Consider the following 285,496-nt stretch of genomic DNA (forward strand, 5'->3'; position numbering starts at 1 on the left):
TTATGGCTGTTCTAACGCCAAGCTTTGTTTATTTATTTTGCTTATTTGGTAGAAAATTGGAGAAAATAATTTCCTGACGAAACCTTCGGTCGTAATCGTTCTATGGTCTTCCCTAGTACAAAGTAATAAAAAATACCACAATTAGAGAATCCTAGGCAATTTTCTGCCAACATTTTCTCAGCGATTAGTCTTTCGTGAACGAACCTGAAAATTGCTTAAATCGCTGAGAAACAGGAATTCAAAGATATTCCTTCCTTGTTTTTCAAGGATACTCATTTCGAAACACGTAAAGACAAGACGTAGAGAAAGAAGACTAAATAAGTAGGATCACAAAGTGAAATGGAAACGTTACAAGTAATACATTCACATGAGAAACACGTAATAAACTGGTTTACAATACACAAGCGTAATGTGAAAACGCTCGACAATTAGTTCTAACTCTAATTTTTCTTCATCCAGACGCAAAACATCCAAGTGAATTACAATTATTGGTAAGTACTTATTTTAAAATATTTGCAAATGTTTTAATTTCTGTAATGCATACGCTTGACTTTTTAGATGAACACATAGGACGATTTATTTTCAAATCAAGGGTCTATTAGTATTTAAAATATTCTTGTTTATTTGTAAACTGGAAGCTTTCGTTTTCATTTTGCTAATATTAAAATCTCTTAGAGTATTTAATAATAAAGATGTGGTTAAGCTAAAGTAACCGGACGTCCCGGATTGTAGGGGATACTCCTAAATTTCAGTACTTTTACAGGGTACTTCCCAAAAAATGTTTCGCATTATATGTAAATAAATACAGAGGGTCATAAAAAAGACTTCTCCGATGTATGAACTCCCAAGGTGCATTCGACTAATGGAAATTAAAATTTTGATATTGTTATTTGAACGTATGCGCTCGATATTGAGATTATTTAAAGCAGTAGAGTTGTCACGGTTACAGTTAATGTGAAAAAAATTTTGAAATGTGAAACCCGTTGTTTTCCTATGCTAATTGACTGGTACACAATAAATAAATAAAAATAAAAATAAAAAAAAATCTCAAAGGTTTTAGATTTTAAACTACGTCCGAAGGGACGTTTTTTTAACATTTTGTGTGTTACCTTTAAAAGGTATTTTTTCCGCCTTCTTAGCATGCCTTCGTAGTGTAGTGGTCAGCACGCTAAGCGCGTATTCCAGAGGTTCGTGGCTCGATTACCGGCGAAGGCTTTGCTCTTTTTCACATCTCCTGCTTCCAGAAAAATCCTAATGTCTCTACATTGGCGCCCGAACTAGAAAGGATGGTGGATGATGATTCTCCACACCCAGGATTTGGCGATTGGGTCATCTAAGCAAAAACCCCAGTCGCTCTTTAAAAGGGGGGTATATAAAGTATTTCTCCGACTTTCATAGTGCAGTGGTTGTACGCTGGGCGCATATTCCAAAGGTCGGTGGTTCGATTCCTGGCGAGGGAGTTGCTCATTTTTGATCTCTTCTGCTTTCGAAAAATTACTTAATGTCTCTACACCTTTATTTATTAAATATCATGTTCTTCGAAATTCAGTTCAAGAGTAATATCGCGAAATAACTTTAAACTGAGCATATCTTTAGAATTTAGGATAGACAGTCTCACGCGCTGACGATGAAAACTTTTTTTTATTCTTTTGTAAAACGTTGCCACTTCTCGCTTTAAAATCCTTCAGTTTGTTAATCAAAAATTCTTTAAAGTTTTACACAATATGAAATCTGTAATAAAAAAAAAATCTGAAATGTTTCAGATTTTAAATTACGTCCAAAGGGGCGTTTTTTAACATTTTGTGTGTTACCTTTCTTTATTAAATATCATGTTCCTCGCACTTAAACCATAAGATCCAGTGCAACAGCAATATCGCAAAATAGTTTTAAAACGAGCATATCTTTAGAATTTCCGATACAGAGACTGACGCGCTGGAGATAAAAATGTTTTTTCTGCACAACGCTGCCATTGCTCGCTTTGAAATCCTTGAGTTTGTTAATCAAAAATTCGTCAAAGTTTTAAAAAATAGGAAATCGATCATAAAACAAATTTCAAATTTCAAATTTGGTCTTCCACATGCTCATATTCGTTGGAGGATTACATTATTCAAAATTCGATGACTCTATGTACCGTTATTTTATGACAATGTGAGAAATATACATACATTTACGCAGATTTTCATTATTTAATTTCTTCAAATATAATGCAGGACTCTAACATTTTATGGCAACAGTTTGAAAAGTGAACCGACATTTATCCGTCCGACGCAAAATGCCAAAACGAAACTAATAGTCCTTCGGGATTCAAATCCCTTTGGACTAAAAAAATCCAAATATCAAATTTGTGCTTTCAGATGCCCATATTCGCAATAGGATGGCTCTAGGTATCGTGGTTTTATCACAATGCGAGAAACATACACACATTTATGCAGATTCTTCATTATTTAATTTCTTCAAATATAATACGGGGCGATAATATTTGGTGGCAACAGTTTGAAAAGTGATAAGGTCATTTATAGTGTTTCAACATTAAATCGCAAAACGAAAACAATAGTCCCTGAGAGACAATGCCCCTTTGGATTAAAAAAAACTGAAAGATTTCAGATTTTATATTACGCCCAAGGGGGCGTTTTTTAAACATTTTTTGTTACCTTTGTTTATTAAATATCATGTTCTTCTTATGTAAACCATACAATTCAATTTAACAGCAATATCACATAATAATTTAAGAAGAGCATATTTTTAGATTTTCCGATACACAGTGTCCCGCTCTGGAGTTAATTTTTTTTTTATTCCGTACAATGTACTTTACGCGATTGCTCACTTTGAAACCCTTGAGTTTGTTAATAAAAAATTCGTTAAAGCTTGTGAAAATATCAAATCGATAATAAAACAAATTCCAAATTTGGTTTTTCAGATGCGCATGTTCGAGTGGAAAAATTACGTTATTCAAAATTCGATGTCTCAACTTGCCGTTGTTTTTTCAGAATGCAAGAAACATACACACATTCATGCAGATTCTTCATTATTTAATTTCTTTAAATGTAATGCAGGGCTCTGATAATTGGTGGCAACAATTTGAAAATTGGAACGGCGTTTTTTAGTGGACTACGCAAAATGCTAAAAGGAAATGAATAGCCCTTCTTGGCAAATTGCCTCTTTGGGTTAAAAATATCTCTTTCCCAAGGCAATCTTGGGAAATTTAAGCATTCTTATTACTGAGGAAAATTCTTAAAATTATGAGTTTCATAACTCATTTTTATGAGATGCTCAAAATGTCCATAAAATAACGAAAAATAGTTTATTACTCAGAACTTGAGTTTCACCAAATATAGATCTGTATGCACACCTTGCACGCAAAAAAGGGACATTTCTTTATCTTCCGTTTTACTGGACCGATTGCCGAAATTTAACTTGCATTTTCCATGTTTCCAAAGTGTGACTTAGGATATATATTACATTTACATATATCATTTTTCTGACATAGGTGCATTTTTTTTTCACTCTGCGCGAAGAATAATTCACTTAGCGAACTTTTAAATTTATAGCAACTTATTTTCCTTTCCATTTTTTACTTCCTTGTACAAAGTAAAAATGAAATATTGTAATCGCAAAAAGTTTCAGGCAGCATATTTCAACGAAAATATCCATTTTGACCGCTATCGAATGCAATTTAACGATGTTTTTGTGTGATATCTGTACGTAAGGACAGAATAAAATACTCTTTTCCTTCAAAAAAATTATAAAACTGCTTTAAAATCAATTCTGAAGAGAATTTTTCGTGGCGTCTGTACGAACGTATGTACGTACGTGCGTACGTATCTCGCATAACTTAAAAACGAGTAGCCTCAGGACGTTGAAATTTTGTATATAGGACTGCTATAACATGTAGATGTGCACCTCGTATTTTGGTTGCAATCGGCCGCACTAAACGTATATAAATATATTTATATATACTCTGTTACCCGGCTCAGTGATCTCAGTTTCTTTACTCTTATATGTTTGTAAATTGTACATTTTTTGTTTCAAAATGATTGAATTATGTTGTTCTTATCTTCCGGTTAAGGTTTTTATGCCTTTAGTAAATCTCTATGCAATATTTTTATAATTATCAACAATTTTAACGTTGTTTAAGTGCCGCTAAGCCTAATACTTCTCTTGATGGCTGCCATTGTTTGTTTACATTTGAAACAGCAGGATAGTGGAATTGTTGCCAATCTACAGAAACTTAGCTTCGCAACAACAAAGATAACGCCTTCATTTATTATTGCCAATTAAATCATCCTTTCTCGAATTTTTTCGAGGAAATAAGCTTTTAAGATTTACTTCGTAATTTTTAATATAGATATTTGGAGTTTTTATGTATTTCTGCCTTCTCGCGAAGTGAGAACTGAATTAATTGAATGAGAAATACTCAATCGTCTGTGAAAAACTGCTTCTTTTTTGTTTTGTTTGCTTAATTTTTTTATACATCATTCTAGCTTTATTATACTATTTGAATAGAACATGTGGCAACGATTCGATAATTCTACTTTTTAAATGATATAAATTTTGTGCATTCCGAGTTATAATATGAACGAAATATAACACTGTTAAGTGAACCTAGCGCCAGAGTGTCGCTATGGTAAACAAAGTGAATTTTAAAGAATGCATTTATTCTATTGTGGTTTATGCGCCGTCGACGAAGTAGATTTAATTTAATCCAATAAGTTTAAATGAAATGCAAGAAAAAATGCCTATAATTTAATATTCCTTACAAGGAAGTCATGTGGTTTACACATCAGAGTTTTCATTATATACAAGCGGAAAAATGTCTTCATTCATACTTTCAAATAATTTTAATAAAGTGCATGAACCACATTTGGCGTTATTGTCGCTTATAACAAATATGCCAAATTTTAAAACACGCCAATATTCAAATTCAGGTATATCTTAGGAAATTTTGAATAAAAAACTCTATTTTTTGTAGGTATGCTTAGAAATACATATAGTTTAAGATGATGGTAAAAATTATATAGGTTGTATTTGAAAATATTTTTCGAAAAATTTATAAAAATTATTTAAAAATACAAATTAAAAAAATAAATCATCAAAAAATGGGCGAATTTTATTTGGAATGAACCTAAATTTCGAAATGGGAAAGGAAGAATCACATAAGTTTAATAAAAAAAGAGACATTTATACCAAATTCAATTAACATGGAGAAGATAAAATTTTGAGAGGTAATTTTTTAGAAACTACTCGTGCGATTTTTACAAAACTTAGCACTCTCGTATTATTTTAGTAGTAGAATTGAAATATCGAAATAAATTAGTACGTTATTTCCGAAAATGCCTGATTTTGTGTCAAAATACCTATGTTAGGATAATGCTATATATAAATCTAATATCCGTTTATCCTAAGTCGCGCTTTCGAGACGTGAAAAACGGAAGCTAAATTTCGGAAATCGGTCCAGTAAACGGGCGGGAGAGAACTGTCCCATTTCTTTTTTGTGTAATCAATTGAATCTGGCGTGTTTAATCTGACGGTCGTTTTGCACAAAGATGCAGTCCATTTGCAGATGGAATTAACATAAATTCTGTGCGATTCAACTCTAAAGCAAAATTCAGCGAAGTGAGTAGCCACAAATTTTACAAACATTTGTTTGTCGCAAATTTGCATCGTACATAATTTTTATATTCTATTCTGTAGTACATATCAGTGTCAACAAGTTTTCTAACTATTGAAAAGGAAAAGGTCTTCAATGAGATTCAGGTTAGCGGACATTCGTCTGACCTGAAAACTGCTCGTTCGAGTAGCATGTGTCTAGATATCCGAGAGCTGGTTGCAGGCAAAACGTGTCAGGAAAGAAACAATTATGTTCCTCCTATCTTTTAAAGAACTACAGTTTTAGGTAAGATTGCATGCATTTATTCACTTTTTATATACGTCATTAAGCATGAAAATAATATTTTCTCCTTGCGGCCAACAGTATTGTACATTGACGATTATTTGGACTAACTGAGATACTGAGTTTAACTTGCGTGCTCTGATATGTTAATAATGATTTTGACTTCAAAGATAATAACTTAGAACATATATAATTATTCGCTGTGTTCTCTGAAATCGGAATATTTCAGGATGGAAAATTCAATAGAAGTTCAAGATAAAGCAATTTCGTATATTAGAGTTAAAAGAAAGATAAATAGAGTAACTGACTTAAAAGGAAGACGCTGTCGCGTTAAATACGATATAACAAAGCTACCTCGGCGGTATTTTGTTTTTTTAATTCACTTGCATAATTGCCCATCAGCGCCGAGCGGTAAAGTCACTGAACACTGGTAGTTCAGTCCGAGATTCGGATCTCGCGAACGAGCTGGCTGCACGGTCGTTTTCGTGGTTTTTCCCATGTGTAACGTGTATACGAGCCAGTTTCTCTTAGAAAGACCTCCGCGAAGACATCCTCCATTCAGGCAGATAGCTCTCGAGGCTTTGCCTTAATCACATAAACCAAATCATCTGCATGATTTGGTTTATGTGAGAAGTGATATAACTCTATTTTAGTTAACAAAAAATTAAGAGAAAATCGATTTATAAATGAATAATCTTCATATGTATGAGTGAAAAAAAATTTAGAATATAAATGTTGTTGTGCTTATCTAACAAGCTGTAACATTCTGGCACTGCTTGGATTAAAAGGATGTGTATTTAGAAAACAAAAATGGAAATTGTTCGGCTAATTTCACCTTCCAGTATACATTTTAGGATAACACCTTAAATTTCAGAATTGTCATCTTCCCTGTAGTCCTTTGAATTAATTCGATACAGCTCAGACGCATTTTCCCTAAACTGATTTCGTTCGTTTCTTTTTTAAATAATTTTTTGAGATGTTAAAAAATGTTTGAGAAATACTTGTCGATAGAAATTAAACCTCAGCAGGATCGGGAATGCAGTTTATCATTCCATGACATGCGGCTCCTGTTGGTGGGAATCCCATAAATGTCAGGCGACACTTTGGCTTAAAGTGCAGATAGGTCAGCTGCCTTTCTTATGGAGTTACAAGAAACTATCAGGCGAATGTGGACTCGATGGATCCAGAAGAACTCGGTGCGCTGCAGGATCTCAGAGACCCACCGAAGTTCTAGAGAACAGATATCTTACCCTCTCGGTCCTGCGGGATCGTACAGCCACGATAAGTATCTTGAGTCAGGAACTTAGTGCACGAGAAGGATGGATTCAATGGATTTTAATGGAGAAATCCTTTGAAATCCATTCCAAAATTTTTACGTAAGTAATTAGTAAGGAAAGTAAATGATAATTTTTGCTTAGGAATCAAGAATGACACAATGATATGGGAAAGAAATATGGCTGCAACATATTACTATGAGTGCTTGAGAAAATTATCAACGGAATGAGAAAAGAAAAAAAAGTCCTGACTTGCTTAGGGAGAGACGATTGAACTTCAATACTAATGCATATTCTTACGCGGGAATGTTGCGAAAGATTTGATGAATTACCAGTAAAAAATTTGTATCTCATCTGCCGTAAGAAATACCTCACCTACCGTAAAAATACCTCACCTGCCGTAAAATCCCTGCTCGAGTCCTTTAGACCTCAAATTCTTCTGCAGACTGAGAAAGATTCTGCATGGACAGCGCTTTTCCTGAAAGAAATTTCTTCAGCTTTATATAGCCAATCTGATGATTGAATAAATGTGGTATACTATAACGAATAACATATTGATGCATGTTTACGGGTTCCTAATAGATTGAATGCACACAGAACCGATGATAGCTCAATAAAATTTATTTTTACCAAAAGAAACATTTTACAGTTCTGGAACTTTCCACAAAATTACTCGTACAGCTCTTCTCAGTATGACGGAGCACAATCAGTAATTACAATTCAAACTACTAAAAACGTTAAACACAACGCTATGTAAAGCTCATCTGAAAAGGCAAAGCTCCTACGGAGATCCCCTCAATATCCTGAATTCACGCTGAACTAAATAACTGAAAAAAAACTGATGATCTCCCTGGCTGCGAGAAATCTTTAGTACCTTCCACTTCTCGAAATGATTGGAAGATATATGAGAGCCGGATATGGTTACAGCTGTATATAGGTATCAATTACATTTATTTAATTACATCAATTACATTTATTTTTTACATTTATTATATATAGGTTTCAATTACATTTATTTAATTTCTTCAATTACATTTATTTTTTACATTTATTATATATAGGTATAATTACATTTATTTAATTACATCAATTACATTTATTTTTTACATTTATTATCTATAGGTATAATTACATTTATTTTAAATGTATCAATTACATTTGTTCGTATAATTTTACAATACGAATTACAGGAAATCGGATAAATATATTGTCAAGTTTAACGAATTTTCCTCCAAAATGGCGACGAAAATAATTCGCCAAAACCTTCGCCAACTTGGCGACATCTTGCCAATTTAACGAGATAACAGTTTACCTCAATAGACTTGCCCCCTGTGATCTTATTTTTCAGACAGATCTTCGTCTCTTTCCAGCATTTCATGTTACATGATACAAAAAATACTACATCTGCACATATAATTGAACTATAATTTGTTCCTTAGTTTTGTACATTTATACAAAAACCGGAACAATATTTATCGTGGATCGTAGCTTTTCAGAATCGAGAAGACTACGTACATAAACCCACGAAGATACTGCCTAAAACTGCTTGTATAAAGTAACTGCCTAAAATCAAGTAACTTTTGAAAAAATTTTAGGGATCATTATTTTTTAAATCTTCATTATATTCGCTTTTTATGCTTTCCTATAAATAACATCGGGTTAATCTTTAGATTATGGTAAATTGGCAATTTTTTGGTGAAAATTTGGCGACCAACCCTGCTATAGCAACCCGCTAGTTTTTGTTTGGACGCCATTTTGTTTTTACGAAGTAAAGGCACATTTTTTTTTTTTTTTTTTTAACACAACATTTTTTTCCCAACAATCTGCTAGCCGAATTACGCTTAGGCTAGAACTTTTATGGAACAAAAGTGCTTAATCATGACGAAGATTAGCTGCGAAATTGGGAGAAAGTGCAGAATCGCAAACTGCTTGCCGCTTTTTTGAGAATTGCACATACACGGTATCCATGTACACGTCGACCTATTTTCACTTAAAAAAAATCTCAGAATTGCACAAAAAGGGCATTGAGCACACTCTTGACTTTATCCATGTACACTGCTAAAGTCCTAGCTAGTAACCTTTATCGCCTTACCAAAATGTCGCCAAACTACCTGTTACCATATTCCAAAGATTAGCATAACATCGTTATGGTAGTAATTCTTTGGAATATTTCCTTTCCGTTTGTTATTCCGGTAATAAACATATGTCGGAAAGTTTGAAATAATTTAAATTATAACACACATAATGTAATTTAAGAAGATAATTTACTGATTGATGAATGAGCGTGTTGTTACGCTACTTGTCTTTCGAAATGCGGTTAAATTTCAAAAATAAAACTATTGGCTGAAGTAAGAGAACAGCATTGAAGGTGTTAAATGACGGTAACCGATTTGTGAACCACCGTTAGGAGGCCAGGGTGCCGTAATTTGGTCATGACCCTGAGCATCATCATCATTTATATCAAGTACATTTTTTTCCCAATGACGGATACTAACCATTATAGTCGTTGGCCACTACTAGGACCGGAGACAGTGGTCACTTTATTCTGGAGGAACTTAATAGTGGACCATTGTTGTTTCTTAACGGAAACTCAAGCATATGTACACTGCACATGGTAAGGCATCAATTCAATTTTAATTGGGTTAAAGCCCATATTGGTTGTTTGGGCAATGAGAGGGTGGATGTTTTAGGAGAGTAAAGATATTGAAACTTTCGATGTACAAGCCTCCAAGAGAAGATGCATTAACATTATGAAGTGTGACATTGTAGATAAATGGCGAATTCAATGGGAAACTTCTGATAAAAATAATATGTTCATGAAGATTTTTTGTTTCTAATAGATATATGAATATTAACAATGACATTGACTTGAATCAGTTAATTACAGGTGATGAGAGATTTCCCTTTTATCTGAAAAGATTCCATGTTCAAGATAATGATTTATGTAAAGTATGTACGAAAGTAGGAGACTATGTCCACTTTATTACAGAATGTAAGTTAACCAGATGCATTGATGGAGCGAACATAGATTTCAGGAAAAATGGTTTACTTAAGGCAAGAGGAATAGCACATTAAATTATGGAGATTATTAATAACAATTAAAGAAGCCATTGGCATTGTGTGATTGTGTGTTTGTATGGTTGTGTGGATGTTTGTGTGATGTGTGAATATTGATTTCTCTTTATTTTTTGTTTAATTATTAACACACCATTTTGATTAGTTTCGAAAATTTTATCTTTCTCTTTTGGTTTCTGTACTGGAGTAGCCTGTATAGGGTCATAGGGCAAACTTTGTTTTGCAAGGTGGACCCGGCTGCGCCCTAGGATATGTATTAGATTTATATATAGCAGCTGTTTCAATATAGGCAGTTTGACACAAAATCGGACTTCTGAAATAGCGTGCCATTTTTTTTTTCATATTTCGATTCTCCAAGTCAAATTATGCCAAACTGCCAAATTTAGTAAAAAAATCGCAAGAGTAGTTTTTAAAGAATTAGCTCTCAAAATTTTAGCTCCTCAATGTTAATTGAATTTGATATATATTTATTAATATCTCCTTTCTTATTAAACTTACTTGATTCCTTCTTACACAATTCGAAATTAAGGCTTAATCCAAATATATTTCTCCCATTTTTATGATTTACTTTTAAAATTTTTATATTTAAATATATTTATATATTTTTCGAAAATTATTTTGTATTATTACCTATAAAATTTTCAACATCGTCTTAAAGTAATTGTATTTCTAAGCATATCTACAAAAATTAGAGTTTTTATTCACAATTTCCTGATATATACGTGAATTTACATTTTGGCCCTTTTTGAAATTTGGTATATTTAATACAAGCGATAATAAGGAAAATATAGTTTATGCACTTTATTAAAATTATTTGGAAGAATGGACAATGCACTTTTTTTTCCTCTCGTGCATCAATAAAAAGAAAGGAAAGTAAGTAGGTTACTAAAAATTAAGAATTCCGCTAAGTGAATTATTCTTGGCGCAAATTGAAAAAAAAAATGCGCCAAGATAAATTTTTAAATTTCTCACCAAAAAATACAAAATTTAATATCTGGGGAAAATTTGACTCGTAGAATGGAAATATTGAAGAAAATTGGTATACTATTTTAGAAAAAGTTCGATATGGGGTCAAAATGCCTACGTTAGAATAATGCTAAATATAAATCTAATGTATACCCTAAGACGCGCTTTCAAGACATGAAAAACACAATTTGATTTTCGTCAATCGGCCCATTAGAACAAGAGATAAGAACTGTTCCCTTTTTTCCCTGCAGTTTACATGTCAAACATCGACTTACCTTCTCCGGGATTCGAACCCGGGGACATTGATACCACAGTCATAGTCGCTAACCTCTTTTCCGTCTGAGAGGCACATAAAATGTTTATCAGAATAAATTAGACAGGCTATCTTGTGTAATGTATTTCGACTGAGTTTCTGTAGGCTCACCAGCGACCCAGTGCAAAAAGCACTGAAACTGGCAGCTGGGCTCGGACACAAATCCCAGCAAACAGGCGGACTGCACGGGCGTTTTCGTAGGTTCCCTTTAGTTTTCACTTAAAAATCATGAAAGACTTTAAGTGAATGTGATTCAGTTTCTCTTAAAAAGTTTTTCATGAGTCTTCCTCTTCTTACATTAACCCTTTGCGACGCAGTGTGTCCATTTTGGACACACCAAAAAATTTCCTTCTGTACGCACAGAAAAATTGAATGAAAAAATATTTATAGGTTACTTTGAACCTTCTTTATTCATAGTAGATGGCAGTTCAACACAAACCAGTCCATATATTTCAACCATGTTTAGTTTTTTAAGACCCTCATTTTTCAAAGTAATCTTCCAGATTTTTTTTAGGGTATAAAAGGAATTGTTTGAAAAGAAACTGCTATGTTATTTTTTTTGGCTGTATGCTAATCTCCTTATTCTATATTAGTTTTAAATTTTTACCTTGAAATCTTGCCTAAAATCAAACGGCGAACCCTAGGTTTGCCCAGACCGGGCTCACCGATAATCTAGGACAATTGAGAGTCTGTATTCTTTGTTTCTCCGCATCTCATGGGTCAGTTCATTGACAACAATAATCGTTTCAGCAAGCTTCGAAGCTCTATTCAATCAGTGTGCCACTTTGGGCACACCCACGGCATTAAAACGATTAGTGCTATCTTCACAAAATTTTACTTGTGCACTCCTCTAGGCCTAATTAGACTGCCTACTTTTTTTTTTTTATATCAAAACTCAGACTTTAAAAGGTAGCGTGCCGGAAAGGGTTAATATCTGAAAGAATTCAGATTGTAACTTCACACCTAGCTTTCGTGTGTTTTGCGATAATCAAGTAAATGATATCGATTGTATTTGTTTGATTTCTTCACAGAAAAGTCACAATTACAAAATAATATTTCTTCGAATATTAAAAAAAAGTATTTTAGGTATCTGGCTATAGAGAGAGATTATCAAAAGACAAGCATTTTCTTGCAATGTCAAAAGTTTTTATATTATTTATTAAAGTTCATTCTAATGATTATTAGGCGTCAAAATTCAATTTCCGTATTAAGTGAAACCGCACAAGATTGCGGCTTAAATTCAGAGTCAATGGTTGGAGTTGGTCTTTGCAGTTTTTCTCCACTCTCTTTATTTTCAATTTGCCGCTATATGAAAAGACACTAACAACTATAAATCTTTTAGCAAAACTTTCCTTAGATTCCTTGTACCATGTTTTAAGACTTTTTCTCCTCATGATCATACAACTATAAATCTCTTAGAAAAACTTTCCGTAGATTCCTTTAATCATGTTTGAAGATTTTTTCTCCTCTTTGATCATAGTAAATGCATCTCTTTTTATTTCAGACATTTGCGTACATCTAAGGTTCGTCTATGGTGACATCATTTTTCCCATTTGGTCCGGATAAATGTTTCTCAGAAAGAATTCTGCAGCACATTCTACGTTCGGCGATATGTCGTGGAGAAAGACGATGCACTTTATGTCTTTGTCATCAAGACATAAAGTGGTTTTAAGATTAAATCAGCATTAATCACTTTGTTTACAGTTGACACTGAGCCTTTTTATGATTTTGCAATTCTTCGATTTGGCGGATTTTACTTTAACGTTAAAGATCTTACTTTTGCAACATTCAAACCACTGCGTTTTCCTTAGGTACACATTTGGAAAAAATTTTCCATTTGAAACTAAATTTTGACGTTTTTTCTTATGTTGTTGACATTACCTATCACAGCGTCAGAAAGCGAAAAACCATGGCTTTTACAACGTTTTTTAATAACTAGACAAGAATAATTTTCTTCAGAAAGAACGCAAACATAATCTTTTCTCAACTGTTTCTCTAAAAGCGCCATTTTGCATGAAAACAAAACTGTCGAGTAACAGACGATAATTTATACATTCAATAATATAGTTGTAGTTAAGAAAAATTCCAAACAGAAGTTTTTTTTTACAGCAAAGCAAAAGCGTCTAAAAATTGGGCAAAGAGCCTTGCAGTTAAGGTTATAGTTCCATTTTAATTTCTAATGCGTATTTATAAAATTATCAGTCCGAAAAGGGCAATTTGCCTTTGAAAGACTATTAATTTCGTTTTGGGATTTCGCGTCGAAAACTTTAAAAGGCTTCATCACTTTTCAAATCGTTGCCACCATATATTATCGCCCTGTCTTATATTTAAAGAAATTAAATAATGAAGAATCAGCATAAATGTATCTATATTTCTCGCATTGTGATGAAACAACGTTACTTAGAGCCATCAAAACTTGAATAACATAATTTTCCATAGAATATGGGCATGTGGAAGCCCTAATTTGAATTTGAAATTTGTTTTATTATCGATTTCAGATTTTGTACACTTCTCAAAAAATTTTTGATTAAAAAACTAAAAGATTTCAAAACGAGTAATGGCAACACTGTACGGGAAAAAAAACATTTTCATTTCCAGCGCGTATGACTCTGTATCATTGCTTCTGAATGAATTTTATGGTTTAAGTGCGAGGAACATGATATTTAATAAATAAAAGTAACCCACAAAATGTTAAAAACGCACCGTTGGACGTAATTTAAAATCTGAAACCTTTCAGATTTTTTTTACCATTTATTTTATAAATTTCTTTTTCTGTATCAGTATTTTAAAATCTTACTGCGGCTTCAATTCGAAGTGCATCTGTATTATTAAGGTTTACAGGCTTGTAAATGTGCACTATTTCGCGTGATTAATATGCCTTAACTTGATGTCGTATTGTATTTGATATAGTATTGTGACATTGTATTTTTAGTGTTTACTGAGACTTAATTGCACATTCTTTCGAGTGATTACTATGTCTTAACTACTTGCGCAAGATGTTTTTCATCTACTTCCCGGATGCCGTGAATACCGTTTACACATGTGAACGGTAAGAAAACTCAATTTATTCTTTCCTCGTTTGATATAGCTTAGGGTAGTTCCTCTAATAAATTTTAAATGGGGATTAAATTACACTGTTTTTCAGTGATAAAAAATTAATACGCGTACTGAGAGTTTTTTTATTACGTCAACAGCACTTTTTTCAGACTGAAATTTCCACGGCTTTCGGTTTTGTTACTACAGTAAATTATATGAATTATTACTTGAAAAAACGGAAATACAGAGGCTGTTCGCACATATTTTAGACGATTTTGGTAAGCGGTAATAAAAATTCGTTTGCTGCAAAAGAAGTAATTGCAATTGTACTATGTTTATAAAAGTCAAAATTATCGTCTGTGGCTTGAAAGTTTTGTTCTTATTCAAAATGGCGAATTTAACAAAGCAGTGGTTCGAAAACTACATTTACGCTTTTTCCGAAGGGAAATATGCATACTCCGTTATCCAAAAACGATGTGAGAGTCATGGTTTCGTGACATCTAAGGCGCCGATAGGTAATATCATCAACAAGAAAGGAAAAAAACGTCAAATTGGAGCCTTACGTGGGACAAAAATGCCAAACAATTATCCAAGGGAAAAACGGACATCTTCGACTATAGCAAAGGTACGTTGTTTAATGTTAAAAGAAAATCTCCCTAGTCGAAATCATTAAAATGCTCGGTGTCCACTGTAAATAAAATGATAAACGTTGATTTAAATCTTAAGAAAGCGAAAAAGCGCAATGTGAATCGTCTTCTTCCAAAGCATATCACTCAACGCAGGACACGCTGCAGAATTTTATATGAGAAACAGTTATCCAAAGAAAAATGGAAAACAATTGTCACAATAGATGAAGCATGGGTACATTTAAATGATTGTAACAAAAAAAGAGCCAATTATTATCATATAAGGGGAGAAAAAAATTTAAGTACATGGTTCAAAGAATCGAAAGATTTTCTAAGGGATTCATGATTGTTGCTGGTTTTTCTTATAATGGCAAGTTAAAAATAAAGAGAGTGCACAAAAATGTCAAGATTAACTCCAAATACTATCAGGAACATATTTTATCGCCCATTTTTCTGAATGAAATACCATCGCTTTACCCACAGGGCCATCCATCTGTGAGACTCCATCAGGACAAAGCTAGCAGTCACACATCAAAATCCACTGTAAATTTCCTAAAAGAAATAGAACAAAAAACTGGTATCAGGGCTATACCCTTCACTGATATCCCTACTAAATCTCACGATGTGTCACCTATGGATTTTTGTGCTTTCGGACTTTTAAAAACTGCATTATGTAAACGCTGTCCCAAAACCCTAACAGGACTCTGGAAAGCTGTTTGAGAGGAATGGGATAGAATACCTCTTCTGCCACTTCAAAAGGCATTATCCTGGAAATTGCGGTGTCGAAATATAGTTCAGAATAAGGGCTGTCAAATAGAACATTTTAAACACAGGAATGTTATGTAATTTAGTTTTGTGAATACAATATGCATCGTCTAAAAAACGTGTGAACAGCCTCTGTATAACAAGCGGTATGTATAGCTAGCTACGACTATAGCGGAGCTCTCTTACACGCATTTTATCTATAGGCTAAGACTGAAATGAAGCAGCTACTCAAAGGACATAGAATGATTCTTGTATACCTCATTTGAGCAGCTGCTTCGTTTTCGCCCGCAGCCCTATAGTTAATATAGTCACAGGCTAACACACCGCGGCAAAAACATCGTAGACGAAAACGTCGAGGAGAAAACAATACAAAGCGAAATTTCGCCATACGAAACATAGCGGGAGAAAAGGAAGCAAAGAAGAGATGTGATCTAAAACATGCCGTGGAATATTTCTGGTAATTTTTCTTTAAGGTTACAGACTTAAACAAAATCGAAAGGAGAGTTGCTGCAACTGAAAGTTACAGTAAGAAATGGTTGCAGCCGAAAACATCGCGGCAAAAACAACGCGGACGAAAACGTCGCGGAGAAAACAGCGCAAGGCGAAAACGTCGTGCTACAAAAGTGGTAGAAAACACCGCAAAGAGAAAACATCGCAGTCCTAAAACATCGTGGTACAAAACATCGTCGTCGAAAATAAAGCGATTCAAAAACTTCGCAATTTGAAAACATCGTCGTCGAAAATATCGTGGTAAAAAATAAAGTACCTACAAATCATCACATGACGATAACATCGCAGACATGCTTTTTTCAGATATGCTTTTCGCAGACATGCTTTAATAACTGTAAATGGGTATTCCCATAATGATTTGAGAGCGCAAGATGGAAAGAAGAATAATTTTTACTTCCATATTTTTTATTAACTAATAAATTTTTGCTCAGAAAATAAGAAGGAAACTTAAGCATAGAAAATTAATGCAACTTAAAGCACTTAATAGAATTTTAAATCGACATAGTTAACTAACAAAGGCCATTAATAAATAATTTTTATAAAGTTTTTACTGGTAATTTTTCATGAAAAGTATAAGCTATAAGTTGCATTTAATTTTTTATGCTTAAGTTTCCTTCTTACTTTTTCAGCAAAAATTTATTAGTTAAAAAATTGTGAAATTAAAAATATCTTTACATCTTGCACTTACAAATCATTATTGGAATATCCATTTACAGTTATTAAAGCCTGAAAAAAGCATGTCAGCGATGTTATCGTCATGCGATGATTTGTAGATATTTTATTTTTTACCACGATATTTTCGACGCTGCGAAGTTTTTTAACCGCTTTTTTTTTCGACGACGATGTTTTGTACCACGATGTTTTAGGACTGCGATGTTTTCTCTTTGCGATGTTTTCTCCCACGATGTTTTATAGCACGACGTTTTCACGTTGCGTTGTTTTCTCCGCGACGTTTTCGTTCGCGATGATTTTGCCGCGCTGTTATCCGCGGACACCGTAAGAAATACATAAGCTAATAACTATTTATAAACTTATATATGCATTTTTCTGCATGCGTCAAAAATGAATAAAGAAAAGAAAGATGATGTTGATGAAAGATAAAAGAAAAGAAATGAAATGAAAGATGATGAAATGAAAAAGGTAGCCATTAATTATTAATTTTTCCTCGCTTGGAAAACTTTCGTAATTTGTTTATTTTTAGCTTAAGATAACCTGTTTAAGGGTTTATTTAACACATTAGAATTATCTGAAATAAATGACAGTCTGAAAATTCAATATTTAGCTGTCGAAATGTTTCAGTTATAGAGTATAATTATCAGAAATTACTTGCAAAGCACACCTAAAAGAAAGTCTTTGTTTTGTTTAAAAAATAATTCGGGTAGGGGGGGATTTAGCCCGTCAGCTGCTTCCAAATCATATATTCAATTCGAGTAAGTGAATATACAGTAGATGGACAAAAATATGGAAACACCTTGTGAAATGCATGTTTGAAAAGAAAGATTGATTTTAATGAAATATGTAGGTGGCGCTGGCGTTTTTGACTACTGACGCCACCTATACAACTTCGTAAATGTGTTAAACAGTTCAGTTGTTGTCGGAGTACTGTTATGTGAGGTTGTCATTGCATTATGTCAGAGTTAACAGACTTCGAAAGGGGGCAAATTGTTGGAGCACGTATGGTAGGTGCTTCCGTAAGCAAGGTAGCCGAGGTATTTAGTGTTTCAAGAGGTACTGTATCGAAGATTTATTCCGCATATTTGAAAAGCGGAAAAACATCATCTGCTAAATCAGAGCGCGGACGAAAGTGTGTCCTGAGTGATCGTGACAGACGATCATTAAGGGCAATTGTGACGAAAAATAAGAAGACCACAACTGCAAAAGTTACTGCTGAAATGAATGTTGTGTTACCGAACCCTGTGAGTACCAAAACAATTACTCGTAGAAGGGAGCTTCATAAACAGAGAATTGCTGGCCGTGCTGCAATTGAGAAGCCACTCATCAGTGATGCTAATGCCCGTAACAGGAAAAGGTGGTGTTTAAGTCATAAAGGCCTGGACTATAGAGCAGTGGAAGCGACTAATATGGTCTGACGAGTCTTCTTTCACATTGTTTCCCACTTCTGGCCGAGTTTACCTCTGGAGAACGCCATCTCAAGCGTATAATACAGACTGCTTGTTGCCAAGAGTGAAACATGGCGGGGGTTCTGTTATGGTTTTGGCAGCCATATCGTGGTTCTCTGCTAGCCCCATGATAACTGTGTCAGGGCACATGACTGCGAAGACTTATGTGAACATTTTGGACGATCAAGTTCATCCCATGGTACAAACTTTGTTCCCCGATGGTGATGGTGTCTTCCAAGACGACAAAGCCCCTGTTCACACAGCTCACATTATCCAGGACTGGTTTTCTGAGCACGAGGATGAGTTGTCCCATCTCCCATGGCCACCACAGTCACCAGACCTGAATATTATCGAACCTTTGTGGTCTACATTGGAACGGAAAAGTGCGTTCTCGTTATCCACCGCCAACATCGTTATCTGAACTTGCCACCGTTTTGCAGGAAGAATGGTATAATATTCCTTTGGCAAACATACAGGAACTGTATTTATCCATTCCGAGAAGACTGCAAGCTGTTTTGGATGCCAACGGGTTTCCTACACCATATTAAGCAAAGAAACATGTTTTTTTTTAAAGGTGTTTCCATATTTTTGTCGAAGCCCTGTATGTGTTCACATAACAATGTGTTGTCATGTCCCATACATCCGTAGATGACATATGGGACATGCCAACCCATTATCAGTATTCAGAGGTATTGCTACACGAAGGCTAATGTATTTAACTGATCTTTCAAATCAGAATAGCACAATTTTACTTCTTTGCAGGAAGTATTGCAATCGCGAAAAGTATCAGGTATCATATTTCAACGAAAAATCCATTTTGACCGCTCTCGAAATCATTTGAAACATGGTTTTGCGTGACATCTATACGTACGGACAGAATAAAGGATTTTTTCTCGAAACGCGTAGAGAAATGGATCTAAAATGGATTCAGAAGAGATCTTTTCGAGACGTACGTAAGTACGCATGTGTATATTTTGTAAAGCTCTAAAAATGAGTACCTTAAGAATATTGAAATTTTGTATATGGGACTTCTATAACATGTAGTTGTGCGCCTTCCTTTTTGGTTACAATCGTCCGCACCCAAAAGGATATATATATATACCCACTCTATGACCCCACTCGGTGATCTCAAGTCTTTAAGGAAGTAAAAAGGAAGTATTGTAATCGCGAAAAGCTTCGGGCAGCATATTTCAACGAAAATATCGACTTTCACCGCTATCGAATGCAATTTAACGATGTTTTTGGGTGATATCTGTACGTAAGGACAGAATAAAAGACTCTTTTTCTCCAAAATAAACTAAAAAACTGCTTTAAAATGAATTCTGAAGAGAATTTTTCGTGGCGTCTGTACGAACGTATGTACGTACGTGCCTCGCATAGCTCAAAAACGAGTAGCCTCAGAACGTTAAAATTTTGTATATAAGACTACTGTAGCATGTAGATGTGCAGCTCGTATTTTGGTTTCAATCGGCCGCGCCAAACGTATATCCACTCTGTTACCCGGCTCAGTGATCTCAGTTTCTTTACACTTATATGTTTGTAAATTGTACATTTTTTGCTTTAAAAATGATTGAATTATGTTGTTTTAATCTTCCGGTTAAAGATTTTATGCCTTTAGTAAATCTCTATGCAATATTTTTAGAATTATCAACAATTTTAAAGTTGTTTAAGTGCCGCTAAGCTTAATACTTCTCTTGATGGCTGCCATTGTTTGTTTACATTTGAAACAGCAGGATAGTGGAATTGTTGCCAATCTAGAGAAACTTAGCTTCGCAACAACAAAGATAACGCCTTCATTTATTATTGCCAATTAAATCATGCTTAATCCTTTCTGGAATTTTTTCGAGGAAATAAGCTTTTAAGATTTACTTCCTAATTTTTAATATAGATATTTGGAGTTTTTATGTATTTCTGCCTTCTCGCGAAGTGAGAACTGAATTAATTGAATGAGAAATACTCAATCGTTTGTGAAAAACTTGCTTTTTTGTTTTGTTTGCTTAATTTTTTTATACATCATTCTAGCTTTATTATAGTATTTGAATAGAACATGTGGCAACGATTCGATAATTCTACTCTTTAAATGATATAAATTTTGTGCATTCTGAGTTATAATATGAACGAAATATAATACTGTTAAATGAACCTAGCGCCAGAGTGTCGCTATGGTAAACAAAGTGAATTTTAAAGAATGCATTTATTCTACTGTGGTTTATGCGCTGTCGGCGAAGTAGGTTTAATTCAATCTAATAAGTTTAAATGAAATGGAAGAAAAAATGCGTATAATTTAATATTCCGTACAAGGAAGTCATGTGGTGAACACATCAGACTTAATAAATTTGCATTTTTTCCTTTAAAAGCAATTGAATTATTGAATTACGTTCCGGCTGAGGTTCTTATGCCTCAGCCGGAACGTAAGAACAGATCTCTTTAATTTCCATGCAATAGTTGCAGAATTATCAACAATTAAAAAGTTGTTTAAATGCTACTAAGCCGCCATTTGTTTACATTTGAAAGTCTTAGCAAACCAGTGAATTAAATTAGTTTCTGCACCAATTTCAGTGTCTTTTTGTTTAGTGGGTTTCAATTTTGTACACGGAAAAATCTGTCTTCCTGACTGCTTCCCGAATTGTTTGATTTTGCCTAGAAACTCTAATTTTAATTGTAAATAAAGTGTTTTTTTAAATGTTTTTAACTATGTTTGATGTTTTACGTTTTCCCGCATTTTACAATTTGTTATGAAGATGGTTTGACTTTTTATGTATTTGTGTCTTGCCGCGAAATGAGATTTAAATTAATTGAGAAATATATGTCTAATAAAATTCGAGGAAATAAGTCTGAATGAAATACAACAAAATACGTGTATAATTTAATATGCTGTATAATGTAGTCATGTGGTGTGCACATCAGATTTTGAAATCTATTTTGACCGCTCTCGAATCCATTCGAATGATTTTTTTGCGTGATATGTGTACATACGGGCAGAATAAAGGACTCTTTTCCCAACACAGATTGTTAAAGGGATTTAAAATAGATTCAAAAGAATTTTTCATGACATCTGTACGTACATATGTATGTATCTCGCATAACTCAAAAACAAATAGCCTCAGAACGTTGAAATTTTATATATGATTCTCCAATAACATGTAGTTGTGCACCTCCGTTTTCGGTTGCAATCAGCCGCACCAGACGCATATATATACCCACTCTATTAACCGGGTCGGTGAACTCAGTTTTTTATTCTTAAATGTTGTTAAATTGTCTATTTTTTTTATATTGTTCTTACGTTCCGGTTAAGGCTTTTTTGCCTTTAGTTAATCTGCAGTCAATAGTTGTAGAATTATCAGCAATTCAAAAGTTGCTTAAGTGGCCTTAAGCCTAATGAAGCCGCCATTTGTTTACATTTGAAAGTCTTAGTAGAACAGTGAATGAAGTCAGTGTCTGAGCAAAGTTAAACTGCGCCGGAGCCCGGCTCCGGTACTTCTTAGTTTTGGGGATAAATCATAATTCTAGTCGGAGCGCACCGGAGCCCTAACTGAGAAAGCTCCCGCGCTTCTTTTTTGTAACTGAAAAACAATTTCAGTAGAAATTTGATCTCGAAAATTTTATTTTTTGCAATAAAATTATATTACAAATCGCTTATTAAATTTTAATTTATCTCTTTACATTTTATTTAATATTTATTTAATTATTTAATTACGTTTATCTTTAATTACTTAACTATTTTAATAATAATAGTAAATGTATTTTATTGAATTAAATAATAATAATTAATTAAATAATAATTGACAAATACTAATTATTAAAATTAATTAAATAATAACTACTTTCGTAATAATTAAATATTATATTTTTAAAATATTAATGATTTTAATACTCATTTTATTTATTTATTTACTTTTGCTCCTCTTTGCTGACGGTCTTCCATTAGGCTCCGGCACTTCTAATTTTAGAAATTAAGCCCTATGTCTGAGGCAACTTCACCAACTTTTTACCGAGTGGAACCAAAAGTAAACTTTCAGTTCTCTACGCCGGAAAATCTGGCGTCCCGCCCACTGGCCGAATTTTTTGTTTTTGCGTAAAAACTCTAATTTTAATTGTAAGATTTTTTTTACTGTTTCTAACTGTATTTCGTTGTTTTCTTTTTCTGTATTTTACAGTTTTCAATGAAGTTGTTCCGAGTTTTTACGCATTTTTGCCTTGCCCGCGAAGTGAGACCTGAATTAATTGAATGAAATATATTTCTAATGAAATTCGAGGAATTAAGTTTAAATGAAATACAGCAAAAAATGTATATAATTTAATAGTGCGTACAAATTTAATAGTCATGTGGTGTCCAAATGAGAGTTTTATTGTAGGGAATTATCACATGCCCCCATTTATGCTGTTATGTGTAAGTGTTTAGCACATTCAACTACTTTGCACAAGACCCGTGGTCCGAATCCCAGAGGTAGCATACTTTACTTTTCATGTTTCCTGCTACAAAAATCCTAATAACTTCTACAACTTAACAAATGAAGTAATTTAAACGCAACAAAAGCATTTTTTATCTTTTTTAACTTTCCCTTTTCTACGGTATATTTAACTAAAATAATCTTTCTGATCTAATTAAGGTAAAATGGTATATAGTCTAACTCCTTTTTACTTCCTTGTACGAAGTAAAAAGGAAGTATTGTAATCGCGAAAAGTTTCAGGCAGCATATTTCAACGAAACTATCCATTTTGACCGCTATCGAATGCAATTTAACGATGTTTTTGCGTGGTATCTGTACGTAAGGACAGAATAAAAGATTCTTTTCCTCCAAAAAAAAATTATAAAACTGCTTTAAAATGAATTTTGAAGAGAATTTTTCATGGTTTCTGTACGTACGTACGTATGTATCTCGCATAACTCAAAAACGAGTAGCCTCTGAACGTTGAAATTTTGTATATAGGACTGCTATGACATGTAGATGTGCACCTCGTATTTTGGTTTCAATCGGCCGCACCAAATGTATATAAATATATTTATATACTATACCTAATTTTTAAATAACATGGCCGTCATGCTTGTTTACATTTGAAACAGCAGAATAGTAAATTTGTTGCCAATCTAGACAGACTAAGCTTCGCAACAACAAAGATAACGCCTTAATTTATTATTGAGAATTAAATCATGCTTAATCCTATTTTATCCTGCGTATAATTTAATATTCCATACAAGGAAGTGATGTGCTGTACACATCAGGTTTTTTAAATTAATATTAGCACTAGTAGTATTTTTAATAAAGAGCTATATTATAAATGCTTTACAATATGTGTGTATATATGTATATATAGTTAACAGAAGAATATATATATGTTTTAATTATAAATAATTAATAAAAGGCTATACATGTATAATGACACATAATTAATAAAAGGCTATACATGTATAATGACACATAATTAATAAAAATTTATATTAGAGTGCCTTGTGTTATAGAGAATAATTATTTGTAATGTACCATAACGAGTTTATTATGCAATGTTTTATTACATGCCATTAATATTGTTTGTCAACTTTTACATGTTGTAATTTTATATATGCGATAGATGTGCCAGATATCACGGTATTGGCTCTATATTTATTTCGACATACAATTTGAACATCATGTTTTTTAAAATAAAAAACTTAAATTCCAGTCATTTGGACGAAACTTTAAATATATATATATATATATATATAGTCCATGTTAGAAATTTTTATTACTTTTTCTCATAATTTGGCTTCAATCCATTTTGATGTTTATCGATAGCATTCGAAAGAAGTATTAGTAACGACAACGACAAAAAGTGCACGCGTTTCAGACAGATCGAATATCAGAATATCTGTCTACATTTAATCAAAGTTCTCTACATTAGATGCATATTAATCTTTCATTGATAAAAAAATACGAGAACCACCTTCTCAATGAAGAGTAAAATATCAAAAACAAATATTTTATCTAAACTTCGAAATAAGGCAGTAAGCTGTTAGCAAACGTGATCTTATTTTATCAGCTTTGTTCGTAAAAGAGCCAGTTGGACTTAAAGAACGAAAAGTAAAGCAAGCAGTCGCTTGTAAATATCGTGGAAGATTCGAACAAGCGATTCGTCAGCATGAGACGGATGCGGCGAAGGAGCAGTGAGGAGAAGAGGGGAGGGGTAGAAGAAGAAGAGAACGTGATTTTGGCCCGCCAAGGTGCGGCAGCTGTGGTTCAAGTAAAGCTCGCTTTCGGATCAACACGAAAACATCTTCTAACTCCTCTCTGCTGCTCCAGTTATAGAACGTAAGTGAGAATGTTGCCATTCGTTTTCATACTTTTATCTGTTTATATTTGGAATTCATTTTAGATGTTTTCATTTAGATTGAATATTTAAGACAAATATTCCTAATTAATATTTTCCATTTTCTCAGACATACGGAAATTTTTGAAGGTAAATAGGAATGTAAGGAAATTTCTTCTGTTAGAAATTTACAATGCATTTGATTTACGAACACTTTGATACAAAACAGATTTTTTTCCTCTTTTCGAATTTTATTCCGAAAATTTTAATTACAAAAATGATGCTTTTCATCGGGTATTTAATTTATATGGGCGAAATCCTGGAATTATTTATTGGAGAAATATTAATTTAAATAAAAATTTCTTCTGTTAACTTGAAAACTCTTATTTAGCTGGTGCTTCTTCTTCTTCTTATTATTATTATTATTATTATATATTTTGTAAAACTCGCTTACATTTTTATATGTAAATGAAGAATTTGACGATCTTCAGATGGATATTGTGCTTTAGTGTAATTATACTACTCAGAGAGGGTAGAAGATTTTATTACATGTTTGGATACATTATTACTTTAAAGGTTTGCTTTAAAACTTACTGTTTTAAATGAAATACTCTTAAGAAACTGTTAACATTTAATCTAGCTATAAAAGTGAATTATTATCATTAATCCAAAACGGAATCCTCCATCGAATATGGGAATCTGAAAGCCCGAATTTGGAATTTGTTTTACTATCGGTTTCATATTTTGTAAACTTTGACGAATTTTTGATTAATTAAACTCAACGATTTGAAAGCGAACAATGGCAACACTGTACAATATATATATATATATATATATATATGTATATATGTACAATATATATATATATATATGTATATATGTACAATATATATATATATATATATATATTTATTATATATCCAGCGCGCGAGACTGTGAATCGCAAAGTCTAAAGATAGGCTCATTTTAAAATTATTTTGCGATATTGCTAAATATCGCAAAATTTAATTTTATGGTTTAAGTGCGAAGACCACAATATTTAATAAATAATGGTAGCACATAAAACGTTAATAAATCGCCTTTTTGGGCGTAATGTAAAATCTGAAAGCTTTCAAATTTTTTTAGCTCCAAGGGTGATAGCCCAGATTAATTCCCTGTTAACTTATTCGTTTATTTATTAATTCGTTTTATTAATTTCGTTTTTGGAATTTGTTTTATTATTTGCTTCATGTTTTGTAAAGCCTTTATGAGTTTTTGATTAAAAACGCTTTAACGAACGTTCAACGATTTCAAAGCGAGAAATGGCAACACTGCGAAAAAAAAAATTTTTATCTCCAACGTGCGTGACTGTGTATCGGAAAATCTAAAGATATACGCTTTTTAAATTATTATGCGATACTGCTGTTGAATAGAATTTTATGGTTTAAATGCGAAGAGTATTTATGGTTTAAATGCTTAATAAATAAAGGTAACACACAGAACGTTAAAAAAAAAGCCCCTTTGGGCGTAATGCAAAATCTGAAAACTTTTTTAAAATTTAAAAAATGTTAAAAATTTTCAGAAAAAAGTTTTAAAAAGCTTTAAAACAATTTAAGTTAACCAAAAAATTAATTAAAATTTTTTATTTATTAAAAAGCTTTAAAACAATTTAAATTAAATCAAAAATTAATTTTCAGTTTTTGAAAGCTTGAAGAAGCTTTCAAAAATTGACTTTTTAAAATTTTTATTTCCTCTTTTTTTGTATTCTTTTGTTTGGCTAGGAAGAGAGTCTTAAATTATGTTCCTTCAGCAATGAATTCTTCACTACGTTTTCTATCTTTTTAAAAACATTCATTTCTACAAAATTTATTTGAAAAAACTATTTTAAAATATCTTGACTATTGTCTGAGATTGATATGCACAATTAATGTTACAGAAAGATGTAATTCTTGTGACGGAATTTTCTGATTGTGGAAATTATACATTTTCGATTTCCGAGGTTTAAAAACTATTTATGAAAATCAAAATTGTCGATATGTTTAATGCACAAAATGTTTTCATAGGCAGTTATTACGAGAAGTGAAATGAATTTTGTAAATAATTTCTGAGTGGCTTTGTATAAATTGGTTATTTAGTTTGACTTTGTATAAATTGGTTATTAGGCTTTGTATAAATTGGTTATTTAGTTTGACTTTGTATAAATTGGTTATTAGGCTTTGTATAAATTGGTTATCTAGTTTGACGCAAATTCTCCCCCTCTTTTTTTTGGGGGGGGGGGGTATAATTTCTAAACTGTCCAACTGAAATTTCTTGAAAAAATTTAATTTTATTTTCCAAAGAAATTAAGCGAATTTAATCCAAATAATTTAATTTCAGTCAACTCACTGAATATTTGTAATTTACAAAACTGGTTTATTTAGCTAATTATTGAACAGTTTTTGAAAACGCAGAATTTAAATTGAATTTTAACTCTTTCTCGCCTTATTTTCGCAAGTGGTAAAATAGGAATTTAATGATTATAATAAAACATATTAACTAGTTTTAGACTCACAAATGAGATAAAATTATTTTTTTTATCCTTGCATTATTTCCACGTTAAAAACTATTCTGTTTATCATTTTAAAATTCGTTAAAATTTGTTTTGAAATTCTATCTAAATTTTTTAGTTGAAATTTTCAGAATTCCTTTTACGTATTTATTTTAAAAAATTATTTTGTTTAACACTCTTTTAAAAGGCTTAAACTTTCCGTTTATTTTTCAAATACTTCGGTACGCAAATTCATAAAATTGGCTAAAAACAAATTTAGTAATATATCATATAAAACGATAAATGATTTTCATTTTAAAAGTCAAATAAAAACACTTTTTTAAATGCAGATTATTTGTAAGCAAAATGCTCTATTATATATTTATAGTTTTTTAAATTCACTTATTTTTTAGATATCTGAATCTAAACCTTTAAAATTTTACCCACTAACTAAAAGTAACATTTTCAAGATTGAATAACTTCATGAATACGTCACATATATATTTTTCTGAGATAGAATAAAATGAAATATTCTATTGAAATTGTTATTTACGAAATTATTAAGTAAACGGGATCTGGCAAAATAAATGTAATCAAAATTATTCATTTAATAACGACTTTAGCTCTTTCTGTTTTTTAAAACTCCAGAAGTTTCTTACTGTTATTATTGTTCTTGCAATTATTGTTTTCAGAAAAACTAGCATGTTCAATAACCATGTTCTAGGTCATGTTATGAGGTAGGGAGTTAGGTATGGCACGGTTCCCCCTCCTGGCAAGCCCAAGCTAGCCTTATGACTTTTCTAGGCCGGCCATGTTATAAAGTTCCTCCAGCATGCTTTCTTGGTGTAAGGGTTGCACACTCGGAGCGGATTCAAGAGGTCCAGATTCGTGTCCAGGCGAAGGCATTACTAATTTTCCATACTCCCAGCATAAAAAAAAATGACTTTACAACGTATTCCAGAAGAGGATTTTTTTTTTTTTTTTTTTTTTTTTTTTTGGTAACACCTCTTTACTAAAAATGAAAATTTCCGTACCCGCTGTTCCCAATAATAACAATATTATCTACCTATAAAGATAGTGAGAACAAAAAACATGTCACCCAACCAGGATAGTGATTAGTGACTGTGATTACTGTACCGAAAAGACGGGGTTTGAATTCCGGAGAGGGTATGGATGTTTATAAATGTATAGTGTCTGTGCGGTATAGGGCAAATATGTGAGGAACCGAAAGTCCTTTTTAGAGTTTGGTGACCGTGAACTAAATCACATTACGGGTCTACTCCCCCTTTGGGCACTTGGTGGAGGTTCACCCTCCACTATTACCCTTCCAGGGGAGCAGCGCACCACCTGGATATGATACCAGGCAGCACTGGCCGTCAATTGCTCCTGCCAGTCGCTTGGGCGAGCCCGTCGCAGAGGGCCGTTACCCAGCAACCAACCGCTCAGGAGCGCTCAGGACATGCCGAGGCCGGCCAATGAGTGACCTTTCCCAGGGCCTTCAGAACCCTATGTTCATGAATTTTATACCCCCCCCCCGTGGCCGAGACTACCTAGGTACAGATCCTAGCCAGTAGCTTCGCAGAATTCTCTACCGTCGACCTCCGGGGGGGTATTGGAGACAGGAGAAGTGAGGTGGAAGATCCTCGGATCCGTCTCTCTGAGGTGCTCTCGGTCAAAATGGAGGGGGGCGGAACTGAGCTAAAGTCGGGCATTCACATATATGGTGTTCAAGGCTCTGAATGTCGTGGGCTTGCGCTGACCATTGTCAGACAAGTGAGATAGGTTAAAACAACAACAGGACAAAAGCATAATGTATAAAGGTTTTATTATAAAAATATACTGTTTGCACACACGTATGTAAATAAATAAATAAATGGGACAGATGAGCTTGCTATTATTGATAAAATTTTCAATTCTTAATTGAATAGAAGAAAGTGCGCAGCGTAAATTATATATTATGTTTGTAGCGTAAATTATATATTATGTTTGTAGCGTAAATTATATATCATGTTTGTAGCGTAAATTATATATTATGTTTGTAGCGTAAATTATATATTATGTTTGCAGCGTAAATTATATTTTATAATATTATGTTTGATTTTATGATTCGCTTTTACTGCTACAACTTCTGAAAACGCCGTTTCGCACAAATAAGTGCTTGAAAACGGTATTACAGTTGTAGCCTTGCTCTGCAATGTTGGAATAAAACTCCGAGATATTCTACCCAAAATAATATTGGCTTATGCATCTTCTGAAATTCACATTTAGCTGCAGAATCATTTATAATGCTCAAAGCTTGTTCTTGTAGTATTTCCGGCAACACACCTTTGTCAACGTAAAAAGGATTTGTCACCAGTTCTATAAATGTTATCATCACACGAGTGTTTGCGAAGTAACTGTTGAATTTCTCAATGTAGTAGCTCAAAAAAAAAAAATTGATATATTATTCTTATAAGTATCCTTAAAAACCTTTTCGAAGCACTCTTATTCCAAGATTCCAAATAATTTGGGAAAGCGGCAATAATTGCAGCTAAAATTTTACGTTCCGAGAGTTACAACTTATAAGTATACGCTGTGATGACGTCCCGATGCTAAACTATGTTCGAATTTGCACCTTGTATTTTCAAGTTCAGTGAATTTCAATGAATAGAAGACATCCGATAGATAAGCCAATACAACTTGAACGCTTCGCTTTTAGAATTCCACATTCAATTGAGTTTGATTTTGAATTTCAAGAAACTGAATCCTTTCATCTCGAAAAAATATCTTCTGTATCCATTTTAAATAAGTTTTATAATTCGTTTGGAGAAAAAGAGTCTTTTATTCTGTCCTTAGGTACAGATGTCACGCAAAATCATCGTTAACTTGCATTCGATAGCTGTCAAAATGGATATATTCGTTAAAATATGGTACCCGGAATTTTTCGTGATCACAATACTACCTTTACTTCGTACAAGGAAGTAAAAATGATGGAAATGTGCCATTAAAAACCATTTCTTCAGAATACGTAAAGAAAAATGAAGGTTGTTATTCAAAATAAAATGTATGCTTTTTTGAATTTTAAAAAACTGAATCTTTTCATCACGAAGTTCAAATAATCTTGCTAACACATTTATTAACATAATAAATTTATTAAATAATCTTGATAACATATTATAGCCAGCGTAATTCGGTATGAAATAACAGTGTTTTAAGGGGGGGGGTCATACACCTTAAATCCCTTATGATCTTCGAATATGTGACTGTTGCAAGAATTGGGATATTTTATTTATTTTAAAAGCAATTACTTCCACCCTTTTACAGCTCACTACATAATAATTGCTAATTTGGGAACTAGTAACCAGAAAGTTTGTGTTGCCACAAATATTTTTGTAATTTATCTGCTTTGGAAGAAAATGTTTCGTCATGTTTCCACCTTGCTCGCATGATATTTTAAAAATGGCTAATTGTACATATTTGAAATTTGATGGATGTCTTTATAAAGGCACTATTTTCTCACTAAACCAAAAATCTGATGAATATTTAATACTAAAATATTTTATGCACGAAAACATCTCATATTTTTTATTAAAATACATTATATAAACTCAACTCCAAATAAAATAAAATTTTAAAATGAAATTCTTAGAATTTTTGCTGCATAGTTGTTTTCAAATATTATAGAAGCTTTATATTAAATATGGAATCAGATTATGCGACAGAATGTTTCAAAATGTGCAAGCGAGGTGGAAACATGACGAAACCTTTTGCCACAAAGCGGATTAAATTATAAAAATATTTGTGGCAACACAAACTTCCTGATTACTATTTCAGAAAGCAACTATATTACGTAATCAGCTGTATAAAGTTGGAAGTAATTGCTCTTAAAATAAATAAAATATTCCAATTCTGGCAACAGTCACATATTCGAAGACCTTATCGGTTTTAAGGTGTATGAGTCTCCTTAAGTTCTTTTCCGAAATCTACTGAAAGGAACGTAAAAAATCAAATATTTAACACTTTTTTAACATGATTGGCAATTTGGATGCATAATTTTAAGACATCGTCGAGTTCGTTTGGAAGTGTTTTAGTTGTCAATCTTGACGGTGTTATGACACAGTGAATAACAGACACATTGGGATTTTTTTGTCTGACTTTTCTGTACGAATCCTGGATGAAATCCAAGTTCTGACGCAGCGCCGTCTATGCATATGCCTATCAGCTTTCGCCGTGAGAGTTCACATTCGTAAAAAAATTCAGAGATTGCTATCATTATATGAATTGCTTTTGAAGTAGTCCTAACTTACATCAACAACATCTTATCTTTAATTTTAAATGTATCGAATGAAAACCAACAGTTGACAACATTTTGCGATGTCTGTACTCTCGTCCAACTGTACTGCACAAACATTCGATTCTTTCACGGTCTCCATTGACAGAATTTTTATGTTTTCGCCATATTGTCAATGCGGCGTTTCGGAGTGTTGTCAAGAAAGCGGTATTTTGGGAAGATTTTTCTTTACTTTCTAGTCCAAGAATAATATTAGCTGCTTTTTAACAGGCAGGGTTTGACGAGTGTTTCTCCGATAATGACTTTTCTTGGCGTTTCTTGAGTAGGGATAACCTATCCGAGGCGAGCGCTTTTTCAGATGTTTGAGAAAAGGATCCGGTATTATCCAATTTCATACGTTTCAAACTTGCCCATTTCGTAGCAAAAATATTCCTTCTGTCTTTTAAATCACTATGTTTTGCCGACAAATGTCGCTACAGACGAGAATGTCTCATAGCATCATTGCTATGCTTCGTAACAAACATTTTGGCTGGTTGACAACATTTTTTTTTTTTTTTTTTGTATAACAGCAAACCCGTTTTTAATATAATCATCATCGTATTTGCGTTTTTTTTGCCGAACTCAACGAAGTAAAAAATGAACTTACGCAAGTACAGTTTATTTTCATATTAAAAGTACTCATAACTGTCCTGCTTGTGTGATCGATACTGACTGAATCGAGGCCCAACTAAAACCCGGGCTCAGTGTGGTGGCGTGGCGCGGTTGGTGTGGCGCCCGCTGCGGCGGAGTATTGCTCGCCCCGCCTACACCCCTTGACGTCGCGTTTTCTTTTGGAGGAGCGCCTCCCCCACTTCGAAAATCGATATTCTTGGTTACTATTCGACGATTACTTGCACTTTTGTAAGACTATAAAGATTCAGATAACAGAATAGGCTGATTCCGGCTAAAAATTTCATTATTTTTATTTAACATGTTCAAAGACTGAATACTTAGCTGTAAAAAACAACTCTACTTTTCCTAATATGTTGATTAGAAGTGGAGATACACCAGTTTTTCTGACAGATGACAAACCGGACTGTTCCCACACCGGAAGTCAAAGTTTAAAGGACAAATTAAAGATACAATTAGCGCCCCTTTTTGAAGTTATGTTCTAAGTAAATAAACTTAAGCATTTCAATATGTTTGAAGAATCCGGTAACGTATTTTTATTTTTTCACATTTTGGTTTGACAACGTGAATAGTTGTGTAAAATATGCCACTGAAAACTTTTTAAGCGATTTTTGATAATATTTTTTTTGTGATTTATGTTCACAGTAACCATGATAACTCCAAAAGTTCCTTATAGAATAACTTGAAATTTTTCCCACAGAGTTCGCACATTATTATACACGATATAGAATAAAAGTTAAAAAATCAGCCATATAGAATTTGAATTACATGATTTTTTATTCAATAATGTATGTATTATTGTTTTTAATTCTTGAGTGCTGACTAACATATTAGGCTAGCGCGTTTTAAATGCTGTTTGCATTGCGCATTGTATAGCATTCTTAGCAGTTTGATGTGTAATTACTGATTGTGTGTTGCCATACTAAGAAGAGCTGTACGATTATTTTTGTCGAAATTCCAGAACTGTAAAGTGTTTCTTTTGGCAAAATTTATTCGGTGATTTGAAATGAAAGGATTTAGAGTCTTTTAAGAAGAGGGCCATATGTTACGATGTGTACGTCTTTCTTTTGCTCGAACGTCGAGTATCGTAATAGGGCGAGATATTCGATGATTTATAATTTTTTTTGCATGCCATAAAGAGTTCTCGGCAAGTAATTTGATTGATTGAATTGTTAATTGCAAAATTACGTATACTTTATGAGAGCCGCGTGCTATGGTTTCAAGGACATGCAGCGAAAGGTCATACTGAGGAAAAAAATACCCCAGCAAATGAGACTGTTAACTATCGGAGTTGTTTTGTTTCAACGTGTATCTCTTCATTACTGCTTATAATAAACAGTGTACAAATGTATAATGTATATCGCTGCGTAGTGTTATACATTCATGTTCTTATAGACCAAATTGGGCATGGTTTTCAATTATAGAAAAAGTAACATAAATAAATAGAAGTAAACAAAAAATGAGTCCCCTAAAATATTTTTGACATCATATTTTCACGAGGAATTAATACAAATATGAAAATAATTTTGCATTTTTGATAACGACTTGAATCAGTTATTGAGAATTAATTCTTGAATTTAAAAAATTTGAGATATATTACAAAACTTTTTTATGGTGAAATAGTTATACCTGTAAATAAAACAACTTTAGCAGCAGATACTCTGAAATTTTTTCAGTATACGCCCAGCAGCGGCCGAGCGGTAAAGTCGCTGAACACTGGTAGTTCGGTCCGAAGACGAATCCCGCAAACGGGCATGTTACATAGGTGTTTTCGTGGTTTTTTCCATGTGCACCGAGTATATGAGCCAATTTTCCTTAGAAAATCCTCAACAAAGGCATCCCTCCCCGCAGGCAGGTACCCCTTGTGTGCTTTGCTATAGTCAAATAAACCAAACCTTTTGGTTTACAGACTCTGAATTTTTATCTTTATTTTTTGTAAAAAAATTACTATTTATAGAATCAACACTCCACATTAAAAAAAATAAAACCTGGTTTAGTGAAATTGTTATTTCAGTTTTACGTATTCCCCTCTCTTGGGGAGGGGCATTAGCCAAAATTATCATAGAGCTTAAGCAGATAACCTAGTTTACTCTGCTAAGTCAAATAAAAAATGCTTCATAAATTCGTGCAAACTTCAAAAATTCATAGTAAAAGAAGTTAAGCTCGGAAAAAATTTCAATTTACACGGATATGATCAGAGGAACATTGCATTTTTTTCATGTACAAAAGAAAAAAAAAGTTCCAAAAGAGTCATACTGAGAGTTTTATGCAAATCGGGCAAACACAAATAGACAATGAAACACGTCACAATAACATGGCATGTGCCTTTATTTTAAAGTAAAGATGTTCAGCAGGAGCACCAACAGAAATCATTAGGCAAATGAGCAGCGTCAGTACTTTTATTACAAGTAAATATAGCATATCAGCATGGATGCCACCGACGGTCCATCGAATGTCATCTTTCAGTTCCACCAAAGTGGCTGAAGAACCCTGATGTATACGAGACTTTAAGTATATCCCCACAATAAAAAATTTGCCTGGGTTAAGTCTGGTGATCATCATTACCTTTTAAACTTACAACCTCGACTTAGACCATCCTGCATGAAGGTGACACCATCCTGCATGAAGGTGACGGCAGGTAACTTATGTCTTTCCTGCAGTGCAGGCAGAACGTGATCACGCAAAAACGTAACGTACCGATTGGCAGTAACTGTACAAGTTGTCCAGCCGGATACGGGTGACAGGTGAGAGCGGATCCGGACACCCGGGCCGCTTACTAGGACTATTCGGGTATGGTCCGGTATCCGCAAGTGTACAACGCGATAATTCTTTGGCGCCCCAGAAGCGCTGCGACAGGAGCTTAATAGAAACTTTTGAACGCTGTTCAGAAAAAGAAAGAGCCCAAATTAAAGACCCGGTGAAACCCCACCAACAGCCACACGAGGAGAATGCAGTAGCTTGGTCGGGTAGTCGCAAGGGTTTGACGTCTCCCATATGCGACTGTTCTGTGTATTGACGTCATAGTGCAATGAAAAGTCCTCTTCAGCCATCCACATGATGTTCAGCAACAATTGCGGATCATGGTCGATCTATGCCAGTGCCCAGAGAGCAAAATTTTCTCTTTCTTCTGTAATTGACGGTAATAACTGATGAAGTGCCTGTATTTTGTATGGATACAGATGCAAGATTCCGCTCAGAATCAACGATTCCGGAAGCTTTGTTATTCTTAAAACTTCATGAGCACTGCTACTCTCCGTTGATATCTCGGCTGCCAGTTCTTTCGTGACACTTTGTACAACTTGGCAGCGGTCCGCTCTCAAGGGTGGTGTGCCACTTCATAGACGATCCTCCAAACTCCCCGTTTCCTCAAAATGTGGTACTAATTCAGTAATCCAGCTGATGAAAGAGGGCCTTTTTTGCGCCTTGAATCCTTTTTCCGTGCGAAACTTTAGCAGTGAATACTGTGGATTCAGATTCATGCAGAAATGCTTAACCATCAACTCTCGATTTAGTAACCATAATGTTGCCAGCCTCGAATGACGAATCCATTACCAGCTAGATGTTCTATTATTAGCATGATTTGCATAAAACGCCACAACGTTTAAGCGCCCTCTTTCGATTACTTCTGGAATTATTTTATTTTACACATGGAAAAGAAAAACATTTTGTATACATGGTTTCTCTGACCATATTTGCTCAAATCGAAATTTTTGCCGAGCATTATTTCTTTTATTATGAACTTCAAATTTATGACGTTACTTCAGGTACAATTAACTCCCGATTAACCGGGAGCGCCTTAACCAGCTCCATGTAGAATACCACTTCCGATTGTTGAGTTTTACCCAAAATCTAATCAACTCTATGAACGCGGAATACGGGAAATGGAAATTTTTGGAAGTGTTTCATGTAAGAGTTATCGTGAACGAAAACATTTTCACACACAAACAGGTACACATCACTGTGGAAACCATAAAAGTGACTCTAATCCACGCTTATTCACTGAAAATTCACTGTCGAATTTTTGAACCTAAAACATGACTTCCCTTACACATACATAAAGACTGGCCGAAGGTTAAAAAAAAGAACAGTCTTTTTCCGAGTTTGAAGTGTAAGTTTATATTGAAAATTTCATTTTAAAATACCAATTAAAGTTTTAAGTCGTATCAGTGACTAGTATGCTAAACAACTGTGTGTGTTGAAAGATGTTTGGAATGGAGTCGACTTCTACAATTGTGAAGGCGATAGTGATTAATATCCTCCCTACCTCTACTTTCTACACGTTTCGAGGCTTTACAGCTGTCAATATTAAACCACCTGTCTGCTTGTGACATATTTGTCGTAGCATTCTCACACCTGTCATTAGGTAAATTCGTGAGCTGTTAAGAAATACCATTTTGCACTTCATCTAAATATTCAAGAATTGAGGTTGTGAATTACAATGTTAACGACTTTTTACTTATGTGTTATTGGTAATGTAATGAAAAACATCTTCCCTTACTGATGCCAGGAACTGAATTTCAAGTTTTGGTACTTTATCAAATTTCTAGGCATACCTGTAACAGCTGAGAGCTGTTACGATAGTGTTTCCATTCAAAGACATCCACTGTTGGCTAAGCGAAGACCGCAGAGCAGTGAAATTCGATAAGGATTCAGCTTCCCAGTGAACATTACAGGTAGGCGCTTTCGTTATTTTTTCATGTGTAATATGAAAACCAGCTAATTTTTCTTGTAAAGTCCCCCCCGAAGGCATCCGTTTGTTAGGCAAATAAACATAGCGTGAGTTGCTATAGCAAAACTGTCGAATACAGACTAAAAGAAAATCTGTAGCTGACATTTCCTATTTGGTGTCGCATCTACATTTGCTGCAAAAATAACAACATTTAAAAGCTTAAAAATGTATTTGATATATGTAGTTATGGTGAATCTTTGAATTATGGTAACTTGGCTATTTTTTGGCGAAAATTTGGCGACCAACCCTGCTACTGCAACCTGCTAGTTTTTTTGGGGGGGGGACGCCATTTTGTTTTCACAATGTAAACGCTTTTTTTTTTTTTTTTTTAAACTCAACATTTTTTTTTCAACAATCTGCTAGCCGAATTACGCTTATGCTGGAACTTTTATGGAACAAAAGTGCTTAATCATGACGAAGATTAGGTGCGAAATTGAGAGAAAGTGCAGAATCGGCCACTTTTTCGCGCGTTTATAAGAATTGCTCATACGCGGTATCCATGTACACGTCGACCTATTTTCACTTAAAAAAATTCCCAGAATTGCACAAAAATGGCATTGCGCACACTCTTGACTTAATCCATCTTGATTGCGCACACTCTTGACTTCATCCATCTTGATTGAGAACACTCTTGACTTTGACATCGACCTATTTTCACTTAAAAAAATTCCCAGAATTGCACAAAAATGGCATTGCGCACACTCTTGACTTAATCCATCTTGATTGCACACACTCTTGACTTCATCCATCTTGATTGAGCACACTCTTGACTTTATGACATCGACCTGTTTTCACTTAAAAAGTCAAAGAAAACTGACAAAAATACAATTCTTCTTACTCATGTAAAAAGCGCCAAACAAATAAGTGGGCGATTTTGTACTTTAGCAGCGAAATTGTTTCTAAGTGCTTATTAGCTAAAATCACGATTGGAATTCTCCGGAAAGTGTCATATGACATGTCTCATGATCTCTCATTTCTCTCAGACAAAATAATCTGTGATTCGAACTGTGTACTTCGCTAAAGTCCTACCTAGTAACATTTATCGCCTTACCAAAAAGTCGCCAAATATACTCCAAGGATTAGCCGTACTTTTTGCTAACATTATAAGATGATTTCATAAAATGTGATTCATAAGCAAAAAAAGGGGGTAAATGATCGAACACAGACTACTAAATGTATTTATAATTTATCAAAAAATCAACCTCAGATTGACCAAAAGAGAAAGATCAGCATTCAAGGAAAACTGATATGAATCTATCATTTTTAAAGAACAAAACCATCTTGAGGTAATACGAATTACCGAAAATATATCACTTAGATAGAGAAATATATAAATAATAATAAAGAAAAAAATTATATCATCATGTGTTGAGCAAAATAGATAAAAAAGGACGTAAAAGATATGAGATATGTCTTTTTAAGTTATTGGTTTATGAGATTATGCCAAATCACTCGAGGAATATCTGCTTAAGGGCAGTGATGCCTTCATGGAGAACTTTCTAAGCGAAACTGACTCGTATACACGTCACACACCGGAAAACCACGAAAACGCCCATGCAGATAGCCCGTTCTCGGGATACTAAACTCGGACCGAACTACCAGTATTCAGCGACTTTACTGTTTGATAGCTGGTAGGGCTTTAAATCTTCTGGAAAAACTAATACTGTATTTAATTTATTAGCCAAAGGTCCTCTTGATTGAGTATTTCTTAAAGAAATCTAACTTACAAATTCATGAAATTTTTGTGATGTATTTCCAGAAAAACTGTGATGATATTTTTCCGCCACTAAGGAAAGAGATCCATGTTTATCTTTCTTGAAATCAAGAAGTTTTTTTATAAAACAAACTCGGTCAAATGTTGATTTTTAGTAATTTAAAATTTAAATCGGTACACATCTCCTCTACTATCAACTGAAGATATCCTCTCTTTTAAATCATAAACAGACGGAGGATGTCAATAGTTTTGATGCAAATGTGAAGAGTATGTTATAAAGATAATAATATATCAACTTGTTTTTCCAAATTAAAGAGTAATATATTTTTAGATCTTAAAATAAAACCACGCATTCGAATTGTATTCTGTTGAAAAGCATTATGGTAATAACTGAGTGTTTGACTTTTACTTCGACATGTAAAGGCTAAATGTTTTTCTAGAACAAAAAAACTGATGTGTACACCACATGGCTTCCTTGTACAGAATATTAAATTATACGCAGGTTTTGCTGCATCTGATTTAAACTTATTTCCTTGAATTTCATTAGATATATTTCTCATTCGATTGATTCAGTTCTTACTTCGCGGCAAGGCAAAAACACTTTAAACCTCAAAATATCTTTGTTAAAAATTGAAGAATATATCAAACACGCAAAATATATCACGTGAAAAATATATCAAAACACAAAATCAAAAATTCGTAAACACAAATGATGTCCACACCCTACACATCAACTCCCAATAATGACCGTTGCGTCGTTAGTGGTGCCACCACACTTTAACTTTCAAAACTATTATACGTAAAAAGTATGTATCCAATTGGTTACACTATGCAGTAAGCTAAAATTTGTTCTTTGATTTGATTTACATGACTAAATATAAGCATGTTACCAAATAGCAACTATACGCAGTTAAGGGTTAAAAAAATTGTAATAATAATTTTAGGAAGATAGCGAAAAAAAGAATGAAAACATTTAATACCATGAATATGAAAAATATTCAAGATTCGAGAAGCGCCCACGAGTGGGCGAGTGATAAAATCGCTGAGCGCTAGTAGTTTCGACCTGGCTCGAATCCAGGCGAACGGGCTGGTTGCGTGGTCCTTTTCGTGGTTTTTCCCATATGTGTGTGTATATACGAGCCAATTTTCCTTAAAAAATCTGCCTCGAAGGCATCCCTTCGCTTAGGCAGATAGCCTTAGTGTGCTTTGCCGTTGTAAATTAATCAACAAACTAAGATTTGGGGAACTTTAGAATACTTAGGACCTTAATTTAAAATAATGCCACCACAAGGAAACTTTTAAAACTTATATAGGTAAACAGTATATATCTAATTGGTTAACACTAGGCAGTAAACTAAAATTTGTGTTTTGTTTCAATTTACATGACTAAACATGAGTATACGGTCAAATGGCAACTACACGCATTTAAAGGTTTAACGAGTGACTAGTAGGCAATGTGCAGATTAGCGAGTGCCAATGTGCGAAGTGGAGAGAGAGGCAAAGGAGATGAGAGAAACAAACTTGAATTTTACGAAAGCCGTTAATGTGCACATTGCCTAGGTAAGATGCAGATATCTCAATGGAGCAAATAAGTTAATCTTCATATTAGGTAGGTAATGTGAACATAAACGCTTTCGCACTTTAGCGGTAACATATACGGAGTATGAAAGTAGAGAAAGCGGTCATGTATCTAAACCGCCAATATATTATGCAATTCCTTTGATGTCTCAAGGAAGTTCGATTGTGCCGTGGCATATAGCCAGGGCCACCGAGTGGGAGAGACGTTGTGGATTTGAAATTAGTGTCGTAAGTGGGTGAAGCTTTATCACGATAAACACATCACAAAAATGTTTGTTAGTGCAGTAGAACATCAAATTACCCCATACCAGGTGTATTCAACTGCAGTTTCCCGTTATTGCTTATTGCTTTTTCTCGGTTAACTTGTTAACGTATAGAGACATTAGGATTTTTTCGATGCAGGAGACTTGAAAAATGAGTAATGTCCTCGCCGGGACTGGAACCTGGGCGTCTCCAATACTCGCCGAGTGTGCTGACCACTACACCACGAAGGCTTGCTAAGAAGGCGGGAGATATACCTTATAACCCCCCTTTTAAAGGGCGACCCAAACGCCAAATCCTGGTGTTGGAGAATCATCATCCATCACCTTTTTTAGTTCGGGTGCCACTATAGACACTTGAAGTTACGGAAATCGTGAAAAATGAGCATTACCGTCATCGGGACTCGAACCCTGGACCTCCTGAATACGCGCCGAGCGTGCTGACCGTTACAACAGCAAGGCATGCCGAAAGGAGGGAGATAATACCTTATAAACTTACTGGCTCTTTTCCTTTTTTCGTTGATTTAAGTAACACTAAATGATAATAAACAAAGCATACATTTAAAGAAGCTGTTCAATCTATTAGTCACATGAAGCTTTCTGGGTCAGACTAGAGCTCTAAATTAATCCTCTTTCACTCGATAAAATATTTCTACGACATTTATTATTATCATTGGATATGACATCACAGATTGCTATTTTAACAACACATAATGTCTTCATTAAGATACTTAGTAGTAGTTTTGAAAAGAGAGGTATATAACTAAAAGAAAAATATTGGAGTGTGCTTTAAAAAGATAAATATTTATATCAAGAAAAGAAATAACCTTTGCCGGAAGTCTCATTTTTTCCTAAGCCCTACCTGAATTGTACAATCTAGCTTTATAGCGATCTCGCGATTATAATATATATTTTATTTTCACCTGATCTATTTGAAAGTTTGAAACTTCTCTATTCTGACCAGTGCTTCGTACATTTTCAGTGTATTTGTTCTATTTACGTCTCTGAATTATTCTAGATCAAGGTAGTTCTCGTTTCCCGACCAATTAGATATATTTCAATGTTTCGATTACTACTGTTTTTTATGCCTTCTAAACATCTCTTCCATCCATTGTCTAATTCATTTTCTTAAAACTAAGCAAGCTTTCTCGTAAGCCTTTTGTTCCTACGTAAGCTTCGTACTAAGCATTCCGTTATTAAAATAACGTTTGTTAATATTTCTGCGTATATTGTAGGGTTCTGTTTATTTTACTAATCATTATTTCATTTTGAGAGCCTTTCCTGAATTCTCTTATTTCCCCTTTCGTTTCCTCACCAGGGTGTACATTAAGTAGAGTGAACAAGAGTATTTAAACTGTTGGAGCGAAAAACAGAGCGTGATTTCGCTATTGTGAGCGCACGTTTGCCAGCTGTTAATCTTTATAGCGTATTCTTGCCGCCGAGAGTTCTAATCCTGTCGTTGTAGGTTTCTGAGTGAACCTGTTAGCTTAAATTGGGTTATGCAGTCTCGCACTTTTCTTTAACTTTAAATCTAGTGTTACGTTGTCTTTCAAATTCTCACCGCAAGGGGTCGATGTTGTGTAAGCACTTAAGTCCGTATCAAATGTTAAATACTTTTTAGGGTCTTTTATAATCTTTCCCTGGTTGTGTTCATCTTCACGCCTGTGCAAGAATTCTCAAGGTATAACTTAAAGCAAAGAGAACAAAGAAAATCAACGTAAAGTAACTAGTTAGTGAAACTAAATAAATCCTTGCAAATTATTAACCCTTAAGTGCATGAATTTTTATTTTTTTTATTTTTAAATTCAAATATACTTTAGAAATGATATCAAATAAAATAGGAAAAATACTAAAAAAACCTAGACTAAGTTTTTATTCCAGTTTTTTAAAACATATTATTAACTATTATAAGGCATTTCACCCGTCTCTTTAGCGTGCCTTCGTGGTGTAGTGGTCAGCACACTCGGCGCGTATTCGAGAGGCCCGTGGTTCGAGTCGCGGCGAGGGCATTGCTCATTTTTCTCATTTCCTGCTTCAAAAATATCCTCATGTCCCTAGAAGTGGCGCCCAAACTAAAAAAGGTGGTTGATGATGATTCTCTGCCAGCAGGGTTTGGCGACTGGTCCCCTAATCCCAGTCGCCCTTTAGAAAGGGGGTATTATAAGATATTTATCCCGTCTTCTTAGCATGCCTTCGTCGTGTAGTGGTCAGCATACTCGACGCGTATTCGAGAGGTCCGTTGGTTCGAGTTTCGACGAGGGTACTGTTTATTTTTCACGTCTTCAGCATCAAAAATCGTAATGTCTCTACACTAATAGAAAACATATATGATAGGCAAATGTGTAATACTAATTTTATGTAATAATACATACCTTATAAAAACATGGCTTTGTCGTGTAGTGGTCAGCACGCTCGACGCGTATTCGAGAGGTCCGTTGGTTCGAGTTTCGGCAAGGGCACCTGTTCATTTTTCACGCGTTCAGCATCAAAAATCGTAATGTCTCTGCACTATTAGAAAACATATATGATAGGCAAATGTGTAATACTAATTTTATGTAGTAATACATACCTTATAAATTTGTTCAAACAATTTTTAAACTTTGAATACATCCAAATAACAACAAACAGAAAATCAAACATTCTTAAACACAAATGATGTCAGCACCCTCCACATCAACTCACAATAATGATTGCTGCGTCGTTAGTCACTGCCACCACTCTGAAACTTTCAAAACTATAGTACGTAAACAGTATGTATCTAATTGGATACACTATGCAGTAGGCTAAAATTGGTGTTTTGATTTGATTTACATTTTGATTTAATATGAGTTTGTTGCCAAATGGCAACTACATGCATTTAAGGGTTAATTTTAAAATGAATGGAATATATTTTTCACGACCGTAACTATTTTAATTTTTGTTCATCCATTTAATTTTATAAAATTTTCGCGTCATAGTATAATGCAGCTTATAAAATTTACAAATGTATATTATTCATAGACTAGTAAAATTCGAAACAAAATATCTCGAATAATGTGCTCTATGATGCAAAGTTCATAAAGGCTGGATAAGAAAACAGCAATAAGAGTATAATTTATTTTGAAAAAACTTTAGACCGATTACGTTTTTTATGAATTAGGAGACGGGAAAAATGTGCAATGTCCTTGCCTAGATTCGAACCTGGACCTCTGGAATACGTGCCGAGTGTGCTACTGTTACACCACGAAGGCATGCGAATACGCCCCCTTGGTAAAGCGCGACTGAGGATTAGAGGACCCAATCGCCAAATCCCGGTGGTGAAGAATCATCATCCACCCCCTTTTAGTTCGGGTGCCAATATAAAATCATTAGGATTTTTTTTTTTCTTTTGAAGCAGGAAATGGGGAAAACAATGCGATGCCCTGGACATGCACCTGGACCAAACATTTCCTATTCACGTGCTGAAACTGAAGAAGGTAGAATTCCCCACAAATGCTTAAAATGCTTAAGGAGCAAATGACCGGCTATTTGGAGGCAGGGGAGAAAAAATAAAATAAAAGATGAAGAAAAATGTGGGAGAAAAAAGAAGGGCTGATGAGAGATGAATAACAAACAGCTCTTCCGTGAAGCTCTTCCTGGCTTTTGCTGAGAAACTAACATCTTTATACAAGGTAGTTAGTAGATTCTTCACTTGTTTTCTCAACCATTCTATTGCTATTTCTGCTCTTCTTAAGCGTCCTTCGGGGGAGGGGGGGGAAGGTTTCTCATCTCTGAAATCTCAATTGCCTTATTTTCTTCCCGATTGCCCTTTTACTTTTCTGGCACTGTTTTGATATACTTACTCCTCTCATAGTAGTACTACCTGAAAAGAAAGTGTCATTAGCGTCACACCCCACTTCCTAGCCAGTTGTTATGAGTGGCATCTGCTTGGCATCTGAAAGCGGCTAGGAAATCCTTTTCGTGACATTGACACTAGTAATTTCTTTCATCACTGTTACTTAAGTAACACCGAATTTGCATCCCTAAACAGCCAGGAAATTTTTTAGTGACACTGACACTGCGAATTTCTTTCATCACACGGGCTTTCCTAATACTGGAGTCGCATTTAAAAATATCTTGGGAATCTTTTTCCTGGCATTGACACTGGAAATTTTCTTTCCTTGAATTTTTATTTTCTAACGTCGATTTTATGTGGTATTATCAAACAAAAACGGGACACTTTAGGAGCTTAGTTGAGTCTATTAAGGAAGATGTAATGGATCAGCACTGCCGAGTATTCAAAATATCAACATCCGGCTGAGCGCCGCGCCTGGGATTACCACTCACGTGACTTTATTGTATAAGTCTTACAGTGTTAATATTCATCCTGGCAGAAGGGAATATTTCCTCCGAGTAAAAATATAAATATAAACATTACATGGGCATACAAGGCCTGTGTATAAGCATAGATATGTTGATTACAAACATTGCCTTATACAAGTTACATAAAATAGTGACAGCTATGTGTACATTTAAACATTATCTGAATTCATATTTACAATACTTTTACTGAGATAATCAAAGTAAACCTGTAATTCATTTACACATTGACTGGATTATCAATATCATTTAAACTGCTTTACAATATTATTTTTATCAAGTACATACAAACTGGATAGTAATATGCTTACATTACAAGAGTTTTGCTCTTACAGTCCTCTTACTATTCGACGGGGAGAGCTATTTTTCTAGTGTTGATGTTCAGTTGTTGTAGTATTTTGAATTGCTATTAAAATTATGCTGCAAAGATACAATTCTCAAGGTAGGGGAAGAATTTCTTAGTACCTTGCTGAGCATAGCCTGATTACCTCTTCTATTTTAGTTTTCGTCTGCTTGTTGCCGAAGGTATTCTCCGCCCATTGCGGCCAGTATTCACTGTTTGGCATTTTTAAATGCAGTTCATCGGTTTGTGGGTGAACTAAGATGCGACTATTAATAAAGTGATTATTTCATAAGATGAGATTGTATCTTTCTGAACTCATCGTAAGTCGAAAATAATTTATGATGCGTATGTATCTGATATATAGTACAGGGATTTTTCTTTACATGATAAACACTGAAATATTTACCATATAGTTGTTCAACATAAGCCTTATATAGGTTTACGTCAGCACTCGATAAAAGCGTAGAATTCTTTTGTACAGGTGCGAAGTTGATAATGCACGGGTACTCGAACCTCGCAGTAGTCCCCAAAACTTTGCTTCACAGGTACTCATCTTTCCTTTCTAGAGTATCATACACAAGAAACAGTAAACTTCACTGCTTTACAGTAAACCTAATGCTGCTGATGGAGCGCTTAGCAAGCACGTATTTTTTACATTTCTGTAATATATATATATTAAAAAAAAAACTCAGAGGTTTTAACAGTTGCTCAAAAGAGTTTTTACTCTCTCGCTGAGCTTGCATTCTATCAATGTGCTGTTAAACTCACTTCTACTGACCTTTTCAGCCCAAAGGCGTAATTTGCCCAGACGGGCTATTAATTTCGTATTGGCATTTTGCGTCGATTCACTATAAACGGTGAATCACTTTTTAAATTGTTGCCTCCAAATATTAAAGCCCTGTATTATATTTAAAGAAATTAAATAATGAATAATCTGCATAAATCTATGTATGTTTCTCGCACTGTGACAAAAACAACGGAACCTAGAACCATCCAATTCTGAATAACTTACGTCTCCACCCAAATAAGGGTATCTGAAAGCCCCAGTTTGGAATTTTTTTTATTATCTATTTCATATTTTTAAAGCATTTATGAATTCTTGATTAACAAACTCAAGGATTTCAAAGCGAGCAATGCACGGGGAAAGAACATTTTGATCTCCAGCGCGCGAGACTGTGTATCGGAAATTCTCAAGATACGCTCTTTTAAATATTTTGTGATATTGCTGTTGAATTTAATTTTATAGTTTAAGTGCGAAGAACGTTACGATATTTAATAAATAAAAGTAATACACAAAAAGTTAAAAAAAAAGCCCCTATCTATCTATAAAATCTGAAGGCTTTAAGATTTTTTTTTTCTTTATAGCTGTATTATTAAGCATCATTTCCTTCACCCTTAAGACATATACAATTGAAAGTCAAACTTCTAAAAATAGCAGCATAGATGTATAGGGTTAGAATTCTCGATTCAGAGATAGTGTTGGGATAAATTTTTCTATTTTTTTCCCAGTCTTTTCTGAGTTTATCATATCATTATTCAGTTTTCTAACTAAAATTGTTTTACAAAACGTTTTTTTTTCTTTTAATTATTACCATTTTCTGTGTTTATTCATTAAATATCACGTTCTCAGCCCTTACATTATATAAAATTCAATTCAACACCAAATTTTTGATAGACAGCCTAGCGCGCTGGAGATAAAAATCTTTTATTCCGAAGTGTTGCCACTGTTCGCTTTGAAATCGTTCAGTTTGTTAATAAAAAATTCATCAAGTTTTTATAACCTATGAAATAAATACTAAAACAAACTCCAAATTCGGGGTTCTAGGTTCGCATGTTTGGGTGGATGATTACGTTATTCAAATTTTTATGGCTTGTTTTTCCCCATTGCGGGAAACATAGATACATTCATGCAGTTTCTTCATTATTTAATTTCTTTAAATATAATACAGGGCGATAATATTCGGTGGCAACAATTTTAAAATGTGATACAACGCATTTAAGTATTTCGACGCAAAATACCGTTTCGAAACTAAAATTGTCTTCGGCTTGGGCTAATAATGTATAAAATGTTTGCGTATTCATTTCTTGCACATACTTTGAGGAACTTGGCTTATGAATAATATGATGAACTGATCCAACATTATTATCCGATAACAATGACACTCGCACTCATTCCTTGCGCATTTTGTGAGGAACTTGGCTTATGAGTGATATGACGAACTAATCCAAGATCATTATACGATAAGAATGACATTTCCACTCATCCCTTCCGCATTTTGTGAGGGACTTGGCTTATGAATGATATAATGAACTAATCCATAATTATCGGACATTATTATCCGATAACAATGACATTCCGATTCATCCCTTGCACATACTTTGAGGATCTTGGCTTATGAATGATACGATGAACTAATCCAACATTATTATCCGATAACTATGGCATTCTGATTCATCCCTTGCATGTACTTTGAAAAACTTGGCTTATGAATGATATAAAGAACTAATCCAACATTATTATCCGATAACAATGACGTTCCTATTCATCCCTTGCACATAATTTGAAGAACTTGGCTTATGAATGATATGATGAGCTAATCCAACATTATTATCCGATAACTATGGCATTCTGATTCATCCCTTGCACGTACTTTGAGAAACTTGGCTTATGAATGATAGGATGGAACTGATCAAACATTGCTATCCGATAATAATGACATTATAGCCCCCGAAACTAAGTTGGACAACAAAAGCTAAACTGCATATTCTCGACAGGAATGCGGCATTTATCCCTAACGCTTTCTTCATGGCTACTTTTCCGAGACTGCTGTATCCACGGAAGATGAATTCTTTTTTCTAGAAACTCCAGTCTTCTCATTTCATCTGCATATTTATATAATCACACATATATCTGCTACTATACTGAAACTGTACTGTATACCTGTTACTGTACTGAAATCGTATCCGACAGTAAACTTGTATTGGTTTCATTTCTGCTGTAAATCAAAATCGGGCAATACTTTGTTCTTGCTGTGTGCACTATTGCAAGGGTCAACCATCTTGTCCATGGTTTCCTACGTTTCTATTGCGTGGTTCTGCTGACATCAGCTAGCGGTAACTCAAGATCTTCGTCTTGCCATAACCGACACTACAGTCATATTATTTGTCATACACAGGAGTTTTTCTTTTTCGGTTTTCAATTGAACGGCCTGTTATAGTAGTTAGGGAAGCCTTCTGCGGTACCGAAGGGCCAGGGCTCGAATCCTAAAAACGATATGGATGTTTGTATGTGTATAGTGTCCGTGCGGCATGGGGCACGTTAAATATGCGGCGAGCCGAAAGTCCTCTCGTGTGGTTTGGTGGGAAAAGAGAAGGGTGCGATACCGCAGACAACCTCTCGGGGTGCTTTACCTCAAAATTGGGGTGTAAAACAGACGTCCAACCTTTTTTTCGAGTAGGCTTTGGCAACCATTCTTCCATATAATATGGACATGACAACAACAATAACAACATAATGTTGTGATATATAACTACTAAATATCACAATACAGCCTATTTTAAACATAATAATCTACGTTTTTATACATATTAAGTTTTTATCCGAATTTTATTCAAGTTATCAAGTCATATGAATAAAATTCGCGATTTAGCTTTTATGAGCGTGGTAGTAAGGGCACACCTATTGGATATATTGTATAACAAAATGTTTAGTGCTTCATTTGATTTATTAAGAGGGCTCATACACCTTAAACCCCTTATTATCTTCAAATATGTGACTGCTTCAAGAATTCGGATATTTTATTTATTTGAAAAGCAATTACTTCCAACTTTTTACAGCTGACTCCATAATATAGCTGCTTTGGTAACTAGTAACCAGAACGTTTGTGTTGCCACAAATATTTTTGTAATTTAATCCGCTTTGGGACAAAAGTTTTCGTCATGTTTCCACCTTGCGCGCATGATATTTTAAAAATGGCTAATGGTACTTACTTGAAATTTGATGGAATTCTTTAAATGGGTAGTATTTTCGAACTGAACCAAAAATCTGATGAATATTTTAATATAAAAAAATTTATGTACGAAAACATTACAGACTTTGTTAATAAAATACATTATATAAACTCAATTTCAAATAAAATACAAATTTAACATGAAATTCTTAGGATTTTTGGTTCACAGTAGTTTCCAAATGTTGTAGAAGCTATATTTTAAATATGGAGTTAAATTATGCCACAGAATGTTTTAAACTGTGCGCGCAAGGTGGAAACATGACGAAAACTTTTGTCACAAAGCGGATTAAATTATAAGAATATTTGCGGCAACACAAACTTTCTGATTACTATTACAGAAAGCAGCTATATTGTGTAGTCAGCTGTAAAAAGTTGGAAGTAATTGCTTTAAAAATAAATAAGTTATTCCCATTCTTGCAACAGTCACATATTCGAAGATCTTATAGGTTTTAAGGTGTGTGAGTCCTCTTAAATATTACAAAGAAAGAGAAAAAGAAATAAGTTAATATTTTTAGAGAGTGTTTAAATTTTTAGAATGCAGAAAATGCATAAGGAAGTTAATTGTATTTGTTTACACCAAATCCGGCTTTAATATGACAGCTGTCTGTTAAGAAATATTACTACTCTCTGACTAGGGAATTAGCTATGTCGTCGACTTAATATGTTGCCGGAATATCTTTCAAGCTTTGGTGTTTAGTTTCAAAAACTTTAGCTGATGCGTATTCTAAGAAATAAATTCTTCATGCTTAATTAATTTTCCCGCTTTTGGAAATGAGGAAATGTCCTAACAAAGATTTATATCGCAAGATGTTGAGAGAAAATAAAAGCATTTTTCGTAATCGGACATTCCATGGTAAACTTAAGCTGTTACACAATTATAAACTGATTAATGCATTGCAACTGCAAATTGGAAAGGCGACTGTCAAGTCATTATATTAGAGGCGTTATCTGATAAGCTCATTTAATTCTAATATTTGTTTAAGCGAGCTTCCTTTTTCGGAAGCAAATGCTTTTATGATTGTGCATCTGACAAATATTAGTTACGAAAGCCCAAGGTCATATAACTAGATATGCATCCGTTCTAGATCTAAATTTTTTCGACTTATTTATTTATTTTTATCTCAGAGATCACTTAACATTCTTCCGAATATCGTAAATCCCATTTTTCTTTCTTTGCAGTTAGTCTTTTTTTTTTTAAAACAAATTTGGAAAAGTCATATCTAATTTCAAGAATCAAAACGGAGTCAAAAAGAAACTAAGATCAATTACAAAGGAATGTAAATTAAGATCAAATAAACTGTTTTTTGCGTACGGGTTCGTTATAGATTGAGAGCACAGAGGTCCGGTGATAGGTTAATAAAATTTATTTTTTTCAAAAGAAACACTTCAAAGTTCTGACATTTTTCACAAAAATACTCGTACAGGTGTTCACAGTATCACAGTGTACAATCAATAGTCATACTTCAAACCACTAAGAACGTTAAACACAGCTCAGTGTGTTAAAGAGAAAACAAAAGAGAAACACAGCACAAGAGAAAACTAGTCAGGAGATATTTTAGTTCACGCTGAGCTAACGACTGGCAACAACAATAACTCAACTACTGAGAGGAGATGCTTTTTTGGGCCTTACATAGTTTTCAACCGGCCGCCGAGATATTACTAGCACTTTCAAATTTTGAAATTACTGGAAAGGAATATGGAAATTGAATTACGGTTGCATCTAACATAGTGGTCAATTACAATAACTATTAGGGTAACACAGAACTCCAGAGACGAACACCAGCCCTGGAACTATCCTTTGAGTTTGTCACGCACGAACCCCGGGGACCATTCAAGTGAGCGCTGCCTTTGCGGATCCCCTCACCTCGGCTTTATACAAAGCATGAGAACGGAAAACGCTTAGACGAAAATGTAATGAAGTCGTCTTTGTCATGGGCCCCACTCTAGGAGCATGGAATAAGTCAGAGGGTATTCCGTACCTTGTCAGTCCCCGTCGTTTAGGCAAACAATCCCTAAAGCGCCGTTCCCACTGGGGTTTATCTGAGCTTACGGAGTCAGTTCCATGTGTCGACTAGCTCCGGTGTGCCTGCAGTTCAGATTTTTCAACTTGCTGCTCTATGGGGAAAAACTGGGAACCATGGACCCTCCATGGGAAAAACTGGTTTTGAAGATGGATCGACTACATTAGTTGTGTTCGTTAGCTCAGATAAACTCCAGTGAGAATGGCCCTTTAGAAATTGTTTGCCTCCATGACGGGGATTCTCTTTAGAGATTCTTTGATGGAGGGTTCCCGTCGAAGGAACCAAATCCCCAAGGATGGCCACAATATCCCACCATGTAGCGACCTGAACCATCTCCGAATTAACGGAGGTTCTAGTTTTGTGAAGTCTGGTGTTTTACCCCCGTGGTTGAGACTGTCTAAGTACAGATCGTAGCCAGTTCTTCCCAGGAATTCTTCTGAGTGAACCCCCGGGGGAATTGCGGTGATACAGGGACCAAAACCCCGTGGTAGAGACTGTCTAAGTACAGATCCTAGCCAGTGCTTCCCAGAAATTCTTCTGAGTCAACCCCCGGGGGGGATTATGGTGATACAGGGACCGGGCCCCCGTAGTTTAGACTGTCTAAGTACAGATCCTAGCCAGTACTTTCCAGGAATTCTTCTGAGTCAACCCACGGGGGGATTACGGTGATACAGGGACCGGACCAAAGTGTCGCCCTATCGTCACCAAGTTTGGCGACTTTAGGGCGATTTCTCGCCAAATTATCGAGATACCCATTTACTCAATGTTAAATCGCCTTGCGCCTGAATTCTTATTTTTCCGGCATAGCTTGTCTTTTTAAATTTTTTCTTATGTTACATTACACATTAAAAAACAGCAGTTTCACTCATAACTGCACTAAAATCACATGTCTAGGTACAAAATTTGTAACGATACAATAAATAATGCAATTTCCTTTTTATATTAGGAAATCCAAGTGTTTCAATTTTATTTTGCATGTTCCCTATTTCTCAGGATTTTGGTGGAAGGGCATTAAGAGGATATAAAGAGTCATATTGTCTCCAAGACATTGGTGAACTGGTATTATAACAGAAAATGTTAGGGTAATATATTTACTGACAAGGAAAATAAAATCTTCAATTTTGTTTTCATTGGTTTAAGAAATTACTTTTATAACTACTTTTCTTCATACGATTTTGTTCTATGCGTTTACATCATCACTTCGGTTATTTGAAGGAGGACCATGTTAGTGTTTTGCTTCAGTTTATTTAAACCATGGGGTAACTAGGGGAGTAATAATTCAATAAGTGAATCTGCACGTGCACCTTGCATAAGAGCGAAAAAAAGAATCTGAAAGCTTTCAAATTTTATATTACGCCCAAAGGGGCGTGTTTTGACTTTTTGTATGTTATTTTTATTTATTAAATAGCATGTTCTCCGCAGATAAACCATAAAGTTCAATTCAACAGCAATATCACAAAATAATTAAAACGAGTGTATCTTTAGAATTTCTGATACACAGTCTCGCGTGCTGGAGATAAAAATGTTTTTTTCCCCAGTAGTGTTGGCTCGCTTTTAAATCGTTGAGTTTCTTAATGAAAAACACATAAAGGCTTTACAAAATATGAAATAGACAATAAAACAAATCCCAAATTAGGACTTCCAGATGCCCATATTTGGGTAGAGACGTATGTTATTCAAAATTTGATGACTCTAGGTACCGTTGTTTTATCACAATGCGAGAAACATATATATACATTTATGCAGATGCTTCTTCTCACTGTTCATTCTTTTTCTCACTGTGCTCGAGAGAAAATAAAAAGGTGCTTCGTTCATTCTTTCAAAAAATTTTATCCAAATGTGTAAGGCATTTTGGTGTCTTAAAACAAATATGCCAAATTTCAAAATGCGCCTCTACACAAGTTCGCGTCTATCTTTGGACATTTTGAATAAAAACTTTAATTTTTTTGTACGTATGTCTAGAAGTACATCTGCTTTATGGTAAAAAAATTAGGTCATGGTAAAAATTTTAGAAGTCATAATACGAAAATGTTTTCGAAAGATTTGCAAAAATTACTAAACAATACAAATTTAAAAAATAAATCAGAAAATATCTGCGAATTTTAATGGATTGAACCGAAATTTCGAATTGCGAAAGAAAGAATAAAGTAAGTTTAATTTAAAAAAAGAAAGAAAACAGAAAGAGATTTATAAATACAAACCAAATTCAACTAACATTGAGGAACTAAAATTTTGAGAGCTAATTTTTTTATAAACTACTCTTGCGATTTTTGTAAAACTTGGCATTTTGGCATAATTCGAGTCGTAGAATAGAAATATCGAAAACAAATTGGCACGTTATTTCAGAAAAAGTCAGGTTTTGTATCAGAATACTTATATTAGAATAATGCTATGTATAAATATAATACGAGTATATATATCTTAAGTCGCGCTTTTGAGATATGAAGAAATGAAAACCGTAACTTAAATTTCTTCAGTCGGTCCAGTAGAACGGAAGATATAAAACTTTTTAGCCCAGAAAGCGCAATTTGCCCAGAAGGCCTATTAATTTCGTTTTGGCATTTTGCATCGTCCACTATAAAACTGTGTTTTACATTTCAAATTGTTACCACCAAATATTAGAGCCGTGCATTATATTTAAAGAAATTAAATGCTGAAGAATCTGCATGAATGTATGCATGTTTCTCGCATTGTGAAAACACAATGGTACCTAGAGACATCCAATTTTGAATAACGTAGTCCTCCACCCGAACATGGGCATCTGGAAGCCAAATTTGGAATCTGTATTATTATCTATTTCATATTTAACGAATTTTTGATCAACAAACTCAACACTGTACGGGAAAATTTTTTTTTTTTATTTCCACCATGCGAGGCTGTGTATCGGAAATTTTAAAGATATGCTCTTTTTAAATTATTTTGCTATATTGCTGTTGAATTTAATTTTATGCCTTAAGTGCGAAGAACATGATATTTAATTAAAAATTTTAGAAGGTATTTCCTATCACCTTCTTAGCATGCTTTCGTGGTGTAATGGTCAGCACGCTCGGCGCGTATTTGAGAGATCCGTGGTTCGAGTCCCGGCAAGGGCACTGCTCATTTTTAATTTCTCTTACTTTAAAAAAATACCTAATATCTCTACAAGGTAACACACAAAACAATAAAAAAAAAATCTAAAAGCTTTCATATATTGATTTTGCTATTTATTAATTTTTTATGTAAGATGTACTTTAAATGTATTCAGTTTTATTTTAGACTTGCCTTAAAGAGAGAATACTAATGATCTTTTACAGTTTATGTAAATGAAAAAATCTGATGTGTACACCACATGACTTCCTTGTACGAAATATTAAATTATACGCATTTTTTCTTGCATTTCATTTAAACTTATTGGATTGAATTACTACTTCGCCGACACCGCATAAACCACAATAGAATAAATGCATTCTTTAAAATTCACTTTGTTTACCATAGCGACACTCTGGCCCTAGGTTCACTTAACAGGTTCACTTAATATTTCGTTCATATTATAACTCAGAATGCACAAATTTATATCATTTAAAGAATTATCTAATCGTTGCCACATGTTCTATTCAAATACTATAATAAAGCTAGAACGATGTATAAAAGAAATTAAGCAAACAAAACAAAAAAGAAAAAGTTTTTCACAGATGATTGAGTATTTCTCATTCAATTAATTCAGTTTTCACTTCGCGACAAGGCAAAAATACATAAAAACTCATCATATCTGTATTAAAAATTACGAAGTAAATCTTAAACGCTTATTTCTTCGAAAAAATTCCAGAAAGGATTAAGCATGATTTAAATAATAAATGAAGGCGTTATCTTTGTTGTTGCGAAGCTAAGTTTCTTTAGATTGGCAACAAATCCGCTATCCTGCTGTTTCAAATGTAAACAAGAGCAATGGCCGCCGTCAAAAACATTATTAGGCTTAGCGGCATTTAAACAATTTTAAAATTGTTGATAATTCTAAAAATATTGCATACAGATTTACTAAAGGCATAAAAACCTTAACCGGAAGGTAAGAAGAACATAATTCAATCATTTTTAAAGCAAAAAATGTATAATTTACAAACATATAAGAGTAAAGAAACTGAAACCACTGAGCCGGGTAACAGAGTGGATATATATATATATAAATATATTTATATACGTTTGGTGCGGCCGATTGCAACCAAAATACTAGGTGTACATCTACATGCTATAGCATTCCTATGTACAAAATTTCAACGTTCTGAGGCTACTCGTTTTTGAGTTATGCGAGATACGTACGTACTTACGTTCGTACAGACGCCACGACAAATTCTCTTCAGAATTCATTTTAAAGCAGTTTTATAATTTTTTTGAAGGAAAAGAGTATTTTATTCTGTCCTTACGTACATATATCACGGAAATGCATCGTTAAATTGCATTGGAAAGAGGTCAAAATGGGATATTTTCGTTGAAATATGCTGCCTGAAACTTTTCGCGATTACAATACTTCCTTTTTACTTATTACAAGGAAGTAAAAACAAGCTAATGAATATTTAACCGTCATAGAAAAAATAAAGAAAACAACCATTTCCCATTACAAATGTATATATTTTATTTTATCATACTGAGCTGCATTTGATAAAATAAAAATTATCATGAAGGTTTGTTTAATACATATTCTTTTTAATTCATTTAATCGATTGGGAACCGTTTAATAAGTTATATGCTAAAATTATTCGTTTGAAATAATGCAAAACAAATTAAATAGATGTGCTTCTTTCAAGAAATCAGGTGGGAGCTGCAATATTAGTTGTTTGAAAAGGTTTATCAAAATCTAAACAATATTTTGCTTTGACCAGAGCTATAATATCTTCAAAGCTCTTGAATAATCTGATTGACGAAATCAAAGAAGTTTAGAGATAATTAGAGTATCCTTGTTATCACGATACGCATTCTGTTGCCAGTTTGCAATCTGAGCAGCGGAACAAGGAGAAAATATTGCTGTATATATTACGAATGTTATTTTTTCCGCGTTGTTTTTTTAAGAGATAAAAATTGCTTGATTGCCTTAGATGTAACTCTACGAAAAATTAAAAAATTAAAATGCCGTGAACGTTTGAACTTATTTCATTTTTGGAATGATAGCTGTTTGAAACCATTCAGAACTTCATGTGGAGTTCACATAAATATTTATCATATTATCAATAGAAATTTCTACAAGAAGGCTGCTACCTGTAACCATCTGACGAATCAACTTCTTTGAATACGAAATGCTACAACAGGACGAAGAATTACGTTCTTATGCCTCACACGTCCTCAAGTCTACACATTTTTTTTCCTGCATATGTCGTACTGTATTTGTATATATTGTAATCTATTTCTGTCTCCCTGTGGAATTTCTTGTTGTCCATTTTTATTTGTACTATGAATTCATATTCCAATCCAATAGGACTCTCCTAGATTTGGTCTTTCAAACCTAGAAGAAAATGTTTTCCTCTCATTTCGCATTTATTAGTCTAAAGGAGCTTCGTCTCTGAAGGACTATTGTTTTCGTTTTGTGATTTTGCGTTCGTTCACTGTAAATGTCCGTTTCGCTTTTCCAACTGTTGCCACCAAATGTTAGAGTCCTGCTTTATATTTGAAGAAATTGAATAAAGAAGAATCTGCGTAAATGTATGTATATTTCTCGCATTGTGATAAAACGAAAACGACGGTACATAGAGCCATCGAATTTTGAATGACGAAATCTTCCTACGAATATGGGCATGTGGAAGTCCAAATTTGAAATTTGGAATTTGTTTTATGACTGATTTCATATTTTGTAAAACTATAACGAATTTTTGATTAACAAACTCAAGGATTTCAAAGCGAGCAATGGCAACACTCTACGGGGAGGGAAAAAAACCTTTTTATCTCCAGCGCGCGGAACTATGTATCCGAAATTCTAAAGATAGGCTCAATTAAAAAATATTTTTCGCTATTGCTCTTGAACTGAATTTTATGGTTTAAGTCCGAAGAATGTGATATCTAGTAAATAAAGGTAACAGACAAAGTGTTAAAAAAAGCCTGTTTGAACAAAAAACGTCCCTTTGGACGTAATTTAAAATCTGAAACCTTTCAGGGTTTTTAAAAAAAAATTTTATTTTTTAATTTTCTGCTTTGGGAATCTCACTTGATGTATTTTTCAGCTACTTTAGGACAACATTGTTATTGAACTGGATACATTGCGAAATTCATAATATCGCGTAAACACGAGTCATTAGATTATTTCGAAGAAAGAGACATGCAAAATGTTCAATGCCTTCGCCGGGACTCGAACCCTGGACCTCTCGAATACGCGCCGAGTGAGCTTCCAATTACACCCCCAGAGGCAGATTTAGACTTGATAAGGCCCTAAGCTATTTGAGATATGGGCCCTTTATAAGTCTGTTATACTATGTTTTAATACTATTTATACTATATTTGAATATTTTTGGGGCCCAAGAAGCTTGTGTAACTTATACGTATATCTGTCTCGGGTTAACATTGCTTTAGGAAACAAGACATAAAATTGAAGCCATCAAAATACGGGTTCTTTCTTATTAAACGCACCCCATTCGGCAAATATAGTCACATTTTAGTTTCCAGGAGAAAATACTTAGCAATTGTCTTTAGAATGACACCGGACATATCATTTATAGCGCTTTCCACCAGAGAAACTGGTAGTACTCGAGGTGGTAGCAAGCTGTTCGTGGTGCCAGTTATTTCGCTTTTTAACACTTCCCTATCAGCGTTCTGTATTTTGCCTGTGCGTGTGTGTGCCAGTTTTAGGATGGACGGAGTTGTATTTGTGATGTACTTGACAATGGATGTACCCAGATTGTTCAACTCTGTTTTATATCCCTTCTGACAGTGGGAAAAATGATCATTCCTTCTTTTAATGTTTTTTCTGTTGCTGTTGTTGCTGTTTTTCCTCTAGATTCTGATAAAGTCAGACAAGGTCCAAAAGACCTAAGACCTGACGGTTTAAGGTCCAAAAGACCTTGCGGTCTAGGATCGAAAACACCAGACGAAGTTTTACAAGGTCTACGAAAGTCAAGCAGAAGGAAGGGATTGGTATAAATATCCTCTCCTCCCAAAGAGATCCAAACAGACCAAAATATCTTCGCCAGTAGCCTGATGTTTTCGGCACTGCTGCATGTGGTAAAGATTGTCATGCTCTTCTTGAAAGAGAGGCACTTAATGTAGCAATACGTGAGAGAGCAGTCTGAATGTTCTTTCTACGTAATTTCGTTCGTTACCTTAGTGGCACTACGATCGAGGACCATTCCAAGTAATGTTTTGCTCGTTTCGCGACCAATGCTCCCGAAAATTTCAGTGTGGAGGCAACTTTCTTCTAGCATTATTTTTGAGTCGCGAGAACATGCTTTTGTCCATTCTCCACAATATACCCGACGCCGCCGAGTTTTCTCCTTTTCTGCTACCGCCATTTCAAAAACTCACATCTCCCAAAAATAATTGTTCCAATCCACTATTGTTTTCTCGGCCATATTCGTAGTTGCTTTTTGCAGAATTTGAGCGATATCAGTTGACCGATGTTAGAATGCATTTTTGTCAAATGAAATACTTCAAAGTTCCGGAATTTTAAACAAAAAATTCTCGTAGAAGTGTTCACAGTATGACAAGAACATTGAATCAATTCAATGTAGAGCGCTCCTAAAGTGAAAGAACCCGAAGATATCACAGTCCACTCTGAATTAACAACACCAACAATAACTGAGAGCAGATGCTCTCTCTGGCTTTGTACAGTTTTCAACCGGCCGCCAAGATATTTCTAGTACTTTCTGCTTCTCGAAATGATTGGAAAGCAATTTCAGGATTGAATTATGATTGCAGCTAGTATAATGATCATTACATTTATTCAAAACGGAACAAAATGTCACCAAATGGCGATATTGAGCGAATTCTCGCCAAATCAGAAAGATACCCATTTTCTCAATGTTAAATTGACTTTCCCTGTATTCTTATTTTTTTAACATAGCTTACCTCTCTAGATTTATCATGTTACATTATGCAGCAAAATACAACAATTACACATATGATTGCAATAAAGTTATCTATCTATGTACGAAATTCGCAACAATATATTTGAATGAAACAATGTTTAAAAATTACGAGCTGTATGTAATGAAGAATGACTGTCTAAAATTGTTTTGGCAATGTATAGTTGCATGAGTACGGGTTCGTAATAAATTGAATGCACAAGTCCTATGAAAAGTGAATACAATTTATTATTATCCCAAGAATAAATACAAATGCTTAAATGTCTTCATAGATAATCGTAAGCTTTTTAATCTGTCACGAGAAGCTTCTCGTATTTTGTCGATTTTTCTGGATAGCAAAGGAGCACAATTACGAGATATCTATTTATTAAATGCACGTGCTCCTGTGTTTTAACTTTTCCGGCGTAGCTTTCTTTTGAAATAAGTCTCGTGCAGTAGTGCACGGGATATGAATCAATTCAATAACAATTCTACTAAAATTAGCAAATTAAATACAAAATCCGTAATAATATTACAAATGTTGTCTATGAACACATAATACTGTGAAACTAATTAAATACAGATTACAGTGTTTTATTTAAATAAGAAGAAAATAATTAAGTGCAATTATAATCATTTAAAAAATGTGAAAATACGTCAAGATGTTTCCAGGAGTTAAATTTAATTGCTAAAATATTTGATTTTTAAAATGAACTATACACAGGTTATTATTAAGAGACGAAATTTCAAATCAAAATTTAGTGTTTGTTTAATAGCGATGTATATTTATTAAATGTCTTTCGATTATCAATGTAATATTATTTCCTACTTATATACTTTTCAAAAATTGTTCAGCTGACTTTTGTGCAATATGCCGCGAATTGTGTGGCTCTGAGAAAACGAATTAATCTCTTCAGGAATAAGAAAACATTGATATATATATATATGTATAATTGTTTCATAAGAATAAATTGAATTTAATTAAAAAAATTAAATTTAAATACATATTTAATTAAATATTCTTTGCGCCATTGCTGCAAGGAATGAAATTTAAATTTAAACAAATTTAAATTCTTAACAAATACGTATAAAAGTAAAAAAGCAAATTTAAATTCTAAAAAAAGGAAAAAAGCCAAAATAATTTAAAATAATTTTAAAAAAATGTGCAAACATGTAAAAGATTTAATTCTCGAACTAATCTACAATATCATTTAAATTCAGAAGCATAAGCAAATCAGGTGCAAAATCTATTCATGAAAATAAATCTACTAATTTAATAAATTAAAATTAAATTAAACAATTTTTTTAAAAAATGCATATGCGAATGACCGTAGAGTAGGCAGGAGACAGACTTATCAAGGGGTCCTCCAAACCTAACTCTCATTCAATTCGTGTTTCGTCATTCATGCAGGCAAGGGTAAAAGTCAAAACCAAAAGTAATTCCAATAAAGTGGTACCCTTAGAAATTAACATTTAAGTATTAACATTTAAAGTTCAAAAAGGAAAATACTAATGAAGTCTTTTGAGTAACAAGCAAGTAAAGTCAAGAATTAAACTTTTTCTTAAAAAATTAAATTTTTTACTTTTATACGTATTTGTTAAGAATTTAAATTTGTTTAAATATATATATATATATATATAGTTAATGAATCTAGTGATTTTTATAAAACAAAACGTAAATATTTGAAAGAGCTAAGATCCGAATAACATCGCCTGTTGTGTATTGCATTTCTTTATTTCACATTTATATTCAATAGGACTACCAGAAAACATTTTCTTGAAGTCGCGGAACGATGGAGAATAAACGCAGATCACAGTAATGTGACATGTTCAAGAACAACCATCTTAGGAAAACCATAAAATCCTTCGCGGTATCAGTCAAAGTCGTATTTTTTTAAAACTGTGTGAGTAATGATACGGAAGTTGGCATTACAAACACGCCTTCCCTATCTTTAAAATCTGCTTGGAATTTCGTATACCTGCAATCATAGTAATAGTCTTCAGACGTAACGCGTGCTGATTTCCAGCCTACGTCGTCTATCGGAGCTGAAAGGGAAACTCGTACATCAGGCACGAGATGAGTTGAGTTGCTACACAGCTCTTCCTGCCAATCGCTGACCTTGAAATACTTACGCAGGATTTGGTTCAAAGACCCTGCTGCGACCGATTTGGGATACTTTTCTGAAACTTTTTGTCATTTATCTCTCTTTTGACAGGTCTCTGATGCTTGACGTAAAGTGGTGTCCATCGCCTACGCAGTTTTGCCATAATAATTTTCGGTAGCTTCCGCTAAAATTAAGCCCGCGTTACACATATGTGACGATTCAACTTTGAAAAACATTCCCTCAATAATGTGCGATTTATTATGACTTAATTACGAAGGACAGTTAATGAGGCCTGCCAGAAACAGCATAAAAATTATTCGTATTTTATTTGTTGTGTTACTTTTTCTGTCATGCTGGATATTCTTTATTAAGAATGAAACAGCTGCGTTTCGCTGTCGTTGCCATTTTTGAAGATTTTCTATTTACAAATATGTTTATACTCGTATTTGCTTCCTAAATCTTTATAACTGCAGTTTGGTATCATGATAGCTATTCTTTAATTCCTTTTTTCACTGCAAGGTGATAAAGATAAGATTCAAGAAACTACATTTGGAATACAAGGTGTATGAATGGCGAAGCTTTCATTTACCAGTAGTAGTAGATAGCGGTGGAAACATATGGTCTTGCGTTGCGTTTATACTTTTCGAACTTTATATAATTTTGAGCTATAGGAAAAGTTCCATGGACAACTCTTTAGTTTTTTTCTTCTGTTATTTAGATTTAGCAATTTTTTGTACTTTTAACTATTTGTGGTATCAGCAGATTGATTAAACATTCAGTTGGCAGATTTTGGTTTTCAAAAAAATTTTATAATTTATCAGTAGATTTAAAATGCCATTGCTTTTATTACAGCAGATTTGCGGGCATTTTTATGTGCTAATTCAAGTCTCTTTTAGATGGCTCACCTATTGAAAGTCGGGCAGAATGAAGTTGCTAAATTATCTTTAAGTTAAGATGTATTCCCTCGCTATCAATGGGCACCCAAGCGGCTGAGCGGTCAATTCGCCGAACACTGGTAGTTCGGTCCGAGGTTCGAATCCCGCGAACGGGCTGGCTGCATGGGCGTTTTCGTGGTTTTCCCCATGTGTAACGTGTTTACGAGCCAGTTTCCCTTAGAAAGTCCTCCGCGAAGGCATCCCTCCCCTTAGGCAGATAGCCCTAGTGTGCTTTGCCATAATAACACAAACCAAACTCGCACTATCAAACAACTGAAAAAACAAATTAAGCGGAGAGAAAACGCAAACTAAATAGCTACAAGATACATTGCTAATGTACACATGAAGTGTAATTTATGCTGCCCAGACTGTGTAGTGGTTAGGGAAGGTAAACCGCTGAGTTGGTTTCCGACCCAGGTATAGATATATCCATGCAGAATTGGTTACCAACTCGGCGGGAGTCAACCACTAGCTACCAGGCCGCAGCCCTGGGCAGACCCGGCTGAGCAGACGACAGTTATAAAATGCAAAAAAGAGATATACATATGCATACAAGGCACTTGAAGAAGGGTACAACAATGTACAAAGAAATATATACATGTGCTGTATGCACATGTATATATTTAGGCACTTGAAGAAGAGTACAACAATGTACAAAGAAATATATATATGTGCATACAAGGCACTTGAAGAAGACTACAACAATGTACAAAGAAATATACACATGTGCATACAAGGCACTTGAAGAAGAGTACAATCAAAATATATGTGTATACATATAAATACAAACTCATATACAGATACATAGTACACACTTACATACATAGATATTCCGAAACAAATAAAAGTATACATACTCTCACTCATATTGATATATACACCCATACATATACGTTATCATGATAGTTAAGAGTTTCCAAGAAGCATGCCATTGAGGTACGTGTGATCCTTAGTATGAATTAGGTACCATAAATAAAAGATATAAACATGTACAGATACAGTACGAACTTTCTGTATGAAAACCTGGCACAGCATAAATACAAAATTACATATTGTACATACATATCACATACTCTGTTGCTGACATATTCAACTAGCTTATATAGACTTTTATGACTACTCTCTTCCAGTGTCAGAAGAGTAATTGCTAGTACAGTAGTCAATTATTGTTTTCAGATTCCGCTGGGCAACTCTCTTACTTTGTAGATTCTGGAACCAATTTGGCCAGAATCTGGCTCCTGGTTGCTTGAGGCTGTTAAGTGCTGAGTAGTTAGGGAAGCTTACTGCGGTGCCGAAGGGCCCGGGTTCGGATCTCGGAGAAGGCTCGGATGTTTGTAAATGTATAGTATCTTTGCGGCATTGGGGCACTCTAAATGTATGGCGAGCCGAAAGTCCTCTTGCGTGGTTTGGTGGAAGAGGAGACGAGTGGAAGACATTCAGAGCCCCCCCCCGGGTGCTCTTCCTCAAATTTGGAATGCAAGTAGAATTCCAACCTCTTTGAAGCTCTGGCAATCATTCTCCCAAGAAATTCATGGGAAGGCAACAACAGCAACAAGTGTAATCTGTATTTGACAATTCTAATTGCGTGTGCCAGAGCCCTAATTGAGAATATAAGTCATATTTTTTAAATTTATTTAGCACGTAGAGGTATATTTTCGGCAAAGATGAAACCTTTCCTTATTTCAGTGCTGTTGATGCAGCTATAAATAAACGTCTCATACAATTTTTACTTCGGATATGAAACATTTTATCAAAGATAATTGCATGTTAAAGTCATTTGAAGTTAACAGCGTTCTATAAAAATTATGTTAAGAGGACTTCAGTCAACGACTGTGCAAATACACCGGTGACTGCCTTGAGTGTATTTATAAATAGGTTCTGTCAAGCGGTGAATGAACTGTTGTTACAGGTAACCACTACTTTGACCTTCAGAGTTCGGTCCGAGTTTCGAATCCCGCGAACGGGCTGGCTGCATGGGCGTTTTCGTGGTTTTCCCCACCCATGTGTAGCGTGTATACGAACCAGTTTCCTTTAGAAAGTCCTCCACGAAGGCATCCCTCCCCTGAGGCAGATAACCCTCGAGGCTTTGCCATAATCACACACACACACTTTGAGCTTCAGGCCAGTTTAACATTTCAAAGAAATTTTCTTCAGGTTTTTCAAACTGAAGTATTTAAGCTCTGAATTTTTAACTAGAGAAGGTACAAACAATATTAGTGAGGATAAAATTCAAAGACCGATTACTATTAGGGCCAAGAATTTTGTTTCCTAAGAAAAATATATAAGACAGTGCTGGCCTTAAGTAACACTAACCATATATGATATCTTTATAAGCCGTTTTAAAATACCAAGTTTAGTAATACATTAAAATAGTTTTTAAACTTATTACACATTTTTCTCAGACCTTCCAGCATGCCTTCGGGACCTTTATTGATTAAATATCACGTTCTTCGCACTTAAATAATAAAATTCAGTTCAAGAGCAATATCGCAAAATAGTTTTAAATTGAGCATATCTTCAAAATTTCCGATATGCAGTCTCGCGCGCTGGAGATAAAAATGTTTTTTCTGTACAACGTTGCCATGGCTCGCTTTGAAATCCTTGAGTTTGTTAATCAAAAATTCGTTAAAGCTTTACAAAATATGAAATAGATAATAAAACAAATTCCAAATTTCAAATTTGGGCTTCCAGATGCCCATATTCGCAGTAGGGCTCTATGTACCGTTGTTTTATCACAATGCGAGAAATAATACATACATTTACGCAGATTCTTCATTATTCAATTTTTTTCAAATATCATGCAGGACTCTAATATTTGGTGGCAACAGTTTGAAAAGTGAAACGGACATTTATAGTGACCCAACGCAAAATCGCAGAACGAAAACAATAGTCCTTCAGGGATAAAAGCCCTTTAGACTAGGACCAAAAAAAAATAACTAATTACTGTACAAACTGTTTTATAAAATTTAAAATTTTAAATGTTAATAATTAGAGTTTAGTAAAAATTCTCATCTAATTGCGTGGGAAGTCAAAATTTTTTAAACTAGCGAAATTCCCATATTCAGTTAAAAATTAAATCGCAAAAATGTATTCATTTCTTCTGTCTTGAAACCAGATTTCAGGATGTCGTTAGTTAAAGTTTAATATACTTACTGCCATACCGAAGGATCCACGTTCGAACCTCGGTGAAGGCATGGATGTAAATTGTCTGTCCCTTCGTAGGCGGCAATGGATGGCACACGTATGAGTCGCCTCCACAATAAAATGACCACCGCTTTCGACCTTAGCAGTGGCTAACACCTTACAATGGCTAGGGCCCGCCACTGGAAAAATAAATCAATTAAAATTCTAATAAATAAAATTTCCTAATAATAATAACATAATGAAACCGTAATTAAATGTATTGTATGTTTTTTTTAAATCAAGATTTAAAAACTGCAGCTTTATATGGCATTTAATATCACACTTTCAAAAGTATATACTCTGTTAGAGTATTGGAAATAACCGGGAGTCGAAGAATAGGCAGATAGCCTTCGAACGCCTTGCCATAATTAAATAAACCAAATCTTTTCACAATAAAGTCAATAACACACCAGCACCGAGTGGTACGATCGGCTGAACGCTGGTAGTTTGATCTGTTTTTGTGTTTTGACGAAACAGCTGGTTCCATGAGAGTTTTTGTGGATTTTCTCATGTGTCATGTGAATATGAGTTAGTTTCTCTTGAAAGGTCTATCACAGAGGCATTCTTTCCTTTGGCAATTAGTTCTCCAGCTGTTGTTATTGGAACATTCAGGTTAAATTAATCAATTAACTTAACTGCAATATAATTACTACCCTAAAAATGAGAGGAGTTATACTCCTGTTCCTTTGCATTCAGATTCCAATAAAACGACCAATAAATCGGAGCTTTCAACCAACAAATTATCGTTTTTACTGGCTTACAGATTGCAAAGGAATCACGATTTAATTCAACGAATTTCACCAGTGATTAGTATCAAAATATCAACACAATAATCGCTAAAAAGAAAACTGTTACATTATAAAAACCCAGAATTATAAGCCTGCTTTTATCAGCCCTTGTTCCTCCAGAAAAGCTTTAATATTGAAAGAATCATTCGGTATATTTTAATATATTAAGATTCCAGTTCTGTATATGGAAAACATGCATTTAATATCACGACTAGTAGTGGAACAACTAAACTCGTGGAATGACAGTAATTATTTCGTGGTTGTGTTCCGGACAACGTGCTAGAATGAATACAAGGATATTTTTGAGGTTTTCTTCTATATGTATTGTAAATACGGTATAGTTTCACTGCGAAACTTCTTCGCAGAGGTGTTTTTTAGTAGGCAGATAGTCTTCAGAAATCTACGCAGCACTAAGAAGTCATAGAACTACAACGGCCGTCCAAAGGGTACAGTGGTTGTTAGCGTCGCTGACTGCCGTGCGAAAGGGCACGGGTACGAATCCAGAAGGCAAAGATAATTGTAAATGTATACTGTCCGTGCGGCACTCTAAATATGCGGCGAACCGAAAGTCCTCTCGAGAGGGTGCTGGTAGGGAAAAAAAGGGCGGGAGGCCCTCAGAACAGTCCCTTCATATTTCCCTTATTTTTTTGTTTGTTTGTTTGCTTTGTTTTAAGGGGACTCAGACACCTTAAACCCCTCATGATCTTCGAATATGTGACTATTGCAAGAATTGGGATATTTTATTTATTTTAAAAGCAATTACTTCCAACTTTTTACAGCTGACTACATGATATAGCTTCTTTGGAAATTAGTAACCAGAACGTTTATGTTGCCACAAATATTTTTGTAATTTAATCCGCTTTGTGACAAAACATTTCGCCATGTTTCCATCTTGCGCGCATGATATTTTGAAAATGGCTAACGGTACATACTTAAAATTAGATGGAATTCTTTATATGGGCACTATTTTTCAACTAAACCAACAATCTGATGAATATTTTAATATTGAAAAATTTTATGCACGAAAACATTACAAATTTTTTTAATAAAATACATTTTATAAACTCAACTCCAAATAAAATAAAAATTTAACATCAAATCTTTAGAATTTTAGGTTCACAGTAGTTTCCAGATGCTATAAAAGCTATATATTAAATATGGAATTAAATTATGAAACAGAATGTTTTAAACTTTACTTAACATGGCAAGTTGGAAACATGTCGAAAAATGTTGTCACAAAGCGGATTAAATTATCAAAATATTTGTGGCAACACAAACTTTCTGATGACTATTTCAGAAAGCAGCTATATTATGTAGTCCGCTGTAAAAAGTTGGTAGTAATTGCTTTTAAAATAAATAAGTTATCCCAATTCTTGCAACAGTCACCTATTCGAACATCTTATGAGTTTTAAGGTGTATGAGTCCCCTTAAATGAAGTAGAAAGTAGATGTTATCCTCTACAAGTCCTATAGGCAAATTTATTATTCTCTGTTCAACAATTATTTAACTTCTAATGTTATGTAGCTATAGTTTTATAATAAGTGCGTTTACTTTGGTCATTTGAGTATGCTGATTTTAATCGATTCTATTGTAACTATTAGTTTATATAAAAGTGTGAATCTGGTATTTAATTCATAACGGGATCTATTAACCTTGTGCAACTGTACATTTTGTATTTAATTAATAATGTGCTCTGTTAACCCTTTTGCGGGATAACGGGATCTATTAACCCTGAACAACTGTAAATTTTTTATTTAATTAATAATGTTTTCTGTTAACCCTTTTGCAAAGTAACCTCTAAAAACTGTTTACTAAAATGAATCTTTAGAAATTTCCAACAAACAGGAAATTTAACTGTTAAGTAAATCATAACAAATAGCTGTATTTAACATCGTAGCATCGAAAACGTATAGAAAGTATACGTAAAAAATAAGTAAGTAGTAAACGTATACGTAAAAAATGTCTATGCAAAAATTTATGTATATGTGGCACTGTAAATATTTTAGAGAATTGTTAAAAATGCCATCCTGCCTGCTAGCTGTAACCGCGGATAGCAGATATTACACAGTCCAGTCACATTAATGTGACCACCACGTACTTTCCATGTCAGAGTTAAATAACCAATCACAGAAGGCAGGTGGCAGCACAGTGCAGTTGAGCGTATATAAAGGGTGTGTGAGGGCTTCGGAAAACATTTCAATCGTTGGCGTAATGCAGAAACGAAGCGATTTATCCGACTTCCAAAAGGGCATGATCATTGGCTTTCGGGCCAAGGGTGGAAGCATTTCCGAAACGGCTGAGTTTGTGAACTGTTCGCGTGCCGCCGTGGTAAAAGTGTACCGTGCATGGCAAAATGGGACTGTCCAAAATCAGCGACGTGGCAAATGTGGTGCACCACGGGCCATAGATGACAGAGGCGAACGACGGTTGCGGAGATGCGTTCGGGCAGATAGACGGGCTACCGTTGAGCAACTGACCACCAAAATGAACCAAGGGGCTACCAAAAGTGTCTCCCAAAGTACTATTCAGTGAACATTGCTGCGTCTGGGCCTCTGAAGCAGACGCCTGGTTCGTGCACCTATGCTGACTGCTGTTCATCGACGGCGAAGGCTAGAATTTGCACGCCAGTACAGCAGCTGGACGTCCACTGAGTGGCGACAGGTTGCGTTTTCGGATGAATCGCGTTTTATGCTCCATCGGACAGATGGACGTTGGCGTATAAGGCGTGAAACCTCTGAAAGGAACCACCCTGCAACCATTGCCGGAACGGTCCAAGCTGGAGGCGGGAGCATTATGGTCTGGAGAATGTTTTCCTGGCATTCTCTAGGTTCACTGATCATTGTGGAAGGCACAATGGATCAATACAAGTACGCATCTGTCCTTGCGGACCATGTTCACCCCTACATGCGCATTGTTTTTCCTCAGGATGATGGCATCTTCCAGCAGGACAATGCGAGGTGCCATACAGCTGCCAGTGTACGTGCGTGGTTCGAAGAGCACCAGGATGAGTTTACCGTCCTCCCCTGGCCAGCAAACTCACCTGACTTAAACCCAATCGAGCATCTGTGGGACCATCTCGATCGAGTTGTTCGCGCCATGGATCCTCAACCGCGTAATCTAGCGCAGCTGGCCACGGCATTAGAGTCGGCATGGCTCAACATCCCAGAGAACACCTTCAGGGACCTATGTGACTCTCTTCCTGCACGTCTCGCAGCAGTCCGCTCTGCGAAAGGTGGTTATTCTGGCTTTTGACAGATGGTCACATTAATGTGACTGGACTGTGTAGATGGCATCTGCCAACATGATAATTACACCGAGAGACTCGGTTAAGTTCTATGATCGGTGGTTATATTCGTAGTGTTTCCGGAGTGCTCTCCATGAAAACTGGGGGGGGGGCGGAACTGAGCTAAATCACACTGTATGGTGCTCAAGGGGTGTTGCCAACGACAGGCGTAAACTTGCGTTCCTTGTAACGAGGAATTTCGTAGGCTTGGGCTGACTACAGGTCATACAAGTGGGCATTAGCAACAACCACTACAATGTCTCTTTATTACTGTGGCCGAAACCTTGTTTTCGCAAATACCGCGGCAAAAAGATGCTAAAGGAAAATGTTGAATTAGTTCTTTCTATAAAATTTGTCCTATTATTACTCAAAAGATGAACATAAATAGTTAAATATGTGAAATGACTATTGATATATGAACTAACTGTGCTCCAAGAACTTGAAAATTGTAGCTATTTAAAGATTTGCATTTTCAAGAAATAAAAATCATCCAGGTACAGGAACTGAAATATATACCTAGAGAATATAAAGGAACTAAAGATAAAAATCTCTAAATATTTTAAGATTCAGATTTTGATATATATTTTTTAAGAATATATTTAAAACACAATATATCATGAAACCTAATACAATCTCAAAAAATTAATTGAACCCTGATAGACTGAGTTCACGCGTTTCTGTACTCCTTGGTATAGTTACAAGAAGCTTTCCAAACTCTATATTTAGAAGGTGACGAATGCTCTAAAATTCAATTTTTACTCAGTGTGTTCTTAGGGTTATTTTTGCAGCGAAAATAGAAGGCTGTAATTTATTTTTCAAGGTTTCGTTTTTTTCATGTTGAGAAAATAATCTGAGCTGCTTAGCAGAAATAACGTTTATTATTTCTGCATGATTATTCATCATTTTTTAAAGCCATAAGATTATTTATTTCGAACTGAAATGTATGAACGAAAGTTTCATTTATAATCGTAACTAACTTGCTGAAAATTTGCCAGAGATGCTACATGGTAGAGGAAGTATTTACAAGGTTTTGCTTGAAAAACATTCAATTTGTTTATTGTGAAAGGACGGGGGAATTATTATTGTAAATTATCAGCTCAAAATCTATTTACGAAAAATAGGAAAATGAACAAAATAAAAAAAAAAAGATAGCAAAAAAGTCATGGGATAATAGTAGTGTTATCAGATAATGCCATAATATTGTTGAATTGTTTGTATCCACAATATTCTCAATTTAATTGCATATGATCTTAATATGTGTAAGATACTGATATGTAAACTTTGTTAAATCCTCAATTCAAAGTAAATTACTCAGTCTTAAAAGTAAGTGTTCACTTGCTTAACATTGACTCCTACAGAAATACAACAATAATGTAACTAACTAACTAAATTTTACCGCTGCCCGTTCAATTAAGAACATTCAGAGTCCGGCTAATTCAGCCAGAATAGTCACCCGAAGATGACTTTTGACACACCTACCGGGCCCGGGGTCCCACATCCCCGAGTTATCCAGTATATTACAAGCATATTTATAATTTCACCATCAATTGTAATGTATGGTATTGTATTTGTAATGCCATTGTCATCAGCAACTGTATCTTCCGTACCACAAGTTCTCTATGCCCTAATGATTAACGTTTCAATTAACACCGATGTTTGGCGTAAGTACGCCCTGTGGAGGTGTTCATCTCAAGACGGTTAGTGTGAAGGAGCGACACCAGTTCTGCCAATGGCGATGTGTTGGTGCTTCCCACACTTAGTCCTGTCCTGTATATTACAAGCTCTCTCTGCTAAACGCTCAACGTTTAGCCGACCCACCGCTAAACCCGGACCAGTCAAGACCACCGTCTCGGCTGGAACGAGACCACGGTGGGGTGGGCGATGACCTTGGAGCGATGACTGGCCGTTGATTGAGGCTACCTTCCAGTACTACACAGGATGCCCCACTCCTTAGGCTTTACATGGAATACCAAGGACAGCAGTGACTAGACTCTCAATAGTCCAGTTTGCTATTTGGCTACCAATACTCTGGTGGAGGGGACTGACACCTCCCGGCCTATGAAGAGTAAGTACACCGCATGGATCATCGGGAACCACCAAGTTCGAAAATTATACACCCCCGTGGCCGAGACTGCCTAGGTACAGATCCTAGCCAGTACTTCGCAGAGTACTCTACGTCGACCCCCGGGGGGAAACAATGATGTAAACAAAACCAAACGGTGTGCGGACAGTGATGTGAGAAAGACACACAGACAGGAATAGGGGTGGGAAACAGAGAAAAATAGCATTCGCAACCGTATTCGAAAGAAAGAGGGAGAGAGAACTTTGAATACTCATTTAATTTGCTCAAACGAATGAACGTAATTCCTCTGATTGAATTACTTGAAAATGCAGTCATAGTACTCTTACGTTGGTTAAGCCGTTGTTGTTGTGACGTCTTGTCTGACAATGACATCAGAACAAGTCCACGAAATTCATCGTGGCAAGGAGTGCGACACTGCGACTGTCGTTGGCGAGAACCTTGAGCACCATTCAAGTGGCAATTCGCCCCCAATTTTGATGGAGAGCACCCCGAGGGCGGAGCCAAGAATCTCCCACCCTCTTTCTCTACCACCAACCTCTGAAGAGGACTTTTGGCTGGCCAAATTTACCCATGCCGCACAGACGCTATACACAAGCATGCATGGCTTCTCTGGGATTCGAACCTGGGCCCTTTGATACGGCAGTTACGGTCGCTAACCACAGTCCCGATTGCTAATTAATTTATTCAATTGGCTATAAAACGCACTGGAAAAAAGAAAAAAACTTAACAACTAGAGAAAAACATATTTGTATATGCATTTTTTAAAGCAAAAAGAAACTCTTTTTTTTTTTTTTTTTTTTTTTTTTTTTTTTACTTTTTTGTACGAAGTAAAGAAAGTGCTGTAATTGCGAAAAATGCGGAGTATCATATTTTAAAGGACATTTAAGGAAATTTTGATCATTCCCGCATCCATTTGAACGATATTATATATATATATATATATAATCTTTTATTTGCTTTGAGTACTAATGCATGTAGGGGAAATATCTGAACACCTGAGACTATTTCAAGATTTCTTTTAAATTGTAAACAACGGAAAAGTGGCTTAAATGTCTCAAATGTCTCAGAGGAACGAAACATGCATTCGGAACTTATTAATTAACTTGATTTAAGGCTTCAAACACTTTTCTTTTGGCAAGTTCTGTTTGAAGCGTTGAACAGAAGAGATTAATAGTTGACGGAATTTCTTTCAATTTGTGTTTCGTTCAATTTCTGTAATTATCTTTTAAAATTCCTTTTTTTTTTTTTTTTTTTTTGTTACCCTTTTTTCACGTTTACTCTGTTTCTGTAACCGTTTATCAGAGAATGAAATACGATGACCTTTAAATTTTTTTGGAACTAAAATTAGTATAAATTACGTTACGACTTTTCAATTCATTACCAATTTATTATTATCTTGCAGCTTTAGCGCAGACGCGTGTCTTTCTTATTTTAAAGTTACTGGATCAATTATGACTACTTTTAGAGTCATAATTGATGCAGTAACTTTAAAAAATATGTGCGTGTCATTCTGTCTTGCCTCTCTGATTTGGACTGGAGTCTAGTGAGAGTTTGGGGAGTTCTTGATTTCGTTTTGTGTGTTTTAAATGGGTTCTTCAAATGCATCTTGATTCATTGGATTTTCTGTTTAGGGGTTAACATTGGAGTGGAATTTTTTTTTCACTTTTGTTTTTCACTTTCGTTTCCGGTTTTTTTTTCCGGGGGATGGAGTTCTCTTTATTTGGGATTCTTCTGGTGTTTCTCAATGGAATTTATTTTTTCCCCTTGAATTGGGGAAGGGCCAGAATTTTCGGGTGTATTATTATAATTATAATTTAAATACATTGAAATGGTTCATTGGCTAATTCTGGATACAGATAAGCAAGGATTTTTGTAGGAGAGAGATTTCAATTAATGTGATTGAACTCCTCTTCTGTGTCTGTTAATTTTTCTTTAAATTTCATAATTTTCGAAGAGGGGTTTTGCTTGTTTGAAATGTTTTGGTTTTAACATTTTTAAATTTATTGTTGCATGTCTATGATTATTTTAAATTTATTAATTATGAATTTCAATTTCTGGTCTTTGTGAAACATTAGTTCTAAATTTCTTACTTTATGCCTTTAATGATAATTTTTTCTGCAGCTTAATGCGCGAAAATAACAATGCATATTTGTGTTTTGTTTTCAAAAGAACTGATTTGTAATTACATATATATATATAATTAAAGGAAGGATAACAAACTAAAAAAGACCTTTGTGGTCAAGAATTTTGCGCATTGAGCTGCAAAAATTAGAAAACAAGGTAAAAAGAATATTCTTAATGCTTCCTCTAAAAAGTGGCTTTGATACTGTGGTTCCAGTAACGTAAGTAAAAGTGCAATGAAAATTGTAAATACAAAATAAACAAAGTTATCACTAGAATACTTACAAATAAGAAGCGTATTAAAAACTCAAATCTAATTGAAAGTAGCATGTTGATTAAAGTAAGGCAAGCTTTAAACAATTAAAAAAAATTGTGATATAACACTTGAGCAAAAATACAAAAAACAAAAAAGCGGTAAATGGTAAATTAGCCCAATTCGAATATCATTATTGACTCTTCAGGGGAAATACATAATGATTTTGGAATCCAGCTAATTCCATATCGCGTTTCGTCAAAACAGACAATTGAAACTGTACACGAAACTTTTTGAATATTAACTGAAAAAAAACTTAGACAAAAACTTTAATCTCAGTTCTCTGTTTCATTTCTTGACGCGTCCGCTTAAAAATGCAAATGAAAAAATACATCAATGGTGTAAAACAAAACTATACAGATTGTCCTGGTTAGGCAAATGTATAAAATAAAATAAAATAGCGATTTGCTATTAGTCAAAAATACAAGATTTTTAGGGATAGCTTATAGAATTTAAACTTATAGAATATTAGCTTATAGAATAGCTTATAGAAATTTTTAAAATTAAATTATAGAACTAGCTTATAGAATTTAAACTTTGTAAACGGAGTGAAAAACTAAAAATTCAAATTAAAATAAGAAGCGAAGAAGAAAATGAAAAGAATTTAATGGGTCTTGCTATGACCAAAAATTAAAACAAGGGAAAGAAAAATTAGTAAAAAACAGACCTGGATCGGCGACATCTTCTGTTAATAGCCAAGTTTTCTCAAATGGACAATTGCCACCAGAAAATATACATATCGACCCTCTTACCCGGCTTAAAAGTCCGTAGAAATCGTATGTCAGTTCAGCATAATAAGTAATAGAACTTTAAGCACAAACTTACCATATTCCTTTCCAAATAGTACTTTTTCTGATGAAGGCGAAAATTTTAGGTATGCCTAAATGAGCCTTGATTCATGCCATAATGTGTTTATTCACTTCTGAGCCTGTTGCAAAGCTGAACATAAGTTGAAAACATTTATTTTATGTTATATATTTAAACATAAAATGACTTTAGGAATGGTAACTTTCGCTGATGCCAAGTTTATGATTTAGGAACGGACTTCGATTTCCTAAAGTGTTTATAGAACTAATCGTCCATACATTTCCGTCAATTATTAGTTGCAAGTTAATGAGAGATAAGATAGGGAAAGTTCTGTCGTATTTTAAATAGGCAGGTGATTTTTCTTGTAAATAAAAAAAAACATCTGGATAGTGAGTCAATCGGATTTTTTTTTTTGTTGTTTTTTTAGCTGCTGTATAATATAAAAGGTGCCCTTTTTTACCGTTCATCATTTACTTGTAATATTTAAAGGGGAAAAACATGTCGGTAGATAAAGTGCATTTACGACACTGCATTTTATACGAATTCCAAAAAGGAAGCAAAGCATCTGTTGCATGTAAAAATTTATGTGCGGTATTTGGAAAAGATATTGTAAATGTTCGTACTTGTTAAAGATGGTTTAGCAAATTTCGTTCCGGGGACCTGAGCCTCAAAGAAAGTGTTCGATCTGGACGACCATCCAAGATCGATAATGATGTTTTGCGATCCATGTTGGAAAATAATCCACATTTAACGAGTCGAGAAATTGCAGAAGAGTTTGGCATTCATCATACAACTGTTGGAGATCACATTAAATCTCTTGGGTTTGTGTTAAAGCAAAGTGTTTGGGTTCCACGTGAATTAACGGAAAAGAATTTGTCTGATCGTGTAAGAATATGTTCATCACATCTGATTAGACACAATGTGGAGCCGTTTTTGGACAGGCTGGTTACTGGAGAGGAAAAGTTCTTTACGAGAATATTAAAAGAAAAAAAATCTTACTGCAAACCAGGAACATCATCAGCAACAGTTCCAAAACCAAGTATCCATCAACGAAAAGTACCGCTTTGTTTGTGGTGGGACAGGAAAGGTCCAGTGTATTACGAGTTGCTGAAACAGGGAAAAAACATCAACGCGGATCTGTACTGCAATCAGCTGGATAAATTGAATGCAGCTATCAAAGAAAGAAGGCCAGCATTAGCGTCCAGAAAAGGAATAGTGTTCCATCACGATAATGCTCGCCCGCATACTGCAGTGGTGACACTACAAAAACTGAATGCGTTAAGATGGGAAATCCTTAGTCACCCCCCGTATTCACCTGACATTGCACCCTCTGATTATTACCTGTTCAGATCTCTGCAAAATTATCTAACGGGAAAAAAATTCAAGTCTTTTGAAAGTGTTTCTAAGGCAGTTGCTGACTATTTTAACTCCATGGATGAGAACTTCTACAAAACAGGAATTTACAGGTTACCTGGAAGATGGCAACAGGTTGTAACAAATAACGGAGCATATATAATTGATTAATATTAAACACATATTTTTATAAATGAATTCAAATATTTTCTTTAAAATACGACAGAACTTTCCCTCCAACCCAATATTTATTTCTCCACAGACGCACCAGACTCTCCACATGACGGCTGACATTGAGAAAGAGCCTCTTCCGTCGAATGAAACCGTGTCCAAGAAAAGCGACATATTGGATGTTGTAGGTGGAAATGGACCATGGCAATGGAGGATATTCTTGGTCATCCTTTTTTTCGCAATACCTAGTGCCACCCACAACTTGTCGATCTCTTTTTTGGCACCAAACTTGGATCACTGGTGCGCTAGACCAAGTGGAGTCAATATCAGTGTTGAGGAATGGAAAAGGATAGCTCTTCCACCCAATGACTATCATTGTTCCAGGTAAGCTAATAATCTTAAAATTCTGTTTTTATAAATAATAAAAAATCTGATGTGTACACCACATGACTTCCTTATACGGAATATTAAATTATACGCATTTTTTCTTGCATTTCATTTAAACTTATTAGATAGAATAAAACCTACTTCGCCGACATCGCATAAACCACAATAAAATAAATGCATTCTTTAAAATTCACTTAGTTTACCATAGCGACACTCTGGCGCTAGGTTCACTTAACAGTATTATATTTCGTTCATATTATAACTCAGAATGCACAAAATTTATATCATTTAAAGAATTATCTAATCGTTGCCACATGTTCTATTCAAATACTATAATAAAGCTAAAACGATGTATAAAAGAAATTAAGCAAACAAAACAAAAAAGAAAACGTTTTTCACAGATGATTGAGTATTTCTCATTCAATTAATTCAGTTCTCACTTCGCGACAAGGCAAAAATACATAAAAGCTCAAAATCTCTGTATTAAAAATTACGAAGTAAATCTTAAACGCTTATTTCCACGAAAAAATTCCAGAAAGGATTAAGCATGATTTAAATAATAAATGAAGGCGTTATCTTTGTTGTTGCGAAGCTAAGTTACTCTAGATTGGCAACAAATCCGCTATCCTGCTGTTTCAAATGTAAACAAGAGCAATGGCCGCCATCAAAAACATTATTATGCTTAGCGGCACTTAAACAATTTTAAAATTGTTGATAATTCTAAAAATATTGCATACAGATTTACTAAAGGCATAAAAACCTTAACCGGAAGATAAGAACAACATAATTCAATCATTTTTAAAGCAAAAAATGTACAATTTACAAACATATAAGAGTAAAGAAACTGAGATCACTGAGCCGGGTAACAGAGTGCATATGAGGGTACCACTTTGTTGGTATTTCTTTTTGGACATTCTTCACTTTTTACTTTTGGTTTTGACTTTTACCCTTGCCTACATGAATGACGAAACACGAATTGAATGATTGGAGAGTTAGGTTTGGAGGCAACTTCCCCTTGATAAATCTGTTTCCTGCCTGCTGAACAGTCATTCACTTATGCATTTTTAAAAAAAAAATTGTTTGAATTAATTTTATTTTGCTAAATTATTAAATTTATTTTCATGGATTGTTTTTGCACTTGATTTGCTTATACTTCTGAATTTAAATGATATTGTAGATTAGTTCGAAAATTAAATCTTTTATATATTTGCAATTTTTTAAATATTTTTTAAAAAATTATTTTGGCTTTAAATTTAATTTTGACTTTAAATTTGTTTTTTTACTTTTATACGTGTTTGTTAAAATTTAAATTTGTTTAAATATATATAAATATATTTATGTACGTTTTGTGCCGCCGATTGCAACCAAAATACGAGGTGCACATCTACATGTTATAGCAGTCCTATATACAAAATTTCAACGTTCTGAGGCTACTCGTTTTTGAGTTATGCGAGATACGTACGTACATACGTTCGTACAGGCGCCACGAAAAATTCTCTTCAGAATTCATTTTAAAGCAGTTTTATAATTTTTTTGGAGGAAAAGAGTGTTTTATTCTGTCCTTACGTACATATATCACGGAAATACATCGTTAAACTGCATTTGAAAGAGGCCAAAATGGGATATTTTCGTTGAAATATGCTGCCTGAAACTTTTCGCGATTACAATAATTCCTTTTTACTTCGTACAGGGAAGTAAAAGTAAACTTACCGTATACACAGAGGATGTTTACACAACTTACCGTATACCCAGAGGATGTTTACACATTTTTTTTGAAAGACTTCGATGAAGGATTCAAAAAAGCACGTTTTTAGAATAGCAAATTCTGGCAACAGCTTATTATTTGAAATGAGAAATATCGTCTGCTAGTTTAAAATATATTCTTTCTTCAGAATGTCGCATATAATCAAGCTGTAGATTGAAAGATATGTTTTCGAGCTTTCTGAAAATAAATATTACTATGGCACAGTTCAAATCGTTGTAAAAAGCATGGTATTAAAATTTCTTAACTGCAAATTAAGCAATATTATTAATCGGAAAGTATATAGTTCTATATCTCCCACTTCACTTTGCCGATTGACGAAATTCAAACTACGTTTTTTATGTCGCGAAAAAGCAACTTAGGATATATATTAGATTTATATATATATACATCTTTCTTCCCACATAGGTATTTGGACACAAAATCAGGCCGATTTCTAAAATAATATGCCAAATTTTTTCCATATTGCGATTCTACGACTCAGGTTAAGCCTAGGTATTAAATTTCGTAATTTTTGGTTAGAAGTTTATGAAGAAATTAAAAAATTTATCTTCGCACATTTTTTTCAGTTTGCCCCAAGAATGGTGAAATTCTTAAATTTGTAGCAAACTTTTTTTCCTATTATTTTTCTTCATTGTCCACGTGCGGAGAAAAAGAGAAAAAAAAAAAAAAAAAAAGAGTTCATACTTTCGAATACTTTTAACAAAGCACGTAAACCACGTTTTCGTTATTATCGCTTGCAATATTATACGCAAAATTTCAAAACGCCCCAAAATATATATTCACGTATATCTTAGGAAATTTTGAATAAAAAGCTCAAATTTCATGCAGGTATGCTTAGAAATACATCTACTTTAAGGTGATGGTAAAAGTTGTATGGGTTATAATTCAAAACTTTTTCCGAAAAATCTATAAAAATTATTTAAAAATACAAATTTAAAAATAAATCATAAAAAATGGGCGAATTTTATTTGGAATGAACCTAAATTTCGAAATTTGAAAAGAAAAATAAAATAAGTTTAATGAAAAAGAGATATTAATAAATATATACCATCAAATTCAATTAACACTGAGGAGCTAAAATTTTGAAAGCTAATTTTTTAAAAACTACGCGTGCGATTTTTACACAACTTAGCAGTTTGGCATAATTTGAGTCTTAGAGTCGAAATATAGAAAAAAAAATTGGTATTTAATTTCAGAAAAAGTCCGATTTTGTATTAAAATACCTGCATTAGAACAATACTTAAATAAAATATAAATAAATCTAATATATAAACTAATACATATCCTAAGTCGCGTTTTCGAGACCTGAAAAACTCCAATCTCTATAAAGAACAAAATTATCCAGAAAAAAGCTAAGAGCTAAAAGAAAATCAAAATCAGTTAAAAATGGAGCAAATGAGCTAACATACATATAAGGCGAGTTTTAAAGGCTTAAAGGGGCTACAAATTTTTTTGTGCTGTATTAAAATCTTTAAATGCATTTTCTGAGAAACTGTGGTTTTCGTTACCTTTAAATGCGATTACTTTCATTTCTCAAAATGTATTTAGAATATTGAAAGGAAATTTTGCCAAAATATTTTACTCATCTTGTGTTCTGTAGCAAAACCTGACTTCTTTACATTTCTTTATTGATTTCATTGACAGAATTATTTTGAAGAAAAGAGGATTTTTTTTTTTTTTTTTGTTTTAATTTTGAGTTTTTGTACCAAGTTTGGAATATTAAAAAAAATTATAAGTACAGCAAATTTATTGCTACAGAACACAGGTAAGTACGTTATTTATATACTGTGCAAAGGTTATTGAAGTATTCATTTGAATTTATCATAGAAGATGTGGCGTGAATGAAAATTTTCACTAAAATTTTTCTAAATATTGCTTATTTTTAAAAACAAATTAATGAAAATTTCTGTAAAATACCATTTAAATTCAGGGTTTTTTATCCCATATTACTCAAACACGCGTATGTTTAATTAAAATTTAATGTATTTAAAAAAATTGCTTCGTATGTAGGCACACTTTAACATACTATCCAGAGAAAGTTTCACATCCGATATTTAGAAAATAAATTCAGTTTTTTTAAATTTGTGACTGCAAAGAACAAAACTTCGCCCAGACAAAGCAGTAACACATTGGTTGTCTGTGTAGTTGCCGAAAGCGCTACGCAAACCCTGGTTTGTGACACAGGGTTGAAATGAACTTCAAACTCAAGTTTTAACAATAACATGAACTTTAATAAGATGAAAACCTTAACAGTTGCATATCTTGAAAACATGGGACTTGGGTATATTTAACCCCGTAATTTCAGAATTTTGTTATGGGAAAAATACCCTGACGCATTATACACGAGGAATGATCGTTCTTAGCAGGCCAACATGCCCATAGCTCTAAACAGGAAAGTTTTCTTTTTTCTTCTCAAGAAACCACCTTATATATCTCCCTGTGTTAACTTGCGCTGAGCTCCCGGGGGGGGGGGGGAAAGGAAGATTCTTTCACTCATACCTAACAAAGTCCATCTCCTGATACCTAACAAAGTCCTGATGAAAAGACTTCTTTTACCTCTTTGTCCACTAGACACTTCGAGGCTGCAAGTGGAATCGTTAAAAAAGGCACAAGATTTTACCACTGATATGAAACTATTTCACTCTGAAATCCCTCACCCTCGACAAAGAACCTTTATGCTACCTTATCACAACATACTTTGAAAAGCACCACTGCAGTACTTGAAGAAATGAAGACTGAAACAGGTATTACACACACGCACATACATACAATTTAACTCCTCTTTTATATTTTATTTAACTACAGCTATTAATTATTTTATTTATTTTTCCTCTTTTCCTGATGGCTGTCATTATGGTTTCGGTATTTATAATATAAAGAAATTAATCCCTGCTTAGTGCTCAGTTTTCTTCAAAAATTGTCGTACATTTCAGGAATAGAAGCATAAAATTTAAATATAGAAATTGTGAGGATAAATGCAGAAATCTAATTCTATGATATACTTCGAAAAACCTAAATTATAACAAATTTATGTATAGCAAGTACTGTATAAAAATATTAAAACACTCCTCCGAATCTTTTTTCTTTTAATACACTAGCGCCGAGCGGTAAAATCGCTGAACACTGATAGTTGCTACCTAGGTTCGAATCCAGGCGAACGTGCAGGCTGTATGGGCGTTTCCATGGTTTTGACTACGTGTAACGTATATACGGTACAGGTCATTTCGACGCCAACGGTTCGACGCCAGCGTTTCGACGCGTGGTCCTTTCCACACGAGGTCGTTTCGACGCGGGTTCAGTTCGACGCCATAATTTTTTTTTTTTTTTTTGCTTTTGTTTGACGACATACATTTCGTATTTTTAATTATTTTTAGAATAAGTTTGCATCATTATGCAAATAAATTCAATATGCCTGATATAATATATATTATAATAGATTTTTTTTGTGAAAGACACATAATTTATTTTCCCTACTAAAACATACTCCAGAAATGGAAATGTGCTTGACGATATTACATGCCTAACTTGTAAGTAAACATTTGTCATCTTAAGTATATAATCCCTCACTCTGAGTATGAAGCTATTGTTAACTGACCCTCCCCATGGACCGACTCGTATATGTCAAAGTACTGATACCTGTATGTGTCAGATTGGGGGGGGGGATTATGAAATCGCTTCAGATTTGCCGTTATCTTTTGCCGATTATCAACGCATGCGCGTTCTTATTTTCTCTAAAGATCCCCGTAATCTATATGGACGCCAGTCGACATATTTTAATTCAATGTTAGCGCTTGCAGCGGTAGAAATGTGTGAAAACGGAAAATATATGACTAAGAGAGGTAAAGAAAAGTACGAGCACGATGGATATTTATACTGTTTCGATAAATATACAGAAAATGGTGCAAAAAATTGTGGCGTTGTGAAGTTGAATTTTCCAAAAACAATAAATGTAAAGGAAGAATTTACACTGATGCAGTTACAGGTGAATTTTTAAAACTTGTTCGCAATCATGCTCATGAAGCAAATGCAGCTCGCGTGGAAGTTGTCCGCACTTTAACATCAATAAAGCGAAGGGCTGTTGAAACATAAGAAACTCCTGCAGTAATTCGCATTGAAGAAACGCAAGAGGTGTCTGTTGGAGCACTGGGACATTTCCAAGTAGAGAAGCTGTAAGATTAGTTATTAAACGACGTAGAAAGACAAAAATGCAGCCCCATCGCAACCAATTAACAGGGCTTTCATCGAACTGCCAGAAAATTATACATATTACGGAAAAATAACGAAAATTTTGTTAACGGCGATTCGGGATGGGGTGATCAAGACCGAGTTATAATTTTCGGAAAAGACACTGTCAGCGATTGGATTCACAGCGTAACAAAAACTTACGGTGATGGAACTTTTAGTCTAACACCACATCTTTTCTCCCAGTTTTTTGTGATTATGGCCGAACTTGGAGGTTTAGTACTGCCAATCATTTATGCCCTCTTACCCGACAAGGCGAAAAAAAAACATATACACTCATGATTGAAAGGATTCAAGACAACTGGCCACTTTTTAAGCCGAAAAAAATTTCTTTAGATTTTGAAATTGCCTTAATTAACACCTTTTCAAGCAAATTTCCAAACACAGAAATTCAAGGGTGCTTGTTTCACCTTGTGAAAAATATGAAGCGCAAATTAGCAGAATTCCGTTTAATGCAACAATATACAGTCAAAAGTCTTTAATCCGGACTCATCGGGATTTCGGCGATTCCGGATTATCGGTTTTTTCCGGATTATAGATCATTAATTTAAAACTGGTAAGATGGCATGCAGAAATTATAAAATTAAAATATGAAACCTTAATTTATGAAATAAAGAGCAATTATGATCTAAAGGGTATCAAAAGTTACAAAAAAAGCTTAATATTTATTTGTTAAACATTTCTTTCAACGCGCGCTTGCGTAAAGCATACATAACGCATAGTCAAAATTAGAAACTTGCAACCAAAAAACTATTTGATGTGTATTAGTGATATTTATAATGACGAGGAATTTGATTTAAATCATATCAAAGACGGAGTACATCGAGATGAAATACTACATTTAGTAAAGAATTATAAGCCGAATATAATAAAACCATCTGCCCTGAAGATAAGGATAGTGCTGACAGATCAACTTCCATTTCATTGCGCGCCGCAATGTCCCACCCCCGCAAAGCAGCGTGAAATTGATAAACAGATTTCGGAATGGTTAGAGAAAAAAAGGATATGCCTTTATCCATTTTTTGCAGCAATTCCACTTTTTGTTTGATGGACATCGAAACGTACTTTCGCTTTGTCGATAGATCCTTTGGCAGCTCCAGAATCGGAAATTCTATTTGGCATAATCGAAAGTTCAAGCTTTCTTTTATAAAATTGCTCTAACAGTCTGCAAAAAATAATAAGCCGGATCCAATTCGAAGATTAAGGAACAACACAATCTGCAACATTAACTGAAATAGATAATTAGATAATTTTAGCTTACCTTATACCGTCCGTTATACATTAAACGCGCGTGCGTAAACATCTATGCGCATGCGTGAACGCATTATGCGTTGACGCATTCTCAGAAAGTTGGTAGCTTTGAGGTCCGGATTGTAGATCATTCTGATTTATGGGTGTCCGTATTAACGACTTTTAACTGTAATACCGATGTTGATTTTGCTATCTATGTACGTATGATTCCTACGTTAAGTTTTGTGCCTATCGAAAAATTTGAAAATGCTTTAGAAGTTTTGAGTGAGAATTTCCCTAATGAGTTAACCCCAATTTTAGATTACTTTGTAGATTATTACGTTGGAAGGATTTAGAGAAATAATCGTCGCCGTCGTCCTACTTTTAAACCAGAAATGTGGTTATATTATGCTAAAACCTTAAATAACGAAGAACGCACCAATAATTTCGAGGAAGCAGCGCACAGGCGTCTACAGTCCGAATTTGGTGTTTCACACCCCACACTATGGAAATTCATAGATGGTCTCAGACGTGTTCAAAAATCAATTGATCAATGTTATGAACAATTTGTACGTGGAGATGAACCGCCGCATAAGCGGAATAGGTATCTGCGAGCTGATATGAGAATTAAAGTAATAGTTGAAAATCGAGAGATAATGGAATACCTGAAAGGTATGGTGCATAATTTTGCAATGGATTAGTATAATAACAGTTCTGTGATGTAATCTTATTCATCTCTAATCTTATTTATGTGTAATCTTATTTATCTGTAATTATATTTGTCTGCAATATAACTTCTTTGTAACCATATGTTTATTTACCATTTCTGTATTGTGCCTTTTTGGTGCTGTTTTCTGAAATAAATAAAAAAACCTCCTTCATGTCCCGGGGCCTTGACGTTGGCGAGGGGGCTTCTCACTAATCTGGGACTCACAAAAAATCTATAACACTTTTACACATATACACACATATAATTTATTTCAAATATGCATGCAAACAATCGCTAATTCAATAAATAAAAATCAGCCATATTACTTATTTATATTAATTCATATTTATTCTAAAAATAAATAAAAATACGAAAAAAAATATGGCGTCGAACTGCCTCCGCGTCGAAACGTACGGCGTCGAACTGCCATGTCGTCGAAACGTTGGCGTCGAAACGACCTTCTTCTTCTTCTATACGAGCGACTTTTCCTTAGAATGACCTCCATGAGGGCATTCCTTCCTTTAGGCAGATAACCCTCGAGTGCTTTGCCATAATCAAATAAAGCAAGCCCTTAAAAGTTCCTCCACGAAGGTATCCCTCCCCTTAGGCAGATATTCCTAATTTGCTTTGCCATAATAAACTAAACTAAACCAAGTCAATTTTTTTTTTAAAATAAAAAATGTAATAAGCTTTGAAAGTATTTTAATGACACTGAGATGTATTTTTTGATTCGATAACATATATTTCACGAAGAAATTTATTAGAAGGGATATAATGAAAAATTAAAAACATGGGCAATTCGTGAGATTAGTGTTTCAATATATGGCTAAATAACACTGAAGAATTATGTCGGAAAACAGATCGTTTAAAAAGGACACTGAAACGAAAACTTCAATGAAAAAGCAGGAATGGATGAAATTTATGATAAAATCCCTGCTGAAGATTACAGATCTAACGATAAAATAATATCGAAGGACTATAGACATATTCCAGTAATATATGATCATATCGAATGAATTAAATACAATCATATAATGTTGGATATTTTTACTTTTCTTTTTAGTGTCTCCAGGAATACAAAATCGTAATGAGAACATGAATTCATGGAATAGAAATTCTACAAGAATTCATGCTTTCATGTTAATATTAGTCTACCTGTGGTAAATCAGATAAGATTACTAAACACTAGTAGTCCGGCTTGGTCTCAAATTATGCTGAACGGATTGACTCTATGAGTGTGTACAGACATTTTGTATTTTTTGGAAGCAGGCAAGATAAAAAATATGCGACGCCTTCGCCGGGAATCGAACCACGGACCTCTGGAATACGCGCCCAGCTTGAGACCGCTACACCAAGAAGGCGAGAGAAATCCCTTATATAAACCCCCTTTTAAAGGGCGACTAGCGATTTTAGGGGACCCAGTCACCAAATCCTGGGTGTGGAGAGTCATCATCCATCACCCTTTTAATTCGGGCGCCCCTGTAGAAACATTAGTTATTTTTTGGAAGCAGGCAAGATAAAAACATGCAACGTCTTCGCAGGGAATCGAATCACCGGCCCCTCTGGAATACGACCCAGCATGCAGACCACCCCACCATGAAGGCATGCCAATAAAAAAAAAGGCGGAGGACATACCTTACAAGTGTATTTCTTTGTGGTATATGAATGCGAGCCAAGGCAGATAGCCTTTTTTTGCAGTCAAGATGCAGATAGCTAGCTGTCTTGGCGTATTCAATTAAATAGAGAAAAACAATCAACCATATTAATACTTTGTTACTGTTGGGAAATTTGCATTCCTCCTTTACAGCTGCGCTGAGCCGAAAAGTATATAACCCCACGGTAATGTGAGTGAATACTGTGTACCATCCCGATGTGCCTTATCGATGTGGCCAACAGCCGTGATTCATTCCAGCATGTTGTGATGATTTCAAGGCATAGAAACCTATACAGGGTGTTTCAAAAGATCGTTGACAAACTTAACTTGACATGACAAACAAGATTTACATAGGAACTTGGTCCAAAAATGCGAACGGCGCTGCTAAAGGGCAGCGTTCGGTAGTATATTGGAGAATGGGAAGTGTGATCATGTCAGGCGAGGACGCTGCAAGAAAAGGATGAATTGGTTTACTAACTCAGTTCTTTGTGTTTATTTTGCTGAAGGAGTACTGCCGGATCTGATGGCGACGTTCCAACATCTAGTTTCAGTATGATGGAGCGCCTACACATTTTTAGCAGCACTGTGCGAGATTAGCTCGATGGGACATATCCTGATCCCTGGATTCGCAGAGGCGGATCAGTCGAATGGCCACCGAGATTTCCCGATCTGACTCCCCAGGATTTCTACCTGTGAACATACATGAAGTCTATGGTGTGGGAGATGACAGAAATATCGGGCATTGATCTCGTAGCGAGGATCGTAGCAGCTGCACCATGTCTCCATGCCCATTTTGAACGTGTCCGTGAATCCATGCGACAACGTTGTGAAGCAAGCACTTTGGCGAATGCAAGGAATTTTGAACATCTTCTATGATTTAACCATATTCTTTAATAAATGTCCTATTAATACCTCTTTCGATACCCTTTCTTTTTCCCCTCTGCGTTTGCGAACTTTGCTCTCTAGAGGTCGCCGTTCGCATTTTCGGATACAAGTTCTCTGTAAATCTTGTTTGTCATGATATCACAGACCAGCATGTTTGGCAATGATCTTTTGAGACACCATATGTAGTATATCTTAGGATCCTACACAAATATTGTTTAGTTTACCTGCAATACATAAGGATAAATATTTCTCATTTAGAAAAAGAAAAAGATGGTCGATTTGGATTTATTTGATGGACTCTGTCATGGAGGATCCAGTCTCTGACATGTTGCGTTTCTAACACTGAAGGTTTAGATTATAATTTTCTTGATTAATGCTTTTTAAAAATTGGGTACATTGAATGTTAATATTCTAACATTGAAGGTTTAGATTATACTTTTTTAATTAATGCTTTTTAAAAATTGGATGCATTGAAGGTTAAGATTCTAACATTGAAGGTTTAGATTATAATTTTCTTAATTAATGCTTTTTAAAAATTGGGTACATTGAAGGTTTAGATTATAATTTTCTTAATTAATGCTTTTTGAAAATTGGAATTTATTCCACAGGTACAAAGATATCAATTTAACACTTCTCGAGGAAGACCTCAATGTCACCCGAAGTAATGAAATTGTCAAGTGTGATGCTTGGGAATATGATGAAACGTTTTACACTTCCACTGTTCTCAGCCAGGTAAGGAAATTTCTTTTAGAATCCTACATGAAGTTGAACTTTTGAACTGCTCAAAACTAAGAATGTAAACTTATAACATTATATGCCACTTGAAACTATTTTTTCGCTCTCTGTTCATTGATTTCTACTATCTTGATACTTGCTGTTGCATCTTAATTACTGAGTTAACAATCTCAGTGTTTCAAAATTCTGTTTATTTGGTTAGTTGATTCCTTTGCTGTTTGGAAATATGCTAAATTATTTTTTATTCGTTCATTTGGGTAAATTTAAATGTATTTCTTTCAGTGGGATTTGGTATGCGATAAAGAATGGCTGGTTTCAATGTCCAAATCTGTCTTCATGGGAGGCATTTTGATGTCCGTTATTTTGTTTGGCCATTTAGCTGACAAGTGAGTATTTTTTAATCATTTTAATCCTTTGATTGCTCTTAGCAAGTGCCAAATAATCAATCACACTTTAGTTAGACACTTCACATTATGCATTAAACTTTTAAGAAAGTATTTTAGGTTTTTGTCAGTATCTCTCAAATTGTGCTGAACAAGTCTTCAAATGTTAAGCATTTATTATATTTTACTGCCATTTATTGCTACCTATGCTTTGTATAAAATCGTCAGGACATATCTTTACTTCAATGGAAGAAAGAACGCGTCGACGTAAGAAATTGTTGCTTTATTACTAGCCACGGGATATCTGTAATACGTTTGGTATTGTATTTTTGCGTGAATGCACACAGGTCCGTTGATAGGTTAATAACATTTATTTTATCAAAAGAAACACTTCAGAGTTCTGGAACTTTCCTCGCAAATAGTCGTACAGCTCTTAACGTTATCACAGAGTGCAATCACTAGTTACACTTCAAACAACTATAAACGTTAAACACAGCACAGCTAAAGAGAAAGCTACCCGGAGATATCTCAGTACTCGGATCTCACGCTGCGCTAACAGCAACTGAGAACAAAAGCTCTCATATGGTTTTCACCCATCTCCGAGATATTTCTAGTACTTTCTGCTTCTTGAAATTACTGGAAGGGAATATGAGGTTCGAATTACGGTTACAGCTAATACAGTAATCAATTACAATACTTATATGCGGTGACAGAGGGGCGAGATTCAAATGTCGCCAAATGGTAGCCAAATTTGGTGATGAAAACTAGTTGCCGAAACCGGTGCCAACTTGGTGCTATCTCGTCTAATTACTGAGATCCCATTTAGCCAAATTTGGCGACGAAAATTGGTCGCCGAAACCGGTGCTATCTCGCCAAATTACCGAGATACCCATTTACTCAATGTTAAACACACTTGCCCCGATATTCTTACCTTTGCTGCATAGCTTCTTTCTCCCGATTTTTCATGTTACATTGCACTGAAAAACAGAAAAATTTCACATTATAATTGCACTAAAATTACCTACCTGTGTACAAAATTCGTAACAGTGTATTATACTCTAAAATATGCTTGAAAGTGTATTATACAGTTATTAATTCAGTAGCAAATACACATTAAATAGCTTACTGCCACAAAAGTATATTTCATGTATCTCAGAGGCAATAAATATGCTTGTTAATAAAATTTCTGCTTTTAAAAACTGTTTTCGTTGTTAGCAATAAATATTAGAAATGTAGCTGATTATCAAAATCGTAAAAACAACCTTAAATACAAGGTTGTTTTTACGATTTTACGTTTTTAGGAAAAAGTAACTTTGAAAGGGTTACTTATTACTACGCATTGGTTGCAGTTGAACATAACCGTTTTTATGCATGTTCACCTTAGCTACTTAGGAACTTCACCTTAGCTAAAGGATTAATAGTCAAATTTCATGAAGAAATAATTTCAGAAATGCAAAATGTTTGTTTCTACGAGTACTAAACAAATATAGTATTTTCAGTTTCTTATGCAAAGCAAAGGAAGTAGTGTAATTGCGAAAAATTTCGGGTATCAACAGAAAGTATCCATTTCGACCTTTCCCGAATGTGACGTCTTATATGTACATACGTACGTATGTGTATATGTAAGATTAAAAATATGTAAATCAGCTTTATATTTTAATTTAGTAATAGCCTCTTAATTCCTCCTTTTTAATTTGGGTATTTCCTGTCTGTATTCTAAAAGTAGTAATAACTTTTCTGAACTGCGCCTTTTCTAGATTAATATATGTCACATAACGCTGTTGATGTAGCTAATTCGGAACTTGAAGTCAATATTTTAAGAGGGGGAAACCTTTCTAACCTAAACCAAAACCTTCTGTGGGTGAGCTTCCATGCTGGATAATTGCACACTTCAGCTTCAGTGCCACTTGGATGCTATTTCGCTGAGCTCTCTTTCTCTCTGAACAGTATAAAAAAAATTAATATTCTGGAAATAGGCAGGATTAGAGTGCCAAGAGAATTGTACCCCAAATATCAATTGAAATAAAAAGGAATATTTAATCTTACTTGGCTGCCATGTTTAGTAGTCAATACGGATTCAATATTTTAGCATTCTGTGCAATCAGAAATCTTCCTCTTCATTATGGATCCACATTCTACGGCCTTTACGTGCTGCACCACCTGTATTTCAGCGTTTCTACGGCTTAGTGTTCCTACTTCAGTACTTCTAAATTTGGTTTCATTACATATATATATATATATCGCCTAACTGAAAAACGATTAGCCATAGAACGTTGAAATTTTGTACATAGGATTACTATAACATCTAGTAGAACACACACTTGCCTTTTTTATTGCAATCGGCAGCATCAAAATATATGTATATATAGAGATATATATTTTGAATTTAACAAATAGTCTCTATTCGTAAAAAAACTAATATAAATTTTAAATTTAATATTATATACAGTACAAAGTCTTTAACCCGGACGTCCATAATCCGGAATAATCTATAATCCGGACCTGAAAGCTACAAACTTTATGCGCATGCGTATAATATGTTTACGCATGCGCGTTTAATGCGCGCGTCCGCTACGCATGCGCGTAAAGAGAAGAGAGACTGTTTATAGAACAGAGAATTAAAGAGAAAGTATTAGCACAAAAAACGAAGCAACTTAAATAACTAACATTGAAAGAAATGTTTAATAAAGTAAACAAATAAATATTAAGCTTTTTTTGTAAATTTTGAGACCCTTTAGATCATAATTGCTCTTTATTTCATAAATTAAGGTTTCATATTTTAATTGTATAATTTCTGCATGCCATCTTACAAGATTTAAATTGATGATCTATAATCCGGAAAAACTCCTAATCCGGAATCGCCGAAGTCCCGGCGCGTCCGGATTACGGACTTTGTACTGTAGATTATATATTATATATACAAACTTAAAGCATCTAAAATTAATCTCCATTTTAATTTTTATTATCTGGTATATATTTTCCCTTTTTGCGTTTTTGTTTTCTAGTTTGTACTACTATGATCATTTTTATTTTGAAATGTTTTAATTTTATGTTTAACCCCTTTACAAGGATGCAATTATTAATACTGTTAAGGAATAACCTTGCTTGGACTCCAATTTACTTTTAACTTTAGATGCTTTAAGTTTATTTTATTTCAATCCTGCAGCTGGACGGGTTAAAAATTGGCTTTTCATTTTAGCCTCTTATTAAGTTTCTTTATGTATATACACGTAGACCCATCCACTCCTTATCCATCTGGAAAGCCCTTATCCGACCTATATTTTTGCAATTGAAAATTTCGTAAAGATGGACTAGATTAAAAAAAAAAAAAGCGTTCTATAGCTGCATTTCCAAAAAATTTCGTTTGTTCAAAAGATGTCGCGAGTGAAAAGGTATGAAAATGTCTAAGCTGCGTTAACTCATATTTCACTCAGGTTATGATTAAGCAAATTTTGATTTGAATGAGATGCGATTTTTCGATTATCTGGATTAATGTCTCATACATGAAATGAGCTCCAGCCATTTTCTTTTACAGATTAGGAAGAAGACCAGCCATTGCCGCTTGTGCCTTTATTGCTGTATCCTCAGCTGTTATTTGCGCATTTTCAACATCATTCATCATGTTTGCCGCATCTAGATTCTTTATTGCCCTTGGAATTGCTGGAGTTTTCAACACGGCGTTTGTCTTACGTGAGTAGATGTTTTGGAAAATACTTTTTTCAGTTTAGAAAAGATTTTTAGATAGTTATTTCGCTTGGTTTGTAAAAGAAGTATGAACCTTGACGGTACGCCCTCTCTTACTCTTACTGCAGTTATATTCCTAGTAGATATTAAACCCATAAATGAATTACCAAGTGTGCTTGGATAGTTACTTAGCACCATATTGAGATTAAAATGATGTTTCATAAAATCAAATGCTTTTTCATTTCGTCTGACGTCTCCATTAAAATCTCTCATCATAATACGAAGGCTATCCAGAAAGTAGATTACGTTTTGGAATAAAAAAATAAACAAAGTATAAGAAACAAATTTTATTATATACAGATGAAAGCCACACTCAAATACTACTTTTCTACATAGTCACCATACAAATTAAGGCATTTATCGTAGCGATGTACGAGCTTGGAAATTCCTTCGTCGAAAAATTCGGCCGCCTGCGCCTTCAACCACTTCGTTACCTCTTCTTGCCTTCCATCTTGCACAAAACTTGTGGTAACCAAGCTTTTCGCTGATGATTTCGTGCAACAAACTTCGCGAAATTTGTGGAAAACTCAAAGAAAGTTCCGTTATTGTGAAATTTCGATTTTCACGGACTTTAGCATCGACTTTTTCGAGAAGTTCGGCGGTCACTATGCTGGGTCTCCCACTTCGATCTTCGTCGTGAACATTGGTTCGGCCATTTTGAAATCTTATGACCCACTGACGCACTCCACTTTCAGTGATAATGTTGTCCCCATACACTTCACGAAGCTGCCGATAGATTTCTATCGGTTTACAGTTTTTTGCAGTCAGAAACCTTATTACTGAGCGCACCTCGCAGCTCGCGGGATTTTCAATTAACGCAGACATTTCAAACCGTCACAGTATCTGAACGGAGCACAGCACGAACCTCTCACTAGCACGGCTAGATGCAGACTGAGCTGCGCAACGCTCTGACCCCAAGATGGCCGCGCTAGCCCCGCCCCTAGCGGACACAGACGGAAACGTAATCTACTTCCTGGATGGCCCTCGTATTAGAAACATCTGTATCTACGTAAAACTCTTCATCGATCAGTAAAGTAGTTTCAGAATATTTCATCAATGCACTAAACCAGAACATCTTCAAATCTCTTAAATTAACAGATGAATATATACGGACGCTAGAATAAATCTTGACCGCCCATTAACAATTCGTCAACCATGCAAATATCACCTGCTTCTGAATCATGTATTCTTTTACGCTGTGTAACAGTAAATTCGGTTGGTACACTGTCTGCTAGGTTAGTCAAATTTCTATAAATCGCAACACTGCTAGCTTGGCGAAACAAAATAAAATACAACATACACCATTCCGAACACATTTTGACCGTCTAACCATACGGCTTGCCACTCACACGATGTCGCGCATGCGCACGGAGCTTTGACTACATCCTATATTCTTACTTTCCCTGCAAAGCATCCCCACTTCAGGTTTTCACGTCACATTATACAGAAAAATACAACAATTTCACTTATAATTTCACTAAAATTATTTATATATATACAAAGTTCGTAACACAGTTATTTAACGAATATGTTAAAACCCAAAATATTTTGTATTTTGAATAATGTTATGATACATGCAAGATGTTAACCGTAAATAAGTTGGTAGAAAACGCAACATAAAAAATATTGCGTTCTTTAAGAAATTTTGCATTGCATCTTTTTTCGTACAGGAATCCTGAAGTTTTTCGAATCTGTACCAGCAGGTATTCTTAAGATTCTTAAGAAGAGATTCTTTTGTATTTCTCTAGTACTTGATATAATAATAATACAAGGAAAAGAAAAATAAAACATTTCTTAATATTAAAAATTTATTATTCAACTCAAATTCACAATCTGCGTTCAGTAAGAAACAGTTTTATGAATGTAGCTTTTAAACATACATATGTATTCACTAAAACAAATATAGGGATGATTCAAATGTCGCGCTCATAAAACTTTCAAATGGATGTTTCAAATTGGATACTAATGGCAAATTGTTTCAATAAATGGTACTTCTTATTGCTACACGTAATATACGACCTGAAATTTGCATTTTATACTGTTAACTTTAAAAACAGTTTGTTTGCTGAAAGACGGAAATGTGATTTTCCCAAGAAGAATAAATTTTTATGATACAGCATTACGAAAAAGCTTTTGAAGGATGAAGCCTCCACATATGTGCCCACTAACGACCGGGCGGTAAAATCGTTAACACTGTTAGTTCTGATCTGGTTTCAATTCCAGGCGAACGGGCTGGCTAAATGGGCGTTTTCGTGTTTTCCTCATGTATGACGTGTATACGAGCCAGTTTTCCTTAGAACGTTCTTCAAGAAGACATCCTTTCCTTTAGGCAGGTAATCTAATTTGCTTCGCCGTAATCAACTCATTCGTGAACTAACAAGATAATGACGTAACTGCCCGTGTCTGCAATCACGAACAAAGAGTGTAAGAAAGATGGCATCGCATTCAAATTATACTTTGCGAACTAACGCTCAATCATAAAAATTCATTCTGCTTGCTAAACTCATCTCCGTCTACACCAAACAAAATCTTGTACCAAACAAATTGTTTTCAGTGTTAAGAGCATAAACTATAACTGAAATTTCAAGTGATATATTATAGCAAACCATTTGCCCTTAATATAGATTTCAGAATCTTCGGAAAATGCACGACATTTTAACCATTCTGCATGAAAAGAAATGCATAATTGAAAATCTTGAAGCCTGAATTTTTTTTTCATTCCAATTCGAAAAAATATGTTTGAATAACAGCATAAAATATTTTAAATATTTTTTTAAGGTTCAGTTTATAGGGTGTTTATAAATAAAGTTTCATTTTGAAATGGTCATAAAAGGCAAACTTCTGAACCAAGTGTTATCAAAATTGGTAATGGTGCAAAGGAGATCATGGGAATTAATTTTCCGCGAAAAAAAGTTCAAAAACTCACCATCAAGGGGAAATGGCGCTGTATGCAATATCCCTGCCTCAAGCCTACTCACGATTCTCCATCTCGTGCATTTGTCTAAGCGATGATGTGTACTCATTTTGTAAGGATCTTAAGTTTTAGTAACGTTTATTTTATTTTAAAACTGTCCTTTCTTATTTCCCACTTCCGGCTAGAATAAACGTGTGAATATGTTAATGCAAATTGTACTTGCTAACGCTTAAGTATTTAATTTGTGACTTTTTTCCAAGAACAGAGTTAGATAGAGAGAAAGTGAGCCTCCTTGCCACTGTGTTCCAAGCGAGCTTTCAATCAATTGCTGTCCGCCATTAAGGCTAGAGGTTTAGTTCTCTCGATATTTAAAACGTATTATAGTTTTCCGCAGTTTGCTCTCTTACATACGTAATAAACTAAAAGACCAACCTTAGTCATCTGTATAAAGTATTCAAAGGTAGCTCTTATTTAAATTTAGTTAGTTAGTAGTTCTTATATTTTTACGTTCAGACCACAAGTAGTTGGTCTTTGCATCCCGAAGTGCGGGAGTGTAATATCGTGAAGAATAAAAGGGTAGTTAAAGCCTTCGCATCTTAGTCATTTATTTTACAATTCCACAGAACATAGCTTTCGATAAGACTGGTAATCTATCCTGCGAACCTTTCGGTATATGCAGGGTTTAATGGAACTTCTATTTAGGATAAAATACAACCACCATACTGTACCCACTACTGGCCGAAAGATCCATTGACCTGGCCAACAAATATCCTTTTATTAATCAAAATCAAAAATACAAATCATTAAATTTACATATTTACATTAAAGTTTTACATAACAAAATATCCCATTTAGGATCACAAAACTTTAATCAATCATTTATACAACTTGTATTTCATACATAAAATAAATCATTTATACAATTTGTATTTCTTAAAATAATTGGATCATTTTCTTTAATAACAAAAATTATTTTATAATTGAAACAGAGACTAAAAATATTCTTTTCTTACAAGTTCAATAATAACAAACTATTAATTTTAGTAATAACTTATTACATTTTCAAACTAAATACAAATCCTCTGCATATTTTAATTTAATAGAACCATTAACCGAAATCAGTTCTTCTAATGAATAAATCATATTGTCTTTTTAGATATTCACAATTTTTGTCTAGACTAGAATCTAACCCAAGTATATATTTTTTGTTGGCTTCTTTACAATTTATGCATTCTGGTTCTTCCTTACAATCCCAATGGTTGTGACCTTTTCGAGCACATCTAGCACAAGTCTGACTATTTGTACAATTTTTATGAAAATGGCCATATTCTTGGCACTTGAAGCACTTAACAACATTCAAATACTCTTTAATCGATATTCGGAACCATTTCAAGTTAATTTTCCCTTGATTTATTATAGATTTGAATTTGGCAGGCTGAACTTCAGCCACCCAATGCAACTTATTAATTTTTGCTCTAATTGAAAACAAAAGTTCAAAACCTCCATTTTCAAAAATGTGATTTTGTTTAATCACCGATTCTTGAATCTCTTTCTTTTTTAAAATCAGCTTCTATATTATATAATATTATCTTTGGACTTTTCTTTTTTGGAGCCTTTGTTTCAACATCTTCTTTCAGCAATATATTTGATCTTATTTCTTCTTCTAAAATTTCAATTTCTTCTTTATTTATACATTCTATAACAATTCCTCCATTGTTAATTTTTCTTACATTTTTTATTCCAATCTTCAGCTGAGCCGGATCTATTGCTTCAACCACCTTCATTTTCACTTCTTCAGATGAAACCCCTTTCACCTTAGGGTATAACAACGCTACATCATCTTCTTTTTTCTTAAATTTATCCTTCTTTTGATTCAATTTCTTTTCAACTCTTTGTTCTTGAACAATTTCAGCAAAGGATTTTTCAATTAAAGGTTGTGGTTTCTTTATCACTTCTAATTTCCCTTTCAGGTTCTCTATTTCCAATGCTTGTGAAACAATATAACCAAATAGCACTTCTTGTGCTTAAAAGATCCTCTTACGAAGAGGTATTGTAACTCTAGAGGCATCTTCTAGACAAGTTTCTAGTTCACTAATAAGTGAACGAGCCTAATCAATAAGTTCTGATTGAACAGCAGTCTCTGTCTCTACACTTTCATCCATTTTCAACCACTCTATGTGGAGTTTGGATTAGACTTACCCCCTTAGGAGGAGGAGCCCCCAGACCACAAGGTCCCAAACTCCTGGGAAGTTTTCTTCAATTAGCTTATCAAAATTTGCAAGTAAATAAAATACTTTCAATAAATAACACTTCCAATAAGAGCTAATAACTTTCCCTGGGGGACAGCTTTCTATAAGCTCACTATTCCTATTCAGGACATTTCATGTTCGCCAAGCACATAAGGAGGAATAGTAGTCCTCATAATTTCACCTAAAAACTGCTAAAAACAGCAGGTTTATTCAAGAAGGATAATAAAATCCATTACTGCGTTGCAGATTGAATGAGTTGACAGCTGGACGCGGACTTTTATACCTCCTGCTGTCATAGCCCCACCCACAGCAACACATAAACTCATCACAACGACAACAGAGATATTACATGGCAATCAACTGTCCAGATTTTGTCTGGTATTTTAGGAGAAATGTGAAAAAAATATTTGCCATCTCTTAATTTTTTTCCACCAGTGTAGATAAATCCAAGTTCAAAGTCCAACAAGTTTAAAGTGGTTGTGTACGCTGCATTATAAATAAATAATTGCTTGTTTGTTCTAAAGCAATTACGAAACTTTCAAAGAAATTTTATTATCACTGCCCAAATAGTATTTTAATTAATTGAGCATTTCTCTCCTAGTTATGGAAGTTGTTGGTCCAGACTGCAGATCATTTTATGGTCTTGCCGTAGAATTTGGCTGGTGCATTGGATTCGTCAGCCTTCCAGGTTTCGCTTATTTGCTGAGAGACTGGTTTTGGATACAAATAGCACTCACGGCGCCTTGTTTGCTGCTCCTCGCTAGTTGGTGGTAAGAAACAAATTCTGATACATTTTGATTATGGTATTTTTCTGTGAGATTTATCAAATTGTTGAGTAAAGTGTTTGAATTAGATATTTATCTTTTAACGTAAGAAGGGTTGAAAAAGAGTGTGAAGACGTAAATAATAAATTTATATTACGTTATTTAATATTGTTGCGTTCTACGGGTTTGTGTATTTGGAGTGATTTATGACAACACTTGATGAAAATTTATTTAGCCAGTATTTGTTTTATTTAGCCGGTATTACTCAGGACAATTTATATAGCCAGTATTACTCAGGACAGTTCCAAAAACACGTTTACAGTCTTCGAAAAACTACGACAAGCACGCTGAAACAATCGGCAATACAGCTTGAAAGCCATAACTGTGAAGACAGCTTCACGGCAAAACACTAAATACTGCTCCCGACTCGGTCGATCGTCCTCGAAGCACTCAAAATAAAACTCAATGATATACTTGACTATGCACTGACAATGTACTACGATATATTCCTAGTCCGCGTACAGGTAAGTTTTATATAGCTTTTAACCTGCCTTCAAAAACATTCTGGGCGAAACCGGTAAGAATTCTTTATGGAATGTTTGTTCTCCATCCGTATATGGCATATCGCCAAATGGGCGATTTCACGCCAAATCTGGCAATTCTGCTTTCCCTTGTCATTTTCTGGCAACCATGAACCCGCTTAGCCGGGAAGCTATCTTACCGCAGCGGGGCATTTCATAGCAATATATAGGAGCAGAATAGGTTTTCACGTATAATTTATAAAAAAATATTTTGATGTTCTTAACGAATTATTTATATTAACCCGGCGGAAGTCGCACCAAGAAAAGTAACTAGAGTGGGCGCTTGGGGTATCACATACCCCAATATTTAAAATACAATAAAAATAGTATTATTTAGTTTTAAAACTTTTTTTTTTTTTTTTTTTTTTTTTTTTGTTCTTGTTCTTGTGTATTATAAATAAGTGAATAATAATTGGGTTTCAAAAAATTATTTTTCGAAATAATCTTAGAGTTAAAATTAAGATAAATGAAAATAATAAAAAAATAAACATCATGCCTCTAAGTTGCATTGCATCTCTAATACACCATGCTTATTTTATTTCTTCCCACTTTGGACGAAATACATCCATGTGTTCTTGGCACAGAAAGTTTTCACATTTTAAACATTGCATTCACGTTCTTCTGTCCTTGCGCGAGGGCAAAAAATTTATCCCACCTTTCATACTTAGTTGTTTCGAATTTCATGTATTCGTTTTAATTCTTCGTCGAAACTTCTGCTTTTGTTTTACATGCAGTAGGTCAATTTCTTGGAAAAGTATTAATCTCTGATTCTTTGTTCAATACTTTTTTCATTAATTGTAATGCTAAGTCCTTCAGAAACAGACTTTCTGTTTGGTAGATTAGCAGTTGAATGTAATATAATTCAAGCATTTATTACAGCAACATTCAGTGCGGGAAAGAAAATTACTTTTGGCCACCTCCTTGTTTTTCCGGCAATTGAATAATTGGCTGACATTTCATCCGCCATATCCACTGCTCCTTTAGTCATATTATTAAAACATATAATTTCTGATATTTTATTTTCTTCAATACTATCATCTGTAGTATGATCGTTATATAATGTTGAAAGCATAAGAACAGTTTTTCTTTTTTTTAGGAACATCAGGACTGAATGTTTTATCTTTTTCGAAACCGAAACATTATAGAAATATTCTTAGTTTCATCTTCAGTTTCCGAAATGCAATCTTCGTCGCCTTCAAATATCTATAATAAATCTCACATGTGTTGCATCTCCAGTTTATAGGGAGTCATTCTTTTTACCATAATGCAGTTAGAAATTTTTAAGAATTTAATGTCAAGTACTTTAAGAGCACTTGCGAGTAGAAATATTTATTGTTACACTCTAGAAATAAATTTCTGAACTAAATATTCAGTCAGAGAAATACTTACATACAAGAAATACGCGTGGGGTGTATCATACCCCAGTTCCAACAAAATACCGATAAATCTTTTTCTGAAACACACAGTCAAAGAAAAAGCGGTTCTGAAAGTCAACCACAACTAGAAACTCAGCTACTGAAAGCAGCACAGAATTTCAGTTTCACAAGTTAGGAATATTCTACTTTTATGTAGGGTTGGGGTAAGATAAACCCTACGCGCTTTCCCGCGGATTAAAGGCATTATTTATGTTCATAAGCAGGCGAATATCATTGAATATATTTAAAGTAGTAACTTTATTGCAAAGCGAAAATCCTCAATTTCGCGAGTTTTAGTGGTTTTTTTGTACGATTTCGCAAACAGGAGATTTTTCCAGGACTGTCGGATCTTGTATTCTATTTTTACTTTCTAGTACGAAATAAAGAACAAGTATTGTAATCACAAAAATTTCAGACATCATATTTCAACAGAAATATCCATTTTGACCATTTCCGAGCGCATTCGGACAATTTTTTGCTTGACGTCTGTACGTTCAGACAGAATAAAGGACTCTTACTTTTTTTTTCGAAAACGGATTGTAAAATGGGTTTTAAAAGGCATATTTTCGTGACTCCTCCACTTACGTAATCGTGTATATATCTCGCATAAATCAAAAGCTATTTGTCTTAGAGCGTTGAAATTTTGTATGTAGGTGTCTTATAAGATTTAGTTATGCACCTCCCTTTCTTATTGCAGTTGGCAGTGCCAAACGTATATACATATACCTACCGTCTTTACCCTGCTTATGCCCTTAGCTGGCCTTTATTTTGGCAATCGTTGGTCATAATCATCTACATCCAGTTACAGAAGTGTTATAAATGACGAAATTAACCGGGGAACTCAGTTTCAAAATCTTCAATTTTTAATGTCTTTTTTAACTTGCCTTGAGGAATTAGTGAATTAAGTTTGAATAATTCAAGGAATTAGATGAAGTGTAGCAGAAATGCACTAGTGTTTTAAATGACGATAACTGACAGTGTCATTAAAAAGAAATTTTGGACAAATAAAGAAACCTAACTTTAAATGCTGTCTTCCGATTGCTATATTTATACATAACAAATTTTTATACTCGTTGTGAAAAAGTAAAATTATAAAAAGTTTAACTACCGTGCGGCATATTTGATCGGTATATTTAATTTCAAAATTTGCAATTTTTGATGTCATTTTCAACTTGCCTTCAGAGGATTAATTAAGTTAGCATAATTCGGGATAATAAGTTTAAATGCAATGCAGCAAAAAAATTATATAATTTAATATACAGTGCAAAGAAGTCATGCGATGCCCACATCAGATCTTTTAATTTCTATTAAAACATTACTTTTACATTTAAATAATTTTTATATTATTTTCCCTTAGAATATCTTCAAAAATGCACTGCTAAATAATACTGACCCAAAATCTAAACTAGAAGGCTGAATTAACGTACGTTTTAGTGAATTTGTGGACTGACTTCTTTTCGAAGTCATTTCCAGAAATTGCATAAAACCGCCCATCGTTGTTCTGTGATTGTCGGTCGAATTTCGATGTCGAGCGATACTTTTTTAGGAAATACTGCTGAGTGAAAATAGTATTTCTTGTACAGTGTAGTGTATTCAGACGTTTTTGCATTGTATTCTTTTGTTGGTCCATTCCGGACTAATTTCGATGGAGAACTGGAGGCAATTATGAGTCGAAACAGAACAATCCAGCTCGAAAATTTTGTTATTTTTTCATACTCCCTTTCAGCCATTGAAGCGATTTCTGCACGTAATATCACGGAATCAAAGATTATTGAATCTTGCAGGACTCTTTATCTTTGCCACGAAAGGGATGACTGTTGTCTTACACAGGATCCCGGCTCATGTTAGAATAACGGTTTTGGTTGGTTTATTTAATTACGGCTAAGCACATTAGGGTTATCTCCCTAAGGGGAGGGATGCCTTCGTGGAGGGCTTTCTAAGGGAAACTGACTCGTATACACGTTACACATGAGGAAAACCATGAAAACGCCCATGCAGCCAGCCCGTTCGCAGGATTCGAATCTCGGACCGAACTACCAGTGTTCAGCGACTTTACCGCTCGGCCGCTGGTGGGCACCTTAGAGTAACGAGCAATGAATGGCCTGATTAACTAGCTAAACATTGAGGTGAAATTTTGCAATCAAATATTAGTGGGGTACTATTTACATCAATGAAAATAATAGTAAAAGATGCCCTGAGAAAACATTTTGATGTTAAATTACTTCATGAAATTATGTATAAGATCTGAAGGGATTCGATTCTTAATATCCCGAACTCTCCCAGATCCATCGCAGTTGCTGCGTTCCGTTTGGAGACCGGACATGATTGTCTCGTTAAGCATCTGCACTGCATTGGTATATATTGTTACGAAATGCCCAGCAGCGACAAGATAGCTTCCTCGCAAGGCGGATTAAGGGTTGCCAAAAATGGCAAGGGAAGGCAGGTATGCTGTATTTGACTAGAAATCGCCAATTTGCCAACAAAATTAGCGATATGCCATAGATGGATAGAGAAGCGTGTAGAACGAATCCTTACCGGTTTGGCGCAACCCAAAAGCTATATAAACCCTGCCGCTGAGTAGCAGTCGATTGAGAGCCCATATAGTGTCTCGCGTAGTGAGTTGATCTCCAGTCTAATGTCGAGTTGGTCGTCGAGTGTATCGCGGGTTGGTGCATCGAGAGCGTGCGCCGTCCAATCTATCGAGTGTGACGTCCAGTGCATCGCGAGTTGTAGTGTGGAGAGTCTCGAGAATACGTAGAGTTCCGAGAACGACCGAACCGAGTCGGGAGCTGTACTCTGGCGTTTTGCCGTGAAGCTGTCTTCACCGCTATAGAGCGTTAGCTTAAAGGCTGTGTTGCTGGTTGTTTCAACGTGCTTGTCGTAGTTTTGTGACGATTGTGAACGTGTTTTTGGAGCTTCCCTGTTAATATTGGCTAATAAATTGTGTTTTCATGCTTCACCAAATGTTGTCATCAATCACTCCATATCCACGAACCCGTGTAGAAACGCAACAATATTATTGCGCAAGAAGAATTTTGAGGCGGATAGAGGTAATTTGCTAAAATCTTCCTTGTTGAAGGAAGAAAACCTATACAGTCGATATTGTCGGGTTAGAGAGTTGATGGAGTTGACATGCTGCGACTAATTTTCTTTTTCCTATTTTCCAGTTTCGATATAGTTATTGTAATGAGCTTAATTACTCTTTTCTCTTAATAATTAATTATTAACTAAGGTTACTTAATCTCTATTGTAATGAGGTTAATTTTTTTTATGCTCTTATCTCATGCACTTTGTTGTATGGGGGCGGGTCCAACTATGTATAATGAAGTGGCTTTGCAATTAAAATTTATCTGATGTGGGCATCACCACGTCCTTATACGTCCGATTAAATAATACTAATTTTTTGTTTAACTTCGTTTGAACATATTTCCTCGAATATCATTACAGATAGATTTCACAGTCAGTCAATTCAATTCTCACTTCGCAGAAAGGCCCCCCCCCAAAAAAAAAGAAAAAACATAAGAACTCAAAGCATCTTCATTAAAAACTGACAAATATAAGAAAACTAAAACACGAAAACAGTTAAAAATAGTTCAAAAAACAATTTTTTTCAATTAAAAATTAGTGTTTCTGCACGAAAACGAGCAATTAAGTCGGCGAGAAGGATGACAAAACTTTAGGTGCATGGAACTCAAAGTTAACTTTTTATCCCACTGAGCAAAAAGACACTGAAGTTGGTGCACCAGCTAACTAACTTCACTATTCTACTAAGTTTCAAATGTAAACAAATGGGTTTCTCGTTAAGCTTAACTCGCTACTTAAACTTTTATCGCTTTTAAAGCAAAAAATTGCACAATTTACCAACATATAAGAATAAAAACGAAAAGCTCACGAAGACAGGTGACATAGTGGGTATGTATATCTATCTATCTATATATATATGTAAGATGTAACAAAATACGATGGCTGCTCTAAGAACTAATTGGCAGCTTCAAAATTAATTATTCTAAATTTTATGTTTTTCCCTTAAATTCATCTGTTTCCCAAATTCGAGATCTTTCCATGTTACATAATAACATAAAACAAACCAATCATAGATTAGCTGTACCTATGCATCATACTTAGTATAAATACTCTTCGCAAGCAACTACGTCATGCCTTTTCCTAGCTTCCGCCATGCAAACATCTCTATGCTGCTATGCCCTCCTTTGTTCTTATTCTAAGATGACGTGTATATGAAAACTATTGTAATTGTTTATGATCGAAAAGTATATTGTCTCGAAAGAAATGAAACTGATGTACCTAAAAATAAAGCTTGGTGATTCGTCAAGAATCTAGTTTTGGTTTATGCATCTATCTAACCAACTACGCAGACTTCAAGCTGCAACGCATCAAAATTTCCAGCCTCGGCCATGTCTACAGTCAGAAGTTAAAAGTACTGGATTGCTCCTACGCTATTAAAATACTACACACACTTATGTATGTATGTGTTGTGTGTGTAAAAAGTAAAAAATACGATGACTTTGCTCTACACGAACAGGCAACCTCTAATTAACTTTCCGCGATAGGATTTTCCTTAGGCCAGTACTTTCGAGAATATTGTGGCATGTTACGTAACTACTAGTATAAATACAGATGCCTATTTTTTGTCAGACTGCTTCCTACTATCGCTGCTATAACACTCTGCCCTTTACTCCTCCCTTTGTTAGAATAGTTATGACGTCAAAATCCTAAATTTAACCTTATTTTAATTTGAATTTCATCTAAAAGAAAATGGTCTGCCATTTCAATTGAATAAAGATGTGGAAATAAAGTTAAATTCTTCTGTGTCGTCATTCTGCTGTATGCCACTCAGCTACAACAATGTCCGGATTCTGATGTCAAGCTTCGTCATTCCGATGCCTGACTGCGAAATTACCGAAATCTGGAGAATGTCGACTTTCACCGGTGAATGTCAACATTCACATAGTCGCTTGGCGTATGTCCGAATTATTTTCCAAATACTCTTATTTCTGACTTACACCGGTAAATGTCAACATTCACCATGTACTAATAGTGGAAGTTGAACATATAAGAATATTATATTTTCTTCTCCGTAATTCAGTGGCGAAAAAACGCATTTGAGACTTAAAATAAGAACTTAAGAATATAAAAACTTAAAACACACAGTACATTCAAAATGAGAAAAGAAAATAATAGGAAAAAACTTACTAAATTATGTGATTCAAATCTTATTTATTGTAACAATTTAAACTAATTTGACACTTTGAATCGCACAAGAGGCTCTTGCTTTTTACAACTCCATTTATTTGTGGAACACTTCCTTTTGCAATGACAGCGTGTACATATACTCCTCTCTTTTCGACCTACACCAGAACATATCTGTGATTGTCGACATACACCGGTGAGGGTCCGAATGTACAAGAATGTAATGCAATATTCAATATTTCACCTACGTATTTGGTGAATGTTGACATTCTCCGGTGAAAGTCGATATTCTCTGGTGAAAGTCGACATTCTCCAATTTTGGTCTTTAATGGTAACATATATATATCTACGTTTGGTGGGCCCGATTGCAACAAAAAAGGAAGGTGCACAACTGCATATTATAGCAGTGCCATCTACAAAAAATTTCGACGTTTTAAGGCTACTCGTGTTAGAGTCATGCGAGAGAGATACGTATGTACGTACAGACGTAAAAAAATTCCTAAATCCATTTTGCAATCTATTTTGGAAAAAACAATCCGTTATTCTGTACCTACGTACAGATGTCATGCAAAACCATCAATCAGATGGATTCGATAGGGGCCAAAATGGCTATTTTTATTGAAATATGACGCCCGAAAATTTTCGCGATTATAATACTTCTTTTACTTCGTACAATGAATCGTCCAACTAAATAGTTATCTTGATCTAAAATTAGAAATTTATAATATAATTTTTACTTATAATATTTTACATAGTTTTGTAGTTTAGTAAATTTTATGAGTAATTTTACGTCCTCTTTTCGTCGAAATGTTAATACAATTATTTGAAGACGAAATTTCTGGAGATAGAATAAGTCCTTGACAGCAGAATGCTCTCGAGCTTCCGTAGTTATCCGCCAACGACTCTATCAATTTTGCTCTTTTTTCCCCCTCTCGATAAAATTATTGCCATAGCTGTAATTTAGTAATCTAGGTTACTTGCGTCGAATTAGCTCAATCATTTACATTAGCTCATATTTATTTAAATAAACTGTATGCTTCATTTAAGAAAGTTTCCTGAAGTATAAAAAATTATAATCACTTAAATAAAGTGATAGGAAATTTCATCTTACTTTACCGAAGATTCAAAACTAGCGATCCTGAACATCTTTTATAGTTATGCTTACCGAAGTAAAAATAAAGATATCAATTTAACAAAACATTAAAAAACAACAGAATATCAGAACGATCTAACTCTTGAAATTTCTTTCATCTTTGCATATACACAAACTGTGACCTCAGAAAATATTAAACGTTGATGCTTATGAGCAACGCAATCGTTGTTCGAAGTTCAGTTTTTCTGAAACATTTACATAACCCATTATCCATTACAGGCAAAGAAAGATAAACCTCTCACATTCCTAATTGTAACGAACAACTATGCCAAGTTGTTTGTTGACAGACATTAAAATAATACGAATATACTCATAAATTTATAAATTTTCAGAACTGCCTTAATTCATGTTAACCGCAAACTTTTACATTAATTTATTTTGAACTGAATGCGAAACCTAAATCTTACATCATTTGCTGATTATAGTAGAGTAGCAACTTTATCAGACTGCGAATTTACGTAATTATTCTCCAGTTAATTGAATTAAAATAATACTTAGATTTATTATTAATTTTTAAAACCGCACCATTCATTTATAAACACTCTGTATAATCTATATTTTATTGTAAACCTAAAAAAGCTTTTAATTTATTCTATTCTATTTTTTAATGTATAATAAAATAAGCTGTGTGCGAAATTTGATGTATTACTTATTTAATTGGAAATTATCAAGTTGTACAATTTATTTTTTATTATCAAGTTGTGCAACAAAAATTTGATTTATTAGTTATTTAATTTGAAATTATCAAGTTGTACATTTTTTATTATCAAGTTGTTTAACAAAAATTTGATGCATTACTTATTTAAATTGAAATTATCAAGTTGTACAATTTATTTTTTATTATCAAATTGTACAATTTATTTTTTATTATCAAGTTGTACAATTTATTTTTTATTATCAAGTTGTACAACAAAAATTTGAAATTATCACTTATTTAATTTGAAATTATCAAGTTGTACAATTTATTTTTATTACCAAGTTGTACAACAAAAATTTGATTTATTACTTACTTAATTTGAAATTATCAAGTTGTGCAAATTATTTTTTATTACCAAGTTGTACAACAAAAATTTGATTTATTATTAATTTAATTTGAAACGATCAATAATTGTACAATTTATTTTTGTAGCGATTTATATTTATTTTGACTAACCAGTTAAGTTTATGTTTACGCTTTCCTATAAGCCTTCATTTCTCTAATTGTCAATGCCAGAATATTTACATTTGGTAGCACGCGTGAAGAAATGCAGAGTCTACCTTGAGGAGGAAGAGGTTTAAATACTGAGTTCTGGAAGGTAAAATTAGAGAGTGTAGGCAAGCACTGTACCTTGAGTAGCGTGAGCTTCTGGTTCTGCATTTAATGCTGGTTAAACTGGCATAACAGTTATTACTTTGCTACCATTAGACTTCGCCGTGGTTTTAGGTAGCAGGAGTATCTGAGCCCTGGAGAATATTTCTACTGTTTGTTAATATCTTTGGAACTTCAGTTTATAATTGAGCTACCTTCCGAACGAGGCGTAGTCTGTTAGTGTAAAGTCCACGCATTGTATTTTAGAGTTTTAATAAAGTATTCTTTTAACCTTTCTCCTCTCTGGTTCCTGCACGTACTTCAGCTGTCACAGCAAAAGCTTAATAAGTAGATATTAAAATTTAATAAAGACATTTCTTGGCGGCCAGATCTTCCAGGCTGCCAACATATGTCCAACAACTTTACGGTCGAGTGCAGTATAGTGGAAATAGATTTTAAATGAATAATTGGTTTCATTATTTACCAAATGGTTAGGCACAGATATTTACCACGGGCAAAGACTGGAATTAAACTCCCAAAGATAGCTTCAGTAATACTTTAATTGCTTGGTTGGTGGTAGATTGGGTGTATTTCCAGATTAATGATTTAGAATCGCTGTTAAGTTATCTGGAATTCAAAATTAAAAGTGATTTTTAAAATTCAGAATGCTAAAAGTCTAACTCAACTAGTTTTATAAGAGCAATTTTTAACTTTGTGACACACATTAACATCCCTGAATAATCAAAAAATTGTTTCTAAATAGGATGTTACCAGAGTCACCACGCTGGTTATTGTCCCAAGGACGTGTCGAAGAAGCCCAGAAGACGCTTACCAAGGCAGCCAAGGCAAATGGCATAGAGCCATCTGACATAGATACGACTCTCCGGAAAATAATGTCAAAAGCCAGTGAGGTAAAACAAAATGATGTCAGCGTCTAAATTTACTACAGTTGTAAAATGCTTGAGCGTAAAATAACGTAAAACTGAAGCGAATTTTTGGAATTAATTAAACATTAAAGAGTACTTTTATTAATTCAAAAATTTTTCTTTCTTTATGTCAAGGAATTCTGATTAAATATCTCACTAAATTTTATTACATTCGTCTGACTTAATATCATTACTAACATTATAACCTTCTACTTTTATGTCCGTCAAGAAAAAGGTTGAGTGAGTTTATTTATCACAAATAAGTTTTTAAAATAATGACGATTTATGTTCCTTATGTCAATGAACCAATAAAAATTTAGATCTGACTTAGACAGTACTTGCTATGATATAAATACATAATTTCTTTTTCTTTAACTCATTGTTTACTAAAAGGTTAGTTTATTGTCTATAGGTTTGGTTTGGTAGATTACGGCAAAGCACGCTAGGATTATTTGCGTAACGAGAGGAATACCTTTGGAGAAGTTTTCTAAGGAGACCTGGCTCGTATACATGTAAAAAAATGGGGAAAATCACGCCCATGCAGCTAATCCATTCGCCTGGAATCGAGCTCAGGTCAGAACTACCAGTGTTTAGGGATTTTTTCCGCTCGGGCGCTAGTGGACCTTTATTGTCTATAACTTTCCACTTTATTATTGTATATATACAAATACAGGTATATATATATATATAAATTTACTTTCATTTAAATATATATAAGCACACACATAAACATTCAAGAATGTCATTAAAATTCAATAACAGCTATTTCACCTATATGCTGCTAAAATTTGTGCGCTTTTTATAAAAGCATCTTGTTGGGAACGCCTTTTTTACAGTAATAATTAACTTTTCTTTACCAGATTCTCATAACGCAACTTTCAGCTGTTATTGGTTAACCCTTTGCGGCACAGTGTGTCCGGTCTGGACACACCTAAAAATTTCCTTCTGTACTCACAGAAAAATGAATGAAAAAGGATTTGTAGGTTACTCTGCACCTTCTTTATTTATAGTAGAGGGCAGCTCAAAACAAACCAGTCCATATATCTTAGCCATGTTTAGTTTCTTAAGACCCTCATTTTTCAAAGAAATCTTCCCAATTTTTTTTAGAGTATAAAAGGAATTGTTTGAAAAGAAATTTCTATGTTACTTTTTGGCTGTGTGCTAATATCCTTATTCTATTTAAATTTTTACCTTGAAATCTTGCCTAAACTCAAACGGCGAACCCTAGGTGTGCCCAGACTGGGCTCACCGATAATCTAGGACGACGGAGAGTCTGTATTCTTTGTTTCTCCGCATCTCATCGGTCAGTTCATTGACAACAATGCTCGTTTCAGCACTCTTTTCGAAGCTCTATTCAATCAGTGTGCCCCTTTGGGCACACCCACAGAATTAAACGAAAAGTGCTATCTTCATAAAATTTTACTTGTGTGCTCCTCTAGGCCTAATTAGACTGCCTACTTTTTTTTTTAAATCAAAACTCCAACTTTAAAAGGTAGCGTGCCGGAAAGGGTTAAAATTACCCAAAAGTCCTGTTGGAGCAGCATTCAGCAATCTTTTTAATATTAATTATCATTCTAATAACATATATCGCCGCCCAACCTTGATAGTGGTTAGTAATTCTGACTGCCATATCGAAAGGCCCAGGTTTGAATCCCGGATAAAGCATGGATGTTTGTTAAATGTATAGTGTCTGTGAGGCATGGGGACACTCTAAATATGTGGCGAGCCGAAAGTCCACAAAAGAGGTTGGTGGTAAAGGAAGAAGGGTGGGAGACCCTATAACCCGTCCCCCAGGGCGTTAGATTTAATATTTTCGTTTAAGCAGAAATTTTAAAATATTTTGTCCTCATTTCTATTAGTCTCAGTCAGTCTAATAGTACAGATAGTCTAGTAGTAGTCTAATAGTCAGTATAACGAACACGTTTTAGACGATTTTCATTGTATTTACAGAAATATTGTACTTAAATTTTTGTGTTTTAAATGTTCTGTTTGAGAAGCATAATATTTCACTATCTTTCTGCACTGTAATTTCCAACACAATAAAGCCTTTTTCAGTAACGAAAGAGGTATTTTATCCCACTCCTCTTAAACATTTTTCCAAAGTCCAAGAAGAGTTGCAGGTTCACGTTTGGCTAAACCACTTTCTAAAAGTTCAAAAACCTCAAAAATCCGTGGATGATATATCAAGAGATTTAGTAGGGATACGACTGAAGGGTATGGCCTTGATACCTTTTTCTTTTTCCATTTTTTCCAGGAAATTAACAGTGGATTTTTGACGTGCGGTAGCTTGCTTTGTCTTGATGTAGTTCTATGTCACTGATTAGATGATGATGTTTACCCACTATGTCACTGATTGCTGACATAGAGGGTAAAGAGGGGGTATTTCATGTTTGGAAAACTGGGTATGAAATATGTTTCTGATAATGTGTGGTTATTGATCTTAATACTTTTCTCCACTCTCTTTACTTTTCATTTTCCGTTATATGAAAACCAGCAACAATCAAACTTTCTGTAGATACTTTGATCCATGTTTAAAAACTTTTTTTCTCCTCCTCGACGATATTCTTTTTATTGCAGTCATTTAAATACACCCAAAATTCACCAATTTTGACAATATTTCCCAATTTTTATTCAAAAAATGTTTCTTACAAAGATTTCTGCAGCACATTCTGCTTTCTGCGACATGTCGTGGAGAAAGACTATGCAGATTATGCTTACTTTTTTCGCCTTTTTAAGATTCAAATTGACATTAATCACTTTGCTTGCAGTTGACACTGGACATTTTAATGATTTTGCAACTGTCCTTTGACTTAGCTGATTTTCTTTTAACATTAAAGGTCTTATTTTTCATTGAATATGAAGCTGCAACAACTTTTCACTTGAAGGCTATGATGTTTCTGTCCTTTCTTGTTAACAATGTTGTCTATTGTAGTTTTAGATGTAAAAAAATCATGGCTTCCAAAGCGTTTTTTAATAACTAGATGCGAATAATTTTCTTTGGAAAGAGAACAAACATAGTCTTCCATCCGTTGCTTCTCTAAAAGCGCCATTTTGCATGAAAACAAAGCTGTTAAGTAACAGACTATAATTTGTACTTTCAAAAATATAGCTGCAGTTGAAAAAAGAATTTTTTTTATAACGGATGTTCTTTTTATATCAAAGCAAAACCGTCTGAAAAAGTGCGAAAAAAACCTTTGTATAATGTTTGGGATATGCAGCATATATGCAAAACTTTCTAACTATAATAATTTTCAGGATATATTAGTTTAAGCCATCTGATATTTTGAGCTGTCTCAAAGGATCTGAAGATAGCAAGCACTGGTGAACATCACAGAGTTTATCAACAAGATGCTGTAGTTCCTAAGAGTATTGTTAAATGAGGATGCTAATGCCAAATGAAAGCAGCTCTAAGCGATATAAATCCAAAGAAAAAATTAAAGGAGAATGCTTATTTCAGTTGAGATAAGCTGTTCGTTATTTTTGTTCTAGCTCACATGGGTTTATTCTAGTTCACGTTGATGTTGAGACACAGTTCTTCGTACCCCACTATCCTGGAATCCAGCCAGACTGCGGCGTGGAGATGAGAATGCAAAGAATGAGATGCTTCCGCTAGCCAATTTTTGGTGGATAGATTATTTAATGAATAGGATTAAACTTAAAGCCAAGGGGCCCATCAGTAGCAGAGTCGTTAACAAGGAATGTCTGCCAGATTTAAACTTCGGCCAGGTTAGAAGAAAACAGAATTAGAAGTGTACTTTAAAAATTAAAGACATCCATTAAAATTAGCTACTAAATATCCATAGATAATCCACAAAAATTATTAAATGTACAGTTTATGATTATCAAAGAACTTTTTGGCAAATTTAGCAGCAGTTTAAAATTTCGGAAAGTCTCCAAAAAGCCTTCTACACATGTAACAATAACATAGATTTTGCAGTTAATAATTGTTGACGTTTTAAAAATGAACCGAAAAATTTTTAGTTTTGTTATGCGCTGGTTATGTTCTTATGCATTTTACAATAGCCTAACATGTTAATGGTTATGGCCTATGTTAGAGTGATAGCCTAATGATTATGACAAAGCCTCGAGGGCTATCTGCCTAACGGGGTATACCTTCGTGGATGACTTTCTAAGGGAAACTGGCTCGTATAGGCGTTACACGTGGGGAAAACCATTTAACTTTCAAGAATCTATCCTCTGTGAGATCTTGAATGTAGCATTTTTAAATTCTGAAAATCTCTTGATAATCTCGCGTAGCCAGATAACGCTATAATTTATGTAATTCCTATTTTCTTAACTGAATCTGTATAATTTCAGCAGGTAATTTTTTATCGGTTTATATTCTTAGATGGAGAAATTCATGTACATTTTTCAAAAATATTGTTATGGCAGACCTTCTTTGTAAAACCACTGAGCACTGGTAATTCAACTCAGCTTCAAATTCCAATTAATGGATTGGCTATATTATGTGTTTTGATGGTTTTATCCATAGTGTATTTGAATACGAAGACAGTTTCCCTTTGAAAATTATCCATGATAGCTTTCGCATGCTTTCAATAATCAGATTATCAGTCATTACTGAAGCCACGCAGGAGGAGGGGGATCATAAAGATGTTATGTACTTTAAAATCTGTGTGCATTAACCTATAGACTACTATGTCTCTGTATTCTTGAAAAGAGTGCATTAACGATGCACAGATTTAGTGTTCTTTTAGAGTTTTGCAATTCCCAGCAACACACTCTTCTGAATTGCAGTACATGTGAGTTCAATACCGCTACGATATAAGGTTGTGAACCCATACTTTGCGCCGCATTTTTCATTCAACCTTTTTGAATGGGATCTTGATACAACACAAGAAAAGTGACAAAAATGACTAAGAATAGTAACTGAGAAGTTGTTAAAGTTACTCTGTTGTTAAAGTTACCACGAAGTTAGTCCGTGTTTGTTAGAAGTCATGTGTTTCTTTTAGGATTTCATAGTCGTTTAAGTAGCTGTTGGATCTGCAGTAGGGAGATTTAGAAAATGCTTGGACTTAAAATATTTGCCGCATATCTCTACCTGCACTTGCTTAATGTGAAAATGTCCACATTGAGATGGTTAAAATTAATTGGTTATTTATTTCGGATTTCCCAGAAAAGTATTTCAGACATTACTTAAACGTATGATTATCTCTTCCACTGTGTTGCCATTCAAATTTGCAAATTTTTTGATAGCATTATTTTTTAAAAATTTTCCCTTTCATTACTTTGCTATAATCATGGTGGGTTTGCGGTTAGAAAAAGCTCTTTTGAAGAATCCAAAGACATAATAGTCTATAGGTGAAATATCAAGAGATCCTGTAATAATAAAATAAAAAATATATATATGCAATACCTGTATCAGTCTTCATTTTATTCGAGTTACACAGTGGCGTTTTCCGAAGTATGACTTATTGCTTTGTCACGATGGAGTTTCCCTCTTTGAAGTGCATAAGGGTAAAGAAACTAAATTTCCTTTCTAAATATCAGACGTGAAAGTTTCTAGTGTAACAATCCATAAAACCCTTATTGTAGCTTCCTTGTTTACATGTGACAACTTGTTGTTCAAATAACTTCTTTACATGTGATGTTTTGAAAGAAGAATAAATTTAAAGTAGCAGATGATATTTCGCATATCAGATAACAAGCTGTTGCCAGAAAAGTTTATGACAAAATATTTCTTTTATTCTTTTTCGAAATCCTCCGCATATACTTTATATAGTTTAGCATAAAACCGTGCGTTCCCTAAAAATCAAAAAAACAGTAAATGAGTACTTACGTATTTCTTTCAGGCTCATGAGTCTGGAGAAGCGTCGGGAAATTTCCTAGATTTGTTGCGCACTCCCGGACTTTGGCAAATGACGCTGAATGTGTACTTTCTTTGGTAAGTATAAATTGCATTTATGTTTTATGTCTTTATCTTTACGTAATATTGTTCAAATACGAAAACATCTGTGAATGCATTGGATACATGATACGTATTATCAAGATTTATATGCTATGAACACAGCTGTTCTCCAATTTTGTGTGGATTTATTCAATAACTTATTCCTAAGACAAAAATTTCGACTCAGAAGTTCTCAAAAGTTCCATTTATCTAAAGATTTCTAATCCATTAAAATATATCTGTACAGAAGACCTTAAAAAACTGTTTAAATTATCCTATTTGTATAGGCACAAAATTATCGCTCATCCAGAACTGTTAATGAAGATAAGGGCAGAAGTATAGCTTACACTGTCCTAGGTATACTTCAGTAAAATTTATAGCTAGGAAAGCTTAAAAGTTAATACATTTTCAGATATTTCTTTGCGAGAGGGAGAATCCAAAAACAGCTTTCCGAAAGAATAGTTTGTAATAATAAGTTATGTGCCCACAAAACTTGCTAGTCATAGAACCAGAGAATGCTGATGTTTAGCCTATTTTAGTACTTAGCCTATTTTAGTACTTGTATAGAGAATAGTGTAAGCAAATGTACTTTTGTACACAGAAGGAAAACCTTTTTTCAAAATTCATTATTTTACAAAGAGTGTTGAATCGCTATGTTCATAAGATCCGCGTTTAAAGTCTAAAAATTCGTTTTAAATGGAGCAGATATGTAATATTTTTGTGTATTTTATGAGACATTTCCTTCTTTTGATTACATAGGTTCGTAAATGCTTTCGTGTACTATGGGCTTTCGTACAACACCAACGAACTAGCCGGCGACCCCTTCGTTAACTTCGCAGTTTCTGGAGCAGTAGAGTTTCCGGCATATGTTCTCAGCATTATAGCTATACGATACTTGGGCAGAAGAAATCCCTTAGCTGCTTCTCTGATAATAGGAGGCGTTGCTTGTCTTCTCTCCTATCCCATGCCCGAAAGTAAGTCGCATTCCGATTTATTGAATCTACATTCTTTTTTATTTATTGTATGAATATTTCAGTGTGAAAATACGAGGTGGATCGAATACAAACAATATTTTATTCCTGTGTCATGTTACGAAGTGCAACCTGTATGAAACAGTGGCGTAACTAGAACTCTTGGGCCCCTATGCAAAAACATTTTCCTGTGCCCCTTTTCCTATAAATTTAATGTGCTTAAAAATAAATAAATAAAAAACGCAAAAATTAAAAAAAAAAATCAAAGATTCCAGGAGGCAATTTTTTCATGATGATTTTTAGCACATCTGTATTAATTTTTAAAAAATAAAAGCACGTTTTTAGGGAACCAGTTGAAAGATACGTAACGTGAAGAAAGAATAAAAAGGAAAATAATTTCCCTTGACCAACTGGTTAAATGAAAATTTGCTTTAGTCTGAGTATTTGACGTCAGATGATTTTAATTCAGTTACTTAAGACTTTGTGTGAGTGCGAGAGACAGATTTTTCTCTCCTTTCATTGAGATGCATACTGATAATAAATGAATAAGTCTATATAAAATGAATAAGTCTATACAAAAAAAGGAACATGTCGACGTAGGATGCATTAAGAAAAAAAAGAAAATATGTCTACTGATTATTCGATTATAATGCGAATTATACAGAAACAAATTAATACATAAAATAAGTACTTTATAATAAATAGTTACAATTAATTTCCACTTCCACCGCTTTTTGATTTGGGATTGCAAAAGGAGAAACCTTTCCTTTAGGGGGTCGCCTTTAATAATTTTCAGGTTTGAGACTAAAGAATACAAAGAAACTTTTCCTATTTTCCGCTTACTGCTATCCCTAAACTGTGGTAGGTCATGAAGTTATTATTTCATAGTCGAATGCTGGAATTTTAACTTTTGCAAACACTTGAATTTAGCTGTTTCAGGTGCTTCCAAGGGTCTCCTATCTGCGTCATATAGATAATTGTGTCACTGCACCAAATAGGTAGGGGGCCCTTAAAAACTTAAAAGAAAACGAATTCTATTATCTACATATACTTAAGGATTCTAAAGCTAAAAGTAAATTGGAGTCAAATGAAGGCTATTCCTCAACTATATTAATGTTAACAATCGTGCAAAAGGGGTTTAACACAAAATCAAAACATATCAAAATTAAAATAAGAATTTATAGTAGTACAAATTCTAAAAATAAAAATGAAAAGCAAAAGGGAAAAAAATGCAAGATAAAAATAAAAAATTATTAATTAATCTTCTTTTATTGAAATTCTAATTCCGAACTAATCAAGGGAAAATGAATTAAAGCTATGTAATGGAATCCGTCTTTTAAGTTTAAACATGTAAATGTAGTTCAGCAGGACATTTAAGGGCCCCCTATGCGACGGCATTCCTTGCATACCCTTATTTACGCCACTGGTATGAACACAGTGGCACACAAAATAGTTGACTTTTCCATAGGATGAGACTTTTATGTTTTTAATGCTTCTTTAAGCGTGTAGAGATATTGGTATTATTTTTGGAAGCAAAAGTCATGAAAAAGGAGCAACACCTCCGCCGAGAATCGAACCAAGAAACCTTTGGAATGCGTGGTGCTGACCATTACTCTACGATAGCATGCTAAGAAGGCGAGAGAAATGCCTTATAAGCGGTCCAAAAATGGTAGTCCGAAGATGCTAAATTTGGCTGTAAGAGGGGGAGGGTACTGAAGTGTTTCTATTAAAATTTCTATAATTTTTGTTGCGTTACACAAGCTGCTTGTATCTTACATTGTCCTGCAGAAGATGTTCATTTCGGATCAAAACGGAATGTCTTTTGAATTGATAAGCTTCTCCAAATGTTAAGAGAAATATACTGCATTAACCTGACATCGTCCATGAAGAAAACTGACATATACAGTATGCCGTGAATTCTAATATATCAATGAGGATTTTGCCAGAATGAAAGCGAGTTTTTGCTTTCAGTGGATCAGTTTCTCTTTTTTATGCCCTAATACGTATTAAATCGCTTTATTTCAAGTGTCTAACAATGGATCATCTACCATTCATCATGGGATGAAAAGCCCATTAAAAAAAAGTGCATCTTCATCTATAAATTGAAATTTCTCTATCTCATTTCTGTTTTTGCAGCCTTTCGATATGTGTCCAAAAATGGAAGCCCCGACTTTACTATGATTTCTTGAAATTTAACCTTTTCCGAATCTTAAACTGCTTTCCATAACCTATAGATATTTTGTCATTAATTTCATGAATTATTTATTCGTCTGTCTTCATAAATGACGATACGAATTTGTCGAATTTTTTCTCTTTGTCATTCTTCTTTTTGGCTGACGAGTATGAGTCACATTTTCAACTTTTTCACAACCATTTTGAAATAAATTATGCCATCTGAAAATTGAAATCTCGACAGTATGTTGTTACCGAACTATCTATTCAATTCAGTGCTAAATTTCAATGCTGTTGACACTTTCATTTGTTAATTATTTAATAATTATATGTTATGCAACTAGATACATTTCGCTGTTTCAGAATGTTAAGGACTAAAAAATAAACATATGAGGATTGAAATAATACAAAATGAAAACCGTTAAGAGCTTTCCATGACAACAAGTACAAAAGCTAGCCGCCCAGACGGTATAGTAGTTGTATGTAATATGGACAAGACAATAATATAGGAGGCAATGGTGGCCCACCTATTAGGTGCCTCCATAATAAAGAGACCACCACATCTGGCCAATGCCAGCTCGCCATTGGGGGATAGGAAGTATGCCTTAAGTCAAAAAAAGAAACACTTGTTTGTATTTTCTGTAGCAGACCTCATGTCAGCTACAGCTACCGTGGTTGCCCAGAATATTTCAAATTTCAAAGTAGTATTAGCAAATTAACAGAGAAAAAAATCTGAAAGGTTAGGTTTCAGATTTTAAATTACGTCCAAAGGGGCGTTTTTTTTTTTTTTTTTTTTTTTTTTTTTTTTTTTTTTTTTTTAACATTTTGTCTGTTACCTTTATTTATTAAATATCACGTTCTTCGCACATAAACCATAAAATTCAGTTCAACAGCAATATCTCAAAATAGTTTCAAATTGAGCATATCTTTAGAATTTCCGATACGCAGTCTCGCGCGCTAAAGATATTTTTTTTTCTCTGTACAACGTTCCCATGGCTGGCTTTGAAATCCTTGAGTTTGTTAATCAAAAATTCGTTAAAGTTTTACAAAATATGAAATCATTTGGAATTTATAAAACAAATTCCAAATTTGGTCTTCCACATGCCCATATTCGTAGGAGGATTTCGTCATTCAAAATTCCATGGCTCTAGGGACCGTTGTTTTATCACAATTCGAGAAATATGCATACATTTATGCATATTTTTCATTATTTAATTTCTTCAAATATAATGCAGGACTTTAAAATTTTGTGGCAATAGTTTGAAAAATGAAACGAACATTTATAGTGAACCAACGCAAAATCGCTAAATGAAAACAACATTCCTTCAGGAACAAAGCCCCTTTGGATTAAAAAGAGAACTCAACTGACATGACTGAATACGTATGATAAAAGAAATATTTTCCATTTAAAAAAAACCTGCAAAAAGCAAAGTCACCGTCCTAATAACATGAGAACCATTCCTCAACTTGTTCGTTTAAGGCGACACAGAAGACATATTCCTTTTGCTCAGCATCAGAGAAAAATCTTTCATCACAATCGTCTGGAATCGGAGAATTTTCTATATTACGATTCAAATTATGCGTAAATGTTATATTTTAAAGAATGTTTTGAGAAAAATACCGAGAAATTTAAAAATTTATTATGGCGCTATTTCTTCAATTTGCGCCAAGAATCTTGGCGAAATTCTTAATTTAACTTATTTTTCATTGTGCAGAAGTGGGAAAAAAAAGGTGAAATCGTCCATTCTTTCCAGTAATTTTAAGAAAGTGCATAGACCACATTCGCTCATGTATATTATTATCGCTTATAACAACCATGCCAAAACTCGCCAATACACAAATTTACGTATATCTTGGGAAATTTTAAATAATGAACTCTAATGTTTTGCAGGTATGCCTATAAATAAGTATACTTTAAAATGATGGTCAAAATTTTATGAGTTAAAAAATGTTTTACAAAAATTTACAAAAATTACAAATTTAAACAAATTAGAAAATATCTGCCAGTTTTATTTGGATTAAAAATAAATTTTGAATTTTGAAAGAAGGAATCAAGTAAGTTTGAATTAAAATAAAATGAGAGCTTAAAAATTCTATACCAAATTCAATTAATGTTTGAGAAGCAGAAATTTGAGAGCTAATTTTTTTTTAAACTACTTGGCACATTACCATATATATTGTCGCAGAATCAAAATGTGTTAACAAATCGGTATGTCATTTCAAAAAAAGGTGGATTTTGTTTTAGAAACCTATGTTTGAACAATGCTATATGCATATAACTTAATAATTTATTTCTTAAATTGCGCTTTCGAAGTATGAAAAACGCATGCTATGCTATCATTTCTAACATATAAATTCTGACCTTTCAAGTCTGAAATATGCAACTAAAATGTAAATAATGTAATAACGAATGTAAGTAACGATTATCAAAATTTGAAATGAAAATGAAATTTGAAATGTCTTCAATTATTTTTTGAGATTTCAGTTTGTTTTTTGAGATTCTTCTGAGTTCTTTTTTGAAAGTTTGCTCTCAAAGAGTTCTCCTGTCTTCAATTGCAGCTTCGAAGCTAACAGATCTCTTATTATTCTCACAATTTTCGTCTTCATCTTGATTACTTCAATTTTCCAAATATTTTTGAGAAAAGCGTCAACGGAACTTGCATATTAACGCAACAACCGTGGCGCAATTAGCAATTTTTTTTAAGATGAAAAGGTAAAAGTTAGTAATCGGTTGCAAATCAGTGGTATTCGCGATTGATTTTTTGGAAAGATTCTCAAGCTATCTTCATTTATCGTAAGTGGCAGACATTATCAACGTATGGAGAGAAAAACATACTTTGTCAATTTAGGATACAGATTTTATATATTAAGACGTGACGAATTAAAAAAATACTTACATTCTGCACCAAATCTTTGTGAATTTTTTCCTCGCTATTCTCAAGCACACAATTCGTCTTAAAGTAATCAGGGAATCACAAAGACTCGGCAACAACGGCTGTCTACCAAGCGTATGTCCTCATTTTCCTTTTAGACGTTTTGCAACAAAATTCTGTATTATTGCAGGAATTTTACAGCAGTTTCATTCATTCCAAGTAAATTCCACAAGCTTAAGGTAAAAAATATCTCGAGTTGTTTACAAAAAATCTTTGGAATACAATAAAAAGAACGCATACAAAAATGATGACGTTGCTTGACTGAAAGATTGTAACCAGCACGATTGCCTGAGGAATGGCTATGAGCATGGTTTCCAGAGTTTGGTGCTTTTTCGAAATTTGGAAATTTCTGCCAAGATATTTGCGATAGTACGTTAGTATCAATTCAATTAGTTAGCATCGAAAGTTACTACCTTTCATTGAAATGCTGAAATAGATTTTTTTTCCCCCGTCAGTCATTGAGAAATGACTAAGACAGCAAGAGAAACATTAGTAAACTCAGGTAAATATTAGTAGGAATTTGAAAACTAACTGCTTTCTCGATACTTACTTAGTTACGAAGTTAAATCTCTACATATAATAAAAGTTTGTCTGTGTGTGTGTCTGTGTGTCTTTCGTTCACGCTGTGAGTAAGCTAATAGGCCCATTTGGTACATAAGTGCATCTAGACAAGAGCCATTGCACCTCGAAGCGATTTTTTCGAAATTAGAATTAGAATTTTTTTATTTTATGTTTTGTGACGAAATCGCGCCATTTTGAGACATAATGGGCTACAGGAAAGCGAGATTTTACTCTACACACTCCATTTTTACATCGTCATGAAACGTAGGCACTTAGCTATTTTACGAACTTAAAATAAATTTCGTGTTTCAATACATGGATTAAATACGAATTTATTTAACAAAGGGAGCTTAACACCTTTTCAACGGGATTTTTTCTAAAATAGTTTATTTTTAAAAATGTACAATTTGTTTTTCTTTGATTTTTGGACACGCTAAACTTTCATCTTTGCGACTTCTTTTACAAAAAGAATTTTGGAAAAATGATAATATTTTGTATTTTTAAAAAAAATTTTAAATAAAGCTTCCGAGTACACTTTTCACATCTCACATCTTTAAAAATGTGATTTTGGCAACAATTTTCCTGTCTTATTGTTGTTGATAGATTTTTGATGAAATCGCATCATTTTGAATAGTTTCATTTTTTTAGAAATATGCGTTTGGTAACAATTTTTCATCGTATTTCTTATGTCATTGTTTTTAAGAGATTGGCATATTTCATTGTTATTTTTTTTATATATATAATACATTTTTATTGATTTTTTTTTTTTTTTTTTTTTGATAAAATTGTTCTGCAGAGTAAAATTCTGCGCGGATTTTTTTGTTTTTTGAGTTTCTTTTATGTTATGTTTTGCTTATTTCACTGTTTGTAAGATATTGAAATGTTTTGCATGATTTTTTTCCTTCAACGGAAAGTTGGTTAATTTTTTATATGTAATATATTTTGTTAAAAATGAGTGTATTCTTTTTTCGGAAGTTTTCTGCAGAGTAAAATTCTGCGCAGTTTTTAAATTTAACGTTTGGTGTCCCCTTCAGGCATTTTTATAGTACATTTAAAAGCCAGACGAAGGCTGGCAGCGTAGCTGCTAGTATATGAGAAATTAAAGAGATTTGCTTTTATACGATAGCAGTATATCAAATGTTTTCAACATTTATGGAAAAATATTTGCTGAAAACTGGTAAAAAATTAATTCTTCTGGCTTAGGAAAATTCAGATCCAGTTGAATAATCAGGAAATAACGATAGTGCAGGTTAGGGAATTTTAGAACAGCGTAATTATCTGATTACATAATTAATCATCGATTAACAGTTTTTGTTTAATTTTCGCAATTCAAATGGGTACTAAATCAATGGAGCAGCAGTAAGTTTATATATTTAAAAAAGTAAAGAAATATTAGCTTCTTGGTTTGAAAGAATGTTCAATGCAAAACCTATTGTTTATATATAAATAATAACATTCCTTTAACTTTGAAAAGCAGCTATTAATTTTCAGAATCCTTTAAATATTTTATGTGATGTGATGGAATTGTATAATAATTTGCTTACAATTTTATTTTATTTCCACATCTAGATCCGTGGTGGCTGGGTGTGATTGTTTCAATGATTGGCAAATTCTGTATAACTTGTTCTTTCGGCATAATCTACGTTTTCACGGCCGAGATCTTCCCAACTGTGGTCAGAAATATTGGCCTCGGTTCAGCTTCAATGATTGGTCGTTTCGGATCCATACTTGCACCTTTCATACGAGAACTTGTGAGTGTCTTTTCATCTCTAGGTTTTTTAGTATTTGCAATTTATCTTTCGATAAATTAAATAAGGATGGGAATTTACTTTGTTAAAACTGATGAATATATACTCGTATTTATATTTAAACAAATTTAAATTTTAACAAACACGTATAAAAGTAAAAAAGCAAAATTAAAGCCAAAATTAAATTTAAAGCCAAAATAATTTTTAAAAAAATATTTAAAAAAATGTGCAAACATATAAAAGATTTAATTCTCGAACTAATCTACATTATCATTTAAATTCAGAAGTATAAGCAAATCAAGTGCAAAAACAATCCATGAAAATAAATTCAATAATTTAGCAAATTAAAATTAATTCAAAATTAATTCAAACAAGACAGACTTATCAAGAGGAAGTTGCCTCCAAACCTAACTCTTCAAACATTCATTTCGAGTTTCGTCATTCATGTAGGCAAGGGTAAAAGTCAAAACCAAAAGTAAAAAGTGAAGAATGTCCAAAAAGAAATACCAATAAAGTGGTACCTTTATAAATTAGCATTTAAGAATTAAAGTTCTAAAAAGAAAAAAAATTAAAGAATTCTTTTGATAAACAAGCAAGTAAAGTCAAGTATTAAATTAAACTTTTTTTAATTAAATTTTTATAAAAATTAATTTTTTATTAAAAAAAATTTAGAAACCAATGTATTTTATAATCCCTTGTCTACAGAAACCTCCCCGACACGAATATGCATATCAATAAAAAGAAACTAAAAAAGAACTAGACATAATCCATATAAACCAATTGGAAACAAAAAGAACTAATTCACAATTTTTAAAAAACAAATATATACTTAAAAAATAATTACATATCTAGAAAATACTTAAATACTACATAAAAATTTTTTTAAAAATACTTAAAGCAAGTAAATAGTAAGTTTTAATTCTAACTTACCTACTATATGAGCATTGTGGTCTGCAAAAGTGTTTTCAAAGAGAAGTAAGTGTGTTCTTCAAATTAATTATTTAGATGGCGCTTACGTAGGTAAAGTTGAGTGCCAAGCTGCTATCTTTGTTATATTAAAAAATTTTTTGCAAACATTAAAATAAATAAAAATAAATAAATCTAGAAAAAATTAAATTAAATTAAATTAAATATTAAAAATCCTAAAGGTATGCAATTCAAGTTTTAATTTTAACGATCAATTATTTAGAGAGTTAAGCCAATCAAGAGATGTAAGTTTGCTTGAAGTGATATAGAGTAAATGGTAATGTGAATTAATAAATGTAAACTGTTTGTAATGTGAAATGTGTGGTCTGTTGAAAAATTGTGTAAATATTGCAATGCAAATAATTAACGTAATTAAGTAAAAATGAAATGTTTTAAAATTTAAGTTTAAAAGTAAAATTTAAAATGTCAAAAATTGTCCTCAAATTTTTTGAAACAAAGTCCTTATAAAATTAAAAAAAAAAAATAAATAAATAAAAAAAATTCTCAGAAATTTTCCAAAAATTCCTTAAAGAAGTTAAATTTAATGAAAGAAAATATTGAAAGTTAATTAACTTGATTTCAACTGGTATATAAAAACTTAACTAAATACTGGCTAAAGTATGGAAAATTAGAAGAAGATTAAAAATCTTCACTCAATTCGAGCTGCATAAAACTAGATTACATATATATACAGGGTGATTATAATTAAAGTTTAAGTTTCAAAACGCTATAAAAAAAGAACCACTGATGAAAATGATGTGAAATTTGAAAGGAATGTTATTGAAGAAGGCGGAAAGCGTATGGCAGAAGAAAAAATGTAGTTTCAAAAGTTAGCAACAGATGGCGCTGTAAGCGGCAAAACCACGACGAGAAACGAGAAGCGATTCGTAAAACAATGGCTAAGGTGGAAGTTACACATTAAAATGCATTGACAAATTAGAATTGTTGAATAATTTTATTTGCATGACTGTACATATCACATCGAAAGGGACAAATCGGTTTCAAGAGTTTTGCGGCGACATACCGCATAAGAACCATTCATCAAAGAAGTTCTGAACTGTCGCGAGACTGGCACAAAACATGTTCAATATGGTGTTGTGTGCAACAAGTTGAAAGCGACAAACAGCATGTTCCACAACGGATCGCAGTGTCTCCGGGGTGATGTTCAGAATGTGTTGCGAAATGCGTGCCTTTAATTCCGCTAAATTTGCAATTGGAGCACGGAACACAACATCCTTCAGATATCCCCACAGCCAGAAATCACACGGAGTAAGATCAGGCGATCGGGACGGCCAGGCTGTAGGGAAATGACGGCCGATAATTCGAGCATTTCCGAAATGGCGCCTCAGCAGCTGCTTCACGGGATGTGCAATGTGCGGAGGAGCGCCATCTTGCATAAAAATGATTTCATCCACACATCCACGCTGTTGCAGAGCTGGAATCACGTGGTTGCGCAAAAGAGACGCATACCTCTGACCAGTGACGGTTGCAGTAACAGGACCGGAAGCACCCGTCTGTTCGAAAAAATATGGTTTTAGGATAAATGATGCCGTAAAGCCTCACCATACCGTGACCTTTTCAGGATGAAGTGGTACGGGGTGCGTTGCCAGTGGATTTTCTGTTGCCCATATTCGACAATTCTGGGTATTCACGTATCCTGTCAGATGGAAATGGGCTTCATCTCTCCACAAAATTTTCCACGGCCATTCATTATCCACTTCCATGCGAGCCAGGAATTCTAACGCAAACGTCTCCCTAGCTGTCAGGTCAGGCGGAAGCAACTCCTGCACATGGCCAATTTTGTACGGATAGCATTGCAGGATGTTTCGTACAATTTTCAGCACCGTGCTCGTAGGCCTGTCCAATGTTCGTTCAATTCCTCGTGCACTGCACGGTTGCACACCACCGGCCGACCCCTCCTGTAATGCTGTGGCCACTTCTTCAACTACCGTCGAATGCACTCGTTTTCTCCCTCTACCAGATTGCACATCAAACGAACCTATCGTTTCGAATTTTTGCATCATTTTCTTTAGACCTACGACACTCATTGTACCAACGCTTTCTTTTATACCCTTCAGTGTCCTGAATTTTTGCAGAGCTACTCTTGCACAATCATCATTCTTGTAATACAGCTTTACCAGCAGAGCGCGGTCCTGCAGTGAAACACCCATGGCGAATGTCTGAGACGCGAAATGAGGAACAGCCTGGTACCTGACGGCTTTATAACACTGAAATTTAACTAACATTTTAATTTGTCTTCTTCCGCTTGCAGCGCCATCTGTTGCTAACTTTTGAAACTAAATTTTTTCTTCTGCCATACGCTTTCCGCCTTCTTCAATAACATTCCTTTCAAATTTGGCGTCATTTTCATGAGTGGTTCTTTTTCTATAGCGTTTTGAAACTTTAATTATAATCACCCTGTATTTTATCCAATTATTGAACATATTACTATAAGTTTTTATTAATTATATATTTTTGGTACTTTTATGCGCTGTATCTGTGAGTTTAAAAAGCCAAAAGTAGTTCCTAAAACTCAGTATTACTGTTCCAAAAATACGAAGTTTAGTTATTTAGAGTAAAAGAAATTACTTCGATTGTAATTTTCATCATCGAATATGAGTTTCAGGTTTGGTTGTTTTAATATACAGAGTTAAAAGTGATATAAAATTTGTGTCATTAGCGACAATCAACAGTATATCAAAATAAATCAAGAGAAACATAACTGTTAAATCTCTTAAGAATAAATTGCATTGCTGATACTTAGGATTAGGTCGTGTTATTCGGATTTATGGAATTCGAAGCAAACGACGGCTACTTGACTAAGAAGACGGATGACTTCGTAGAATACTTGTGTATTCTTAGTACGCTTGTGTGTGGGAAAGTGTATCTTATTTACATTATACATGGGGATTAAATAGGAACAGTGATTACGCGTAGCATTAATTATGAAGTTTGTTTAGCGTAAGCTAAGTTTTTACAATAACTGACAAACGTTATGTGATATGTATTTTCTTAAGCTATTGATACTATATCATTGTTAGTTTTTCCAGTTATTTCTCTTCGATATACATTGAACTACGTTTGTTTCATTCAAGTTACATTTTGTAGAATACACATTAATGAATGCTTTTAATCTCTAGGGCCATGCTACACATCCAGTGGTACCTCAAATTGTGTTTGGTGTACTTGCTGCTACGAGTGGAATGCTAGTATTGCTTTTGCCTGAAACAAATAACTGCGTTGTTCCGGATACTATCAAAGAAGCTGCTAGTGCCTCCAGGTATAGTAAATCAGTTGATGAGCGCACACCATTCAATGCTGCAATGCAAACAAATACTAATGCATGAGCTCTATTTGATAAACACCGTCAATTTCTTATTATTGAAATTATTGTATATTTCATATTAATAATTACTTTATGGAAATGAATATATCACAGTCTCTAATTCAAATTATATGCGGAAAGAATTCACGATCTGAATGGATACACATATATATTTGTATATATATATATATATATATACGTACAGAGAGTCAAAGAGAGATCCTAATTGAAGAGTAGGTAAGTAAAGAGGTAGTCATTAAATCAAGAAAGGGTGTTAACAGTTTAACAAAAAGCACATACATTAAAACTGAAACTTAAACAAAACAATACCGAAATTAAAACAAAATTATACCGAAGTTAAAACAAAACAATACCGAAATTAAAACAAAATTATACCGAAGTTAAAACAAAACAATACCGAAATTAAAAAAAAATAATACAATAATATAATAAAATAATATAATAAAATAAAATTCTGTTACTCCTTCTTGGAAAAAAAGAAAAAAAAAAAAGAATTTTCAACAATTTGTTACACCGATTTCTAATTGTTTTCTTATGTTAATTTATTGTGTTTCCAGATTTGAGACTGTTAACCCCTTTTTACTTCCTTGTTCGAAGTAAAGGAAGTACTGTAATCGCGAAAAATTTCTGGTATCATATTTCAACGAAAATATCCATTTTGACCGCTGTCGAACACATTAAGCCTTGTTTCTGAGTCACATCTGAACGTAAGGGCAGAATAAAGGTTTGTTTTTCCCGAAACGGATTGCAAAATCGATTTAAACGTTGAAATTTTGTATATGGGACTGCTAAAATTGTAGCTGAGCACCTCCCAATATGGTTGCAGTAGCAAACCGGGACCTGTGAGAGGTGCAGTTATCTTTCTGGGATACTCCATTTCCGTGTGAATGACAGGAAAACATAAATGGATGGAGATGATCCCCCAGCAACTCTACGCACCGAATCATATTAAGGGAGGTTGTTAAAAGTACTTACTGCTACGAGATCCCTAACCCTACCAAGAGAAAACATCCCAGACCATGATTAAGCCACCGTGGTCTTGTACAATTCCAATCTGCCACACAGGATTCATGGCTTCACGAGTCTGACGCCATATTTTCAGCCTCCCATCGGTATTAATTAGTTGGAATCGAGACTCATCACTCCTTGCTACTCATTTCAAGTCCACTAGAGTCTGTTCTCTGTATTTTCTTGCCCGGGCAAGAAGTGCAGCTCGATGGCATGCAGTCAGCAAAGGTACTCTCGTGGACCTGCCCACCAACGGCTAAGTGGTAAAGACTCTGAACACTGGTAGTTCGGTCTGAGGTTCTAATCCCGCGAACGGGCTGGCTGCATGGGCGTTTTCGTGATTTTCCCCATGTGTAACGTGTATACGAGCCAGTTTCTCTTAGAAAGTCCTCCCTCCCTTTAAACAGATAGCCCTCGTGTGCGTTGCCATAATTAAATAATCCAATCCAATCCAATCCTCTCGTGGATCTACGGCTTCCGAAACCCATATGGTGAAGCGAGCCTTGCACTATCCATTTTTTGACTTATACGACTCTCGCCCTGATTCAGCTTGGGTGGTAATTTGAGATAATGTTTGGCTTTGTTGGTTATGTACAACAGAGTCGTCTCACACCACACTTGTTCTAGGTTAATTGTCCTTTGCAATTTGCCCGATCGCTAGTTTTTTTTTTTTTTTTTTTTTGCTTCCTTCCGTGTATTCTCGGTATACGCTTGACTCTGTCGACCTTGAAAATTCTAGCCCGCTGAGGATTTTGGAAATTGAATGGTCTATGCGTCGAGTGCCTATTGTCTGTGCGCGATCGCAGCTGAGCGAGTCGTGAATTTCAGACCACTATCATATACAATCAATTGTTTTTGTCACAATTCGTACAGCAAATTAATTTTCAAAAACAGAATCTCTTTGTTTGTTCCCGTATGTACATGGAGTAACCTGTTGCGAAAGAAATAAAATTCTAATTTTTTCCGTCAAAGTTAGGCTTAGTAATTAATTCTCCAGTTTCTCCAAAATTACTCGAGCTGCGTGCAGAGTGTCCTTAATATCAGAAAACGGTAAATAATTGTTGTGAAACTGAGCGTTATTAAGCCTAGCTCAGCCTTTAAGCACTGAGAATAACTCATTTTAAAATAACAACAAACATTTATTAAAAAAAAAAAAAAAAACCAGAAAATTGCACGGCAATTTTCTGTAAGGGAAGAAAAAAAGTATTCTAAGTTGTTATAACGTATCTCCTATCCTTTTCGCAATAAATTTTACACTTGAGAAGATTGTACTGTTGCAGGATATCATTAGGATATAAATAAGTGGCATTTCAAACATGAAATTTAATTCTTTTTTTAATTACGGGAGCCTTGGTTGGAATCGGTCAGAAAATTTATTGCGTGCACATTGAATGTACGGTAAAAAAACGGTTTATATCACTTATGGTTAAAAAAGGGTTAATATCACTTATGGTTAAAAAAGGGTTTATATCACTTATGGTTAAAAAAGGGTTTATATCACTTATGGTTAAAAAAGGGTTTATATCACTTATGGTTAAAAAGGGTTTATATCACTTATGGTTAAAAAAGGGTTTATATCACTTATGGTTAAAAAAGGGTTTATATCACTTATGGTTAAAAAACGGTTTATATCACTTATGTTTAAAAAAAGGTTTATATCACTTATGGTTAAAAAAAAGGGTTTATATCACTTATGGTTAAAAAAGGGTTTATATCACTTACGGTTAAAAAACGGTTTGTATCACTTACGGTGGAGGGGGTGGGAGGACAAATGCAAAAGAGTTCTATGTTATGATACCTATTATAAGAATAGGATGAGCCGCCCAACCGGTATAGTGCTTAGCCTCACTGACTCCTGTGCCGAAGGGCCCGAGTTCGAATCCCGTAGAAGCCATGGATATTTGTCATTGTATAGTATCGGTGGGTGTTGTGTGGTTTGGCGGAAAAGGAAGAGCTGCGCAAGATCCTCGCTATCCCCTCCCGGGAGCATCTTTCACAACAGCACATCTGTGTAGCCACCGAGGGAGTGACTTCTAGGATGGACCAATGGGAATCCGGTAATATTTCTGTCCTGTCACATGACCTTTCGCGTGTTTTAAGATTCAAGCAAGATGGCTGAAAATATTTTGTCACCCAATTTTCTGTACAAAAGCATCGTCGATTTCTTCTGAAAATTTTCATTGCGAAGTTAGATCAAATATAAGCAACTGTGAAGATTTCACTACCCGGTTGAAAGAATTTGAAATAAATACAAACACATGTTGGATACTCCGCAAAAGTATCCATGTAAAATATTATTTAATAAGTGGTAAATAAAATGAAGAAAGAAATATGTGATAAACATCTGAGGCCAAATAATACCTTTACATAAAACCTTTACATAAAAGTATGCATGTGAGAAAAATATTTACACCAATTATGTATGTAAATAGTAGAAGTCAGCACTTTTTATTGCAGTCTATATGAAAAATTTCTATAATAATAGCCAATGCAGAATTTTATTCAAAGTGAACTTTACTTCGACTGAACCGAATTTGATTCGTATTCATTTAGTGTGTTAAATTTCACATTTAATAACTGCTCACTCTTAAATGCACTATTTACACAAGAAATACTCATCAAACAGGATGAATTGATCTTATTCACAACGAATATATTCAATTTATTCACACATAACTTTTAATATTAACAATGGATATAATCAGATCAAACATAATATATATTCTGAATCTTGCACTGTAAAAACCAAAAGAATGCAAGCACTGAAATAAGAAAACACTAGATTCATTGTAACACTTCCAGTCAGTCTCAGCTCAATTAGATATATATATAAATATGTAAGATAAAAATGTATGAATCAGAATAACTAAAAACATTAATTCTTCCTCTCTATTCTGAAATCGTAATAACTTATCTGCATTGCGTCATTCAAATTAATCATGCGATCTTACGTAACCGTTAATACCAGATGCCTCTTGACGACCAATCACCGAATTGTAAACCAAAACTTTTCTCTTCGCGTGCTTCCATCTTTCATAACTACGCACTTCAGCTTTTGCTCTCTACTGTGCTAAGATGTAATTTCGCTGGCTTGCTTTCTATCCCAACAACATCAAAAATGTAAATCTTCTGTGGAAAGGCACGACTAGAGTGCCAAGTGATTGTGGCCACAAATATCAGTTGCAAATAAAAATGGAATTAAAATCGCTTCTACTGCCAAGTTTTATTTACGAAGTCAACACATTAGCTTACGACGCAATCAGATTACTTCCTCTTCAATATAGGATAACTAGGCATCTACAGTGTTCTGTCTTTTCCTTTTCCTGTGCTTTTATTATGACATATATATGCTTGAATTTTCTTAATCCACATTAAAATGCATAATATTCGAGGCTAATTGTAGCTTGAGTTATTTTTTTCGATATAAAGAGCGATAATTTGCCATAAACATCAATCCAAATATTAATGCGTGAAAAAATCGCGAAAATGAAATGTCAGCGATTAATTAAACTCATAAAAACGAAAGCACTACGAGATTTTCTACTATTACGCCATACATTTATAACTGCGAAACAAATGCAAATTAAAGCATAAATTTACACTCACATGCATGAAGATTTAGCGTCACAAGAACGATAGAAGCTCATTGGTCTATTTTCGAAACCCCTCCCTCAGTGGCTACGCTGATGTGCACTTGTGAAATATGCCTCCCGGGATGCTCTCAATCAAGACTGAGGCGGCAGAACTGAGTTAAATGACATTGTCACCTCTAAGGTGTCAACGACAGGCCTATCTTTTGCCCCTTGCCGCGAGGAATTTCATCGGCTTGGGCTGATGTTACTCTCAGTCAATAAGGAACAACAACAGAATAGGGTGAATATATTTATTGTCACTTTTGTTACTGGTAATGTCAAGCGGCATATCATGAAAGATTAATAAAGGGAATGAACATTTGAGTTTAAAAATATCATGCGTAATTATAACATACTGTGCCTTTGTAAAATATCATGCGTAATTATAACATACTGTGCCTTTGTAAAATATCATGCGTAATTATAACATACTGTGCCTTTGTAAAATATCATGCGTAATTATAACATACTGTGCCTTTGTAAAATATCATGCGTAATTATAACATACTGTGCCTTTGTTGTTATTAGGCCTCCCTTTGTGTTATGTTGCAAGATTCTGTTAAATATAGAGCTTTGTTTGCATTAATGGATACGAGTATTACTCTGAGGTAGTTGGTCTATTATATTTTTTAAATTTATTCAGATTTGCCACCCCTAAAATTTACAAAAATGAAATAATTTCCAGCCCGCAGTAAATTAAAACACTTTCAAGTTTCTAAATAAAAAACTTATCCTTCAAAATATAAAAAACTTAGACTGAAAAAATTCTTGGCATAATAGTTGCTAATTTAAATGAATTAAAAAAAATCTGATGTGTACACCACATGACTTCCTTTTACGGAATATTAAATTATACGCATTTTTTCTTGCATTTCATTTAAACTTATTGGATTGAATTAAATCTACTTCGTCGATATCGCATAAACCACAATAGAATAAATGCACTCTTTAAAAATCACTGTATTTGTTTACCATAGCGACACACTGGCGCTTGGTTCACTTAACAGCATTATATTTCGTTCATATTATAACTCGGAATGCACAAAATTTATATCATTTGTAGAATTATCTAATCGTTGCCACATGTTCTATTCGAATACTATAATAAACCTAGAACGATGTATAAAAGAAATTAAGCAAACAAACCAAAAAAGAAACAGTTTTTCACAGACGAAAGTAAATCTTAAACACTTATTTCCTCGAAAAAATTCTAGAAAGGATTAAGCATGATTTAATTCGCAATAATAAATGAAGGCGTTATCTTTGTAATTCCGAAGCTTAGTCTCTCTAGATAGGCAACAAATCTACTATTCTGCTGTTTCTAGGCTTAGCCGCACTTAAAAAGCTTTTAAATTGTTCATAATTCTACAAATATTGCTTGCAGATTTCCTAAAGGCATAAAAATCTTAACCGGAAGAGAAGAACAACATAACTCAATCATTTTTAAAGCAAAAAATGCACAATTTACAAACATATAAGAGTAAAGAAACTGAGATCATTGAGCAGGGTAACAAAGTGGATATATATATATAAATATATTTATGTACGTTTGGTGCGGCCGATTGGAACCAAAATACGAGGTGCACATTTACATGTTATAGCAGTCTTATATACAAAATTTCAACGTTTTGACTCGTTTTTGAGTTATGCGAAATACATACATACATACGTACAGACACCACGAAAAATTCTCTTCAGATTTTTTATTTTAAAGCAGTTTTATAATTTTTTTGGAGGAAAACAGTCTTATTCTGTCCTTACGTACAGATGTGACGCAAAAACATCCTTAAATTGCATTCGATAGCTGTCAAAATGGACATTTTCGTTGAAATATACTGCCTGAAACTTTTCGCGATTACAACACTCTTTTTACATCGTATAAGGAAGTAATAATACGAAAAAAGAAAAGAATGAAAAAACTGAAAGTTTCAGATTTTAGCAGTGGTTAAAATGAGTTTGTAAATTTTTTTTTATGCTCTCACTGATTTCGCCCTCTATTAAGGCTGCTGTTACACTCTCCCGCTAACCATTTTTTTTTTTTTTTTTTTTCCTTTTTAGCTTTATTATTAAGTATCATTTTCTTTGCATTTACGCCACATGCAATTTAACAACAGCAAACTTATAAGGATTTTAACAGCAGCATAGCAGTACACGTTTAGAATTTCTGATGCGGTGTTAAGTGTTGCCATACTTTTTTTTTCCGGTTTTTTTTCCCTCATATCAATGTTCAGTTTCCTTTCTAAGATGGCTTTACAAAACTTTTTTTGTCATTTTTTTATTCAAATTTTATATGCTTGCTTTATTTAATAACTATCACGCTGTTGCTGCTTACGCCGCACAAAATTCAGTTCAACAGCAAATTCGCAAAATATTTAGAAAGAGCATATCTTTAGAATTTCCAATTCAGTTCTAGACGCGCTGGAGATAAAAATATTTTTTTTTCTTTTTTGTTCTCTTTTGTAAAGTGTTGCCACTGCTCGTTTTGAGTTTGTTAATTATAAATTCATTAAAGTTTTCTAAAAGATGAACTAGACAATAAAACAAGTTCGAAATTCAAAATTCGGCCGTCCAGGTGCCCACTTTCGGGAGGAGGACTGCGTTATTCAAAATTTGATGGCTCCAATTACCGTCGTTTTTTCAAAATTCGTGAAACGTACCTATATTCATGCATATTCTTCATTATTTAATTCTTTAAATGTAATAAGGAGATAATATTTGGTGGCATCAATTTGAAAAGTGATACGCCGTTTTTAGTGATTCAGCGCAAAATGTCCCTTAAGGGCTTAAAAATAACAGAGTGATCTATTTTTATGTTTGCATTATAGTGAACTGCTCTCTTATGCGATTTCGATTGTGAGTAGCGAGTGGCATTAACATTCCTTTCATTACGTTTTAAGTTCTCCACATAAAATTAATTAGTCAAATTTTGAATACTTTGTTTCCTCGAATTGAATATAATAGCAGTGTCCATAAAGCAATTTTGGTATCTGTAGAAGATTACGCGAGTTTCTAAAGTAACAATTCCTGTGACAAAACAAAGGCGGTCGTATATTTAATATGCAAAATGTATCTGTCAAAGAGACAGACAAATTGTAAAGCTAAAAATCTTCTCCTAATGTATCGAAGCAATATGTATTTTATAAACTTAAGTATGTTTTTCTGTTCTATAGAAAAAAGCTGAGGCCAATGAAGCATCAGAACGGCCACTCAGTAACAATAAAAGTAGCCAACGGAGATGCGGATAAAAGCTATGAAGAAGAAGAGGAGATGACAGCAGTTACTTCTTTACCAACTCCATCTCCTAAACCTCAAGAGAATGGTAAAAAGTTAGCTGATGTTCCAGAAGAAGAAATTCATTTTGAAGGTCCTGCAATGACTGTCAATGAACCTGATCATGATCCTTCGGAAGTGGCTGAATCCGTTGAACTAGAAACGACGCAGGCTTCTTCTCCTGAAGTCTCTGAAGACGTAAATGTGGAGACTAAAAACACACAGTCAGCGGAAAATGTCCCAGACACACCAGAAAATGATCAAAAAACGAATTTGTGATGGATTATTATTAGTAATTTTTTTGTTGTAAATAATAACAGGGACCATTTTCCTGCCAACTTTAAAATAGACATTTCAGGGTACATTTTGTTTCCAAAGTGTTGTAATGGTGATAGCCGTCAGCATGTAAGGATGGCGATTACAAAACCTTTATTATTGGTTATTTGTTGATGGTGTCATAGATGACTGCTATCCGTTTTTTGCAATTCTGGGCAGCTTTATTGTTGATTACCTGTTATTAATCGATGTAGTTCACATAGGGGTCACCAAATATTCATTTTGCTGGAATATTTATATTTTCTTCTATAGTATAAGCTGAAACACTGAAAGACGGTTTATTGAAGGTAAATTACATTGCCTCTGATATTTGTCATTGTTACTAAAATAATGTGAAAGAATACCTTATGACATATAATAATCATTATAACAGAAGCTATATTTTCTGGTACACTGAATTTATTTCCATGACATGTAATGTATACTGATATAGAATCTTTTGTAGTATACAGTGGTATACGTTCATCCGTATTATTGGTGTGAATTTTGATAATTTTATTTTGAATACGTGTACATAAAAAGTATATTTTTATATATTACATAATTTTTTTGTCTTCGCTGACGCAAGAAGACGTAAAGAGAGATATTTTCTAAAATAATTTTAAATACAGAGATTAAATTTTACTTATTAAAAATTTTCAGATTTAATTTAAACACTCATTGAGAAAATAGACCTATTTTACAAATGCAGATAGTAGTATTTTTTACTATTTACATCTAGTTTTTAATGTTGTTTCATAAGAATAAATTAAATTTAAATAAATTTAATTTAAATACAAATTTAATTAATTCTTTGCGCCATTGCTGCAAGGAATGAAATTTAAATTTAAACAAATTTAAATTTAAAGAAACATGTATATACGTAAAAAAGCAAATTTAAAGTTAAAATTTAAAAATGTGCAAACATATAAAAGATTTAACTTTCGAACTAATCTACAATATCATTTAAATTCAGATAGCATAAGTAAATCAAGTGCAAAACCAAACCATGAAAATAAATTCACCAATTTAGCAAATTAAAATTAATCTAAATTTTATTTTTTTTAATGCATAAGTGAATGACTGTTGAGCAGGCAGGAGACAGACTTATCAAGGGGAAGTTGACCCCAAACCTAACTCTCCAATCATTCAATTCGTGTTTCGTCATTCATGCAAGCAAGGGTAAAAGTCAAAACCAAAAGTAAATAGTGAAGAATGTCCAAAAAGAAATACCAATAAAGTGGTACCTTTAGAAATTAGCAATTAAAAATCAAAGTTCTGAAAGGAAAATACCAATGAATCCTTTTGAGAAATAAGCAATGTAAAGTCAAATATTAAATTAAACTTAAAAAAAATTGAATTTTTAAAAAATTAATTTTTCAGAAAAATTAATTCAGTAAATTAAACTTTGAAAAAAAATTAAATTTTTAAAAAAATAATTAATAATGTTATTATTTGAAGCGTAAAAACAAGAAGTTAATTACCTTTATGTAATTTTAACTTTTGTTTCTTTTAGTGTCATATCTCTAAAACTCTAAGCCCGATATTTTTTGTATATATCGTAGCGTTTACCAGGGTTTTATATTTTGGCTATCATGTAAAATATTTATTAAAATTTCAAAAAGGATATTATTTTTAAATCTGCATGAAGTTACGTTACTCATGATCAATACTTTAATTTAAAAAAATTACATTTTTAAAATCCAAGGAGTAACTAATATGCTTTCAACTAAATATTAAATAGTACAATCAGAATATTTTGCACTGTTTAGAAATCAGAACCGTTCTGTGCACTGTTTTGTTTTGTTAGGGCGGAGCCTGGTTCACCTTGCAAAACAAAGTTTGCGCTATGACCATATTCGGGCTACGCCAGTACAAAAATCACTTCTGTGCACTGTTTCATTAAGTTCTTATAAAGTATAAGACATATATCGCCCTGAGTAACCATTAATGTATTAATTTATAATTAATAAGCAATATTAGCGATGGATATAATTAAAAGTGATGTTAGCGATATTAAATAATTATAAACGATCCTAACGTAATTATATGCAATGTGCTCTAATTTGTGGTAACATCAATATGTGTAAAATGAATGAAATTTTGTATTTACAGGGATATACTTTATATATCGTAATGTAATATGCTTGATAAAATTCAAACTACTTTTTTTTGTACTTTTAGAGTGATTTAATTGCAGAGATTAATTATGATAATATTACAAAACTTTACAATATGCAGTAATATTTTCATAATGTATATTTTCATTTAGTAATATTTTCATAATGTATCATATCCCTAAAACGTTACATCCTTATAAAATTTTAAATCTATGATTAGTATTCTGAATTATCTCTGAATTATCAAAAATAATTTTAAAACATAGTATTTAAATAAGTATTAAATTTACGTTCCTTTTGAATAACTTAATCGCACTGTAATTGGAATAAATTCAGCTTTTTGACGAAACAGAAAATACATCAATAAATTGTAATAAATTATAGTTAATGCTAAATTAAAGACTAACAAAATAATTCTTTCAAAACTGAAATATTGTAATATATTATGAAACTATATTAAATACAATGCATTGAAATAAATGTTTTTATTAATAATATGCGCTACTTAAATTAATAAAATTATGTTCGGAAAAAAAAGAGGCGGTAATTAAATAAGTGTGCATATTTTATCAATAACGTTTCTTGAAAAACAGAAACGTTTCTTTTTCGATATCAGCGAACTGGTGACCCCTCTATCAGAAAACTGAATTTTTTCAGCTATTTTTGTAAAGTACTTATTATGCACTATAGTTCTGCAGTATTCTAAAACATGCTCAAACTTTTTATAGTTATGTTTTTTGCTGATGTGTTAATTGTATATGAGCTTAAACAATGTATCTTTAATGACTTTCAAACATTTATGAAATATAAAATGTAAAAATTTGATGAATTTTTACACATATAAGATTTTTTTAATGAACGTATGTTTTATAAATATTATGCATGTACATACTACTAAATGTTTGAAATTATTTTCATATTTATGCAAATGATGTTAATAGATGCAGATGTTGCGTACAGAAATAAATAACAATAGCTGGCAAATTTCAGTGTTTGTTTGCAATTGGTTTTAAAATAAAAGGTTATATGCATTTCTTAGAGCACTCTTTGTAAGCAAATTACTTCGGCCCTGTTGAAAAATAGCGAGTGATCTATTGTCTTTACAACTGCATGCAAACTTTTCCTTTGAAACTGATGCCAAGGGAAAATTGAAATTTGCCAGTCGTTAACGTAATATTATTTGTTGATTTGATCGCAAAGAAAAATTAAAATAATTAATGCTAATTTAAGATAACACTCATTGATGGTTTTGAACTGTAATTTTTAATATGAGTATAATTACTTTTCTAAGAATTGACTAATATAATTCTGTTTAAAAGCTTTTTTATTTTTTATTTTTTGCCATTTTTAAAACTGCTGAAGGCTGATTATCCGAACTTATTGAGACTTATTTGAACTTATTGTTCAGTTCGGATAACTGAACATCGTAAAATGTTATTCGAGAATGTACAATCTTGAACAATAACGATATTCTTTGTGCTTATACCTGTTGAAAATGCAAATATTTTTGTAAAACTTGGAGAATGACCAAATTATATTTTAAAAATAATTATAAAAGAACTGTAATTGTGTTTTGGTTCTAAGAAAATATTCTTTTATGTCGAATTATAATTGCAAATTCTTTTTAGGCACAGAAGATAATACTTTAACTCATTCTACAGTATTTACAGCCTTTTTTACACGTGCAGAGACTATTTCGCCATGCATTTCTGTTTTTCGTATATCATGGCATAATTTGAAATTTCTTAGCCATCTATAATTTGCATCAGAGCTATTTAAACATATTTGAAAACTCTTGTTTTTCGTGCAGCTAATCTCATTTTTCCTCTCCTGGGAAAGAACGGCGGATAACCGGAAGGAGGATGATTCGGATAATCAGCATTCTGGTGCAATGTTAATATCACCTTTGTGTGCTTTTGTGCTTATTTCACGTTTCGTCTAGAATAAATGTTTGATTTTTTTTTTTTACCTGTAGTTTAATTTCGTTTTTCATATACTTAAATGTTATAATGATATTTTTGAAAATTATACAAGTTATAATCATCACGATAAGCGATTGTTTTACGCAGTTAATGGAATAAAATATAAATTTGGACTCAAGAAGACTCACAGTCTCCTCAAGGAGACTTTAAGTTTAATGCAAATCTGCGGAATATTTCGAATCCTTAAGTTAACCGATTCTCGTTCGAAATGTCGATTTTAGCTAAAAATCTCAATTTTTTATTTAACTTTTTTAAAATCCGCATTCTTAGCTTATCAAAAACAACTTTTCTTTTCTTGATATGTTGATTAGAAGTGGAGATATACCACTTTTTCTGAGAGACGACAGACCGGAAGTCAAAGTTTAAAGGGCAAATTAAAGATGCAGTTTTCATCCTTTTTTCATGTTATATTTTAACCAAATAATTTTCAGCATTTCAATATGTCTGAAGAATCTAAAAGACATTTTTATTATGTATTTTCTCATTTTCGTTTGGCAACGAGAATAGTTGTGTATGTACTTAATGTAATACTAATCTGAAAACTTTAAATATGACTTTCGATTTTTTTTCTTTTTTATAAAATGAGTTCCCATCGATTATGATAGCTTTAAAAGTTCCTTATAGAATCACTTGAAATTTTTCGCAAAGAGTTCACACATTATTATGCATGATGTAGAGTAAGAGTCAAAAAATTAGCCTCATAGAATTTGAATTATATCGTTTTTCTTTCGATAATATTTGCATTTCTGTTAATTTTTTAGTGTTAACTAACACATTCGGCCATACATTAATACTGAGTCAATATTTTCCAGTTATTCTACTTCACTATATGCTTATGGTTAATATACATAAAATAAAATCAAAAATATGTATTTATCATCATTATTGTTCTGTCAGTGAAGGCTAATGTTTTTGTGAATTATAAAATTTTCAGCTTTTGCATAAATTTAACAAAATAATGAATTTTTTTATCATTTTTGTAGTGACTATATTTAAGCGTGAGTGCAATCCAATAAAAATCTCATAAATTCAGAAATATAATAAAAATTTCAAAAAAAAAACCCCTTCAAACGAGATCGATTACATTAAAGAATAATGAGAAAAATGTTTAGTTAAAGCAGTCAAATACATTTCATACCTTGTACACCAACTATGATTGATAACGAATCTCACTGTTCGACACCTAGATGGCGCCACCTCTTTTTCAGACTGCTGTTTGTAAAAGCAATGTTTATGCTTATCGTTTCTCTCACATTGAATTTTTACGTTGAATTTGAGAAGAGTTTTTAAAATCATGTCTTCGAATCTTTGTTACCTTTACTCTCAAAGAGAAATTTATTTATTTTTTCGCGTTTACATTACAAAGAGTTGAAATATGAAGCAAATGAATTCATTATTTCTCTGCTTTTAATACTCTGCATAGAAAAAAATTTTTGTAAATAGGTTAAAACAATTAAATGTAGCAGTATAAAATTGGGTGTATTTTGTCTTACCTCTTACCTGTTTCATTCACTGTATGTGAGAAATTCTTGATATAATCTATATCCATAAAATATAGAGGCTCTCTTTTGGTTATTTAGTTAGTTTTTCACAGCTGGCCATTAAAACTGCAACACCATGAAGGAAAGCAAATGCAAAAAATATATTTATTGCACGTAAACAGTATAAAGACAAAATGATTAAATTTGTAAGCAGTATGGGGGTTTTACAGAGGTGCGAAATCAGTAGAAACATCTACCACCCCTGGTAGCTAAAACGGTGACCCTTACCCGGTTAGGCATGGAGTTGAACTGGCCTTCAATAACAGAAACGGGCAACTCATTCCATGCTGCTTCAAATCTATGCCACGTTTCAGCAATTATATTAGCTGCAGAGGGATGGCGGGCCAGTCTCTCAGCAACCCATGACCAGATGTTTTTAATGACAGATCTGGAGAGTGTGCAGGCCAAGGCAGCAATGAGGAGCCGTAATGATTTCCGTCTCCCTGGGAAGGACGATTAAAAGAAATTTAGAAAATTCATTCCTAAATTTTTATTCTTCCCGTAGCAATACCTTCAAATTTACCTTCCTACAACCCATTTTCAGAATTAGAGTCATCAAAACTTTGGCAGTAATGAGTCACAAATTATTTATGGCATCTAGTATTTCTGAAAGGTTGCATTACTCAAGTAAAAAGACAAACAGCAGCATTTTACAAACAGCAACAAAACGAATAATGAAGTTGCTTTTTTCTGTGTTCACTCAAGGAGAAATGGGCTGACTGCCTGAGGTTTATTGTGGTTTTTGTCACTTGGACACAAAGAAGCTCCACTTGTTTAAGACATTCACTCATAACAAATATTTATTCGAAAATGTTTAGTCCTCATGTGTTTTACCATACTAACCAAGCAGACATCAATCTGCATAACAGGCGATGTATGCAAAGACTATTAAAGACGACAGTATTAGAAAAGTACATAATTTCTTATCTGCTGGTGGTGCTTGCCATTTTCATGTGTAGAAATTTATTACGGAGAATTCAATGCGTAGCTCAGAATCTCAATTATCTCTCTCTTCCTTTCGTTTAGTAAATCTTGTAAGACAAGGAAAATGTTTTAGGACAGCATTGAAACTCTGAGTGCCTCTGTTACTGCGGGCCACCAAATTGAATCAAAAGCTTTAGTTAAGTCTAAACAGATAAGTGCTGAGTGGATATCTGTTGATTTGTTGATAGTCATTTGGCTTAAGACTGGTTCTATTGCGTTTGGGGTTGATATATTTGGAGTAAAGCCGTATTGTTTGCTACTTATGTAGTTAATTTTCGTGATATGGTGGCGAAGGCGACCAGCTATTCCTCTCTCTAGAAGCTTTCCTATAGCTGGTAATAGATTAATTGGTTTATAAGAGTTTGTATTATCAGGATCTTTATCTGGTTTGCTAAATAGGACAGTTTGGCCTGTTTTGAAGCAAGTCGGAAAGGTATTTAAAAGAAGGCACTTATTGCAAATATCTAAGAATAGCATTCTGTCCGAGGAGGGAATGAATTTTATTATTTGGCTTGTAATACCATCTGGGCCTGGTGCTTTATTTTTAGCGAGCTGCTGGATAATATTTGAAATCTCTCGTAAAGTAAAAGGTATGTCATTTGATGAACGTGGAGCAGTATTGTTAATTCTAACTGTTAATTGTTCAGCTGTATCTTCATCGGGATTATCCTGTATGAAAACGTTGTCCATAATTTTTTATATTGCTGCAGATGTTGCATCTTGATTTTGAAGCGAAGATTGACTGGTATCTAAAGGCATTTTGATTTGTGTCGCTTTGAAGGCTTTGTTCATACATATTTTGTATATTGACCCATAGGTATCTTTATTTTTGGTACAATATGATTTCCAGGAATTATTTTTAGCTCTTAGGATCATTTTTTTGTAAAAAGCTTTTTGTTGTAAAAAAAAGAATATATGCAGCATCTTTGGAGTGTTGAGTTCGAGCTTTCTTCGTTTTCCCGTAATAAACTCTTGTTCCGTTACAGCTGTGACGAAATTCTACATCCTCTTGTGTTTCATTTTATGAGTCCCGTCGAGATATTTATGGAGGATAACTCCCGCCCGCAGTGGTGCGAAGTTATCTGGAGAGTGAACCCATCCCACATCTGCCATGGCCTGAATCCCGTACAGCATGTGTGGGACATGTTGGTACTATGAATATGAGGTCGCAGTGGGCCGCTAGGCACCCTTTACGAGTTCCAACATGCATTACTACGGGAATGGTCTCTACTGCCAAAAGAAGCGATCAACGATAGTATTACCACATTGCCTTGCCATTGTCAAGCATGCATTTCAGTTAGAGGGTATCATACCCGTTATATTTCAATTGCACATTCTTCCAACCCATTTGCTCTTTCGAGATGTGATAGTCGTAATACATGTATTATATCGTTTCCTGTAAAGTCTAGTAATGCCCCACCAACATCTTGGATCAATTTCACGCATATGTTTTGCCTTTGTTTCTCATTTTTTAAGCAGGAGTGTATTTTTATTGCAAGAAACGCTTATTTCAGCTTGAGCAGCAGGCCTAACTCAAATATATAATATAACATACATTATAAGCTAACGTAAACTTTCTTGCAATATATACTAATGTTAACGTTCTTGTAGTATAAGATAATGTAAACAATGTTTGCAATATAAGTTAAGGTAAATATATTGTATGACAGCTAATTCTAATTTAAACATGACCGGCTATCAAATAATAAATCCCATCTACCAGTAAGCTAATAATTTTATGTGTTATCTTTCCCATTATATCCCTACAATTTAAGGAATTAACCCTCTGAGCGTTATGACCGGGTTTAGGCGGTCAAGACGGCCTACCTCGAAAGCGTTACGGACGCTTCTAGGCGGTCACTGGAAAAGTGTTCGAAAGCGTTACTGACGGTTCTAGGCGGTCAGTGATGAAGACCTCGAAAGCGTTATGACCGCTTTAAAGCGGCCGTGCAGATGTCTCCTGCCCCCCTTATTTCTGGAACCCTGAAGATCTCTAAATGACAGTTCTCAGTAGGAGGCAAAGAGGGTTGCTCTTTTTCGTTTCAGACCGCTATGTTTAATCGCCAAGAAAACGCTTGAACATGTAATGGTTTATAAACAACAAACAAACGTGGACATTCTTCGCGAAATGAAAAAGTAGCATGTAAGCATGTTTTTTCAATAGTCTCTTTAAACAGATAACATTTTCATAAAATATCCTTTAGTTTTTAAATTGATTGTTCAGAAATATGCGAAATGCTCGTGAATTCAATTAAAAAATAGCATTAGGAAATATTTAAACAAATTTACTTATGGATATATAGATACATAATTAAAACCGACAAGTTATAAGTTTTAATTATTCGAGCGAACGAATAGCGCATTTAATTACTGCATTTAATATGAGTTATATATAATTACATGTAAAGAATAACATAATTAAGCAATAATTCAAATAAAAATTAGCCATCAACAGTAATTTATAATAAGCGTATTTTGAACGGGTTTATGAAGCATAATCTGATTTTATAGTAAAAATAATAATGGCGAATTATTTATTCATTTTGGAACAATATTCGTCGCTTATACTGGTTTGATGAAGTTCTGTTCAAATTCATTTCAAATATTCCAAATCTTTATATGTACATTGATTTCAATGCGATTTTTATTAGAAAAAAATTCAATTAATTTGATTTTCTTACATAATTGTAATTACATTGTTCAACGCAAAATAACTACAAGCAGAAAGGCAAAGGTGTGTTAAAATTTCTGTATTTTGCTATATAAATTATTAAAATAACCAACCTACAGCCTAACAACTGAATGTCCGAAATATAACCCGCAACTTTTCTAAAAGTAACAAATTTCAGTTAAAAAAAAACCGCAGTAAATAAATAAAACGAAATACTATTAAGAAAAGAAGCACGAAAATTTACTTTTTAGTCCAAAGAGATTTCAGTCCCGAAGGACTATTGCTTTCGTTTTGGCATTTTGCGTCGGACTCATAAACGTCGGTTCACTTTTCAAACTGTTGCCACAAAATGTTAGAGTCCTGCATTATATTTGAAGAAATTAAATAATGAAAAATCTGCATAAATGATTGTCTATTTCTCGCATTGTCATAAAACAATGGTACATAGAGCCATCGAATTTTGAATGACGAAATCCTACTGCGAATATGGGCATCTGAAATCCCAAATTTGGAATTTGTTTTATTATAGATTTTATATTTTGTAAAACTTTAACGAATTTTTGATTTACAAACTCAATGCTTTAAAAGCGAGAAATGGCAACGTTATATAGAAAAAAAAATACTTTTATCTCCAGCTCGCGAGACTGTGTATATCGGAAATTCTAAAGATATGCTTAATTTAACATTATTTTGCGATATTGCTCTTGAACTGAATTTTATGGTTTAAGTGCAAAGAACATGAGAACATGATATTTAATAAATAAAGGTAACACTCAAAACGTTAAAAAAACGCCCCTTTGGACATAATTTAAAATCTGAAAAATTTCAGATTTTTTTTTTTTTTTTTTTTTTTTATTTATGTTTGCTTACTTTATTTTTAGTTCAAAGGGGCAATTTGCCCTGAAGAACTTTTAATTTCGCTTTGGCATTTTTCATTGAAAACTATAAACGGCGGATCACTTTTCAAATTGTTGCCACTAAATTTTATCGCTCTGTATTATACTTAAAGAAATTAAATAATGAAGAATCTGCATGAATGTACACAAATGTACATCACTTGGATAAATCTGATTAAATGCGAGCTTATTTCTCTTAAGGCCACCCGGACCAGTGTGCTGTTTTTTTTTTTTATTATTATTATTATTATTTATGTTTGCTTACTTTATTTTTAGTTCAAAGGGGCAATTTGCCCTGAAGAACTTTTAATTTCGCTTTGGCATTTTTCATTGAAAACTATAAACGGCGTATCACTTTTCAAATTGTTGCCACTAAATTTTATCGCTCTGTATTATACTTAAAGAAATTAAATAATGAAGAATCTGCATGAATGTACGTATGTTTCTCGCATTGTAATAAAACAACGGTACCTAGAGTTATCAAAATTTCAAAAATGGAAGCCCTAATTTGAATTTGAAATTTGTTTTATTATCGATTTCATATTTTATAACACTTCAACGAATTTTTGATTAAAAAACTAAACGATTTCAAAGCGAGTTTCAAAGCGATTTTATCTCCAGCGCGAGAGACTCTAAGATACGCTCATTTTAAAATAATTTTGAGATATTGTTGTTGAACTGAACTTTGTGGTTTGAGTACGTAGAACATGATATTTAATGAGGTAACACACAAAACGTTAAAAACACTCCTTTGGACGCAGTTTAAAATCTGAAACCTTTCATATTTTTATTTATTAGTTCAAAGGGGCTTATTAGTATTTAAAACAATAGTCCTTGAGAGACTATTGTTTTAAATACTAATACTGTTTTCGTTTTTGCGATTTTGCGTTGAATCACTATAAACGGCGAATCACTTTTCAGACTGTTGCCACCAAATGTTAGAGTCCCGCATTACATTTGAAGTAAGTAAATAATGAAAATCTGCGTAAATGTGTGTATATTTCTGGCATTGTGATAAAAAAAAGGTTTGAAAAAAGGCCATCCAAGTTTGAATGCCGTAATCCTCCTACGAATATGGGCATGTGGAAGATGAAATTTGATATTATCTATTTCATATTTTGTGAAACTTTAACGAATTTTTGAGTAACAAACTCAACGATTTCAAAGCAAGCAATAGCAACACTCTACGTGGGTGGAAACCTTTTTATCTCCAGCGCGCGGAATTGTGTACCGGAAATTCTAAATATATGCTCATTTTAAAATTAGTTATCGACATTGCTATTGAACTGAATTTTATGGCGTAAGTGCAAAGAACATGATATTTAATAAATAAAGGTACCACACAAAACGTTAAAGAAATGTCTTTTTGGACGTAATTTAAAATCTGAGACCTGTAAGATTTTTAAAAAAAATTTTTTTATTGTTTTTTGAATGCATGTTGTTTGCGAATGACGCAGTAGTCGTGTATAATTTGAATATATAATAATTATTTGTGCTATTTTTTATTTGAAATGCATAGAATTCTCTAAAATAGTAGCATTCTTAGATTGAATATTGTCTAAGCAGGTTCAATGATATTTTAACTTCATTACCATATCAAATACAGTTTCTTTTTAATTTAAAAACTTCGCCAGCGGTCTGAAGCAACTTTTTGAATCATAGGATGAGTTTTACTAAAATTTGTAGTAGTCCGAATTTTTATAAGTATTCAGAGTTACTGAAATAAAAAAAGCTAAACTTTTTAGAATTTCTTTATCAAAGTATTACATCTTAGGCCAGCAAGACCTGATTAGTAAATCTGGGAAAGGATCTATGATTGTTTAGTAAGAAGTAAAAAAAAAGTACTCTAGGTCTAAGCAGTAAAAGAAAGCCTGTCCCTCTATCGAAAATTGTCACGTATGTTAGAAAGATTTTGCAAGACATTAATATTTTAGCTCAAACATGATTTTTTCAAAATTTAGTCTCTTGTTTTGGAGATGGTGTTCAAGCATCATAATTTTATTTTCACATGTGCAGAATTTTTATATTTTTTGTTGATCGCTGTATTTTTAACTTCCATAGCATAAATTAAAGAAATACACATAGCAACTTCAGCCATAAACAGATGACTTAAGAGAAATTTGTTTTGACATATTATGTGAAAGATTAATAAGTACTATAACACAACAATATTACATGACAGTAATATTAAATGCTTTTGCATTTATGTTACATGACAGTAATTAGAAAACAATAACTGTAGATGCGAAAAAAACCTGTACTTATAAACTTCTGCATTTTTAAAGAAAGTACAAAATAGTTCAGAATAGCAGATGGTTTTCAGATCATTCAGTAAGGTCATCGTAAGTATATTCTCTTCACGTTTCGGAAGAACTGTAGTAGTTCAGATTTGTTGTAAAAGACTAATTACACCCCTGGGGACTGGCGTATTTACGGAACGGAAAAACAAGCTTTGAAACGTACTCATACAAAAGTCCTACCTTTTGTTCGACAGATAAATGACAGATGTGATAATTTGAACACATGCTTTCAATCAGTTGTTTCCTTCTAACAAAGCGTCTTGGGCGGCTAGCAGGATCCTAGCAAAGTCTTGTAATAGTCTCTTATTTTAAATATGCTGTATTCGAACTCAAATTCAAAGACGGGCATTTAAAGGTTTTATTAATGCTTTTTTTTTTTTTTTTTACATTCGACGATTCAATATTTGTTTAAAAAATAAACACATAAATAAACTTGCATAGCAGATCAAAATTATGTTGCTGTGGAAATGTTTCATCAACAGTTATTAGTAGTTATAACAGCATAACTAAATAAGCCCATTTCGAAATATGGATGATATTGCATTCATTATATTTAATCTGAAACAATATCAAGTTGTTATTACTAGGTAAAATGGCTTAAAATAAGCTCACACATTATAAGAAAATTTTTTAAAATGAAAATTGGATTCACTTTCTTTCACATAATTTCTGACCAGTTCTTCCAAAATATTTTAAAGCTTACTTTACTACATAATAGAAATGTCTCCACGTTCGTTGTTTTTAGTTAGTAATTTTAATTGGGGCTGTTATATAAGAAGGCTATTTATCGTTGTTGTGTTATAGTACTTATTTTATTGTATAATGCAAATTTTTATCAATTGGTTAATTTTATAATGTATAGAGGAATTTAAAAAAGAACAAAAGTAATTTCCACCGTTATAATATGTCCTTAAATGGTTCCCAATAAAAACATAGTTAACTGAGTAGTATACTACATTATATTAATTAATTTACTAACCAAATAGCAAAAACATTTCAAATTCGAAATCCATCTTTTAACTAAGTACTTTTTGCAAAGTAACAAAAATTCTAATCCCTTTGTTGTTTAAATTAAAGATAAACAAAAAATGTTGTTTTTTCCCCATGAAATGCTAATTTTATATTATTTGATAAAAACTGGGAAGTGCAAAATCAAAATCCTGGCGAAATACATATACTTATGAATGAACACAGCACACAAACATTTCTTCACCCTAAGCACGAACACAAATCATATTTTAAACAGCTTAAAATGAATCTACTTTCAAAGTATTTAATTTGTGATAGATAATGACAGCTGAAAATATTTTCCAATATTACAAGATAAAATGAGGTTATTTCTCAAATAGTTTCACAAATAAACTCACAAAATAAAGAAAGCTTTTATAAATTTTTAATTTGCAATACGTTAGATGCTTTATTGAAGAATTTGCAATAATATCGTTCTGATTTTCATTTTATACAAGATTGCCATCATGTTTCACTGATGAGCAACTTGCTAATTATTAGTCCAATGTAGAGTCCTCCTTCTGTTTTCTCATAAAATCGCCTTTGTAAATTTAGAGTTTAATTTAGCAAAACGTTTTTCACCTAAGTGGTAAAATGTCTTCGTAAAGAATTCCCTAAAGAAATCTGCCGTGTATTTATGTTGCATTTAGGGATATTTTCAAAAACACACGCTGCTGATTGTTATTTTTAATAGGTGAACAAAAGAAATATTTTTTTAAGAAAGAATATAACTTAACTGCAAGCTATGTCTTATTCCTAGATAGCGAAGCTTGATTACAAACTCAATTTTTAAAATACATTTAATTATCTTTATGCTTTAAAAATTGTCTTGTCTGGTATTTGGCCACCCACTTAACTTACACGTTGACCATTTAAATGGAGCACTACCAAATGGCACATTGAAAATGATCATATTCATCTCAATGAGATGGATATGATTCGCATATCTTTTCTGTTTCGCATCTCTTTCTCGGAAACAAATCTACCTATGTAGTATATTAATGTATAGGTAGCAGACATTCTGTCACTGTCAGCCGAACGGTAAAGTCGCTGAATAGTCGCAGAATACCGAGTTCTGACTTAAGTTCGATTCTAAGAGACCGGGCTGGCTGCATGGGCGTTTTCATAGTTTTCCGTATATATAACATATATACGAGCAGTTTCTTTAAAAAGTCCTGGGGCCCACCAGCGGCCGAGCGATAAAGTCGCTGAACACTGGTAGTTCGGTCCGAGGTTCGAATCCCGCAAACGGGCTGGCTGCATGGGTGTTTTCGTGGTTTTCATCATGTGTAACGTGTATACGAGCCAGTTTCCCTTAGAAAGTCCTCCACGACGCCATCCCTCCCGTTAGGCAGATAGCCCTCGAGGCTTTGCCGTAATTAAATAACCTAACCTTTAAAAAGTCCTCCACGAAGAGACCCTCCTCTTAGGCAGACAGCTCTAGTATGCTTTGATGTAGTCAAATAAGCCAAAACATTCTGTTGGCAAAAAAGCAAGATTGCATTTATCATGAATAATTTCTAATGCAAAAGTTATACTTGTCACTAAGGAAAGAATTTATTTTTGTGTAAAATTCAGATTGCTTGAATTTTAATAATTCTCAGAAACGAAACACAAATAACAAAAAACTAAAAAAAATATTCATTATATATATATATATATTGCGCTTTCCATAGATTAACATAAATGAAGATTTTAAAGTCTGAATTTAAATAATGATATTATGTTTATATGTACTGTAATTACTGATGAAAGGATGTTTCTGAATTTAAGGCCTTAAATTACTAACAGACGGCAAATACACAACTTGAAATCAGAGTCTTTGGAAGAAGCAATAAATTTAGAATTTTCGGCAGCTCCATTTCTCGTCATAGTTAACAAAATGAAAGAACTGAGAAAAATAGATAGCGGATGCTTTTTTGTCCTTGCACAAAGGTAATGGTCTCCCATATAAAGTAGAAAATGTACAAAGGTGGTAAGCTTTTAGTTCAGTAAACTAAAAGAGTTCAGTAAACTAAAATATACCCCTGGAGGTATATTTACGTTGAAATCAACTTGGAGATTCCGCTATTAGGTGTTTTCTTTGAAAAGGGTAATATCTTTTTCAGCACATAACCAGAAATAAGAGTTTATGTTTTCATTACTTAATCTTCAAAGCTGTACAATTTGGAGCATCTGCTCGAAAAACTGTTAACTTATTTTTCATCCTTCATGAAAAGAATACACATCCGCGTAAATGTCTTGGAGAAATAATATCGTTAACAATTTTGCTACAAAGAATTTTTTTTTTTTTTTTTTTTGGTTTCTATTAACATCTCGATAATGCACGTAGTATATAAATACTTGCATTGTAACTCATATATAGCTAATTACAAGGAAATTGCATTGTAACTCGAAAATACATTTATTTTCTCAAGAAGCTCCTTTGTCCAAGCTGTTTACTTGTTTTCTACCCCCAAAGTGATTTTACTCTATGAAAGCCGAACTGCCTGATCTCATTCATCAGCCACTTCATCTATTCTGCTGTTGAGTTATGCGATATACATGCATACATACGTCGCGCTAAAACTAGTCATAAGTCCCAAATATAAAATTTCAACATTTTATGTTAAGTTATGCGACATACGTACGTGTAAACGTCATGATGGAACTATTCAAAATGGAAATTTCCTTTGAAATATGAAAATCGAAATGTTTCGCGATTACAATACTTTATTTATTTCTCACAAGTCAAAACGGTGTCATAAATAACTAACTACTAATAAATTTATGGTGCAATCTAAAGAATTATTTAAATCTAACACTTTAAACTGGAATAAACTTATAATATTTGAAAATTAAATACAAACATAATACTAAAATAAGTTGCGAATAATTTGTATTCGAAAAATTGGAACACGAGAGAAAAAAATTCTCACAAATTCCCTTTGTATATTAAAAAATATTTCCTCAGAAAATAAGGATAAAAAAATGCAAGATTAATTTTTCACCATTATCGAAGCAATTCCTTAAAGAAAGTGGAAATTTAAAGCATTTTACGTAGTTTCTCTTACTGATGTATATTGACTAACTTTCTGTATTCGGCACATATCTTGATTTTAAGGTACGAGTAATATACAGTAATATGTGTTAGTGTGCAAATTATAAAGTAGCCAAATAGAAGATAAAATACTATTTTAGCAACCAGTCTCGTGACGAAGATACCATAGGGAGAAAAACTAATTTCACTCGCTAAATTCAACGGAGGGGAGAATTAGCTTATTATATCCACATGGTAAGGGGGGCCCGCTTTTGAAGCAGTTTGAGTAAAAATGCTTGCCGCTTTTGCGACAGACATGGTAACAAAACACGATTATTTTTACGTCGTTTCCTGAAAAAACCCGTAACGCTCGGGGGGTTAAAAATTAGTAAAATTTAATGTGTATCATGTTTTAGCTATACTTTCTCCAGCTCAAGGGGCTTGAATATTTATTCGTAGCAATAAACAAATTTTGCACTTGCTTCAATTGATTGTAATGTTAATTTTATTTTATTTCAATATTCGAATTAACAGCTTTATTGCATTCATTTCTTTCTTTCTTTCTTTCTTTTTTTTTTTTTTTTTTCCATGTTTCACTCTTTCCAAAACTATTTTTTTTAATTAAAACATAAAAAATATAAAATAAATAAATCGTTATAAAATTATTTCTAGAAAGCACACATGAACTGTCTGTAGTCTAGTCTTTCCTTACGAACTTCCCTTCCTTCTGCCGTTACGAACGGCAACTTAACACGTACACCTGTACGAGAAGTATCCCTTCAAAAAGGAAAACATTACTTTTACAGTTAGTTTTCCAATTGAATTTTTTGCTCACATTCTGCATCTCTGAGTAATTCAACACAACAAGTATTTCCAACTATGTTTTTTTCTGGTTAAGGGCACTGAATGAAGCATTAAAAGCACCGAAAAAATATACTGTATCAAACACACGTGCAGTGAGACCGAATACGGAATTTGTCAGGGTATTGCAATCCGAGAGGTCCCAGTGTTAGCTTTACAGAAAATGTCATCATTATATAAACATAATATTTTCGTCTTTTTCTTTTCTCATATATGATATCAATAATTCAATTCATTCACGCTTTCATTCGATGAAAGCAAAAGCAAGTAATCAGTAAATCAACAGCTGCTAAATTAATCACTATAAAAGATTGCTATTCTCAGCAATGGATGGCGCCACTTGTCTATTTTGGTTTCTATCTTGGGTCAAAAAAGTGCGAAATGTTGAAATAACATGAAATGTAAGTGGAAAAGGGAAAAAATTCATATAAAAACCAAAAACCATCCCTCAGAAGAAACATTAACCGCACACACAGAAGAAAATTCATAGGAAAAATGAAAGAAAGTGTTTTCTTTTCTTTTGTTTAAATCTGCTTGCATATGCTTATCGATACATTAATATACAACGCATACAAATACATACGTACATATATAGAAGAAATTAGGGTTACGCCGTTGTAACTGCCTTGCAAAAATAAAATTTTTTGAATGATGATTTATGATTAATTCTTTGTGTACAACTTGCAAATAATCTAATTATTTTAAATAATCGAATAATTTATTTTACTGAAGTCTGAATTCAAAATTTCATATACTATTTACATTCAACTTGACAGTTAACTAATAATTTAATGTTTGTGCAGATCAGAACCTAATACGATACCCGGATAGATGGCATCCGTTCACAAAATGGTAAATTTTCAGACATAATTATTTCATAAAATAAAGAAGATACCATCCTTTAACTAAAAATCAAAGCTAAATTATCGGACAAAATTATTTCAAGTCATCCATTCACTGAAAATTAAAGGTAAATTTTTAGACATAATTATGTCATAAAATAAACAAGATGGCATCCATTGACTAAAAATGAAAGTAAGTTTTCAGAAATAATTATTTCATGGCATCTGTTCACTGAAAATTAAAGGTAAATTTTTAGACATAATTATTTCAAAAAATAAACAAGATGTCATCCATTCACTAAAAATTATAGATAAAGTTTCAGATAAAATTATTTTATGGCATCCACTCACTGAAAATTAAAGATGAATTTTCAGGCATAATTAATTCATGACATCCACTCACTGAAAATGGAAGGTAAATTTTCAGATATAATTATTTCATGGCATTCACTCACTGAAAATTAAAGGTAATTTTTTTTACATAATTATGTCATAAAATAAACAAGATGGCATCCATTCATTAAAAATTAAAGTATATTTTCAGACATAATTATTTGACGAAGTAAATAAGATGATCCATTCCCTAAAAATTAAAGATAAATTTTCAGACATAATTATTTCGTAAAATAAACAGTCTCTTTCTCAACAAGCGTAAATTGTGATTCGCAAACGTCGAACTTAGTTCGTTCAATTTCTTTTTACCAGGCAAAACTAACCGAATTTTCGAACAGGTAGAAAATTGCCAAAAGGAGCTGGAAAAACGCTGCGCGGGAATACGAACACATGTTCCACCGATGCAATTCATAATTTAAATACAAAACTGATAATAAATGAAAAAGAAAATTACTTAGCGATAAAGCGGATCCAAAATGGCCACTCAACCAAATTTTTTTTAAATTTCATTTTTGTTCTGTTTTTAAGCGGAATCGAATACCGCTCATGGAATATCCTCATGGAATCGAATATCGCTAGAGTTCAGAAATCAGACCGAAATTTTCACAAGTGTCATCATTCAAGTTTATTTGAAATAAATTTGCTAAATGATATGACGATAACGGGTACTTTCTTTTGTAGCTGGTCATTTCATTTTGTAACTTTATCTGCTGTGGCGTTCAGGCTTAGCGGGGGGGGGGGAGGAAGTGTATGATGGCCCGGGCGCCGCCCGCAAAGGGGCGCCAAATGGTCTCCAAACAAGATTTTCCGGAAAATTTCAGTTTTTATTTTGATCGATTTCTGGAAAATGTATTTAAAATTAATAATTATTGTAATATATTTAATTATTTATTTTTTTGATTCGTCTGATAAAATGTGTAATAAAATGTTTGCATTAACCAAATGTCTCCCCATACAAAATGTTCTTTCTGACCACTTTATTTCTCTAAAATAGAGATATATTTTTTGTTTTTTTAAACGAAGTGGCTCCCACTTTTTATTTTAAAACGATAACACGACCTTGTCCGGAATTTCTATAGTGTGAAAATGACATTATGCGAAACTCCTAACGCTTCCTCTATAATGGATTTCGTTTGACTCTCCTGTAAACGACTAATGGCCTTCCTGACTATCGATTCAACTAAGTCTTCTTGCTGAGCATCGTATATTCACTGCTACAAAGCATTCAACGCGTGTGAGTTGTTTTTAATCTCCTACTACGAGTATAAAAGGAATGCTACAGGTCGCTCCTTACTCCTTATCTAAAACGCATAGTTTTCGACGTCCCAGACTAAATTTGCGTATTCTTAACTTTGCAAAAGGTTATAATTTTCCTTTATAATCTCTTCTATTTCCTTTTGTTAAAAAGATTCTCGATTATATGGTTATTTCATACCGAACTCACAATATCCTCTAATTGTTTTGAGCAATGAATATGACTGCAAGATGTTACTCCACAGAAGAAAAGAAACTGAACCTAAAACTCCATTAGAGATCTATAGAGAAAATGTTTTTTCCAAACCTAAGAGAGTCGCACTTCAAATACTCCTAACTGTTTCATTATCAAATGCTCTAGCTATGTACGTTCGTTCAGCAAATTAAAATAAATTTTGACTGTTTACAGTCAACTGTGGGACAAGATCCACTAAGTCATCTAACATTTTTAAATGTGGAAAGAGAAAAATTCGAAATGATCGACTTTGATGAAGTAATTGATAAATTTGCTTCATCTAAGGCAAGAAAATGTATACTTAGTAATTAATTGTATTAATATATTATGATATTATATTAATTATTAATAAATATATCTACTTATCTGTAATATATATAAAACTTTAAAATGTTTAAAAATTGTATTTCTTTAAAATTGTTGTTGTTGAACCATCATATTACATCTTGATTTCCAAGAGAAAAGCCTTTTCCTGAAAACATCAAGTTTGATTTTATGTCACTTCTCCTTTACAATGTTCCACAGTCCATCCAATGTTTGGGGACACCACGTATAAAGAGCTTGTTTTAAAATTATAAATGCACATAATATAGGAGACACACCAGGAGATTTGGAGGATATGCATCTAGAGGGAATAGCTTCAATTCCGATTTCATATCTCACTTTTTTCAAAACATAAAGCAGTAGATTTAGAGGTAGGGTTTGTAGCCTTATCCTGATGGAACTTAATACAATCAAGATTGTTTGGATAAAGAGATGGAATTTCGTCTTTTAATCTAGGTGTTTAAAGTTATTTCTGATTGTAATCCGAATTAATTTTGATATTTGTTTCTACTTTGCTTATTTTAAGTTTCCCGATATAAACGAATCCAGTAAGAACAATAAAACCTTTAGAAAAATTGTCCTTGTTTTTTCTGAACCAATATATTGTGTCTTTTTCTCCTCTTTCCCGACAGTAAATTCATCTTTTTCTATTGCAATCGTTATACGTATGTCCAAGCTTCATGTCATTGTCTCTCCAATTTCGGTGTTCCCGGCACCACAGAGAACGCCTTCTCCGATAGGCAGGCGTTTGAGGTACACACCGTACAGGGCGTCGTGCAAACAGACCACCACCGTGCAGTCTTCTGGCCACGGTAAAACGCGATATCGGTCGTCCAGTCGCCTGTGTCGTGTGTCTAGCGATTCCTCCCGCTGTCTGCCGCCTGTTTCTTCTGGCCTGTAAGGCAATATACCGGTCATCTGCGGGTGTGGTTCCTCGTGGACGACCACTACTAAACCCCCGGATAGCTGTTCCTGTAGTTTGAAATTGTCTCCAAAGTCGTGAAACGATGCTGTGAGCAATTCGGAACTCTGCAGCCACACTTGTCACACTGCGGCCTTCCTCTAACTTCCCAATGATTCGACCTCGGGTAAAAGCATCCAGATGTCGTCTAACAGATTGATTATTCGCCATTTCTCGCTGAGGCAGCAACTCGGTGTGATTTTAACTGCAACTCGGTGCAATCTCTTTGCGAGAAATACTGATCTTACACCGACAACATGCTTTATACTACTCAGACACTCCCCCATTACGTCTATCTGCATATCTGCGCATGTGCTACCGTACATCACCTTACTTAATCTCCTGATTGGTCTTTCTGTTCGCTCTGCCTCTTCGTTCAGCTGATATGCTAATTTTTCGACTTCGTCCTTAATTTTTGCACACCAGTGTATATGAACAAACCTAATAATTTCATTTTCTAATGTATTCCGTCTGAGAGCCCTTTTGAACCATCATATTACATCTTAATTTCCAAGAGAATAGCCTTTTCCTGAAAACATCAAGGTTGATTTTGTGCCACTTCTTCTTCACAATGCTCCACAGTCCATCCAATGTTTGGGGATACCACGTATAAAGAGCTTGTTTTAAAATTACAAATGCACATTAATCCATAGGAGACACATCAGGAGATTTGGGGAATATGCATCTAGAGGGAATAGAGGGAATTTCGGTTTCATATCTCACTTTTTTCAAAACATAAAGCAGTAGATTTAGAGGTATGGTTTGTAACCTTGTCCTGATGGAACTTAATACACTCAAGATTGTTTGGATAAAGAGATGGAATTTCGTCTTTTAATATAGGTGTTTAAAGTTATTTCTGATTGTAATCCGAATTAATTTTGATATTTGTTTCTACTTCCCTTATTTTAAGTTTGCCGTTATAAAAGAATCCACTAAGAAGCTGAGAATATGGCGAGAGAATCATAAAGTTATGAATACAATATGGCAGATTGGACCTGTACAAGGCCGTGGAGGCTTAATCATGGTCTGGGATGCTTTCTTCCGGTTGTGCTTGGGATCTTTGGCACTTGTTCCAACTTCCTTAATATGATTCTGTATGTAGAGTTCATGAGCTATCATCTCCATCTATTTATGTCCCTGCCATTCACACGGAAAGGGAGTATCCCAGAAAGATAACTGCGCCTCTCACAGGCTACGGTTGCTACTGTTTGGTTGGATGGATGAGCATTCGTCTGACTTCTCTGTCATACTAAATTGGCTACTTAATGAAAATATTGACTCAGTATTACTGTATATTGACTTGGATTAATGTCCACATTAAAAAATTTACAAAATTTCGTTTACTATTTAAGGAAAAAATCATATAATTTAAAATCTATAAAATTAATTTTTTAACTTTACATTCTGTACAGTTATCAACAATCTCTTTGTGCATAATTTCAAGTGATTCTATGATTAACTTTTCGAGTTATCATGGTTGTTCTGAACATAAATCATAAAAATCTGACGTGTACACCACATGACTTCCTTGTATTGAAATATTAAATTGGAATATTAAATTATACGCATTTTTTCTTGCATTTCATTTAAACTTATTGGATTGAATTAAATCTACTTCCCGACAGCGCATAAATCACAATAGAATAAATGCATTCTTTAAAATTCACTCTAGTATTTGTTTACCATAGCGACACTCTGGCGCTAGATTCACTTAACAGTATTAATAATTATATAACAGTTAACTTATATAATAATTATATAACGGAACTAAGTTAACTGTTATATAATTATATAACGGAAACTAAGTTAACTGTTATATAATCCAATAATTATATAAAAGTTAACTTATATATTTCGTTCCTATTATAACTCATAATGCACAAAATTTATATCATTTAAAGAATAGAATGATCTAATCGTTACCACATGTTCTATTCAAATACTATAATAAAGCTAGAATGATGTATAAAAGAAATTAAGCAAACAAAACAAAAAAGAAACAATTTTTCACAGACTATTGAGTATTTCTCATTTAATTAATTCAGTTCTCACTTCGCGAGAAGGCAAAAATACATAAAAACTCAAAATATCCAAATTAAAAATTACGAATTAAATCTCAATCACTTATTTCCTCGAAAAAATTCCAGAAAGAAAATAAGAATGATTTAATTGGCAATAATAAATGAAGGCGTTATCTTTGTTGTTGCGAAACTAAGTTTCTCTAGATTGGCAACAAATCCACTAGTCTCCTGTTTGAAATGTAAACATCAATGGCCGCCATTAAAAAAAGGTTTAGCGGCAATTAAACAACTTTAAAATTGATGATAATTCTAAAAATATTGCACACAGATTTACTAAAGACATAAAATCCTTAACCGGAAGATAAAAACAACATAATTCAATCATTTTTAAAGCAAAAAATGTACAATTTACAAACATATAAGAGTAAAGAAACTGAGATCACTGAGCCGGGTAACAGAGTGGATTATATATATAAATGTATTTATATACGTTTGGTGCGGCCGATTGCAACCAAAATACGAGGTGCACATCTACATGTTATAGCAGTCCTATATGCAAAATTTCAACGTTCTGAGGCTACTCGTTTTTGAGTTATGCGAGATTTGTACGTACGCACGTGCGTACATACGTTCGTACAGACGCCACGAAAAATTCTCTTCAGTGATGATTAATTAGTATATTTTCCAAAATACCATTTTTAGATTTAAGTGTATCAAAAACTAATTAGATCTAATCAGAATTAACTAATCAGAATTAATTTTAAAGCAGTTTTATAATTTTTTTTTTTTTTTTTTTTTTTTTTTTTTTTTTTTTTTTGAAGGAAAATAGTGTTTTATTCTGTCCTTAGGTACAGATAGGCAAAAACATCGTTAAATAGTCCTTAGGCAAAAACGTCGTTAAATTGCATTCGATAGCGGTCAAAATGGATATTTTTGTTGAAATATGCTGCCTGAAACTTTTCGCGATTACAATACTTCCTTTTTACTTCGTACAACGAAGTAAAAAATACATGTATATATCAAAAATTTTATTTTAAGTTTTCGGATTAACCATCATATTACATCTTGATTTACGTTACATGACATACGTATACAACTGTTCTAGTTGCCAAGCGAAAATGAGAAAATACATAATAAAAATATTTTGCCAGATTCTCCAGACTTACTGAAATGGTTAAAAATTTTTAGTTAAAAAATAACATAGAAAAGGGTGAAAATTGTATTTTTAAATTGTGCTTTAAACTTTGATTTCCCGTCTATCGTCTCTCAGATAAAATTGTATATCATCACTTCTAACAGACATATCAAGAAAAGAAAAGAAAAGTTGTCTTTGATAGCTGAAAATGCGGCTTTTGAAAATGCTAAATTGGAAAAAAATTGAAATTTTTAGCTAAAATCGACTTTTTGAACACGGTCGGTTATCTTAACCCTTCGAAGTATTCCGCAAATTTGCATTAAACTTATGTGATTCTTCAAATTTATACTTTATTTATTCTATTAACTGCGTAAAACTATCGCTTATCGCGATGATTAATTAGTATATTTTCCAAAATACCATTTTTAGATTTAAGTGTATCAAAAACTTAATTGAACTACCACTTAAAAAGAAATCAAACATTTATTCTAGACGAAACATGAAATAAGGGCAAAAGCACACAAAGGTGTTTTTTCACGTTAGAACAGAATGCTGATTATCCGAATCATCCCCTTTCCAGTTTAAAGATCTAACTGCAAATCTAAGTAATTTGAAAAGAAAACGCTGTTTTTTCCAGTAGGAAACAGATAAAAATGAAACACACACACACACACACACACACACACACACAAAAAAAAAAAAAAAAAAAAAAAGAAAAAGAAAAAGAAAAGAGTTTTCAAATAAGTTTAGCTAACTCTGATGCAAATTACAGATGGCTAAGAAATTTCGAATTACGCCATGATATGGCGAAATATTCTTTGTGCATGTAACAATGTCTGTAAATACTGTAAAATGCACTAAAGTATTATTACATCTTTTTTTTTTTTTTTTTTTTTTTTTGCCTAAACTTAATTTGCAATTATAATCCAACGTAAAAGAATACTTTCTTAGAACCAAAACACTATTACAATTCTTTTATAATTGTTTTAAAATATAATTAACTCAGCCTCCAAATTTTACAAAAATAGTTGTTTTTCTACAGGTATAGGCATAACGAATATCGTTATTGTCCAAGACTGTGCAATGGCAGTCTAGAATAACATTCTACAACGATCAGTTATGCAAACTGAGGTAAGTCTCAATAAGTTCGGATAATCAGCGCTCAACAGTATTCAAAATGGCAAAAAAAAGCTTTTAAACTGAATTTTATTAGTCAGTTTTTGTAAAATTACGCTCATATTAAAATATCTATTAATTAATTACATTTCAAAACCATCGTTGAATGTTACCCTAAATTATCCTTAATTAGTTAATTTTTCTTTACAATCAAATCAACAAATAATATTACATTAACGATTGGCGAATTAAAAATTTTCTTTGGCATCAGTTTCAAAGGAAAAGTTTACATGCTTTTACAAAGACAATGGATCACTCGCTGTTTCTCAGGAGGGGCGAAGTAATTTGCTCAGGAAAAATGCTCTTGGAAATGCATATAATCTTTTACTTAAAATACAATTGCAAACAAACACTTAAATTTGCCATCTATTGTTATTCATTTCTGTACGCAACATCTGCATCTGTTAACATTATTCGCATAAGTATGAAAATAATTTCAACATTTAGTAGTATAAACATGCGTAATATTTCTAAAACATACGTTTATTTAAAAAAAATCTTATATGTGTATAAATGCATCAAATTTTTACATTTCTTGTCGCGTAAATGTTTGAAAGTCATTAAAAATACATTGTTTAAGCTCATATACAATTGACACATCAGCAAAAAACATAACAATAAAATGTTTGAGCATGGGTTAGAACACTGCAGAACTATAGTGCATAATAAGTACTTTACAAAAATAGGTGAAAAATTCAGTTTTATGACAAAGTTCATTGATATGTTCACATATGTGATGACAAAGTTCACGTTTCTGATTTTCAAGAACTGTTATTGCTAAAATATGTACCCTTATTTAATTCGAGCCTCTTTTCTTCCGTACATGATTTTATTAACTTAAGTAGCGCAAATCATTAATAAAATACATTTATTTCAATGTGTTGTATTTTAAGCACATAATATAACACAATATTTTAGATTTAAAAAGAATTATTTTGCTAATCTTTAATTTAGCATTGAATTTAATTTGTTACATTTTATTAATGTATTTTCTGTTTCGTCAAAACCTGAATTAATTATAATTACAGTGTAATTAGATTATTTAAAGGAATGTAAATTTAAAACTTTAACTTATTTAAGTACTCTGTTGCAAAATTATTTTTGATAACTCAATGATGGTTTAGAATATTAAGTGTTAATTTAAAATAATATACTGATGTAATATTTTAGAGATACCCTACTTGATATATTGTGAAAATGTTATGTTGCATATTATAAAATTTTGTACTAATATCCTAGTTTATCTCTGTAATTAAATCACTCTATAGGTACAAAAAAGTATTTTGTGTTTTATCAAGCATTTTATATTACGATATATAAAGTTTATTCCTGTAAGTAAAATATTTAATTCATTTTAGACATATTGATGTTAACTACAAATTAGAGCACATCGCATATAATTACGTTAGGATCGTTCCTAATTATTTAATATCACTAACATCGCTTATAACTATATCTATCACTGATATCACTTATTAATTATAAATTAGAACAATAATGCTTACTCGGAGCTATATATGTTTTATACTTTATAAGAGCTAAATGAAACAGTGCACAATACCATTCTGATTACTAAAACGGTGCAAAATGCAATTTTGATTGTACTGTTCAATATTTAATAAAAGCATATTAGTTATTTAATATCACTAACATCGCTTATAACTATATCTATCACTGATATCGCTTATTAATTATAAATTAGAACAATAATGCTTACTCAGAGCTATATATGTTTTATACTTTATAAGAGCTAAATGAAACAGTGCACAATACCATTCTGATTACTAAAACGGTGCAAAATGCAATTTTGATTGTACTGTTCAATATTTAATAAAAGCATATTAGTTATTTAATATCACTAACATCGCTTATAACTATATCTATCACTGATATCGCTTATTAATTATAAATTAGAACAATAATGCTTACTCAGAGCTATATATGTTTTATACTTTATAAGAACTAAAGGAAACAGTGCACAATACCGTTCTACTTACTAAAACGGTGCAAAATGCAATTCTGATTGTACAGTTCAATATTTAATTAAAAGCATATTACGGCTCGGATTTTTAAAAATTTAATTCTTTAAAGTATTGATAATGACTAACGTAACTTCATACAGATTTAAAAATTATCTGCATTTCGAATAAACTGTTTTACATAATAGCCAAAATATAAAGCCCTGGTAAACGCTACGATATATACAAAAAATATCGGGCTTAGAGTTTTAGAGATATGACACTAAAAGAAACAAAAGTTAAAATGACATGTAGGTAATTAACTTCTTGTTTTTCACGCTTCAAACATCAGCATTTCAAACTATATATAAATAGTAGAATATACTACTATCTGCATTTGTTAACTATGTCTATTTTCTCAAGGAGTGTTTTAATTAAATCTGAAAATTTTTAATGAGTACATTTTAATCTCTTTATTTAAAATTATTTTAGAAAATATCTTTCTTTATGTCTTCTTGCGCCAGCGAAGACAAACAATTTATGTAATGTATAAAAATATACTTTTTATGTACACTTATTCAAAATAAAATTATCAACATTCACACCAATAATACGGATAAACCTATACTACTGTATATTACATTCAATTCTGCACTACAAGGGATTCTATATCAGTATTTATTACATATCATGGAAATGAATTGATAGGACCTTTAAATATAGCTTCTGTTATATGATTAATTTGTAACATAAGGTATTCTTTTCCATTATTTGGGTAACAAAGACAAATACCAGAATACAATGTAATTTAGTTATCTTCAATAAACCTTCTTTCAGTGTTTCAACTTATAGTATGAAAGAGAATGTAAATATTCTTGCAGAATGAACATTTGGTTACCCCTATGTGAACTGCATCGATTACTTACAGGTAATCAATAATAAGGCTGCAGAGAATTGCGAAAAAAAGGATAGCAATCATCTATGACACCGTCAACAAATAACCAATAACAAAGGTTTTGTAAGCGCCATTCTTACATGCTGACGGCTATCACCATTACAGTACTTTGGGAACAAAATGTACCCAGAAATGTTCATTTTAAAGTTGGCAGGAAAATGGTCCCTGTTATTATTTACAACAAAAAAAATTACTAATAATAATCCATCACAAATTCGTTTTTTGATCATTTTCTGGTGTGTCTGGGACATTTTCCGCTGACTGTGTGTTTTCAGTCTCCACATTTACGTCTTCAGAGACTTCAGGAGAAGAAGCCTGCGTTGTTTCTACTTCACCTGATTCAGCCACTTCCGAAGGATCAGGATCATCATCAGGTTCACGAACAGTCGTTGCAGGACCTTCAAAGTGAATTTCTTCTTCTTTAACATCAACTAACTTTTTACTATTCTCTTGAGGTTTAGCAGCTGGATTTGGTAAAGAAGTAACTGCTGTCATCTTTTCTTCTTCATAGCTTTTATCCGCGTCTCCATTGGGTACTTTTATTGTTACTGAGTGATCGTTCTGATGTTTCGTTGGTCTCAACTTTTTTCTGTAAAGTAGAAGAACACATTTAAGTTTATAAAATACAAATAGTTGCTTCGGTACAATAACAGAAGATTTTAGCTTTACAAGTTTTCTGTCTCTTTGACAGATACATCTACACTAAGTATGACACTTTGTTTCGTCACAGAAATTGTTACCTTAGAATCTTGAGTAATCTTCTACAAATATAAAAAATTGCTTCATGAAACCCTGCGTATGAATCATATTCAATTCGGGCAATGAAAGTATGACTTCAAAATCTGGGTAATTATTTTATGTAGATTACTTAAAACGTAACCGAAGGAGCCTTTATAACATTCACTGTTCAAATTCATTCCAGCATACCAGATAATTTAATAACCTAAATGATAATTCCAAAATGGATTAAGCATAATTTAATTCGCCATTACAAAAGAAGACGTCCCTTTGTTGTTGCGAACCTTAGTTTTTCTAGATTGGCAACAAATCCACTATTCTGCTAAGTTTCAAATGTAAACAAATATGGCTGCTACGATAAAAAATATTAGGCTTAGACGCACCTAAACAATTTTTAAACTGTCGATAATTCTACAAATATTGCATGCAGATTTACTAAAGGCATAAAAACCTTAACCGGAAGATAAGAATAACATAATTCAATCGATTTTAAAGCAAAAAATGCACAATTACGGACATATAAGAATAAGAATGTTGAGCTCACTGAGCCCAGTAACAGTATGGATATATATATATATATTTATATACTTTTGGTGAGGCCGATTGCAACCAAAAAGGAAGGTGCACATCTACATGTTATAGCAGACCCACATACAAAATTTTAACGTTCTGAAGCTGTTCGTTTTTGGGTTACCCGAGATACATACATCGAAGCAGGTCGTTTCGACGCCGACGGTTCGACCCCAACGGTTCGACGCCAACGTTTCGACGCCGGGGCAGTTCGACGCCGTACGTTTCGATGCAGGGGCAGTTCGACGCTATATTTTTTTTCGTATTTTTATTTATTTTTAGAATAAATATGAAGTAATATAAATAAGTAATATGACTGATTTTTATTTATTGAATTAGCGATTGTTTGCATGCATATTTGAAATAAATATATGTGTGTATATGTGTGAAAGTGTTCTAGATTTTTGTTTGTGTCCCAGATTAGTGAGAAGCCCCCTCGCCAATGTCAAGGCCCCGGGACATGAGGGAGGGTTTTTTTATTTATTTATTTCACAAAACAGCATCAAAAAGGCAAAATACACAAATGGTAAATAAAAATACGAAATGTATGGCGTCAAACAAAAGCAAAAAAAGTATGGCGTCGAACTGACCCCGCGTCGAAACGACCTCGTGTCGAATTGACCCCGCGTCGAAACGCTGGCGTAGAACCGTTGGCGTCGAAACGTTGACGTCGAACTGACCTGTACCGACATACATACGTACGTACGTACAGACGCCACGGAAAAATCTCTTTTGAATCCATTTTAATTCAGTTTTACAATTCCTTTGGAGAAAAAGAGGCCTTTATTGTATCCTTACGTAGATGTCACGCAAAAACATCGTTAAATTGCATTCGATAGAAGTCAAAATGGATATTTTCGTTGAAATATGGCTGAAATATATTACAATATATTGAACTATATTACAATACTTCCTTTACTTTGTACAACGAAGTAAAAAATATCGGAAAGAATAGATCGAGCTTCTGTTTTTGTTATTCTGTGTATGCTTGGCAATTTGCCTGTGGTAAATATCAAGCTGTAATAAGAAATAGAGCAAGTTTATAACTACTGGCCTACAAACACAAGTATTTTTATTGTATGTGACAAAGAAAAATTCATTAAATATAAAGATAAAGAATAGGCTGTTATTATTTATTCTCAAGTTTAATTCGAAGTGAGTTAAAAACTTTTCATAACTTGTTTATTTTTACTTTAAGCTAAAAGTAAGTTATTTAGTAAGCAAATCAATATATTAAAACTCTTTAAAATAAATGCAATTCTGAATATCTTATATATTTAGCAATCAAAACTTTTGAATTACAGAGTGTAACCAAAGCATTTCTTTTAGATTTCAGACCGAAAACAAGCATAAATTCTAACTTCTTCCCTTTGCTTTATTACTGCTGTTTATGTACGTTCTGATAAATATTTAGTAAGCGACTGCACATTTAAAGAAAACGGAAAAGAAAATTGAATCAGAAGATAAAGTTTATGAAAACCAAAAAAAGAAGGAGAAAAGTTAAAGTTTGAAAAAAGCAAATATAGGGAAAAACACAATAGCAAATACAGGTTCAGGTTGTAGTGCAACCGGACACCCATTGTTTAATCATTGGTAATGTGGGTATTGTCGAGCTGCACTATTTATCTTTATTTGAACATTATGATGATTTTGAAAAATTTTGACATGGTTGCAATTTTTACATACGATTACAATATAATTGTGACATATGGTACCTTTTACCTTTCATACTCGAATGCATAATGGTAAATATAGAATATAAATTAAATACATAACATAAAGGTAAGTATGTAACATATTAATACATAATGGCATATATATAAAACAATACATTTACAAACATATTTATAACATCATTATATACAAAAATACAAAGAGGATTTTTTTTTTTTTTTTTTTTTTTTTTTTTTTTGTCTGTAACATGCAGACAGTTTATACTGTGTACATGCACAAATTATTTTGTGGTTGAATTATATTTCAGAATATTTTAGACTTCCTTTGGTTTTGTGGGATGGAAAGAGTTGTTATATGTTCTTCTAGACTTTTTTGTCAATTCTAGTCTGTGCTTTTTTCAATTCAATTTTGTCCTTCAATTTTTTTTTTTTTTTTTTTTTTTGTCAAGTAGGTCGTTTGGTCAAATCTAATTTAAATTTTTGAGAGTTCCAGTGTGTTATTATTTGCTTATCTTGCATTGCATAATTCGTCTCCTATACTAGCGAGGAATATGACAGAGATTTCTATTTTTATTCTTAGGTTTTTCATTTTTAATGTTATTTGCAAGCTGTGATATACATTAGTCTCAGGAGGTTTCAAGTGATAGTTCTTTGTTAATGGACATTTGAAGATGTAACAGTTAGGTTCGCCCCTTTCGTCACATATACGAGGGTTGGAACTTTAATAGTGGCAACACAGCTGAAAAAATGCTACGCAACAAAACCAAAGAATATCGCGTATACCACACGTAAACTACATACCTACCTTACCTCTCAGCAAAAAGACTCGTCCTGCCTACGTCATGCGCATGCGGAGTGACGCGAAGAACGGATCCTTGTATTAGCTCGCGGTCTAAAGTCTAAAGATGGTGTCATCCTAACGCATACTGTTCCCGCACAGCAGAGCGTCACTGCGCAGTATTACTGCTCATTTTTGGAGCACAATCTCCGACCAGCTTTGAGAAAAAACGGCAACACTTTTTGCAGAACGCTCCTCTCATTTTGCATGACAATGCTCGGCCGCATGCAGCGTAAGCTGTGACTGATTTGTTCAAGCGATGGGGCTGGGAAGTGCTTTACCATCCACCATACTCCCCAGATCTAAGCCCTTATGACTATGACTTAATTCCTATAATGAAGGAACCACTTCGTGGCACTCGCTTCCAAACTGTTCCTCAGATTCTTGCGGCAGTACACCGGTCCATTCAAACCATCAACAAAACAGGCGCTGCTACAGGTATTCTGCGACTTCCACATCGTTAGAAACGGGTTGTACACAATGCTGGCGACTATATTGAAGGACTGGAATGTATATCGGGATTCGAGATGGAGACGTCATAGATATCTTGAATGATCGAAGAATTATATTTAGTATTCTTCATAGGTAGAATCGTGGATTAACTATCTGTATATATTCGAAATTTTTTTGAGTTCGTTTTCGGTACAATATTCTAGGGCCATTTTTATTCCAAATAACTCAGCTTGGAAAATACTGTTTTAATTTCCAAGTTTAGCTTTTCGCGTTATTTTAAATTGAGAATTTATATAAATAATGTATGCACATACGATTCCTTCTCCCATTTTGGATCCGTCTGCGTATGCGCATCTCTAGTTTCTGCGTCTTTTGCAATAAAGTTGATTTTTGGATTTACTGCTGGGTGACTTCTGTACGGGTTACAGGGAGATTCGTAACTGGAATATTCGAAGACTCTATCTTTTATGGAACAGCTCCCTTTAAGCCTTAAAACCGTGCCTTTGGTATGTTCCATTTCAGCTGTTATATGCAGGGGGCTATTCCTGGCAATACACAGAGTGCCGCATTTGATATTGCTCTGTAGCACCTCGTAATGCATAGTAAAAACGGGCGTTGTATTGCCTGCAGCTGTATTTTCTTCCTTTTGGTAAGAGGTTGGGCCCATATCTCTCCTCCATATAATACAATTTAGCAAATACAACTGAACATTATTGAAATAAATTTTCAATTAAATCATGTTCTAGGAAATTTTAATTTTAAAAGTAAAATTTTAAACAGATTGTAAGCTTACAAGCCACACTCTAAACACGCGAATTACACTAACAACAGTTTATAAAGGTAGGTGCAATATACGGCCCTCCCCTCTCTCTATATGTATATTTGGGGGGGGGTGTACGTTTATAAGCAAAATTTTAGAAATTTCAAATTAAAATTATAAACTGTTAAAGTCACTCAGTATCCTGAGATATTAATTAAATAATCAAGCGATAATAGTTAAATCAAAAATTAAATGAAAAAAGGGTCTAACAGTCTAACAAGAAGTACATATATCAAAACAAACTAACACAAAAATAATAAAATAAAATAACATAGTAAAATAAAATAGTAAAATTAACATTGTAAAAATATTAAAAATTAATGTAACAAATTGCTGAAAATTCATTAATCTTTTTCAAGCAGCCGAAATTAATTTTATTATATTATTGTGATGTTTTGTTTTAATTTCAGTTTAGATGTACGTACTTCCTGTTGGACTGTTAACACCCTTTCTTGATTTAATTGTTATCTCTATACCTATTTATTCTTTAATTACCATCTCTTTCTGTATATATATTTGGTATATATATATATATATATATATATATATATATACCAAAACCTTCTCTTGGTGAGCTTCTGTATTGGAAAATTGTATATATATATATATAGATAGATAGATAGATAATATATATATATATATATATATGCTGTACATCGGAGTTGCATTTACATTTTTTTACACCTTAATGTGTCATTTTGTGCGGACGCGTCGGGGAATTGGAACAGAGAATTGAGACTAAAAAAATTTTAGGACAATTTATCTAATTAATTAAAAAATTTCGTAATGCAAAAGTTTCAATTGTCTGTGTCGGCGAAACGCGTAATGGAGTTGGCTTGGTTCGACGTTTAACCAGAAATTTCCCTTGAAAAGCCAGGTTGGGCCTCGAATTGAGCTAATTTACCATTTTCCGCTTTGTAATTTTTATATGTTTTTTTTATTTTTTTATTAGTTTTAACTTGTTCTATCGATTGGTTTTTTATATGTTTTAATTGTCACATCGATTGCTATTTTACTGTATTTTTTGCCTTTAACTTGTATCCAACGATTAGTATTTTACTGTGTTTTATAATTTGCATTTTATTTCGCGTGTAGCCTAATTTTTCACCCTTCAATATCATTGTTTTTTAAAAATTGTGTTGAACTTTTTCTTGGAGACACAGCTCCTGGTAACGTTTTGGCGAGCTGACTACAATTTCTCTTCTCATTTCCTTAATTTTGCAGCATATTGCGCAAAAGATTTTGACCAAATTGGTCTTTTTAGTATTGTATTTACAACTAGCTTATTATATATATACAGAGAGAGATGTATAGTAATATATAGATATGAATATAGATAGATATCTTCATACATATATATATGCGGCTTAAGTGTTTGTCACCGATAGTTTATTGGTTGCTTGCGTAACTGTAAATTGTTTTATTCTCTGCCCAGTGCAGCGCGTGACGAATATTATGAGAAAGCTAAGCCGAAAAAATTAAAAATGCAACAGCGTGTGCATTTAACATTTAATAAATAAATGTAACATCTATATATATAATAGAATTCGGAAATATGCAACCGCCAAAACGATGAGAAAACAAATAAAATGAAATAAATAAATATCTTTATTATATGTGGCTTAAGTGTCTGTTTCTCTCCGATAGTATATTGGTCGCTTGCGTAACTGTACTAGTCAATGTAGGGAAGTTGCCACGGCGCAGGTTTCCGTTTCAATTGAGACGTAGATAATTTCCTGTAAAACTTGCCTTTGCTATGACCATCCATAAGTCTCAGGGCCAAACGCTTAAGCGTGTTGGCATTTTTTTTTTACCTGTGCCTGCATTTGAATACGGTCAACTTTATGTTGCCTGTTCAAGAGTTCGTGAAAGAACGGACGTAAAATTAAAAAATGGATGGTCCTCTGCAAGGAGAGCTTAAAAATGATGGAAAGATCTGCACAAGAAATGTTGTGTACAAACGGATCTTTGACATGTGAATTAACAATTTATTATTTAAATCACCTTTATTTATTGAGCTCTCTTAAGAAATGTACCGCCAGTGGTTTCCTTCACTGCACTCTACTTTAAGCAATTAAGCAAGTAGAACGAGGAAACCTCGTGGGGCAGTAAGCAAAGAGGCGTCCTCGCCGCCTGCCCTGGGTAATTCAATTTGAATTAGCAGACACCTTCGAACAAATCATTTTAATTGCAATTTATAATATCTAGAACAGCGGCCATTTCGTATACAGAGAACAGCGGCCATTTCGTATGACCGCCGGGCTTTTAAGTATATATATAAATATATGTGGATGGGGAGTTGAAGATGATACCCTTAAGTATATAATACTTCCACACCACAGACATTTAATGGATAAATAATTGATAATAGAATAGCTACAGATTTGAATTAAAATAACAGTACCGTTGCGCGTACTCGCGCTTGTTAGATACAAATACATTTCTGCATGACTTTATGTATTTGAAATAGCTACTCAGCGCCCACTCGTGCTTGCTAATTTAACAGAGTTCATTTGTTACCATTTTCGCGTGGAATCAACATCTGTCTATCTTTCACCCCGCTCTCGCAGTTCGGCGCACACGTGATGTCCTCTAGTGGATGTGTTGAACTAACGGATACCACATATATATACACTCATGTCCATAAATTAAGGATAATTCGGAGTCACGCGGAAATCGAACTCTAAAATAAATATATCACCTGTAAAATCACTACACACATCTCCAACAGTCATATGCAAATTTTAGGAAGTAACCAGATGACACCGATGGTACGTCACAATGACGAGACTGTAAGAGAGTGATATATAAGGAACATAGGCAAAGAAGTAAAATTGTTCGCAGGCGCTTTATAAGCATTTCAGTGCAATAACCGAATAGTTATGACAGAAAGGACGCATTTGGATGATTTTTACGTAGTAGAATTATCAGCCGTCTGGAATGTGGGCGTACACAACTGGAAGTATCAGACGAACTTGGAATTGCCCAGAGTGGCATCTCCAGGCTTTGGCAACGATTCCAAGATGATGGTAATGTGAGTAGACGTTACAGCACAGGTCGCCCCAGAGTTACAACGCCGAATGAGGACTGGTATTTGGCAGTTACTGCCAAAAGAAACAGGCGGAGCACAGCCTCAGACCTGTCTCGTCAGCTCTCTTCAGCCACTGGTACGACAATTTAAAGGCAGACCGTGTCCAAACTCTTAGGACAGATTGGTTTATATGCTCGTAGACCTGTCAGATGCGTTCCACTTACTGCAACTCACTGTCGCCTGCGGTTAGCCTGGAGTAGAGAACATGTATTGTAGTGGTTCTGTATTGTGGTGGCTTATTGTGGACACCGCAAGAGTGGGCTTGTGTGATGTTTTCCGACGAGTCCAGGTTTAGCTTGCAGTCTGATTCTCGCCGGACTTTCATATGGAGAGCTCCAGGTACCCGTTCCCACAAAGAAAACATCATTGAACGACACCGTTAAGGTGCAGGAGTGCTCGTTTGGGGTGGAATTGTTCTGGGTTCCAGAACTGACCTGCATGTTCAAATTGGAACCATGACAAGCCAAATCTGTCGGAACGTCATTCTGGAACAACATGCACGTGTTTCGGGGCGCCATGGGCGCACAATTTGTGTTTATGGATGACAACGCCCGTCCTCACCGTGCAAATATCGTAAGCGAATGCCTTCAATCGGAGGATATCACCCGTATGGACTGGCCAGCATTCTCACCGGACTTGAATCCAGTAGAGCACGTGTGGGACATGCTTGGCCGTCAACCTCCACCTATATGTCTACCGGAACTTCGGAGAGCATTGCTTTTTGAGTGGTGTAATATTCCCCAAGATCTGATGGATAATTTGATACTCAGCATGCCTAGGCGTTGTACGGACTGTATTGCATCGTCTGGGAGACATACAGTGTATTAACAATCATACCAACCATGTAATATTGGTTTTTTGTAAATAGGGTTTTTTTTTTTTTTTTTTTTTTTTTTTTTTTGTAATTGCTCAGGGAGGAAAAAATCGCTAATTTTTTTTAATAATATCAAACATGTAGCATCGTTTTTCGCTCTTTACCTTTTTTTAATAAATAAGCTTTACAAATAAGTCAAATTTGTTTTGCTTCTAACTCTTTTTTTTTGCCTGATTTTGCATTATCCTTAATTTATGGACATGAGTGTAGATAGATAGATATATCTAGTAATTATATATTACTAGATATATATTTATATATTACTAGATATATATTAATATATTACTAGATGTATCTAGTAATAATTTCATATATAATACACATATATGAAAGATAGAAATATATGAAAATCAGCTTTATAATTTAATTCAGCAATAGACTCTTAATTTCTCTTTTTTTTAATGAGTATTTTCTCTCAGTATTCTAAAAAAATAGTAATAACCTTTCTTGACTGCGTAATTTCTAGAACAATTCTATGTCACATTGTTTGCATAACATTCATGACGCAGCTAATTTAGAACCTAAACTCAAAATTTTGAGAAATGAAACCTTTATAACCTAAACCAAAACCTTCTCTTGGTGAACTTCCGAATTGGAAAATTGCGCACGTTTGCTTCTACCTCTGATGCCGCTTGGGTGCTGTTTTGATGTGCTCTCTTCCTTTCGCAACAACATGAAAAATGTAAAGGTCTTGAATAGGCACAATCGGATTGCCAAGCAAATTGTGGCTGAAAATGTCAATAGTTATAAAGTTAAATATTTAATCTTACTGGGCTGTCAAGTTTCCTCTTCAATACTTTTTACGCTATCAATATTGCTACGTCTTCTTCATGGTATATATACGCGTGTACATCATTGTCATTTTGTTATAACAAATTCTGGCCCCTAAGTTACTTTCAGACAGTACATTCTGTATTTAATTTCAGATTGGGACATGCTCTTTTATATATATATATAGTATTTATATATATAGTATATTTTGTATATATATATATACAAATACAGTCGATTCCGCTTAATTGGGACACATCGGGACCGGGCATTTTGTCCCAATTAAGCGGATGTCGCAATTAAGCGAATTTCACAGTTTTTTAAACAAATTTATTTGGTTTTGGAAACTAAGGCCAATAACCGGTAATAAATTAAACAACATATATTTTTTCAATAATTTTAATAAATGTAAATTACAAATAGGAAAATTATGTATTAATATTTATCTAAAATTAATATGAATCTAAAATTCTAAATTAAAATTACAAAAAGGAGTCAAGTGTAGTCTGTTTTTTGTTTTTGTAGCATTTCTTTTCTACAAAATCAGCGCAGATATTCAGTGCGGATGCAGGGCTCCCTTCATTTCCTTCCTGCATAAAATAACGCTGTAACGTGGCAATACATTTTTTTGCTTCCTGGTTAGTCACAGACACAGGTGACTCATCATCATCATCGTCATCTTCGTCTAATTTTCCACGTTTTGATTTAATACCTTCTACGATTGAATCCTCAGAGTTTTCATTATCATCGTAACATGGTAAATTGTTATCTATTGTTGAAAATTCTTCATAGTTAATACAAATAGGAACTTGCAACATATTCTCATTTTCTTCGTTGCTTAAATTTTCGGAAATTTCTAGGGGTTTAAAGCCACAATTAGGAAAACAGTTCTGTATTGTAGTGGCTTTTATAGCTCGCCAACTATCAGCGACAAACTGTGTTGCTTGCAAAAGGGAAATTTTTGAACTTATCTCTCTGGCTGTTGTGGAAGTTGTTAATAAATTTTCATCAATGGATTCTAATATGTAATTAACCAATTTCCCACGATACAAACTCTTAAAATTTTTTATTACCCCCATGTCCATTAGTTGCATTAAAGATGTGGTATTAGGAGGAAGAAATTCCAGCTGTATATTTTGTAGATTGTCTAAATGAGGGTGTGCCGCACAATTGTCAACAATCAGCAAAATTTTTCTTTTTTTATGTTCTAAATTTCGGTCGCAACTGGTAAGCCAATTTCGAAAAATTTCAGAAGTCATCCACGCGTTTTTGTTTGCATGGTACTCCACTGGTAAACCCTCCATGCTCAACACCTTAAAGCATCGAGGTCTAGCACTTTTTCCTATGATCAGTAGCTTTCGTTTGTCAGTACCTGACATATTTGTACAGCATAACACAGTAATGCCGTCCATCGCCTTTTTATAACCAATCAGTGCAATGTGTTTATAGCATGAGGAACCGTCTGGCGTAGCACGATAATAGAGGCCGGTTTCATCATTGTAAATGTCATCAGCACAAAAATTCTCTAAAAAAGTAGGAATTTTCGTAGTTTTCCACTGTTTGGAACTTTCCTTGTCGGCACTGCCCCTTTCACCGTGCGCTTTTTTAAATTTAATGTTGCGTCTTGTTTTCCATAGCGATAATCACCCGTCAGTTGCTTTGAAATCATAGCGGCCCAGTTTTTTAGCTAACTCCTCTGACTTCGCCTTCAATATCGGGCCGTTGGTATATACGCCTCTGCCACTAAACAATAGAAAACCATTGACCTAGAAGACGTAGCAATATTGACAGCGTAAAAAGTATTGAAGAGGAAACTTGACAGCCCAGTAAGATTAAATATTTAACTTTATAACTATTGACATTTTCAGCCACAATTTGCTTGGCAATCCGATTGTGCCTATTCAAGACCTTTACATTTTTCATGTTGTTGCGAAAGGAAGAGAGCACTTCTTCGACGTCTGGATCCTTCCCCTCGCGTTTTCTTTTGGATGTTCCTGCTTGTCCTTCTTATAAAACCAATTCCTCACGCAGTTGACTTTCTTGTCGTAAGACACGCGGTATGGTAGATTTTGGTACTCCAGTTATCTCAGCGAGCCGGCGATAACTTGTATTAGGTGGCTGGCTTTTTATTTTATCTAGCAAAGCAATTTTGCTAGAAAGTGTCAAATCATTTCTTGGCATTTTGGCAAGGGTTAAATTTTTGAAGAATAAGTTTATGCACTGTTCACGCGCGATGTGTATTGTGAGTGAATAAATATGCAACAATCGAAACAGTCGTCACGTACGAGGTGTAATGGTAACTGAATAAGAACGGCCTCGCGCTCGCCTGTGATGCAACGCATACACAATCAGATGTAAGGCAACGCATGCGCAATAAGCTGTAAGACAACGCTCCGTAACAAACTCGTAATATGTACTGTGATCTTAAATTTACTATCTCAATTAAGCGGAATGTTGTCCCAATTAAACATATAAATTTTCTATTGGCTTCTTAGTTTGGTATCTGTTCTTTGAGATTAGTCCCAAATGAGCGGCTGTCCCGATTAAGCGGTGTCCCAATTAAGCGGAATCGACTGTATATACAAATATTTTGTATATATATATATATATATATATATATATATATACAATAATTATATATATATATATATATATATAGTATATTTTGTATATATATATAGTATTTATTAATCTGAAATAGACGATATTACCAAATAATAAGAAACAGTTGGAGTCATCAAATATACCTAATGCTATATAATTTGTTTGCATTGTAGCACTGAATGGCGTGAGCTCCTCTACTTATTTACTGTACCTGGAGGCATTAGCAGCTTCTTTGATAGTATCCGGAATAACGCAGTTATTTGTTTCAGGCAAAAGCAATACCAGCATTCCACTCGTAACAGCAAGCACACCATACACAATTTGAGGCACCACTGGATGTGTAGCATGGCCCTAGAGATTTAAAGCATTCATTAATGTGTATTATACTAAATGGAACTTGAATGAAACAAACGTAGGTTCTCCCAAATTGAAGAGAAATAAGCTACAAAAACTAACGATGGTATAGTATCAATAGTTTAAGACAGCGGTTATCAACCTTTAGACTAAAGAATACCATATAAAGAAAATTTGAAAACCTTTTTTTAGTACCATTACTACAATGTACTACTACCACAACCACTCTTGAACAAAGCTCAGATCGCATTAATTTAGTGTTACAGAAAAAAACTCAATCAGGATGTTCGGATTTTAATTTTTGAATTTTAATAGTTAAAAGTACTTCGCATCTTTGCGTACCATCCATTTTTATCTTGCTTAAGATAAAAATCACCTTACCGGTTCTTCACCGGTTGAGAACCCCTGGCCTAAGAAAATGAATACATATCACAAAACCTTTTTTTAGTTATTGTAAAAAGAAGCTAAACAGATCTGCACAATTAATGCTGCACGTACTGGCTATTTCTATTCAGTCCTAGTGTATAAAGTTAAAATGACCGTTAAACAATAAATTTTTCCTTAGAAAGTATTTCACGAAGTAATCGTCTTCTTAGTCAGGCAGCCCTCATTTGCTTCGAATTCCATGAATTCTAATAACTCAACCTAACCCAATCTGTTCAATCTTTTTAATATACGACTTCAGAAAAGTTGTCACTTTAATAACAAGACAAAATATAATTAGAGTTTCTTTTTTTAAATACGACAGTAATTGGACACTTAATTAATACGGCAAAAACATCCGTATTTCACAGTTTTACAGTACAATATTTACAACATTTTAAGAGTTCATTCTGCGTCACAATCTTGAAATGTTTAGGCTTCAAAGCAGACATAAAAGCCATCATGAGTGATTAACAGTGCTACAGGGATTAGCTTTCTAATGAATAAGAATGGCTTGCTTAGTTACATTGAATCCCTGTATAGCTATCTATGTAATAGAAGGAATGCATTTCTAGCCAGTTCTCCGAAAGAAACAAACTTTTATTAATGTTACACGCGGAAAAATTCATGAAATGTTTTGCAGACAGTCGTTTCTATCACTGAAAACAGAACTTGAGTAAATTAATAGAAGTTCTCAGTTTTAGTCGCTCGCCTTCTGGCAGGCTTTATTTTCCGAAACTTCTATGTCTTTAAACCTATCTTCAGTTTTGCTGGTTGAAAGTTACTTTTCCAATAAGTTTCTTGATTTATGTTTTAGCCCATCTTCAGGGCATTTCTGATTCAACCAAAATAAGTCTTGCTTCGAATCAGTAAAGAAATGCCTTTATATGTTTTCTGATGACTATGCTACACAAAACATCTTACCATGGAATGCCGTCTCTGTACAAAACCTCCTTTCTTCAATAAAGAAAAGCGAAAAGAATACAGCGATATTGAATCTTACAATCTTCAGAATTATACGCAACAGAAATATTCAGATCCATTCTGACAACCTCAACTGACATCACGTTAGTGCTCCAAGCAATGATGAACGCTCATGAGAACGATGACCTCGGAAATTCGGGCAACTTCACGGTCTGGATTGGATTGGAATGGAATATGGCAAATCATATTACGGCTATATCCTTAAGTGAGGTGGAAGCCTTCGCGGAGGACTAAGAGGAATTGGCTGATTTGCATTAAAGGAAATGAGCTGATCCTCACTTCATAGTCATATGTACAGACATATCTCTGATATATAAAACTTAAATTAACGTCGCCATTACTGATATGAACTTTGGAGGTTAAGAATGATCGGACATTCGGGCGATTCCAGGACTGGACTGGATTAAATTTGGAGGGATTTCTGCCAAAGCACATTAGGATCATCTACATAAAGAGCTGGAAGCCTTCATGAAGGACTAATGGAAATCGGTTGGTATTCAGGTTATCTCATCGAGCAAAGCGGGGAAACCACAGTGAAATTAGGCCATTCACCTGGATCTAAACTCCGGAAAAAATACCAATCTTCAAATTATTATTCAGCTACTGATAGGCGTTGTCGATTACTCGCAGAACGTCATGCCTTCATGAAACAGAACGTCCAGAAGATCCAGTAATTCAGCAAGATCAGAGGTTAGTGGATGTGAAGCAATAGCAATGCAATTTATACCTCAGAGATTTAATAGTTATGTTTCTGTTGAGTTATTTTGATATATAGTTAATTGTTTGCGAATGACAGAAAATTTACATCACTTCTAACTCTGTATACTAAAATACCAAACATGAAACAAGTTCGATGATAAAAAATTACAATCGACGCAATTTCTTTTATTATTAATCCTAAACTTCATGTTTTTGTAATACGCTGTTGGCCATTAAAATTGAAACACCAAGAAGGAATGATCTGACGGAAGTGAAAGTCACACGTACGGAAGAAGTTGGGATATGCAAATGATTGATATTTTTGCGCATTTCGATGACGCAGACATCTGAGGCACTGCACAAAAGAAAAGTTTTGTAGTGGATTTATCATTCGGAAAGTCTTTTGTAAGGTGGTAGTTTGCTCGGAATATTGTGTCATGCCTCGAGTATAAGAAGATAAAATGCTTACGAGCAAATTTAGAAATACGATAGAAGCAGGATCGTTGACTATCGAAGGTGTAGTTTATCGTTATGTGATATCGCCGGTCGACATCCAACCTCTGTCATGCGAATATGGAATCAATGGAATGCTGAGGGTCATACTGAACGGCATGTAGGTTCTCAAAGCCCTTCCATAACTAACGCCCGAGAGGACAGACATATTGTGAGGTCAGAGCTGCAAAACCGTATGACCATATCATGGGTCATTATTCAGGAAATAGGTATGTTTGCGGCACGCCCAGTATCAGCTCATAAAATGCGTCGACGTTTTCAGGGATGACCATTACTTAGGCTTCCCTTCACAATGAAGCATAGAAAGAGACGGCGACTCAGGTACGCCAAACGACAAAGATGGGTGCAGGAGTGGCAAAACGTCGCCTTCTCAAACGAGTCCCAGTCCTATGTGCAGTGTTATAATGGTCGTATACATGTCTAGACGCTCCAAAAAGACCGCACGTCGTCTGCTTGCATTCGACATCGGCATAGGGGCCCTGCATCGAGTGTGATGGTTTCGCGCCCATTGGGTACACGACACGCACATCTCTAGCTCGAATCGACGATAATTTGAACGCCAGGATGGGTACATTTCTGACATCTTACGTCCAGTGGTTGTGCCCTATCTTCGAGGCCCCTAAACGTCATGTTCCAACAAGATAATGCAAGATCACATGTCGTGCTCTGACCTTCCTCGATGCATTGGGTAATTAATTGCCTGCACAGTCTCCAGATCAGAGAGACTGGCCCGCCACGCCTCTCCAGCTAATACTGCTGATGAAGTGTGACATGGACTTAATGCAGCATGGAATGAGTTGCCCATTTCTGTTATCCAAGCCCAGTTTGACCTCAAGCAGCCCTAATGGAGTAAGGGTCGTTTTAGCTGCAGCTGTTACTACTAATTTCGCACCACTGTATAACTCCAAAATTTTTACAAATTTAATAAGTTTGTTTTAATGCCATACTGTTTACTTGCAATAAATATCTTTTTTGTATTTGTTTTCCTTCATGGTGTTGCAATATTAATGGCCAGTAGTGTAGTAATACAGAGTTTTAAGAATAATTCTTCGCTTTTTATAATCACAGATACAGCGCACTTCATGCATAAAAGTAACAAAAATATGTAATTAATAAAAACGTATAGTAATATATTGAATAGTTTCATAAAAGTATATACCTAATCTATTTTTAACAAATTAAATATATAAATATAAGTATATATTCATCAGTTTTAACAAATTCACATCGATAGTTACTTAATTAGATTCAAGATAATTTGCAAATACTCAAAAACCTAGAGATGAAAAGCCACTCACAAGTTCTCGTATGAAGGGCGCAAGTATGGATCCGACACGACCAACCATTGAAGCCGATCCGAGGCCAATGTTTCTGACCACAGTTGGGAAGATCTCGGCCGTGAAAACCAAGATTATACCGAAAGCGCAACTTATACAGAACTTGCCAATCATTGAAACAGTCACACCGAACCACCACGGGTCTAGACGTGGAATGAAAATAAAATTGTAAGCAAATTATTATACACTTTCATCACATCACATAAAAAATTTAAAGGATTCTGAAAATTAACAACTGCTTTTCAAAATGTGGGATCTTATTACTTTTACATAAAGAATAGGTTTTAATTAGTAACGTCACCATTTTTTTTTCAAACCAAGAATCTAATTTTTCTTTCTTAAAGCAGTTCCTTATTTAAAAGTATATATTTATTGCTTGTCGATTCATTTATTACTACTTTTAATCGCTAAAATGAAACCAAAATTTTTAATTGATGATTAATTATGTATCAGATATATACGTTCATCTGTAATTCCGTAACCTGCACTATCGTTGTTTCCTGATTATTCAACTGGATCTAGATTTTCCTAAGGCAGAAGAATTAATTTTTAACCAGTTTTCAGCAAATATTTTTCTACAAATGGTGAAAACATTTGATAAATTGCTATCCTATAAAATCAGATCTCTTTCATTTATTATATATGTTACCGTGAAAGACCGAAATTGGAGAATGTCGACTTTCACCAGAGAATATCAACATTCACCAAATACGTCGGTGAAAGACCGAAAATTTCACTGCATTCTTGTATATTCGGACCCTCACTGGTGTATGTCGACAATCACAGATATGTCTGGTGAAAGTCGAAAAGAGAGGTCATAAAGTGCCATAATAGTTTAAGTTTTTGCAATAAATCAGATTTGAATCACATAATTTAGTAAGTTTTTTATTACTGTTATTTTATTTTCTCATTTAGAACGTACTGTATAATTAAGTTTTTAACTATTATTTTCCTTTCTCATTTTGAATGTATTGTGTGTTTTAGGTTCTCATGTTCTCATGTTCTTATTTCAAGTCTCAAGTGCGTTTATTCGCGACTGAATTACGGAGAAGAAAATATAATATTGTTACTTGTTCAACATTCACCATTAGTACATGGTGAATGTCGACATTGACCGGTGTAAGTCAGAAATAAGAGTATTTGGAAAATATTTCGGACATACACCAAGAGACTATGTGAATGTTGACATTCACCGGTGAAAGTCGACATTCTCCAGATTTCGGTGTTTCACAGTAACATATATATAACTTAGTAACAAATTAAGTGTCGGAAAAGCAGTTAGTTTTCAAATTCTCACTAATATTTATCTGAGTTTACTAATATTTATCTTGCTGTCTTAATCATTTCTCAGTGACTGACGCAACAAAACATTTCCATTTCAGCATTTCAATGAGAAAGAGTAATATTAGATGCTAACTAACTGCTATCGCAACCACCTTAGCAGAAGTCGCCAAATTTCGAGAAAGCGCCAAACTCTGGCAACCATGCTGATAACCATTCTTCAGGCAATCATGCTAGTAACAATGTTTTAGTCAAGTAACGTCACCATTTTCGTATGCCTTCTTTTTATTGTATTCCAAAGATTTTATAAACAAATCAAGATATTTCTTACCTTAAGCTTGTGAAATTTGCTAGGAATGGAAGAAACTGCTGCAAAATTCTGCAATAATACACAATTTTGCTGGAAAATCTTTAAAAGGAGAATGAGGATATACGTTTGGTAGACAGCTGGTGTTGCCGAGTCTCTGCAACTCTCTGATTATTCTAAGCAAATTTAGATCGCTCTTGTACGTGGGGAAAAGAATAGCGCGAAAAAAATTCAGAAAGATTTGGTGAAGAATACTTTTTAATGTATCACGTAATGAATACTTTTTAATGTATCACGTAATGAATACTTTTTAATGTATCACTCTTTTTACTGTATCACGTAATGCTTATTTAATATTTAAAATCTCTACTTAAATTGCTAAAGTAGGTATTCTATTCATATGTTGATAATGTCTGTAGATACGATACTGACAGTTTGTGAATTTTTCTAAAATAATTCGCGAAAACCACCAACCTGCACCCGATAAGCAACTTTTACATTTTCATCTTTGAAAAATCGCCAAATTGCGCCAAGGTAATTGCGTTTATATGTAAGTACCCTTCAATCCTCACTCGAAAATATTAGAATTTCATTTCAATTTTTAGAGGAATGTTTTTCTGGTAAACTGGAGTAATTAACATGAAAATGAAAATTGTGAGAATTATAAGAAATCTGTTAGAACACATAGAAGAATCCACAATAACAAATTGGAAACTGCGATAGCAGATCGGAGAACTCTTCAAAAGCAAACTTAAACTTTCAAAAAGAATTCAGAAGAATATGGAAAAACAAACTAAAAATCTCAAGAAAATGATTGAAAACATCTGCAAAAGTAAATTAGTACCTTTAAAATTAATAAAAGTTAGCGTAATTATTCTAATATTCTTTAATTAATAATCCGATTTTTGAGAAGATACCAAGCCAGAAGGAGACACTCAGAAAAAGAGAATAAAAAATTTATGTATTTCTTCTCATTTCCACTTTTTATAATCGTTGCTTACAGTCGTTATTACATTATTTACATTTTATTCACGCACTTCAGACATGAAAAGTTAAAATTTACATGTTAGGTTACATGTTAGCATAACATAAGTTTTTCATATCTCGAAAGCGCAATTTAAAATATATATTACAGTTATATGTGTATAGGTTGTTGAAACATAGGTTTCTTAACACAAAATCGGATTTTTTCTCAAATGACGCACCGATTTGTTAACACATTTTGATTCTGCGACTAAGTCAAATTATGGCAATGTGCCAAGTTTTGTAAATTTTGCGGTAGTTGTTTTTAAAAAAGTTATATCTCAAATGTCTACTCCTCAATGTTAATTCAATTTGATATACCATTTTTAATATCTCTTCTCTTTATTATAACCTACTTGATTCCTTCTTTCGCAGTTCAAAATTTAGGTTCAATCCAAATAAAATTGGCAGATATCTTCTGATTTATTTTTTTAATTTGTACTTTTTAATAATTTTTATAAATGTTTTGAAACATTTTTTAATTATAACTCATAAAATTTTTACCGCCAATTTAAAGTATATATATTTCTAGGCAAACATGCAAAACATCAGAATTAATTACTTAAAATTTCCCAAGATATAAGTAAATTTGTATATTGGAAAGAATGGACCGATTGCAGAATTTTTTCCGCTCCTGCACAATGGAAAGGGAAAGAAAAATAAGTTAAATTAAGAATTTCGCCAAGGGAATTCTTGGTGCAGACTAAAAAAGTTGCGCCAATATAAATTTTTAAATTTCTCCGTATTTTTCTCACAGAATTAAAAAAAAATTATAGTATTTAATATAGTATTTTTCATAATTTGGGTCGCAGAATCAAAATACGGAAAAACAATGGATATGTCATTTCAGAAAAGTCCTATTTTATATCAAAATATCTATGCTAAAACAATGTCATATATGAAATCTAATATATATTCTAAGTCGCGCTTTCGAGACACGAAAAACATAAATTAAATTTCCTCAATAGCCCCAGTAGAGCTAAAGCTATAGAACTATCCCTTTTTTAGTCCAAAGGGACAATTTTCCCTGAAGGACTATTATTTCGTTTTGGCATTTTGCGTCGGTTCACTATAAATGTCGGATTCCCTTTTCAAATTGTTAATTGTTGCCACCAAATATTATCGCCTTTATTATATTTGAAGAAATTAAATAATGAAGAATCTGCATAAATGTATATATGTTTCTCGCATTATGATAAAACAACGGTACCTAGAGCAATCGAATTTTGATTAACGTACGTTTCCTCCCGAATATGGGCATCTCTAAACCCAAGTTTGGAATTTGTTTTATTAAAAAAAAAAAATCAGTGGCGTAACAGCCCTAATGGGCCAAGGCCTGCAGTGCCCGAAATCTGCTTTCTTAACCGTGGGCCCCGGGCAGGGGAAAGCATATGCGCTGAATAAGCGGTCAGCTTGGTCGCAGGTTAGTCCAGTGTTGGGACCTCCAGTGTTTAGTCCAGTGTTGGTATTCATTCTATCGAGCCCAGAGATGGAAATCAAGGGATGAAAGGCTGAATCGACCTTACCCAGCCCGGGAATCGAACCCCGGACATGTGGTGCTGGTGCGCTATGCGCTAGCCACTGCGCCCCCAAGCCTCATTTGCTTTATTATCTATTATTATTATTATTTATTTCCTTTTTTGTAAAATTTTAACGAATTTTTGATTAAGAAACTGAACGATTTAAAAGCGAGCAATGGCAACACTCTACGGTCCCCAAAAACTTTTTTATCTTCAGCGAGCGGAACTGTGTATCAGAAAATTTAAAGATATGCTCATTTTAAAATTACTTTGCGATATTGCTGTAGAACTAAATTTTATCGTTTAAGTGCGAAGAACGTTATATTTAATAAATAAACGGAATGCACAAAACGTTACAAAAAAAATACCTTTTGACGTAATTTTAAAATCTGAAACCCTTCAGATTTTCTTTTTTTTTTTTTTTTTTTTGTTTTTTTTTGTTTTTTTTGTTTGTGTGTGTGTGTGTGTGTACAAAGCGTACATGGATCAAATATAAATGAAATATTTTTAGTAGCAGCACATATCTTTTACGAACTTGGAACGTAATGGTACTGTTGGCGTTTTAGCGAAAAACTACTATTTGCCTATACTTTGGAATTATTGCTTAATTTGAAGGCGTTAAATAAGATGTTAGGAGAGCAAAACGTCGGAAAAAGTGAAGCTTGTGTCTTCATCTGGTGACACAGGATGTGATCAATTCTCTGATTCGAGATGATTGTGATAAAAGGTTTTTCTCTGATGCCGACCAAGAAAGAAGCTTCGTCATCGGTCTTGTACGAACTTCTTGAGGGATGGTTCTGCTGTTATAGGATGGTGATCAGCATTTCTGCGGGTGCTTTTGCTTTTTTAAAATCTTTTAAAAATAAAATATTTCTTTTATCATACTTATCCAGTTTATACAAGTCGAGTTTTCTTCATTTGAGTTTTTTAATTTTTCTGTGGAATTTCGTAGCATTTCGCTTGTGTTTTCTTTTGTTTTGGGCGGAAGTAGTGGCTTCTGAATTTTGAGAAAATACCAGAAAGTTTCCCTTATTTTTCAAGATTTGATTTACTGTTTTTTGCTCAGTCTTTCTTGGTGACTGCAGCAAGTTCTTTTTGTATTCTGGGCAATCATGATAGCAGCTGACATGAGGTCCGTTACAGAAAATACAAACAAGGGCTTCTTTCTTTTGGCTTACGGTACTCGGCACTTCGGTGGTTTTCATCGCAGATCACACAGCGTGGGATATTGAAGCATAGAGGCTGAATGTGGCCCAACCGATAACATTCATCTCAACAAAATAATAACAAAGACAACAGAATAATAACAATAATAATAACAAAGAGAGAGAAAATTCGACAAATTCGTAGCGTCATTCACGAAGAGAAACGAATAAATAATACATGAAATTAGTGACAAAACATGCGTAGGCTATGGAGAGCAGTTTAAGACTCGGAATGAGCTTAAATCTGAAGAAATCATGGTAAAGTGGGAGGTTTGAATTTTGAACACATATCAAAAGGCTGCAAAAACAGAAATGTAATAAGGCATATCGATGAATTTTTATTTTTTTGGGGTAAATAAAATTTAAATGTAATAAGATGCATTTTTAATGGGCATTTCATCCTATGACGAATAGTAGCTGCACCATTACACAATTGAAATAAAACGATTTAGTGCGGACTAAAGCATAAAAATTGAAACTAGTCCACTGAAAACCAAAAGTCGCGTTTATCCTGATAAATTCCTCATTAATGTATTAGGAATTCATGGCACATTGTATATCGTTGTTGTCAAACCAATATCTCCTATGTGCACTTTTTGGAGATTTCGATATTTTGACTATTACCATTAGTTTACCAACCAAATTTTCGTGTAAAAGACTGCTATGGGACTCTAAGCATTATATGGTGAATTGGGATCGCCAAAAAATATGCTATGCGCATCAGCCAGAATACTGTTAAATAAAAACTGGCATTTAACAAATGTGCGCCTAGCAGATATTGGTTTGACAACGACGATATGCCAATTTTTTTAATGGGCGATGTATTATTAATGCAGTATATTTCTCTTAATATTTGGAGAAGCTTACACCGCCTATCAATTCAAAAGGCATTCCATTCTGATCCGAAATGAACATAATCTTTAGGACAATACAAGATCCTGGCAGCTTGTGCAACGTAACAAAAAGTACAGAAACCTTACTAGATAGAAACTCTTAAACTCCGTTATAGGACAGATTTGGCATCTTGGGCTACCATTTTGGGACCGCTTAAAGAAGAGTTAAAAACATAAAACTATCATCATATGAAGAAGTCAACCATTTTGAGCGCCACCCTGTTCATAAAAGTTGCGCTTCTTAATGTGTCACAAGAGTAAAACGTTGTTTGTATTCGATTCAATTCGTATTTCGACACTGAAATATTCATACAATAAATTAAAAAATACCAAGCTTCAATAAGTCGGAGTTTGGCTTACTTTCGGGCATGAGGTAGCAGAGAAGACAAGCAACACCTCCTATTATCAGAGCAACAGCTAGAGGATTTCTTCTGCCCAAGGATCGTATAGCTATAATGCTGAGAACATATGCCGGGAACTCCACTGCTCCGGAAAGTGCAAAGTTAACGAAGGGATCACCGGCTAGTTCGTTGGTGTTGTACGAAAGTCCATAGTACACGAAAACATTTACGAACCTACGTAATTAAGTAAAGGAAATGTGTCATAAAATGCAAAAATTATTACACACATGCTGCATTTAAAACGAATTTTTATGATTTTTAAATGCGGATCTTATGAACATATCAATCCAGCATTCTTTGTGAAATAATGGATTTAAAAAAAGTTTGCTTAACACTGAACAAAGATCATCCAAAACCTTCCACTTGTTAATATACAAAGAACGCTTTTTGCATTCAACAATTCGCTGCGATGGAAATATAAGTTAAATAATGATTCGTGAAGTCCAAAGTGCTAAATATTGCTTATGTGATGTCTCCGAACATAACATAACGTGGTAATATTTCATTGGAAAATGTCCTGGAAAATGTCCAATAAAGAGGGTGTTCACACATTTTTGTAACGATTATGATTTTTAATAATTGAATTTAAATTTAATCTTAAAATACAAACGTGATTAGCATCCAATTGGAACAAGGTTTAATTATCGTTTACAGCATTAAAATTTTTATTTTCTTTAAAATGTCGCTGAAAAATAAACAACGGATAGAAGGCTATATTTTTAGCTGCCCAAAGATTAATAATGCGCTGTCCGAAAATTATTCGATTATTAAAAAAGGATGCGAAAAGCATGGTTTTAATATTTCTACTCGCAAAATAAGTGACATAATTAATAGGACAGAAAAAACTCAAAATTTACATCTGAATGAGGAAAAGGCAAAAAATGCATACCCGACTAAAATACCCACAGCTCTTCTTAAATCTACAATCGCATCTCATGTTTTTAAGCAAAATCCTCCAGCCGCCCAAAGAGCTATTGCAAGATCTTTAAGTATCTCTCTTAGAACCATGAACAAAATTATAAAATCTGATTTAAAGCTAATCGAAACAAAATAATAATAATAATAAACGTGATGCTCATCGCCTAACGCCGAAACATGTTTCTCAGCGTAAGACTATGTGTAGATTGTTGTATGAAAATTATTTGGCAGGCGAAAAATGGAAATATAAAGTTACAATTGCTGAAGCTTGGATATACCTATCTGAATACATTAGAAAAAGATCGATTTACTACCGAAAAAAAATTAATATGTTGGTTTAGATAAAAGAAGGAACGTTTATCTAAAGGTTTTATGATTATTAATGGATTCTGAAATAACAGAAATTTTAAAATAAGGAAAGCGGAAAAAATGTCAAAGTCAATTCGGATTACTAACAGAAATATATTTTAACATCTATTTTTAAAGAAGAATTTTCATCTCTTTATCCAAACAATCTTCACTTTTGTTAAGTTCCATCAGGAGAAGGCTTAAAGCCATACTTCTAAATCTGTTGCTCTGTTTTTTGAAAAAAATGAGAAATGAAACCGGAACTGAAGTTATTCCCTTTAAATGCATCCTACCCCAAGTACCCTTATGTATCTCCTATGAATTACTGTGCATTTGGATTTTTAAAACAAGCCCTTTATAAGCGGCATCCCAAAATACTGGACGGACTATGGAAGATTGTGTGTTTTGCTTTAAAAATGATTAAATTATGTTGCTCTTATATTCGGGCTAAGATTTATTATGCCTTTGGTTAATCTGCAAGCGATAGGTATAGATTTATCAACAATTTATAAGTTGTTTAAGTGCGGTTAAGCCTATTTTTTTACCATAGCTGCCAAATTTGTTTACATTTGCAACTCAGCAGAACACTAAATTAAATCTGTTTCTGCACCTTCAGTGTTTTTTTGTAGCGTAGAATGAAAAGTAAACTTTCAGTTTTGTGCACCGAAATATCTGCCTTGTCGTTTGCTGCCGCATTGCTTGTTTTTGAGTAGAAACTCCAATTTTAATTAAAATTTTTTTTTATTGTTTTAACTGCATTTGGTGTATTTTTTCTATATTTTTCAGTTTTTAATTAAGATATTTTGAGTTTTTTTCTATTTTTGCCTTGTCGCAAAGTGAAGACTGAATCAACTGAATGAGAAATATATCTCTAATTATTTCGGGGAAATAAGCTTAAACGAAATGCAAAAAAAAAATTGTGCATAATTTAACAGGTCATGCGAGGAAGTCATAAGGTGTCCATATTATATTTCTAAAGAAGAGAAGAGAGTGATTTCTTGTAAAGTGTTTTCAACGACTCTTGCCGTAAATCAAGTTTAGGATTCTTTTGACGAGGGTTCATCTGTGTAAACACGAAATACCTAAAGACTAAGCACTAAAATAGGCTAAATTTCAGTATTCACTGGTTCTAGTACTGGCAAGTCTGTGGACTCTTTAACTCATAATTACAAACTAAAACTTTTATTTCGAAGAGACTGATTTTAGGTCTCCTTCTCCCAAAGAAATTTCTGAAAATGTATAAATTTCAAGCTTTCCTAGCTATAATTTTTACTACAGTATAGCTAGGATAGCATAAACCAGGGGTTCCCATCCAATGCCCGCTGACGCCATGGTGGCAGGAGACCGTTTAATGTGTGCCCGCCGCTGCGTGATCAAAAAAAAAATGTTGTCGTTTTCAATAAAATTCTACGTGAAACTTTTCTCATTTTTAATGAAATATAAATTGCGTCGAACACAGATACCAGCACAAAGCGAAATGCAACCAACCTGCTTTTCAAAATTCCTATTATTAGCTCACACTCTCCCTATATCTTGTTCAAAATTTTCAGTCCTTACTAAAATACTTTTTATTCGTCCACGCAAGTTCAAATACACTTTTTTAAACTTGTAGTAGAAGACATTTGATGTTAATACAATTTTTCACACATTAAAGTCAATTCCTACTTATTGATTCCTGTTGATTAAAGATACAGTAAGACCCCGCTTAACGCGGGGGATACGTTCCATCAAAGTAAAGCGTAATGCGAAACAGCGCTAAACGAGGCTATCTTTACATGTAAATATTGGGGTTAGGGGAAGATGGCTAGGAAATTGGTTAGGTATTAAATTTAAAAAGTATGTTTTTTTAATAAAAATAAAACCAAACATTTATTTCTTAAAGCCCAAATTAATACCACATTATTATTTCTTGCAAAAATAAAAACAAAATATAAATAACAAAACGAATAAAATTCAAAGTCAGTCATATTTAGTTAGCCTTCCGCGTTTTCAGTGTTCTGCCTTTTTGTGACAAAAGCATCTAATGTTGTTTGCCTTTTTCTTTTGCGTTGTTCTCTTAAAAGTTCTTCATAAACGGATAGAGCATCTCTAACACCACGCCTTACTTTTGAGCTCCTGTCAAAATTCGGATCATTTTCAATGAATTGATCCATTATTTCAGTTATGGTAGACAAACTCCTTTTTACAAACGCCATCGAAAATTCTTTTTCCTCTTCTTCTGAATCACTGCTGTCAACATTTTTGTTTTCTTCTTGTTCAGTTAATTCCTTGAGCTCATCATTAGAAAGACTAGCCGCTGCTTCTTGAATTATTTCTTCGACATCTTCCACATTTACCCCTTCAAATCTGTACAATACCGCACCAAACAAGAAATACAAGTACACTCTTTCGGATATGTATTTGAAACCTATCGCTGCATAATATTTCGTGGAATCCCCGTATGCTGCGAGCGATTTCGTGGAATCCCCGGGTTGAAATAAAAGAGCGCTAAACCGAAACAGCGCTAAACGAAACAGCGTTAAGCGGGGTCTTACTGTATGCTGTTTTTATTAAATAAGACTTACAAATGATGTCTTACAATGACTAACAAAATATAAGTCTTAATGACTTACAAAATACTTAATGACTTACAAGATACTTAATGTTTTACAAAATATGAGACTTACAAATGATGCCCGCTTATTATATCTTGTTCAAATTTTCATTCCTTACTAAAATACTTTTTATTCGTCCACTCAAGTTCAAATACACTTTTTTAAACTTGTAGTAGATGACATTTGATGTTAATACAATTTTTCACACAGTAAAGTCAATTCCTACTTATTGATTCCTGTTGACTAAAGATATGCTGTTTTTATTAAATAAGACTTAAAAATGATATCTCACAAATGGCATACAATGACTAACAAAATATAAAACTTAATAACTTACAAAATACTTAATGACTTGCAAGATACTTAACGGTTTACAAAATATGAGACTTACAAATGATGCCCGTTTATTAGTAATTCTCACGCGCTGTAAAAATTAATTTTATAGCAACTTATAAATAATAGTACATGACTGTGATAAATGAGATTGTAATATTTAACAAAAATAAGTGGCAACAGTAAGACATAGTTCTAAAGATTTTTAAAGTGTAAGGAATTAAAGAATTGTAGTTTTATAGAGTTGGATGAAGCAGGTGTAATGTCCCATTATGTAGCGAAAATTCTCCACATATTTCTATGTTAACGTGATAATAATATATGTTTAAAATTACCCTTGCTTCACAAGCAGAGAATGCGAAAAGAAAGCGAAAAGAAAGTACGACACAACTCGACACAAGCGACGATTAGCGAAAGAAAAACATAAGCGCCAAGAAAAGTTCCCTACGTAAGCTCTTCGCAGCAGATCAAGCATATGTCGCCTTGAATCGTGTGAAATCATTAGATGGAATATTAATTGAAGAACTGGACTGCTCGAAACTCACTGGAAAGGTTCCTTTCAATAATGAAGATGATAATTCACCAAGAGATGGATAGAATAAGAAATTATAGACCACCATCAGCTTCATAAATTACAAACGAAAAAATGCTAATAATATTAATAAAAAAATAACTAAAATAAAATTTTCTTTGTTGAAGTAGGCATTGATTTTAATTTATTTATATATATATATATATATATATATATATATATGTATATGTATATATATTATTACTTGTTTTTATCAGCATGTATCCAACTATAACTATAAATGTAACTATCTAACTATAAGTTCACCTTGAAAAGGTAAATGGTGTCCGCCGTTCGATAGATATTCTAGAATGTGCTCTTAGGAACAAAAGGTTTCGGGACACCAGGCTCTTAAGGACAAAAGATTTGGGGACACCTGACTCTTGGGAACACCTGGATTTTTCCTTATCTTCATTAACAGCTTCGAATGAACGATAATTTTAAATCTATACAAATGGGATAATTTAAAGACTTTTTTAGATCTTCTGTATAAATATATTTTTAATGGATTACGAATTGCCAGAGAGATGCAAAGATATTGTAAAACTTCTTGAAAATTTGTGGATTGGGAATAAATATGTGAGTACTTTGTAAAGATTGAAGGTTATACCCATTGAATAAATCTACAATACATTTGAGAATAGCTGTGCTAAAGCATATAAATTTTGATAATAAGTATCATGTATTCAATGTATCCACAGATATTTGAACAATATTCCGTAAAGATAATGATATTAAACATAAATACAATTTATACTCACCAAAGAAAGTACACATTTAGCGTCATTTGCCAGAGTCCAGGAGTACGCAACAAATCTAGGAAATTTCCGGACGCTTCTCCAGACTCATGAGCCTGAAACAAATTCGTACACTTATTTACTGTTTTTTTTATTTGTAGGGAATGCACAGTTTTATGCTAAGATGTATAGAATATATACAGAGAATTTCGATAAAGAATTTTTTTTAAAAAAAAGAAAATATTTTGCAATAAAATTTTCTGGCAACAGCTTTTATTTGATATGACAAATATCGTCTGCTGTTTTAAATTTATTCTTCTTTCGAAATGTCACATGTAAATAAGCTGTGATGATGTCGTGTCTATGACAAAGTGCAATTATATAACTCCGAAGCTGTCAAAGACAGCTTTTGCAACCTCGGCAGCTCTATCGGTATAAAGTAGGTCCACTGGGTCTTCAATGCCAAGATGTGATGGCGAGACAGTGGGATGTCATCTGGGCAATGAGGACAAATGTTGGTGGAACTACGCTGTCCGTCTGCAGAAATCCTCATCCCTTTTAAGTGATTTGTCATAAGTCTGGTTATGATACTCGATATGGCTTTGTCACAGTCCAATTCCGGGATAGAGTTTCCTTTAACTTGACCGATTAGTCTTTGGCTGGCAACTGCATTGGCATCAACGAGGGTTAGGCAGTTGGATGGCTGAGGAGAATCACGGGATGACTTTGCAAGCTCATCGGCCTTCTCATTACCAAAAATATTTACATGAGCCGGTATCCATTGTAAGATGCAGGATCTTTGGGCAGCAATGACTTTGTTTGTGAGCTCAATGAACTGATGACTGAGTTGACATTTGCCCTTCTGGATCGCTTGCAATGCTGATCTGCAGGCAGAGAAGATGATGATGCCCCTGGAACTCTGGTCTTCTTTAGAGAGATAAATCTCCAGAGCACTTTTGATGGCGACGAGCTCGCATGTGTAGTTGGAGGCGATTTTCCCAACAGGAATACTGTGGCATTTCTGCACTCCGTCTAGTCCGATGAAAAAGACTCCCGCTCCTCCTCTGTTCAGATTGGAATCGGAAGAGCCGTCTGTGTAGGCGATCGTCAGATCTTGAGTTAAGGTCGTGAGTTCCTCAATGGTATGATCACCCTTTTCTTTAAATAATAAGCTGTGATTGAAGGATATGTTTTTGCGCTTTCCGAAGAGAAATATTCCTTTTCCATAATTCAGAAACGTTCTGATAGGCATGGTATTAAAATTTCGAAGTGCAAAACAAACATCAGTATTCATCTCAAAGGGAAAAGACCGTCAGTCATAACTATTACATAGAAAGAAGTCAAACAAATACCCAAAAAAGGTATGTAGTGTTTCTAATATTAAACCATATACAACATAATCAATTTCAGAGTCTTTAATTACATCTATAGCAGCAATAAATAAAGTAATAAACCAAGATTAACCACTTGAAAAAGATAATCAACGTAATTTTCACCAGCTTTTGCCGAGGCATGTGGCTGGAGCAGAACAATTTGTAGAACTCTACATGAAATCCATTTAGCAGGAGATAAATTAGAATGCATTGTGTCCGTTGATGAAACATGGGTTTACTTAAATGCAATAAAGAAAAGGTCTCTTTATCATCAAAAATAATGAGAAAAAATTGTACAAAACCTGATTCCGTTAATGCAAACGAAGTTTCAAAAGGGGTTTATGATTGTCACAATATTCTCATGCAGTTGAAAACTAAAAAAAAAGATGAGTAGGAAAAAATGTTAAAATCTACTCAACGAACTATCAAGAGAAAGTTTTCTACGTCCGATATTTACAGAAGTAATTTCGTTTCTTTATCCGAATGACGTTCAAAGCGTGAAACTTCACCAAGACAAAGCAAAAAGTCATACTTCGGAAAGTACCACTGAATTCCTTGAAAAAATGAAGACTGATACAGGTAGTGAATATATATGAATTTTTAATGTATTACTGCAAATTCTCCTCACATTTCATAAGAGCTAATGAAACATCACATCGTACGTTTAAATAATGTCTGAAATACTTTTCTGGGGAATCACAAATAAATATCCAATTAATTTTAACCATCTCAAAGTGAACATTCTCACATTAAACAAGGGAAGATACAGATTTGCCTCAAATCTTTTAGGTTCACGCAGTTCTTAAATCGCCCAAATACAGATTTATATTCGCGCAGCTACTTTATCGACTGTGATAATGTGCAAACAAAGCTTAAAATCCTAAAGGAAACCTCAGTAACTCGTAAAATAACATCGAATCACTTCTAATAAATATGGAATAAATTCGTGCGTAAAAGGGCAACTTCTGAGTTACTATTCTTAGTCAGTTTTGTATTACAAATGAAGCCATTACATAGATTCTAATATTTTCGTAGTTTAATATTTGCAAATCAAGATAGACAATTTCCTTTTGCTTTGGGCTAATAGTGTTAAATTTAAGGCAAGTTGGATATAAATTTACGTTTTCTATCTTATTAAAGTTATTGATTACAGTAACATCATCTACATACCTGTAAACGTTGGAAAAATAATTAAATAATACAAATACAGTGATATTTGAAATTTATATTCTTTCGTGAAGAGAAAACTTACTTAAAATTACGTGCAGTCATTTTCAAGATAGACAATTTCCTTTTGCTTTGGGCTAATAGTGTTAAATTTAAGGCAAGTTGGATATAAATTTACGTTTTCTATCTTATTAAAGTTATTGATTACAGTAACATCATCTACATACCTGTAAACGTTTGAAAAATAATTAAATAATACAAATACAGTGATATTTGAAATTTATATTCTTTCGTGAAGAGAAAACTTACTTAAAATTACGTGCAGTCATTTAAGAGATTACAAATGGTGGATGAGCTGCTCTAGCCCGTTGGTATTCCTCGTACTTCTTTAAAAAAATATTATTAAATTAAATATAAATGTCAAATAATACACTTCTTAGGAAAAGTTTCCATTCATTTTTGGAGACAATTGTAAGAATTTGCGTAAACAAATCAGGCAGAGTAAGAAGGCTTTCAAATATTTCTTCCAATGGTAAAGTGGTGTAAGGATTTTCGAAATCGTAGCAATTAATATTTTGAATATCTAACGTTTGGAACGTTTCTAAAATTTTCTCGTTGTTGTTAATAATCCGTTTGAAATGGTGGTCTTGAAAATTAATAATGTCAAGAACTTATTTTAGTTGTTTAGCAAAAAGGAAGTCAATTTCTTATACATATATATATACATATGTGTGTGTGTGTGTGTATGTGTCTGTATGTGTACATGTGTATAGATACGATGATAATAAAGTGTAAAATTATAGACAATAAAGGACCACCAGTTGCCGAGCGGGAAAATCGCTGAACACTGGTAGTTCCGACCTAGGATTGATTCTTGGCGAACGGGCTGGCTACATGGGCGTTTTTGTGGTTTTCCCCTTGTGTAACATGTATACGAGCCAGTTTCCCTTAGAAATCTTTCACGAAGGCATCCCTCCCGTTAGGTAGATAGCCCTAGTATGCTTTGCCATGATCTACCAAATCTAAACAATAAAACTTTTATCTAAGTCTCTTTAAAAATCTAATAAACAGAAAGATAAAATAAAATAAAGTACGTATTTATATTGAGAGCAAGTACTGTCTAAATTTTATCTATATTTTTATTGGTTCATTGACATGAAAAAGATAAATAGTCATTCTTATAAAAAATTATTTGTAATAAATAAACTCATTTTTACTTTTTCTTGACGAGAAGAAAAGCAGAAGTTTATAAATTAAATAATGATATTAAGTCACAGGAATATAATAAAATTTAGTGAAATATTTAATCAGAACTACTTGAAATAAAGATATAAAATTTGTAGAATTAATAAAAATACTTTTTTAATGTTTAATTATCTCCAAAAATGGGCTTCATTTTTACGTTATTTTACGCTCAAGAATTCTACAATTGTAGCAGTAAATTTAGATGCTGATATCATTTTGTTTTACCTCACTGGCTTTTGACATTATTTTTCGGAGAGTCGTATCTATGTCGGATGGCTCTATGCCATTTGCCTTGGCTGCCTTACTGAGCGTTTCCTGGGCTTCTTCGACACGTCCTTGAGACAATAACCAGCGTGGTGACTCTGGTAACAACCTATTTTGAAACAATTTTTTGATTATTCAATGATGTTAATGATTGCCACAAAGTTAGAAATTTCTCGAATGAAACTAATAAAACTAGTTGAGTAAGACTTTTAGCATTTCGAATTTTATAAATCAATTTCAATTTTTGAGTTCCATGTAATTTAAGAGCGATTCTACACCCAGTCTACCTGCAACATCGTTGCCACCTACTAACAACTAACTGAGCAATCAAAATACAACAGAAGGGATCTTTCGAAGTTTCATTATTATAGAATTTTCTTGAAGCTATAAATAATATTTTTGTCTATTTATTATTCTACGTGCTCTATATAAAGGGTATAAGTAACAATTACTCTAGCAGTTGGTCGTAACTAGAGCAATCTTCTTTATATATATAAGCAGCTTAGTGTTTGTCGCCGATAGTTTATTGTTGCCACTCGGAAAAATGAGCGTGGAAATTAACGTTTCCGCAGTTTTTAATTAATATCTCGGCCGATTAACGTCGTACGGAGATGAAAACGGTATCAATAATTCGCAGAATTTTTTGGAATCCGAGGATACGAATCTCGAATTTCAACTCGGTGGCGTTCCATAGATATTCGAGAAAAAAGAATTTGGCACGTAGCCAAATCCCTCTAATAGGTAAAACCCAAGAAAGAAAGTGGAAAATGTAGGGAAAACGTAGGGAAAAATTACTTTTTAATTAATATCTCGGCTAATTAAAGTCCCAAGAAGACGCAAATGGTCAAAATGGTGTGCCACGGACCTTCGGAATCCAACGATGTGCTTCGCTAACCAGGAAGCCAGCCGTTTCGGAGGAGAGAATGTTACTTCACCACATATATAAATATGCGGCTTAAATGTTTGTTTGTCGCCGATAGTTTATTGGTTGCTTGCGTAATTGTACTAGCCAGCGCGGCGAAGCTGCCGCGGCATAGGGTTGTTGTTTCAATTCAGACGTAGACAATTTCCTGTAAAACTTGCCTTTGCTATGACTATCAATAAGTCTCAGGGCCAAACGTTTAAGCCTGTTGGCATTTTTTACCTGATCCTGCATTTGGACACGGTCAACTTTATGTTGCCTGTTCAAGAGTTCGTGAAAGAACGGACGTAAAATCAAAAATGATGGATGGTCCTCTGAAAGGCGAGCTTAAAAATGATGGAAAGATCTACACAAGAAATGTTGTGTACAAAGAGATCTTTGACATGTCATTTTACTATTTACATCACCTTTATTTATTGACCTAGCGGTGGCTCTTAAGAAATAAACCGCCAGTGGTTTCCTTCATTGCACTCTACTTTAAGCAATTAAGCAAGCAGATGGGAGAAACCCCGTGAGGCAGTAAGCAAAGGGGCGTCCTCGCCGCCTGCCCTGGGTAATTTAGTTTGAATTAGCAGACACCTTTGCACAAGTCATTTTAATTACAATTTATAATATCTAGAACAGCGGTCATTTCGTATGACGGCCGGGCGTTCTAGTAATTTTATAACGGGAATAAAGGCAGAGCGGTAACGGGAATAAAAGCAGAGCGGTATTAACCATTTGGTAACTGCAGGGATTAATGGAAACATTTATTCATTTAAAATCTATTTCCATTATACTATACTCGACCTTAAAGGAGTGGAAGACCAGGCCACTAAGAAATGCTTTTTTGAAATAAATAGTACAACTTGACAATTTCAAGTTAAATAAGTTCAAGTTAATAACACCAAATTTTGCGCCCAACTTATTTTACAATACATTAGAAAACTAGAATACAATAGATTAAATAACTATTTTTAGGTTTACAATAAAATAAAGATTATACAGGGTGCTTGCAAATGAATGCTGTGATTTTAAAAATTAATAATAAATCAATGTATTAATTTATATGGGCAACCTTTACAGCATAAGCAGCGACGACTATCCAAGTTTTTGATGCATTAATAACAATCCTTAAATATGTGCTGATTTACTCTGATTGTGATATCTTGTTAATGATAAGTGATAATTGTTGGAAGCGAAATGCCGTTAACGAACTTCAAACGGCTGTAAAATATTCTTTTTTCCTGAAGTTATGTTATTAGATGTTATAATAATTTTTAATACAGATTAAGATGAATAATTACTTGCGTCGAATTAATTGCATAAATAGAAAATGATAAAATATTTAAACTTTAGAAAAATACAAGGAATACAAAATTTTAAAAAAGAAGAAAATATATTAATTATTAAGCTTATTTTTCTGCATAAATCAATATATAATACAAGGACTTAATAACGATGTTTTCATAATTGCTGCAAAAATGTGGAAATCTGCCAACATTTAGGCGTCGTTAAGACGTCCTGATACCATGCTTTCACAACCAAAATAGAACCTGAGAAAGACGCAATAATTCTACAGAAACCTCATCTGCAAAGACGTAATAAAAACATCTTTGCAACGGTTGCAAAACAGTGAAGTTTCCCGGACATCTGGGTGTCTTAAAGACGACATGTTGCATTGTTTTTGCAACATGACATGCAACAAGTTTGCAACGTTATTACGACGTTGCTATGCTACTTGGGTTAATTAACCGATCATTCAATGCAAGTTTAAAATGACATTAGAAACTACAAATTTTAAAATTACATATACCGATCAATTTTTCTTCGGTATAGTCTTCTAATTTTATTTTTTCATGACGAGTATAAAAATTTCCCAAACATAAACATAGGAAACAGGAAGTTAGGTTTAAAAAGTTAAAGTTAGATTTCGTTATTTGTCAAAAATTAATGCGTTTTTTTTTAAACCACACTGCCTATTTTCATCATTTAAAACGCGAATGCATTTTACTGTACTTCATTTTAAATTGTTTCCTTGAATTATTCTAATTTAATTAATCAATTCAAGTTAAGAATGACATCAAAATAAATCAAATCATCAAATCGAATTAAAATTCCTCTTAATCTCGTCATTTAAAACATTTTCAAAAAATAAAGGCCTGCTAAAGACTTTTAAACCTGGTAAGGCAGTGAGTGTATATATACGTATATATTGTTGCGTGCGCACGGGGTCGTTACGAAATGAATGCACAAGTCCGATGAAAAATGAAAGAAAATTTATTATTATCACAACAAATATGCTCAAATTTCCTCAAATTATCATGCAGTATTACAATATCTCACAGTAGTTATCTTTTAACTACTCAAATGTCCAATAGAACGTAATTCAAAAACAGCTAAAGAAAGCTAATCCGCGAATTCGCTACAATCAACAAGAGCAGTTTTCTAAACAAACTCTTCTCAACTTCAAAAACTTCTAAAAAAACTTTTCTAAACAAACTAACTCAATTTCTAAAAAAAACTTTTCTAAACAAACTAACTAAAATCACTGACTGACTGTATTGAAATCGAAATCGAGTCAATGGCTAGGCGGCAATTAGTAGCCAACCGCTACTTTAACCGTCTCTGTTGGTAAATTGCCCTAAGGCGTTGGTACTTAAGTTTTTAATTAAGGCGATTTACGCCGCGCTAACTAGGCGAAACTTGTCAAATTTTGTGAAATGTAGGTGGAGTGGAGGCAGATGATTGGCAGGAGCCTGTCACGTGGGTGGTCACCCACCCAAGTTCAGACTCCGAGCACAGCTTACGCGTGCAATGAGAAATATTGGATATATTAATAATTATCAAGTTTTGAAACAGGTTATCCAGATTGGAATAATTAAACTAATATCGCGATCTAAATGAAGACAAATGGCACAACTAAGTGCAACAGATTAGCTAAACAAAATATTCAAATTCATCCTTGCTGTAAAACACAGATTGGACAGTGGTAGTCACGTGGGAGTCACCCTCCCGTGAACTGTCCACAGCCAATGCATCTTGAAATAGTAGATATCACAATTCAGTGAAGTCTTGGCCTGAGAAATTAAACATTAAAGTTCTCGTACAACACTGAGGCACATGAGTTACTGAAACTATACACTACTAAATATAGGGACGGCGCTATTTGAGCGAAGTGGCAAATGGTGAAAAACATTTTACACTAACAATAAATAATCAGAGCTTTGATGATCCAGGTACACGGATCATGTCCATAAGTCCACAATATTACAAATTCTCTGATATAACAATAAGAAGATTACGAAAATGACAAATATAAGATCAGTGCTTTGAAGATCCAGGTACGCGGATCATGTCCATAAGTCTATAAAGTTTCAAAGACACTGGTAAAATGACACAATGAAGACAAAATAAAGATAATAGTACTATGTACAATATATACACATTTCACCATTTGCTGTTATGGAAGATGCCTCTTGGGCGCTTTGCTGCAATTTCTATAGTAGGATCATAATTTATCAGATTACGGATATGTTCGTATTGAGAAAGTTCTATTTTAGCATAGAAATTGTGGCTCGTGGTGAGAATTTGATCAGCTATGGGTCTTATTTTTAGTTCTTTATGTATCTGCAGGTTACGTACGAGCCATGGGGAGTCAACAATTTGTCTGAGTATTTTGTTCTGAAAGACCTGTAGTTTGTGTCTATAAGTCTTGTACACAGTGGCCCAGATAGGCACTGCATAAAGTAGGGTGGGTCTTATTAAGCTGGTATAGATCTTCTTCTTGAGACTGATATTTAATTTAGCATTTCTTCTTATTAAAGGGTAAAGAGACATTTTAGCAGCGGTGGCTTTGCGCAAGGCATACTCCGTGTGTTCTTTGAATAACAGCTGTGAGTCGAAGACCACTCCTAGATACTTGGTACTTGAAACAATTGCTAGGGCTTGATCATTAATTTTTATATTTACATTCACAGGAGTGAACTTCCGATGACGTCTGAAAAGGAGAATTTGGCTCTTTGACGGATTTACTTTTAATTTCCATGAATCATAATAGTGTGCTATGATATTTACTGCGCTTTCAAGTTTATCTACAGCGAGCTGAGGTTTTAGCGACTTGGTTAAAATTGCTGTGTCGTCGGCATATTTCACTACTTTTGCATTCAAAGGAACTGGCATATCATTTGTGTAGATATTAAACAGAAGCGGTCCCAGAACGCTTCCTTGAGCCACTCCGCTTTTAATTCTTTTTCTTGAAGAGAGAGAGTCATTAATTTTTACCTGAAAGGTCCTGTTTTTAAGATAGCTTTTCATGAGCTTAATAAAACTGATGGGCAGATGAACAAGGTGCAGCTTGTAGAGGAGACCCTCATGCCACACCTTGTCAAATGCTTTTTCTAGATCTAGAAAGCAGCTGGCGATTGTGTTCCTTTTTGCGAAGGAGTCTGCAATAAATTCTGTAACGTTCAGTAGTTGGTGCACGGTACTATGACCGGCTCTAAAACCAAACTGCTCTTTGCATATAATTTTCTTATCCTCTAGATGTTGAGTTAATCTCTTTTGGAGCACACGTTCAAATACCTTTCCCAAATTGGGGAGAAGTCTAATAGGACGGTAGGAGTTTAAGTCCTTTGGGTTTTTCCCCGGCTTGACAAACGTAATTATCTGCGCGTGCTTCCACTCTTGCGGAAAGTAATTGAGCCTCATACAAGCATTGACTATGTTTGTAATGAGGACTATGTAGGTTCTTGGGAGAGCTTTCCTGGACTTTAAGTTGCTTGTTAAGTTAAGTTATTTCTGTCGGAGAAGTTGGGTTGAAGTGATTATTACAATTTCTGTCAACTAGGTGGTTAATGAAATTATCGACTTCTTCATCTGTCTCATCATTATTAGAGGCATGATTGGTGAAAGTCTTTTCTAGATGCTGCGGAAGGGCTTCAGCCATGTCATGTTCAGAATAAGATATTCCACTACTGGTGTGGAGAGGACCAATATTTCTGTTATTAGTATTCCTTAAGGAATTTCCAATACGCCAGACTGTATTCGGATAGAAATCCATGGAGTCTAAGAAATCGTCCCAACAATTTGATCTGAACTTTAGGAGGAGGGTCTTGATGTTCCTAATTTTTCTGTTCAGATTTCTTTTAACAGTGGGATCGCCTGTTCTTCGCCAGATTTTTGCTGTGCGGTTTTTGTCTTTTATTTTCTCAATGATGTGGTCGGCGAGCTTGTCTTTCTTATAATCTTTGAATTTGGTGGAATCGAGCCGGGTGTGCAGGTAATTGTTCCAGAGAATTATTGAATTTCTGCCAGTTTATAATTTTCTTTAAAGGCAAGGTGTTCTCAAAGCCATGGGAAGTAAATTTAACAGGGAGATGGTCAGAGGTTAATTGATTAATCACCTGTAGGAAAGGAATTTGCTGGATATTTTTTGTAATAACAATGTCGAGAACATCCGAGATGCCTGTATGATGATACCTGGTAGGTTCCGTTGGTCCAAGAATTCTAAGGTCATTCGTAAGAGCATAGCTATAAAGTTTGTTGCCATTTGTGTTATTTCTTTGAGAATTCCAGCTATGATGTTTAGAATTCAGGTCCCCTGCTATAATAACAGGGTGAGTGATATTGCTAAAAATTTGCAAGTCATTGTTGGTGAGAATGTTTCTGTGGGATTATAAGCCAAGATGATGACAATCGGCTCATTTGTGCGCGAATGCACAGCGATCGCAGTGGTTTCAATGCTGCTGCTATTGGGAATATTGAACTCGTTGGCGTGCAAATGCCTTTTAATTAATATCATAGTACCGCCGCCCCTGTTATGGTCTCTGTCCGTCCTGAACGCGTTGTAACCATTGATCTGGAACTTATCATTAGGTCTGAGCCAAGTTTCATTCACTAGAAACACATCAATATTATAGTGATTAAGGAAGTTTGCAACTTCAACGTTCTTGTGGCGAATACCGTTGGCGTTAAAAAATGCGAGATTTAAACTGCTGAGGGCAGTGAGGTGAGTTCTTGAATTACTGTTAATGTGGTTAAAATTCATAATTGATGCTTAAAAAAAGTTCAAAGGCTTCCCAGCCGACTTGGATTTTTTCAAATATTGATTTAGATTTTAAGAACCGCTCGAAGAGATTTTTTCCTTGCAGGAATAATTTCTTCAACCAAATTATGAAATCGGAAACGGAGCCTAAGTTCTCATTTTCGACAGCTGCGTCCTGATTGGTGGATGAAGCATTCTGCTCATTAACATTTTCACTGCTATTTTGGGTTATGTTTTTTCTTGGCAGAGGTGGGAAATTTTCTAAGTTGATATCACGGGAATTATTTTTTGAAGTTTCTCGCGCTCCTTTTTGGAATTCTTTTTCTGCAATTTTTCTTTTCAAGTTATCCGGATGCATTTCGCAACCACGGTACGAACTAATGTGGGGGCCTCCACAGAGGCAACATTTGCCGGGTAAGTTTCTGTCTTTTGTGCATGTAGTAATAATATGGTTTTGCCCGCATTTTAAACACCTGGGCTTGTGCTTACAGTGAGCACGACTGTGGCCGTACCTCTGACAGTGGTGACACTGTTTGTGTCCTGGAGTGGGTCTGAAGGGAGTAATTTTAACAGCCAAATCTAGAATATGCGTTAAATTGTATATTTTCTTGCCTTCTATGCTGCGTTTGACTTCAACCATGAAAGTGGGTAGTTTGACAATTTCATTGACTATTTTCTTGGTAACTTGTTTTACTGTTTTAACCGGGATGTTATTATCTATTAGTTCTTCCATACTGTCCTCGGGTTTGGTGTGAACAGATAATTTTTTGATTACAACTCTTACTGGTTTATCCTGAGGGAGAGGGAAGGTATGGTAAGGAATTTCCTTTTCGTCTAGGTATCTCGTGACTTCACGATACTCGGTGTCCGATTTTACTTTAATGTGGATATCACCACCTTTCTGTACACATTCCATGGATATGGTAAATTGCTTAATATTATCTCTGAGGGCTTTCCAGTCCGTGACATCTGAAATGATAATCGGCGGAATTCTGTTAGCCTTTTTGTTGGGCGTAATGAAATCACCTTCATTATTAGTACTGCCTTCTTGTGAGTTTAGCGAACTAACATTTGTAGTGTCCATTTTATCATCTATTTTTAGTGAAACGTATTTATTTTTGGTTGACGTCATTGAAGCGTTGCTGCTTTCATTAAGTGTACGTTTGTGGTATTTTTTGGGTGTAATCCATTTTTCATTATAATTATTTATTTTGCTTATTTCCTGAATAACATTTGAAACTGGTTTGGGTTGCTTTGTAGTTTGATTAGATTTCGAATCATTGCTAGTATTAACTAACGTGATGCTACCGCAGATATTTTGCACTGAATCTCCTGCAGCTTGTTTGATAGCTACACACTTTTCAAGCTCTGCATAGGTTTTTTGAAGCCATTGCTCCATTTCTGGGGTGATTTTCCGTAAGCCATTTCTAAGCGTGTTAAACGCTAAGTTAAACTCAGCCATAATCTGCCTACAATCCTCAATCGTGCCATGTTTAAGAATATTCTCAACAATATCGCGCTTATTAAGGACTGCTAAATCATTTATCTCATCCATATTTACCAAGTCAAGCTATCCTATCGATGTACAAGACAATGTCCATAATGAAGGCGTAGAAATCAAAAATATACTCACGAACTTGTCCAGATGAGCTACTCCAAGTACACCTCTCGAAAGGGATCAACGAAAAACACTTACTATTTATAAATAAATTTCCTTCACTTCCTAAATTTTAGAATCACACTCGTAGAGCAAAACAATAATACGAACTCAAACAACTTTCGTATCGAACTGACTGTATTGAGAGGTTTTCCTCCTTTTTATAAGATTTTTAAATCGCGCGCGAGAACTTTCTGGAACTTTCTCGAAATCAAAAAGAGATATTTATTAAATGTCACATGCACGCGCTCTTGTATTTTCAATTTTCCGGCTTAGCTCTCTTTTATTATTCGTAACGCGCTGCACAGCGCGGGAAATAAAAACCATTTAATTTGCAAGTCTACTAACATTAGCTGTTTAAATACAAAATTCGTAACAATATATATATATGAAAATGCTGCAAAATGGAAAAAAAATAAAAAATACAAAATAATATAAATATAAAAATAATCTCCTTTTATTGAAACTTCAATTAAGAACTCTTCAGGGGAAAATTAATTAAATATAAAAATAATCTCCTTTTATTGAAACTTCAATTAAGAACTCTTCAGGGGAAAATTAATTAAATATAAAAATAATCTCCTTTTATTGAAACTTCAATTAAGAACTCTTCAGGGGAAAATTAATTAAATATAAAAATAATCTCCTTTTATTGAAACTTCAATTAAGAACTCTTCAGGGGAAAATTAATTAAATATAAAAATAATCTCCTTTTATTGAAACTTCAATTAAGAACTCTTCAGGGGAAAATTAATTAAATATAAAAATAATCTCCTTTTATTGAAACTTCAATTAAGAACTCTTCAGGGGAAAATTAATTAAATCTTCACAAAAGTCCATTAATGTGTTTCGAAAACGTGTTTCGTTCTCCTGTTTCACTTGAGATCAAAAACCGTAAAAAGAATCTATTAAATCTTCATTTAAGACACTAAAAATTCATATAATATCAAAACCTCGAATCTCAAATGTATCAGGATTTTCTCTACACACGTATGAAACACTTGGTAAAGCGAATAAAAACATAACATTGTGCTAAATTCACTACTAAAAAAAAAAATTCAAACTTTTACATTATGTAAAATGACTACTCAAAAAAATCAAATTGATCTAAAATCATCATATGCAAATTCGAAATTCAAAAGCAAATAACTATAAAAGTGAAATAAATATACTTTAAACCAAATTATCATTTAAACGCCACTCAAAAACTGGGTTGGTCCCGAATTATGCTAAACTATACTTTTAATGCCAAGGAAACGAAAGACTTTTCACAAAGATCCTTTAAATAATAAAATCAAATCTGAGCTTTATCAGCTAAATACTGGAAACCAATTGGAAACAAAAATTGAAAAAACACAAACTTACTGAAATCTTAGGATGAGATCCTAAGTGTAAATGTACTTAATTCTTCAGACGAAGAAACTTTCTTTGTAAAATTCAAAACTGTTCTGTAGAATCAAAAATTTGTAGTTCTTTAAGAAAGAATGATATAAGGTTCAAAGTGTACAATAGCATAACAAGTATTTAAACATGTATTTAAAATGTCCTATCCTGTTAAACTTTGTGTGCGGGGGGCGCAAACGTTGGGTGCGCTCTATAAGATCACCCTACTTTCGAGTAGGGTGATCGTCGATTCCAAAATGGCGGAGTAAGAAACACCTAAAAGATAGATATATATATATGCAGTATTTTAAGTACGTAGACGACACTAGTACCTTTAGTATTCGACACTCGTAGTGTCCGAGGGTGAAAGGCAAGATGACGAAGATAACAAAACAGGATTTTGTCGAATCACCAATCTTTATTTTCCCAAATATCAAATGAGCTTGGTAGGCATTTATTCAATCACAGTTAAATACAATAATTTTTACGTACACTGGTTTTAAAAGTACTACATAAACAGCTTAGATAGGAAAGCGTAAGCGGCGAAGAAATGTTTGCATGGCGGAAGTCAGGAAAAGGAATGACGTATAGTTGCTTGCGAAGAGTATTTACACTACGTACGTGCATAAACATAGCTAAACTGCTATTGGTTAATTTTTAGGTTGTTATGTAACGTGGAAAAATATCGAATTTGGGAGAACAGATCAACTTAGTGGGAAGATCACCAAATTTAGAATAGTCAATTTTGAGGCCGCCAATCGTTTCTTAGTATTGCATTTTGTTATATCTTATCTATATATACTTGTATATATATATATATATATATATACGAAAAAACATAATAAGAGGCTAAAATTAAAAGCAAATTTTTATACCCCTCCTGCGCTATAGAATTGAAGTAAAATAGATTTGACTCCAATTTACTTTTAACTTAGAATCTTTAAGTCTCTCTCTATATATATACATATATATATATACACATTTGGTGTTGCCAATTGCAAAGAAAAAGGAAAAGAGAGGTTCACAACTTCATGTTATAGCAGTCTGATATACAAAATTTCAACTCTCTAAGACAAATAGTTTTTGAGTTATGCGAGGTATGTATACTTTCTTACGTACAGGAGTCACAAAAAAAATCCTTTTGAATCCGAATCCATTTTAATCCATTTTAAAATCTGCTTTGGAAAAAAAAAAAAAGAGTCCTTTATTTTGTCCGTACATACAGACTTCAAGGAAAACATTCCTGCGAATGGGTTCCGAAATGTCAAAATGAATATTTCAGTTGAAATATGATTCCCGAAATATTTCGCGATTAGAATACTTCTTTACTTCGCACTAGTAAGTAAAAATCTTATGTTTGCCAAATCACACAAAATCCTCTAAAATTCGCCAAAGAAACTGAGGATATTCGCGTTACAATAAAGTTACTGCCTTCAGTATATCCAACGATATTCGGCAGCTTATGAACATAAATATTGCCTTTAATATAGAATATTTCATAAAGAGCATCAGAATGTTTTTATAAATTATACATGAAAATATATTCTGTATATTAAATAATGAAATATAAAGTTATTGCTAATAGCTTCACACCCTTTTTCAACCTTTCTTAGATACAAATATAAATATCTAAATCAAACACTTTACTCAACAATTTGATAAATCTCACAGAAAAAATGCTTTAATCAAAATGTCTTAGAATTTGCTTCTTACCACCAACTACTAAGGAGTAGCAAGCATGGTGCCGTGAGTGCTGTTTGTATCCAAAACCAATCTCTTAGCAAATAAGCGAAAACCGGAAGGCTGACAATTCCGATGCACCAGCCAAATTCTATAGCAAGACCATAAAATGATCTGCAGTCTGGACCAACGACTTCCATAACTAGGAAAGGAAAGTTCAGTTAATTAAAATACTATTTTGCACTGATTGTAAAATTTCCTTGAACGGCTAGTAATTGCTTTAGTGCAATACATGCAATAATTTGTTTACAATGCAGCATAAGCAACCACTTTACGCATATTAAGACTTTCAAAGTGATAATTTGAACTTTGATTCATCTGCTTCATTCTGTAACCTTGTGAACAACATTAAGAGGAATTGTAACATGCAAATTTCTTAGCTCGAGACTTTCAGAAGAACAAGGAGCAAAGAATAAGAAGTTAAAATTCTACGTAATATTTGCATTGCATTAGATTCCTCGGTCTGTAGTCAAACTCTTCGATGGCGTTATTTCGAATGTAAAATACAAAGGAGGATGAAGCCTTCAACACCATCACTACCCCAAATTTTAAGCAATTTAATTATTATTTTTTAACGTTATTTAACCCTTAGATGCATGAACTTTTATTTTTAGTCCAAAGGAGCTTTGTCCCTGAGGGACTATTGTTTTCGTTTTGCGATTTTGCATCAAATCACTCTGAATGTCCGTTTCACTTTTCAAACTGTTGCCACCAAATATCATCGCCCTGTATTATATTTGAAGAAATTAAATAATAAAGAATGTGCATAAATGTATGTATGTTCCTCGTATTGTGATGAAACAATGTTACCCAGAGCCATCCAATTTTCAATGACGTAATCCTACTGCGAATATGGGCATGTGGAAGACCAAATTTTAAATTTGGAATTTGTTTTATTATCGATTTCATATTTTGTAAAACTTTAAGGAATTTTTGATTAACAAACTCAAGGATTTCAAAGCAAGCCATCGCAACGTTGTACAGAAAATGTTTTTTATCTCCAGCGCATGAGACTGTGTATCGGAAATTCTAAAGATATGCTCAACTTAAAATTATTTTGCGATATTGCTCTTGAACTGAATAAATAAAGGTAACACACAAAAATGTTTAAAAAAAACGCCGCTTTAGAAGTAATTTTAAATCTGAAACCTTTCAGATTTTTTTTATTTTTATTTTTAAAGGTCGCTGGTGGGCCTGTATAAGAAAAAGTTTCAATCAGAAAGTCATCCCTCTCCTCAGCCAGATAGCCTAGTGTGCTTTGCCATAATTAATTTACCAAACCAAGATTCGAGGAACGATACAATTCTTAGAATCCTAACTTAAAAAAATTATAAAATATTTTTAAGGGGATAACGGAAAAAACTGGGGGAATAAGAGTATTGAATACATGAATATAAAAAATATTCAAAACTCGAGGAGCTTTAGAATCATTAGAATCCTAACTTTAATCTTTAAAATCCTGACTCAAAAAATCATCAAATATCTAAATTAAAAACTTTTTTTAGTTTTATTAAAGGTAAAGGTATAAGTTGAAGCAAAGACGGCGCTTGTGCATCCAGGTAGGCATATTGGGTGTATCACCGGGATTTGCTAATTGCTAAGCTTCCGTCCCGGATGGACATCCCAGAGTGAGGTCCAAGGGTGTGCTCCCTCATCCCTTACCACCCACGCTCTAGAGAAGATTTTCCCCAGCTGTGTATTTTGAGTGCCCCCTTGTTGCACGAATACTATACGCTTACAAAATGTATACCTTCTCCGGGACTCGAAACCGAGCCCTCTCGGTACTCAGCCTCTCTAACCACTATCCTGTCTGGACGGCAATCTAGGAAAAGCATTCATCAGAAACCGAATGCTCTTATTGTTGTTTCAGTGCTACTTGGATCACAAATATCAGTCTCATGGTGGCACAAATACACACTAAGGTATACTTCGATGAACTCTTAAAATAAACAAGTTTTTTTTCTTTTAATTTTCTGGCGAGAATTAATATTTATATATCTGTGTGAATTTTCGAAATACCATTTTCTTGCCTTTACTTGCTTTCATATAAATTAAACTTGAAAAAAAGTATTTGAAAATTTTTATACTGTTATTCAAACATATTTTTTTTTTTTTTTTTTTTTTTTTTTTTTTTTTTTTTTTTCCGAATTAGAATGAAAAAAAAAAGAACTCCAGGCTTCATGAGTTTCAATTATGCATTTCTTTTCATGCAGAGTGATTAAAAATGTCGTGCATTTTCAAGAATTTTGGAAATTCTGAAGTTTATAGTAATAGAAAATTGTTTCAATCCGTGACTCACTTATAATTCTATAAGAAATATATCACTTGAATTTCAAGTTGTAGTTTATGCTCAAGTTTAAAAACAATTTGTTTGGTGCAAGATTGAGTTTGTTTGGTGTAAATGGAGATGAGTTTTCCCAAGCGGAATGAATTTTTATGATTGAGCATTACTTCCCAATGCATAAATTTGAATGCGATGCCATGTTTCTCACACTCTTTGTTGGTGGTGGATTTCGGGACACTGCAAGCTGTGGCTCACTAGGGCTGTTACGACAATGAGTTTACGTTTTATTATAATTTAAGAATTAAATAATGGAGACCATGCATAAATGTATGTATGTTTCTCGCACTGGAATAAAACAAACCTAAGGCCATCAAATTTTGAATAACGTAATCCTCCACCGAATATGGGCATCTAGAAGCCCTAATTTTAAATTTGGAATTTCTTTGTTATTGATCGCATATTTTATAAAACTAACAAATTTTTGGTTAACAAACTCGAGGATTTCAAAGCGAGCAATGGCAACGTTGTAAAGAAAAAACATTTTTATCTCCAGAGAGCGATACTGTGTATCGGAAATTTTAAAGATAGGCTCATTTTTAAAATTATTTTGCGATATTGCTGTTGAATTGAATTTTATGTTTTTAGTGCGAAGACCATGATACTTAATGAATAAAGGTGGCATATAAAACGTTAAAAAAACGCCCCTTTGGGCGGAATGTAAAATCTGAAATCTTTCATATTTTTGTTTTTGTTAATTTTTTAGTAAAAGGCTTATAAAATTGTTAGTTAAGCAAAAATCATATAAGTAATGTTGTTGTAGAAAAAAGCCCCATCTGATGGACAGTCAGTATGTTCGAATGGTGTTTGGGTGTTTGCTGTATTGTATTTTATTTCACCAACCTAATGGTGTCACGACTTATAGCAATTTGACTAGTGCAGAAGACTGCGCACCAACAGATTTTGCGTAAGAAATCAGCGTACTCAGCGTAAGAAAGTAAGCATAAGTACTCAGCGTAAGAAATCTAGGATAGAGAAGCAGATTTTGCGTAAGAAATCAGCGTACTCAGCGTAAGAAAGTAAGCATAAGTACTCAGCGTAAGAAATCCAGGATAGAGAAGCAGACGATATTTGTATGATTGATGTAAATGTTAAAGGACAATCAAGATTTACTCTAGCATCCGTACATAGTCATCCATAGTTACTTCGGGAGATTTGAAGACATTCTTATTCCGTGCACTGATGAAATATTCTGAGACTACTTTATTGATAGGTGAAGAGTTTACTGCAGATACAGATGTTTCTATTATTATGACGGGAGATTACAATGCAGACGTCAAACGAAATACACTCATGTCCATAAATTAAGGATAATTCGGAGTCACGCGGAAATCGAAATCTAAAATAAATTTATCACCTGTAAAATCACTACACACATCTTCAAGAATCATATGCAAATTTCAGGAAGTAACCAGATGACACCGATGGTACGTCACTATGACGAGAGTGTAAGAGAGTGATATATAAGTCTTACAAACAAAGAAGTAAAATTGTTCGCAGTCGCTTTATAAGCATTATAGTGCAATAACCGAATAGTTATGACACAAAGGACGCATTTGAATGATTTTTTACGTGGTAGAATTATCAGCCGTCTGGAATGTGTGCGTACCCAACTGAAAGTATCAGACGAACTTGGAATTGCCCAGAGTGTCATCTACAGGCTTTGGCAACGATTCCAAGATGATGGTAATCTGAGTAGGCTTTACAGCACAGGTCGCCCCAGAGTTACAACGCCGAATGAGGACCGGTATTTGGCAGTTACTGCCAAAAGAAACAGGCGGAGCACAGCCTCAGACCTGTATCGTCAGCTCTCTTCAGCCACTGGTACGCTCCAGGTAACCGTTACCACCAAGAAAACATCATTAAACGACACCGTTACGATGGTGCAGGAGTGCTCGTTTGGGGTGGAATTATTCTGGGTTCCAGAAATGACCTGCATGTTGAAATTGGAATCATGACAAGCCAAATCTATCGGGACGTCATTCTGGAAAAAGATGTACGTTTGTTTCGGGGTGCCATGGGCGCACAATTTGTGTTTATGGATGACAACGCCCGGGCTCACCGTGCAAACATCGTAAGCGAATGCCTTCAATCGGAGGATATCACCCGTATGGACTGACCAGCATTCTCACCGGACTTGAATCCAGTAGAGCACGTGTGGGACATACTTGGCCGACGAGTTCCAGCCCTCTAACCTCCTCCTACATGTCTACCGGAACTTCGGAGAGCATTGCTTTTTGAGTGGTGTAATATCCCCCAAGATCAGATCGATAATTTGATACTCAGCATGCCTAGGCGTTGTACGGACTGTATTGCATCATCTGGGAGACATACAATGTATTAACAATCATACCAACCATGTAATATTGGTTTTTTGTAAATAGGTTTTTTTTGTAATTGCTCCAGAGAGGAAAAAATCGCTAATTTTTTTTAATAATATCAAACATGTAGCATCTTTTTTTGCTCTTTACCTTTTTTTAATAAATAAGCTTTACAAATAAGTCAAATTTGTTTTGCTTCTAACTCTTCCTTTGATTTTGCATTATCCTTAATTTATGGACATGAGTGTAAAAAGGCATTTGATTTTATGAAACATCATTTTTTGTCTCCATGTGGTACCAAATAAATATCCAAGTACACTTGGCAATTCATTTACAGATTTAACATTAACTATGAATATAACTGCAGACATCTTAAATTATGCATTTTATTTCTCGCATCATCGACCAATTTTACGTAGGGGTCATTTTTAATAAGCAAATTTAGTAAATGCTGCAAAGTTTATCCTAAGTTGTTAACAGTTATTTTTAGTTAAAACCACTTTCCTATCTCTCCTAATTTCAGATTGCAATTTTCTACCAGAATGTGTTTTCAGAATCGCGGTTAAATGCAAATGAAGGAAGAGCGGTACTTAAGTCGAAGTTCCCTGACTTCGTTAGAGAGCCAGAGATTCTGACAAGAGCGCGTTCGCCTTTTTGGCTACACTCTCTCTAGCTAGTATTACGCTCGACCGTATTTCAGGCCCTTGATAGCTTCACCGTTTATTTAGCCTTTAAAGGGACAACTCCTGCAAAATTTGGATAGCTTCGGCTATATCTTTTTCGTTAAGCATTTCTTATTGAGTTCAAGCCCAAGTGGAGGCTTTAATGTACGTCCTGAGAAAGGGCCTTCTGTGAATTTTATGTTGAGCAATATAATGTAATTAACCCTTCTCGAGTTTACGTGTCTGTCTACTGAACTAAAGCGATTATTCGCTTGTCAGTTCTCAAGGTTCCACACATTTAGCTGTAAATTCTAGGTTGAACATTACAAGGTACTAAAGTAAAATATATATGTGCGTGTAAAATGTTTTGCTTGTTTCATTTCTTCTGAACCTCCTCACACTTCCGTTAGTAATCCTACGCAGTAAACACCAGAGTTTCTTTAAACTAAAATGGAAGGCCTACCGTCAGTTTTTACACTCCCTTTACAAGCCAAGCAAATTGTCTATCTAAACAAATTTTTTAAACTCAAAAAATGTTTTTCAAAACACAATATAGGCAAACTACTCACGTAAGACAAACGAGGTGTTGAAAACTCCATCAATTCCAAGGGCAACAAAGAATCTGGAAACGGCAAACATGATGAACGAAATTGAAAAAGTGCAAATAATAGCTGATGATACACCAATAAAGGCACAAGCGGCAATGGCTGGTCTTCTTCCTAATCTGTGATAGAACAATATTCAGAGTGACAATGTAACAGAACAGAGATTCATCTCATTTATGATACATAAGTGCAGATAATCAAAAAATCGCCTTTCATTCAAATTAATGTCATTTTCATAATAAACTAAGTGAAATATGAGTTAACGCTGGGTATTTTCATACTTTTCTTTCGCGATATCTTTTGAGCAAATGATATTTTTTTTGCCAGGAGCTATAGAAAGTTTTTCTTATCTAGCCCATCTTTACGAAAATTTCGATTGCAGAAATACAGGCCGGGAAAGGACTTTTAAGCCGGGTAAGGAGTGGATGGGTGTGTTTGTGGGTATATATATATATGTTACGGTGAAACACCGAAATCTGGAGAATGTCGACTTTCACCGGTGAATGTCAACATTCACATAGTCGCTTGGTGTATGTCCGAAATATTTTCCAAATACTCTTATTTCTGACTTACACCTGTCAATGTCGACATTCACCATGTACTAATGGTGAATGTTGAACATATAAGAATATTACATTTTCTTCTCCGTCATTCAGTCGCGAAAAAACGCACTTGAGACTTAAAATAAAAACTTAAGAATATAAGAACTTTAATCACACAATACATTGAAAATGAGAAAGGAAAATAATAGAAGTTAAAAACTTACTAAATTACGTGATTCAAATCTTATTTATTGCAACGACTTAAACTATTATGACACTTTGAATTTCACAAGAGGCCCTTGCTTTTACAACTGCATTTATTTATGGAACACTTCCTTTTGAAATGACAGCGTGTACATATACTCCTCTCTTTTCGACCTACACCATAGCATATCTGTGATTGTCGACATACACCGGTGAGGGTCCGAATGTACAAGAATTTAATTCAATATTCGATCTTTCACCGACGTATTTGGTGAATGTTGACATTCTCCGGGGATTTTCATTTTTTTTTTTCATAAAATTCACAAAATAATGAACTTTTTATCACTTTTCTAATGATTATATTTAATTATGAGTGCAATCTAATAAAAAAATCTCATAAATTCAGAAATTAACAAACATTTTGAAAAAGGCCCTTTGAGTGAAGACGTTTATCTTAGAAATACTGACAGAACTTGGAAATATTTTCGTAAACATCTGATGTGTACTGTGAACTGTCTAAGTAAATGTGATTGATTATTTGCAGTCGCTAAAAGCGATTAAAGGGTTAAAATTATAAAAAATAAAAACTTACTTATCAGCTATATACCCAAACAAAACAACAGATACCATAACGCCTCCCATGAAGACAGATTTTAACATTGAGACTAGCCATTCTTTATCACATACCAAATTCCACTGAAAGAAATACATTTAAAATTCACCAAATGAACGAATGAAAAAAATGATTTAACATATATCCAAATAGCCAAATAATCAGCTAACCAAATAAACAGGATTTTGAAATACTCAGATGGATAATGCAGCAATTAAGATATCACAGCAGGCATCAGGTAGTAGAAAACAATGAAGAGAAAGCGAAAGAATAGTTTTAAATGACAAATAATTTTCTAAGTTTACATTCTTAGCTTTGTTTATTTCAAAGTTTCAACTTTATGAGATTCTAAAAAGAATTTCCCTTACCTGGCTGAGAAGAGTGGAAGTGTAAAATGTTTCGTCATATTCCCAAGCATCACACTTGACAAGTTCATTACTTCTGGTGACATTGAGGTCTTCCTCAAGAAGTGTTAAATTGATATCTTTGTACCTGTGGAATAAATTTCGTTTCTAAACAGCATAAATAACGAAAATTATAATCTAAACCTTCAATGTTAGAAATGTAAATGTCAAAGGCTGATCTTCGATGACAGAGTTCATAAAACAAATCCAAATCCACCATTTTCCCCCCCCTAAATAAGAAATATTTATCCCTTCTTATGTATTATAGATAAACTAAACTCATTTCCGACGCTTCCTCAAGGCCCGTCCAGACTGTTCAAAGTCTTGTGCCCTATTGGGATACTTAGTCACAGAGCCGGCAACGTCGCATGCTTTACAGCGACAGACCGGCATAAGAGTATAAAAAAAAAAAAAAAAAAAAAAAAAAAAAAAAAAAAAAAAGATAAACTAAACAATATTTCTTAAGATTTTCAGTTCTGGGATCCTAAGATATACTATATAGGAGGTTTTCATGCCTTGAACTTACCACACCACGCTGGAATGATTCACAACTGTTCGCCACATCGATAAGGACACACTATCTTCACCCACATCGCTCGTGAATTCTATAGCGGGGTTACATACATGTTGTCGGCTCAGCCGTCACCACCTGAACAACAAGGCCTCCCTTCTGCTGCGAGTGACGTCACTAGAGAGGGAACTAGTAGGCATAACAAACCGTCACGACTTGTTTCGGTGGTAACGTGCAAGCATGCTTGTAGTTTTAGCGGGAGATTTGTATATTGCATAAAAGATTTTTTAGTATTTCATTTGCTAATAAGCTGTTAAGAATGGTTTATACTCGTTGTGTTCCTAACTGTAGAGGATATTATCCAAATACTGAAAAAAATCCAGTTTTTTTCACCCCAAATCGGATTTGTTGTGCAGAAAATGGTTACATACTATATACCGGCAGAATTTCACCCCATCTAAACATTCTAAGGTATGATATGATTATTGTTTGGTGAGAAAGAGGAGTGTTATTATTACTGAATCCCCAAATTTCATCCCATAAGAAAATTCCTGTTCAATTTGCTGAAAATTTATATCATTTTGTATCATTAATGATTAAAGGAAATTGTATGCATTGCTTTTAAAATATTCAAGTGTCAAGCTATGCAGATTATACATTTTATAAATGAAAGACTTTTATGCCATTATTTTTTGCATATAAAGTATGAGGAATAATGATTATGGGAAACTGTATTTCATATATATAAAGTGTAATTATTATTCATTGCTCCAAAAAGCTTCAGTGCATTAAATAAAATATTTTTAAAGAAAATTAAGTGTATTGTTTTTTTTTTTTAATATCAAGCTATGCAGATTATAAATTAAAAGTATTTTATATGATTCTGAAACAATAATTTTGAAAGTAATTTTGTAATTTTTTGCTTGACTTACTTATGAACTGATCTTGAGTCTAATATTTGAAGTTCAAAACTGCCTTATTTATATTATACTTATGTCTAGTTACTAATCATTATGCTGAAAAACCTGCAAAGTTTTGAATAAATAATGCTTGAATGGAAACAGATATTTAAGGATTAAGCTATGTAAAAAAGGTGTTTTTTTTTTTTTTTTTTTTTTTTATGAAACATAGAATATTTTCTATGCTATTAATTTGCTTATCAAGGCCATGTATTCCAACAAATACTGTGAATAATTCAAAAGCAACTTAAAATTTAAAAGTAAATTGATAGTAATTCATCAGAAAAAACTTCTTAAATAGTATCAGAATCATATAAATTTAGTGTGAAAACAATCTGATAAAATTTAAAATGCAAAGACATTTTAAATACCTATAACTTTCAAAAATCTTAAATGCATAAAAAATAGCTTAAAATACTTTTACATTGAAATATGTAATTAATACATTTATTAGCTTTTTCTCAGCTCAATTTCTGTTCAGCTGGTTTCAAAACAATCAATTTTACTGCTTTCAGTAAAATCAGTTTATATGTTATGTTCTGTACACATGAACAATGCAGAAAATGTTACTCACAATTTTAAATTATTTTATGAAAAGCCTAATAATTCCTGTAAATGTTTATCAGTGATAAAATACATTGACAAATCTCTTATGAACAGTATTAGAATCTTATAAATTTAACGTGGAAACAATTTGATAAAAATTAAAATGCAAGGATCATTTTAAGTACCCAAAATTTTCGAAGATCATAAATGCATGGAAACTGAATATAAAGAATTTCTCCTAGTTGCATAACTTGAAAACTGACTTATAAATGCTTTTATATTGCAATATATCATTACATATTCACTGGCTTTTCCTAGGTTCTCTTGTTTTTGCACAATTGGTTTCAACAGAATTAATTTTATATGTTGTGTCACATTCTGTAGACAAATGTAGTGCATGAATGTCACTTACCATTACATTTCATATACTGCTAACCTAACTTTACTTACATTTCATATGTTAGATAATAACTTATAAATTCTTTCACATTATTATTCTATTTATAAGTTCTTTCTGAATTCAATATAATTAATTTTATATGGCATGCTATGTAAATAAACATAACAAAAGATATACCACCTCCTATCATATTTCAAATACTGTTAATCTCAATGTAATTTACACTTATATGCTAGAAAATAATTTAGGATATCCTCATGAATTATAATATACCACTACTTTTGCTAAAATCAGTGTTTGTTTAATTGCTTTCAAAAGTATGAAATACTATACACAAACATTATTCACAATACATCACTTTTTATTATATTGCTAACCTATTTTTACTTAAATTTCACATGTTACTGCTCAAAAACTTGTTGCTTTATTTAATTTATATAGCAATGTCAATAAAATATTAAGTAAGTGTAAATATATATCAAAACTTATATTTATTAAATTTTATACAGCTTCTAATTTTGATTATGGCATTTTGGATATGTTTTAATATTTAAGAAAAATTTTATAATTAAATCAATAAAATATATTTTTGTTATTCTGTATAATATTTCATATAAGAAAAATGGGTAAATTTTAGTCAGTCAAAATATATCCGATTAAATATCTGAGCTTTCCATGTCATCACCACCATAATGTAACACTTCCTTTAGATGATCTGTTGCTTGCAGTTTTTTCTTGTCATGATTATGTCGAAGGATATGCACGTTTAGATTTAGATATAACCACATATTTTGAACATACAGCAAACGAACTTCGTTACGGCGCTAATACAAAGTTGAAAGTGGATTTTCTTAGCATACAAGGGGAAAATAATATACATATTGCCGTTCTTACAGTAAAACCAAAAGGAATTTATTGGCTGACATGGCGAAAAATGTATGGAAACCATAATGTGCCAGTCCTTTAAATGCCCTTGAAATGTTCATGCATAAAGCGAAAATTCACCTAAATTTAATTTTTTACGTATTTTATTTACTTACATTACTTTTTATTTTTTATCTTATTATTACATTACTTTTTATTATATATTACTTACATTACTTTAAACAATGGAACTTCTAATTTTTGAAGAAAATTCGTGCTGCCTAGAAGCTGCTAGCCCATTTTTTCCTTTACCCGCTACTAGTGACGTAACGATCGCAGTGTCGAGGCCTTGTTTTTCCGGTGGTGACAGCTCAGCGCAGCCGCAAAGGAGGGATGCATATTTCCCCACGGTAACAAGGTGTTAATATGGCTGTTTGTTTTTTATCTACTTAACTGAATACGCTAAGATGGCAAATAGCCATAACTGCAGTTTAATGCAAATGACGGCTATTCGCCTTGGCTCGCATTCACGTAACACATACAAAAAAGCCCGAATATACTCATACAGCCAATCCGTTCAACATAATCTGAAACCAAGCCAAGCTACCAGTGTTTCGTAATCTGATTGACCACAGATAGACTATTATTAACATGAAAGCATGAATTTCTGTAGAATTTCTATTCCATGATTTCATGTTCTCAGAACGATTTTGTATTCCTGTAGAAACTAAAAAGAAAAGTAAAAATATCCCACATTGTCTGGATGTATGTAATTCATTCGTTGTGATCATATATTACTAGAATATATCTACAGTCACTCTATTCTTTTATCGTTGGTTCTGTAATATTTAGTAGGATTTTATCTCTAGTGGTAGCAGAATTATCTTTAGTACGATTTTTATTTTAGAAATCTCATCACTCTCTGCTTTTTCGCTGAAGCTTTGGTTTCAATGTTCTTTTTAAACGATCTGTTTTCCGATAATATTCTTCAGTGTTATTTAGCCATATACTGAAACACTAATCTCGCGGATTGCCCATGTTTTTAATATCCCATTATATTTCTTCTAATAAAGTTCTTCGTCAAATACTTATTATTGAATCAAAATTTACATTTCAATGACACGTCAACAAATTAACATTAAAATACTTTTAAAGTTTATTATATTATTTATTTAAAAAAAAGGGTTGGCTTGGTTTAGTTTAGTTTATTATGGCCAAGCACACCAGAAACTGCTGCCTGATTGGGAGGTATACCTTCGTGAAAGATCTTCTAAGAGCTTGGTTTGGTTTGATTTATTTGATCATGGCAAAGCACTCGAGGGCTATCTGCCTAAGGGGAGGAATGCCTTCGTGGAAGACATTTTAGTGGAAACTCGCTCGTATATACGTCACACATAGGGACAAACACGAAAACGCCCATACAACCCAGCCCATTTGCCAGGCTTCAAATCTCGGACCGAACTACCAGTGTTAGCGACTTTATCCCCCCGGCCGCTGGTGGGCGATTTTATTAGAGAAACTGACTCGTATATACATGACAAAGTAAAAAATACCACGAAAACGCCCGTGCAGCCATAGCCCGGTTGCCTGGATTAGAACCTAACGGAATTACCAGTGTTCAGCGATTATACCGCTCGGCGGCTAGTGGAATTTTTAAAAAAATTGAAAGGTGTGTTTTAATATATTTATATGGCACTTGCGATATGTAAATTTTTACAAAGTTAGGCTTTTCTAAGTATATCACAGAATTCGATTTCATTAGCATATATCTTAACAATTTCTATATTTAAACTTGATGATTCTATTCCTCAGACGATTTTGGAAGAGAAGTGAAAATCGCTAAGCAGAGATTAGTTTCTTAAATTAGAAATGCCTAAGCCATAATCAAAGCCATCAGGAAATGTGGAAAAATAAATAAAATAAAATTATTATTAACTGTAGTAAATAAAACATATAAGTTAAATAATTATTTAAAATTCATTTTTATGTTATTTGTGTCTCTCATGATTTCACTCAAAAATTTTGAAACATTGAAGCCGGGCTTAGATGGACTGCCGCTGAATTTAAGCCCTGAGCGTAATACGTTATAGAAGTACAGTACAACTCCAATTATCCGAACTCCAACTATCCGAATCGCTGATTATCCGAATCGCTTTCAGAATTTAAGGAAAACAGAGAGGGAAAAGATAAGAAAAGATGGAGGATAACGTCTCACTTGAGGAATTAAGAAACATTCTTTTGAAAATTCCTGGATGCTCAGAAGTTAGTGCTGAGGATGAGCTGAATGGATGGTGTGTGACTCGTCAGACCAATTTCTAAATGATGATGAACTTATTGAAAGTGTGAGAGAAGAAAGTGTCGAAGAAGAAGATGACCTTAATGTCGAAGTTGAAGCGGACAGGGGCCATCAGCTGGTGAAGTGTTTGACGGCCTTGAAACTGCGTTAAAGTGGATGGAGTGTCAGCCCCAGTGTGACCACATGCAGCTTCTTATTGTCAACCGGACGGGTGACTCGGTTGCCCGAAAACGGATAATAACTATCTTCATCCGCTTTCGGGTCAACGAACCGCTCGTCAAACAGCCTGCTTTCACCGAAATGTCCAGCAAGCAATGACTTTCAGCATTTGTAAGTACTGTAAAGTACCCTATGTAATATCCCAATAACATTATGTTTCGGTTACGCGGCTTTGAAGTGGATTCCTGAAATAATGAATGAATGCAATCTTCAGATCTTTGAAGTGGATTCCTGAAATAATGAATGAATGCAATCTTCAGATCTTTGAAGTGGATTCCTGAATAATTAATGCGTTGAAGTGGATGAAGTGTCAGCACCAGTGTGACCACATGCAGCTTCTTAGTGTCAACCGGGACGAGCGGTTCGTTGACCCGAAAGCGGATGAAGATAGTTAAACAGCCTGCTCTGACCGAGATGTCCAGCAAGCAATGACTTTCAGCATTTGTAAATACAATGTATTATCCCAATCACATTATGTTTCGGCTATACGGCACTGGGCGTCGAAAGGGACAATTCTCAGAAATCCGCCCATTTCCAGGAAACCCACGTAGCTAGGTTACCATTTTCACTCACTACAAAGTCTTGAACCCCAAACAGTTATCGATTTTTACTCAGATTGGGATCACGTGATACTTCGGAAGCAGAGCTTTCGTCTGATTGGTTGATCTCTACCCGAGACAGAGCTCCAGCCGAGAAAAATTCCGCTTATCCGCAACATCATTTCCGTAGCTAGGCGGGACTTCGCTTCCAGCATGGGTTCCTTTTTCTAGGAATCCTTCCGTTTAAACCAGTGCTACCAGAATCTCGTTTCTCAGAAACGTCCTGTCTGGTAAGGACTGCCGCTAGCAGTGATAACGCCTTAAGATGTACGGAAAAGTGTTTCCTTTTCATTTTTATTAATAAAAACCTCTTTTTCTTTAAAAACAGTTTTTTCCCTCTCATTTTCAACGTACAGTACATACAGTAATTAATTAAAATGTACGTAGACCTTTCCTTCCGAAAAATTCCAGTTATCTGAATTTTTGATTATATGAATAGGTCCGGTCCCAACTGATTAGGATAATTGGAGTTCTACTGTATTTAATTTCATTTTATTAGCTCAGCAGGCGGCCTACATAAATATGAAAACCAACAGACATTTATTACTGTAATTTTACTAACGAACTAAAAAGCAGTTTTAAATGTTCGAACTGATAGCCTTTTACCTGAACTGTAAGTCCACATCGTGATTTCCATGAAAGAAGGGCTTTTCATAATATTTCTAGGGGTATAGATATCCACTCCCCTTCCAGTACTTTCAGGAATCCATTAACAAGGGGAGTTTACAATTAGAAAGAGCGCTTTCTTTTCAAGACACCAAATGCACAATAGTCCATAAGTGACAGGTGAGGGGTGCTTCCCAAGAATACGTTGAAAATACATATATTTTTCTAGTAGATTATTAGTATATTATATCCTTTCTGACAGATACACAGATAGCAAACACGTAAATTAATTAAATTCATTTTCTGCCCTTTTATGTGTATTATGTAAATATTATTTTATCGTTTTAGTCTTATCAGCAAATTTAATTTTATCATTTTAATCTAATGAGAAAATTTCTGTATATCTATTAGTAGATAGAAAATGACAGTTCTGCATCAGGAGGAGCTGAGGAGCTGTGGGCGTGGTCAATGACATCACAGAGGGCGGGGCCAAAGGCAACGTCATCACACTAGGAGGCGTGGTTTCGAGTGGAGTTGAGGTGTTCGTAGACTGCTGATTGAGTTGTAGACCTCCTGCTTTTCATTAAAAGTTAGTTTTTTTAATATTGGCAACGGGAAATATTTTCTGCATCTTAATTTTGATGATATTGCGATGCTGCCCTCTATTAATGAAAAAGTGAATTATATGTTTTAGAAATATATTTTTTAAGTCTGGTGTTAAAATGATTCAATGCGCGACTCTGAAAACAATGTAAAAGAAACAAATATAAAAAAGACTTTCCTTTAATGATAGTTCATCATGTTATGAAAATGTAACTACAAGATAATTTGTTTTTATTACTCAATTTTATTCTGATACTTTTATCCTTTATAGTTTTAAATGAAACTTTAACTTATTTCTTAGGTTTTCTGTTCATAATAACATATTCATTTACTGTCATATTTTTTTAATACTTAACGTTTCTAATTTGTAATATTTTATTTAATTTCCGCATACTATTTTTTTTTCATACCTTTCATAAATTTCAGAATACCCTGATTTTTAACTTAACGTTATATTTCACAAACGTTCCCGCACGTGCTGTTTATTTGTTACATTACTTAATTTTAGATGCAATTTCACACTTTTTTAACGTTATAATGTTCAATATATTCTGAATTTTAACTTCATTTACTTTTTTTAAACCATTCTAGTATTCTATACACACTTTAACTTAGCGATATGAAATTGTATTTAAAAAGAAACGTTTATTTTTCGTGATCTTAGTTCTTTTACTAAATTTTCTACAGAATTTCTAATTTCTTTTACATGTTTAACAATATCTTCCTTACATTACCGAATATTTTTTTTAAAAACTTAAGTCTATAACTGTTAATTGCTTTTCTTACGTTCATGATTTCCCTTCTGTGTTTATATTTCTTAATTCTAGCTTAACTTATTTATTATAATGTTTTTATTTCTGTCTCATCACTCGTAATTCCAAAATTTTATCCCTTTTTATTCATTTTAACGATATGGATTGTTTTCATTTACTCCATATTCAAATATTTCCTTACAATTTTTAAAATACTTGTTTTATTCTCCGATCATAATAGATCATCTACAGTTTTTACTCAGAAATTTCCATTCACAACTTTACAGTTTAATACCATTTATATCTAAATGTATTTCTTTCTCATATAGTTTTATGGTCTTCAAAGTTTCTAACATCATGTTTAGTTTTAAATCCCGATTACCTTTAAGTGTGTTGATAATTTTCATTTCTAATTTTACAACCACGTTCAGTGTTTCATCCACACATACCAAAATATTTCTTACATTTTCTGATATTTAGTCTATGTCATATTTCAGTACTTCAAATGAATTTACACTGCTCACACTATTATTTTTTCATGTTTTAGAGACACTAATTATACTAATTTTACTATTTTTCCTGCACTAATTGCATCTATGTCAGCACTCATGATAAACTAGCAACTGTTTTGCATCACATGCATAAAGAAATTCTTAAAACCAACTTTTTCAATATCGTACTCAAATTACTGTTTTCCAGATGGGAATTACCAGTATTCTTTGGTTTTACTCTATTACATCTTTTTAAATTTTAACATCTTACTTTTAATTCTAACATCTTTTAAACAGTTTTTTCTTTTAATGATAGCCTTACCTTATTTGTTCAAATTAATTCTTTCACCTTACCTTATTTGTTCAAATTCATTCACCTTCTTTACTACCTTTCAGTACCTTCATAATTCACTATGCAAACGCAATGTCTTTCACTGACATTCTGTTTAATAATACCACAAGTTTCCTTAATTGACAAAAAGCGAATTATTTCTCATTTCAAAATAGAACTACTATATTTTTGCACAAACATTAAATTTATCCCTTCAAGCCACCCCTTAACCTGTAACTGACGTAGCGATAGGAAAGGAGATTCTTATCATATGCTCTTTCGACATTTGAGGTTTCTAGAACTTCTTTGACAAGTATATCAATACCATCAGAAAATATACTTAACACTTTTACCCAGTTTAAAGGCAACATACTGTTATAAGAATGGTTTTAGTTAAATTTATAACACAAATAAACGCATTTTGTGCTAAATAGGCATAAACATTTAGATTCATAATATTTCTTTTTAATCCGATGTAAGACTTGAATTTCATTCATGATACGGATTGTCTCTTGATTTTCTTTTTGTTTACCTTACACTAATAGAAAATTTTTATTTTACAAGTTCAGCTTTTAATGAAATAGAAATAAAAACTACGATACACCTGCTGTTTTTAAGAAAAGGAACTTTGATATATTTCTGGAAATGTAAATGCTTTTAGAGTTTTCTTTCAATAACGTTGATTTTCATTACTTTACTAACTTCAATAATTCTCTTATTAGCTAATATGAATGAAAGAAGATTGTCAAAAATGTGACACAGTATAATTCTTACGAACATATGTACCTTTACCAGCATACAGATATTACCGATTGAAATGAAGAAAGATACAGATATTTTACTCCAATCTACATTAAATTAAAAAAAAAATATTTAAACTTTCATACATTCCAAAGAATAAACGAAAACTCAATAGATATTGTCATGTTTGTATATATGAGATAAAAGTTTTATGAATGGTATTTAAAGTAATGCTTAGAACTTCATAAAAGCGAACCTTCACTATGTTAATACACATATCATCAGTTATTTACATTAATCAATGTAATATTAATCATTACATGTACTATATGCATATATATTTAAAGTTTAATTGTCTTACAATTGAATAATTAACTATTGAGAGAAAGAGGTTCATATCTTACACTATTTAATTCACATGGAACAAATTTTTCCATCAACCACATTGAACCAAGTTTGTTAAATTCGCCAAAGCTCTTTTATTTCTGCATTTTCACACTCACGACACATTTTAAATGAAACTATTGATTACCATTTCAAACACCGATATCATAACTCAGTGTAAAACTACATCATAACTCATTTTTTCCCTACTAACTACAATTTTATATGTTCAAGAAGTACATCTAAGACATGATCATTTTCTATGTTCTAGCAAATCGATTCAATTGCGAACATACTATTAAGACTTGCGATTTTAGAAGACTTGCATGTATTAACGATGTCAGCGTTTCTTCGTTTTTGTAAGATTCGCATCAAATCATGTCGCATTCGAATGTGGTGTAAGAGATCACTTTTTCTTTTAAACACTTGTAAACAATGGATGCAATTTATAAGAAGAGAAGTATCATGCTGTTTCAAAACATCATCATGAGCATATTTCTGTTTCTTTTGACACCGGCAACATTTAAAAAAAAAAGTTTCGTGAGATATTCTTCAAATTCTGTTTTACTTGAAAAAATGTCCGAACTTTCAATACGATGTAAAGATTCATATTGTTTTAAATTCTTATGCTCACTAAATATTTTTTATCATGATTTACTCTTAAAAGTAACTTTATAAGTTTTTATATCCTTTTTACATGAAAAGAACTTGTGATTATTCACTACAAAATTCTAAGACGAGAAGCTTCGCGACTTTTCAAACTATAAACTTAAATTTCTTAGGACATACACTACATTTGATGTTTCTTTCATGAGATTTCAAATATCTCTTCAGATTACTCGTATTCAAGAAACCTTACAAATATATCACATAAGTTCAGCGAATAATCTCTTCATAAACTCATAAATTTTCAACACGAGTGAATCCCTTGAAGCATATACTGCACTGTAAACATACAATACTTAAAAAAATTGTTATAATAAATAAAAATACATTCATTTTACCAAGAAGCTTTTCTATTTAAATACATTTATTTATTTCCAAAGAACAAGTTTCTGTATTATACATAAAATATACTTAGAATTTTCTTTCATTAGTTAATATCAAATTAACAACAATATCCATTTACTGATATTTGATATATATGTTTGCTTTAAAATTAAAACTAAAATTTCAATATATTTCTATTAAAAAAAAACATAATGAAAAAAAAAATACTCATAACATCAACCAAAGACAGAAATTTAAATAGAATAGCTGTACTTATATTAGTGCATTTTTATAATCTTCATAACATTTCGATTCAAAAAACCTATTACAAAATAAATGAAACATTTTTTTCTGCCTTAAAGAATCTCTTATATTTTTAAAATTAATACATAAAAATATATCTTCACCAATATATTTAATTCTGTCCTCAACTCTTATTATAATGCAATCATGTCTTGTTTGTGAAGGATGATTTACAATGCAACCTTCGCATTTATATAGCTTTTTTATCACTGAATTTAATTCAGTTTTGATAGAGTTTATGAGTTCTTTAAAACGTTCATCATCATCACTTACCATATCCGAACAATTGTTTTTACATTTGATTTGCAACGGTAAAATAATTTCAAAAATACTTTTATATAAAGTATTAGATACATCAGGAATAATTTCTTTCAATTTTTTTAAAATATCACAGTTTACTTTTAGGTATGTAGGTTTTAGTTTAAAAGAATTTTCATCTTGTTTAAAAACTTGTTGAAAAATACACTCACCTTCTTTGTTGAAAACTACCAACTCATTATTGCAAATGATGCTGGCACTCATATAGACAAGACAAGATTAAATTCATATATTTTTGAGGAAAATTCTTGCCATGCTGCAGGAGTTATAACAACACCGCGTGTAGTAGAGTATAATATTTTATTTTGTTCCACACATTCACGTATATGAATGTTCATTCTGTTTTCAAACTGATTTATGGACACAAAATATCCCCAACCAAGAGTTCACTGTGCAATCAACTTCGAACTTTCTTTTTTCTGTTCTCGATTATTCGGCATGAAGATATTTTCAGGAACAGACTTCATATAGTGGGCAAACCAGTCATCCTCTGGAAGTTCATCCTCATTATCTTCCAAGCGTCGTTTTTTAATTTTCGAAATTTTTATGTTTCGGAATGTGATACTAATTCTAGGATCTTTAACGTCAGGTTGAGAGGGTATTCCGTGCATCCAAAATTGATTCGTTGGGTGTTTCATTACAAGGAGAGTTCCATGAGTTAAGTCCACGCTTTGAGATGTGAAATTTCGCCTGGTAAATACCATTTGACGTTTTGCACCTAAACTGATGATAGGTATATCACTTTCAGGTTCGAGACAAGTTTCATTGTCTTTATGCGTTGAAATTTTCGCCACTCCGTCAGGATAATAGTTCAATAAAGCAAAATTATATTTTTTGCCAGTTTTCGTTTCAACATAATCTTTTACATTTAGAAGAGTTTGAGTCCATGGTTCTGCACAAAAGCTCGTTCCAGAGAATTCGTAACTAAGTCCTTCATCACCAAAACCGAGTACTTTTCTTCGTGGAACATACTGAGTCCCATTAATTTCAAAAGTAATATTTTTAAAATCATAATTTGATAGTTCATCTAGCAAAATATCAGCTTCATTTCGTGAATAAAATTCTTCGTATAATTCCACATTTAACTCTGTATCACATATATTCCTCATATTCGCTTTTGAATCTAACGACAATTCTGAATGATATAGAAATACGTAGCATTCTTAAATAGCAAAAATTATCTAAAACATACATTAACGAAATGATTTCATCAACACTTATCGTAATACATTCTTGTCATGTCTTGTTTGTGAAGCCAGTCTTTCCGGCGTCATATGTGTAAAAATAATCATGATAGGATAGTGGGAAAGAGTTATAGTGTCCTAATGTTGTTATTCTGAACCTCGATATTACATATATGCATAAGGAGAATCTTAAAAGCATCATCCACTTATCATGATAGAGTAATGGAAAATTTCTAAAACTCTGATAATCATATGTGAAAGAATGTATTATCTTAAGGTTGTTGTTGCTATTCCAAATTTGACAGTACATACAGAAGTGAAGGAAGATCCTCGATAAGCGCTGTACACTTCACGTTATCATGATAACGTGCAGCACTCATCAAGGGTCTTCCTTCACTTCTGTATGTATTGTCAAACTTGGAATAGCAACAACAACCTTAATATAATACATTCTTTCGCGTATGATTATCAGAGTTTTAGAAATTTTCCATTACTCTATCATGATAAGTGGATGATGCTTTTAAGATTCTCCTTATGCATATATGTAATATCGAGGTTCAGAATAACAACATTAGGACACTATAACTCTTTCCCACTATCCTATCATGATTATTTTTACACATATGACGCCGGAAAGACTGGCTTCACAAACAAGACATGACAAGAATGTATTACGATAAGTGTTTATGAAATCATTTCGTTAATGTATGTTTTAGATAATTTTTGCTATTTAAGAATGCTACGTATTTCTATATCATTCAGAATTGTCGTTAGATTCAAAAGCGAATATGAGGAATATATGTGATACAGAGTTAAATGTGGAATTATACGAAGAATTTTATTCACGAAATGAAGCTGATATTTTGCTAGATGAACTATCAAATTATGATTTTAAAAATATTAGTTTTGAAATTAATGGGACTCAGTATGTTCCACGAAGAAAAGTACTCGGTTTTGGTGATGAAGGACTTAGTTACGAATTTTCTTTTCATGTAAAAAGGATATAAAAACTTATAAAGTTACTTTTAAGAGTAAATCATGATAAAAAATATTTAGTGAGCATAAGAATTTAAAACAATATGAATCTTTACATCGTATTGAAAGTTCGGACATTTTTTCAAGTAAAACAGAATTTGAAGAATATCTCACGAAACTTTTTTTTTTAAATGTTGCCGGTGTCAAAAGAAACAGAAATATGCTCATGATGATGTTTTGAAACAGCATGATACTTCTCTTCTTATAAATTGCATCCATTGTTTACAAGTGTTTAAAAGAAAAAGTGATCTCTTACACCACATTCGAATGCGACATGATTTGATGCGAATCTTACAAAAACGAAGAAACGCTGACATCGTTAATACATGCAAGTCTTCTAAAATCGCAAGTCTTAATAGTATGTTCGCAATTGAATCGATTTGCTAGAACATAGAAAATGATCATGTCTTAGATGTACTTCTTGAACATATAAAATTGTAGTTAGTAGGGAAAAAATGAGTTATGATGTAGTTTTACACTGAGTTATGATATCGGTGTTTGAAATGGTAATCAATAGTTTCATTTAAAATGTGTCGTGAGTGTGAAAATGCAGAAATAAAAGAGCTTTGGCGAATTTAACAAACTTGGTTCAATGTGGTTGATGGAAAAATTTGTTCCATGTGAATTAAATAGTGTAAGATATGAACCTCTTTCTCTCAATAGTTAATTATTCAATTGTAAGACAATTAAACTTTAAATATATATGCATATAGTACATGTAATGATTAATATTACATTGATTAATGTAAATAACTGATGATATGTGTATTAACATAGTGAAGGTTCGCTTTTATGAAGTTCTAAGCATTACTTTAAATACCATTCATAAAACTTTTATCTCATATATACAAACATGACAATATCTATTGAGTTTTCGTTTATTCTTTGGAATGTATGAAAGTTTAAATATTTTTTTTTTAATTTAATGTAGATTGGAGTAAAATATCTGTATCTTTCTTCATTTCAATCGGTAATATCTGTATGCTGGTAAAGGTACATATGTTCGTAAGAATTATACTGTGTCACATTTTTGACAATCTTCTTTCATTCATATTAGCTAATAAGAGAATTATTGAAGTTAGTAAAGTAATGAAAATCAACGTTATTGAAAGAAAACTCTAAAAGCATTTACATTTCCAGAAATATATCAAAGTTCCTTTTCTTAAAAACAGCAGGTGTATCGTAGTTTTTATTTCTATTTCATTAAAAGCTGAACTTGTAAAATAAAAATTTTCTATTAGTGTAAGGTAAACAAAAAGAAAATCAAGAGACAATCCGTATCATGAATGAAATTCAAGTCTTACATCGGATTAAAAAGAAATATTATGAATCTAAATGTTTATGCCTATTTAGCACAAAATGCGTTTATTTGTGTTATAAATTTAACTAAAACCATTCTTATAACAGTATGTTGCCTTTAAACTGGGTAAAAGTGTTAAGTATATTTTCTGATGGTATTGATATACTTGTCAAAGAAGTTCTAGAAACCTCAAATGTCGAAAGAGCATATGATAAGAATCTCCTTTCCTATCGCTACGTCAGTTACAGGTTAAGGGGTGGCTTGAAGGGATAAATTTAATGTTTGTGCAAAAATATAGTAGTTCTATTTTGAAATGAGAAATAATTCGCTTTTTGTCAATTAAGGAAACTTGTGGTATTATTAAACAGAATGTCAGTGAAAGACATTGCGTTTGCATAGTGAATTATGAAGGTACTGAAAGGTAGTAAAGAAGGTGAATGAAAGAATTAATTTGAACAAATAAGGTAAGGCTATCATTAAAAGAAAAAACTGTTTAAAAGATGTTAGAATTAAAAGTAAGATGTTAAAATTTAAAAAGATGTAATAGAGTAAAACCAAAGAATACTGGTAATTCCCATCTGGAAAACAGTAATTTGAGTACGATATTGAAAAAGTTGGTTTTAAGAATTTCTTTATGCATGTGATGCAAAACAGTTGCTAGTTTATCATGAGTGCTGACATAGATGCAATTAGTGCAGGAAAAATAGTAAAATTAGTATAATTAGTGTCTCTAAAACATGAAAAAATAATAGTGTGAGCAGTGTAAATTCATTTGAAGTACTGAAATATGACATAGACTAAATATCAGAAAATGTAAGAAATATTTTGGTATGTGTGGATGAAACACTGAACGTGGTTGTAAAATTAGAAATGAAAATTATCAACACACTTAAAGGTAATCGGGATTTAAAACTAAACATGATGTTAGAAACTTTGAAGACCATAAAACTATATGAGAAAGAAATACATTTAGATATAAATGGTATTAAACTGTAAAGTTGTGAATGGAAATTTCTGAGTAAAAACTGTAGATGATCTATTATGATCGGAGAATAAAACAAGTATTTTAAAAATTGTAAGGAAATATTTGAATATGGAGTAAATGAAAACAATCCATATCGTTAAAATGAATAAAAAGGGATAAAATTTTGGAATTACGAGTGATGAGACAGAAATAAAAACATTATAATAAATAAGTTAAGCTAGAATTAAGAAATATAAACACAGAAGGGAAATCATGAACGTAAGAAAAGCAATTAACAGTTATAGACTTAAGTTTTTAAAAAAATTATTCGGTAATGTAAGGAAGATATTGTTAAACATGTAAAAGAAATTAGAAATTCTGTAGAAAATTTAGTAAAAGAACTAAGATCACGAAAAATAAACGTTTCTTTTTAAATACAATTTCATATCGCTAAGTTAAAGTGTGTATGGAATACTAGAATGGTTTAAAAAAAGTAAATGAAGTTAAAATTCAGAATATATTGAACATTATAACGTTAAAAAAGTGTGAAATTGCATCTAAAATTAAGTAATGTAACAAATAAACAGCACGTGCGGGAACGTTTGTGAAATATAACGTTAAGTTAAAAATCAGGGTATTCTGAAATTTATGAAAGGTATGAAAAAAAAATAGTATGCGGAAATTAAATAAAATATTGCAAATTAGAAATGTTAAGTATTAAAAAAATATGACAGTAAATGAATATGTTATTATGAACAGAAAACCTAAGAAATAAGTTAAAGTTTCATTTAAAACTATAAAGGATAAAAGTATCAGAATAAAATTGAGTAATAAAAACAAATTATCTTGTAGTTACATTTTCATAACATGATGAACTATCATTAAAGGAAAGTCTTTTTTATATTTGTTTCTTTTACATTGTTTTCAGAGTCGCGCATTGAATCATTTTAACACCAGACTTAAAAAATATATTTCTAAAACATATAATTCACTTTTTCATTAATAGAGGGCAGCATCGCAATATCATCAAAATTAAGATGCAGAAAATATTTCCCGTTGCCAATATTAAAAAAACTAACTTTTAATGAAAAGCAGGAGGTCTACAACTCAATCAGCAGTCTACGAACACCTCAACTCCACTCGAAACCACGCCTCCTAGTGTGATGACGTTGCCTTTGGCCCCGCCCTCTGTGATGTCATTGACCACGCCCTCAGCTCCTCAGCTCCTCCTGATGCAGAACTGTCATTTTCTATCTACTTCTATTCTACTGGTTCAATTGTTTTAACAAGTTTGCATTAATTAAGACACAACAACAAGCCGAACAAATACTAATTCAGAAGTCAAACAACAAAAATCAGCGTTATATTTTCAAAATTTTCACAGGACTAGTTTCGATGGTTTTAGCGAACCACCAGCCTCAGCTGCGAAACCGCAAATGAAACTGTAATTTTGAAAATATAACACTCATTTTTGTTGTTTGACTTCTGAATTAAGTTTTCATTATTTTAATATAATCAAAGACAAAGTGTCGGGGAGCAATTTTCTCAGGTAGGAAAATTAAAATGACTTTTGTAAGAATTATGCATGCTGATCTGAAGATTGCATTTTAAAAACTGACAGAACTGCCAATTTCTTACTCATTTTTAATTAGGATTATGAATGATTTTTAACTCAATCTGTTTTAACAACATTTTTAGTCTCGATTCTTATTTTAGGAAAAGACGAAACATTTTCGCTTCTAATAATTATTGTTCAGTGGTAGGAAGTTAGTGTGTTTTCCTTGAAAGGTCAAGTAATTTCCGGTCAATGACGATAATTACTTAGTTTGTTGGTTACATTTTCACTTTTAACTATTTCATTTTAATAATTCCATTTTAAATATGCTAATGACTTAATTAAATTTAGAAAATTCTAACTATTGTTTTATTATTTTGCAGCTTCAGCGCAAGCATTATGCAATTTATTACTGATATATATATATATATATACCTTATGTATACCTTAATTACCTTATATATATATATATATATATATATATTGTATGATCTTAAATTCACTTAGTTCGAAATCGAGATAACACGAGGGTGTCGGGGGACAATTACTCGAGTAATTTATCAATTATACTGCAAAAATTGCTTTTCACTCAAAATTGAATTAGCGAAAATGCTTAATCAGAATGAGTTCTTTAGTGCTCTGTATTGGTCCTTGATCCCTTCAATTCACGGAAATATTTGGCCTAACTTAAATTGCCAGTTTGGCATCGCCTTATTACTTGAGTAAAGGACGAAAAACCTTCGTATTTATTTCTTAGTTATTGTTCATTGAACGGGAGTTGGTTTGTTCCCCTTGAAAAGTCAGTTAATTTCCGATCAATAGCAATGATTACTTGCTTTTAATTTAATTTCTTTTACAATTGAAATTTTGTTATTCATGATTTAATTCAAGTCCCCGTTAAGCATTTTTAACAATTTACATTCAAGTTGCTTTAAAACAATTTTCGAAATTAAACTTACTATGGATTCACTATTTTTAGATAATTCTACTAAAATTAATCTTAGGAGATAATATAATCAATATGTCTTTAATAAATAAATTATTATTAACATACATATATGTCCTGTAAATGTTGCGACAAACTTCTGGTGAGGTAGGGTATAGCATAAGGATTAAGAATTGCAATAGGAACCCATGCCCGGAAATGTCAAGGTAATTGGTAGCAGAGATAGAAGATGGGAAAAGAAACAAGAGTGATTAATTTGAAACTTTTATTGGACATGAATACAAATGGTGTACGACACCTTGAATGTTACAACAGATGCTCGAAGTTTGCACTATCAGACGCCAAACATGCCTGACACCGGCGGACCATTTATTGCCGGACATGTTCAAACATACCGGAAGTTCCTTTGATTGTAGCAGCTGCGCAGGTGAGTTTTGCCATAAGATAAATTTCAGACACAACAGGATCGTAATACACGATACTTTTGATGGCTTCCCGCAAAAAGAATTAGAGGTTTGATAAATCTGGTAAGTCCAACATGCCCAATGCGGGAATAATCTGTTCAAATGGCTACGAACATCCAGCCCAAACTGAGCCCACTTCTTAATGACCCGTAGTCGCAAAAATTTTGATGCAGACGTGCAAACAAACTGTGGTACGGTTGATGTCTGTAGGAGAAGCGTTCTCGATAAATGTGTGCAGCGGTTCGTCCTGAAACTGTGATAATTTATATAAATATCTCAGCTATTCCATACACTAAGTGCATGTCTGCAAGCTCCCGCTTCGTATAGCGTTGCATGCTCTGTATGGTATGATTGAGGCAATCCTCACTTTCCACTAGCATTTTCCTGTACAGCACACCCTGGAGGTGTACAATGACGTTTCTGGCCATGTGTTCCTATGCAATTCTTAATACTTATGATGGGCCCTACCTTCCCCAGAAGTCTGTCGCAACATTTACGGGACACCCTGTACATATATATGTGTGTGTGTATCTGCGATACCTATATTAATCTTCATTCTCATTCTTTCAAGTAATGCAATGGTGCTTTTCGAAGTATGACTTGTTACTTTGTCTCGATGAAATTTCACTCCTTAAAGATCATTAAGGTAAAGAAATAGAATTTCTTTTCTGAATATCGGACGTGAAACTTTCTCTTGATTGTACGTTGAACTGATTTTAACACCTAATTCCACTCTTCTTATTTTTTATTTTCCAGTGTAATAAAATCCTGCGGAGATCATAAATTCTTTAATGAATCTTTTTTTTGCACTGATAAAACCAGGTTATTCGTTTGGAACCCCCTTCGTTTGAGATAATAAATAAACCTTTTTTGTTGCAGTCATTTAGTTAAACCCATGCTTCATCAAGGGTCAGAATATATTTCCATTACTCTCTTGCTAAATAATTTTCGTGCAGTGTTGTATAAACTGTTCTACAATTATGTTCTTTTATTATTATTATTATTATTTAGCCCAAAGGACGTTAGCCCAGAAGAGCTATTAATTTCGTTTTGGCATTTTGAGTCAAAAACTGTAAAAATCCGAATCTTTATTCAAATTGTTGCGAGTAAATATTATCACCCTCTATTATATTTAAAGAAATTAAATAATGAAGAATCTGCATAAATGTATATATATTTCTCGTATTGTGATAAAACAACGGTGCCTAGAGCCATCAAATTTTGAATAACGTACGTCTTCACCCGAATATGGGCATCCGGAAGCCAAAATTCGGAATCTGAAATAGGTTTCATTATCTATTTCAGATTTTGTAAAGCATTTATGAGTTTTTGATTAAGAAACTTAACGATTTCAAAGATAGCAATGGCAACACTGTACACACGAGCAAAATAAAGGGGGGGTGAGTAATCTCCAGCGAGCGAGACTGTGTATCGGAAATCATAAAGATATGCTCTTTTAAAATTATTTTGCGATATCTCTGTAGAACTGAATTTTATAGTTTAAGTACGAAGAACATGATATTTTATAAATAAAGGTAGCACACAAAACGTTAATATCGCCCGTTTGGGCGTAATATAAAATGTGAAAGCTTTCACCTTTTTATTTAAGTTATTAATAAGTTATTAATATAACTTTTTATTTAAGTTATTTAATATTTTATTTATTAGTGTTAGAGATGCGTTTAAATACTTTGAAACTGATTTCCACATGGGTGGACTTTCTTTTGCTATGAACGATTTAATTTTAGCAGTGACGTAGCTAGGGTGGAGCAAAGGGGGACATCCGTCCCCGGAAGCAGCATCCAGGGGCGCCAAATTGATGATACACATTTCAGAATGAAATGTTTTCCATTCTTGGAACACAGAAAGGGCCACAAAATCTTTAGGTGTCCCTGGGCGCTTAAAACCTTAGCTACGCCTCTGAATTTTAGAAACTATACGTACATTTTCAAGTATTGGTTTGGAGTCTGCTTTCTATGCATAAGTAATGATTGACGCCATTTTCCTTTCCTATAAATAATATTGCTTACTTTGCAGTTAAAAGTTTCAATACCACGCATTTCACGACGTTTTTTTTAATTGTGGAGTAGGAATATTTATTTTCGGAAAGCGCAAAAACATATTATTCAATTTACAGCTTCATTATATGCGACATCCTAAAAGAAGAATACACTAAAGTGACAAAAGTCATGGGATACCTCCTAATATTTTGTCGGTTTTTTTTTTTTTTTTTTTTTTTTTTTTTTTTTTTTTTTTTCCCGGCGAAGTGCAGCAACTCGACGTGGCATGGACTCAACAAAGCTGTTGGAAGTCCCCTGCAGGAATATTGAGCCATGCTGCCTCTATAGACGTCCATAATTGTGAAGTGTTGACGGTGCAGGGTTTTGGGCACGAACTGACCTCTCGATGATGTCCCATAAATGTTCGATAGGATTCATGTCGGGCGATCTAGGTGGCCAGATCATTCGCTGGAATTGCCCAGAATGTTCTTCTAACCAAACGCGAACAATTGTGGCCCGGTGACATGGTGCATAGTCATCCATAAAAATCCCATCGTTGTTTGAATACGTGAAGTCCATGAATGGCTGTAAGTGATCTCCAAGTAGCTGAAGGTATCCATTTCCAGTCAATAATCGGTTCAGTTGCACCAGAGGACCGAGTCCATTCCATGTAAAAACAGCCCAGACCATTATGGAACCACCACCAGCTTGAACAGTGCCTTGTTGACAACTTGGGCCCATGGCTTCGTGGGTCTGCGCCACACTCGAACCCTGCCATCAGCTCTTACCAACTGAAATCATGATCAAGCCACGGTTTTCCATTCGTTTAGGGACCAACCGATATGCTCACGAGCCCACGTAAGTCGCTGCAGCGATGTCGTGCTGTCAGTAAAGGCACTCGAGTCGGTTTTCTGCTGGCATAGCCCAAGGAAGACAAATTTCGCCGCACTGTCCTATCGGACACGTCCCTCGTATGTCCCAGATTGATTTCTGCGGTTATTTGACGCAGTGTTGCTTGTCTGTGAACATTGACAACTCTACGCAGACGTCGCTGGTCTCGGTCGTTCAGTGCAGGTGGTCGGCCACTGCGGTGTCCATGGTGGGATGTTATGCCTGAAATTCGATACTCTCGGCACACTCTTGACTCTGTGGATCTCGGAATGATGAATTCCCTAACGATTTCCGAAATGAAATGACCCATGCGTCTAGCTCCAACTACCATTCCGCGTTCAAAGTCTGTTAATTTTCGTCGTGCGGCCATAATCACGTCAAAGCCTCTTCACATGAATAACTTGAACACAAATGAAAGCCCTGCCAAAGCACTTCGCATTTATACATTTTCTACGCGATACTACTGCCATCTGTACATTTGCATATTGCTATCCCATGACTTTTGTCACTTCAGTGTATATTTTAAACTAACAGACGATATTTCTCAATTCAAATAAAAAGCTATTCCCATATTTTTTTTTTTTCCGAAAACATTTGCTTCTTTTAAATTCTTTACCAAAATCGTTCTAAAAATCTGTAAACATCCTACGGTAGGTTTACATTTTATTAATTCTAAAAAAAAAATTCAAATTTTTAGCTTACTTGGAGCAATGATAGTCGTTGGGTGGGAGAGCTATCCTTTTCCATTCCTCGACACTGATATTGACTCCACTTGGTCTTGCGCACCAATGATCCAGGTTAGGTGCCAAAAATGAGATCGAAAAGTTGTGCGTAGCATCTGGTATAACGAAAAGAAGGATGATCAAAAATATCCTCCTCTGCCACGGTCCATTTCCACCTACAACATCCAATATGTCGCTTTTCTTGGACACAGTTCTATTCGACGGAAGAGGGTCTGTTTCAATGTCAGCCGTCATATGGAGCGTCTAGGGGGGGGGGGTCTGTGAACAAATGAATAGTATATGTTTCACTAACTCATTTGAGTAGTTCACTTCAGTAGTTCATTCACTAACTACTGAAGGAAATGTGAGAAAGATTAGTTCTGTAAACTCATTTGAAAAGTGAAATCTGCTCCTGAATCGTAAATTTAGCATCAGCTTAAGTCATTTTATGCTTTTATGTTTATTAAGATTTTGATAATGTACTGTAAATAGATGTTCACTGCGGGGGAAAAAAAAGAAAAGAAAAGGAAAAAACAAAGGCAGTTCTAATTATCTCCCGTTCTCCAGGGCAGTTTGACGAAATTCAACATGCGTTTTTCATGTCTCGAAAGCGCGACTTAGGATATATATTAGATTTATATATAGCATCATTCTAACATAGGTATTTTAACATACCGTAATTTCCGGAAGAAAGGCCGCATCAGCGTAAACGCCGCACTCGAGAAAAATGGCGGAAAAAAAATTAAAATTACACAGAAACGCCGCATCAGCGTAAACGCCGCAATAGATTAAATTGCGCGTGACATCGTCGTGGGCCGTATAGATGCAAAAACTCAACCTAAGTCCTGATATATGACATACCAGTTAAGAAAAATGCATGAAATGAAACCATAACTCAAAAATAAATTAAAGGTAAAAAATGTATAGATTCTGTGCCGTTTAGAGACATTTTAAAAAATTTTCCGCTCCCTAATTAAAAACTATCCAACAAGTACTTGTACCTAAACTGATGGGATCTGTATTTGGCAGAATGCCAAGAAAAATCCATTCATGCTGAAGAGGAAATACGTCAGAGTTCGTTATTTCGAGGCAGGTGGAGTAGTGTCCGCCTTTGAAAAAAATTGCAGAAAAGGCAGGGGTGGGGAGAGGATGGGTCCTGGAAGATTCATCGAATGAGAGGAGAGAGACTATTCAAACTGATGAGAATGTTGATTTGAAAGGGGGAAGAATGTTATTGTTCTGAGATCTCGTTTAGGGTGAATAAGGCATGTATGTCCGTTCAAGGGAAAGAATGTAAACAAAATAACGTTCGCAAAAAGCAACTGAGTTGTCTTTTATGTGGGAACAGCACTAGTCTATGCACAATGACAAGGCCATCCAAACTATGTACTATGACCATTATAGGAAATATTTTATTTTTAGTGCACCTAAACGCCGCATGGGTAGAAACGCCGCACCCGCTGAAAATTTAAGTTTTAAACACGTAAACGCCGCGGCGTTTCTTCCGGGAATTACGGTAATTATATTCTAACATAGGTAAAATCGGACTTTTCTGAAATGGCATGCCAAATGTATTCCATATTTCCTTTTTACTTCGTACAAGGAAGTAAAAAGTAACAGAAAGCAATTTTTTTGGTAAGTTATCAGTATTATTTTCAGCTATATATCGCATATTCGAATACTGTTTATCAAGGGGAAAATAAATATTCCATTTTCTGTTTTAGAAACAAATTAAATGCAAAAAATCCTGTTATGGTGACCATCTTCCTTAGAAGACCATCTATAAAAGTGATCTGCATTTCTGAGAACGGCAACTATTTACTTAGCAGATCACAATTGTCTGCAATAGAAGATTGTCGTTTTAAAAGACTCACAGTATTTGATGCATTCATATTTCACACTGATAAAATAGTTCAATAATCCAGATAAAATTCCGGGAATCACTACAAAAAATAAATGATATTTTATATTCAAATAATAAATTCCAATTTGTAAATCCTGTAATTTGTAAATTTGTAATCTCGGGATATTGATTAGAACATAAAAAGCCCCAAATCGCATTCTGTAGTTTAGCAGTCGTTTAGTCTTATCTTGCAGATAAAACACTGCCATTTTTATTTGAATTCAAATTATAATTTTAAATTAAAAACATTATTACTTACATTGAGATAAAAATTGTGAAATGAATGTATCACACGATAGGTTTTAAACAGTGATTCTAGTATTCTTTTTATGCTGTCACGAATATATTTGCTCTTCTGTGTAATATTATTAAATGGCTAAGTTTAAATATAAGTCTATTTGTGTGCTCAACCAAACCAGATGCTTATGTGCATAATCAATGGAGTGCCCAATGTAAGCGAGACGCTATGGTTCTGCTGAATTCACTCATTTCATCTGCTTTCATTGTAGCATTGATAACAGCATATCTTTACCTATCTCATTTAGAAGGAATTAAACTTCAGGGACGACCTGTTGATACTGTGGAAGCCTAATAATATGGTCTAGGAAATAACTGAGTTTTATATTTATGATCGTGAGAATGTAGAAAAGAGTTTTGAGAGTATATTTGATCATGATGAGCAAATGTGTAAAATATTAGATATAGAGCTTCAACTGCCACGCATCATTCGAAAGCACGTCTATCGATATAATGCTCATTGTAATCCTGAGTTTAATTATTATAAAACTATTTTAGTAATCCCTTTATTGACCATCTCATTTTCCATTTAAAATCTCGATTTTCAAGTTTAGAAAACACTGCATCATTCCTGTTTTGCATACAATCATAAGTATGCGCTGATCATGTGTTGCTGGAAATGAGTTGAAGGTGATATATAAAGATGATTGACCTTCTCCGGAACACTTCTAAACGAAGAGACGAAACGTTGCGACGGCATTTTATGTCTATGCCCAAAGCATAGCTTTCAGACACACCAGTTTTGGCTTTAAAAGCTTCGAATAAAATCTTTTTACCAAATATTGACGTGATTTTGCACATAGCAGATACACTGCCGATAACATCTTACGAATTTGAACGATTCGTAAGTACCTTTTAGAAAATTATAATAGAACTCTATGGCGGAAGAACGCAGAAATTCTTTGGCATTAATGAATTGGCATTAATTATACCAAAGAAATATCCGTTGACAAAGTTATTGATATATTTGCCAGTTTACAAAACGGAAATGCCGAACCAAAATGAAAAGCCAGAAAAATGTTTGCCTTTTCTTTTTTTAATATTTATTTGCAATTTAATTTCATGTCCAAAATAAATGGTGTATTTACAACTTTTATGTATTTAATTCAATATCTTTATTATATAATTATATGCAACAGAAATATAGATTTTATATATTTATTTATCTTTATAGTTGTATTATGAAACCAAAGTAAGATGAATTTCAAAATTCTTTTAATATTTTAATAATAATTTTTAATTAATTTAAAAACAGAAATATTGAGTTAAGCATTTAATATGTTTGTAAGGTAATAATTATAATTATTTAAATACAATATATCCATAATTATGTTACATAATTTTATTATTAATAAAATTCATAATATAATTGTTAATTATGTTAAGATAACTGCAATTAACATAATATATTCGTCATGTAATAATTACCTATATACTTGAAGATATTGTAATAGGTAGAATACAATACCCCCGTAATACTATAGCTCGTAACGTCTTCCCCTCGTAATTTGAGCTGTCTACGCCCAAGCAATGGACTATGTTTTGTTGGAAAATACTAAAATTTATTACTTAATCAAGTTTAATTTCACTTAATTCATCGTTTTATGTGCATTACCGTCAATTTGGTCGTCAACCAATCATGATCTCTCCTCAATTCAAGTGCTCGTTCCTAAGCCTGCCTCCACAGCCCAAAGCATCGTTCATCGAAATTTTGATTGTTTATTGTGTACTCTACGTAAATTCATAACTTTCATCTTCGTTATTCTGCCTCCGTGCCACGATGTATGAAGAGTGTACATCTTTTACATGGGTTGGACAAAAATATGGAAACACCTTTAAAAAACATATTTCTTTGCTTAATATGGTGTAGGAAACCCGTTGGCATCCAAAACAGCTTGCAGTCTTCTCGGAATGGATAAATACAGTTTCTGTATGTTTGCCAAGGGAATATTATACCATTCTTCCTGCAAAACGGTGGCAAGTTCAGATAACGATGTTGGCGGTGGATAACGAGAACTCACTTTCCGTCCCAATGTAGACCACAAAGGTTCGATAACATTCAGGTCTGATGACTGTGGTGGCCAGGGGAGATGAGACAACTCATCCTCGTGCTCAGAAAACCAGTCCTGGACAATGTGAGCTGTGTGAACAGGGACTTTGTCGTCTTGGAAGACACCATCACCATCGGGGAACAAAGTTTGTACCATGGGATGAACTTGATCGGCCAAAATGTTCACATAAGTCTTGGCAGTCATGTGCCCTGACATAGTTATCATGGGGCTAGCAGAGAACCACGATATGGCTGCCCAAACCATAACAGAACTCCCGCCATGTTTCACTCTTGGCAACAAGCAGTCTGTATTATAGGCTTGAGATGGCGTTCTCCAGACGTAAACTCGGCCGGAAGTGGGAAACAATGTGAAAGAAGACTCGTCAGACCATATTACTCGCTTCCACTGCTCTATAGTCCAGACTTTATGACTTAAACACCACCTTTTCCTGTTACGGGCATTAGCATCACTAATGAGTGGCTTCTCAATTGCAGCACGGCCAGCAATTCCCTGTTTATGAAGCTCCCTTCTAATTGTTTTGGTACTCACAGGGTTCGGTAACACAACATTCATTTCAGCAGTAACTTTTGCAGCTTTGGTCTTCTTATTTTTCGTCACAATTGCCCTTAATGATCGTCTGTCACGATCACTCAGGACACACTTTCGTCCGCGCTGTGATTTAGCAGATGATGTTTTTCCGCTTTTCAAATATGCGGAATAAATCTTCGATACAGTACCTCTTGAAACACTAAACATCTCGGCTACCTTGCTTACGGAAGCACCTACCATACGTGCTCCAACAATTTGCCCACGTTCGAAGTCTGTTAACTCTGACATAATGCAATGACAACCTCACATAACAGTACTCCGACAACAACTGAACTGTTTAGCACATTTACGAAGTTGTATAGGTGGCGTCAGTAGTCAAAAACGCCAGCGCCACCTACATATTTCATTAAAATCAATCTTTCTTTTCAAACATGCATTTCACAAGGTGTTTCCATATTTTTGTTTAACGTTTAAACGGTATTAATTTTCAAGGTACTGGTTAAAACTCTTCTAGTAGTTGTGTACCAGAAGTAAAGTAACTATCTACGATCTACAAAATCATCATAAGGAATATTTTCTAATTTTTTTTTAATTTTATGGCAACAAAATTGTACATTAAATGCAAGTTTACCACAAATTATTCATCTGCATTCAGGAAACTGAACTTTAAAAATTTTAACCTGAAACTTGTTTAAATTTGGTTCCAATGAAATTAATTTAGACAAACTTTAGAAAAAGGAAACACAAATAAAATGATAATAAGTCATCTATGACACAAATTAATTGGTTCAATAAAAATGAAATATTACAAGTTTCTAAATGAATTCCATATAAAATAATAAGTTATCATCTAGATACATTAGGAATTTTTGAAAGCAGGAGATGTTAAAAACGAGCAATGCCCTCGCCGACCTCGGACCTCTCGAATACGCGCCGAACGTGCTGACCACTACACCATGAAGGCGGGAGAAATACCTTGTATACTCCATCATTTAAAGGGCGACTGGGGATTAGAGGACCCAATTGCCAAATCCTGGTAACAACAAACAAACAAATTTGGGCGCTCCCCGTTCCGCAACACATTTAAGGTGGCACTATAGGTCCCCCCACTCCTTGCGACCAGAGTCGGAGGTTCAACCTCCTTTCTGGCCCCTTAGAGAGAGAGGCGCACCGCCCGGGTAGTCACCCGGACGGCACTGGTCGTCATTTGCTACCCACCAGTCGCTCGGGCTGCCCGTCGCAGCGGGTCATTACCCAGCGTACTCGGGGAGAACCACCGGGCTACTAGTTCCATGCCGCGCTAGGACGTGCCAGACTCCGGGGCCAGCCAATAAGTGACCTTCCTCAGAGCCTTCAGAACCACCGAGTTCATAAATTTTATACCCCCGTGGCTGAGACTGCCTAGGTATAGATCCTAGCCAGTAGCTTCGCAGAGTTCTCTACGTCGACCCCCGAAGGGGGGAGCCAAATCCTGGTAGTGGAGAATCATCATCCACCACCTTTTTTATTTAGTTTGGGCGCCGCTGTAGAGACATTAGGTATATATTTTGAAAGCACGAGAAACGAAAAATTAGCAATGCCCTCGCCGGGACTCGAACCACGCATCTCTCGCATACGCGCCGAGTGTGCTGACCACTATACCACGAAGGAAGACTAAGAAGGCGGGAGAAATACCTTATAATCAAATTAAACCTTTAAAGTAATGCACGTAATAAAAACCCAAGCACATAATAAAAATCATCTACAATTTTTAAGTATTGTAATAATATTAAAACACAACATTCATCTGAAGATCGTTAAATCCTTCAGTTACACAAACCAGTGCAAACGAGTTTTACAAAATATATAATAATAATAACCAGCTAAATAACAATTTTCAAACTAAGAGAAGAAATTTACATTTAAGCTAATATTTCTCCAATAAAGAATCCCCAGATTTCTCACATATAAATTAAATACCCGATGAAAAGCAACATTTCTGTATTTACCTTAAAATTTTTCAAATAAAATTCAAAATTAGGAAATAATCTTTTTTATATCAAAATGTGTCGTAAAACAAATGCATTGAAAACTTTAAATAGAAGAAATGTTTTTTAACTACCTTCAAAATTTGCCGTATGACTGAGAAAATTGAAACTAATAATTAAGAATTTTTATTCTAAATCAATCAAAATGAAAACATCTAAAATAAAATCCAAATATTAACAGATAAAAGTATAAACATGAATGGCAACATTCTCACTTACGTACGATAACTGGAGCAGTAGAGAAGAATTGGAAAGTGTCTTCGTGTTGATCCGAGAGCGAGCTTTAGTTGAACCAGAGCTGCCGCACCTTGGCAGTCCAAGATTACGTTCTCTTCTTCTTCTATGAGTATTCCCCCCCCCCTCCTTCTTCTCCTTACTGCTGTTTCGCCGCATCCGTCTCATCCTGACGAATCGCTTTGTTCGAATCTTCCACGATATTTACAAGTGAATGATTGCTTTATTTTTCCTTCTTTAACCAGTCCAACTGGCTCTTTTACGAACAAAGTTGATAAAATAAGATCACGTTTGCTAACAGTTTACTGCCTTATTTCGAACTTTAGATAAAATATTTGTTTTTGATATTTTACTCTTCATTGAGAAAGTGGTTCTGGTGATTTTTGATCAATGAAAGATTAATATGCATTCAATGAAGGGAAATTTGATGAAATTTAGGTAAATATTCTAACAGTTATTCTGTCAGAAACGCGTGCACTTTTCTTTGTTGTCATTATTACTAGTTCTTTCGAATGCTATCGATAAATATATGAAAATGGTTTGAAACCAAATTATGAGAAAAGGATACAAAAATATCTAACATTGATTTTATATATATGTATATATATGTTTAGGAAATAAATTATTACATATATTCGGACACCCTACACTTCTGAGTCAGACACGAAGAGAACACTTTGCCAACACCCGCACTAGAAAGAATGTAAGTTACTTAATACCATTTCTGGCCTTTATATCTTCATGTACGTTCACTGATCTTATTTCTATTATTTTCTATATTATTTTTATATTATTTTTATATTGTCTTTGATTTGTTTTTACAAAGTTTACATTATTTATCTTATTTTGTAATCTTCTATGTTTATTTCAACTTTACTTTCAATTCGATTTCATAATGACAATTTCCAATGTTTAATTTCTACAAATAATATAGTACTCAAATGCATAAACATGAAAGTGTCGGGGACGGTTACTCGAGTTAAATAGTATTTCTCTACAGTAATTGATTTTTACTCCAAATTGAATTGACTAAAATGCTTCATAAGAATTAGTTCTTTGAGTATCAGCATTGGTTCATAATTCCTTCTATTCGCAGAAATATTTGGCCTGACTAGAATTGCCGGTTTGGCTTTAACTTATAACTCGAGTAAAGACGAAACACTTTCGTATTTACGTATTTTTATCAATTATTGTTCATTGAACGGGAGTTGGTTTGTTCCCCTTGAAAAGTCAACTAATTTCCGATCAATGACAATGATTACATGTTTTAGTTTTTCCTTTTACAATTGAAATTTTATTCTTCATGATGATTTAACTCCAGTCCCCGTTAAAACATTATTAACATTTTACTTTCAAATTACTTCAAAATATCTTTCAAAATATAACTTACCAGTATGGATTCACACTTTTAAAATAATTCTACTTTAATTAAAATTAGGAGATAATATAATCAATTAATCAATACTGTTTAGGAAATAAATTATTATTAACTAACTTTGCAGCAATTGCGCAAGTAGTAATAACTTGTATTCACACTAAATGGATTTAAGATCATACAACATTATATATATATATATATATATATATTTTAAGTTTGGTCTGAAAGACTGGAATTTAAGTTGTTTATTTTATAAAACGTGATGTTTAAATGGTATATCGAAATAACTATTGCGTCAATAACATGACATCTGACACATCTATTGCCAACATAAAATTACAATACATAAAAATAAAGAATCAGTAGTAATGGCATGTAATAAAATAATGCGTAATAAATTCCTTAAAGTGCAGCACAAATAATTATTCTGCATGATATAAGGCATTATTATAATGTAGCATTTTATTAGTTAAGTGCCGTTATGCTTATATAGCCTTTTATCAGTTCAAAGGGGTTTGCTTCTGAGGGACTATTGTTTTCATTTAGCGATTTTGTGTCGAATCACTCTGAACGTCCGTTTCCCTTTTCAAAGTGTTGCCACCAAATATTATCGCCCTGTATTATATTTGAAGAAATTGAATAACAAACAATCTGCATAAATTCATGTATGTTTCTCGCATCGTGATAAAATAACGGTACCTAAAGCCATCCAATTTTGAATGGCGTAATCCTACTGCGAATATGGGCATCTGGAAGCCCAAATTTGAAATTTGGAAATTATTTTATTATCGATTTCCTATTTTGTAAAACTTTAACGAATTTTGGATTAACAAATTTAAGTAATTAAGACACAATAACACGCCGAACAAATACTAATTCAGAAGTCAAACAACAAAAATCAGCGTTATTTTTTCAAAATTTTCACAGGACTAGTTTCGATGGTTTTACCGAATCACTATCTGGCCACCTTTGTTGGCCTTTGAAATAGTCGTCATGGATAAGAACACTTACCTCGATGGTGTCACTAAACTCTTAAATGAAGAACCACATAATCCAATCCCTAAAGATCCTTCACCTTCGGACCTGTCAAAAATAAAAATTGCGATCAAATCTTTACAGATCATTTCAAGTAACTTAAAACATTCGCTTATCCCATCTGTTGCGAACTGTGCCAGATTATATGCTCTTCACCAAAATTCATAATAGTGGTATTCCTTTTCGCCCTATTGTATCAAATTTAGGTACTGCCTTGTATGCATTAGGTAAATATTTAGTTTCTAGATTTTCAACTCTATTAGATAATAACATTTACACCATAAAAATTTCAATAGAGTTTATAAAAAAAGTTAACATTCTCCTAGAAATTTACTCATGGCTTCTTTTGATGTAAAACCATTATTCACCAATGTTCCAGAGAAGGGTGCATTAAGATGTCTAGAAACCAGACTTCGCGAATTTCAATTCTCTTGCATCGAGCTAATTTCTCTCACTCAACTCTGTTTGAAACAAACACATTTTGTTTTCCAAAATGAATATTACAAGCAAACTGAGGGATTAGCCATGGGAAGCCCCCTCAGTCCGATCCTGGCTGATATCTACATGCATTATTATGAATCAAAATTGTTTGAAACTTTAAACTTCCCGGTATGGTTCCGCTACGTAGACGATACTTTTAACCTGTTTGAAGATAATAAAGATGATTTAAATAAAGTTCTTTTAACAATGAATTCTATTGATCCTGCTATTCAGTTCACTTTTGAACTCGAGACTTGCAGTTCTCTTCTGTTTCTCGACATTCCGGTCACACGTAACACATCCAACTTCAGTACTACGGTTTACCGTAAACAAACATCGGTTTCCCTTCCACCACACTTTAAATCTTGTCATCCGACTACACAAAAGTTAGCTTCATTTTATTCCTATGTTTTTCGCGGTCTTCAAGTTTGCTCCTCCAAACTATTCCTTGATGAAGAACTAAATTATTTAAAAGCAATAGCTATTAACAGGGGCTTATCACCCAACATTATTAATCAAGCAGTTAAAAAATTTTCATCTCAACACACTAAAACGCACACTCTTGTTTTAGGAGATTATAAAACTTCTGTTGTCATTCCCTTCTTTCGATCAATTAGCTATAAAGTTGCACATATTTTGAAGAAATTTAACTTTCGGGTCGTTTATTCTCCCATCAATAAAATTCCAAGTTTCATACTCAAGGACCCCATTCCGGATATGAATTCCTGGGGTATTTATAGGATTCCTCGCCAGTGTGGTTTAATTTACATTGGCGAAACTAAGAGAGCCTTAAAATTTCGCGTCAAGGGACATGAGACATATGTTATGTTAGAAAAAAGGAAACACAGAAGTCTGCTGTTGCTCAACATTGTTGGTTCGAAAATCACACTTTCAATTTTTCTGCTGCCAAAATTATTCAAAAAACATCTTCCATAGGAGAACAGAATTTTCTAGAGGCATTTCACATTCAAAAAAATCTTTCTGTTCTAGTTAACGATCCTAATTCAAATCCATTTTTGCCTTCGGCCTTTAAAGAAATTATGTTTTAGTTCTGGTTTCACCAACAGAAGGCGCCACTTTCTTATTCTTGTCCAGACTTTCTTATCTTATCTAATCATTATTTCCTATCTTGTTCATTTGCGGTTTTGCAGCTGAGGATGGTGGTTCGGTAAAATCATCGAAACTAGTCCTGTGGAAATTTTGAAAATATAACGCTGATTTTTGTTGTTTGACTTCTGAATTAAACTCAAGTATTTCAAAGCGAGCAATGGCAACGTTGCACAGAAAAAACTTTTTTATCTCCAGCTCGCGAGACTGTGTTTCGGAAATTCTTAAGATTTGCTCATTTTAAAGCTATTTTGCTATATTGCTATTGAACTGAATTTTATGGTTTGAGTACGTAGAACATGATATTTAATAAATAAAGGTAACATATAAAAATTTAAAAGAACGCCCCTTTGGACGTAATTTAAAATATTTTTTTTAATTATATGTAATTACACAAATGTATCCTTCTGTTAATTTTATATACACTGAAGAGCCATTACGTTATGAGCACCCTCCATCTATAACAATGCGCTCGCCCAGGAAATTATAAAATCCTTAACTGGTAATGTCGCCATCTGCTTTCTCTTCTCTTTCCAAACACAGCGCGATTGGGAAAAGCAATCAGAGTTCCGGATTTATCAGAGTTCCGGATATGAAGGTTTAAATTTTTATGGCTCGGCGACTGCGAACGTCAGTATCAGAAACGGCACGTTTAGTGGGCTGTTCCAAGTGCAGTTGTGAGCACATATCACATGGAGGTAGGAAGTAAAATCCTTTCTTACTTCGAATCATACATATCGAAAGTGGTGTGAAGAAAAAAGTAAACGGGTGTATTACAGATATATTGTAAGAGAAAGTTATTTTTAGGTTTCGTCCAATATCAATATATCAGGAATAAAAACTAAAATTGGTACCAAAATGCAGATAAGTTATGTAGGTCGCAAAAGTTTTTGAAATGCTCTTTTTTTTATGTATTATTAAGCAACTTAGTAATATCGGTACGCACTTTTTGGATTGTTAATAACATATATCTACTTATAATAGCGAATTAAATTATAATTATCAGATGATTTTGTTGATTACACCCCTATTTATTTAATAATCATTTCATCATTACATTATTTCCTTCTACAGATTTCCTTTTTCCTTTTCCTAAGTAATATTGTTGGTCACGAGACCGAAAACCTTGGAAAATACTGCTGTAAACAAATGATCCGATCCAATTCCACATGAACAGCACTAAAGTAGTTTATAAAAAGTATCATAGTTTTTTTAAAAAGCTTCGTCTATCTAATATGAAATTAATAAGAGTAAGGAGTTTATTTACCTGAATATGTAAAATTGTATGACAGCTGACTAACAAAGGCATGCTTTCGTGGAGAAGTTTGTAGAGAAGATAGGCTCATATTTACTTTGCACTTAAGGAAACCCAGGAAAATATTTATAAACAGTGGTAAGTTGTAGCAAAGCTCATACACCCCATTTGTATTTCTGCATCTATTCTGCCATTTCTAAGTCTGGATAAAATGGGAAAGAAAGCTTTCGAAATTCTTGGAAACTCGGAAATACTTTTTAAGTAACTTCTCAGCATCATAAATTTTATTCGATTATGAAAATTAATTTTGACGTTTCGAGATTAAGGATTGGATTGGATTATTCAATTACCGCAAAGCACATGAGGGCTATCTGCCTAAAGAGTAGGGTTGCCTTCGTAGAGGACTTTCTTAGGGAAACTGGCTCGTATACACGTTACATATGGGGAAAACTACAGAAACGCCCATGCAGCCAGACCGTTCGCGGGATTCAAACATCGGACATAATATTTGGTGGCAACAAATTGAAAAGTGAAACAACGCTTGTAGTGAATCAACGCAAAATGGCAAAACGAAATTAACAGTCCTTCTGGGCGAATTGCCCCTTTGGAATATTAAGCGTTTTAATGGTACATAAACTTTGATAATAAAGTATTTATAACAGTTTTACATATATTTCTTACATAAACATTAATAACAAAGTATTTATAACTATTTTATCTATCTTTTATAATATTTGTAGAAACTATCTTTAGCATTTGTTTAGAAGTACAAATATTCCCTATTACAAATATTCCCTATTATTTATATATATATATATATAACACCTGGCGTAAAATTGATATCTCGTTTCGTAAATCGTTGGAACACTTCGAAGGTGGGGTAAATAATAGTATTTATTTAGAGAATTTTTCGATAATAGTTTGTTTGAGTTTCGGAGAATTTAAGTGAATTGTATAGTAGTAGTTTGTTTGCGGTTTCGTTCGGCAGTATAGAATTGTTTTGTTGTAGTATTGTTTTTATAATGGCTAAAGAGTTAGATAGACTTAAGAAGCAACGTACCTATCATAGAGGACAGGTAACGAAAATAATATCAAAAATAGAAAATCGTATGTCTGAACCACATATAGAAGTAGATAAATTTGAAAGCCTTTTAGTTCAGTTATAAATCAAAGACGAACATCTCAAATCTATTGATAATAAAAGGGAAGATCTTTTAGATGACGCAGACGATTTTCACAGATGATGTGTTAGCGTTGCAGAACAAATACAAAATATTAAACACACCCCACCTGTACTCAAGAGTACATTAAGAATTAACAAGAGATCAAATACAATACAAATTAATAAGCATAACACAAATACATTATCATAATACAAATAGTACTACTTGAACATACACTCTACTTAATGACATTTGTTATGCATAAGATAATTATCTGATGCAATTGAGAAATGGACATAATTTTGTAAATCCATCACCAGGAAAGGATCTTAAAAGAGGGGATGTAGTTTTGCTTGAGGGGGGCCGCTAAATCAAAATTTCTCTGGCCACTGGGTATTGTCGAAGAGGTTTTTACTGATCGTGACCGACACGTACGTTCATGTGTTATTTGAACTGACATGGGACAATATAAAAGACCAATCCAGTTAATTTATCCACTTAAAATAACCTGATATTTCTCCTTTATGCATAACAAATGTCATTAAGTACAGTGTATGCTCATGTAGTACTATTTGTATTATGATAACCGTATTTGTGTTATACTTATTAATTTGTATTGTATTTGATCTCTTATTAATTTTTAATGTACTCTTAACAGAGTGCAGGTGGGGTGTGTTTGCAGGTTTTGCATTTGTTCTGCGACGCTAGCACATCGTCTGTGAAAATCGTCTGCGAGACTATCATCGCAATCGCAAAGTGTTACCATGGTTACCAGTTTTTTCTTTACCGTTGTTATTATTAAAAATAAATAGAAAAATCTGATGAGCACACCATATGACTTCCTTGTACGGAATATTAAAATATACGAATTTTTTTCCTTGCATTTCATTTAAACTTATTGGATTAAATTAAATCTACTTCGCCGACAGCGCATAAACCACAATAGAATAAATGCATTCTTTAAAATTCACTCTATTTGTTTATCATAGCGACACTTTGGCGCTAGGTAACTTAACAGTGTTATATTTCGTTCATATTATAACTCAGAATGCTCAAAATTTATATCATTTAAGGGGGCACAGGACCTTTAAATCTTCAAAAAATCGATTTTAAGATTTTTACATTTGATGAATATATGAGCATTTCTGAACAAAATCCAGAAAGCCGCGTTCTAAAATTCGCATTATTTCTTGAGTTATGATAGTTTATATCGGATAGTAAACCATTGACACCCGTTTAAAGGGACAAATATGGTGGTTGTTTACATTTTGGTTACGCTGTATACAAGCTCATATTTTTATTATTATACACAGAAATATTTAATACTGTGTTTTTAAATTTCCTTTTGGTGTAGGGAAAGAAGGATGGCAACTACTCAACTTCACTGCAGGTAGTTTGTTTTTGTGATAATTCTTATTTCCACGCTGAATCTAACGTCGTTTGAGTGTTTCTATTTCGGTCTTTCATATCAAGTTTGTTTTACTGAGTAAACGTTTACGTAAAGATATTTAAAAATAATGAAATTTAAAAATGAATAATAATATGAAAACTTTAAGTCAAAGACTGGAGAAAAGGAAAAGGAATAATGTTTTTGGAAATCAGTACACAAGAAGTAATGATAAAGATGCAAATGGTTAATCTTTGGATTATGGTAACTTAACGATTTTTTGGCGAAAATTTGGCGACCAATCCTGCTACAGCAACGTGCAAGTTTTTTTCTGGACGCCATTTTGTTTTCACGAAATAAAGGCTTTTTTTTTTTTAACTCAACATTTTTTCCAACAATCTGCTAGCCGAATTACGCTTATACTAGAACTTTTATGGAACAAAAGTGCTTAATCATGACGAAGATTAGATGCGAAATTGGGAGAAAGTGCAGAATCGCAAACTGCTTGCCGCGATTTTACAGTCTCCACAGAATTGCACATACACGGTATCCATGTACACGTCGACCTATTTTCACTTAAAAAAACATCCTAGAATTGCACAAAAATGGCATTGCGCACACTCTTGACTTTATCCATGTATACTGCTCAAGTCCTAGCTAGTAACCTTTATTGTCTTACCAAAATGTCGCCAAACTACCTGTTACCATATTCCAAAGATTAGCCATGCAAATGTCTCTCAGCATAAAACCTTCTAGATCATTTAGTAGTATCTGGTGACAGCAAATTTGAAGGGTATGCAATCATTGATAAAAGTATATTACTTTCTGTATTAGAAGAATACTTATGCTGTCATATTTGTCATAATAAAATTAGTATTACTTCTGAAGTAGTATATGGTTTAACCATAGAAATAAATATTTCATGCTGCTCTTGTGGAGTACTAACATCTATAAGAAATTCCAAACTTGTAGGTGAAAAGCAAATTGCTTCTGATTTAAACAGAAGATTTACTTTAGCAATGAGGTGTATTGGAAAAGGATTGACAGAATCCAGAACATTTCGTGGAAGTATGGATCTACCACCAGCTGTAACACAGAAGCCATACGACAAAATTGTAAGTCATATGCATGCTGCTAACGTAATATTGCGGAAAATAGTATGAAGATAGCAGCTGACGAAGAAATAAAAATGACTGTTTCTTCAAATTTGACCGTTAGCGGAAATGGCACATGAAAAACCAGAGGACATTCTTCACGTTTTGGTATAACTTCCGTTATTGGTGGTGAAACGGGTAAAGTTTTTGATCGTTATGTTTCAAGTTCCTACTGCAAAGGTTGTAAGACTGTAAAAAATATATCCTCAAAAAAGCTATTTGTAATGGAAAATAGAACATAGCAAAGTATGTAATAAGAATCATTCATGCTCATCTGCAGAAGTGGAAGTGAATAGTATATTGAGTATGTTTTCGCGATTTGAAGAATAGTCTGGTGTTCGTTGCGTCAATTATATTGGTGATGGAGATTGTGAAACTTTTTTATCACTTACAAAGGATAACCCATATAATGCTCCGATTTCGAAGATAGTATGTGTGAGCCACATTCAAAAACGAATAGGTGCCCGTTTGAGGAAACTAAAACAGAAATTCCGTGGCAAGAAACTGTATAACAAGTAACCTCTTAGCGGTAAATGTCGACTTAACAGATGTCTTGATATGGTAATGCCATTAGGATGTATTTTGACAATTACCACGATATGCAAAAAGCTATATGGTCTGTTTAGTCCATGTACGTTCAAATGATAATGAAGTAACTCATGACTTTTGCCCCGATGGTGTTGATTCTTGGTGCATGCATACAAGAGCAGTTGTAAGTGGCACAAATCAAAACTTTAAACATACAAATTCAGTTCCTGTAGCAGTTACGAATGCTATAAAATCTGTATTTAAATATTTGTTCTACCCAGCTTCGCTAAAGAGATGCATTGGTGGACAAACACAAAATGTGAACGAGTCGCTAAATGCGTTGATCTGGACGTTTTGTCCGAAAACAACAAACAATAGTAGGAAAGTTATAGAAATTTCTGCAAACTAAGCAGTAGCCAATTTTAATGATGGAAAACAGGCAACGCTGTTTATCATGAAAGAATTAGAATGTATACTTGGAGCTGATTGTGTAACATTTGCAGAAGAAGCAAATAAAATTCGTATTAAATTCGCACAGAAACGAGCCAGGACAATATTTTAGAGGCTCGAATTACTACAGAAAGGGGGGGAAAGGAAGCTGATGAGCTTCATAAACAAAATGAAGGAGTAGTTTAAGCTTCTGGTGCATTTTAAATTTGTTTTGAAAAATATAAATTACAGAAACGTGATATTGTATCTTTAAATTGGATTTTCTCAAATTGGTAATTTTCAAGTTTGCGCGCAGTGTTATTATCAAACCATAGATGCTATGCCCATGAAAATTTAACTGTGTATGGTACAGTTGTTACTCTGCATGCTAAAACCAAAAATTTACATATGTATATGTAAATGAAAAAATTATTAAAAAATTACATATTTTTAAATTTAAAATTTTTTTTTTCTTAATTTTTCAAATTTAAGATATTTTGGTTTTACATTAGAGGTGAATGTATTTCGAATACATTTTTACCAAAAGTTGTTTTCTATATGCAATATTTTCAAATTTATGATGCGCGCAACATTTGATGATTTTTATTTACATGTCTTTTATATATATTTAAAATTTTTAATTTACAAATTATTTATTTATTTACAATTTTCATTTCATATACAATCTACTAAGGCATATCTATTTAAGGTATAAAGTAAAAAAAAAGTATAACCTTTTAATCATATAATATGAGTTTTTGTGTTTCGAGTTTGACGATTTTTATGATCATTTCGATGAGACGAAAGGTCTTATGCCCCCCTTAAAGAATTATATTATCGTTTCTACATGTTCTATTTAAATACTATAATAAAGCTAGAACGATGTATAAAAGAAATTAAGGAAACAAAACAAAAAAGAAACAGTTTTTCACAGACGATTTATTATTTCTCATTCAATTAATTCAGTATTCACTTCGCGACAGGGCAAAAATACATAAAAACTCAAAATATCTGTATTAAAAATTACGAAGTAAATCTTAAACACTTATTTCCTCGAAAATATTCCAGAAAGGATTAAGCATGATTTAATTCGCAATAATAAATGAAGGCGTTATCTTTGTTGTTGCGAAGCTTAGTCTCTCTAGATTGGCAACAAATCTACTATTCTGCTGTTTCAAATGAAAACAAATATGTCCGCCATGTTATTTAAAACTTAACCGCACTTAAACAGCTTTTAAATTGTTGATAATTGTACAAATATTGCTTCCAGATTTACGAAAGGCATAAAAACCTTAACCGGAAGATAAGAACAACATAATTCAATCATTTTTAAAGCAAAAAATGTACAATTTACAAACATATAAAAGTAAACAAACTGAGATCACTGAGCCGGGTAACAGAGTGGATATATATATAAATATATTTATATACGTTTGGTGCGGCCGATTGCAACCAAAATACGAGGTGCACATCTACATGTTACTACAGGTTACACATCTACATGTTTTGTAGGGTTTCACTATAAACGGCGTTTCACTTTTCAAATTGTTTCCACCAAATATTATCGCCCTGTATCATATTTAAATAAATTATATCTTTGACAACAATGTACGAAAAATAAATTATTTTTATCTCCAATGCTCGAGTCTTTTCTTTCTATTATCAATTCATATTTTTTTAATAACACACTGAACGATTTAACAGCGAGCAGTCGCAACTGTATTCGAAATAAAACATTTTTATCCCCAGAGCGCCAGACATTTGTCATTCGGAAAAAGTCTAAAATGATTATCTTTCGCTTTGAGTTAACAAATTCGGTTGTATGAAAGCAGTGTGTTGCAGCGGCCGGAAATAAAATACTTTTATCCTTGACATGCCAGTATGTTGCCATTCAGTACAGCCTAAATTTTTTTTCAAATTTAATCATTAAGGTTGCGAATCAGTAAGCTATTTAAAAGCCATAAATATAGCTCTTAAGAATATTTTGTTTACTTTTTAATGGGATTGAATTAAATAAACATGTATTAAAGTCTTGAGATGTCTAATTAGAAATAGTCAATATTTTTATGAAATTATACGAGGCTGATTTATTAAAATCATCATATACTTTTTAATTTTTTTATGGTAACTATCTTATGCGGCTGGTTACGTTAGTAGCTAGTTTTTAAGGAAATAATATAGCGAATGTAAAAATACGTATGGCCACCTCTAACACTCTCTCGAAAATCCAAAGATATACTGTTTTAAAATGCTTTTGGATTTTGATGTTGAATTGAATTTTATGTGGCGTAACGGCGAAGAACTTGATATTTAATAAATAAAGTTAGCATATAAAATGTTAATAATAAAAAGATCAAAAAATATTTTTGTTAGCCAGCTTGCTAAAAAAACTGATAATGATATGACGAACTGAGAAAAGACTGAAAAAATGTAAAATTGTATGCCTAAACGCGGTTGTTGTGTTTACTTATGCTCACTTGTCTGACAGTGACATCAGCCTAAACCCACGAAACTCCTTGTGGCAAGGAGCGCCCGAGATACGCCTGTCGTTGGCGCGATTTAGCTCAGTTCCACCCCTAGTTTTGATGGAGAGTACACCACGGGAGACGGATTCGAGGGTCTGTCACCCCCTCTCCTTCCACCAACCGCACGAGATGACTTTCGGCTCGCCGCATATTTAGAGTGCCGCCATGCCGCACCGACACTATACATTTACAAACATCTAAGCGGATGGATCCATGCATCCATCCGAGATACGAACCCGGGCCCTTCGGCACGGCAGTCAGCAACGCTAACCACTATACCGGGCATGCCATAACGTAACACTGCATCCGAACTTCTATACATAAGTTGTTATGAAGGTTTTAAAAATTTTGTTTTTTGTTGTGGGATGAATGCGAAGAAAACGATGCTGAATAATAAAGGTTAAAAGACAAAGGGGAAAAAAAATATCTGAAGGGTTTTAGGTTTTACATTACACCGAATATGGCATTTTCTTCACGTTTTGTATGTTACTTTTAGTTATTAAATATCATATTCTTCGCGTTTACCGCATAAAATTGAATTGAATAGCAATATCACAAAATATTTTAAAACAGTAAAACAGCATATCTTTAGAATTTCCGATACAGTCTCGCGCGCTTTTTTTCGTGGCGTCTGTACGAACGTATGTACGTACGTATCTCGCATAACTCAAAAACGAGTAGCCTCAGAACGTTGAAATTTTGTATATAAGACTGCTATAACATGTAGATGTGCACCTCGTATTTTGGTTGCAATCGGCCGCACCAAACGTATATAAATATATTTATATATATATATATATCCACTCTGTTACCCGGCTCAGTGATCTCAGTTTCTTTACTCTTATATGTTTGTAAATTGTACATTTTTTGCTTTAAAAATGATTGAATTATGTTATAGCACATCCTTAATATAACTGTACGCCTAACATGTACGATAATAGTGAAATATGTTCCGCTTAGTCTCAGCAGTCCCCACCATGCACCTTCTTTCCATGTTCTGGTCTTCACTTCAATGTTCCTCGTTTCGTGGCCAATCCCCGGAGGACACAGTACTAAGCTCTTTATTTATATTTATTCATGTATTTTTAAAATTCCATCGACGGGATCCAACAGGCTGAAAAGCACCTAACCCAGTGGGCCAGCTGTTCCGTCGATGGTGAAAAGAAAGAAAGTCTTGCGCGCTGGTGATAAAAACATTTTTTTCCGTACAGTGTTGCCACTGCTCGCTTTGAAATCATAGAGTTGTTGTGTCTTAATCATTGAGTTTGTTAATCAAAAATTCGTTAAAGTTTTAGAAAATTCGAAATAGGTAATAAAACAAATTCGGGCTTACAATTGCCTATGTTCGCTTGAAGGACTACGTAATTGAAAATTTGATTGCTCTAGGTACCGTTGTTTTTTCACAGTGCGAGAAACATTCATGCAGATTCTTCATTACTTAGTTTCTTTAAATATGCCACAAAGCAATAATATTTGGTGGCAAAGGTTTGAAAAGCGAACCATCGCAGAAAGTGAAATGACGCAAAATGCCGTTTTGAGACTTTTGGATCTAATCTTGGCCTTCGGGAATGTTTCCAGTTGGCCGTGCTGTAACGCCCGTTTTCACTAGAGAAACGGAGAAGGGGGGATATAAAAGGGTGAGTGCAAAAGCAAACTGGTAGTCTGCCAGCTCAGAAAAGAGAGTAAAAACCTTCGCAAACCCTTTTGGAGGATCGTTTTATTTAAATCTAAACCCGTTTGGACTACACCCTTCCATTTCGGCTAATAAACGGATTTTGAGCTTTGGGTTGATTTTTGAATTAAAAATTCACTCTTAGCTTATACATGGATGGGCTTATATTCGGAAATGTATGATATTTTCCCGAAAACAGGCGTTTCATCAGTCTGTATGCTTAAAACACTTTGCTTTTTTTTTTTTTTTTTTTTTAATTTTCAAAACTCTTTAATTCTTATTACAATATAAATCTCGTATATTTCTCTCAAATAATTGATTGAGTCTATGGCAGTATCAGTCATACTGAGTTCTTCCATGCAAAATTTAGTGATTGATGTCATTTCAAAAATTGATGTCAAAATTGATATCATTTCCTTTGGTAAATTAATCTGATGTCAAGAACAAATGACATTCAACTTGCTGTAAACCGTTTTGTGACTGATATTCTTACCTATCCTCTGTCGTTCAAAAATCACCATGCGCTTTTCGATTAACTGGAATAAAATTTCATTTCGTGCACGTAGGAGCATTGACGGTTACTCGAGAGTTTCTCATTTATATCCATGAACTCTGAAAAAGAAATCTCTTTCTTAACGCTTAAATGCATGAATTTTTATTTTTAAAGTCAAAAATACGTTAGAATTGATATCAAATAAAATAGAAAATCCTAAAAAAATCTGAACTAAGCTTTTATTTGAATTTTTCAAAAAATATTATTAACTTTTACAAAAAAAATATGATAGGCAAATGTGTAATAATATAAACCTATCCAAACAATTTTAAAACTTTGAATGCATCATAATAACAACAAACACAAAATGAAAAATTTGCAAACACAAATGATGTCTACCCAACACATTAATAGATTAACTCAAAATAATGACCGTTACAACGTTAATAGTGCCACTACACTGAACATTCAAAAGGTAAACGTAACGTAAACAGCACGTATCCAATTGGTTACACTAGGTAAGCTAACATTTGGGTTTCCATTTGATTTAAATGACTAAATATAAGTATGTTGCCAAATGGCAACTACATGCCTTTAAGGGTTAATATTGCGGGGACTACCAGCGAGCGAGCAGTAAATTCACTGAACATTGGTAGATAGCCCTTTGCCATAAATAAATAAACCAAACCAATTATTAAAAATGCGGCATATAGGCGTTTTTAAAATTTAGTGATTTCATACGGCTCTAATGGCGATTAAACTGTGTTATGGCGTTAAGTTGGCAACTCATCGCTCTATTGTGGCAAATTTTGCCTTTTTGTATATTAATACCCAAGTACTTTAAACAATGCCAATGTAGCAAAAATTTGTCATAAAACTGCAGAAGGCCTAAACGAGCAGGGACAAATTTATGTCGAACTTGCCAAGATGTCTAAGCTCGTTGCCTGACATTGCCATACTTCGACTCATAATTTCCCTCCTTTTTTATTAATTTTATAGTTCAGAAAGTCGAGGGGTCGAAAATCATGCGAGTAATGTAATTTCTCAAAGACGCAGTTACAGTAAGAATTCTGTATTCCCGGATAGGGAATCAAAGGATTCTAATGGCCTTATGAAATAAACTTTTATTGTATATATAGAACTGTGCATTTACCCTTTTGTTCCAGGTGAAGACCTGCTTAAGAACAGTTTTGGCCCTGAAAGTGACGCTTTTCGGCGAATTTTGTATTCCCGGATATGGCATCAAAGGATTCTAATGACTGTATGAAATACACTTTTATCGTATAAAAGAGTTGCTCCAGGTGAAGACTTACTTAACACAGCTTTAGCACCGACAGGACGCTTCTCTGCGAATTTTGTGTTCCCGGATAGGGCGTCAAAAAATTCTAATGTCCCTTATGAAATAAACTTTTATTGTATAAAGAACTAGACATTTACCCTGTTGTGTTGCACCAGGTGAAGACCTACTTAAGCACAGTTTTAGTCCTGAAAGTGACCGTATCAAAAATTCTAATGACATATAAAATAAAAGTTATATATAAATTTTTATTGTATATAGAGTTTGACATCTACCCTCTTGCTCCAGGTGAAGAATTACCTAAGCACAGTTTTAAACCTGAAAGTGACGCTTCTCGGGGAATTTTGTATTCCCGGACAGGGTACCCAAAAATTCTTATGACTGTATGAAATAAACTTTTATTGTGTATAGAGCCGGACATTTATCCTCTTGCTCCACGTGAAGAATTACTTAAGCGCAGTTTTGGCCGTGAAAATGACGCTTCTCGGCGAATTTTTCTCATACAGAAATCTAACTTTCTGTGTTTTATTCTTTGTAAAGGGGTATAACATTTTCCAAAACATACTGAGTATAGAGAAGGGAGGACCGTATAAAAAGTTAGTTTTCTTGGATTGAGAAAATTGACTTCTTTAAAATTAAAAAGAATTTTAAACACATGTGTAACTATAAGAATGTAGCTACGACCAACGGTTGCAAAATTAAAGGCTGTGTAAAGATTTTTGTGAGCACGGTGTATGTATACAAGCGGAAAAAATTGATCATGAAGGAATTTTCTGTTATAATTTCCTAAAAACTGTGCGAAAGTCTTCGAACGAAGAAATAAAACATGGCCGTAATATATTTTAACATTGTATATTGGAGTAAAGTTTTGACGTTGAGCATTTGTATTCTCTTCTTTTTTATGGAAACTTTTATATTCATTTATTCATGTTGCAAGTTATTCCAAAATTCATTTATTTACGAGTTATTATGTGTTCATTATTTATTTATATATAATTTACTTGCTTGGTGTTTTAGTGTTGCTTTTCCTTCTAGTGGCGCCGTCTCGGAAAAGGCTTCAGTAATGTCATTTTCTTCGTCCGGAATATATAACCACAGCACATATTTTTAGCACTTTCAATACCCCAAGTTTTCTAAGCAAGGGCATTTTCTTATTGGCAACGTTAACATATAAGGTATTAATTCAAGCCTTCAAAATTGCAAGTGACGTTCCCATTTAGTTGCTTTATTTTGCAACAGTGTCAGTGTCCTCAAACAAAGAGTGTTTTAATCCTTTTTGATGACTTATAGGATATTTGTGAAGTGAAACTTTAAAATGTTGTGAAAGCCTATATATGGAGATTGCTGTACTTATTCATTTTAACAATGTCCATGTCTGCTGCTTCAGTGTCTAGTAAGGATTACTGTTGGAGCATACTTAACTGAAAAACAACATGATTTGGCGCATCGTTTCTCAAACTGTGGGGCGAGCCTCTTAAAGGGCCGTTCCCACTGGGGTTTATCTGAGCTAACGGACACAGCTCCAAAACCAGTTTTTTTCCCGTTGAGCAGCAAGTTAAAAAATCTGAACTGCAGGCATAGCGGGGCTAGTCGACACATGGAACTGACTCCGTTAGCTCAGATAAACCCCAGTAGGAACGGCCCTTTAGGGGGCGTATTTACATGACTTGGGGGCGCAGTACAAATTGAAATTAGAATGATAATAATAAAATGCTATAGATAGATTAGGAAAAAATATTGAAATTTTATTTAACAATGACAAAGAAACATTCTAATGACTAATGGCTCACACGAGCTTGTCCCACAACTTCTCTAAATTTGGTTCCATGTTAGAGATGGCTCCTCTGAGTTCATTTTATACTTGAAGTTTATTTCTGTATTTAGATTTTAAAGCAGCAAGTGCAGAAAATCCAATTTCACGAAGATAAGACGTTGGAAAAGGCAACAGAATTCTACGCGCTTTGGCTTTTTTAACGGATTATTCGTTCGGAAGTTCAGTCCAGAAGTTTGTTAAAGATTTGTTAGCAAAGTTTGAGTTTTGTAAGGTACTGATATCTGTCAGTTGTTCTTCTTGTAGTGATAGTCCGACAGGTCTATTCTCAAATGGATTTAAAACTCAACTCCCGTCTGACAACTTAATATCATTTTTTGCAAAGAAGTATCGTTTGAAATTCTCACTTATGTATTCTAAATGTCTTTCCTCCTTTCTGACTATTCGAATACCCATAAAAAGTCGGGCTCATCAGGGTCGAGCGATAAAGTCGCTGAACACGGATAGTGGCCTGCAAAAGTGCCTGAGAAAGATTTAAAAAAAAAAAAAAAGAAAGAAAGAAAGAAAGAAAGAAAAAAGAAAAAAAAAGAAAGATGAAACATCTAACGAGATTAAAGAAAGAGATCGAAAAGATGAAGAAATGAAAGAAAGGAAAGAAGTTCCTGATTCTCAAGTGCCTGAAGTAGAGATAAAAGAAACTGAAATTGTGACTTTTAAAGTGGTAGAAACCGATATGAAGTTATCAAGTCGCAGTTCAGAAGTATGGAACCACCTGTGAAAATTCATTTGATGCAAAGATGGGAGAAGCTGATGTACAGCTTACACAGAGTGCTCCAGTACTGCAAGAAAATAAACCTACTTCTCAAACTGCAAGCTGTTACAGACTCAGACTTGATTCTTATCTAAACAAAGATACTTCTGTTCGCAAAGAATCGGATTCTATTCATAAACTAATGCAAACATCAGAACTGGTTTTCAAGAAACAGAGGAAAATAAGCGTATACCATTTTGCTTGAACTGTACACATGATGCGAATAAACTGCAGAGTGATGAAAAAAATTTTTCAGATTTTCCTGTCGATTAGGTGGCAACAATTCGAAAAGTGGATCGCCGTTTTCTAGTGGACGACGAAAATTCCAAAAAGAAATTCTAGGTAAATTGCCTGTAAAGCTTCGTTCAGACGGGGGCGTAAAGGGCATAAGTGGTTAAAGCCGAGCTCCGTTGCCAAGGCAACCAGTCTGTGCAACGTCACAAAATCTGGTTTAGGACACGTGGCATAGGGTTCAAAGTTTTAAACTTTACTCCGAGTTTGGGATAAGCGTCGACCAATCAGAGCGAAGCTAAAACGAAGCGGCGTTCTACAGAAGGTTTCGCTGTTACAAAACAAGCAGAGAGAACGCGGGAAGTCAATCGAGCAGGAAAACAGCGCGGGAAAGTTGTAGACACATCCACGCATGCACAAGTTTAGCTTCTCCCATTGGCCACGGCTTACACCCCGTTCTCGCAAGTGTGAACGGAATTCCCGTATTTTCTGCCCTTATGACTACGCCTCTATGCCCTTTACGCCGCCGTCTGAACGCAGCCTAAAGGGCCGTCCCCACTAGCGTTTATCTGAGCTAACGGAGACAACTGAAGTAGCCTATCCATCTCCAAAACCAGTTTTCTTCATAGGGCAGCAAGTTGAAAAACTTAACTGCAGGCATAGCGGAGCTAGTCGACACAGGAAACTGACTCCGTTAGCTCAGATAAACCCCAGTGGGAACGGCCTTTCAGAGCTAAAAAAAAGCTGTTCTCGAATTTAAGCTCCATAGGATTTTAAAATTGAAAAACTGAAAAATTTATTTAAAGAATAAAAAGCAAATTTTATTAGGGCTGCCTGCTCATATGAGAGTGGTTATCTTGCGAACAGTCGCCAATTTGCACAAAGGTGGCGCTATATTTCAGCAGGTTGAAAATCCTTCCAGGTGCCCCAAGATAAGGGTAAAATTGTGCTGGCACCGTTCTGAAGTTGAGGTTTTGGAGAGTGAAATAAGAGAGTGTTCTGCCTGCTTGAAGACCATGGTGCTAACATTTATTCTCTGGCGATTAGAATTCTGCGGCTTGTTATTCTTGCCATTGGGCTTGTTTACGCCGACTTTCGAGTCAGAGCCAGCTTGAGCGATAGTTAAACTGTGAAACCGTTAAGCTATACTTAATGTCACCCAATTTTTAAGTTATTCATTACCTTTTGAGTTAAACCAAAAGCGTTGGCTTTCGCAAGGACGAATTGGTTCTCCTCTTTTTTATTTCGTTTTTTCTCATACATCTTAGGGAACAAATATTGATTTATTTAGTAAATTCGAAATTAAGAAAGTTTAAAAGAACCTTTTTTAGGGCAATCCCTTGCACACTTCAAGGTAAATTTGCAGGATTTTTCTACTTAGCTGGGGATCCCGAAAAGAAAACAAAACATTTATTAACCACTCGTTAAGGCGGTACGGGATTGGTCTAATGACAAACGATACACTTTGTGATAATGGGGGAAGTATTTTGCTAACATAAAACATACTATGACTGATATTAATTAAAAAAAGTACATATATAATTTCCTCTTTTCTTGCACTCTTTCATTAACACTATTTTTCTGCTGCTCTTTTGTTCCAGTTTTTTGCTCTGCAGCCAGAATCAGCTGAATTCAATATTTTTCAGTTCGTTGTTGGAATCTTTCAAGGAAATGAAGTAAGATGTGTTGCTTTATATTATTTCAATAACCAATTGCTTTTATCTTATTTGTTTTGCCCTTTCGTCTTCAGAAAAATTTTAAAGAAAAAACAACAAAACTGAAAGCTTTCAGAATTTACATTACACCTAAAGGGCGGGTTTTTTTTTTTTTTTTTTTTTTTTTTTTTTTTTTTTTTTTCCCACGTTTTGTGTGTTACTTTTATTTATTAAATATCATGTTCTTTGCACTTAAACCATAAAACTCAATTCAAAATCAATATCACCAAATAATTTAAAAAGAGCATATCTTTAGAATTTCCGATACACAGTCTCGCAAGCTGGAGATAATTTTTCCCCCAGTACAGTGTTGCCATTGCTCGCTTTGAAATCGTCGAGTTTCTTAATAAAAAATTCGTTAAGGTTTTACAAAATATGAAATAGATATTAAAACATATTCCAAATTCGGGCTTCCAGATGCCCTTCTTCGAGTGGAGGACTAAGTCAAAATTTGATGTCTCTGGGTATCTCTGTTTTTTTCACAGTGCGAGGAACATGCATACATTCATGCAGATTCTTCATTATTTATTTTCTTTAAATATAATTCAGAGCTCTAATATTTGATGGCAACAATTTGAAAAGTAAAATGGCGTTTATAGTAAACCAACGCAATATGCCAAAACGAAATTTATAGCCCTTCTGGGCTAATTGCCCCTTGAGGCTAATTCGTTTTAAGTTTTTAAAGTCTGAAATATAAGCAACATTGATTGCAAAGGTTTGCTATCTTTCTTTCCTTCTTTCTCCTCCCCTTTCCCTTCTATAAACCGTGGTGCAGTATATTTCAATTATTTTGGAACTTCCGTTTAGCATTATTAACCTAGATTTCAGTCTGTTGGTTTGAGAAAGCGATAATTTGCTCGAAGAAGATTGCATCTTATTATTAATGGAAGAATAACTTTTAAGTCAAATATTTAAAATGTTGTATTCACTTTTGTTAACTTGAATTTTACCAAATGAGCTTTTTTTCTTTTGCCCCAGTTCTGAAAAGTCTTGGACAAAAAGAGAGAATGGTTCATCCCCAGTGCTGAATTTTATGGAAGCTCGCTTAGCGTAGTGTCTCCTGCTGTATTGTAAGGTAGATGTGATGACCTTTCCCGAAGTTCGAGATCTAGTAACTCGCAGGAATTGTCAGTGGCAACCTGAACAGAATGCTAACCATTTGAACGATGATTTTGACAGTTTTAGAGATTTAAATGAGGCATGAAGAGTGTTCCAAAACAGGTATGAAGGTTTCGGAAATGCAACGTTTCACCACTTGAATGTGCTTTTTTTAATGCGCCATCGAAAAGAAATTTTTAAATTCCTTATGTTTTGCAAGAATGCGCACATCATGTAATGACAGAAGCTAAGGCAATTTGGTTTTCATTTTTAGTCTCTTTAAAACACATCGCATCTCTATACAGAATCAAAAGATATATGTACTTCAGACTATGTTTATGGCGATGTGGATGACACGTTCCGAGCTATTCTTGTTTGAGCAGCTTGAACGTGAATGAAGAATGAGAGACGCAAACCGTGAAGTAACTGCGGAGTAACTCGTGGTGAATTCTTTTACGCCGTAAAAATGAAGGACACTTATTTGAAAACAGTTTCCGAATACGGCCAGCCGGAGATGAATGACGATACTTTGCCCTGTACATCAGCGGAGAAGAGAATATCCACTGAAAACGTCGCGGAGAAAACTATGCAAGGCGAAAACATCGTGGGAGAGAGTAAGCAAAGGAAAAACATCGCATTTCTAAGACATCGTAGTATAAAATTTCGTCATCGAAAAAAAAGCGGTTCAAAAACATCCTCGTATAAAAATATAGTGGTAAAAAATAAAGCACCTATAAATTATCGCATGACGATAATATCACAGGAACGTTCTGTTCGGGCTTAAAAGTTTTAAATATATATTCGCATAAGGATTTACATTAGCTGGGTAGAAGTAAGAAATATTTTAGCCTCTATATTTCATATTTTGTAAATTAATCACTTTTTTTTTTTTTTTTTTTTTTTTTTTTTTTTTTTTTTTTTTGCTAGAAATGCAAGAAGGAAACAAAAACATTCAAAACCTGAAAATGAGTAGAAATTTAATGCAACGCATAGTAATTAACTAAATTTTTAATTTATGCACTTGATTATTAAAAATCATTTAATTCATCTCTTTTATAAAGTTGTTTGGCTAGTTTTCATGAAATATATAAACCTAAAAGTGAAAATGAGGATTAATTAATAATTTTTTGCTAAAGTACTGAAAAACTGAAAATGAGTAGAAAAGCTACATCTTGAACAAAAAAAAAAAAAAAAAAAAAAAAAAAAAAAAATTGGAACAGTTGTATATCTCATGTTCTACTGGACCGATTGTCAAAATTTAACTTACGTTTTCCATGTCTTGAAAACTCGACTTAGCACGTATTAGCATGTATTACTTAGCATAGATTTATATATAGCATTGTTCTAACATGGGTATTTTGACACAAAATCGGAAATTTTATGAACTGACATACCGATTTTTATCCATATTTCGATTCTACGACTCAAATTACGACAAAATTCCAAGTTTTGTAGTAGTTTTTTTTTTTTTTTTTTTTTTTTTTTTTTTTTTTAAATTAGCTCTCAAAATTTGAGCTCCTCTCTGTTAATTGAATTTGGTATATATTTATTAATATCTCTTTTTTTAATTCAACTTATTTGATTCTTCCTTCATATTTCGAAATTTAGGTTCTTTCCAAATAAAATCCGTTCATTCTTTATGATTTATTTTCAAAATTTATACTTTTAAATGATTTTAAAAATTTTTTCGAAAACAGTTTTGAATTATAACCTATAAAATGTTTACCATCAACTTAAAGTAGATGTATTTCTAAGCACACCTGCAAAAAATTAGAGTTTTTTATTAAAAATTTTCTAAGATATATGTGAATTTACTTATAGGCGCGTTTGGAAAGCTGCCATATTTGTTATGAGCGACAATAACGCCAAATGTGGTTTACGCTCTTTGTTAAAATTATTTGAAAGTATGAAAGATAACCTTTTTTCCGCTCGTGTACAATGAAAAAAAGGAAAGGGTGAATAGGTTGCTATAAATTAAGAAGTTCGCCAAGTGAATTATTCTTGGCGCAAACTAAAAAAAAAAAAAAATGCGCCAAGATAAATTTTTAATTTTCTCCAGAAATTTCTCCCCAAAAATTGCAAAATTTAATATCTAGGCATAATTTAAGTCGTAGAATCGAAATATGGAAAAATATTGGTATGCTATTTCTAAAAAATCCGATTTTGTGTCAAAATACCCATGCTAGAACAATGCTATAAATAAATCTCATATATATCATAAGTGTGTGTGTGATTATGGCAAAGCCTCGAGGGCTATCTGCCTAAGCGGAGGGATGCCTTCGTGGAGGACTTTCTAAGGGAACTGGCTCGTATACACGTTACACATGGGGAAAACCACGAAAACACCCATGCAGCCAGCCCGTTCGCGGGATTCGAACCTGGGACCGAACTACCAGTGTTCAGCGACTTTACCGCTCGGCCGCTGGTGGGCCATATATATCATAAGCTTAGGAACATGGAAAACGCAAATTAAATTTAGACAATCGGTCCAGTAGAACGGGAATTATAGAACAGTCCAATTTTTTTCCCCTTTGTGCAAGGTGTACATATAGCAGTTACAAGAATTTTAAATTTATGTATTAACTATTAAAAGTTATTATTTACTTAAATCTCTTTTAAAAGTTTTATTTGCAGTTTTTCATCAAAAATATACTCTAAGATAATTAGAAAAAGAGATGATAAGTAACTGCATGCGGTTACCTATATCAAAATTGTTTAATTAATTATCAGATGGTAAAATTATTTTCATTCACATTTGTCAATGCGATATTCTTTTTGTAATCTTATTTAATTTAAGTTTATCCGTCTTTTTAAAATGTCATCAGCATTTTGATGTACAACCTGCAGTTAATCGTTTAGTTTATAAGGTATTTCTGCTGCCTTCTTAGCATGCCTTCGTAGTGTAGTGGTCAGTACGCTCGGCGCGTGTTCCAGAGGTCCGTGGTTGAAATCCCCTCATATGCGGTCAGGTCGTAAATTTACTATCCTTTTTTTCAGGGGGAGAGCTGACGAGGAGGGGATAATCTTGCTCGGGGTCTTGAGAAAATGCGGGGGGGGGGCGTTTAAACATGTTACTTCTCTACATTCAGTTTTATACAGAGGAAAATATAAATTGAAATTTTCTAATGAATGGAATTTTGTACAATGAAAATTTATTATTGAACGATAAACTGTAAGGCAAATAACATCTTGTTTTTTAAACCATAGGAGTAGAAAGACAGATATTTGTTACATAAATGAATTTGTAGTAAATATTGAGTTTTTATTTCGAATGCTATGTTACATGTATACGAAGTAGCTGAGTATCTGAAAAAATAGTCTTCATTCAAATGGCCTTCAAACTTTTCACGTCTAAGGACTGTTTTTCAATTACATTGTGGTCGCTGCTTTTTGTTTAATTTTCTAATGACATATAAACAATATTTTTTTTTTATTTGAGGCTTATGAAAGACTTCAAAAAATTCTTCAGAATGAAGATAAATAATACCTAAAAATACATTATTGGTGCACTTTTAGGTTTTATATGTAGTAGTTAATATGGAATCCTTAAATTATATATATATATCTAGTATGTATAGGTATATATAAACGGAACAAAATAGGAAGTTAAATAATACCTAAAAAGACATTTTTGGTGCACTTTTGGGTTTTATATGTAGTAGTTAATATGGAATCCTTAAATTATATATATCTATGTATAGGTATATATAAACGGAACAAAATATAGAACAAGGTATAAAATATCAAAGAAAAATATCTTTATTATACAATGTTCATTACCATACGTATGTTTACGTAATATCAATATAAATGGTTAGTTAGGTTTCGTAAACATATAATTTATTTTTATATTTTGTATTTTTTGTATCATACATATATGAAGTTTAATTTTACTTGTTCTCCTTTTGGGTTACGACTTTAAGTGAGAAAGAATTGTTAGGGCATTTATAGGGATTACATTATATGCAATCAGTTAAGATCCAACTTTTCCTTTCTTTTAATCATTATATATATTTAAATACTACTTTATAAGTATACATAAAATATAGCAGTTTTTTAAGCTACTTATTTATATATCTATTGTTTGGTCTGGTTTGTTTGATTATAGCAAAGCATTCGACGGCTATTTGCCTAAGGGTGCCTCGCGGAGAACTTTCTAAGCAAAACTGACTCACGTTTACACGTGGGGAAAACCACGAAAACGCCAATACAGCCATCCCGTTCACAGGGATTCGAGCCCCGGATCGACCTGCCAGAGTTCAACGACTTTACCGCTCAGCCGCTAGTAAGCCACACACACACATCCACACATACACATTAAATTATACTTACATGTCGTTTATTAAGTATAATTGAATGCAATTTAATCATAAAGAGTTAGAAAATATTCTACGGAATTACTTCACTTCGTAGACTTTTTGTTAGCTTCACAATATTTCTTAAAGAGAATCTCAGTGCTAGTTCCATTTCGAAGCCGTTTATGTTCCTTATTTTTTATGCTTTGAATTATATTTAGAGAATCATTTCACCCGGTTATAGCTGAAAACGCAGTTTTTTTATTGAAGAATTTAAGGGTAAGAAGAGAATTATGTCCTTTTCTAATTATTCTTGAAGCATTTAATTTTTTTTAAAAAAAGGGCACATTAATACGGATCGCTGAACTAAGGTACTTACAGGACAGATTAATCAGCTACTAAATTTTGATTTTCATTGAGTAAAAATGAATTCATCTGCATTCTATAAGAAAGCAGATATTCAAAAAATGTTTTTTCTATTCTCGCAGTCATAATTTTTTTCTTAAATATTCAGCTAATTCATATTCAAATACTCCAATCCATTACAATTAGTAATAAATCGATACAGTAAATAAATAATTAAAAATCAATAAATGGAATTTTAATTGCCATTTTCCCTCTGATAAACCCCTCTTTAGAGTTCAATAACAGTCGATCAGCTTTTGTTGGGGTTCATTTTTCGTTATGGTATTCTTACGCTATATATGTATGTATTATGCATTGCTCATACTCGTCAATTGCAATTTTTAATATCTCTTGGGGAAAAAATCAGTATGGGAATCCAGAAAATGATTCTTAGTGACTCTAAAACTATTATTACTAGGCATTGTCATTGCACAGTGTTTAAAAAATAAAGGTAGATCCTATGCTCATATCCTAGTCTACAATTAAAAGCTGCGAGTCAAAATTAAGGGGGTTGCTGAATTAGAAGTAGTTATAGGAAATGTTAATCAATACTTATTATCTTACGGATTAAACACTTACTTCCTATTTGATCACGTGTATGGGAAACGGATATTCGTCAATCATAAAGAAAAGAAAGGTGAACCAAAATGAGTTATATTCTTGTTTTTCCAACTGCAAAAACATCTTAAGCTACTATCGGATTTAATCTTTAAATTATTCCAATAATAATCAAAACAATGGGGGCACTATTCTTAACTATAATTTATTAATGCTAATCCTCTTTTGGTTTCAAATGCCTTTCATTAATTACATTAATGATATGGATATTTACTAATTATTACTATTACTAAAATAGTTGTAAATACTTTATTACTGATATGTTTATGTACTATTTTATTAAAAAACGTATTTATTAATTTATTAATAAATTTATTAATATTAATTATTTATTTATTAATAAACCCAAAAAGTGCGTACTAATATTATTAAGCTGTTTAATAAATACGTAAAAGAGCACTTCAAAACTTTTCGTATCCTATGTAATTTGTCTTTATTCCGGTACCGTGTGCATCCTTGTATGCGTTACTGACTTACAGTGAAAAACAGAGCAGATCTCCATTCAAGATTTTATTCCTGATCTACTGATACTGAATGAGACCTAAAAACACTTTTTTTTTTTAAATATATCTCCCCTTATGATCCCTGGCACAGACGTTTACTTTCCCTTTCCGTAATTAACGTCACTCTCCTGCTCTTGACGGCATTTGCCAAGCCACCCCGTGGTTTGAGTCTTGGCGAAGGCGTTGCTCATTTTTCATGACTCTTGCTTCCAAATAACCTAGTGTCTCTGCAAGTTATTTGATTGGTTGATCGTTTGAATCGTTATGAGAAGCACGTCAGGAGCTAGCTGCATAATATTTGAATATAGCATTGAATTTATATTTATTGCATTATACCAAAGAATATTAAGGCTATATGCCTAAGCAGAAGGGTGTGTTTGTGGAAGATCTTCTCCAGGCAAGCATCCATACATCAGAGCTATAAAAATCTCCAGTAGCCACTTCTTTCGCTGTGTCGAAATACGCGTGTTCAGCGACTTTACCGCTCGACCACTGCTGACTATTTCGGCAAGGGAATATTAAGGGAAACTTATTCGTTCTTTTTCAACATTCACTGAGAAGTCTCACATTTAAAATTGTACCTAAAAAATTTTAATTCACAATTATTTTTTTAAGAATAATATGTAATTACAATGAGCCCTCTTGGCAACTATCTTCTTCAGAAGAACAATGTTTCTGAGAAGATAAATATACATAGGTCTTAAATATTACCTTTCTAAGATGACCGCATCCACAGAAGAGTAAAAAGATATAGAATCGTGAATGGTCACTTTAAACAGGATTCTTCATATTTCGATTATTCCAATAAATAATTTAAAAGTATTATTAAATTTTTTCGATACGTATTCAAAAATATTGTAGTTATTGCTTGAAAGTTCATAACATGCAATGAACCATCTTCCTAAGATCACCATTTCAACAAGTGAAGTTAGTCAGTTGTAGAAACCATTTCTACAATCTAGTTATGAAATTTGTGTATAGTGCGATAACTTGCGTTATCTTATCTTTCTAAGAAGAGTATATCATTTATGTTCGCTTTAAAGAGGATTCACAGTCTTTAACTTTTCCATTTAAGTTATTTTTATTTTCTTTTGTGAGCATTTCCTTTTTCGATTTTTTTATTTGAAATATTTTGAACTTTTTTTTTCCTTTCTTGACAGATACTGTTGTGCCTCTCGCATTTTTTGAGAATAAGTCTGGCAACAGCAGCAGTAGTGGTAATCATGGCTGCAGAATTTGTTGCGTTAGCTTTCAAAAAGGAAAAATACTATAGTAGAAAAAATTGTGCATCGCTTGAATGGGAACAATGGATAATATTCCATATATTTTGTCTTTAATGCAGATAATTCATTTTACGGTTCTATTACGTTAAGAAATGGAGTCTTAGTTTGGATGAAATGAAATCCGCAGCGGATATTAGGGAAATTTCTCATTTTGTTGTGTTTTAGAAAATGTGAACTTCTATTTTCAAGTTTGCAGTATTTAAATTACGCAAGTTTTCTCAAATTTAGAAAAATACGCTGAGCTTATTCTCGATGTACATAGAAGTGAAATTTTAGAGCAGTGTGGTTACATATAATTTGCAAATATAATTGTGAGTAGACCTCTATAAAATGCTTTCAAACCTGGAATGGCATTTTAATTTGTAGATTTTGAGTATACAGTCTATGTCGGAGCCTATTGCAGTCAGGTATGAAAAGTAAGAATTTGATTTAAAGAGGATTCCCTGCCTATTTAAGTCATTTTTATTTTCTTTAGTGAGAGTAGGGGAAAATAGCATTTCTGGATCGAGAACTCCCGAGAAGGAATGGTCAGCCGTGAGAGGAAGGCTGATCTGAAAATGGGGACAGGGAGCCTTATTGGGAGGTAGATGGGAGTAAAGTAGTTGCTACGTCACAGAAAAAGAACGTGTACTTAGGTTTTATTAATTTGGCGATTTAGGCATTTAGTAGTTATACGATAATTTGTAAACTTTCTTATTTATATTGAATTCTTAAAAACATATATCAAGTAGGTGTTTTAAGTGATTAACACAGTTATTTTCCTTAAACAGATATTAGTATACTAGAAAGCCCGGCGGTCATACGAAATGATCACTGTTCTAGATATTATAAATTTTATTTAAAATGATTTGTGCAAAGGTGTCTGCTAATTTAAAGTGAATTAACCAGGGTAGGCGGCGAGTACTCCCCTCTGCTTACTGCCCCACGGGGTTTCCCCCTTGTATTGCTTAGATTACAGTGTAGATTACAATGAAGGAAACCACTGGCGGTACATTTCCTAAGAACCACAGCTAGCTCAATCAATAGAGGTGCTTTAAATAATGAAATATTAATTCACATGTCCAAGATCTCTTTGTACACAACATTTCTTGTGCAGATCTTTCCATCATTTTTAAGCTCGCCTTGCAGACGACCATCCATTATTTTTAATTTTACGTCCGTTCTTTCACGAACTCTTGAACCGGCAACATAAAGTTGACCGTATTGAAATGCAGGCTCAGGTAAAAAAATGCCAACACGATGAATGGTCATAGCAAAGGCAAGTTTTACGGGAATCTGTCTATGTCTCAATTGAAAGGACAACCCTGTGCCGTCGCAACTTCACCCCATTGGCTAGTACAGTTACGCAAGCAACCAATAAACTATCGGTGACAAATAGACACTTAAGCCGCATATATATATGGGGTGAAGTAACATTATCTCCTCCGAAACGGCTGGCTCCCGGGCTTACCGAAGCACACCGTTGAATTCCGCAGGTCCGTGACGTGCGATTTTGACCATTCACGTCTTTTTGTTACTTTAATTAGCCGAGATATTAATTAAAAACTAATTTTCCCCAACATTTTCCCTACATTTTCCACCTTCTTTCTTGATTTTTCCCTATTAGAGGGATTTGGCTACTTGCCAAATTCTTTTTTCTCGGATATCTACAGAACGGCGCCGAGTTGAAATTCGAGACGCGTATCCTCGGATTCCAAAACATTCTCCGATCCCATCGATATCGTTCTCATCTTCGTACAACTTTAATCGGCCGAGATATTAATTAAAAACTGCGGAAACGTTAATTTCCGCTCTCATTTTTCCGAGTGGCAACAATAAACTATCGGCGACACACACTTTAACCGCTTACATATATAAAGAAAACATAATAAAACGTTTCCTTAGCAATATAACTTCTTTGGAAAATAATTATTTTCTTACTTACGTTTACCCGAAGGTTTACAAGGAAGTGATGTGGTGTTTGTAACCGACTTTTTATTCAGACATTTATTTTTTATTTTCTTTTGCCTTTTATTTGATCAAATGTTTCGCAAACCATTCCAACTTGTAAATAGAATTTTCGTTTCTTGTAAACACGAAATTCCCCAGTGGCCGGGTGGTAAGATCGCTGAATGCTGGGAAGTGTGTCCGAGTTTCATTCCCATGCTGATACGTTGGCTGCATGATTGATTTACCGCATGTAAAATCTTGAATATGAACATTTTTCTCTTAGAATGCCTTTCGCGAAGGCTTCCTTCCTCTCCGAAAGATAGAACCTATGTCCTTTCCATACTCGACTAAGCTAAGCTAGCTTGTAAAAGCAAAAACATATGATATGAGATCATAATGATTTTAGAAACGAAATGTACACTGCAAAAAAAAAGGGGGGGGAGGGGGACAGTTCTATATCTCCCGTTCTACTGCGCCGATTGACAAAATCCAAATTTCGTTTTTCATGTCTCGAAAGAGCGACTTAGGATATATATTAGATTTATATTTAACAAACATTCTTTATTCGTAAAAAAGCAAATTTAAAGATAATCAATGAATTAGATTTACAGCAGAACTGCACAAAAGCTCAATAATATTAAGCACCATACCAATTCCCATTTATTTGTATAGTATATACATTTTACTTCCTCATGTAGACATGCATATTTTATTATTTACATATCATTACTCATAACTGCGTATTAAATTAAATGCTACTTAATTAAATAATTTTGAAGAATTATTCTCTTTTTTGTCCAAAATCTCTCTTAAAAATACCACGTGGCTAAAATTAAGCCCCCCACAAAAAATTTAATTAACTTTAATTATTAATGCCGTATTACATCATAATAGTTTGTAGAGACATTAGGTTATTTCGAAGCAGGAAACGTGAAAAATGAGCAGTACCCTCGCCGAGACTCGAACCTGGACCTCTCGAATATGCGCCGAGTGTGCTAAGCTTTACACCACGAAGGCATGCAGAAAGAAGGAAGAAAATACTTTATTAGTTGTTAACATCGGAAAATTCGGGTTTAAAAATATCTATAAAACAAAGTTTTTGAAAATGACCGTATCTCTTCTCTGTTCACTTTGGAATTTTAAGTTGGCATTAAGCAACAGAAAGGCAGCAATGAGCCTAAGTTTTCTAGGAATGAGCAGTACTGGCAATAATGTTACAATAATGTAATGCATTACACATAATTAACCTAGCAACATGAATATGTTATATGAACATAACACCGCCTTTTGCATTCTTTCACAACAGAACGTTACATTAGATTCTCGATTATCCACGTGCGAATAACCGTTTGGCAAACTGTTTGTTCAAAAAGCTGTCAGATTATTGGCCACGTGGGACGTTGCGTAGAAATGTTGTTTTGTTAACTGTGTAGGTGAATAAACTGATTTCGAAATCAATGGTATTGTTGCGTGCGTACGGGTTCGTTACGAAATGCATGCACAAGTCCGATGAAAAATTAACAAAAATTTATTATTATCACAACAAATATGCTTAAAATTCCTAAAATATTCGTGCAGTATTACAATATCTCACAGTAGTTATCTTTTCTCACAGTAGTTATCTTTTAACTACTCAGATGTTCAAGAGAACTTAACTCAAAACAACTAAAGAAAGCTAATCCGCGAATCGCTACAGTCAACAAGTTTTCTAAACAAACTCTTAAATTTTTGTTTTTCAGTAGTAGACACAACATAAAGCACTTTATTGATAAACTAACTAGTGGCGCCATCTATTAGAAAATCAGAGAAGGCTAAGAGAAAAAAAATTTCGTAGAACGTAAACAAAAATTGCGAAGCACACCTTCACAAAGCGTAAACTCGAATCATTTTATTCATTTATTCTAATTATCTAGCACGTTCATCTCAAGAAGCTTCCTTTAACGGATCCGATCAGTTATTACGGTCCGCCAAAGATTGATTTTGAAAGTCTTGATTGAGATCTGCCTCCACACAGTCTATCCACCTTGTGTGAGGTGTATAAATTATATGCAATGAACTATTTGGAATGGCCAATCGGTACGAAAAAAAAATTTCTTATGGTACAATTTTATTTCGAATGAGCACCATATGGTGATTTGTGCAATTATTAGAAAAGATTTAATTATCCAAGAAGTTGCTCTGCATTTATTTCATGCCATCGCTTGCGCACGAAGCTTTCAACAAATATTTCTTTCGATTCATAACAATATTTCCCTTATTATATATTAAACTTGCTATTTTGCCAGGACATGAAATTCTACATTAGAAAGTAATAATCATCTGAAAGAGGTTTTGTAGAAGTATTTAATTTTAAAAAAAAGTATCCGTTGGTTACTAATATTTAATATCTAAACATATTTAACTCTATTTTTTTTAGCAGAAAATCAAATAAATCTAGTTGAACAGCTACCGATTTTTTTTTTTTTTTTTTAATGCAAGTTTCAAGTTTTTAGCTAACGCTTAATAAAGATTTTGATGGACTTCAGATCTTCGTTTCACAATACAATTATTAGCATTATACAAAATTTCTTTAGCATGCTCAAATATGAATGAAAATTAAATCAAATTATTTAACAATTACTTGCTTTCTGGTCTAGTTTCAGCATTTAAAATGGGTCACAGAATTCTGAATAAGACATGCTTCTTTTAAAGAGAAAATTTCAGCTTTTTTTACCGATCATAGTCTTTCTTTTACTCAAATTACTACAAAGATAATTTTATTCTTTATTAAAATCTGTCAAGATTTTTGACAAAGTCTTATTAACAAACACAGTAGAGCATCGTTTTTACATGGTTTCATCTTGGTCCTGATTTATTTTAATAATAAAATGTCGCATAGCATTGGTTAAACGTCGCATTTGCTTGACTTAATGCATTGGTTTTACATTCTGCAGTCTCACCGTTCAAATATTTTCCACAAAACGGGAGCAGGAGAAGGAAACAAAGGCAAGACACCATTATATTCTAGTACAAGAGTTGAAAACCAGTTCATGAATAGAAGAAATAGTCAGAAGGAAAAGTAGATATAGCTTTTTTCTTCAGAACAGAATGCTCTGTTAAATAAACTAGGTGGAACAGAATTAACTGATACAAAATGTTACGAAAGTAAAAGGCTGAATTAGCAAAGAAACTGGATATTTTTGTGAGATCACTCCCCCCCCCCCAATGGCAGTCAGAAGTCATCATAGACATCGGCCACTACTAAGGCCAGAAGCACTGGCCACTTTATTATGGAGGTATCTAATAGGTGAGGTCACCTTTGTCTTCTGTAAGGGAATGGTCAGTTACAACCATGCCTTCTCCCTTTGGTATCGAGCCCACCAACGGCCGAGCGGTAAAGTCGCTGAACACTGGTAGTTTGGTCTGAGGTTCGAATCCCACAAACGGGCTGGCTGCATGGGTGTTTTCGTGGTTTTCCCCCATGCGTAACGTGTATACGAGCCAGTTTCCCTTAGAAAGTCCTCCACGAAGGCATCCCTCCCCTTAGGCAGATAGCCTTAGTGCGCTTTGCCATAATTAAATACACCAATACACCCTTTGGTATCGCAGTCGGCTCTCCTAACCACTATACTGGCTGGGCAGCTTGTGAGAACACTAAAAGCGATTGTGACAGGAAGATAAGTTCAAGAAAAAGCACAAATATGTGGACGGAGTCCTTCAAAGAAATTACGTACGTATAATGAATGAATTACGTATAATGAATATTTTCCTGAGGTTGATTTGTAAAATTTTTCATTCAATGATTTTTTTTTTTTTTTAATCATTTCATTCATTGATTCAAATTTCATTCAATCCAATATTCTAATGCAGCGTTTCTTAAACTGTGCGTCGCCAAAAATTTAGCAGTTTTTATATTTCTTTAACTTGTTATAATAATTTTACAATTACCAAATACTTTTACACAATGTATCTGGAAATAGGTAAAAACATGTCAATATGGACAAGGTGAAAAGGAAAACGTTTCGACGCATTCTTTTTATAATAGAAACGTTCATTTTACATGCTTTGCACGTGACGTTGCCATTTCGTCTGTTACTTATTTAAACAATTCACATTCTTCTATGTTTTAAAATTAGGAATTTAAGTTAATGACCTAAAACTGCAATAATGCATTACAGTACAAGTGAAAAAATTGATATTTTCACACATGTGTGTTTCTGATTTACGAAATACTTATGGGATCCCACAAAACTTTCGTAAATATTATAGGGTCCTGGGGTAGCGACAAAATCTCAGTGATAAAAAAGGGTCGCGATTGAAAAAAATTTAAGAAACCCTGTTTTAATGAATGGTGACACGTTAATCAAGAAGTCAAATAAAATAGCACTTCGACTAAATGTTGAGGATGCTTGCTTTTCAATTGTATGGCTGCATAAATTTAGATTGCGACATGGAATTTCATATCATATAATAAATAGAAAATAAAATTTAAAAAATGCCGCCGAGATGGTATAGTGCTTAGGGAAGCCTAACTGCGATACCGAAGGGCCTGGGTTCGAATCCCGGAGAAGGCATGGTTGTAACTGTTCGCTTCTTCATAGGAGGCGATGGTGGTCTATTAGGTGGCTCCATAATCCATAATAAAGAGACCATTACATCTGGCCTTGTATAGATTAATTGCCTGGGTTACACTGCAACTGTTCACAATTGGCCATTGGAAAAAGAAAAAATAATAATAAATGGAAAATCAAAAAGTGTTCCAGGTGAGCCAGTTGAAGAGCGGTTCAAAAATTTATTCACCAAAAAAGATTTATATGAATTAACCCTTTTTATCTCCCAGATGAACGCTGCAAAATTCCATTTAAAATGCATACATTTATGCCTTTTAGTTCTCTACTAGTATTTATTCATGGTAATAATGTAAAATAATTCTTTGTGTGTTTAATTTTGAAGCAGTTTTTATTTCTACTGCGATTTAAATCGTCTGAACAACTTTCGGTGTTAGAATGAATATTTTTATGTAAAAGTTTCTTTTCTTTTCTAAAGAAATTATTACTTAAATTCATATATATTAATTAAAAATGGTTGAAATTAAAAGATGGGACCAAATACGTCCCACGGCGCATGTAGAATTGCTGCTACTAGATGGCAGCACCATTCAAATATTTTTAAATTCAAGTATGCTCATTTTACATGCTGATAATGCAAATTTATATTTTTTAATGAATTGCAATAGTGTTAAAACTTGAAAAATATTTAGTATTTTTCCAAAAGAAATGAAAGTATAACTCTGTAACATGAAATTTCATTGAATACTGAATGTAAAATGTAAGTGTGATTCACTATAGAAAAATATCCCAAGCAGAGGAAAGAAAGGTGAAATGTAAATCATAACGGCTTTCTAAATATCTTCCTTTTCAAACCTGTAGCAAATAAAGTACTGGAGTGAAAATCGTCTCTGTTTCAAACCTATTATGAAATCATTAAAAAATATCCAAAAAGTCGTACAGAGAGCGATTTTTTAAAAAATTATGTTTTATTTTGTAAATATGATCAATATTTTCTAGATAATTATTCAAAAACGTTTTTTATATCTTGCATTCTCAATTGATTGCTAAAACTAGCACTTTCGATAAGCATGTTAGGAGAATTTACGCAATGGCAAAGATGCCATTTTACTGCTCTAGGTGCACGGTGGGACAAGCAGTATCTCACCATGTCATGAATTACCTTAAAGGTTTACCTGTTGTTGTTTTTTCCATGAAATAACATTGTATTAGAGGCTAGTTACCTATGTGAAAAATTATTTTTTTTCAGAAAAAAAAATTTTTTTTAATGCACCTAACCTCAAAGGGTTAAAAGACACTTTTAATGGAGCTGCATTTTTCTTTAAACTTATGCCTGCAAGAACCCTAAAGGTGACCAGTATCATGGAACTAAGCAAAATAAAGCAGGTCTCACTTTACTTTCTGCAAATGTTGATGGTATGGAAGAAATGACTCCTTTAGTTATAGGAAAGTAAAAAAAAAAAAGTGCTTCAAGCATGTTAGTTTTGCCATTAGAATATAAAAGCAAATAAAAAAAGGATGAATGACTATGGACATTTTTGCAGAATAGGCTTAAGAAAATAGATTAAACTATGAGAATCGCAACTATATTATATAAAAAAAAAAAAAAAACCCAGCAAATTTTTACTTTTTATGGATCAGTGTACCGTCCATCCTCAAACAACATATTTCTTACAAAGTGTGAAAGTTATTTTTCCCCGACAAATTGTACTAGTGTAATACAACCTTTAGATCTGGGTGTCATTAAGAATTTGAAAATATTCCACAGGCAAAGTTTAGTTCAAACAGTCCTTCAAAATAGAGTTTACACAAGGAAAATTTAAATATTCTTGAGGTTATGAGCATGATTTCACTTGCTCGGAATCAAGTAACACCAAAAACAATTAAAAATTCCTTCATTAAAGGGCAATTTTCAAACTCAAGAGTACTGGTGTACATTACCATTGCTTTTTTAGCAAGTACATGCAGGAGCACTATGGCAAGGAACCTTTACCATTTTTTCCAAATGAAAAATATTTTTTGATCACTTGTATATCTTTTGATAGTCTTATATATCTCATAACTAAATCTTCGAACTATGTTCAAAATTTGATTATTGATGGAAGTGATTTTTATATTCTTGTGAATTTTGAAGTTCATGAGCAGCTAAAGAATGTTAATGAGAATTCTAATTGTCTTATTCTAAAAAATGCAATCCTAGAATTAGTATAATTAATAATTGGAATTAGTATAATAAATACACCGAATTTCAAAACGTGCAAAAACGTAAATTAACATATATCTTAGGAAAGTTTGAATAAAAAACTATAATTTTTTGCAGGTGTGCTTAGAAATACATCTACTTTAAGATGATGACAGAACTTTTATAAGTTTTTTGAAAAATTTATAAAAATTATTTAAAGATACAAATTTAAAAATAAAACATAAAATAGGCAACTTTTATTTGAAAAAAAACCTAAATTTTTAAATATGAAGGAAGAATCACATAAGTTTAATAAAAAGGTATTAACATATCAAATTCATTACATTATAAATATATATATGAAATTCAATTAACATTGAGGAGCTAAAATTTTAACAGCTAATTGTTTAAAAACTTGGCAGTTTGGCAAAATTTGAGTAGAATTGAAATATGCAAAAAAATTGGCATGTCATATCAGAAAAAGGTCAGATTTTTTTTTTTTTTCAAAATGCCTATATTAGAACAAGGCTATATATAAATCTAATATCCTAAGTCGTGCTTTCAAGACATGAAAAACACAAATTGAATTTCATCAGTCGGCCCAGTAGAATGGAAGAGATAACTGTCCTTTTTTATTTCCTTGTACGAAGAAAAAAGGAAGTATTGTAATCGCGAAAAGTTTCAGGCAGCATATTTCAACGAAAATATCCATTTTGACCGCTATCGAATGCAATTTAACAATGTTTTTGCGTGATATCTTATGTAAGGACAGAATAAAAGACTCGTTTCCACCAAAAAAATTATAAAACTGCTTTAAATTTAATTCTGAAGAGAATTTTTCTGGCATCTGTACGAACATATGTATCTCGCATAACTCAAAAACGAGTAGCCTCAGAACGTTGAGATTTTCTATAAAGGACTGCCATAACATATAGATGTGCACCTTGTATTTTGGTTGCAATCAGCCGCACCAAACGTATAGAAATATATTTATATATATATTCACTGTTACCCCGCTCAGTGATCTCAGTTTCTTTACTCTTATATGTCTGCAAATTGTGCATTTTTTGCTTTAAAAAGGATTGAATTATGTTGTTTTTATCTTCCAGTTAAGGTTTTTATGCCTTTAGTAAACCTGTATGCAAGATTTTTAGAATTATCAACAATTTTAAAATTGTTTAAGTGTCGCTAAGCCTTTTCTTTTTGGTGGCCACTGATTGTTTACATTTGAAACAGCAGACTAGTGGATTTGTTGCCAATCTAGAGAAACTTAGCTTTGCAACAACAAAGATAACGCCTTCATTTATTATTGCCAATTAAATCATGCTTAATCCTTTCTGGAATTTTTTCAAGGAAATAAGTGTTTAAGATTTACTTTGTAATTTTTAATACAGATATTTTGAGTTTTTACGTATTTTTGCCTTCTCGCGAAGTGAGAACTGAATTAATTGAATGAGAAATACTCAATCGTCTGTGAAAAACTGTTTCTTTTTTGTTTTGTTTGCTTAATTTCTTTTATACATCATTCTAGCTTTATTATAGTATTTGAATAGAACATGTGGCAACGATTAGATAATTCTATTCTTTAAATGATATAAATTTTGTGCATTATGAATTATAATATGAACGAAATACAATACTGTTAAGTGAATCTAGTGCCAGAGTGTCGCTATGGTAAG

At 33.5% G+C, this 285,496-nt stretch overlaps 2 protein-coding genes across 7 annotated transcripts; one reads left to right on the forward strand and one right to left on the reverse strand.

The window, feature by feature from the left end:
- The first annotated feature begins 359 nt into the window (after window positions 1–359).
- Window positions 360–139,600, forward strand: LOC118205012 (organic cation transporter protein-like). 4 transcript variants are annotated; one of them, XM_085827000.1, is made up of 13 exons: window positions 24,713–24,862; window positions 36,853–36,978; window positions 76,547–76,839; window positions 87,936–88,059; window positions 88,345–88,448; window positions 91,981–92,135; window positions 97,954–98,122; window positions 108,525–108,672; window positions 114,498–114,589; window positions 115,352–115,566; window positions 122,799–122,980; window positions 127,084–127,223; window positions 135,100–139,600. In XM_085827000.1, exons 3-13 carry the CDS (start codon window positions 76,565–76,567, stop codon window positions 135,476–135,478), a joined length of 1,983 nt encoding a protein of 660 aa, XP_085683126.1. In that variant the 5' UTR covers window positions 24,713–24,862; window positions 36,853–36,978; window positions 76,547–76,564; the 3' UTR covers window positions 135,479–139,600. The 4 variants fall into 4 exon arrangements, with proteins under 4 accessions (XP_085683127.1, XP_085683128.1, XP_085683125.1 ...); XM_085827001.1 differs by lacking the exons at window positions 24,713–24,862; window positions 36,853–36,978 and adding an exon at window positions 360–491; XM_085827002.1 differs by lacking the exons at window positions 24,713–24,862; window positions 36,853–36,978 and adding an exon at window positions 5,778–5,893.
- Window positions 139,601–158,917: 19,317 nt separating this feature from the next.
- Window positions 158,918–246,675, reverse strand: LOC118198583 (organic cation transporter protein-like). Of its 3 annotated transcripts, none has more exons than XM_035370291.2 (12): window positions 246,512–246,670; window positions 239,446–239,744; window positions 216,456–216,579; window positions 216,067–216,170; window positions 214,693–214,847; window positions 208,773–208,941; window positions 197,034–197,181; window positions 193,048–193,139; window positions 187,482–187,696; window positions 180,854–181,035; window positions 176,794–176,933; window positions 158,918–164,739 (listed from the first exon to the last, which is right to left on the reverse strand). In XM_035370291.2, the coding sequence occupies exons 2-12, from the start codon at window positions 239,718–239,720 to the stop codon at window positions 164,358–164,360; spliced, it is 1,986 nt and encodes a 661-aa protein (XP_035226182.2). In that variant the 5' UTR covers window positions 239,721–239,744; window positions 246,512–246,670; the 3' UTR covers window positions 158,918–164,357. The 3 variants fall into 3 exon arrangements, 2 of the variants coding, with proteins under 2 accessions (XP_035226182.2, XP_035226184.2); XR_004759793.2 differs by having other exon boundaries at window positions 164,605–164,739; window positions 176,726–176,933; window positions 246,512–246,675; XM_035370293.2 differs by lacking the exons at window positions 208,773–208,941; window positions 214,693–214,847 and having other exon boundaries at window positions 246,512–246,666.
- Between the last annotated feature and the right edge of the window lie 38,821 nt (window positions 246,676–285,496).

Source organism: Stegodyphus dumicola, chromosome 11 (assembly GCF_044657685.1).
Source record: "Stegodyphus dumicola isolate Sdum_Otavi_A_Nest chromosome 11, ASM4465768v1".
NCBI classification, from domain to species: domain Eukaryota; kingdom Metazoa; phylum Arthropoda; class Arachnida; order Araneae; family Eresidae; genus Stegodyphus; species Stegodyphus dumicola.

What these genes read in the sequence shown, in the direction of transcription:
- LOC118205012 (XM_085827001.1), top strand. Translation starts at nt 76,565, where the DNA reads ATGACGGCTGACATTGAGAAAGAGCCTCTTCCGTCGAATGAAACCGTG. An exon ending in CTTCCACTGTTCTCAGCCAG is followed by an intron (nt 88,060 to 88,344) that starts GTAAGGAAATTT and finishes TATTTCTTTCAG; the next exon opens with TGGGATTTGGTATGCGATAA. An exon ending in CTGAATGTGTACTTTCTTTG is followed by an intron (nt 114,590 to 115,351) that starts GTAAGTATAAAT and finishes TTGATTACATAG; the next exon opens with GTTCGTAAATGCTTTCGTGT.
- LOC118198583 (XM_035370291.2), bottom strand. Translation starts at nt 239,720, where the DNA reads ATGACGGCTGACATTGAAACAGACCCTCTTCCGTCGAATAGAACTGTG. An exon ending in TTTGGGTATATAGCTGATAA is followed by an intron (nt 214,848 to 216,066) that starts GTAAGTTTTTAT and finishes GTTCTATCACAG; the next exon opens with ATTAGGAAGAAGACCAGCCA. An exon ending in CTAAATGTGTACTTTCTTTG is followed by an intron (nt 187,697 to 193,047) that starts GTGAGTATAAAT and finishes TTAATTACGTAG; the next exon opens with GTTCGTAAATGTTTTCGTGT.